Source organism: Cyprinodon tularosa, unplaced genomic scaffold (assembly GCF_016077235.1).
Source record: "Cyprinodon tularosa strain WSP-4 unplaced genomic scaffold, ASM1607723v1 ctg689, whole genome shotgun sequence".
In the NCBI taxonomy this organism is placed as follows: domain Eukaryota; kingdom Metazoa; phylum Chordata; class Actinopteri; order Cyprinodontiformes; family Cyprinodontidae; genus Cyprinodon; species Cyprinodon tularosa.
Window position 1 is genome coordinate 40,236 of NW_024039439.1, and position 288,358 is coordinate 328,593.

The window sequence follows — 288,358 nt, forward strand, 5'->3', positions numbered from 1 at the left end:
CATTTAAAAACACCATATCAATCTCTTTTACTAATGAAATATTTCTATATGTCATCGTTATGCTACGAAATCCCCCGAAAATTCATGAAATGTTGCCATATTTTTATATGTTGATATATTGACGCGGTATCGATCTATTTTACTAACAAAATCTCACAAGAATTTCCAAATATCATGAGAGTTTGTAACAGAACGATGAAATTTCACAAGATTTTGAAAGTAAAATAGGTCGATACCGCGTTTTTAAAAATCAATTTGATATCAGCATATGAAAATATATTTGAGTATATTATTTTTCAAAGTGTCAGAAATGGATAACAAAACTGCTATTTTCAATGACTACTTATTTTTGTCCAGCTTTAACAACGGTATCGATATCGGTTATCGGCTACATGAGTTTTAAAATATCGGATATTGGCCAAAATCCCAATATCGTGCATCTCTATATATATATATATATATATATATATATATATATATATATATATATATATATATATATATATATATATACTTCATAACTCTTCATATTTAGATCTTGACCAGAGGTCAGGAAACTTTGGCCCTGAGCATATATTATAAATTTTTTTTTGTCATAAATTAAAAAAAACCCATTATGCTACCTGTTATTGTTTAATCATCAACTCTATCAGATTTAACGGTCCAGTACTTGATTAAGTTTTTATTAAATTAATAACTAAAAGTTCTGGCATTGAGATAAAACAGGACAGATTCCTCTTTTAATATCCAAAGGTTTACAGCTTCTAACTGTTGACATCAGTTTAAACTTTAAAACATCTGAATTATTTAGAAAAGCAGCTTTTCTCTGTCGCTCCTCCTTCATGTCTGACTCCAGCGGTGTGAGCAAATGCTGCTTTCTGATTGGTTGATATATATTTCCCTTTACGTCAGATGCGTTCAAGTACTATCGGATTTATGGGCACCAACATCATTGTCATACAGGAATAGACCTCGCGAGAGCGTCTTTGGATTTAAATGCAGCTTCACTGATTTTAATTTTCATTTTAATCTTATCTGAGATGTTAGAGCAGCTGTGTGATGATGAGACCTCAGCAGCTCCAGGCTTTTCCTCTCTGACATGAGAAAGATGACTATAGAAGAATCAGACATAAATTTGCTTTATATTTAGCTTAAAAAGACACAATTTTCACTATTGATTTCACTGATATCAAGCAGATCTAAAATGATTAATATTTGACATTTATAACAATTATAAAATAAGAAATTCAATCAGAAATCTTTCAATATATTTTGTTTACCATCATAAAAAAAACTGTTTTTTTTAGAACAGAATATTTACTGAGATCTCACAGCGACGCCTTTAAAGGAAAAATCCACTCATATTCAGAATTCAAACTTCTGAAAGTTCTTTAAATTTGAAATTATTACATAATGTTTAATAAATGATCAGTGTTTTTAATTTAGAGTAAACTTCATTTGAATGTGCTTTACTGGAGGCATCCATGTTTGGGCCCCTCTGGATTGAGAAGACAACACATAAACAGCCCCATTCTCCAGATAGAGAAATGTTAATAGAATAGACATCCATTATCTGTTCTAGGTTGTGTCCCTCTCTTCTTGTCCCTTTTCTTCTTGTTTTCCTCTCTATGTTTTGTACTCAGCTGACTTTTCATGCTGTCTCTAAAGGAATGAAAGATTTTTTCCAAGCACTAAGCTCACTTAGCTGATTGCTCCTTCCTGTGTTTCCAAAATGGCCAAAGTAAATAACCCAGTCCTTCTTTTCACTGTAGACAAGCCATGATCTGCTTATCTGTTCTCCATTTTTCATTTGGATGAAATAATAGCTGCATGAATCATGACAGCAGACAAGATAGAGGAGAGCAGGAGGCGGGGTTACCAATCTACTCGCTCTGGAGAGCAGAGTTCGCTGCTTTTAGATGTTGTCTCCAAAGTCTCCAGTAGCAGAAAAAAGTCTCTAGATTTGGCGCTAGGAGCTTTTTAGAAATCAAAGTGCTAGAGGGGTCTGAAAAGTGGCTAAATATAGCGACTAAAGCGCTAAGTTGGCAACACTGCTCTTTGCATGGTTTGTTTTCAAATGGTTTGCTGCTGTCTGTTTGGACCTTTCTGAACATGTGCAGCAAATGGACTGATCCAATATGGAGGACACTGAAGGAGGGGGCTGAGACACACTTAATATTATCAGCGTTCTGATGGCATTTTAGCGAAATAATTTTGATCAAAAACATAATTAATGTGCACAAATAAGGAATGGTTGTATTAACCATACATGGAAACAGAGTTTTATGGGGCCCCCAGGAACTTGGGGCCCTTTAAAACTCAAACAATGTGATATACAATCCTAGGCAACTGCCTAGGATTGCCTAATAGTAAATCCCCCCCCCGTGTGGAATCAATTTGAAGAAGAGTCAAGCTTACGTTTAAGATTTTCTTTTACTGTGGGAGAATATCCTGTTTGGCAATAAAGGAAACTGCTAAATTCAACCAAATATATCAGATAAGCTATAGCTTACAGAAATCTATTTATTTAGACAGCTACTGATAATTAATAAATAATTTATTTATTACTTTATATTTTAATGTAAATTTTTAATTTACACAAAAAGAAAAATATTTGAACAATATCTGTGCTATCTAGTATATTTTGTTCCCTAATCTCTGCTCTTAAAGCTCTGGATGGTTAAAGAATTTTTTACACCTGAGACGTTGATATTGTCAGATGCAGTCTCGTTGCTTTTTTACTGTTCTTTGCAGAAACAAATAAAGTATTTTTATATTCTCTGTACCTTCATTGTAACCATTGAACTATCGTTATTCATCTATGACAATGAAAACTAGGTTTTACTTTCTACGACCCCTTTTAAAAAAAAATTTAAATAAATAATTCATAAGTTTTACCCGTCTAATGATCATATTGTCAAAAAATTTAAAAAAGACATTGATGTATCGTGCACTTTTTGTTCTATGAGTGTTGAACCAGTAATCCATTTGTTTTGGGTTTCTGTTTACTGACATTTGTAAGTTTATTGCAGAAAAAATTGAGAAAGACTTTAAGTTATTCCGGAAGGATGTCCTTTTTGGACTTTATGACCTCAACAGTACTAAGACTAGACCAAATTAAACTTTCATTATTAATCTGATTATTCTCTTGGCAAAATTCTACATTCATAAATGTAAGTTTACACATTCCAAAATATCTTTTATTGGTTTTAACAATGAGGTCAAGCAACATGTCAGCACGATTAAGTTTTCTCTTAATCAAAAGGCAACAAAAACTGTAAATGTGTGTAAACAATTTAATATCTTTTTGTAAATTGTACTTTCCCAAAATGTGATGATTTTCATTTTTGTTTTTAGTTTTATGTTAAAACACCAGCAATGTTGGATACAGCACAGTGTAATATTTTCTCAGTGGAGACGAATGTTCGTGTATTTATGTAAAGTGTGCAATTGTTGAATATATATATAAAAAAAGAGACCCCTTTAAAGGAATAGTACACCCAAAACATGATTAGCCTTCATTTTCTACTCCCCCCCATGCTGAACAACACTCTGGAGTACTTTTTTGATATCTCAAATGCATCTGGAGATCTGGGAGGCTTCTTGCTGTCTGCTGACATTCAAATAATGGAGGTCTATGGCGCCCGAGACAGAAAGGTCCATAAAAGTCCACAAAAAACGTGTCAATATTCCTCCATACTGCTCGTCCAATGTATTCCAAGTGTCCTGAGTGGGTAGCGTCCAGAATTTACTCGAAACGAAGTCATTTAGAATGTTTTTAGAGCATAAACAGTAGTGTATAGGATTTCCTGAAAGCGCGTTCAGGACGCTATGGAAGCCGGCAGACCAAACCAGATGAAAGTGCGCATTCAGCGTCTGCTCTGCCGATAATGCAAGCGTAGAAGAAGAAATGTGCTGTTTACCTGTGCAAAGAAAGAAACAACGAAAGAAAAATGTCTGAGGACTTCAGTGTTGAGGAAGAGCATGAGTTCTTTGCCGAGCTGAATGCGCACTTTCATCTGGTTTGGTCTGCCGCGGTTTCCATAGCGTCGTGAACGCGCTTTCAGGAAATCCTATACACTACTGTTTATGCTCTAAAAACATTCTAAATGACTTCGTTTCGAGTAAATTCTGGATGCTACCCACTCAGGACACTTGGAATACATTGGACGAGCAGTATGGAGGAATATTGACACGTTTTTTGTGGACTTTTATGGACCTTTCTGTCTCGGTCACCATAGACCTCCATTATTTGAATGTCAGCAGATAGCAAGAAGCCTCCCAGATCTCCAGATGCATTTGAGATATCAAAAAAGTACTCCAGAGTGTTGTTCAGCATGGGGGTGAGTAGAAAATGAAGGCTAATCATGTTTTGGGTGTACTATTCCTTTAAGAAAGACAATAACAACCACATAACCGGCATCACCTAATATGGAGATGCACTTCCGGTGTGGCTGATTGGAGGTTTTCCAATCTATACTGTAAAAAACCCGAAAACATGAAAATCAGACTCTATCCTGCCTCCACTTGATTTCTGCATTTATTTTCTTTTTCTGTGGAAGTTTCGAGCAAGGAGGCAGATTGATTATTTTAATGGATAATTATTTTAATCATAACAAATTAACCTTTTTCCTGTATTATCTCCTTTCATTTAGTAGTCTAATATTCTTCCTATTGAAGAACCTGTAGATCTGCTGCAGGAAATAAGCGGTTTAATAAAACAGGACAAATAATGAAGGTGACGTTTCCCTTCAGACGGTGAAGCATTTGAACGCACCACCAGCATCGTTCATATCGGTTCCTCCTCACTCTGCACGAGGAGCTGACTGGAAGCAACAGCGTCACGCATAGGAGCGCGCGTGAGGGGAAATCAGCGCAAATATGACCATTAAAAACGCGCTCCGGGACCATGGACAGAGGTATCGGCCACGGATGGCTTGTCTCAAGAAGGTACGGATGATTTTCCTCTTTCTGCATCAGCTGTGCGCGCGCGGGGCGCGGAGCGCACCTGCATCTTCTCCATAATAAACCATAAACCAGGCTCTGACGGCCACTTCTCACCTCATGCATCATGTTTGTTTTTTAATCGCTTATAGATCACAGTCACACACATATATAAGTCGCTATAGTGTGACAGGAAGGAAAAAACATAACAATAAAAACAATAAATAAAAGCAAAAAGTTATTTAAAGACAAATTCATTTCAGTTTATTTATTGGTGGGATCATTTAAAATGTAATGTCAGTAAAAATCAATAAATATCATTAATAACTTAACACACCAGATCCAATTTCCTCTGCATATCATTGTGCTTTTTATCCATCTTTAGTATTTTCTTTCTGGTTTTAACCTTTTCCCAATGATAAGGTCATTCGCTTTAATGAGCTTAAAGTATGGATCAGCATAAGATACACTGAGCAGCTCCAGGAAAGAAGTTAATCCAGCAGCTTGGTATAAGAAACGACGCGCTCTTCTGGTGCAAATGGAATATATCAGAGGTTTTTATTAGGATCTAATGTGGCAGAATAATTTAAATTGGCACCAAACTGTAAAATGGTAGAAAAAAACAACAACTAAAAGTGTGGCGTGTGTATTTATTTGTTTATTAAGTTCCCTTTACTAAATACCTGGGTGTTCACATCAATAACAAACTGGACTGGACTCCAGTGGCGGATCTGGACCAAATGTTCCAGGGGGCCATGAGGGGGCCAGCGTGCTTTCATGGGGGCACAAAAAAAAATGAAATAAAAAACAGGGCAAGGGATACAAATAAATTAAGTAGGGATGCAGGATATAATCGGCCCCCTATCGGTATCGGCCTTAAAACTGAATATCGGACATCGGCCCCCCCACCGATATTTAACCCGATATTTGATCAGGTTCTGAGTTTCTAAAGTCTAAAACAAAAAAATACTACTTCTTCTTCCTCAAAAACTTCTTTTTTTACAGACTTAAAAACGTCTAAAGACGAGGGAAAAAATATTGATCCATTAAAATATCCCAATATCTTCCTATGCTGATATATTGCCATTTAAAAACACCATATCAATCTCTTTTACTAATGAAATATTGCTATATGTCATCGTTATGCTACGAAATCCCCCGAAAATTCATGAAATGTTGCCATATTTTTATATGTTGATATATTGACGCGGTATCGATCTATTTTACTAACGAAATCTCACAAGAATTTCCAAATATCATGAGAGTTTGTAACAGAACGATGAAATTTCACAAGATTTTGAAAGTAAAATAGGTCGATACCGCGTTTTTAAAAATCAATTTGATATCAGCATATGAAAATATATTTGAGTATATTATTTTTCAAAGTGTCAGAAATGGATAACAAAACTGCTATTTTCAATGACTACTTATTTTTGTCCAGCTTTAACAACGGTATCGATATCGGTTATCGGCTACATGAGTTTTAAAATATCGGCATATCGGCCAAAATCCCAATATCGTGCATCCCTAAATTTAAGATATCTGCATGAAGTGAAATTTCTATTTAATTAGGTTTAATTAAAATTATGTGTCTTATTATATCAATATACATTCATAATTTAGGAATTTTACACATAATTTTGACTTAATTTATTTATTTATTTATTTCGGAATTCTCCCGAGTGGTGCATGACTTTTCACGAGTGAATAAAGTGAATGTGATTGGTCGTTTATCAAGGGGGAGGGATTGTTGTGGCGGAAGGTTCGCAAGCAAGTTTGGTTGTGGCCGGTTTGTCGGAAGCATCTTGCTAACCAGTTAGCAACTTAGTGCTAGCAGGTTCCCAATGGGAAATTCCATTGGGACCAAGTAGCACTAAATTGGTGACTTAGAAACGACGCTGTCAAGGAACGCTATGGACAGAGGAAACATGCAAGAGGAGGAGAGTTTAGTGTCGGAGGTCGTGGATGAGTCTCCTCCGTCATCCATTTTTTATTTAGAGGAGGAAAGCGGGGACGAAGATGTTGTGGAAGAGGACGCCAGGGCGGCAGAAGCTTGGTTTGGTGTAGAAGGCTTCCAGCCGTACATGTTTGAGCCCTTGCCTCGCAACGCTGCCAGTTCTGTTAGCTCTACGCCTGCCGAAGACACAGACGTCCATCCCCGTGAACACTGGGACGCAACTCAGTGGGAAAGGAAAGGATTCTGATTTCAACCGTTGCGTATATTAGCTGCGACATATGAATCAAGATGCTATGACCGAAGATAGACAGGATTTTTTTTAAAATAGACATTTTCTAAGTTTTGGGACAATATGGTCTGATAAAGAGTACATTTATGGTTAAGCCAGAATGATTTGACATTTAAATATGATTTCCCTCTGACTTTAAAACCTTCTCTAACTCTGTGGTGACATCAGCCACGCTGTAGTCTGCTGGGTCCCTGGCAGGAAGTGGCTGAGAGGAGGGAGCTGTCCAAGGTTCCATCCATCATGTGGACGCACTGTATATACTATATATATCCTTCCTTTGCCACCTGCTTCTCCTTTGACTATTTCAGCTGATTTAACGAGTACATTTCTCTGCTGTGAGATCAATAAAGTTAATCAATCTATACTCTGATACCTGTTAGAGAAAATAAACTCAGCAAAGCTAAAAAAAAAGGTCCAGGATGGCTCATGGTTTGCAGATCAGCTGAAAGGACAACTGTTCATATCTGATGCCTCCAATTTAGTCTCCTTTATCAAAGAGTGGCGAGAAGAAAATGATTATCATAAAAAGTCAAACTAAATCGAATAGCGATCAAAGTTCAGACATAAACCCTTAAGAGTTTATGGTGAAAAGTAACGCAGAGTTTCTGTAAATTGAGTTAATAAGAACTTTTTTTTAAAATAACAAATAGAAACGGCTTTGGAGAACATACGCTGAAAAAGATTGAAAAAATAGGCTTTGTTTGTAAAAATAAAAACAGTGATCCTTAAACTACTCAGTGCTCATAAAATACTGAGCACATTATATTTGGAAATATAGATTTTTATATTCTAATGTTGAATATTGAGCTTGAGAACAAAATGCTGAAGAAAAGGAATATCAGGAAATTCCCCTTTTCCCAGGAAATGTGCACAAAATAGCTCAGAGTTGTAGTCCATGAAAGCATCTTTGCTTTGGGCTGATAGCCTCTCCAGGATGACTTCAAAGCTCAAAGCCACTTCAAACAGACCTGAGAGTGAGCTGCACTGCTAGATCCCTCTCCGTCTCTCCTCTAAACACATTTCTACACCGACTGAATGGGCTCTGTGCCGGATCGCTTGTTTTCCCGTACTCCCACCTGAGCCTTTGGACGTATGGGAGCCAGGGGATCAGTTATGATACCGGAAATTCTGCTTGGGAAGAGGATGAGTGACTCATAAGCGCCCACACATATGCCACAGTAAAGCCATGAGATCCAGACGCGCTGTGTGTCGCCTCTGAGCTCTTGTAGGTAATGTTTTTGGGCTCAACAGAGAACTTGATAAATCAAAGGAAGTGTTTGTGGATTCCAGGGTGGAGGATTACATCTTCCATTCATCATAAATGAGCTTTACAGTAATTAGCTGCATCCTGACCTACATAGTGTCTTGCAAAGGTATTTATAAGATACATTTTCCTCAACTAAACATAACACTGCGTTTCATTCAGCACGTTAGAGCAAACTCATTATGATCCCTGAGAGAATGTGGGCCGAAATAAACCAAAATACATAAAGTAAATGTACCATAAAATAAGGAGTTGTAACATTTATTTATCCAATAAACCTTTCAAATACTAGATATAACATTAGAATGCACAATTAAATGCTTAAAAACTTAATAAAACGAATGAATGAATAATTAAATGTCATGTTTTTTACTATTCTTTATTCAAAAGGACTTCCGTTGGTCACATGATCTGCCTTAGCTTTAGGGATGAGCTTTGACTGGACCTGTCCAAACCTGCCTTGTTCTGAATCATTGCTTTGCAGCTCTGAATGTTTAAAGTCATAACCTCTGAACCCAGTGTCTATGGCGAGAGTTTATATAGAATTTCTATGCGAACGGCGTGATGAACCGGACCGCAGTGAGAGCGATCATTCTCACTGCGTGCTGCTTGACAGAACTGAGGCATTAACCCAATTTCCTTTATCCTCTGAAAACCGATCCATGCCGAGCTCGATTCCTTATGACCGTTTACACACCGTGCTAGCACGGTTCCTCGCCCCCTAGCAAGCAAACCAACATGGCGGTGCCCGTAACATTCAGGAAGTTTGTGGACAGTCAGGCAAAGAAGGCAGCCTTTGATGAATTTACTTGACAGAGTCGGCTTTTGGGAAGTGGAAACGACAAACGATCATCTAATCAGGGATTCCAGATGCAGGAAAAACGACAGACGTTGAGGTTTGTCACATTGCTTAGCAGAACCATCAATGGAAATCCAGAGATGGGAAGTAACGAAGTACAAATACTTCGTTACTGTACTCAAGTAGATTTTTCTGATATTTTTACTTTACTTTACTACTTATTTTTATGGCGACTTTTTACTTCTACTCCTTACATTTTAAAAAATTGGCTCGTTACTTTAGTTTTGAATCATTTCAATGGAGTTACCGTTATTATTTTTCACGTCATCAATACCAAATTCAATCTAATGGGATGGGAATCTACGTTGCATTTGACGCACCACTACAAGATGAATCGACAGATTCGGCGGTATTCATTGGCGGCGAATCATTGCAGCTTGGTGGCGGTGGCGTTAGCATAGTAGCATGGACGACGAGATGATTGAAAATGAACACAACAGAGATCTAGTCCTATTGGCAGACATCCATTTAAAATGTAGGCAACGGCATGAAAAAAGTGGTTTCTACTTTTACTTTTATACTTTAAGTTAATTTACAAGCCTGTACTTTGTTACTTTTACTTGAGTAAAGAAGTTTAATCAGTACTTCCACTTTTACCAGAGTATTTTTTAACACAAGTATCTGTGCTTTTACTCAAGTACGGAAAGTGAGTACTTTTGCCATCTCTGTGGAAATCGTGCGGCGCGGTAGGGAAGCTAGGATTTTATGAATGATTACGGAGGCTGACTGTAAGGAGTTGATGCGGTCTGCTGATGCGCTCTTTATTATCCGAGCCAGAACTGAACCGCGCCGAGCCCGAGGGATGAACTAGAACCATGTTAGCGTGATTTGGTTGTTTCTGGCCCAGTCCGGCTCAGATGTGCGTACTATTTACTGAGCGGCACTGAGCAAAGCGGTGAGCGCTGAAGCTGAAAATTCTGAACTTTTCTATTAAATCGCGTTGCGGCAGCCAATCAGAGACTAGATGTGGTTGGGTAGGTAGGTTAAAGAAGTGCAGCTTTTTTTCAGTGAAAATGGAACACAGAGGAAATAATATTAAAGGAAAAGTCGCTCATATTCAGAATTCAAACTTCTGAAAGTTCTTTAAATCTGAAATGATTCCATCCTGTTCAATAAATGATCAGTGTTTTTAATTCAGAGTAATTTTCATGTGAATGTGCTTTACTGGAGGCATCCATGTTTGTCAAAGAACACTACTGCCACCTACTGGTTAGTGACATAGTCACGGTGCGGTATCGGCTGTTGATCAAGTCCCATTGCTGTATTTGGTGTTTGTCACAACGCGCTATTATCCAAGTCATCTTGAAAACATTCTTCTTCCAAATGTTGGCTACATATTACGGGTTTTTTCTCTGGCCAGAAGTTCGATGGCAAATCCTCCCTCTTCAAGTTGGCGATCCAACGACCAACCCGTCCGTGGAGGATCAGGAATCCGTGTATTTAAATTTCAATGGTGAAGTCCTCTGGAAATCTTCAATAATTGTTGTTGATTGCAGATGTGTCTAGTAGTTGGTGCTTGGTGGTCGGCTGCATATTTAGCCTTCCCTGGAAATGCCTTTCCTAATGACTCTTTTTATTATTTGACAACTCCTCATTGCAAAGCAAACATGCAGGAAATCCTTCCTCGTTGGTAATGAAAGCAAATGATTCGCTCCATTCTTCTTTGAATCCTCTGTTCTTACCATCTATCTTCCTTTTTTTCCCTTTGGGATCCACGGCCTGAGACACACCCACCGCTTTGTTTACAGCAGCCACCTGCCTGGCACCGCGCCTTGTTAAACGTTTGTTGCAGGCTATGACGCAAATCTTCCTGGAAAGAAATGTTTACATTTATTGTTTGAATGTATTTATTATACAAACTTTTATAGCATTTGAAACATAATAAATATTTGTTTGACCTCCTGCACACCATATCACAGTAGTAGCCATTTAAAATTTCCCCACTTTCCTCGATGGGCCCTTGGCTGGCCCCCTACAATTCCTTTTTAAACATTATATTATTCTTTCTGTCATTATTTGTGGGCATTAAGATCTAAAGAGAAGCGCCATCTCCTGGTCAGACCCAGTAATTCAGTGAAAGGTGGAGTCAGAGTAAAGAAATCTGCACGTCCAGCAGAAGGCCAGTGGCTGGAAGCTGGAGGGGATTTTGCTGCTATTCGCCTTGTTTTTGACTAGGAGGGGCTATTTTGAATGGCTGCTACTGTAAAACAAATTTAAAAAATCCATCTTTTACATTTTCATACATTTTTGATAGGGATGCACGATATTGGGATTTTGGCCGATATCCGATATGCCGATATTTTAAAACTCATGTAGCCGATAACCGATATCAATACCGATGTTAAAGCTGGACAAAAATAAGTAGTCATTGAAAATAGCAGTTTTGTTATCCATTTCTGACACTTTGAAAAATAATATACTCAAATATATTTTCATATGCTGATATCAAATCGATTTTTAAAAACGCGGTATCGATCTATTTTACTTTCAAAATTTTGTGAAATTTCATCGTTCTGTTACAAACTCTCGTGATATTTTGCAAATTCTTGTGAGATTTTGTTAGTAAAATAGATCGATACCGCGTTTTTAAAAATCTATTTGATATCAGCATATGAAAATATATTTGAGTATATTATTTTTCAAAGTGTCAGAAATGGATAACAAAACTGCTATTTTCAATGACTACTTATTTTTGTCCAGCTTTAACATCGGTATCGATATCGGTTATCGGCTACATGAGTTTTAAAATATCGGCATATCGGATATCGGCCAAAATCCCAATATCGTGCATCCCTATCAAAAATGTATGAAAATGTAAAAGATGGATTTTTTAAATTTGTTTTAAAACATATAAAAATATGGCAAAATTTCTTAAATTTTCGGGAGATTTCGTAGCATAACGATGACATATAGCAATATTTAATTAGTAAAAGAGATTGATATGGTGTTTTTAAATGGCAATATATCAGCATATGAAGATATTGGGATATTTTAATGTATCAATATTTTTTCCCTCGTCTTTAGAAGTTTTTAAGTCTGTAAAAAAGAAGTTTTTGAGGAAGAAGAAGAAGTAGTATTTTTTTTTTTTAGACAGAAGCTGATCAAATATCGGGTTAAATATCGGTGGGGTGGCCGATGTCCGATATTCAGTTTTAAGGCCGATACCGATAGGGGGCCGATTATATCGTGCATCCCTAATTTTTGAAAAAGCTCCATGGAGCCACAAGGGGCACTAAAGAGCCGCATGCAGCTCTGGAGCCGCGGTTTGCAGACCGCTGAAATAAGAAAATAGTTGTTTTAATTCAGCCCTAGGAGGACTTCTTTTCATCCTCTCTTACCTCCAGCACAGACCCCGGCCAGCAGCAGCCTCTCCCCAGCACTGGTGCTCTCTGGCCAGCTAAATACAGACGCAGGCGGCTCTGGATGAACCAAAGTGGATCTTTTTTTAAGAGCTTCTGGAAGTTTCCCAAAAAAATTGATAGTCTTCCCAAGTCGATTTAAAAGTTGTGCATAGAGAAAATTTATCAGCAGTCTACAATATTAAGGTTTACCTGTGCTTTTATTGTGAAATGCTAACAGCAAGACCTTGGCAAGGGTTGCCAAGGGCAACAGCAGATCGAACTGAAGGATCAGGGAAGTTAGATGAGCAACTAAATACAGTGGAACATTCATTTCAGCCACTAAATAAGGACAACAGGTCCACAGGAATGACATGTGATGTTATGAAATAAATTTATACTCTAAAACGAGTGCAGCACTAACAGCTGCTGGGATGGTGACATCGGCTGGAATTGAAAATGATTAAAAAGTAGCACAAATGACAGTTTTACATATCACTAAAAAATAAGACCACTTTGCTGTAGGTTAGTGCTCAAATCAGGGGTGGTTGACCTCTGGATGAACTTAAAATAACCTTTAATATCTTATGAACCAGAAACAAAAGTAGCACAAAATATCTAATTTTCTGTAAGTGAAGACCTGCACTGAAGAAGAACTAACCATTCAGTCTATTTGCTGAGGATTTTTCATGCAGCTGAAGCTGCTCCTATGTGATGATGCGGCCGCGATGTAAACGCTCCATGTGAAATGCACGGCGGTGAACTGTCCGTGGTGCTATCGGGAACCATCGCAGACCCCGCATTCGGTGTGAATAATCGTTTATTGCCCTGTATTCAGCTTAGGCCCGTTGTCCATCAGCTCTGACCAGCTCCCCTCTGCTGCTAAAGAAAAGGATCCCCACAGCATGATGCTGTCACCACCATGCCTTGCAATATGGGTGCTGTGTTCAGGGTTGCTTGTTTTTCTTTTGCATCTATTATTATCTTTTTTAGATCTCTTTTTGCAGTGTGACTAAATAAATTTGTAATGATCATATGCAATGAAAGAAGATACTTTTACTGATTTGTACCTTGGACAAATTTAATGTTTTGCCCGAACAATTTACTTTAGCAATTATGATCACAGTTTTTATATGTTAGATTAAGTGTGCAACCTGGGCTCTATGGCTCATTTATAGTACTAAACACTCTCATCCTAGGTTTGTTTTTGTGTGGTTGTGTTATTCTTTACCTCTATGCGCCACCTGCCGAAAAAACAAACAAAAAACAAAACAAAACAAAAAAACAGATCCAATCATGCCCCCCTGATATATTTCATCTAGAACCACCACTGCTCTATAGGATGGGGTGGTTGCTAGGTGATAATCATAACACAATATGAAAGAGACAAAAAAAGAAAATAACCAACAGATACAACAGGTTTGCAAAAGCATAGAAGAAGTTTGCCGGCGAGGAGAAGGAAGCGAACAGGAGGATAAAATATCTGTGCAAGAAGCATTAAGTCAAGAAATAAAGATTTAATGGAAAAGAGGGTTTTGAATGCAAGGAGGAGATGTTTTGGAGTGAGAGCAGAGTTAAATAAAAACAAAAATGTGTCCCTTTGACTTTTAGCAGGAAAATCCTCCATAATTATTGGGGTTTTTTTTTACAGGCAGAGAAGGTGCTGCTGGAGATGCAGGACCCCTGCACAGGAGTGAAGTCGCAGCCTCAGAGACTCGTTATCACCATCATACCCCATGCTATCACTGGTAATAAAAATAGATCCCTCCCACGTGTTCACGAACAACAGATCAATGCAATGCTGAGAAATGCAGCCGCTCGCCTCTCTGATGGCGGCAGCGTTCGGTCTCTGAGGGAAACCAGAGCTATGCACGGGCTCAGACCTGAGAGCTACAGATTTCATTTCCATGACGACCACGGCAGTCTCAGACTCAGGCGGAGGGGAAAAAGTAGGAGGTGAAGAAAGATGAGTGAGCAGCCAGGAGGACAAAGAGACAAAGATTCCCACCTTGACTCCAAACGTTTAACTCCAACTGAACACGTCTTATTTCTGTTTGTTTTCTGCTGTAATTATTCCACCATGATTCTTCTTTGATCTTCCATTCTTCTGTTGAATTTGTTGGTTTCCTCTTCAGGTGAAGACATAATCGCATGGTTAGCTGACAGATTTCAAGTAGAGGCTCAAGGTGAGACATCCAGTCCTTATGGATGTAAATGGTCAAGCATTATTTCAGGAAGTGGTTCCATTTTCAACATTTCCATCTGCCGTTTCCAGAGGCCAGAAGTTTAGGCTCCATGCTGGTGAGCTTGGGATACATCTACCCTTTGCAAGACCACAAAAATTTGGTGATCAAACCAGACGCCTCCCTGTATCGCTTCCAGGTAAAAATGCTAAAGGTTTCCAGCTCATGCAGGGTGATGCTAGGTCCAGGCGGGAGACGGACGGTTCATGCTACGTTCAGATCGCACGCAGCAGGAGCTTGTACAGGTTTAGTTCTAAAATATGGTCGAAGCATCTTTGCTGCTCTAGCTGCGCGGTGGAAAAGTGGGTCTGATGCGCGGTGGGCGGAGCTACTCTATCCTTTCTCTGTCTGGAACAATGGCAGCTATATTAGCTGTGATCAGCGGGTAAAAAGTAGTTGGAATCTATGTTGAAGTGAGAAAGTCCTCCTGAAAACATGGTCTGTGCAGTCAGTTCATCCAGATTACCATCCTGCCTTCAAAGATTATTTCTCTGTGGGAGCCGCTTAGACCCCCACATACCGGCGCTGCGCTGTCACTGGGAATCCCAAGCAGCAGCTGCCTCAGGCCCGCTCGCCTCTTGGGGGTTTCCCCCTACTGTTGGTGGCGGCTGGAAGTAGATGTTAGCGTTTTTCAGGTCTGTGCTACAAACTGCTAACCTGACTCCGCCAGATGGATTTGCTCCGCATATCCATCTGGAAACCTACCGTTGAGGTAATTTTGGGAAGTGGCGAAAATACTGGTTAGCTGATTGGCCTATGTTGGTGATAGACGGGCCAAATACACCAATCAGATCAACGAAGCATATGACGTACTAACAGAGCGACGACGAAAACACAACCACAAGCCAGGCTACTCTTGCCGAAACCAGTCGGGAGAAGAGCAAAAACATCTTTTCCTCTGAGAAAAGCCTCCAGAGCAGTGTTTTGCTCTTCTTTCAGTGAAGAAATACTCTGTAATTCCGATAAAACTTGCTCGATAGCCACGCTAACGCTAGTTTCTTCGGCTGAAGCCGCCATGTTCTTTAGACTGAACTGTCGCGCTTCTCGTTGCGTCACACCTCAACCCGCCTCAAAGCCAACGCTGATTGGACGTTCGTTTGGTGAACGGCTCCAAATTTTCTTTAACCGAGAGTCTCCAGACTGATTAGCGAGTGAAACCTTGAAAGCTCACGAGATCAGGATGGACTCACGAGGCTAACAAACTGCAGGCAGCAGGATAATAAAAGCCAACATATTCTGCCGGCAGGTTTCTACATTTGAAGTTAATTTAGGCGTTAATAAACTGTTTCAGAGGAGTGATCATAGCGCTCTGCATCAGCAGTGCTGTGTCTGACTCCCTGCCAGCTCCCAGATCAGCGTCTCTGATTGGTTGATGTGGCGCGTCCAGCAGAGAAAGTTAAATTTTTCCGTACAGTTCCTGCTCCCCTCTCAGGATATTCGCTCATTCACTCTGGTGCTCAAAGTCGCGCCAGGATTATCTGCTCAAAATCAGCTCCACGATCACTCCAGCGAAATTGCTGAAACTTTCAGGAGAAGGCATTTTCTGACACAGCGTTTCATTTAATGATGTGACCGATACATGTGGATTGTCTTATGTAACTGGCTGTTTCCAGCTGTGAACGTAACACCTCGCTCCATTCATGTTGCCCCGTGATTTCTATTTAATTGTTAATTGTCGAAAAGAATCCCACTTTAATCAAATACATTACAAACAAATTTTATAATCTAACATTTTTAATTTGACGTTGTTAGCGCATCGGAGCGAATTGGAGCGGAGTGAAATCAGCAGCATTCCCCTGCTCCACCATATTTCTTCCACTCCGCTCTACGCGGCGCTCACATGCTCTGACTGCTTCTGAAGCGCCTGAAAACACTGAAAAATTAAACTGAAAAATAAGTATTGAAAATGTAATCACTTTGAAATAGTAATGTGAATTTTTAGCTTAAAGAGAAAATAACAAAATTTCAACTGTGTAGAAATAATGACAATGATTTTTTTTAGGTCAAAAATGTGTTCTGAATATATTTTAACACTGAAACAGTAAGAACAAACATACAACATTTAAATTTCAGTAGCATTTTTTATTCAAATCCCAGCGACACAGATTTACTTCCATACAGGAATCTTTCCAACTTTTTTCTGCTGGATTGAAACTCTTGTAAAGATGGTCGCCATGTTGTTTTTGTTGCACCTGCATATATGAATCCTTAAACCTTTTCACAAACACATTTCAATCAGGTCTACACATTTTTCATAGTGGGCAAATATCAGTCTGATTTGTTTTGTTATTTTAACTCAGTCTGAAACAGGCTGAACTACGGTGTGCAGCTTAGGACATCCTGAGGTCTCAGGAAAAACTTGTTGGCTCTCTGGTTTTATAATAAAAACAGTCAAATTACATGTATAAAGTTTAGGAACTGGGAATAAATATACATTTGGAATAAAAAATTGACAGATTTAACTGATTATTTACTGTTTTAATGACCAGACTTTAACTTTGCTCTTTGTATTTCAGACGCCGTATTTCTGGCCCACTCAGCAGTGGCCTGTTGAGGATACAGATTACGGTAAGCGTGACGCATCATTTTTACCTACAGCATCGGGACCCGACCTTCACTGATTCTCTTTGTTTCCTGAAGCAATCTACTTGGCAAAGAGAAACATCCGTAAGAAAGGGATGCTGGAGCTGCACGAGCAGGTGAGCAGAAGTTATGGAGGATTATCAGAGTCACTTGCTGGAAGGAGAATAGAAAAAACAAAACTGTTTTATTCCTTTTCTTGCTTTGATTTTCTTTTTCAATACAGAATAAAGTTGAAATATTGAGAATAAAGCCAAACGTTGGGGAAAAAAAATAAGTCAAAATAAGAAAAAGTGGAAACAACATCTAAACAGCTGCAATATCACGCAACAAAGTACAAATACTACGTTATTTTACTTTAATAGATATTAAACTTTACTGGAATAATTATTCTTTTAGTTTTTAACTTCTACTCCTTACATTTTAAACAGACTGATTAGTTTTGTTTCATTTAAGCTCATTTTCATTCTGCCCTGTTGGTATTAAAAAAATGAAAAGCATCAAAATAATTAGTTTTATCCAGACAATTAATTTCTTTGTGGTTGCACTCGGTGCTGCCCCAACTTGTTGTTCACCACATAGCAAAATAAATAGTTTTTCAAGATGATGAAAAGTTTAATTTGACTCTGTTACTGTAACTCCCTCCAAAATGATTAACGGACATAAAGCGTTCTTTATGTTTACCGGCATTTAATTGGACACAGGTGTCATTAATGATGCTGTGAGAACTCATTGGCCACATCAAATTGAAGGGGTTAGTAAAAATACGGTTTGCAGCACCATCCTCTTCACTGAAGTGAAAAAAAAGGTCACTGCAAGCATCGCGGACAGGGAAAAATAAAGCATGCTTATTCCGATCCGTCCTGCGTGCCATCAGCTCATTGGCGCATCCAGATATACATTCGGGTCGCCCTCTATTTTATTTTGTAAAAAAGACCTAAGTTATGTTTTTTTCCACTCCAAAAATAGCAAATGTACTAAAATATAACATGTTAACCGTTAATAATATATTTCCTGAGAAAATAAATGCCCTAAAATGCTTTCTGTTTTATCACTCTGTGCCTGATCTGCACCGGAAATGCGATCCTACGCTACTTCCAGGAGCTAACTTTTTAAACATTTAAACATAAATCTAGTCTTTTTGAGTTTTATGTTTTCCTTTTATGTCACATTATGGTATATAGTGCGTAATCTAAAGAAAGAAACAACTAAAATGCAGAAACATGGTTTAATCATATTTAGCCGAACTGCTCTGAGCATGGCCCATGATGACGTCAGAGAAGCAGTTTAACTGAGAAAATGTGAAAAAGAAGTGTTGAACCGATACCAGTATGGGGCGGGGCACCGATCCAGCACTAAAATGGTGGTATTGGTATTGGCGAGTACCAACCAATAGGGCACCGATACCATTTTGAGAGCCAAAAGTTTCTTCAACTATTGTCACCCATTCCAGGTAGGCAATAAAAAGTTCTACTGGATTCACTTTTAGTCTTTTTCCTGCTTTACAAAGGAAGGCAGCAGCTTGACAAAGCCATGATGGAAATTATTTTACATCCATTTAATATGCAGTTCTTCATATATACACACAGGCATCAGTTTCAATCAGATGGTATCATATCGATCGATACTGCACAGTCAGGTATCGGGTATCGGTATCGGGCCAAAAAATGGCATCAGCTCAACGCTAGTAAAATTATATCAAAATTGTCTCACAAAACTCATAAAACATTTTATAAAGATGTGTATTAGGATTCTTTATTGACTTAAGGATAGAAATAAGTAGTTTTACTACCATAATTACATTAATTATGGACACCCGGATGTATATCTGTTTGCGCATTCGCAGGACGGATCGTTTTGCGAATGCGTATGCCTCATGATGTTGTTACCCAGACAACAACATCATGAGGCAACAATCAGCCAATCATGTAGCCTAACGTCACTGGCATGAAGCAGGACCCGAGCAGATTTGGTACCTACACCGGGACGGATCGGGTAGTGACACCGCCCTCTATCAAGTATAGCGTGTAACTGCAATATTGATCCAACCTAAACAACACAATGAACATTGGTTCCACCCTAAAACATTTACAGAAGCTTTTAAATCTGTATTTTTAACATCAATTGTTGGATTTCCTTAATTCAATATTATTTTTAACATATTTACTGCAAATTAAATCCATGAAATTAACTTTAACAGCATAACTGCTCCTGATGGCGGTAACAGTTATCATCAGTTATAAAACTAAGAAAATGAAGTCTAAGGAAGTTTTCATCAATGTTCCTTTAATAGTTTAGTGCAGTAAAACTTCTATCCTTCACATTTTTTTCCTGCATTCTGTTTGCTTTTATACTTTTAAGTTTTAAAAATGGTACTTTTACACTTTGCTTGAGTAAAAAGCTGAAGTTAATCCTCTAACTTCTACAAAAGTGTTTTTAAACAGCATTATTTATGCTTCTACTGCAGTTATAAACATTCATAGTTTCAGCAGAGGTGTCAAAACTGTCTGATTTGCTAAAAATATGAAAATAAACTTTACATTCTTTGCACAGATGTCATTTCAGCTTTAATGATTTTTTAATCATCTATTAAAGGGTAAAAAAAGCAAAAAAAATCAGAAACTACAGATGTTCTTTTTCCTGAAGTAAGGCTTACATTTGGTGCAACGTGATGCCAGAGGATATTTTTACTGAGGCGGTTTTCACTTTGCTCAGGAGCAGTACAACCATCTTCACAAGTGGATGAACCACAAGTGGGATTTCATAGTAATGCAAGCTAAGGAACAGTACAGGTAGGCGGGCTGCAAACTCAGCAACACCTCAGTGTAGCTGTGGAGAAAGTGTTACAAACTTGATGGCTTCTCGGTTTGTTTTTATTTCTTTCTTTTTTTTAGAGCGACCAAAGAGAGGAAGAAGCCGGACCGAGTGGTGTTTGACTGCCAGGAACGAGCCTACTGGGTGGTTCACAGGCCTCCGGTGAGAAAACCAGCAGGAAACATTTAGCTCAGGCTCAAACTATCAGCATCAAACACTTTATCTTGACATGTTTTCAAGTCACCTGTTCAGATATTAGCTGCAAAACAAATTAATCCTGTTGAAAATTCCTATTTTCATGGCCGCTGGAAGTCATTTCCAACAGTAGGTGCAGTGAACATTTAAAAAAAAAAAATTTGGGGGGGAAAAAAGACTTATAAACCTATAGACCTATTTAAAATAAAATAAGAATAAATAGGTAAATAGATTGAGTTTCACTACTTTATTGTCATAAAATCAGTATCAGGACACAATCATCAGTTCTCAGGTGAATATATGTGCTATTAATTAAACTTCATTATAACAACGTAGATTTGGTCAGCTGGCATGAACCAGACTCACTGTGTTTATGTCACACGTGACTCTATTAGCTCCAAAATACTATAATTAAACCACAAGGAAATAATTATATTATACTATTTAAACATTAAAGGAAGGAAATCATATTTAAATGTCAAATAATTCTGGCTTAAACATGTATATAAATGTACTCTTTATCAGACCATATTGTCCCAAAATTTAGAAAAATTCTATTTTTTTAAAAATCCTGTCTTAAAATCTGTTTTTTTTTTTCCCATTATCTTCTGCAGGCCAGTTAGTTCTACGTTGGCCTGAACACCTAAATTCGGCCAATCATATATCAACGGTCATCTGTCAATTAAATTTTTTGGGTCATAGCATCTTGATTCATATATCAGATTTTTTTATTGTATCTCTATAATTCAATTGATGCAAAAAATCATAATAAATTAATACTGTAATGGAAATGAAACTTAAAGCACCAAATATCGTGCAGCAGATTAGTCACATGGTGTCATTTTCTCCAGGATAAGCTGCAGTGAAAATAAACAAAAGTTTGGGGTCACCCAAAAAATTTTGTGTTTTCCTGAAAAGTCACACTTATTCACCACCATACGTTGTGAAATGATTAGAAAATAGAGTCAAGAAATTGACAAGGTTAGAAATAATGATTTTTTTTTTTTTACATCAAACTTTGCTTTCGTCAAAGAATCCTCCATTTGCAGCAATTCCAGCATTGCAGACCTTTGGCATTCTAGCTGTTAATTTGTTGAGGTAATCTGGAGAAATTGCACCCCACGCTTCCAGAAGCAGCTCCCACAAATTGGATTGGTTGGATGGGCACTTCTTGCGTACCGTACGGTCAAGCTGCTCCCAGAACAGCTCAATGGGGTTCAGATCTGGTGACTGCGCTGGCCACTCCATTACCCATAGAATACCAGCTGCCTGCTTCTGCTCTAAATAGTTCTTGCACAATTTGGAGGTGTGTTTAGGGTCATTGTCCTGTTGTAGGATGAAATTGGCTCCAATCAAGCGCTGTCCACTGGGTATGGCATGGCGTTGCAAAATGGAGTGATAGCCTTCCGTATTCAGAATCCCTTTACCCTGTACAAATCTCTCACCTTACCAGCACCAAAGCAACCCCAGACCATCACATTACCTCCACCATGCTTAACAGATGGCGTCAGGCATTCTTCCAGCATCTTTTCATTTCTTCTGCGTCTCACAAACGTTCCTATTTGTGATCCAAACACCTCAAACTTGGATTCATCCGTCCACAACACTTTTTTCCAGTCTTCCTCTGTCCAATGTCTGTGTTCTTTTGCCCATCTTAATCTTTTTCTTTTATTGGCCAGTCTCAGATTTGGCTTTTTCTTTGCCACTCTGCCCTGAAGCCCAGAATCCCGCAGCCGCCTCTTCACTGTAGATGTTGACACTGGTGTTTTGCGGGTACTGTTTCATGAAGATGCCAGTTGAGGACCTGTGAGGCGTCCGTTTCTCAAACTAGAGACTCTAATGTACTTATCTTCTTGCTCAGTTGTGCAACGCGGCCTCCCACTTATTGTTCTACTCTGGTCAGAGCCTGTTTGTGCTGTCCTCTGAAGGGAGTAGTACACACCGTTATAGGAAATCTTCAATTTCTTAGCAATTTCTCCCATGGAATAGCCCTCATTTCTAAGAACAAGAGTAGATTGTCGAGTTTCAGATGAAAGTTCTCTTTTCTGGCCATTTTGAGCATTTAATTGACCCCATAAATGTGATGCTCCAGAAACTTAATCTGCTCAAAGGAAGGTCAGTTTTGTAGCTTCTGTAACGAGCTAAACTGTTTTCAGATGTGTGAACATGATTGCACAAGGGTTTTCTAATCATCAATTAGCCTTCTGAGCCAATGAGCAAACACATTGTACCATTAGAACACTGGAGTGATAGTTGCTGGAAATAGGCCTCTATACACCTATGTAGATATTGCACCAAAAACCAGACATTTGCAGCTAGAATAGTCATTTACCACATTAGCAATGTATAGAGTGTATTTCTTTGAAATTAAGACTAGTCTAAAGTCATCTTCACTGAAAAGTAAAGTGCTTTTCCTTCAAAAATAAGGACATTTTATTGTGACCCCAAACTTTTGAAAACGTTTTTTTTGGTCCAAAATGCTTCAGTATGACTTTGTTAAACAATCAGTTGTTTAATGGTTGTTTCAGATCATAGTCCGTTTGTTGCATAACCATAGTTTGCTTGAAGAGGGAAAAAAAAGTGTAGTTTCTTTTTGCGCTGTAAATTAAATGTCCTTCGACCTCCAAGCTTCCCAGGGCATCTCATTATCTCGACCCATGACTCCTCATCCTCGTTAAATGTCCAGGCAGCAGAAAAGGGCACAACTGATTAATATTTCATTTCTTCACTGGGGAATGTGCTTCAGTGTGTTGCGCCTCACATACGTTAGTTGGGGGGGGTCTTGTGTCGTGACTCTGCTGTTTTGACCGAGGGCTGTGTATTCTCCCGCAGCAGCGTTTCACAGTTAGCTTGTCGCAGGTATGATGCCGATATTTTAGATCTATGCCCATTTATAAATCGTGGTCTGCTCTATGTTACAGTCCCTCAACGCTAGAAGGACAATCATGAACTAATCCAGCCAGGACATGAAGATATAGAACGCTGGGGCCCTTTTTCCACCTGGATCCCCTCTTTTTCGCCCTCATGTCCCTCCGTTGTCGCACAAACTTCCTCACCGCCTGAGCCGTATCTAGTCCCACATTCGTTGCTCTCTCCATCCATAAATTGCTTGAATACGTGCTGTCCGGTAAGGTACCAAACAGGAAATACGCATAGCGTATAGCCGATGTAGAATTGACCAATCAGAGGCCTCCTTTCTCTCCTCCATAAGACGCGGTCACCTACAATGTTGGGGAGGTTCATATCTGCGTTAACTGCAACTCACACGCAGACGACCGGGTTTCTGAGCATAAACCAGACTTAAGATGTAGAATGTCTGTGGAATACTCCAAGCCAAATCGAGTTTCTCAATCATTGCTTGTTTTTTTTGGGTGTTTTAGGTGTTCGATGCAGTGATGGGAAGTAACGGCGTTGAAAGTAACAGCGTTACTAACGCCGCTACCTTTTTTTACTAACGAGTAATCAAAATTATTACTCTTACTGTAACAATAACACAGTTACAATTGCCGACACCTCGTTACTGCACGTTACTCAGGTCGCACAATTAACATTTTTTCATGATAGGACTCGTGCGCGTCTTGTCATGAGAGAGGGGAGGATGGAGAGTGAGGAGGACTCCAGCGGCAAAACAGCGTTTTCCAGATGGAAATACAGATACGGTTTCCCCTGCATCTCCGCACAGCGCGGCGGCACGATTCACCGCGCAAGCGACAGGAAACGCGCATGCTAGCTAAAGGCGCGTAACAGCCGCCCTGTGCTCGCGCCACAGGAGAACTACGGAGAGCGTGAACGATCAAATGATAGCCTATATGGAGAAAGGGAGAAATCTGGATGGATGGATAGATGGATGGATAGATGGATGGATGGATGATGGATGGATGGATGGATGATGGATGGATGGATGGATGGATGGATGGATGATGGATGATGGATGGATGGATGGATGGATGGATGATGGATGAATGTTGGAGGATGATGGATGAATGATGGATGGGTGGATGGATGGATGGATGGATGATGGATGGATGGATGGATGATGGATGGATGGATGAATGATGGATGGATGGATGGATGAATTATGGATGATGGATGGATGGATGGATGGATGAATGATGGATGGATGGATGGATGAATTATGGATGATGGATGGATGGATGGATGGATGAATGATGGATGGATGGATGAATGATGGATGATGGATGAATTATGGATGATGGATGGATGGATGATGGATGGGTGGATGGATGGATGGATGGATGATGGATGGATGGATGGATGAATGATGGATGATGGATGGATGAATGATGGATGGATGGATGGATGGATGAATTATGGATGATGTGTGGATGGATGATGGATGGATGGATGGATGATGGATGGATGGATGATGATGGATGGATGGATGGATGAATTATGGATGATGGATGGATGGATGGATGGATGGATGGATGATGGATGGATGGATGGATGGATGATGGATGGATGGATGGATGGATGAATGATGGATGGATGGATGGATGAATTATGGATGATGGATGGATGGATGGATGGATGAATGATGGATGGATGGATGGATGAATTATGGATGATGGATGGATGGATGGATGGATGAATGATGGATGGATGGATGATGGATGGGTGGATGGATGGATGGATGGATGGATGATGGATGGATGGATGGATGAATGATGGATGATGGATGGATGGATGATGGATGGATGGATGATGGATGGATGGATGGATGGATGAATTATGGATGATGGGTGGATGGATGGATGGATGATGGATGGATGGATGATGATGGATGGATGGATGGATGAATTATGGATGATGGATGGATGAATGATGGATGGATGGATGGATGAATGATGGATGGATGATGGATGGATGGATGATGGATGGATGGATGATGGATGGATGGATGGATGGATGAATTATGGATGATGGGTGGATGGATGATGGATGGATGGATGATGGATGGATGGATGGATGAATTATGGATGATGGGTGGATGGATGATGGATGGATGGATGGATGGATGATGGATGGATGGATGATGATGGATGGATGGATGGATGAATTATGGATGATGGATGGATGGATGATGGATGGATGGATGGATGGATGATGGATGGATGGATGGATAAATTATGGATGATGGATGGATGGATGGATGGATGATGGATGGATGGATGATGATGGATGGATGGATGAATTATGGATGATGAATGGATGGATGATGGATGGATGATGGATGGATGATGGATGATTGATGGATGGATGAATTATGGATGATGGATGGATGGATGGATGGATGATGGATGGATGGATGGATGAATGATGGATGATGGATGGATGAATGATGGATGGATGGATGGATGAATTATGGATGATGGGTGGATGATGATGGATGGATGGATGGATGGATGGATGATGGATGGATGGATGATGATGGATGGATGGATGGATGAATTATGGATGATGGATGGATGGATGGATGGATGGATGGATGATGGCTGGATGGATGATGGATGGATGGATGAATGATGGATGGATGGATGAATTATGGATGATGGATGGATGGATGGATGAATGATGGATGGATGGATGGATGAATTATGGATGATGGATGATGGATGGATGGATGGATGGATGAATGATGGATGGGTGGATGGATGGATGGATGGATGATGGATGGATGGATGGATGAATGATGGATGATGGATGGATGGATGATGGATGGATGGATGATGGATGGATGGATGGATGAATTATGGATGATGGGTGGATGGATGGATGGATGATGGATGGATGGATGATGATGGATGGATGGATGGATGAATTATGGATGATGGATGGATGAATGATGGATGGATGGATGGATGAATGATGGATGGATGATGGATGGATGGATGATGGATGGATGGATGATGGATGGATGAATTATGGATGATGGGTGGATGGATGATGGATGGATGGATGGATGAATTATGGATGATGGGTGGATGGATGATGGATGGATGGATGGATGGATGGATGGATGATGGATGGATGGATGATGATGGATGGATGGATGGATGAATTATGGATGATGGATGGATGGATGATGGATGGATGGATGGATGAATTATGGATGATGGATGGATGGATGGATGAATGATGGATGGATGGATGAATTATGGATGATGGATGATGGATGGATGGATGGATGGATGAATGATGGATGGATGATGGATGGGTGGATGGATGGATGGATGGATGGATGGATGGATGGATGAATTATGGATGATGGGTGGATGGATGGATGGATGATGGATGGATGGATGATGATGGATGGATGGATGAATTATGGATGATGGATGGATGAATGATGGATGGATGGATGGATGAATGATGGATGGATGATGGATGGATGGATGATGGATGGATGGATGATGGATGGATGAATTATGGATGATGGGTGGATGGATGATGGATGGATGGATGGATGAATTATGGATGATGGGTGGATGGATGATGGATGGATGGATGGATGGATGGATGGATGATGGATGGATGGATGATGATGGATGGATGGATGGATGAATTATGGATGATGGATGGATGGATGGATGAATTATGGATGATGGGTGGATGGATGATGGATGGATGGATGGATGGATGATGGATGGATGGATGATGATGGATGGATGGATGGATGAATTATGGATGATGGATGGATGGATGAATGATGGATGATGGATGGATGATGGATGGATGGATGAATTATGGATGATGGATGGATGGATGATGGATGGATGGATGGATGGATGGATGATGGATGGATGATGGATGGATGGATGGATGGATGATGGATGGATGGATGGATGGATGATGGATGGATGGATGGATGGATGAATGATGTATGGATGGATGGATGAATTATGGATGATGGATGGATGAATTATGGATGGATGGATGGATGGATGAATGATGGATGGATGGATGAATTATGGATGGATGGATGGATGGATGGATAGATGGATGAAGTATGGATGGATGGATGGATGGATGGATAATGGATGGATGGATGGATGGATGAATTATGGATGATGGATGGATGGATGGATGGATGAATGATGGATGGATGGATGATGGATGGATGATGGATGGATGATGGATGGATTATGGATGGATGGATGGATGGATGATGGATGGATGGATGATGGATGGATAATGGATGATGGATGGATGGATGGATGATGGATGGATGATGGATGGATGATGGATGGATGGATGGATGATGGATGGATGATGGATGGATGATGGATGGATGGATGGATGATGGATGGATGGATGGATGATGGATGGATGGATGGATGGATGATGGATGGATGGATGATGGATGGATGGATGGATGATGGATGGATGGATGGATGGATGGATGATGATGGATGGATGGATGATGGATGGATGGATGGATGATGGATGGATGGATGATGGATGGATGATGGATGATGGATGGATGGATGGATGGATGATGGATGGATGATGGATGGATGATGGATGGATGGATGGATGATGGATGGATGATGGATGGATGATGGATGGATGGATGGATGATGGATGGATGGATGGATGATGGATGGATGGATGGATGGATGATGGATGGATGGATGATGGATGGATGGATGGATGATGGATGGATGGATGGATGGATGGATGGATGGATGATGGATGGATGGATGGATGATGGATGGATGGATGGATGATGGATGGATGGATGATGGATGGATAATGGATGATGGATGGATGGATGGATGATGGATGGATGATGGATGGATGATGGATGGATGGATGGATGATGGATGGATGATGGATGGATGATGGATGGATGGATGGATGATGGATGGATGGATGGATGATGGATGGATGGATGGATGGATGATGGATGGATGGATGATGGATGGATGGATGGATGATGGATGGATGGATGGATGATGGATGGATGGATGATGGATGGATGATGGATGATGGATGGATGGATGGATGATGGATGGATGGATGGATGGATGATGGATGGATGGATGGATGATGGATGGATGGATGGATGATGGATGGATGGATGATGGATGGATAATGGATGATGGATGGATGGATGATGGATGGATGATGGATGGATGATGGATGGATGGATGGATGATGGATGGATGATGGATGGATGATGGATGGATGGATGGATGATGGATGGATGGATGGATGATGGATGGATGGATGGATGGATGATGGATGGATGGATGATGGATGGATGGATGGATGATGGATGGATGGATGGATGATGGATGGATGGATGATGGATGGATGATGGATGATGGATGGATGGATGGATGATGGATGGATGGATGGATGGATGATGGATGGATGGATGGAATAGATAGATATAGATAGATGTTGCAGTATCTATAACAACCCAAACACAGGATTTCAGAATTAGACATCCCCAGTTATTAATTTCATACACTCGCAAAAGTAGCGCAATAGTTACTTTTACTAGTAACTAGTTACTTTTATTGTGGAGTAACTCAGTTACTAACTCAATTACTTTTTGGGAGAAGTAACTAGTAACTATAACTAATTACTTTTTCAAAGTAACGTGCCCAACACTGGTTAGATGACAGCGGAGGGAAAACATGGATGTTTTTTCTGAATCTTTTAAAACAGAAACAAACCAGTTGCTTTCTGGGCCACAAATTTAATCTCTGTATAAATTGTACTGTAAAGCTCACAGTTAGGGAAATGTCATGTTCACAGATGCTCTCTGTCCGAGTGATGGGATTTTGAGTGATTCTGCAAAAGTCACTAAATACGTGGACTAGGGATGTAAATCACATCCATCATGGCGATTCGATTCAGTATCGATTTCCTGACCCAACGATTCGATTATTTTCGATACTCAAGAATACACGACGATTCGATTCGATTAATCGATTAATCTGTTAATTTTTTTTTATTATTATTTTTTTTTTTTACACCTTACAGGCTAAACAAAGTTTCAAGTTTGAAATAAATCAATGAAAGCTGTAATATCATTATGCATTTTCTTGAGAAACAACAGCAAATAACAGAAGTAGAAAAGTTGCATCAAAAAATACTGCAAAAATACTGCACAATATCAGTGTAATGAGTTCAATGCAATACCTAGGCTCCAGAGAAACTGTCCAACATATTTTTTTAGTAATAAATATACTCAGGAAAGAGAGATGTTGCTTAGAGAGTTAGACAGGAATAAAAATAAACTAGATATAAGGGAATTGTTTCAAAGGTCATCTGGGGATGTAGTTTTTGGTAGTATTTTTTAATTTTCTAAGAAGAACGGGTATTTTAGGGAGAATATAATAGTTTGTCTGGTCCATACTCCATTCTGGAAGGTGGCGGTAATGCACCTATAAGTTGTTTGCCAACCGCCATTAAAAAAAAGAAGAAGAAGAAGGCTCCAGAGTGTTGACATCACCGCCCCCTTGAGAGACGCTCCGCTGCTCCTCTCCCAGATTGTAGCTGACCGCAAACAGTGCCGCAGACAGGAGGCCGGCTTGTTTTGTTTTTATGACCGAAATTGCGGAAAACAACTCGTGAAGTTTGACCCGCCAGAAGAGCGAGGTGCGCGAGAACGCTGGGACCCTTTTTCCACCTGGATCTCCGCTCTTTTTGGCCCTCATGTCCCTCCGTCGTCGGACTAAACTCGCCCCCACTTCCTCACCGCCTCGGCCGTATCTAGACCCACAGTGTGTAGCTCAGACCACGCTTCAATACTGAGCATATTTTAAAAAGGTCTGTGTGAGGCTTGCTGCAACAAACTGCTGTAAGAGTATAACCAGGAAGCGCGGTAGGAGGGCAGAATAGGTTTAGCGCCACCGCAGCACGGGAGGGAGAATTACGCCCAGGAGCAAATGGATAAAAATAGACCGGAGGAAAAAAAAAACATGAATCGATTATCTTGCGGACGTGTCGATGCATCGGATCGTCGGCTTTTGGATCGATGCATCGATACAAAACGATTATTATTTACACCCCTAACGTGGACACGCTGGAGGGACTACGTCTCTCTGCTGACCTGGGGGCGCCTCAGTCTTCCCCCAGCAGTCTGTGGAGAGGCAACTCTGGGAGACTCTGCCGAGATTGTTGCCCAGGCGACCCGGATAAAGCAGAAGACAACGCGTACGATTGTGAGCCAATAGTGAAGCATGGCAGGGGCTTAGTGACATGGCCGCGGGAAGCGGGGGTTCCCCCTAGTGACGAGAGGGAGATATGAAAATAAAAAAAATAAAAATATTCTGCACAATTTATACATTTCTCATGACTATTTTGGGAAATTATATTGCGTGTGTTTTTCATGGGGGGGTTTGCATTTTTCCAACTTTGAAAAAAATGCTCAAATGTAGTGAGCGGCTGAAGCTTTAAATTATGAAACCCAAAACACATGAAGTGAGAACATTAACAGGTGAGCAGGGAAGAAATTGTGGTTTTGTGTTAATATCCGTTTCATGCAAAGCATTGTGGGATTCCTTCTAGCATCCAAGTTATTTTAATTTTCTCTCATCCTTGATAGAAAAACAGAAACGGCTAACATTTTATTTTATTTTTTTAAGATTTTAAATCAAATATTAGCTTGTTTTTTGGTTTTCTTTGAGGAAAATCTAAAGACTAAATGATCCTCTGAGCTTCTCTTTACCAAGAACCAAAGACGCTTGGAAAAGCGTTTCAAACATGTATTTAGGGATTGTAGTTTGAGAAATTACTCCCAAAATGTGTTATGTTGAACATTCTTTCTTTTTCTCCTTTTTTTTTAAAATAACATCTTTATTTATTATACCTGATCTTGATTTGTGGTAAAATATTTTAAGGTGAAAGAACATGCATCGCTGTCTACAACGGCTCCAAAAAGCATTACACAGACTCGGCTGTTAATTAGCATCAGATACAAGCCGGCAGTTCTGTTTAATTGGTCATTTGCTAAACCTGTAGCGTCTACCGTATTTTCACAACCATAAGGCGCACCGTACTAAAAGGCGCACTCTCAGTTATGTGTCCCATTTCTGTATTTAACACACACATAAGGCGCACCGGACTATAGGGCGCGTTTTTTATATACAGGTAAATGTCCTCTACTACCTTTAAATACCTCTACTGCGTATTTAAAAATACAGCGGGGGCAAAACTGAGTATGACTGTGCCTTATTCATGTATTTATTACAAAGTATTAATCAAACCTGGCAGCTGGCCGTGAGACAGACCAACATCGCAGATGACACAGCGCTGTGATCACTCCTAAATTAACTTAAAATCCTGAAACCTGCCGACGGAATATGTTCGCTTTTATTGCCGGTATCCTGGTGCCTGCAGTTTAAATTGTTTAGATGAAAAACACCTGCCAGCCGCCGCGGTGAGGCTGCTGTTGAAGGGATTTACTGTCGGTGCACCGCTGGTATGTGGGGGTCTGAGCGCCTCCGACAGAAATAGTATAGGCACGATAATAATCTGGATGAACTGACTGCAATTATTAAGTTTTCAGGTGGTCTTTCTCACTTAAAAACATATTAAAACTACTTTATTCCCACTGATCACAGCAAATATAGCTGCAAGATTTAGATTATTTAGATGAAAAAACACCTGCCAGCCACCGCGGTGAAGAGGAGGAGACCCGCCCAGAGGCTGCTGTTGAATTAAGTTTTCAGGTAGAAAAATAGAGCGGGAGCAAAACTGAGTATGATTGTGCTTTATTCATGTATTTATTACAAAGTATTAATCAAACCCATCAAAGTCATCATCCTCTGTTTCTGAATTAAACAGCTGCGCTAAATCAGGCATGCCAGTTTCCCCTTCTTCGCTGTGAGAGTCATTTTCCGTGCAGCGCGGCTCCTCAGAAATAATGCCGGCTTTTGCAAAAGCTTGAACAACAGAGCCAGCAGACACGTTAGTCCAAGCATCAACAATCCATCCGCAAACTGTGGCGTAACTTGCCCGGCGCTGCCTTCCACTTATCCTGAAACTGTGGTCTCCGTCTGTCATCCATCGCTCCCACGCCGCTCGCAGCCTTACTTTGAACGGCCGCTTCACACCGATGTCGAGCGGTTGAAGTTCCTTTGTTAGACCCCCGGGATAACAGCGAGCACAGCGTTCATTTGATTCACCTTTTTTTCACATCGGCTGTGAGATGGGCACGCAGCGATGGTGATGCGTGGAAAAAAGCACCTGGTCTCCTCACATACACCTGCCTTTCATCATCTCCTCATCCATCCAGCCCGTTTCATTTGCGTTAATATATGTCATCAGAGCGCTGTGTCTGTCTTGCTGTCAGCTCCCAGATCAGCTTCTCTGATTGGTTGATGCGGCGCGTCCAGCAGCAAAACTTCAATTTTTCCATCTCAAGCAGCAGCAGCGCGTTGGCGGTGCGTCAGATGCTTAAACGCTCCCGACGTGCTGCACCTGCAGCTCAAAACGCGCTGCGGGACCTTTTGCTGCACCTATACGCGCGTCAACCATTGACTTTGCATGTAAACTCGCTGCTTCTGCTGCACCTGCTGGGTCCGGTTCACACCGATGTCGAGCGGTTGAACAGCGAGCACAGCGTTAATTTGTTTCCCCATGTTTTTGACATCAGCTGTGAGATGGGCACGCATGGAGTCACATATTAACAGCGATGGTGATGAGTGGAAAAAAACCACCTGGTCTCCTTACATTCAGCCACTCTTTCATCATCTCCTCAATGAGGTGGTCTCAAAAGTCGCAGTTACAACACACATAGGGCGCACCGCACCAAAGGGCGCACCGCACATTTTGAGGGGGAAAAAAGACGTTTAAGTGCGCCTTATAGTCGTGAAAATGCGGTAATTGTCTTTTTGTAATGTGTGCTCAGCCAGGGACGGTGAGTGCCATGGACTATGGGCTGGAGCGGAGAACCGATCCTAATGCAGACGAGGTAACAGGTGAGTCTCTGGCTGACCTACATGATCATAATTCTTCTCAATCAGCTTATAACCAGTATGAGCCTCTAATGCGGGAATGAACCTGCATGGGATTTTACTTGCTTTTGATATTGATTCCTTTTTTTTTGCTTTTGTTCTTTTCTCCACTACAGGCATTTCCCCATGGCTCTATTGTTTTCAACCTGCTGTTACATATAGCAACCTGCACAATCTCTTTCTAACCTCCAATACTAATTTGAATAAAAATTAAACCACCTTAATAGTTAAAATATGGGCTTTAATGTCTTGTACCCGTTTTTATCCTCAGACACAAACACCGGACGACTACGAGAGAATTGTAAGTTTGGTTTTCACTTTTACAACTTTTGCCTCTTGCTTTATGGATCAGCTAAACATGGTCCTTTCTTTTGCTTTGCCTCCCCTGCTGTAGATGATCTTCACCCAGCAATCCATCATGAGGCCCAGAGTGAAGTCATCTGTGTCCATTGGCGCGTAAGACAGCCTTAGAGTTATATCACCTGCACTCTGATACCTGGAACATAGAAGTCCCATTTAGTTAACTCTCTTCAATTCAGATTAGTTTATTCACAACACACGTCATCTCAAGGCACTCATACAGTCAGACTGATTGTAGCGACAGTGCAGAGGACCACCGTTTCCATGGTTACTGTTGGTAACACACAAAGACATCATGGCTGGAAATCATTCATGGCACAGAAGGTTCCCCTGCTTAAACCAGCACATGTCAAGGCCCGTCTTAAGTTTGCCAATGACCATCTGGATGATGCAGAGGAGTTATGGGAGAAAGTCATGTGGTCAGATGAGACCAAAGTAGAAGTTTTTGGTCATAATTCCACTGACCGTGTTTGGAGGAAGAAGAATGATAAATACCATCCCGCCATCCCTACTGTGAAGCATGGGGGTGGTAACATCATGCTTTGGGGGTGTTTTTCTGCACATAGGACAGGGCGACTGCAATGTATTAAGGAAAGGATGAACGGGGCATTTGTTTCAGTTAGAGCATTGAAGATTGGTGGAGGCTGGGTCTTCCAGCATGACATTGAGCCGAAGCACACAGCCAAGGATAACCAGGTGGTCAAATGCTTCTTTGCAGGTGAACCATAAAAAATAAATAGTTAAAAAATCAATCATTGAGATTCCTATATATATATATATATATATATATATATATTTTTTTTTTTGGTGTTTATCTGATTGTGTTAATTATTTTCCCCCCAATAAATGAAGAAATGTCATAATTTATTATCTAGAGACTATTAATAACAGGAGGTGAAATGCAGCTCCAGACTAGCTTTGAATGTGGTGATGTCATCAGTACGCTTCTGTTCCAATTGACCCAGATTTATTCTGCGTGCTCCCGTTCTCCCAGAGTCCAGACTTCCCTGGGTTCTTCTCAAGAACATACTTAGCAAGGACACAAGTCTATACTCATTTTCTTCTGAATTGAGAATCGCAGTCTGAAGAGTCCTCCCTTGCTAGCAGGGACATGTGTCTGTTGCCAGTGGTTTGTTCATGAAGAAACAGGAGGTTCCACTATGTCCTTGAAGATCCCCTAGTGACTGCATTGTAACCTTAAAACAAAACATTTTATTCCTGCAATCATTGAACTCTCATACTGATTGACTCTACACAGCAACAGGTGGGGAAGGGGGTGCACCAATCCAGAATACATTCGAGGAGGAAACTCTGATTGGTCCTTCTAAGCAATTTCAGCTTAATCGGAATAAACATAAAACATAGTTCAACTTGTCTTAAATCTTGTATTCGTTGTAATCTGGACTGGGTCGCAGTCTCAGGAGAAACTCCCAGACCTCCCTCTCTGCAGACACCTGCTCCAGCTCTGCTGCGGGAACCCCGAGGCAGTCCGGAGCTACCTCAGAGACATGGTCCTTCAGTATGCCCTGAGCCTTGGCCTCCTCCAGATTAAACATGTCTGGAACACCTCCGCCAAGAGGCTGGGAGGGGTTACAGCCGATTGGGTAGCAGCTGGCTGGAGATCTGCTCTTCCAGTCTGAGTAAAAAGTTCTTGACCTGAAAAAGGGTTGCCCGTCCCCTTCAGGTCAGGAGAGTTCCTGCCTTAAGTATCTTGGTGCATTTGGTGCGTTTTAAATCTCCTTAGGCTCATGTTCGTTCATTTGTTCGCTCCTTCCTTTGTTTGTTTGTTCATGCCTTGGTTCGTTCGTTCCTTGGTTTGTTAATGTTTTCCTTTGTTATTTCCTTTGTTCAATCGTTCCTTCCTTTGTTCATTCGTTCCTTTTTGGTTCCTTCCTTCCTTTATTCATTGGTCCATTCCTTTCTTGCTGTGTTTATTGGTTTGTTTCTTTCTTGTTTCCTTTGTTCGTCGTTCGTTAGTTTGTTCGTTCCTTCCTTCCTTTGTTCATTCGTTCCTTTTTGGTTCCTGCCTTCCTTTATTCCTTGGTCCGTTCCTTTCTTGCTTTGTTTATTGGTTTGTTTCTTAGTTTCTTTCTTGTTTCCTTTGTTCGTTAGTTCCTTTGCTTGTTTTTGTTTGTTTGTTCATTCCTTGGTTTGTTAGTTCGTTCCTTGGTTTGTTCCTTGGTTCGCTCGTTCCTTCATTCGTTCGTACCTTCATTAGTGTTTTCCTTTGGTCTTTCGTTCCTTCCTTCCTCCTGCAAAGCATTCTGTGACTAAACAAGCAAACGGTCGGACAGAACAAACAGGCAACGGCTGAATGATTACGATTCTTACCCAAGAATTTTATGAGGAAATCCTTAGAAGGACAAAGACTGATAAAGTCCTTATCTCCTATATTACAGACTGGTGAAGTATTGCTCCACCTATAGTGGTCACGACCCATTCCTCTCCAAGTGTCTTCCCAGCAACCCATGGCTAACTGACGATACAACATTCTGGGCCCTGAACATGCCTAAGTGAGTTGGCCAATGACCACACCGTTCTCTGAATACTGGGCTTGTTAAACAGCCTCATTTTACTTCTATGGGGTTTTACTTTGTGCCATAGTGTGGAAATACCAACCAAGATGCGTGTGGAGAGGTGGACGTTCAGCTTTAAGGAGCTGCTCTCAGATCCTCGAGGGCGAGATGATTTCAGACTCTTCCTGAAGAAGGAATTCAGCGGTAAGGATTGTATTTACAACAAATGAGCAACAAAAGTATGAACTTTAATGCCTAATTCAACTTTTCTGGGTATTTTTAGGTGAAAATTTGGCGTTCTGGGAAGGCTGTGAGGATCTGAAGTGGGGCACAGCTGTGGCAATGAAAGAGAAAGCAGAACATATTTATAAGTATTGTCTAAATATCTTCTTTTTCTACGATCTTTTGTTTTGGTGTCTATATTCTAAAAAATCTTTAGTCCTACTGTCAGAATCTTTACACTCATTTTAGATTTCTATTTGTTTTAGGTCTGTGAGTGGGCACTCGTTAAGAAAATACCTTTACAGTACATCCCAGCTTTAAAAAGTCTTATCTTTACTTCTTCCGCATTTTTTTCCTAGGACATTTTTGGCACGTGGTGCTCCGCGGTGGATCAACATCGATGGAAAAACAATGGAGATCACAGTGAAGGGTCTGAAGCACCCACACAGATACGTACTGGATGCAGCCCAGACTCACATCTACATGCTAATGAAGAAGGTCAGTGAACACATCAGGAGTCGGGCCTCAGGAGTGGCCGTGTTTGTTTGATAATGAAGCTGTCACTGGAAGCAAAAAAGAAAACAAAACCCCTGCATAATTTGGAGATGAGTCATTATAGTTAAACCTTTATTCACCTCTCGTGATTGATGGGCACCTTTCTTTCTTCCGTTCTTTCCTTGCAGGACTCTTATGGGCGTTACCTAAAATCTCCAGTGTTTAAGGAAACCTTAAAGAAAGCCATCTGTCCTGATGGGCACAGATTCAAGTGAGCAAAAGCTTTTGGATCTTTTAAATATATTTGAATTTGACAAAAAAAAAGGTTTAATTTGCCTCATTAAGGTCGTAAGAAAACAGCTGTTCCAACCGCTTCTCCCGAATTCTCCTGAATGGTGCCCGAGTTTACGCATGTGCATAAAGTGAATGTGATTGGTCGTTATCAAGGGGGCGGGATTGTTGTGACGGAAGGTTCGCAAGCAAGTTTGGTTGTGGCCGGTTTGTCGGAAGCATCTTGCTAACCAGTTAGCAACTTAGCGCTAGTAGGTTCCCAATGGGAAATTCCATTGGGACCAAGTAGCACTAAATTGGTGACTTAGAAACTACGCTGTCAAGGAACGCTATGGACAGCGGAAACATGCAAGAGGAGGAGAGTTTAGTGTGGGAGGTCGTGGATGAGTCTCCTCAGTCATCCATTTTTTATTTAGAGGAGGAAAGCGGGGACGAAGATGTTGTGGAAGAGGACGCCAGGGCGGCAGAAGCTTGGTTTGGTGTAGAAGGCTTCCATCCGTACATGTTTGAGCCCTTGCCTCGCAACGCTGCCAGTTCTGTTAGCTCTACGCCTGCCGAAGATACAGACGTCCATCCCCGTGAACACTGGGATGCAACTCAGTGGGAAAGGAAAGGATTCTGGTTTCAACCGTTGCGTATATTAGCTGCGACATATGGATCAAGAAGCTATGACCGAAAAAATTTGATTGACAGATGACCGTTGATATATGATTGGCCAAATTAATGTGTTCAGGCTGACGTAGAACTAACTGGCCTGCAGAAGATAACAAAAAAAACAACAACCTGATTTTAAGACAGGATTATTTTTCTAACTTTTGGAACAATATCGTCTGATAAAGAGTACATTTATATACATGTTTAAGCCAGAATGATCTGACATTTAAATATGACTTCCCTACGACTTTAACAAGATCCCCATCAGAAAATTAACTTTGTTTTCTTTTACCCCAGTGAAGTCCAGCTGGAGCAGAACGCCAGGAACAGACGGCCCAGCCTCAGCCCCATCATCATCCGGCAGCAGGAGCAGGAGCAAAGGGCCAAGATGGCCGCCAGTGCCCCCGTTGATATTACACAGGTCATGAGCAAACTCAGCAAGCAGGGCAAGGAGATGGGTCCTCGCCATTCCAAGTGAAAACCCCTCCTGTTCAGCGACAAGGATTAGAATGTCTGCTTTTTTACTTTTGCAATGTCTAATTTTTTTCAATTAAAGCTGTTAATATTTAGATAAACTTCCTTTTTATGGTGTCAGCATTCTGCCAAAAGTCCACAAATGCAATAAATATTCCTAGGAGCAGCTTTACTTCATTGGGGAATGCTCAAAGGAGTTTTTGTGCTTGTGGACTTTTGGCAGAATTCTAACACCATACATTTTGCTCTCGAATTTTGGCAATAATAAAAAAAAGAAATATATGATAGTAAAGCTATTACTTTGAGGAAATACATCTACTGTGAAATACAGGTGCTGGTCATAAAATTAGAATATCATGAAAAAGTAGATTGATTTCAGTAATTCCATTTAAAAAGTGAAACTTGTATATTATATTCATACATTACATACAAACTCATATATTTCAGATGTTTATTTTGTTTAATTTTGATGATTACAAATGACAACAAATTAAAATCTCAAATTCATCATATCAGAAAATTAGAATATTACTGAAGACCAATAAAAACAAAGGATTTATAGAAATGTTGGCCAACTGAAAAGTATGAACATGAAAAGTATGAGCATGTACAGCACTCAGTATTTAGTTGGGCCTCCTTTGGCCTGTATTACTGCAGCAATGCGGCGTGGCATGGAGTCGATCAGTCTGTGGCACTGCTCAGGTGTTATGATAGCCCAGGTTGCTCTAATAGTGGCTTTTAGCTCTTCTGAATTGTTGGGTCTGGTGTATTGCATCTTCTTCTTCACAATACCCCATAGATTTTCTATGGGGTTAAGGTCAGGAGAGTTTGCTGGCCAATTAAGTCCAGGTAACCAGGTACTGGTAGCTTTGGCACTGTGTGCAGGTGCCAAGTCCTGTTGGAAAATGAAATCTGCATCTCCAAAAAGTTGGTCAGCTGCAGGAAGCATGAAGTGCTCTAAAACTTCCTGGTATGTGGCTGCGTTGACCCTGGACCTCAGAAAACACAATGGACCAACACCAGCAGATGACATGGCACCCCAAACCATCACTGACTGTGGAAACTTTACACTGGACTTCAAGCAACGTGGATGAAGTGCCTCTCTTCTTTTCCTCCAGACTCTGGGACCTTGATTTCCAAAGGAAATGCAAAATTTACTTTCATCAGAGAACATGACTTTGGACCACTCACCAGCAGTCCAGTCCTGTTTCTCTTTAGCCCAGGCAAGACGCTTCTGACGCTGTCTGTGGTTCAAGAGTGGCTTGACACAAGGAATGCGACAGCAGAAACCCATGTCTTTCATACGTCTGTGTGTGGTGGTTCTTGAAGCACTCACTCCAGCTGCAGTCCACTCTTTGTGAATCTCCCCCACATTTTTGAATGGGTTTTGTTTCACAATCCTCTCCAGGGTGCGGTTATCTCTCTTGCTTGTACACTTTTTTCAACCACATCTTTTCCTTCCCTTCGCCTCTCTATTAATGTGCTTGGACACTGAGCTCTGTGAACAGCCAGCCTCTTTAGCGATGACCTTTTGTGTCTTGCCCTCCTTGTGCAAGGTGTCGATGGTCGTCTTTTGGACAACTGTCAAGTCAGCAGTCTTCCCCATGATTGTGTAGCCTATAGAACTAGACTGAAAGACCATTTAAAGGCTTTTGCAGGTGGTTTGAGTTAATTAGCTGATTAGAGTGTGGCACCAGGGGCCATCAATTTTGAACCTTTTCACAATATTCTAATTTTCTGATATGATGAATTTGAGATTTTCATTTGTTGTCATTTGTAATCATCAAAATTAAACAAAATAAACATCTGAAATATATGAGTTTGTATGTAATGTATGAATATAATATACAAGTTTCACTTTTTAAATGGAATTACTGAAATCAATCTACTTTTTCATGATATTCTAATTTTATGACCAGCACCTGTATATCAAAGGAGTCATAACCTGGATCCTTCTGGATAGATGGTTGGCAACATTAGGGCTAATGTTAGCATAATGATAGCAACGCAGGCTAAAGTTAATATAATGATAGCACGGCGGGCTAATGTTAGCATGATGATAGCCAGCCTGGGTAATGCTAGCAAAACTGGCTAATGTTAGCATGATAATAGCAACACAGGCTAATGTTAATATGATGATAGCAAGGCGGGCTAATGTTAGCACGATGATAGCAACTCAGGCTAATGTTAATGTGATGATAGCAAGGCGGGCTAATGTTAGCATGATGATAGGAAAGTAAACCAATTTTAGCACGGTGATAGCCAGGCAGCCTAATGTTAGCATGGTTATAGCTAGGCAGGCTAATGTTAGCATGGTTATAGCCAGACAGGCTAATGTTAGCGTGGTTCTAGCTAGGCAGCCTAATGTTAGCATGGTTATAGCCAGAAAGTGGACCAATTTTAGCACGATGATAGCCAGGCAGCCTAATGTTAGCATGGTTATAGCTAGGCAGGCTCATGTTAGCATGGTTATAGCCAGACAGGCTAAAGTTAGCATGGTTATAGCCAGACAGGCTAATGTTCGCGTGGTTCTAGCTAGGCAGCCTAATGTTAGCATGGTTATAGCCAGACAGGCTAATGTTAGCCTGGTTATAGCTAGGCAGCCTAATGTTAGCATGGTTATAGCTAGGCAGGCTAATGTTAGCATGGTTATAGCCAGACAGGCTAATGTTAGCATGGTTATAGCCAGATAGGCTAATGTTAGCGTGGTTCTAGCTAGGCAGCCTAATGTTAGCATGGTTATAGCCAGACAGGCTAATGTTAGCCTGGTTATAGCTAGGCAGCCTAATGTTAGCATGGTTATAGCTTGGCAGGCTAATCTTAGCATGGTTATAGCCAGACAGGCTAATGTTAGCATGGTTATAGCCAGACAGGCTAATGTTAGCGTGGTTCTAGCTAGGCAGCCTTATGTTAGCATGGTTATCGCTAGGCAGGCTAATGTTAGCAAGGTTATAGCTAGGCAGCCTAATGTTAGCATGGTTATAGCTTGACAGGCTAATGTTAGCATGGTCATACGTAGCTAGGCAGCCTAATGTTAGCATGGTTATAGCTATGCAGGCTAGTGTTAGTATGGTTATAGCTAGGCAGGCTAGTGTTAGCATTTCTCCATTAATGGTGCAAAAACTGGTGGAGGATCACACAGATGGCGCTCTTTTCTGGTTTAAACAAAGATGCCACACTAAAAAAAAAGAAAACCAAGTCACTTTTTAAACCCCTGATTTTCCGTCAGGTTTTAGCTGAAACCCAAGAGTAGCACTCGTTTTAACATGGAAAAACACAGATATCTGGGTAATGATTCCTATAGAAATATGTTGGCTATAATAACAAACGTGTATATACTAATTATAATCCAACCCCAGTGAGAGGCTAAGACTTTAATTTAACAACATCTAAATAAAATAGAGAGGGACAGAATTTATTTTGTCATTTTGTACACAGAAGTGTAAACAAAAAGAAATTTCGTTAAGAACAGCTCTCTAGACTTTTTCATTTTTTAAAGTGCAGCCTTGATAAGGTCAGCAGCAGTGATAAACAAAAAATTGTGATGAAAAACAATAAATAAAGTAATAATGAGCTGTATTATATATAACATAAATAACCAGGGGCAGAGGAGTCTCCTGTCTTTTCAGTGTCATCTCATAATGTCTGTTCTCCAATATCCATTTCTTTGTCTTTCTGTTTTCATTGTTCCCCTTGTCTTCCATCATAAGTTAATAAATCTTAATAAATTACCTCATTTTTATGTGTTTGTGTTTTTTAACTGTTCTCATTAAATCATCTTGAACGTTGCTCTTGAGGACCCTTCCTTCCTTCCTTCCTTCCTTCCTTCCTTCCTTCCTTCCTTCCTTCCTTCCTTCCTTCCTTCCTTCCTTCCTTCCTTCCTTCCTTCCTTCCTTCCTTCCTTCCTTCCTTCCTTCCTTCCTTCCTTCCTTCCTATGTAGAGTAGGACAGTATATTTCTGTCATGTGGCACGCTGGCTTTGCTTTCTACAGATTTCCTCTCACTATTGTCTTTTGACCTTTGACCCCACAGCTGTGCCGGTTTACCACTCCTGTCCCCCACCTTGCTGTTTACTCTGGAATCCCTGACCCACCCTCTGCCACCGCTTCACCCTCCCTTCCTTTCCTCGCCCACACCCCGGTCTGTCCGTCCCCCATCAGCGTGGCCTTAGACAGCACCTCGGTGTCGGAGCGGCGCCTAGAGGCCAGTGAGGGTGAGGGAAAGACGGAGGCGCAGGCCCCCGATGGAGGAAGCTTGTCCAAGTCTCGAATGGCCCTGTCGTTGCGCCGTCTGCTGAAAAGAGGCTGCAGCCCCTCCGCCATGTTTGCCAGCCTGTCACCTAAATGCCACACAGCAGCCACGACAAGCAGTCGCATTCAGCCAATCACGCCGGAGGAGCCCAGCCACGCTCCCCCCAGGAGAATCGGCAAGTAAGTTTCACTGGCAAACACTGTCCTCAGTGTTTAATCTGATGTGATGCTTCATGTGGTTTAAAAACTGATTGAACACTTTAGTTCATGCTGCGCAATCAGCAGAGAGCATAATAAACATCACTGATGTTTCCACTTAAAGAAAGTGCCTCATTCAGCCCCAGAGGAGGTGGAAATAATGGAAAAACACAAGAGACAAAAAACAGGCTAGGCAGCTAAAGAAAAATGGCATTGTATAACATCAAAATATCTGTACATTTTCTTTCAGTATTTATTTACAGCTAAACACAAACAGTTAAAATTCTGTTCAAAGTTTTTGTTTTATTTTTGAATAATTTGTTTTAGGACATATATTTTTTCTAAAGCAAAAGCAGCATTGTTGACCATCAAACCTGAAAAGACAACCAAAGTCCTCTGTGTGATATCTTCTAGCTTTTTCCAGATCAAAGTAGACATTCCCCCGGAGTGCAGGATCTACCCCATTGAGTCTGAGGATGAGGAGGAGGAGAACAGGCCTGCCTCACGGGACCGATTAGGAACCGAGGAGATTATCTGTCCCTGGGAGAGCCTCACTCGACAGAACGGGACAGGCTAATTGGCTGGATTTTTACAGCTCTTTCTACACCACCAGACTCTTAAGGGTGGAATATATAACCCAAATGCAAACAACATAAAGACCTGCATAAATCACTCAGTCTGGGACACCGAACGATGAGAAGTCATAGAGGGTCTATTTCTTACTCTATTTCCTGTCCAACATAATGAAATAATTAAGCTGCAAAAGAAAATCTAGATATTAGCTATTGAAAGGAATGCTGCAAGAGTAGGGTTCAATGCCTCATGAGGCTTCATCTCACCATCACTACTCTATCTCACCCACTGCCGCATGTCTAGTGACAGCATTGATTCAGTGTGACAGAAATCAGGAAAGTAAACAATGGAGAGTAGCATGGAAGGAAGCAAGTGCATTGTCAGGGTGTGCTCCATGTTTATCGAATGTAAACAGAGTTGTTTCTGTTTGTTAGATCAGAAGCAGCTGGTGCGGCGTGTTGAGTTCCGTACGTTGCGTTCAACAGTATTACGTAATTTAGCGGGTCGACCATGCTCCGGTGTTCCCACAACATGCCGATCGGAGCGGAGGAGATTTTAAAGAGGGTCGCTTGCCGAGTCATTTGACCCGGGTAGACACGCGTCAGTTAGCTGTTCCCACTGCCACTAAAAGCCCATTGTTCCCGGGTTTAAACAATTTTTTTGGCCAGTTGCAAAGTGGTATAAAGGGTGATTTATACTTCTAAACTAGGTCCTCTGCGTCGGTGTTGCGATGAAAGCAGAGACGTCCCCGGCCCTATCGCAGACGCTCTGGTGCACCTCTCCCAAATTGTAGGTGACAACAGACAGTGCCGCAGACAGGAGGCATCTGATTGGTCAAATCTACATCCGCTCTACACTATGTGTATTTCCTGTTTGGTATAGGGGTGCACGATATTGTGATTTTGGCCGATATCCGATATGCCGATATTTTAAAACTCATGTAGCCGATAACCGATATCGATACCGATGTTAAAGCTGGACAAAAATAAGTAGTCATTGAAAATAGCAGTTTTGTTATCCATTTCTGACACTTTGAAAAATAATATACTCCAATATATTTTCATATGCTGATATCAAATAGATTTTTAAAAACGCGGTATCGATCTATTTTACTTTCAAGATCTCGTGAAATTTTATCGTTCTGTTACAAACTCTCGTGATATTTTGCAAATTCTTGTGAGATTTTGTTAGTAAAATAGATCGATACCGCGTCAATGTATCAACATATAAAAATATGGCAACATTTGGTGAATTTTCGGGGGATTTCGTAGCATAACGATGACATATAGCAATATTTCATTAGTAAAAGAGATTGATATGGTGTTTTTAAATGGCAATATATCAGCATATGAAGATATTGGGATATTTTAATGTATCAATATTTTTCCCTCGTCTTTAGAAGTTTTTAAGTCTGTAAAAAAGAAGTTTTTGAGGAAGAAGAAGAAGTAGTATTTTTGTTTTTGTTTTAGACTTTAGAAACTCAGAAGCTGATCAAATATCGGGTTAAATATCGGTGGGGTAGCCGATGTCCGATATTCAGTTTTAAGGCTGATACCGATAGGGGGCCGATTATATCGTGCATCCCTAGTTTGGTACCTTACTGGCTTGTTTTGTTAGTATGACAGCCATTACGGAAAACGACTCATGAAGTTGGACCAGCTAGGAGAGCGGGGTGCGCGAGAACACTGGGACCCTTTTTCCACCTGGATCCCCGCTCTTTTTGGCCCTCATGTCCCTCCGTTGTCAGACAAACTTGCCCCCACTTTCTCACCACCTCCGCCGTATCTTGACCCACAGCTAGTTCGTGATTGTCCCTATTTCTTTGTGGCGTAGAATAACCTAGCGCAGACCACGCTTCAATATTGAGCATAAGTCAAAATGTCTGCGCAATACCTGCAGCAAGCTCACTGCTACACACTGTGGTGAAAGGATAACCGCCCTTTAGCTTACCTTGGACTCCACTCATTCAGGGTAGGGTTAGCCTCAAGTGGAGGATTTCATGTGTCATTGTGGATTGAGGCTTTGTCTGTAGTAATCCAGGTAATACTCTGCTTTCTTGTGTTAAGAAAAACAGCAGCAATATAATGATCTACCTACATGTTATTCGACATGGATGATAACTAAGCTAACAAAAGCCTGATTATTAAGAGTTTTATAGAAAGGGTAAGGAGCTTTGTCTCTAGAGATAAGCTTGGAGTAGAGTTGCTGAAAAGGTCAATTTAGATTATTTCAACAGCTTATCATGCCTCTCAGACACAGCCTGTTCTTGGTCTGCCCCATTGGGAGAAGACCCCAGGGAAGACCTGGACTTGTTAGAAAGACTATTTACCTTCCAGCCTCAACGCATCTTGGGATTCTTAAAAAGGAGTGTAGGTGGGAAGAGGGATGTGAGAATTTCCCTCCTGGACATGTTATCTCTGTACTAATCTTGGATAAACTGGATTTTATGGATGCCTTTAATCTATTACCATAGGGAGCGGGGCTGTTTATATAATTTAGGTCATCACAGCGTGAAAAGAAATGGCCCAAAGTGTCGTAGAGCCTTACCGACCCAGACCGATTTAAGCCCCACCTGAGACCGGCCTGAGGCCTTGGTTGAACAAGGGCCCCTCCACCTGGGTACAGCAGAGTTTACTAAAGTTCAAGCATTTTCACAGATTGAACTGTAGCTTTTATACTGAAACCTTACCCTGTTACTGATGACGAACAGCAGCCTTAAACCACGCCGTAGCTTAGCCTCAGAACTTTCAGTGAACCAAGATGTCTACAGTTTCCAGAATGCCAAGGACAGAGAAGACATGCGTGATAAACGCAAAGATAAACATCGATTTATTTATACTGTTGTGCTTGTAAAGTGACATTTATTTAACAAGTGATTAAGTCTGAAACCTTCTGCAGTGAATAACCAAAGCAGACAGAGGCCTGTAGACTACGCTTTCACGTGCTTACTCTGATGTTTCTATAGACCTAATGACATAGAGTTCTCCTGTTCTGAAAAGTAGACTTAGAAGCCTCTTGGATTATTAAATTACCTCTTTTGTGAAAAAAACAAAAACAACCCAAAAAACTGAGCCAGTCCAATTTCTGGGTAAAATGGGAGCAAAGGAACGGGGCATGGTAAAAAGAAGATCATCCATCTTAATTCCAGGGTTTGTAGAAAATAACAGGAATTATTCGGTCTTGTGTTTTCAAATATTACATTTAAACTCAAATCTACTAAAACAGAATTACAGATTCCACATGTTCATTGTTTAATAAACAAAGATCAAGTAAAATGTGGGGAAGCTGTATGTGAAAATTAAACGTGTAGCAGGGAGCCAGCAGAACTACGTCATCCGCAAAGTCTCTCATGAGCGTACGAATCCAAAATGCTTTTCTGTGCGGTATTTCCTCCTCATTTCTGTCATTAGACTATGTACAGTTTGAGTTTTTACGGCACTGGTGGCTCGTTTTTCTGTTGGTAGGCGGAAAGGGGGTATTAGAGGGGGAGAGACATGTGGCAAAGGACCACAGGTTGGATTCGACCCCCGGGTTGGCCACGTTGAGGACTAAAGCCACTTTACATGGGTCATGCGCTTTAACCACTGCTCCATGTGGTTAATGTGTCATCGCAACAAGTTATGTTGCCATGACAACATAATTTGCATGAACTTGTGCTTAATTAAATTAAAAACCAAATACATGTAATAGTAAAATAGTGAAATAAAAAAGGCAAAAAAATTTTCATAAGAAATGTATCAATTGTGCAAAGTGTTTTTAACAATTTTTTTTAGCCTAGTAAACTAGCCCCTCCGCCAGCGGCCAAAATCATTTTTGCCTGCGAGTTGGTCTAGCCTCGATCAATGCCCAAGGCCAATCACAACGCAGAGATGTGTTTTGATTCTCTGGGTGGGGATTTGAGGGCGTGACAACAAAGCTGCGTGACGCTGGAGAAAGCACAACAATTATTGAACAGTTCTGGTTTGACTCAGCTTTGGAATCAGTTCTGGAAGAATTAGATTTGGGGTTTTCGTTGAAACGTGAGCAGGAAGAGGCTCTACGCTCCCCCACCAGCTTTCTGTCGCGCTTCCTACGTCACAGTCAGTAGCGCTCATTGGTCAGAGCGTTGGCCAATAGGCACAGACATGGTTTGAAAAACAACAGGTTGCTCTCATCAACAATCTTCCAATGTCTCATTCATCGGGACCAGACTAGATTACACATTTAAGCTCACATTTAGTTTGGTTTATCAGGCTACATTTTTTTAAAATCTCCTTCTAACCATTAGGGGGTGCTGCAGCATTACTAAGTCACACCTTTTCCACAATCTTGCCTTAAAGGAATAGTACACCCAAAACATGATTAGCCTTCATTTTCTACTCACCCCCATGCTGAACAACACTCTGGAGTACTTTTTTGATATCTCAAATGCATCTGGAGATCTGGGAGGCTTCTTGCTGTCTGCTGACATTCAAATAATGGAGGTCTATGGCGCCCGAGGCAGAAAGGTCCATAAAAGTCCACAAAAAACGTGTCAATATTCCTCCATACTGCTCGTCCAATGTATTCCAAGTGTCCTGAGTGGGTAGCGTCCATAATTTACTCGAAACGAAGTCATTTAGAATGTTTTTAGAGCATAAACAGTAGTGTATAGGATTTCCTGAAGGCGCGTTCACGAGTCTACGGAAACCGCGGCAGACCAAACCAGATGAAAGTGCGCATTCAGCTCGGCAAAGAACTCATGCTCTTCCTCAACACTGAAGTCATCAGACATTTTTCTTTCGTTGTTTCTTTCTTTGCACAGGTAAACAGCACATTTCTTCTTCTACGCTTGCATTATCGGCAGAGCAGACGCTGAATGCGCACTTTCGTCTGGTTTGGTCTGCCGCGGTTTCCGTAGACTCGTGAACGCGCTTTCAGGAAATCCTATACACTACTGTTTATACTCTAAAAACATTCTAAATGACTTCGTTTCGAGTAAATTATGGATGCTACCCACTCAGGACACTTGGAATACATTGGACGAGCAGTATGGAGGAATATTGACACGTTTTTTGTGGGCTTTTATGGACCTTTCTGCCTCGGGCGCCATAGACCTCCATTATTTGAATGTCAGCAGACAGCAAGAAGCCTCCCAGATCTCCAGATGCATTTGAGATATCAAAAAAGTACTCCAGAGTGTTGTTCAGCATGGGGGTGAGTAGAAAAATGAAGGCTAATCATGTTTTGGGTGTACTATTTAACCTTACATCTCATAATTGCTGTAGGTCGAGGCGATTTGTCAAGGCGGTTTAAGGTTGTAACAGGGGTAAGAACTTTAATCTTAATTTTGTTTAGCACCTTACTACGGAAACATATTGCATTCACCAAAGAAAAAAAAATCTGACAGCTTATCTTATAATTACTAGATACTGATCTCATAATTACAAGATCAGTATCTCGTAATTATGATATCGTATCTATATATTTGGTTATGCTTTCTTGAGCCCGTAATGTAGAATCGCTCACAAAACTGGTCTTCATGATCACTTATTAAGAATATCTGCAACTGTTCCACTGAACAGTTCTCTGTACTCAGGTCTAACATCACTTAATCAATAAATCCATCTATAATCCTGGGATTACTACTAGTGGAGGAAGCATGCAGCGTAATGACCACCATATGCCAAAATCCGTCAACAGCTCTATTGATACAGATTCTGTTTGGTTTTAGTTTTTCATATGAATCGACATGCTGCATGAAGTTGGGACCTGGTCGTTTTAAACGATTCTGAAGCTGTCATGATCTCGGCTCTGATGGTTCGGTTTTTCCCTTTCCTCCTTGCTTCTCTGTCTAATTGGTCCTGCGGCTGATTAACCCTGATCATTTCCACCTGGATGTTCAGCTATTTATGTTGCCTGCTTGCCTTCCGTCAGCACCAGGCTATTCGAGCAGTTTGGTGAGATTAGCTAGCGATCTGTATCTTGTTCTGTTTTCCTGATTGTGACCTGTTTCTGCCCTGTGGAGTGATTTTTCTGCCATCAACGCTTTGAACTTCCCCACTGCCTGTCTCGCCTCCAATTATGGATCCAACGTTCTGAGGTCATTACAGAAGCCTCAGCTCTCCTTGCGGAATTAGGATTTTGAGAAGGTATCAATCGACAGTTCTATGTGACACCGCCAAGCAGCCTAAATGCTTTTCAGACGCATTCATTTACAACCATAAAGCAGCCCGTGCTCTTTTAATTATTCCTGTAGGAAGAGTGTGAAGTCAGAGTGGGCTTCTTCGCCTAAAAAAAATTCTAAGGACTTACTTTACAATGTTGACAAATTAAAATTAATTCAGTCCACATTAAGGAAACTCGGTATTTCCCAGTGTCGCATATCTAAAAGGAAATAAAAGCAGATTAAATCTAACAACCCAGTCATTGTTCACGTTTCATGTAGCGGAGATCAGCAATGACTGTCCTTCCAGATCTCCTAAATATGACATATTATCTCATAATTATGAGATAAGCTCTCTTAATTATGAGATAAGCTATCAGAATTTATTTCTTTGGTGAATGCAATACACTTCCGTATGCCTGGGTCATATTGTAGCTTAAAAAGTCCAAATCATCACTGCCCCACAACCATGCTTCTGATAGGAAATGATACAGTAATCGATCAGGAGATAAATTAAGTATTGGCATGGGGGATTTGGTTTTCTAACACTGGGTTTTGCTTCATTTGATGAATTTTGTTTTAGTGTTGAACAAGTGGAATCTGGTGTGTTCTAAGAACCCGTTAGATTTAATGGACTGGATGCTTTCTTTTTACCATGGAAGATGCATATTATAGTTTTGTATTTAGTTCCTCTGCTGTTTTGTACTTGTGTAGCTGTTGTTTACCAAACACTAAACAGAGCAAAGTGTTTATGGTCTCTCCTTTGGACAAAGGAAAGCTGAACATGATCTGACAGAATGTATTAACTTTACAATGTTTACAAATGCAAAAATGTGAAAAGTACCTTAAACTTGTTGTATTCATGTGTACATTCCATGGCTGGTGTCAAGTGCCTCAATAAAAAAGAGCCTTTTCAAAAGATTCACATGTGGTTTTTATTCAACTTTGACATTGAATTGTAGTGATATTGTTTAACCACTAGATGGCGACATAGAAAAGATAATTAAAAACAATCAGTTACAAAGAATGGCAGCACTGTTTATTCAGTATTAGTAATTTTTGGAAAAAAAAAAGTAAAACTGTTCTGATGGGTGAATCGTGGGTGAATTGGGAAGTTTTTTTTTTGTTTTGTTTTAACCTTTTGGCTAATTTTTTGATTTTCTTCCCAATATGGCCACCCTTCCTTTTTGTAAATATATCCTAATATCCAGATAGAAATACAGTATCTGCAGACTTTGCCTATTTTTTAAAAGAGGACATTACTTCTGCAGTTTCAGACGTCACCGACTGATGTTGAGAAAGAAACTCAGCATCACTGAGGTGACTGAACAAAGACTGGAGCAAAGCTTTGATCTGAATCTGTTTTGATGGCGTCTCCAGGCTGAACAATCTGATTGCTTCTTTTCAACGATCACTGTGGGACATTCACACAAAGTCCACCGATGCATTAGTCCAGCAAAAAGACCAAAAACTGTCCAGGTGTTTAAGCACTAAGATGCATTTCTGAGAAAGCATTCCAGTTCTGCATATTAAGGTGCAGCAGAGGTGAAAGCAAAGTGCATACACATTATTTGTTCATAATCTATAAATGTACGTAGAAGGAAAAATTTAATATAATGAAACAATTTATCATCAAATTAGCTGAGACGACTAAAAGCATTAGTGCTGTATATATGTTCATCGTTTAGCTCCAGCTCTGCATGAACTGAGGGAAAAATATAAAATTTTATGGGAAAAAAGTACCTGCATGTTTCATGACAGGAACCATCTTAACAGCAAGAGGAAATCAAAGTCGGGTACAGATTTGAATGCTTTCTGTCATTTGTTATGGATTGACTCAAATCACAAAGGTAGGACTAAAAGTATTCATACCCTCGGCAGATTTAGATTGGATATTAAATTCAGCTATGATGTTTCTAAAAGCAAATGAGACAAAAAGATCAGTTATGGAGTGACGAGAACACCAAGTAATAGAATCACTATTTATAATGAAACTTATTATTGTTAGGTTTCTGTTTCTGTTATATTTTTCTTTTGCTCCTTGATTTCTAGTGTTTAGTTTTCTTTTCACCGTGTTTCTTTATCCTAGTTATTTGATTATTATTTTGTTGTTGTTTTCTTATTAGTTCCTGTCTTCCAGGTTTTCCATTTGTTGTCCTCTGGTGCCCCCTTGTGTCCTCTTTCTCTAGCTCTGTTTTCTGTTCAGCCCTCACCTGTTTTCAATTCCCTCATTAGCCCTCTCCCTGTCTCTGTCCCCTTTAAAAGCCCTCCCTCTTCAGTTCCTGCTTGCTGGATCCTCGTCTAACCTCTCGTCAAACCTCTGGTCAATCATCTGTCTGCCTTCCTCCTCTCTTCCTGGTTCCTAGATTTTGGTTTTCCCCTGATGTCTCCTAGGTTCTGGTTCGTGAGTTATTTTTTGTTGGATTTTTTGATTCCTGCCTCAGTGCCTGTGAATCCTTATTAAACCACTTAAATTCACCTCTGCCAACTCGTCTCTGCATTCGGGTCCTCCATACCAACACCGCTTTCTGACAATTATAAATTTTTTTCATTCCAAAAAAACTATCCACTGGACTTTGTTTCCGAATTTGAAGACGTTTCGCTTTAAAATTTAAATAATTAAAAATTTGAATTTAAATAATTAAATAAACTTCAGTGAAATCAAGCTGTCCACTTAGGAAGCAACACATGCTATATATATAATACGTACGCTGTGTTGATAAAAAGGGTTCTGAAGTACTGCCACTTTCATTGATATCTGAATCAGCTGTCATGGGCTGCAAACACGCCCAAGACAAGCAGGAGCAGCAATAAATGAAAGAAATTACAATGTCCTCTTAGTGTTACTTTAAAAAAAAACACAGAAAAAAGGTTTGACAAAAGTATTTAGTACAGTTGAAAACCTGTGAAATACATAAGTGGATTTCAGCGCCACATTTTAGCGGTGCCAATATCTGCCTGTGATGGTGGCTTTGTGTGACCTTGCTGTGGCATGATGGATGACCAATCAGAAGTGTAATGAAACAGGGAAAATCCTCCTGCTGCTTCTCCAACCTTTTCATTTGTATCTGTGTGAGCGTACCCAGAGCCTCCATCAGCCTCACAGGTGACCTAATGTTTCTCACCGGGCCTCCTGTGTTTGACGAGAGCAGGTAATTATCAGTGACCTCCTGCCTTGTTAAACTGAGCAGAGCGAGAAAGTGAGCAGGAAGGACGAACAACCTTGAACCTTTATCTTTACCACCCTTAACACCTTTTTCCTTCCTAAAGTCGTCCTCTGGGCCGTCAGAATGCTTGACCCCCTTTATTCTTCCTCCCCGTCCCTCAGGACTTTGATCAGTAAATGAGGCAGCTGATGCAATTCTCCAGTAACTTAACTTTCCTAATTTTCTCATGCTACAACCAAAGACTTCAAAGTATTTCAGGACTGTATGTGACGGCAACACACTTAAAAAATAAAAATGAAACATGCAAATATAGGCGTCCTTTCCAGTTGCCTTTGGTACCTCTGAGACAATGTAGCCCCGTTGAAAAAGAAGAACTTTATAAATATAGTAGGGATGCATGATATAATCGTCCCCCTATCGGTATCGGCCTTAAAACTGAATATCGGACATCGGCCACCCCACCGATATTTAACCCGATATTTGATCAGCTTCTGAGTTTCTAAAGTCTAGAAAAAAAAGAAAAAAAACTTCTTCTTCCTCAAAAACTTCTTTTTTACAGACTTAAAAACTTCTAAAGACGAGGGAAAAAATATTGATGCATTAAAATATCCCAATATCTTCATATGCTGATATATTGCCATTTAAAAACACCATATCAATCTCTTTTACTAATGAAATATTGCTATATGTCATCGTTATGCTACGAAATCCCCCGAAAATTCACCAAATGTTGCCATATTTTTATATGTTGATATATTGACGCGGTATTGATCTATTTTACTAACAAAATCTCACAAGAATTTGCAAAATATCACGAGAGTTTGTAACAGAATGATGAAATTTCACGAGATTTTGAAAGTAAAATAGATCGATACCGCGTTTTTAAAAATCTATTTGATATCAGCATATGAAAATATATTTGAGTATATTATTTTTCAAAGTGTCAGAAATGGATAACAAAACTGCTATTTTCAATGACTACTTATTTTTGTCCAGCTTTAACATCGGTATTGATATCGGTTATCGGCTACATGAGTTTTAAAATATCGGCATATCGGATATCGGCCAAAATCCCAATATCGTGCATCCCTAAAATATAGTATAATATATTCCTTGACATGGGCCTTTGGCCTTTCTTATACCTCATCCCAAATAGATAAGTTGTCCATCCATCCATTTTCCGTCTCGCTTACCCCTCCTGGGGTCGCGAGCGGTGCTGGTGTTTATCTCCAGCTGTCTACAGGTGAGAGGCGGGTCCACCCTGGACAGGTCTCCAGTCCATCGCAAGGTAACAGAGACAAACAGTTCAAACAACGAGTCACACACATCTAAGGATAATTTAAAGAAGCCAATTAACCTATCAGTCATGTTTTTTGACTGTGGGAGGAAGCCGGAGTACCCGGAGAGAACCCAATGCACAGGGAGAACATGCAAACCCCATGAAGAAATGCTGGGAATCCAACCCAGAACCTTCTTGCTGCAAGGCAGCAGTGCTACCCACTGACCCACTTAGCAGCCTTGTTAATTTGTCCTGAGCTATCTCTATAGTTATGCTGCTATAGGCTTAGACTGCTGGAGGACATAGGGACCCCTTTTTCATCATTCTGCTTCATTCTATCTCTATTCTCCCACTCTGCAGAATCTGTTAGTTCAATCTCTAACGTTCTGCTCTCTCTGCTTTTTCTCATAGTAGCTTCATCTGGTCTGTTCCTGTTTGGCTGTGACTCCATCCTGGAGAGAAATATCAGCTGTGCTGCTGCCATCAACACCTTTGTTTCTAGATGTTGGAGCTTGGCCTGTTTTCCAGTGTAGACCTGTTTCTCTGACTGTGACTAACTGGATGTGCTCTCTTCATCCTCTGACATGGGAGCTGGCTCGGAGCTCGTCTGCCTGGCTGTGTGTTTCCTGGACGGGGCCGCCTGTGGAGCTGGTTGACGGTTGCCTTTTGTATCTATGCTTCTTTTTCTATGTCTGCTTCTGTCTCCTTGAACCCCAGTGGGCCTCAGCAGATGGCCGCTCACACTGAGCCTGGTTCTGCTGGAGGTTTCTTCATGTTCAAAGGGAGTTTTTCCTCTCTACTGTCGCTACAAGCATGCTTAGTGTGAGGGATTGCTGAAGAGTCAACGACAAAATGCAAGCAAAGGTAATCGCTGCAGGCTCATCCATGCAAGTCGATGACTGGATGCAATCAACTGGTTTTCCAAACCAATCTGACAGTATTGTCTCTGGAAAGGGCCTCAAGTGTTGTTAATTAAACTATAGAAATTAACTGAAGGGAATTGATTTTTTTTCTCCCTGACATTAATTAGGTATTCTTCCTCACTGGAGAAACGATCTAGAAATAAATGAACATTTCTTAAATTAAGTGTACTTACCCTTAATTTAAGGTAAATGAGATAATTTGCCAATGGAATGAGTATTTTTACCCTTTACTCTTTCTGCAATCAGTCAAATTTCCAATCTGCTGCCTGTCTTGTTTCTCTCTAAGCATCTGAGTCAGTTCAGACTTTATTTAGCTCATGTCCCACCCCTTAAAGGAAAAGTCGGGTCATATTCAGAATTCAAACTTCTGAAATTACTTTAAATATGAAATTATTCCATCCTGTTGAATAAATGATAAATGTTTTTAATTCAGAGTAATTTCCATGTGAATGTGCTTTACTGGAGGCATCCATGTTTGTCAAAGAACACTACTGCCACCTACTGGTTAGTGACGTCACGGTGCGGTATCGGCTGTTGATCAAGTCCCAGTGCTGTATCTGGTGTTTGTCACAACGCGCTATTATCCAAGTCATCTTGAAAACATTCTTCTTCCAAATGTTGGCTACATATTACGGGTTTTTTCTCTGGCCAGAAGTTCGATGGCAAATCCTCCCTCTTCAAGTTGGCGATCCAACGACCAACCCGTCCGTGGAGGATCAGGAATCGGTAAAATAACTCTTTTTTTCACTTTTACCCGATGTATTCCAGCATCCAGCTGCCATGCACGTGGGCATTGTCAGTTTCACTATAGCTCTGGTGAATTTCAATGGTGAAGTCCTCTGGAAATCTTCAATAATTGTTGTTGATTGCAGATGTGTCTAGTAGTTCCCATTGATTTAGCTTGGAAAGCGGGGAGAATGGCGCTAGGCTTACCGCACCGTGACTTCACTGCTGGAAGATGGCAGGAGGGAGGGGCTACTATATTTGGGCAAAAATGGCCGCTCCCAGACTAAAGTGATCACCAGAGATGGGAAGTAACGAAGTACAAATACTTCGTTACTGTACTCAAGTAGATTTTTCTGATATTTTTACTTTACTACTTATTTTTATGCGACTTTTTACTTCTACTCCTTACATATTTACACAAATATCTGTACTTTCTACTCCTTACATTTTAAAAAATTGGCTCGTTACTTTAGTTTTGAATCATTTCAATGGAGTTACCGTTATTATTTTTCACGTCATCAATACCAAATTCAATCTAATTGGATGGGAATCTACGTTGCATTTGACGCACCACTACAAGATGAATCGACAGATTCGGCGGTATTCATTGGCGGCAAATCATTGCAGCTTGGTGGCGGTGGCGTTAGCATAGTAGCATGGACGACGAGATGATTGAAAATGAACACAACAGAGATCTAGTCCTATTGGCAGACATCCGTTTAAAATGTAGGCAACGGCATGAAAAAAGTGGTTTCTACTTTTACTTTTATACTTTAAGTAAATTTACAAGCCTGTACTTTGTTACTTTTACTTGAGTAAAGAAGTTTAATCAGTACTTCCACTTTTACCAGAGTATTTTTTAACACAAGTATCTGTACTTTTACTCAAGTATGGAAAGTGAGTACTTTTGCCATCTCTGGTGATCACGATGAAAATGATTGTTTTTAAAAAAATATTTTTACTGATTAAGGCTAAATTCATTAAATCACAGCGAACATATTAGTTTTAGATATAAATAATGATCCATTGATTCTTCCTTGCTGACCGGACCTCTCCTTTAAATTATTTTCAGTCCTCATGGTTGAATACGGGTTCAATGCCACCATTCCACTAATGTCACCCCAGCTTTCAGACCACTTTGGTTTGAATGTTTGTCTTTCCTTTCTTAAATATTGAAACTCCCCTTCTGCCTCCACCTGCCTGTATTATATGGGTTCCTCAAGCTCAACACATCTGACATATGTTGGTCGAGTTGCGGCCTTAAACTCGAATCTGCGTCTCTGCAAGTCTTGATGGCTGTTTCCTGGTCCTTGACCTGACTTGGTGTCAGATTAGAGGATCTTGACTTGACATTAGCTGTAAATGTCAGGACTGGAGGGATAAATGCAAAGAAATCCAGGAAAACAATCTGCTGCAGGAGAAATTATACTAAAAGTCGTCCAACAAATCAAATTTAGAAAAACTGTGGCAACACTGAAAACTCTCCATCCAGTCTAAAATAGCTTTATCTGTTACAAAACAATCAGTAAATGCAGTCTGATGATGTATTAAACTGATGAAGACCAGACGCTCCCCAGGGCTTTACCGTATTAACAGGAGAAGAGGTGCAAGTGAAATTAGACACTGCCGTCAGACAACATGCGGTTATTTCTAAATGTTTTAAATCAGGTTGGGTCTGGATCCAAACCGATAATCCGTGACCTCTGCTCTAGCTGATCTAGCTTTATGCGTTTCTTGCAGCTATTACTGGCATGCATTACATGTTTCTGTGTTTTGCCCTGAAGGTACGTTCATTAGAAATCTGCCCATCTCACTCAGATATGAAGCTAAGGCGGAAATTCAACTGAAGAAACTCTGATTACTTCCATCCAATCAGAGGCTGATCCGCCTCCGATGCAGCCAATCCGCTTCAAGTTACATTTCCTCGATGCCCAATCATCTTCCAGCACTCACCTTAAAAGCAACTGCAATCATCTCTCTGCCTGCCCTTCAGCAAGCAAGAACCGTCGCTCCTATGTCGCACTTTAATTCAGACAACCCACCTCCATCCCCTTCTCCACCATCGTAGTAAGCTCATCCGACTCCTCCTCGATGCTCCTTCAACCTCACCTCCAGTGCGTACTCCCTCCAGACTTTCATGGAGTTCCCTGTCACTTTAAACGTTCCGGCAGAAGACCGCCACGTTGAGCCTGGTTCTGCCAGAGGTTTCTTCCCAAAGGGGAGTTTTTTCTCTCCACAGTCGCTTCATGCTTGCTCTTCATGGACAGTTTATGCAAACTTTGTTCATTCAGTGACATCTAACTCAAGCATCACCCTGTATACAAGCCTCTATGGATTAACCAAACTTCATCTATCTAAACTCCGGGGGAAATATCCTAATTCTCATACATCAGTTTATCTGCATTAAAGTATAAATCAGCGTTTATGTTTCCTGCCGAGGCCTGAGCGCCAAAGTTCAAACTATTGTATCAATAAAACTCTTCTAATTGCATCTTTCTCTCTCTGTGAGTTTTTCAGATTGAAATACCATTTAGACGTAAACACACTCAGTTATCCAAACCGAAGAACACAATCTTTGTTTAGGGATGATATTAATATCCGACAGGCTTTAAAATATCAGCAAAAAAAAAAAAAAAAAAAAAAGATTCACAAAGAATTTATTTATAGATCTGACACTTCTGTCTTATCAGCTCTCAGGCTATTTTTTCTTTTTCAAAGAGTTTCTTTTAAGAAAAAAAATGGTAAATGAAGCATGAAGGAAGGCGGCTTGTATTCAGGTCAAAGACAAGGGAAAAGGTGTGTGTTGGGGGGGGGGCAGCAGTGGCCAAAGAGATCAGTCAGCAAAGCCTGAGAGAAGTTTGTATTTTAATCAGGAAAAAAAAAAAATCCTTTAAGACGATTCCTCCACTTGTGACACATGTGATCAAAGCTGTGCACTGAGTGATAAAAATACCCCAAATGTGGGCTAATCACAAATCAGCATTCAGGCCTGATGGCTGCTTTCTAATATGAGCTGCTGACTTTATTTCCTCCTCCTCTTCCTCGCGTTGACTTCCTTTGTGTTCTCAGACTCTCACTCCGTCCTCCTCGCTTAGTATTCACCTCCTATCATGCAAATGTTGGTATAGAGCTGTTTACTCACTGAGTGATGATTGCCTGTTCAAACATCTGTCTTCAGTACTCTATGCAGAAACAAACTCACACTCTCCATGTTGAGTGGAATCATTCTCAGTTTATATCCGTAATAAAGCAGAAGGGTTTTCTCATTAAGTCATTTACATAACTCTTAAAAACGACTAACACCAAATAAAACCTTTCAGATGTGGTGGCTAAATAACATTTTATTCTATTCAGTTTATTTCTATAGCTCCAATTCACATCATGTCATCTCAGGTCACTTTCCAGTTCACCAGATCATCCAGTCAGATTGGTTCAAAGTTTTCTATCTAAGGAAAACCAGCTGATTGCATCGACTCATTGACTCTTCAGCAATCCCTCACACTAAGCATGCTTGTAGCGACAGTGGAGAGGAAAAACTCCCTTTGAACAGGAAGAAACCTCCAGCAGAACCAGGCTCAGTGTGAGCGGCCATCTGCTGAGGCCCCCTGGGGTTCAAGGAGACAGAAGCAGACATAGAAAAAGAAGCATAGATACAAAAGGCAACTGTCAACCAGCTCCACAGGCGGCCCCGTCCAGGAAACACACAGCCAGGCAGACGAGCTCCGAGCCAGCTCCCATGTCAGAGGATGAAGAGAGCACATCCAGTTAGTCACAGTCAGAGAAACAGGACTACACTGGAAAACAGGCCAAGCTCCAACATCTAGAAACAAAGGTGTTGATGGCAGCAGCACAGCTGATATTTCTCTCCAGGATGGAGTCACAGCCAAACAGGAACAGACCAGATGAAGCTACTATGAGAAAAAGCAGAGAGAGCAGAACGTCAGAGATTGAACTAACAGATTCTGCAGAGTGGGAGAATAGAGATAGAGTGAAGCAGAATGAGGAAAAAGGGGTCCCTATGTCCTCCAGCAGTCTAAATCTATAGCAGCATAACTATAGAGATAGCTCAGGATAACTTAACAAGGCTGCTAAGTGGGCCAGTGGGTAGCACTGCTGCCTTGCAGCAAGAAGGTTCTGGGTTGGATTCCCAGCATTTCTGCATGGGGTTTGCATGTTCTCCCTATGCATGCGTGGGTTCTCTCCGGGTACTCCGGCTTCCTCCCACAGTCCAAAAACATGACTGTTAGGTTAATTGGCTTCTCTAAATTATCCTTAGACTAATTGAAGACTGAAGAGGGTTTTTTATTTATTTATATAAAAGAGAAATGTTATGCCAGAGCACATATAAAATCTGCTTCATTTTTAGTTAAAGAAAAATCTGATTATCCAAACACTGTTCAGCTAAAAACCACTCAGGTTTATTAAAGTACCTTCAAGCAAAATAAGAGCAAAGACTTTGAAACAGTTTATGGTGACAGAAAGTCTGACCAACGCTGCCATGTTTTATAACCAAAGACAGAAGAAGAGCAGAAATGTTTACGAGGCAGACCCTGAAAAGCAGCTGAGTTCTCTTTATCTTTCTCTAGCAGCTGTAGAGCAACAAATTAGAGCCACACACATCAAGTCCTTAATAAACTAAAGGCATAACATAAACCATAAGTTCAACACAATTATGAGACTTCAAAAACCAACTTAAATTACTATTATTTTCTGTAATGGATGTATTAAAGAAAAACCCTGCATATAAACCTGAACACACGGCCTCAGTGGGGACATGCAGACGCCATGCAGGGCCTGATTTTAAAGTCATATTTAAATTTCTAATCATTCTGGCTTAAACGTGTATATAAATGTATTCTTTATAAAAACATATTGTCCCAAAAGTTAGAAAATTTTAATAATAATAAAAAAAATCCTGTCTCAAAATCTGTTTTTTTCCCCGTTATCTTCTGCAGACCAGTTAGTTCTACGTCAGCCTGAACACCTAAATTCAGCCAATCATATATTGACGGTGTGATCAGAAAATTTAAATTTCTCTTATTTCATATATTAATTTATCCTATTTTCTTACTATTAAAGTTTCTCTCAGTCTGTTTCAACTGCAAAGCCAAACAATTCTCCTGTGTGAGAGTGTTTGAAGACAAGGCATAAATCTTCCAACCTGACTCCGCCAGATGGATTTGCTCCGCATATCCATCTGGAAAACCTTCCGTTGAAGTAATTTTGGGAAGGGGCGAAAAGATCATCACTTGTCTTTCTGTTAGTCTGTCTGTCTGAGTTTTGGCCTTGGTTCATGTCCTGGATCCTGCCAGCCAGTGGAAAGAGGGTTTTTGTGTTTGTCTCGTCTCTTGATTGTCCACTGTTCCTCCCCCACGGAGTCCTCTGGGTTTTTGGCTCAATAAGTGGGGAGGTTCAGTTTTTATCCAGTAAGCCTGGCTCCAGGGTGGAGACCAGTTTAAAGTCCTGCATCAAGTTCCGGTTCCACGTCCTGTCTCTGCTACCCTCTTCCACTGAGCCTGCCTGTCTGCACCTGATCCTGTCGGCTCCTGTGCGTGACCACCTGGTCATGCTTCTGGTCCCGGTAAGACTCTGAACCCTCCTGGGAGCCTGTGGATGCCTGGAAGTCTGGATCCTGCCACCTGTTCTGTTCCTGCCTGATCTGGATCCTGTTCCTGTCTGTTCTGGATCCCTGACCAGGATCGGCTTCCAGCATGTCCTCTGGGACTGCAGCACTTGGGGACATTCTTGGTCTGGACTGTAAAACCAGGTAAGTGACTCACTGAGAACATCATCTTCTGTCAGATGATCGTGTCTGAGATTGGGCGGTGCCCCGCCCCCCCCCCCCCCAAGCCTGCAGTGTCCGCGAGCATCAGCTCCGCTTTTGTTTTGTTTTATTTAAAGGTACACTATGCAACCGGTGTTGATTTTCCAGCGAGACTCCCCCCAGAGGGCGAAAGTAAAAGTGCACTGTCGTAAATATGCACAGCTGTTGTCCTGGTTTCTCCGTCAAGCCAGGCGCGGTTGTTTTGAGCTTAGCAGACAGGCGAACGCAATGAATGACTAATGCTGCATTCACACCGCAGCTGGCGCGACAGAAGCAGCGAGTTTACATGCAAAGTCAATGGTTGACGCGCGTCAAGGCGCAGCAAAGGAGCAGCAGGCCCAGCGCGTCTGAGCAGCTGAAGCAGGGAGAGAGACACAGCGCTGATGATCAGAGGCTATAATCTCTCCTCTTAAACAGTTTATTGACGCCTAAATTAACTTAAAATGCAGAAATCTGCCGGCAGAATATGCAGTTTGGATTATTTAGATGAAAAACACCTACCAGCTGCCGCGGTGAACCGCAAGGACGTGACCTGGCCAGAGGCTGCTGATGAAGGGGTTCCTTCTGTCGGCGCCCCGCTGGTATGTGGGGGTCTGAGCGGCTCCGACAGAAAAAATATTGAAGGCAGGATAATAATCTGAATGAACTGACGGCACTGATTACGTTTTCAGGTGTATTTTCTCATTTAAACACATATTAAAACTACTTTATTCCAAATGATCACAGCAAATATAGCTGCAAGGCAGAGAAAGGATAGTGAAGCTCCGCCCAACGCGCGTCAGACCCACTTTTGCACCGCACAGCCAGAGCAGCAAAGCTGGCTTCAGCTGCGCGTCAGAACTAACTGGTTCAAGCAGCAAAGATGAAGCAGCAGACACGATTTTGCTGCTTTTGCTGCGTGAACGTAGCATAACTGCACAAGGATCGCCACTGTGCTAGCAACGAGAATGCTTTTAACTGGGGGGTGTAGCAGTTCTCGCCGTAAAGCAAGACTGACTCTCACGAGACTTCTGAGCCTGTGGGTGCGGGTCGGTGCTCCTGCAGTTGCAAGTGCGGTATTTCCCCCACAGACCACCAGGGCGGCCGAGAATACCTTTGTTCAACCTGAAATGAATCATTTAATCATCCAAAACGTTATGGAACACATTAATTAACTGAAAAATGTTGCATAGTGTGACTTTAATAAACGTTTTGAACTTTCCTACTGACTGTCTCTCCTTGAATACTGGGTCCATCTGTCCTCAGTTCATGACAATTTAGTGAGGTAATAATAATGAACACAGTGAAATAAACACAAATTAAATGAATATTTTGCCAAATAAGACAAAAAAGACATCGGCATCAGAGCCAGCGGTCCTTCACACACAGCTATTCACATCCCCACTATGGACTGTTCTGCCTGCTGCCCTCTGGGACGAAGCTTTGAAGCCTCCGCTGCAGGTCCAGCAGCTTCCAAAACATATACCAGTCTTATGTTTACATTTGATCACCATGTTTACATTTTATCACTGCTGCACTTTAGAAATGGAAATGTCTTGAGAGCTGCACAGAACAAAATTTCATTTTGTATACACCCTGCGTACAAAGTCTAAGTCTGAAGTGTGTTGGACCTTGAGTGCTGCTAACCTTCTACATCCCACAAAGTTTGAAAAGACCCAGGTAGCTGAAGGGAGGTCCTGTCTGCCATCAGTGAGGTTTGTGCAAAGTTGGAAAAAATGAGAAAAATAAATCTGTGTGCGGCATCCTTCCAACGGTAGTTTAAATGATATTGGCCAGACGCAGACGAATCCAAGTTTCTGGGGCTGCTGCTTAATTGCATGCCTGGACACAGTGATGTGAGGGATGTCAGCGGCTGCATCGACATAAGGGAGGGATGTCAGAGCTGCCAAAAATGGTGGACATTGTGTCTGTCGATGGAGCTCGCTGCAATGTCTTTCCTGAAGGCATAGCGGACTTTTTTTCTCTTAAAAACTAATTAATTAAGGAATGAAGTAAAAAAAGAAAAAAAGCATTATTTTCCTCTCCTTGTCTTTATGGTAGGCAGGTGGGTTACCCATAAAATATGTTGTTGTCTTTATTATTTAGTGTGTCATGTTTCCAGGATTTAAATGGAAGCTACTTTGAAATAGGATTTTATTTTGGTTGCATCTTTGTGTTCTTTTTTGTATAAAAATGTATGTTTTAATGTTAGTTGTGATTAAAAGTTGTTGCCCGTAGTTCACTTAGAGCTAACATCCTAAGATTTGCTCCTAAGCCTAAGCCTGAGTTCCTTTAAATCAAGACTAAAAACACATTTGTTTAGGATTGCCTTCGACTGTTCTAGTTAAACAGTTCAACTAAAACATATTTTCTTTAATCCAACTGTTTTTAATATTCTTTTTTGTTTCTGCATTTTTTATTTTATTTTATTTATTTTTTCCTACTTGCTTTGATTCTGTTTTATCTTCCTGTATTTTAATCATGTAAAGCACTTTGCATTGTCTTCTTACTGAATTGTGCTATACAATAAATTTGCCTTGCCTTTTCTGTTATTTGTTTTATTGGATTTCCCTCATCTTGGCTGTGACACCGAGACTTTCATAAAGATGTTTTTCAGATAAATAGGTTGTTATGTAATGTTTATCATTGATTAGTTTTTTTTTTTTTTTTTTTACAATAGAACAGTTTTTGTTTGACATTAAAATAAAATGTTATTTTTTATATGTTCTATATTTAAACCTGTTGTACAAACCTGTATTATGAACAGGGACCAAAACATGGTTATATTCATTGACTCTAGTTACTATAATGGGTCCATTCTGGGCCACATAAGCCTGAGAATTAAATAAGAACTTAACAGAAATAGGCATTCAAAATGTCCATACTTTCCATGATGGGCCCTTGGATGTGAACTGACATTTTAGACATGGACATTTTTGATTTATGCTCAATTTTGAAGCGTGGTCTGCGTTGTTATTCAACGCCACAACGCAATAGTGACAATCAAGAACTAGCTGTGGGTCTAGATACGGCCGAGGCGGTGAGGAAGTGAGGGCAAGTTTGTTCAACAACTGAGGGACATGAGGGCCAAAAAGAGCGGGGATCCAGGTGGAAAAAGGCTCCCAGCGTTCTCACGCACCTCGCTCTTCTAGCTGGTCGAACTTCAAGAGTCGTTTTCCACAATGGCGGTCAGACAAACAAGACAAGCCGGTAAGGTACCAAACAGGAAATACGCAGCTTTAGTACCTGGATGTAGAATTGACCAATCAGAGGCCTCCTGTCTGCGGTCACCTACAATTTTGGAGAGGTGCACCAAAGTTTCTGCGGAATTGGAGGAGGGGCATTTGCGTTCAGTGCGACACACATGCAGACGACCTTGTTTCTGAGTATAAATCAGCCTTTAGTGACCCAGTTCCTCAGCTATCATTATACCGGCCTCCACTGGTCACTAACCTGTGTCTCTGCCTCCAGGGGTTCCAGTCCGAGCGAAGCAGCCTGTCCTGTGCCTTAGCGCTTCTGTCATGATCTGGCCTGTTTGCTCTCCCCTAATTAGTCATTCCTTTCACCTGTCGTTTTCCTTCCCTGCCTCAATTATAATTATTCCTCTCACCTGTTTCCTGTGGTTTATATTCAGTTCAGCCTGAGCATTCAGTGCCAGATCATTACTTGTCTTTCTGTTAGTCTGTTTGTCTGAGTTTTTGCCTTGGTTCATGTTCTGGATCCTAGCAGCCAGTGGAAAGAGGGTTTTTGTGTTTGTCTCGTCTCCTGATCGTCCACTGTTCCTCCCCCGTGGAGTCCTCTGGGTTTTCGGCTCTATATGTGGGGCGGTTCAGTTTTTATCTCAGTAAGCCTGGCTCCAGGGAGGAGACCAGTTTAAAGTCCTGCATCAAGTTCTGGTTCCACGTCCTGTCTCGGCTCCTGGGAGCCTGTGGATGCCTGGAAGTCTGGATCCTGCCACCTGTTTCTATTCCTGCCTGATCTGGATCCTGTTCCTGTCTGTTCTGGATCCCTGACCAGGATGGGCTTCCAGCATGTCCACTGGGACTGCAGCACTTGGGGACATTCTAGGACTGGACTGTTAAACCAGGTAAGTGGGCAACTCAGATAATCATCTTCTGTCAGATGATCGTGGTCACTCACTCTGTGATTGGGCGGTGCCCCGCTCCCCATCCTGCAGTGTCCGCGAGCCGCAGCTCTTTAGTTTTTGTTAATTTAATAAGCCTTTTTTAACTTTCCTCCTGACTGTCTCTCTGTGAATACTGGGTCCATCTGTCCGCGGTTTCTTGACAGCTTCCCCTGCTTATTTTCAATAAGGCTTGTAAAAAGTTACCGACCTGTCGCGGTTGAATCTTGGGTCAGATTCTTGTGCTTTACAGTTTACAATTACTGTCAAAACCTGTTGTCATGTCTCCTGGTTATTTAATGAATATACATTATGAAGTGTTATTTATAGAGTTTGTCCTCAGTGATCTCTACTCAGAAATGGAACCGGACAGAGAAACAGAGATCTTTCTTTAACACATAACGAGCTATCTGGACCATTTGAAAGTAGGTAACCTCTGAGCGAATGAAAATTTCTCATCTAATTTAGAACAATCAATAATTTGAACTACTTTACAACCCGGAGACGTATATTGCTCTGACTTTAGACATTCCTGATAACGATCCTCTTCACATTTTCTGCTTGTTTTTTCCCCCTATTTGGTATTCTCTTTATTCTTTAAAGATTTACGCTTTCATTACACACTGATTTCAATCCTGCTGTCTTCTCTGTGAATAGTGAGCGCTTTCTTTCTTTCTTTCTCTTTCTGAGTCGATGTAATAACAGGCAGCCAGTGAATCAGGATGGCTGTTTGAAACAGCAGTGAACAATTCAGCCTGGAATAAAATAATCTTAGCATTTTTATCAGATCCAAACCTTATTTGTGAGAACTAGTTGACCAAAGAAGCATAGAAAGCTGTCGAATGATAAATCAATGCTATTTTTCCCACATTGTGTTTTATTTCTTAATATAATTTAAGAAGATGATGTTTAAAACTAGAAGTCAAAATGTCAGATAAACTCCTGGCCTATCAGATCACTGGTGATACAGCTGAGCTCACTAGGCCTTGTCTTGACAAACGACCTGCCAGTACAGGCTTGACTTTTTGGTGAAAGTTAATCAAAAATCTAAATGTTTGGCAGTCTTTCCCTGTGTCTGGCTCTTTTCCCTCTGCTTCCTTTCCTGTGGCTCAGTTCATTGGGTCACATTGTTTTGCGTTTGCTCCCTTCCGTAGGGCACACCATTTATGAGCTCGCTTATTTGTGGGCATGAAATTGGACCGAATTATTATGCAGATGACGTCGCTGGTGAGACTTAACGAAGCACACTGATGCTGGTAACTTCACTGACTGTGGGCAGGATATTAGCAGTTGGATGTCTAATAGCTGGACGCCACTGAAAAACAGATTCACATCCTTTTAACCTCTAACTTCAAACTATCAAATACTCCCAGCAAATATCTGGTGATTGTTAAGCTCTGTATCTAGAGTGCAACATATTTCCTCAACTTGTACATGCAAGTCTTTTCATTGTTTGTCTTTAGTCATGTTTTATGATTAAGTTGTCGGCCATGTTTTCTTCTGTTTGCATCCTGGTGCTTATAACGGCTCTGCAACCTTTAGAAACCTTTTCAAATTTTCATTGAATTCAATTCTATTCAGTTTATTTCTATAGCTCCAATTCACATCATGTCATCTCAGAACACTTTCCAGTTCACCAGATCATCCAGTCAGATTGATTCAAAGTTTTCTATCTAAGGAAAACCAGCTGATTGCATCGACTCATTGACTCTTCAGCAATCCCTCACATTAAGCATGCTTGTAGCGACAGTGGAGAGGAAAATCTCCCTTTGAACAGGAAGAAACCTCCAGCAGTTACATACATTCACAGGTGACATATTTTAGTCTTTTTTTGTTACCTTCATAAATAACTTATAAACGTGAGTAAATATAGTCAAAATATGGAGCTTTTATGTCCCCATTTTACTCTGATTGGACAGTTTGTAGAAGTTCTTCAGCAATCCCTCACACTAAGCATGCTTGTAGCGACAGTGGAGAGGAAAAACTCCATTTGAACAGAAAGAAAACTTCAGAAGAACCAGGCTCAGTGTGAGCGGCCATCTGCTGAGGCCCACTGGGGTTCAAGGAGACAGAAGCAGACATAGAAAAAGAAGCATAGATACAAAAGGCAACTGTCAACCAGCTCCACAGGCGGCCCCGTCCAGGAAACACACAGCCAGGCAGACGAGCTCCGAGCCAGCTCCCATGTCAGAGGATGAAGAGAGCACATCCAGTTAGACACAGTCAGAGAAACAGGACTACACTGGAAAACAGGCCAAGCTCCAACATCTAGAAACAAAGGTGTTGATGGCAGCAGCACAGCTGATATTTCTCTCCAGGATGGAGTCACAGCCAAACAGGAACAGACCAGATTAAGCTACTTTTTTGGGATTTTGGGATACAAACATTTTTTTTTTTAAACAATGCAATTTCTCTTATTTTCTGAGAAACTATAAATTACAATAAAATGCAAAATCTTTTGTGCCTTTATCTGTAACGATCTTGGTTCTGTTGTTTTTCTCTAAGTTTTCAGTTTCAAGTTTAGCCAGGTTTTTCCTTGTTTTCTAGCTTTATTTGTGTCTGGATTCATTTAAGTTGCTTAGGTTTTTCTGTCTGTCCTCTGCTGCCCCCTTGTGTTCTTTTCCCTTGTCTTCCTCGTCAGCTCTAGTCACACCTGCTCCCTATCAGCTCATTAGCTCTACCTTTGTTCAGTCAGCTGGTTCTTCGTCTTACCTTTTCTCACCCTGGCTCCTTGATGGTTTTCCTTGATATCTCCATTGTTCTGGTTTGTGTTTGATTTTTATGTAGGATATTTGGATACCTGTTTTTGTTTAACATTTATAAGTTGGATTTTTGGATTCCTGTTTTTGCTGCCTGATCTTTAATTAAAACTTTTAAGAGCTCAACCTCTGCCTGTCAGCCTCTGCACTTGGGTCCTCATAAAAACCTCCAAACAAACTGTGCCTTTATCCAGAAGAACTTATCAGTTCAAAGAGGACTGGCTACAGGGGCGGATCTAGAAAAATATTTATGGGGTGGCAAGAGGGGGGCAGGAATTTTTTAGGGGTGGCAACATATGGCATTTGTTTACACTGAATTTAATCACAGTTATCACAGTTTGGTGAGAATAGTATGTACAGTACTAGTGTTTCATGTGAAACAGTTCATATTAATAATACATCGTACAATGTGATCTCACTTAATAGGAGATAGAAGAATGATAACACTACTTCTAGAGGGGCCTTATGACAGGAAAGGTATTAAGGTAAGACACAGGTGCTGAGTCGCAGAGGTGTGAGATTGACTGTCAGAGAGGCAGCTTTGCAGCATTTGCACAAGAAGAAACGATAGAAAGAAAAAGTTTCCCATCAGAGATCTATGGACTGAGCTGGACTAAAGTGAGCAGAACTACACAGTAGAAATAAATGGGTCAAGGCACCCGAACAAGGTACCAGACATCCATGTAATGTTTACTCTGAACACACATTTACCCCATTTGTTCCTCAGTAACTTGACTTACAGCAGTTACGGCAACATGAAAGGGACATTTCATGCATGTAAATATGCTGTAGATAGAGCTGTATATGGAGGACCAACTCTGCCATATTTAAAAATAAATACAGAAATAAATAAATGCTCAATAAATAAATAAGCATACAATTAATTGCCACCAAAAATACAATCAACAAATAAATGTAATTAGAAATTATATTATAATGGCAGGCAGAAATGTTAAAAGGGCAGGCAGAAAGAAATAACGGCGAAGAAATAAGTAGGGTAAAAAAATACAAAGGAAGAATAAAACAGACAAAAATATGATAACATGCACATAAATAAATACTTAAAAATATAAGTAATTAAAAAATGAAATTGAACATAATAAATGACAAAAAAATAAATAAGGTAAATATTAAAAAGGCAAAGAAATAAAGAAGCCAATTAAAAGAGTCATATACCTTTATGACTAGCTGTATAATTTAATTTCTACTTACATTTATTTGTTGTTTGTATTTTTGGTGGCAATTAATTGTATGCTTATTTATTTATTAAGCATTTATTTATTTCTGTATTTATTTTTAAATATAAATCAACAAAAAGGCGGGTTCTGTATGTTACATCAAAATCTCCACAAATCTGAAAAGAAGCAACATAAAAATACATTTTGCTTGTGAGTAGGTTCATACAGGTCATTTCTGGATAATTTCATACTATATATACAAAAAAAGAAACAACAACACTGCTTCATATTAAGCAGGATTTACACCAGTATCACATTTTTACTTTTAACACTTTTGGTTTTATTAAAGGAAATATCAGATTTTCTCAGGTGCCAAAACAAAATGTAACAGCTCTGTAAAGGCTCACCAGAGAGCAAACATAAAGTTAACATGACTATAACAGCTGAATGCAGCGATTTCCATGTTGCTCGGCAAAACGCTTCACAACTTTATTTAGATCCAATCCCTTTGTGCGTTTTGATTTGAGTACAATCAAACTTGATCGTCTCTTTTCTGTCATAGTTGACCGCAAATATGTCTTTATGAGGCTGAAACGTCAGGCCTAACTAACATCATAGTTAGAGAAATAACGTTCTGCAACCTGATTTTTATCATCTCAAAATCAGCATTGCAGCTATGCTAGCAACATTGTGCTTTCATTATGATTTCATTTCTCGATAGATAGTTAATCAGTTTCTACCTGTTTCATCCCGTGTCTCCTCTCCCCATCACCGCAGGCTCCCTCACTTTGCCCCGCTCGGTTTTCAAAACAATCAGTCTCAGTCGCTCTCGCGTCATCTCGTGCTGCATTCACTGCAGTCCGACATTAGAAATTAGCGGTCGTAATTCTCAAATGATCCATAATTTATAAGCCTCGCCACCCCTACCGCCAACTGGGGTGGCAGCAGGGGTGGCAAGGCTGTCATTTAGGGGGGCAGTTGCCACCCTATGCCACCCCAGTAGATCCGCCTATGACTGGCTATGTTTTCTATAGATTTTGTATTTCAGGGCATTCCTCTTGATTTTTTGATGCCAGATATCTTTCCCAGTAAGGAGAACTAAGCTGCAGCAAACAGGTGGTTGGTGAGATGAGGGTGATTAAATGCACGGCATACAGCGGAGATAAATGAGCAGAGCAGAGAGGCCATGGCAGCCAAGGAGAGCCAAATGAAAACAGGACGTTTTAGATGCCATCAGTCATTTGTTCCCATGACAAGATGAAAACCACTAACATTTACATCAACGAGACCTACCGGGTAATATATGACTACGCAGCTTAAACATAAAGGAACTGATGGTGTCATTTTATTACTTAGAGTCGTAGGGAAATCATATTTAAATGGCTTAAAACAGGTGTTGGTCTGTGAGCACAACCCCCATCTGTCATGATCTTGGCGCTGATGGTTTGGTTTTTTCCTTTGCTCCTTGCTTCCCTGTCTAATTGGTTCTGCTGCTAATTAACGCTGACCATTACCACCTGGTTCCTCTACTATTTATGTTGTATGCTTGTCTTCCACCAGGTTATTCAAGCAGTTTGGTGAGATTAACTCCAGCTTTCTTAAGGCTGTTCTGTTTTACTGATTGTGGCCTGTTTCTGCCCCGTGGATCCTGAGTTTTGCCTTGCCCCTGCCTGCTCTGTTTGTTCTGATCTGTTCTGGACTGATTCCTGGATTCTAGCGGCTTCTGAGTCTTGACCTGTATTCTGACTCCGGCTTTGGATTTCCCCCTAAAGAACACTGTTGCTGCTCGGCGTCGGCTGGCGTCTCTCTCTCTAGGAACTCTGGGGGGCGGCGCCCGCTGCAAGCTGGGGACTAACCTTCCGTTTGGATTCTGCTCTTTTCTCTAAGAACGGTCTGAACTTTGAATCAGGTCAGTGACTCTGCTCCAAGTGGTGATCAGCTTCACATCCAGTCACTGACCTGTATCTGCTGTCTCTGCAGAGATCCGCCCCGCAGTTGACAGCAGCCCCACGTTCCTGTTTGTTTGAAATAAATGCTTTGAATTTTCCCACTGCCTGTCTTGCCTTGAATTCTGGGTCCAACGCTCTGAGATCATTACACCATCTGTGGACGTCGGGCCCTCATACCATCCTCATGGAGTCGGTGCCTTACCACTTGTGCATACACATACTTATTTTTGGCATACTTATTATTTCTTCTGAGGTTATATTGCAGGGCTCAGGAGGTGCACCTCCTTTTCCTCCTTGCACAAAGGTGCAGGTAGCGTTCCTGCTGCTGGGTTGTTGCCCTCCTACAGCCTCCTCCATGTCTGCTGGTTTACCGGCCTGTCTCCTGGTAGTGCCTCCAGCTTCTGGACTCCTCACTGATAGATACAGCAATCCTTCTAGCCACAGCTCGCACTGCTGTGCCATCCATGATAAGAAAGTAACATGATTCAAAAGTAACCAATACATAAGCTAGAAAGCATAGGTACCAAACTGAGAAGTGGTCTGTGGCCCCCACCTGCAGAACCACTCCTTTATTGTCTTGCCAATTTGCACCAGATCGTGTGAAATTGATTGTCAATCAGTGTTGCTTTCTAAGTGGACAGTTTGATTTAACAAAAATGTGATTTAATTGAAGTAATTTTGTCTTCTTTACTAGCCTGACGTAGTCCTACTCAATTCTAGTCAGAATGAGTCTGATGCTGCTCCATAGAGCTGTGATTATGGGGCGTGTTTCGAACGAACCAGGAAAAAAAATGCCTCTGCACTCAATTGGATAGACCTACAACCAATAAGAGCAACGGAGTGCGTGACGTATGTTAAGCCACGCATAGTTGTTGTCAACAAAAATCAAAGCGTGCAGTTGCACGCCTAGAATAAGAAGATGAGCCTTGATCGCGTTTCTCTGTTCCTCTTTTAAAATTAATTTGCTGTCGATATCTTCTAGAACAGACCTAATAGCAGAATCTACACACCTCAACTCTGCAGCGGCAGCCATTGTTGTTGTCACCCAAGCGCGATTTGGTCACGTGGTTGATTACGTTACTGTTGATCATCTGTCCATCATCGTATAAAGCCCGCCCTGACAATTTGATTGGATCGCCAGAGAGTGGGCGATCATACTCGCGCTACTATTGAGCAATGCCAGACCGAACTTCCCGACCTCAAACATTGTGGGCGGGACTAAGTTCGGAATGGCACCCAGACTAGTTCTTTACATGTTCCCTTAATCTTTTTAAGCAGTGTATTTTTTTGTAGAACTTCCTTACAGCTGACAGCTGAAAGAAATTTTGAGTTCAGTAACTTTACTCAGGTTTGCAGTAGGGGGGTGAGGGTGTTGGCCTAGAGGTTAGAGCAGTGCGCTACTGCGCTTGTGCTCTGAGGGTACAATTACCTGGTTTGATCCCCACAACCTCCACTCTGGGTTCCTGAGCAAGACCCTTAACCCCATTACTCCCCAACGGGATGGGTCAAGATGCAGAGAGTGAATTTTGTTGCTTTGTACTTGTGACAAATAAAAGCTATGCTGCTATAGACTTAGACTGCTGGAAGACATAGGGATCCCTTTTCATCATCCTGCTTCATTCTTTCTCTTCATCCTTCTTCATACTCTCCCATTCTGCAGTATTTTTTAGTTCAACCTCTAACATTCTGCTCTCTCTGCTTTTATCATCATAGTACCTTCATCTGGTCTGGACAATAGAGGGATTTACATTTACAGTAATTAACCTTGAATTGGTGTCAGTACTGGAAAATGTTATTTACAGATTCAGCTTAGGTTCTGCAGGAATGAACTAATGCACAAAAATGAGAAACCCTGAATGTGCTCACATTTCAAAATGTATTACTCTGATGAATTATTTTTAGTGGAAAATGTGAGAAAATGTTCTCTGAAGCAGAAAAATTAACGTATTTTAGTGAGAAACTATTACTTTTTCAAAATACAAAGCCTAAACTATTTAAGGATATAATACAAATTTTTTTATAAATGATGAAGAAATGATTGCAAGTGACTCTTTAAAAGAAACAACAAACCCCAAAATCATTCATCCTAAAAAGTCCTGATGCATTTATTGATTTTGAGGTTCATTTTTTCAAAGCTTTAAAGACGAATCACCAAAATCCACATTTACTTTTTGTTATTAATTGATCCCATTTAAAGAGGCACAACAAACATGACAATGACAGCAAAGCGCGTTGTTCACACAAAGCTTTCTTTGTGTCACTGAATCAAAGTTCTCCGTTTGAATCTGCCAGCAACTATTCAAAAACCAGAGAAAGCAACATCAATTTCTTCGGTTTTCATCCTGCAGACTCCAAACAACTTTACAGTTTTGTCTTTCTTACGAAGAACATCTGCTGTGTAGCGATCCATTTGTGTGCATTTTCCTTTTTTTCTCTCCTTTATTCCACTCACATGGTAGGACGGCTTTTTTCTAAGTAGTAGTGTTGTCTGCATGTTGCCATCAGTTCTAATTAAAGCTTATTTTCCAGAAGACAAGCCTTTTAACACAGCTCTATAAATACAGACAAGTGTTAAAATAGCGTTTCAGATGTGCGGCGTGTGACTGAGGTGTTTCTGCATGAGTAATGAGAAGGAATCAGAATGAGCGATCCTGCTGATTAATGCGAAGCAACAATAGCAGACAGATGTTTTAACGGGTGGTCTCTGTCTGTGTGCGGACAGAGTGTGAAGCAGTCAAATGAGAACATTTATTCTCTGGCCTGCAGAGTCTCTCTGATTAACTGGGATCTATTCAGTGTCAGAAACAATTAGGAAGTCTCGCCGAAGGATTCATATCCCTTAAACCTTTTAACTTATTTTTTCTAAATAGTAGAAAATTTTTTTTGGATTACAAAAAGCTCACATTTATATAGAAATTCTTTAAAAAAAATCCCTTCTTTGCTAGCATCTGTCATTGGAGCATCTGCGACGCTTTAAATTAGAGTCATTTATATATTTTCCAGTGATGAAAGATGCATAACAAAAAAGATGAACAATTACTGTGACTCGAATCTTTACAGCCATTAATAACTAAATCTACCAGCTCGATCGTTGAAAACTTGATGGATTAGAAGATTCGCTGAGGCAGTACTATGATCCTATTTAACCAGTTAATAACACACATTTCATGCCTGCAAATAACTCCACAGACCCGGGCCTGAAAGCAGCTGCACAGGGTGGACCAAGTGGGTGGACAGGAGGCAGATGCAGGCTCCAGATTGGCTCTTAAAGGAAAAGTCCGGTTATATTCAGAATTAAAACTTCTGAAAGTTCTTTAAATATGAAATTATTAATTACTGTTCAATAAATTATAAGTGTTTTTAATTCAGAGTAATTTTCATGTGAATGTGCTTTACTGGAGGCATCCATGTTTGTCAAAGAACACTACTGCCACCTACTGGTTAGTGACGTCACGGTGCGGTATCGGCTGTTGATCAAGTCCCAGTGCTGTATCTGGTGTTTGTCACAACGCGCTATTATCCAAGTCATCTTGAAAACATTCTTCTTCCAAATGTTGGCTACATATTACGGGTTTTTTCTCTGGCCAGAAGTTCGATGGCAAATCCTCCCTCTTCAAGTTGGCGATCCAACGACCAACCCGTCCGTGGAGGATCAGGAATCAGAAAGGTGGAATAACTCTTTGTTTTCACTTTTACCCGATGTATTCCAGCATCCAGCTGCCATGCACGTGGGCATTGTCAGTTTCACTATAGCTCTGGTGAATTTCAATGGTGAAGTCCTCTGGAAATCTTCAATAATTGTTGTTGATTGCAGATGTGTCTAGTAGTTCCCATTGATTTAGCTTGGAAAGCGGGGAGAATGGCGCTAGGCTTACCGCACCGTGACGTCACTGCTGGAAGATGGCAGGAGGGAGGGGCTACTATATTTGGGCAAAAAGGGCCGCCCCCAGACTCAGTGATCGCGACAAAAATTATTGTTCTTATTTTCTTACTGATTAAAGCTAAATTCATTAAATCACACCTTGCAGACCAGACTTTTCGTTTCAGGGTGTTTCATAATGGTGGCTACTGAATGGGTTTATATACAAGTTAACAACAAATCCAAACAGAAACATGAAAAGATATAGAAAATGAAAGTAAAAAGTAGAAGCTTCCACAATGTTACCAATCAGAATTAGATTTCACTCAGTTTAAAAACTCTTCTCAAAGGGACATTTAAGGAAGGCCAATTCTGCCAATCTGATGAAAAAACAAACAAAAACTTTTATTTCATAATTTGGACCTAAATGTCTCATAACTTGGATAATCTTTATCATCATTGTGACGTGGTCTTAGCTAACTCATTATCATCAGGTAGTAGCTCAAAATGACTTTGCATAAAATGGGATAATTATGAGATAGAAAAGTCATTATTACAAGATCTAATTATTATGAGATACTATTTCATAACAAAGAGATGGCTAAGTCAAAATAATGATACTGGACTGGAAACTTGGACTTTAACTAGGCCACTCTAATGCTTCCCAATATTCCCTAAAGTAAATCATCACTGAAGCTTTGTTGTGTTTGAGGTCTTCCTGCTGAAATCTGAACTTCAGTGTTAAATCTTTTCCAGACTGTAAAGTCGTCCTGTAAATAGATCCGTCCATTTTCTCATTAATTCATTTATCCTCCTTAAATAAAGCCCCATGAATCCAGCATATGTTCTATGCTTGGAAATAAATGCACATCCCTTCCTTAGGATCTTAAAAAACAAAAAACGTAAAAAAAAACTGTTCTTAAGAGCTGACAGCTGGTCCATGAGCTAAATAAGCTTTAGATGCAGAGAAATGGTGTACTGCCCCTTTAAAGCACCGTCCCCAGCTCCACAGAGCCCAGTAATATATTTGTTTTGTCAGTTTCTCTAAAACCTTCTGGATGTTTGAGGATCTGTTGGTTTATTGACTTTGTTAAACTACAGATATAAGCAGATAGACTGTGCAAACAGAAAAGTTTAACCCTTTAAAGCCTGAACCATGAAACAATTGAAAGAACATTCAAATTTTGCAAAATTAGAACGTCATTGAACTTTATGAAAAATGTATAAGTTAAATTAGATAGATAGATTCCGTATAATCTTTTATACATTTTCTGTTCACTAAATGTGTATGAATATTTAAGTCAGTGTTTTAATAAAAAAACATCACACTGATGATGCAAAAGTCTCAAAAACTCATGTGTCACACTGCAAAAAATGTAAATCTAAGTAAGTAAATTTTTCCTAAAACAAGTGCATTTCTTCCTGAATTGAGCAGGTAAGTAAGACTTTTTGCCAATGAAATAAGACAGTTTCCATTTAAAATAAGAAAAAAACAACTATATTCTCTTACTTCAAGTGCATAATATCTACTTTATCTTATTTTAAGGGTAAAAATGCTCATTCCATTGGCAGATCATCTTATTTTCCTGCTCAAATTTAAAGTAAATACACTTGTTTAAAGACATTTTTACTAATTTTCAGAACGTTTTTGCAGTGCACATATGATACCGTTGGCTTTAAAGGGTTGAAGGTTTGATTTCAACCTGTTGATTCTGGAAAATATCAATATGACAGAAAAAAATCAGATTTCAGGAGGAAAAAAAGGAGGTGTAGATTGACAAGATGAAGGTGAGTAACACAGAGAAAAACTGGAGCAAAAGTGGGCTGGGAGAGGAGGAAGAGGAGTTTATCCGAAGTGAAGGAGAGGGAGGAGAGAGGGGGCTTAAATCCTCGCACCATCATTACCAAGGCGCACATGCAGCCCCTCCTGTGATGGAGTGAGAGGGGATGGAGAGAGATGCAGAGAAAAGATGGAGATGCACAGGAAACAGAGAGCAGGATTACTGGTGTGACAGCACAGGCAGATGAGCGTCAGCGCAGCGGAAACTCTGCTGGAGGAAAATAAAGAAATAAATCAGTGCAACAGGATGAGGACCTGCTAGAGCACAGCCTGCCCGACCTCACAGACCTGCTGCCATCTGTCCTGCTCCTCTCTGATCCTCACGCTTCCAGCATCCTGCAACATCTGGATAACCTCACATCCATACGGGAAGGAGCACAGCAGTGGAGGAGAATCAGACTTACATTTGATACTTTTTATTTTTGATAAAGTAGGATCTAAGGAGGAGCATCGACCACCAGGAAGCCGGAAAACTAGACCAAAGGAGGGGGGGAACTTTCTTCAACCTGCCTAGGTGGGCTCCAGACCTTTCCATATGTGTTTGGGAGATTTTCCAACTTACCACGGATTTGTTCTTTCTGAGGAGGAGGGAGGAAGAGGAGGCACCACCTTCAGCAGAGCTCAAGTCTTACAGGGGTTTATGCTCCTGTCGCTGAGGAAGACTTTTTTTTAATTCTCCCTCTTTCACTCCTGCCCTCATCCGAGCAGCGGGGAGCCTGACGGATACAGACGGGGGAACCAAACACTGCCAGGGCTCCCACACCTCCCTCTCCTTCTTTCACCCTCCGTCACTTTCCTCTCCTGTCCCGTTTTGATGCCCTGTCTTCACCTCCACGGCCGCTTGTGAATGTGATGCACGCAGGAAGGCAGACTGGGAGCGGAGCAGCCAGACAGAAAGGCTTTTTTTGGGGGGGGAAAGAGACACACACACACTCACCGTCACGTTGTGAAGTCCTCCAGGAGAGTGTGTGGTTATCAAAGGCTGCCTCGCAGACGCACACACTCTCACAGAGGGGCTGATGAACTCGCTCTCCAGCTCGTGGTCTAAATGTGGACTCCTACAGGTGCTGAGAGGGGAGAGAGAGGCAGGTGAGGAGCAGGTGGAGGTAAAACAGGGACGCTTTGAAGAAGGGAAGAGAAACAATAATGATGGAGCAGCTTAAGTTGGATGAGAGCAGAAAACACAGGTAAGTCTATTAAATGATAGAGGCCATTGGTTTATATGAGCAGGACTGGATATGAATCAATGCAGAATATAAAAGCCTCAGGAGCACCCTGAGAGTGCACACTGAGCAGGCACACTTTTAGTGTTTATAAGCGACGAGTTTCCTCCAGAGAAAGCAGGCAGCTGTTAGAGGAACTGTGAGGGCAGAGCTGGGAGCGTTTGGTTCTTACTGGGAGTCTGAGTTCAGCCTGTTTCCTCTGTGCTGTTGGTTCGCCCTGAAGCCTGCTCCAGTTTTATCCCAGAAGCTGCAGCGTCACAGCTTCTCAGACCCGTCCTGAACAGGAGCTCTGGTCCCTTTATGGACGGTTAGGAGATTTAAACCCCCAGAAAATGAGTCACTCTATTTGACTTTTAAATTGCTGTTTGTGTATTTAATCATTTTCAGCTCTGTGCTCGTTTTTAAGCAGCTATATTCCCCATGAATGTTTTATTTTCCCATCTGAGCGATCATATGATTTCCTATATAAGAAGCCAACAAGGCATTAGTCTGTTTTAGTTTAGACCAGGGGTGTATCTACAGGGGGGGCAAGGGAGGAAACCATGGGCGGTTCTAGACAGATATGGAAGTAAAACAATCTCATTGAAATCTCTTTTTTTGTACTCCAAATTTCAAACACTGATTTTTTTTCACACATTTAATGCCTTACAATGAATTTTTATCTGGTGAAAATTTAGCTGCAAATGTGTCAACCTTTGCAACATATTCTCATTATGAGTGCGTATGAAATCGTACGAAAAGCTATGCACACTATTTCGTACGTTTTGGACGTTTTTCCCCAAAAAACCACATCAGTGCGCATGCGCAGGCAGACAGAAAAAAAAGCAGATCCGTGGACGGACGTAAAACTGTGAAAAACAGTGCAATCATCACTTATTCATGTCTCTAACTACGTTACTTGCTGTTTTATATCTTAGGGTCAGGGTTAGGGCTAATTGTAATTTATATTCTATATTTGTGAATGGTGCGTCAGATGCGCATGCGCATACGACTAGGGGTGTGCAAAATAATCGTCCTGATGATGCATCGTGATTCTAATTTTCGTGATCTACTGCATCGATTCTTGACGCCAAGTATTGATTATTAATTTAAAAAAATTAATAAATAAAATTGCATGAATGGTTGGCGAACATCAGCCAAAATCAAGTGTAATACAACTTCCAGTCCAGTAGATGTCGCTGCGGATGTGTTGACGCACGCTGCCTTGTGTCACAAGCATTTCCGGCCACGGGATACTGCGCAGAGTCATTCAAAAAACAAAACATGGAGGAGAAAATATTGCAATGCATTGCAATAATTCAAGTATCGTGATGCATCGTGATAGAATCGCATCGAAACGTCTTTGGCAATACCCACCCCTACATACGACTGAAAAAAACGTCCAAAACGTACAAAATTACGGTGCATAAATTTTCGTACGATTTCTTACGCACTCATAATGAGAATAGGTTGACCTTTTGGTGAGCTCCAGCAAAAGCAATCTACACTCGATGCAGTCGAGCAGCTTCCAGCCAATGAAAAGAGCTCATTTTGTCAGAAAAGAAAAAGTAGGGCGCTGTTCCAATTCATGGGCTGCGTCAGAAGGCCAGGTTCGAAGTGCGATGACGTCATAGCGCGGCGCCGAGCTCTGGTTGGATTCCAAGACTCCTCGTTATGCGACCTTAAAATGCGTCCTTCTTTTTGCCCGATTTGAAGGACGGGTCTGATGTATCCTCGCTATCCTTGGTTTACCCAGGATTCATTGCGAGACCAAGCAAGCCGTGATCAGAGGAAAGGTTACTTGGAGCTGAACAGTGGTGAAAATTGGAAGTTCAGTTTAATATAATCCAGTCTGTGAATAGTTCCGTCTGAAATGAATGAAAATAGTTGTTTTAATGGTTATAGAGTCAGATATGTGGCGGTAATGTTTGGTTTATCTAAAGGTTTTTATCTGTTACTGTGTAAATGGGTTTGGCTGTAATTTAAGGACAGATTCTAATAGATCTGCAGGGTGGGGACTATAAATCTGATAGGAGTTAAATTTTTTTTTTGCTGTTTTGCACAATATGCTTAACAAAGACATTTTTTTTGTTGAAAATAAAAGATTTTGCAGACATATTCTTTATAGATACATTGTTTAGATTTACTTATATCTTTCTACCCCTTTCATAGAATAGAAAATCTCTTTATTGTCCAACAATGGGCAAATTTACAGCAACAGAAAGATTATTGAAAATGGTCAAACAAATGTGGACCTTAGAAAAATGTATAAGAATAACCTAATAGGGAAGAGTTAAAATTTAAACAATCACATCCTGTAAAGTGTTTTAACAATATAAAACTGTTCAGGGGAAGACCTGTTTGAATTCACAGCTAAAACTCTTCCGGTCTCCTTATTTTCAAGGACTTGGAAGGATCCAGTCTATCTAGTCCGCATCCTTGGAGGATGCATCCCAGGATTTCGAACAGAGCCTAGCTTTGCCGGCAGCCGCTTCTTTTGGATCAAACCAATAGCCTTGGCAGACGGGGGTGTAGCACTAGCTGTGATCGGCTCAGTTATTTCACCCAGTCCCATTAGATGAAAAACTCTGATGACTGTCTATTAGTAGCTACCTGACGTTTTGTAATAATATCTATTTAACAAGAAAAACTCCTCCTCAGTTTCATTCAGCCGGGAACAAAGCTACGCCCAACTGCTGTGTCAGGTGACCAAATGAGCTCATTTCATTGGCTAGCAGCTGCTCGATTGTGTTGATTGCTTTGGCTTGAGTTCACCAAAAGGTCAACATATTTGCAGTTGCAGCTGAATTTTTTTTTGCATAGATCTAGATTTGATCGAAAACTGTCATTTTAACCTAAACTAAGTAAAAGAAAATATGTGAAATTCCCAAATTATGAATGTTTATTGACCTAATAAAACAGAATTGTAATTTAACCTGATTGAATAGAATTTTCCCTTCATGCAGCTCTCTTAATATTTTTGAATTCCTTCCCGTGTTTGTTATTTCATGCTTTTCTGTGCCCCCATGACAACATGCTGGCCCCCTACTGGCCCCCTGGTGCATTTGGTGTAGAACCGCCACTGGAGGAAACATGTTGTTGGTGTCGTGGTTTTTGTTCTGTTTAATTTTTATCTTTAAGTTTTATTAGTTTTGTTTCAATTTTGTGTTATTCTAGTCATTTTTTAAATTGTATTTGAGTTCTTAGCTATTTCTTGTTTGTCCTCTGCTGCCCTCTTGTGTTAACCTGACTCCGCCAGATGTATTTGCTCCGCATATCCATCTGGAAACCTTCCGTTGAAGTCATTTTGGGAAGGGGCGAAAATACTGGTTAGCTGATTGGCCTATGTTGGTGATAGACGGGCCAAATAAACCAATCAGATCAACGAAGCATATGACGTACTAACAGAGCGACGACGAAAACACAACCACAAGCCAGGCTACTTTTGCTGAAACCAGTCGGGAGAAGAGCAAAAACATCTTTTCCTCTGAGAAAAGCCTCCAGAGCAGTGTTTTGCTCTTCTTTCAGTGAAGAAATACTCTGTAATTCCGATAAAACTTGCTCGATAGCCACGCTAACGCTAGTTTCATCGGCTGAAGCCGCCATGTTCTTTAGACTGAACTGTCGCGCTTCTCGTTGTGTCACACCTCAACCCGCCTCAAAGCCAACGCTGATTGGACGTTCGTTTGGTGAACGGCTCCAAATTTTCTTTAACGGAGAGTCTCCAGACTGATCTGCGAGTGAAACCTTGAAAGCTCGCGAGATCAGGATGGTCTCACCAGGCTACTCTTGTGTCAGGCTCCTTTCCCCTAGCTCCCTTCTAGACTCCTCTGTTCACACCTGCTCCCAATGTGCTGATGAAGATTCTCAGTCTTCCAGGTCATAGTCATTCCATAAAAATTTAAAAAAAATATCCACTGGACTTGGTTTCCAAGATTTGAAGACGTTTCGCCACCTCTCCAGGAAGCTTTCTCTATCAAATGTCCCAATCTGCTGATTAGCCTGGTCTTTGTTTGTCTCTCCCATATATGCTCCTGCTCAGTTGCTTTTACTGGTTTGTCATCATTTCTTTTCCCCCTTGTTGTGAGTATTCCTGGTTCTCACTTTTTGTGGATTTATGTTTTTGGATTTTTGCTTCTCTTACCCTTTTTTTTGTTATCAAATCTGCACGTAACCACCTTCAGCTTCAGTGTCTGCGTTTAGGTCCTGTCAAACCTCCACCCAGGCCAGAGAGCCTCTAATTACTGATCCAAAACTATGGTATACTAATTAATCAAAGACCAAACCAAAACCATCTAAAACCAACAAAAACAGCAATAACATTTTATGATTAAGAACTTTTTATTGTGTAAAATGAAGATTTTTATTGTTATTTAAGAAATATTGTTTTAATATAATTGTCAAAGTACTGGATTGGATCAGTTTTTATGACTCCCCAATAGAGCCCATATGTAGCTTTGAATGGCTTCCCTGAGTTTTTATCAGCTCTGCTCACAGAAGATATTTAATTTACACACCATTAAATTGCATTAGACTTAGACTCAACTTTGTTAATTGAGTCTAAGTATAATACGATTTTATAATTAGGTTTGATCCAATGAAATCTCTTTATTAATGGATACTATTATTTAATTAATCTATTTTTTTCAACCTTCTAAAAATCATCAAGGTCATCCAGGTCAGAGTCATTCCAAAAATAGAAAGTTAAAAACAATCCACTGGACATTATGAGAATAAAGTCGTAATATTAAGAGAATAAAGTCCTAATTACGAGAAAAAAATTATATTTTATGACAACTCTTACAAGAAGCCCTTTCTTCCCTAAAATGAGGAATGTGGAGCATCATGTGAAGTTCTACTTTAGCATCGGTTTGATAAATCAGGAAATCTTTTAGCAGCAGCATCAAACTGGGCAGGATGTCAAAGTGGACTCTGGTTGCTGATTGGTGGAGCTGGTCGGCCGTCATCTGCTGGGCGGAGCTCCGAGCTTTCTTTTTGAAACGGGTTGTGGTTTGATGACTTTATTCTCGTAATTTTACGACTTTATTCTCGAAATAGAAGAAGAAAAGATCTCTAGCCTGGCTTTAAAACTCCTTTGTACCAGGGCACCCACTGAATGAATGTAAAATAAACTTTTTTTAAGCAAATATTGTAATGTAAACAGGTATTAACAGGTAAGTAGGGATGCACGATATAATCGGCCCCCTATCGGTATCGGCCTTAAAACTAAATATCGGACATCGGCTTCTGAGTTTCTAAAGTCTAAAAAAAATAAAAATAAATACTACTTCTTCTTCTTCCTCTCAAAACTTCTTTTTTACAGATTGAAAAACTTCTAAAGACGAGGGAAAAAATATTGATATATTAAAATATCCCAATATCTTCATATGCTGATATATTGCCATTTAAAAACACCATATCAATCTCTTTTACTAATGAAATATTGCTATATGTCATCGTTATGCTACGAAATCCCTTGAAAATTCACGAAATGTTGCCATATTTTTATATGTTGATATATTGACGCCGTATCGATCTATTTTACTAACAAAATCTCACAAGAATTTGCAAAATATCACGAGAGTTTGTAACAGAACGATGAAATTTCACGAGATTTTGAAAGTAAAATAGATCGATACCGCGTTTTTAAAAATCTATTTGATATCAGCATATGAAAATATATTTGAGTGTATTATTTTTCAAAGTGTCAGAAATGGATAACAAAACTGCTATTTTCAATGACTACTTATTTTTGTCCAGCTTTAACATCGGTATCGATATCGGTTATCGGCTACATGAGTTTTAAAATATCGGCATATCGGATATCGGCCAAAATCCCAATATCCTGCATCCCTAATTGTAAACATTAAAAAAAAAATAATTTTTAGGTGTAATTAATTTATTTCTCCCAAAATTCATAAAGATTAGTTTCCATGTTGATGACTTAAAATTTTTAAAGATGATTAAAACAAAGAAATACAGGTGCTGGTCATAAAATTAGAATATCATGAAAAAGTAGATTGATTTCAGTAATTCCATTTAAAAAGTGAAACTTGTATATTATATTCATACATTACATACAAACTCATATATTTCAGATGTTTATTTTGTTTAATTTTGATGATTACAAATGACAACAAATGAAAATCTCAAATTCATCATATCAGAAAATTAGAATATTGTGAAAAGGTTCAAAATTGATGGCCCCTGGTGCCACACTCTAATCAGCTAATTAACTCAAACCACCTGCAAAAGCCTTTAAATGGTCTTTCAGTCTAGTTCTATAGGCTACACAATCATGGGGAAGACTGCTGACTTGACAGTTGTCCAAAAGACAACCATCGACACCTTGCACAAGGAGGGCAAGACACAAAAGGTCATCGCTAAAGAGGCTGGCTGTTCACAGAGCTCAGTGTCCAAGCACATTAATAGAGAGGCGAAGGGAAGGAAAAGATGTGGTCGAAAAAAGTGTAGAAGCAAGAGAGATAACCGCACCCTGGAGAGGATTGTGAAACAAAACCCATTCAAAAATGTGGGGGAGATTCACAAAGAGTGGACTGCAGCTGGAGTGAGTGCTTCAAGAACCACCACACACAGACGTATGAAAGACATGGGTTTCTGCTGTCGCATTCCTTGTGTCAAGCCACTCTTGAACCACAGACAGCGTCAGAAGCGTCTTGCCTGGGCTAAAGAGAAGCAGGACTGGACTGCTGGTGAGTGGTCCAAAGTCATGTTCTCTGATGAAAGTAAATTTTGCATTTCCTTTGGAAATCAAGGTCCCAGAGTCTGGAGGAAAAGAAGAGAGGCACTTCATCCAGGTTGCTTGAAGTCCAGTGTAAAGTTTCCACAGTCAGTGATGGTTTGGGGTGCCATGTCATCTGCTGGTGTTGGTCCATTGTGTTTTCTGAGGTCCAGGGTCAACGCAGCCACATACCAGGAAGTTTTAGAGCACTTCATGCTTCCTGCAGCTGACCAACTTTTTGGAGATGCAGATTTCATTTTCCAACAGGACTTGGCACCTGCACACAGTGCCAAAGCTACCAGTACCTGGTTGAAGGACCATGGTATCCCTGTTCTTAATTGGCCAGCAAACTCTCCTGACCTTAACCCCATAGAAAATCTATGGGGTATTGTGAAGAAGAAGATGCAATACACCAGACCCAACAATTCAGAAGAGCTAAAAGCCACTATTAGAGCAACCTGGGCTATCATAACACCTGAGCAGTGCCACAGACTGATCGACTCCATGCCACGCCGCATTGCTGCAGTAATACAGGCCAAAGGAGGCCCAACTAAATACTGAGTGCTGTACATGCTCATACTTTTCATGTTCATACTTTTCAGTTGGCCAACATTTCTATAAATCCTTTGTTTTTATTGGTCTTCAGTAATATTCTAATTTTCTGATATGATGAATTTGAGATTTTCATTTGTTGTCATTTGTAATCATCAAAATTAAACAAAATAAACATCTGAAATATATGAGTTTGTATGTAATGTATGAAATAATATACAAGTTTCACTTTTTAAATGGAATTACTGAAATCAATCTACTTTTTCATGATATTCTAATTTTATGACCAGCACCTGTAACTTCAGTTTCACCTAAATAAATGGGATTCTGGCCTGTGAAGAAAATTCATCTCTTTTTTTCCCTTTAAGTCACCATGGAATCAGAGGAGTTCATACTATGTTTGACAGATAACACGCTCTTACCTCTGAACCAGGAGCAGCCACTCCGTCCATCAATCAGCTCAACTCAGACACCATTTTCTTTCCTTTCTGTTCTCGCCTCTTTCATCTAGCGTTGTGAAGGACTTGATGGAAACGAACACAGACATACGATTCTCACAGCCCTGTGCTCACGTCTGTTTAACATCATTACTCAACCTTCCAAATATTAATTAAACTCTCAATATGAATAAATACATGTGTCACGCTTTACCCTAGAGCTTATTATGAAACCTATCACACAGAGTCTGACACATGAATTTATCATAATTAGGATTTTAAGTGCTAACACTGCACTTCTGTCTGTCTGGGGGGGGGGGTTCTCATCTCACGCAGGAAGATTTGACAGCTTAACAGAAAATGATAGTGAGCCAGACGTTATCTTCTGGATAACTGACGTTGACGAGGTGAGAGGATTTCTAAACCAGCTTGGTCTTTCGCCGCGCGGATCTATAGGAATGAAAATCTCTGATGCTTCGGATCTGTGGCTGCTGGTAAAAAGACACATTTACTAAACTAGATACAGTTTAAGACTAAGAATAAATGCAATTTGAAATGAACAATGCCTCATAAAAGTATCATTTTTATCTTTAATCATCAGGTTACTATTTAATACCCTGTGCAATAACCCTGTATAATAATCCTGCTAAATAAGAGACTTCAGCTGTGTGTGTGTAATGTGTGGCCATGTCTTTAATACCTGGTGGGGACAATTTCCTAGGAATATGCTACACTTTGGGGACTCATAGGTACTTGTGGGGACCAACAACTGGTCCCCATAAGGAAAGTTTCTCTTCTTGGGGTGGGGGTTAGGTTTAGGACTAAGGTGTGAATTGAGTTTAGGTTAGGTTTAGGGATAGGTATGTGTCGGTAAAGGTTAGGGTTAGGGCAAAGGTCATGGTTCGGCCATATAAATTAGTGGGAAATGAATGGAAGTCGATGGAAGGTCCCCACAAGGATATTGTGACATAACATGTGTGTGTGTGTGTGTATGAGGATGCACTGTATCTGCCCCATGCACCTTTTACTCCTTTTGGCACATTCTTTTCTTCTTTTTGACTATTTGATCCGATGTATCGAGTACATTTCTCCACAAATCAATCAATAAATTAGGTTTCTTATATCTCAGGGGGGCTATTGAATTTATCATGTATAAAATCCCAGGCACAAGTAGTTGGGAAATGGAAAAATATACAAAAACTGACTTTGATATAGGAATTGAATTTAATAGGGCAGTAGAACGGGACATCAAACAGTCAGTGGAAGGAAATATTGGCTAAAGCATTTCCCTACTTAGTTTTGAGTATATCCTGTTGCTCCATTTAGAATCACACTTGAAAGAGGTAAAAAAAAATGCATATTATCCCTGATGACTCCATGATTCTGGTTTGTTTGCATTTTTGTGTTGGGACTTTGGATTCCTGCCTCTGTTACCTGTTGTGAACTCACCTCTGCCTCCCTGCCTCTGCATTTGGGTCCTCAAAACCTCAACCAAACCCTGACAGGCTGATGATCTGTCGTAGGAACACGAGCTGTTTAGCAAAGAACGCTCGGTAAATCTAAAGCCTTTTTATCCGAAAAATATCGGGTTAATGTTTGTTTTGCAAACATGGGTCGACCCTCCCTTCCCACTGGCAAATAAAGCTTGTCTAACCCCTCGCTTGGCGCCTCTGCCCTCCCACTGCTGTGTGTCTGATAACACCATCGCACTTGGTTAGCATTGATGATGTCATCAGTGCAATAGGAATCAGGAAAGTAAACAATGGAGAGCAACATGGAAGGAACCCAGGGCATAATAGGTAAAAAGTGCTCAGACTAAATGGAAGACCTAGACAATCCTTTATGCAGTGACCTGAACCTCATACAATAAAAGGCTCTTTTTATAGCCTCTTTCCCACTGAATATAGCGGGTTAGCATGTGTTTAGCAAACATGGGTCGACCCGCTAACAATCGGCATTTTGCTCCCTTCAATAAAAGATGGTCTAACCCCTCCCTGCAACAGCATAGCCGCTGTCCCCCCACTGATGCGTGTCTGGTGAAGCTATCACGCTGGGTTACCCCCGGCTCACACCGACTCCGGTCTTACCGTTGCGGTGTGGTGGGTGCGGCGCCGCAGTGATTCCAAGTCATTAAAAAGACATAAACCTCTCTCACCGGCTGCTGAGCTGTCCGGCTGCTGAGCTGTCCGGCTGCGGTTACCGAGACACTCCGGCACTGCAGAAAATTCAGCAAGAAAGCTATCCTTGCAGCGTGCCGGAGCCCTCCGCAACAAGCTCTCGCAAATATCACCGCACAAACAGGAAGTTTCCAATGAGAATAAAAGACTTCCTGTTTTTTTTCAAAATAAAACACGTTCGTTTGCATGTATTGTCTGTCCTTTCTCTCCGCCTTCATAGTAGAAAGTCAAAAAGTCGCCAAAAAATCCGGAGAAGTGTGCTGACACGCGTGATATATCCAAATGCGATCTTTCTTTACTCGACACTTCCTTATTTGGGCCGTGTTAACGCGTGAAGTTACGTGAACTCAAGTGAACTTCTGTTCTCGCGAGTTAAATCTCCGGAATCAAAAGGGCGGTGTGAAAGGGGGTGTGCGGAAGTTGCGGTCTCCGTCGGCTCGGTAACCGCACCGGAGCCAGTGTGAGCAAGGGGTTAGCTTTGATGTCATCAGTGCGACAGAAATCAGGAAAGTAAACAATGGAGCACTGCAGCACTGGAAATCCCTGCTGAAAGCTCTCTGCTGCTCTCAGCCTGTGTGGGATTTCCCGCTGCTGTTTGTAGGTTGCAAATGAATTGAGTTTTTAAGGTTTGTGGTAAAAAGTCCAAGTTCCAGAATATACAATCGAATATTTTTCAACTGAAGACTTTCAAATTTTTAGTAAATTTGGGTATTTATAACCTGTCTTGCCATAGTTCATGATAAACGTTTTAGTGCAGCAGTAAGAGTTCACTTTCTGTTCCATCTACATAAAAATCCAGTCTTCCGGCTTTCTTTTTTTAAACCTTTGCAGTTTAACCTCTTAATATTATTCATTTTTCATATGCAGAAGTATCAAAAGCTTGCAGGTAGTGTCTATCTCCCCAAAACTCCTTCGTTTTTCAGGTTTGGAAGTTAGTTGAGGACCCATTAGCATCAACATATTCTCATTATCAGTTCGTATGAAATCGTACGAAAAGTTATGCACAGTATTTCGTACGTTTTTGACGTCTTTCCTGGAAAAAACAGATCAGTGCGCATGCGCAGGCAGACAGACGAAAAAAGTTGATCCGCGGACGGATGTAAAACTGGGAAAAACAGTGCAATAATTACTTCTTCATGTCTCTAACTACGTTGCTTGCTGTTTTGTATCTTAGGGTTAATTGTATGTTAAATTCTATGTTAATGAATGGTGCCTAAGATGCGCATGCGCAAGGATATCTTGTCTCGAGGCAAGACGTAAAAATACGACGAAATACGACGAAAAAAACGTCAAAAACGTACGAAATTACGGTGCTTTTCGTACGATTTCATAGGAACTGATAATGAGAATACACTGTTAGCATATATGAGGAGTCAAAGATGAGTTCTTGCAGATTTAATTTAGATGCAGTTGGAAACAGAAACACAAATCCAGGAACAATAAGGGACAAACACACATGAGGAGCGAAGCAATGAAGAGAATCCAGCCATGAGGAAATACAGAACAAAGAATGGGCTAATCAACCGATTGGGAGCAGATGTGGATAGAAGCAACTAGAAGGGAGAATGGCACGAGGGTACAACAGAGAATAATTCAAAATATACAACACTTTTTAAATATGACTACAAAACAACTACAATGACAAAAAATGGAAAAGAAACCAACGGCCAGGAAAACACATAATGGAATAAATCAAAGTGTAATTGAAACTCAAAAAGCATCTTAAACGAGCCAAAAAGCCATCAAAGGGCAGAATCACGACAGGATCAGCTGTTCTGATTGGCTGACGCTCCAATGTCCACAGGATAAGTTACATTTTCTTAACTCCAGCGTTGAACGTTCGGATGCCCAGACCCTCCGCAGCAACATTCTCTGGATCATATTCTCCAGTGCCGCTCCTGCCACTCCGACACGCCGCTGGACCTCTCAACGCCGTCCCCCGTAGACTTTGCATATAAATCAGAATCAAGTTTATTGCCAAGTAGGTTTGCACTTACGAGGAATTTCACTTGGTGTTGTTGGTGCAGACAAAAAACAAAATAAGACAGAATATATATATATATATATATATATATATATATATATACACAGAAGCTGTATACACACAGTAGACTGTGCGTTAATGTAATGCAGAAATCCTGAATGGGGGAGAGAAACATTGTCCAGTGTCACGGGCGGCTCTTGGCCTTGTTGATAAGGCCGGTAGCAGATGGGAAAAAACTGTTTTTGTGACGGGAGGTCAGCTGCAAATCAGATGCTTTGATGCCCAGGATGCAATCTGTCTGAACGCACCAAAATTTGTGCGAGTGAGAACCATTTGCCAGGATTTCCAGAGGATTAGAGTAGCATTTCTCTGGTGATCACCAGAGAAATGCTACTGCATGTTACGTTTTCCCTTCTGGTCTCTTCCATCCACACCTGCTCCATATCAGCTGATTACCCTAGTCTGTGTTCTGTCCACCATATTTACTCTCCTTGTGCAGTTCTTCAGTGCTGGTTCCTTCTTGTTTATTGCTTCCTCATCTCTGTCTCTCCACGTGAGTTTCCCTGATGTTTGCTAGTTTTTGGTTATCAGGAGTTTTGTGTTTTTTGATGTTTGCCTCCGTTTTTCTCCATTAAACCTACAATAAATCATCTTTGCCTCACTCATCTCTGCATCTGGGTCCTCAAGCAACCTCAGCCCCCCATGTTGACAGCAGTGTGTCTCCAGTTTCCTTCATCTCCAATATTAATTAAGACAATCCCCAGTCAAGTTTTTTTTTTTCATAGGTCACAATCTGTGCATAGAGTGACATATGCTGGTTTCAGGCCCTGTTTTATGTGTGCACCACCCATTTTAAATCAGATCTTTAACCTCACACAACAGGCTTCAGGCTTCATTAGAGATTAAGATGACTTTCTTTTATCTATGTTTTATTGAGGTTTAAATGTTTACCTATGTTCATGAACGATATTTTTCCACACTGCAAAAAATGTAAATCTAAATAAGTCATTTTTTCTTAAAATAAGTGCATTTTATTCTGATTTGAGGAGATAAATGAGACACCTTGCCAATGGAACAAGACAATTTACATTTGAAATAACAAAAATCAATTGCATTGTCTTATTTCAAGTGCATATTATCTAATTAACTTCTTTTAAGTGTAAAAATACTCATCCTATTGGCAAACTATCTTATTTACCTGCTCAAATAAGGGTAAATACACTTGATTTAAGAAATTTTTCTTAGTTTCAGATTGTTTTTGGAGTGCAATAAAGGAATGATAGTCTGGATAACAGGGTCCGGAAAACTCCATTACACTTAAAAAATTATTCAATTAAGTGTATTTATCCTTAATTTCAGTAGGTAAATGAAATAATTTGCCAATGGAATTAATATTTTTACTCTTAAAATAAGATATTTAGATAATATGCACTTGAAATAAGACAATGCAATTGTTTTTTTTCTTATTTTAAATGTAAATTTTCTTGTTCCATTGTCAAAATGTCTCTTTTACTTCCTCAATCCAAGAACAAATGCACTTATTTTAAGAAAAAATGACTTATCTAGAATTCGATTTTTTCTAGTGTGGTCCTGCTCATCGAAAAGAGTTAAAGTGGTTCAGGCATCTAAAAAGTGAGAAAGCAATCCCAGCAGCAAAGACAAAGTATAACATTCTGACCTTATGACCCCCAGGATGAGCTGGAGAATGTTTCTGCAAATAAAGAACAGTTTTTTTCCTGGTTGCAGGACGTAAAATTGAGTGTGAAGAAAATTTATAGTAATAAAAGAATAACAAGTATACAGATTTGATGCAATTATCCAGAGCTAATTATATTACTGACTGATAAGGCAATGAATGACAGGAAGACTGACCCATGAGACAGCTGTAACTTCTTAATAAAGCCCGGTCAGATGTGTCGGTGGTTGTGTCTGGAAAACATTGTTGTGACGTCTGGCCCTCTGAAACCATTAGTCCAGGGTGAACCCATCTGGATTTTAAAACTACCAATCATGAAGTATGCATGGCTCGATGAGTAAAGAAGTTCAGTCGTCTGAGCAGAGGGAAAATTGCATGGTTTGAGCTCGCCCTAAGAATACAAAGAGATGCACAGAGGAGGAAACTTCCAGGCCTGGAGGGAATTTTCTAAGAAACGTTCGACTAACACTAGAAAGACAGCTACAGAATAAGTGCTCACACTGGGTTTTCTTAGACCTCAAGCCTGCATAAATCATCTCCAGAGATTTCTGATGTTTGATGCAGCTGTCAGTGTGCAGCGGGGACAGTATTTTGATGGGAGGAAGGCGCTGCTAACTGTTAATCTGAGCCCGCTAATTCATCCTAGCCAATTAATGCATTCAAATGAGATGTAGGGAAGAAAAAAAGCAACGTTCCGGACAAACGTGTTGATTATTCTCCTATGTTGCCCATCCCTGCGATTTCCATTTCTCTCCTTATCTTAAGAAGACGATGCAGACATCATCTTATCCAATGATTTTACACAATGGGGATATAACTGGTACAATATAAATCAATTCTGCTCATGATGCACATAAGCAGAACTCGGATAATGATGCTGGACTCCATATTGTCTGTCCTTCTGGATATAAACTTGGAAGTCGTCTGACAATAGATTAATAATAAGCCTTATAAGAAGCATCCATCCATCCATCCATCCATCCATCATCCATCCATCCATCATCCATCCATCATCCATCCATCATCCATCCATCCATCCATCCATCCATCCATCCATCCATCATCGATCCATCCATCCATCCATCCATCCATCCATCCATCCATCCATCCATCCATCCATCTATCATCCATCCATCATCCATCCATCGATCCATCCATCCATCCATCCATCCATCCATCCATCCATCCATCCATCCATCCATCCATCATCGATCCATCCATCCATCCATCCATCCATCCATCTATCATCCATCCATCATCCATCCATCGATCCATCCATCCATCCATCCATCCATCATCCATCCATCCAGCCATCCATCCATCCATCCATCCATCCATCCATCCATCATCCATCCATCATCCATCCATCATCCATCCATCCATCATCCATCCATCATCCATCCATCATCCATCCATCCATCCATCCATCCATCCATCATCGATCCATCCATCCATCCATCCATCCATCCATCCATCCATCCATCATCCATGCATCATCCATCCATCATCCATCCATCCATCCATCCATCCATCCATCCATCCATCATCCATCCATCCATCCATCATCCATCCATCATCCATCCATCCATCCATCCATCCATCCATCATCGATCCATCCATCCATCCATCCATCCATCATCCATCCATCATCCATCCATCCATCCATCATCCATCCATCCATCATCCATCCATCCATCCATCCATCCATCAATCCATCCATCCATCCATCATCCATCCATCATCCATCCATCCATCATCCATCCATCATCCATCCATCCATCCATCCATCATCCATCCATCCATCCATCCATCCATCCATCCATCATCCATCCATCCATCATCCATCCATCCATCCATCATCCATCCATCCATCCATCCATCCATCCATCCATCATCCATCCATCCATCATCGATCCATCCATCCATCCATCATCCATCCATCCATCCATCCATCCATCATCCATCCATCCATCCATCATCCATCCATCATCGATCCATCATCCATCCATCCATCCATCCATCATCCATCCACCATCCATCCATCATCCATCCATCCATCCATCCATCCATCATCCATCCATCCATCATCGATCCATCCATCCATCCATCCATCATCCATCCATCATCCATCCATCCATCCATCCATCATCCATCATCCATCCATCCATCCATCATCCATCCATCCATCCATCCATCATCCATCCATCATCCATCCATCCATCCATCCATCCATCCATCCATCCATCATCCATCCATCCATCCATCCATCCATCCATCCATCGTCCATCCATCCATCCATCCATCCATCCATCCATCCATCATCCATCCATCCATCGTCCATCCATCATCCATCCATCCATCCATCCATCCATCCATCATCCATCCATCCATCCATCCATCCATCCATCATCCATCCATCCATCCATCCATCCATCCATCCATCGTCCATCCATCCATCCATCCATCCATCCATCCATCCATCCATCCATCCATCGTCCATCCATCCATCCATCCATCCATCCATCCATCCATCCATCCATCCATCATCCATCCATCCATCCATCCATCGTCCATCCATCCATCCATCCGTCCATCCATCCATCATCCATCCATCCATCCATCCATCATCTATCCACCTATCATCCATCCATCCATCCATCCATCCATCCATCCATCCGTCCATCCATCCATCATCCATCCATCCATCCATCCATCATCTATCCACCTATCATCCATCCATCCATCATCCATCCATCCATCCATCCATCCATCATCCATCCATCCATCCATCCATCCATCCATCTATCATCCATCAATCCATCATCCATCCATCCATCCATCCATCATCTATCCACCTATCATCCATCCATCCATCCATCCATCCATCCATCCATCCATCCATCATCCATCCATCCATCATCTATCCACCTATCATCCATCCATCTATCATCCATCCATCCATCATCCATCCATCCATCCATCCATCCATCCATCCATCCATCCATCCATCATCCATCTATCCATCCATCCATCCATCCATCATCTATCCACCTATCATCCATCCATCCATCATCCAATCATCCATCCATCCATCCATCCATCCATCCATCCATCATCTATCCATCCATCCATCCGTCCGTCCGTCCATCCATCCATCCATCCATCCATCCATCCATCCATCCATCCATCCATCCATCCATCCATCCTCCATCTATCCATCCATCCATCCATCCATCATCTATCCACCTATCATCCATCCATCCATCCATCCATCCAACCATCCATCCATCATCTATCCACCTATCATCCATCCATCCGTCCGTCCGTCCGTCCATCCATCCATCCATCCATCCATCCATCCATCTATCATCCATCCATCCATCCATCCATCCATCCATCCATCCATCCATCCATCATCTATCCACCTATCATCCATCCATCCATCCATCCATCCATCCATATATCATCCATATATCATCCATCCATCCATCCATCCATCCATCATCCATCCATCCATCCATCCATCCATCCATCCATCCATCCATCCATCCATATATCATCCATATATCATCCATCCATCCATCCATCATCCATCCATCATCCATCCATCCATCCATCCATCCATCCATCCATCCATCCATCCATCCATCCATCCATCCATCCATCCATCCATCTGGTTATCCTCCCGTAGCAGTTTGTCGCAGTGAGCTTGTTGCAGGTATGATGCAGACATTTTTGATTTATGCTCAGTTTCGAAGTGTGGTCTGCACTTTTTTATTCCACGCCACACCCCAAGAGGGCCAATCAGGAACTAGCTGTTGGTCTAGATACGGCTGAGGCGGTGAGGAAGTGGAGGCAAGTTTGTGCGACAACGGAGGGACATGAGGGCCAAAAAGAGCGGGGGTCCAGGTGGAAAAAGGGTCCCAGCGCTCTCGTCACCTCGCTGTTCTAGCTGGTCCAACTTCACGAATTGTTTTCCACAATGGCGGTCATACAAACAAAACAAGCCCGGAAGGTACCAAACAGAAAATAAGCATAGTGTAGAGCAGATGTAGATTTGACCAATCAGAGGCCTCATGTCTGCGGTCACCTACAATTTGGGAGAGGTGCACCAGAGTGTCTGCACCTGCATTCATGGTGACACCTATGCAGACGACCTAGTTTCGAAGTATAAATCAGCGTTTAGCTTTTTGCAGGTATGACGCAAGTATTTTTGATTGATGCCCAATTTTAAAGCGTGGTCTACGCTATGTTGTTCCACGCCAAAACGCGGGACAATCACCAACTAGCTGGGATTGTGGGTGTCGTCGTGTCGGTTTGACGAGCTTGTTCGCCGTCTACAGCCCCTCATCTAACAGTGGATGACACACAGTTCACCTGTGAGTGTTCCCCAAAGACTGGCCGTGGCGCTGCGTGGTTTGGGCCTGCACAGTGTCTGGTCCAAGAACCTGCGTCCACACTAGAGACTGATACAGGAGTGGATTTTCACTCCTGTCCCATCCCAATCCCACAGAAAAAAATGGTGTCCCGCCCCGATCCCGGGCCAGAGTAGAAATCTAAATCCTGTCCCGTCCTACTCCTGGTGAAATTACTCCCACTCCCATTCAGAATGACTCCCGCTCCTGCACCCCTCCCATTCTTGTTGTTTTGAGCGCGGGTGAAAAACTCCGAGCAGAAGCACTGTTGGTTTTTGGGTCGTGTAGTTTTTTTTGACTCGCATTATAGTGTAGGCTTCATGGAAAAAAACTACAAAATGGCAGCGCCAGTACTGGATTTCTTTTCTTTCCATTTTATTTAATTTTTTGGCATCGATCCTAGTTTTTTTTTTTAGTTACTATTGGTTTGCTCCCGCACCCGTCTGCTCCCGTTAATGTTTAATCCTGTACTGTCCCAATCACGTGATCGTTACTAATACTGACTCCCATCCCACGGGAATCCCGTGACAGCAAAAACTAACAGCATGATTGTGAGGTCAAATTACAACGTAAACAGTAATCATATATTGAATATTAATATCAATAACGTCTCGATAAGGAATGTACATGAGTCCATGCTTCTGGGAGTGACAGTGGATAACACGTTATTATGGAGAAAACATATTAATAACATGATTGCAAAGATGGGTAGAGGAATCACAGTCATAAGAAGACATGCAACCTTTATGTCCCCACATATTCTTAAAATGATAATCCAATCATTGATTTTTTCTCAAATGGATTACTGCCCAGTCGTTTGGTCAAATGCCCCTGGAGAGATGCTAAATAAACTACAACGTGTACAAAATAGAGCTGCCCGAATAATATTGAAGTGTGATTTAAGGACAAATATCATAACAATGCATAAAAAGTTAAACTGGTTGTTGGTTAAAGACAGACTTTCATACTCATTGACTGTTATGATTAGAAATGTATCTGTATTAAAAACACCTTATATGTTATTTACTAACCTTACTTTTAGTTCAGAAAATCACGAATACATGACTAGGCATGCAACTGAAGGAAACTTTAGTTTGCCTAAAGTAAAGTCAAATGCCTTAATAAGAACTGTTATGTATAGAGGTATGAAAGCATGGAATTTACTGCCAAATTATATGAAACTGATAACTGATTTAAGGAAATTAAAAAAATCATTGAAAGAACATTTATTAAATATAGAGGTAAAACACGATTAGGACTGTCTTCTTCACTTGCTGTGCTTTGTAGTTTGTTTTGATTAGTTTTGATTGTTTCTGTTTATGTATATGGGTATATATGTATATGTATATATGTATGTGTATATGTGTGTATGTATATATGTATATGTATAGATTATGGGAGATGTTGTTTTAATGTCCACATAATTTTATTTCATTTGTAATTTTTTTTATTTCATGTATTGTTGTTGGACCCCAGGAAGAATAGCTGTAGCTTGCTACAGCTAATGGGGATCCTAAATAAACTAAACTAAACTAAACTAAACCCGTGGGATTCCCGAAAAAATGTCAGTCTCTAGTCCTCACAGAGCTACAAACCTGCATCCTGCACGGTCTCTGGGATAGGCGTTGTGGACGGTGCTTCAGCCAGAGTTTCTGACATTAGGTACCAAACAGGAAATGCGCATAGAGTAGAGCGGATGTAGAATTGACCAATCAGAGGCCTCCTTTCTTTAGCTGTCTGCACTCACCTACAAGTTTGGGGAGGTGCACCAGAGTGTCTGCTGAAGGAGGGGGGTTCATGTCTGCGTTGACTGCGACACACGCAGAAGACCTGGTTTCTGAGCATGAACCAGATTTAGGTCCTTTTCATCCGGGTCGCTGGGGGACAGGTGTTTATCTCCAGCAGTCTACGGGCGAGAGGCGGGGTCCACCCTGGACAGGTCACCAGTCCATCGCAGGGCAACAGAGACACACAACCATGCAAACACACCTACATCGAAGGAGAATTTAGAGAAGCCAATTAAGCTAACAATCATGTTTTCAGACTGTTGGAGGGAGCCGGAGTACCTGGAGGGAACCCATGCATGCTCAGAGAGAACATGCAAACTCCATGCAGAAAGACGCCGGACCAGCAATCAAACCTGCAACCTTCAGGATGCAAGGCAGCAGTGCTTTTACTGCCACACCATGTAGCCCCATCTCAAGGATATTTCCAGATTTTTAAAATCTAGTTGATGCCGGTGAATGTACAGACTGAAGTTTATTCTATGAGAATAGTTTAAGCTGCTTAGGTTCTACAAATAATCCACAAAAAGGATCTAAATGATTTGATTTGCTCGCATAGTCAATGATGTTGCTGAAGAAAGCCTATCTTTAAAAATTATATTGAAAAATGTTCTGTGTTGATTATCATATTATTTGCCCACTTAATTTAAGATTTTTTTTTACTAATTTCTAGATGGTTTTTGCAGTGTACAAGCTGTGTGTGGCGTGTAGAAGTATTTACTGCAAAGAAAATCTAGAAATAAGTAAAAAAAATTCTTAACTTAAGTGTATTTACCCTTAATATTTTATATGTTATTGATGACTTAAGTTAAAAAAAAAAAAAAAAATAAATAAAGCTTTTCCTGGCTGTCTAGCAGAAGCTGACTATAGTTAGAAGAAGGGCCGGATCAACAGTCAGTTCTTCACTTCTTGCATCTTTCCTGATGTGCGCCTTTCAAAATAAGATGTTTAAATATTACTTAATAGCTCACTTCAAAGGTTACTTAAATTTGGGCTGTTATTACCCTGCTTCTGTCTCCTTGAACCCCAGTGGGCCTCAGCAGATGGCCGCTCACACTGAGCCTGGTTCTGCTGGAGGTTTCTTCCTGTTCAAAGGGAGTTTTTCCTCTCCACTGTCGCTACAAGCATGCTTAGTGTGAGGGATTGCTGAAGAGTCAATGAGTCGATGCAATCAGCTGGTTTTCTTTAAATAGAAAACTTTGAATCAATCTGTCTGGATGATCTGGTTGAACTGGAAAGTGACCTGAGATGACATGATGTGAATTGGAGCTATAGAAATAAACTGAATTGAATTTAATTAATTTGAGTATTGAGTAAGTAAATAAGATGATTTGCCAATGGAATGAGGATTTTTACTCTTAAAATAGGAAAATTAGATAATATACACTTGAAATAAGACAATAAAATTGTTTTCTTTCTTATTTTAAATGTAAATTGTCCGGTTCCATTGCTGAAGTGTCTCACTTACCTCCTCAATTCAAGAAAAGATGCACTTACTTTAATAAAAAAATGACTTATCTAGATTTTTTTTTCTCCAGTGTAGTGAGCAGTGAGCACACTGCAAAAAACATCTAGAAATAAGTGAAAAATGTCTTAAATTAAGTGTATTTACCATTAATTTGAGCAGGTAAATGAGATGACCTGCCAATGGAATTAGTATTTTTACTCCTAAAATAAGAAAATTTGCTAATATATGCTTGAATTAAGACAAAACTATAGTTTTTTTCTTATTTTAAATGTAAATTGTCTCGTTCCGTTGGCAAAGTGTCAAACTTACCTCCTCAATTCAAGAAAAAATGCACTAAATTTGATCAAAAATGACTTATTTAGATTTCCATTTTTTTGCACTGCAATATAGAGCAAACCTCGACTTTCTAAACTCACATCTACACACACGGCTTATCTGTGGCCCTGTTATGTTTTACTTTCCCTGCAGATTAAACAGTTAAATGAACACTTGACCTCATATCCAATCAAATATTTACCCCCCAGTAGATGATTGTCTGATAACTCCTCTCCCTCCTGCTTTTTTAGAGTGACTTCTTCTTTTCATGCATCACACGTTAAGTCAATAATTCATAATCCAAACTAATTTCTGTATTTGTGTAACTGAGTGAATGAAGTTTGGTATATTTTCACACAAACAGGTTGTGTTTTCTGACCTTTGAGAGTGAAAAATGAGCAGTAAGGTCTGGACGTGACTCATATCTCAGTAGGCTTCCAATGATCAGATTCATAAATATCAAAGTCATACTGCAGTAAGCATGCTGCAGAACCTAATTAAGCACAACTGTTATTATAATGGAAGAATTAAATCTCAAACAAGTCTAAATCTGTTTAAAGCAACGCTTACACTGCAAAAACCTGAATGATCTTGTAATCAGAACGGCTGCACTGCAAAAACAATCCAGAAAGAAGTAAAAAATGGCTTAAATTAAGTATATTTAGCCTTAATTTGAGCAGGTAAATAAGATGATTTGCCAATGGAATGAGTATTTTCACTCTTAAAATAAGATAGTTAGATAATATTTACTTGAAATAAGACGATAAAATAGTTTTTTCTTATTTTAAAAGGAAATTGTCTTGTTCCATTGGCAAAGTGTCTTACTTATCTCCTCAAATCAAGGAAAAACACACTTATTTTAAGAAAAAATAACTTATTGAGATTTATATTTTTTGCAGTGTGCTCAGATGAAGCAGTCAGGCTTCGGACTCTGATTTTTAGCCTCATTTAAAACTTTAATCTGCAAAAGCCATCTAGTCTTAAATTTAGCATATTTACCCTTAATTTGAGCAGCTAAAAAAGATGATCTGCCAATGGAATGAGTATTTTTTCTGTTAAAATAACATAATTAGATAATATGCACTTGAAATAAGATAAGGCAGTCGTTTTTTTCTTATCTTAAATGAAAATTGTCTTGTTCTATTGGTAAAGTGTCTCACTTAGATCCTTAATTCAAGAAAAAACTCATTTAGAATAAAAGTTATTGCATTTTTGGCATATTGAATCCTTTAGACAAAGGAAACTTTGAATATTACTGAATATAGTTGATTGGCTCAACTCTTATTGCATCAGCTGTGCTCAATACATCTCTTAGTGCCAAATTTAAATTATAAACTTTCAGGTTTTTGTCCCTTACACAAATCTTACTGTGCACTGCAAAAACAATCCAGATATAAGTCGACATTTCTTAAATTAAGAGTATTTACCCTTAAAGGAGAATTCCGGTTTTTAACACTTTTAGCCCATTTTCTGTAGTGTCCAGGATGAAATCGAATGATCGACACCAAAATTTTGACAATTGGTCCTGTCTCTGCTTTTTGGCTCATTTAGAATCCCCCCCTGGCTGCTTCAGAATGGCTTCCATAGTGCATGTCCGATAATGTCCTTAAAACAACCTTAAACGTTCTTTTTTTAAAATATGCTACTCACCGGGTGAGTAGCAAATGCTAAATAAAACACTACAGGAACGTTTTTTCTTTACGAAACTTTTTTTGGAACGTCATTGAACAGCGCTGACGACCCGGTGAGTAGCATATTTAAAAAAAAGAACGTTTAAGGTTGTTTTAAGGACATTATCGGACATGCACAATGGAAGCCATTCTGAAGCAGCCAGGGGGGGATTCTGCCAGTGGCGGCTGGTGAAAAATATTTTTGGTGGGGCTGATATAGCCTAGTGTATGTCTCCAACTAACCCGGAATAAGAATTCAAATAAACAATTGGACAATACATACAATTTAACAGTAATGATTTAATTTACTATATAATAACAGTAACAGTGATGATTTGGGTCACTGTGACGGGGTTCTTTGGCCTCCAAGAATCCAGGCTCAGTCGGGTTACCGGTGTTGGTGATTTATTGAGCTCAAAAACTCAAAACAGGGTGCAAAAGAAACTAAACATACAAGATACTCTGGGCCTCAGCCTCCCTCCAGTTACCAGCAATGTAACAAAGAAACAGAAAACAAAAATTGCCGCTTTTCTTCCCACAGCCCTCATTAAATAGTTTAAGCCCCTACCCTCAGGCTCTCTTATTTCTGATTTCTTCTCATTAATCAGTTTTGTCCATATATTACCTCCACAAACAATTGATGTACAAAAACAAATAATTTTTACAACTTAATTCTTTTACACAGATTCATTGACTTATTCAATTACACCAAACTGGGTTTGAACCCAGCAAAGACGCAGCCAGACTGAAGATGACAAGTCCCCGCATAAACACGTACACACCCACACCCCCCACATACCCACACACACACACACACACACACACACACACACACACACACACACACACACACACACACACACACACACACACACACACACACACACACACACGGCTAACCCCACTGAAATATTAAGTGTGCACCCTCAATACGCCAGCAGGTAACCAGGAACAGCTTGTGTGTTTTAAGTTCATGGAGCTACTGATCTCAGCGCGAGTGTATTGGTCCTCACAAACACAGTATAACAGGAATGTGTGTGTGGCGCGCAAAGTTAGAGAGGTTGTTTTAAGCGACGAGGTGGATTCGTCACAGTCACAATAACCATGAAATGAAATGTTCATATCATACAACAGGGATGTTCTTCTGGCAAACGGGTAGATAAATAAGGATCTCACCGAATTTGGTGGAAGCTGCATCTCGCTCGTTACATTCGCCATCTTCCCTCTAATTGTCTGCACCTGCGCTTGGGTTCAGAAGAGAAGCCTGTTAAAGCGCAGTATTTTCAGCGCCCCAATACCATAAAGTTCCGAGACGCTGATTGGCCATTAAATTCACCTAGCAATAGTACATGATTGACAGATTCTCTGCAAATGTGGGTCAGTCTGATCACAGCCCCCAGAACAGAGACGGTAGGAGTCTGTCTGTGGAAATCCACAAATTAATGACAGTAGATAGGGAAATGTAGTTTATATAATTTGTTTTGCTTATAGTTACACAGTCTAGAGAGTAAAACAGACATTTATGAGTTAATTTCTAAAAATATATTTTACGTTTCTCTCTTCTTATCAGGGAGGGCGGTGCCCCAGCGCCCCCTATGGGCCGGCCGCCACTGGATTCTGCATGAGCCAAATAGCAGAGACCGGACCAATTGTCAACATTTTGGTGTCGATCATTCGATTTCATCCTGGACACTACAGAAAATGAGCTAAAAGTGTTAAAAACCGGAATTCTCCTTTAAAGGTAAATATGATCTGCCAATTCCGTAAAAGTAAAAAAAATATCCACTGGACCTGGTTTCCAAGATTTGAAGACGTTTCGCCACCTCTCCAGGAAGCTTTCTCAATTCAAAGGTCTGCCAATGAAATTTGTATTTTTACTTTTAAAATAAGATAATTACACTGCAAAAGCAATCTGAAATTAAGTAAAAATGTCTTAAATCAAGTGTATTTACCCTTAATTTGAGTAGGTAAATGAGATAGTTTGCCAATGGAATGAGTATTTTTACTCCTAAAATAAGTTAATTAGATAATATGCACTTGAAATAAGACAATGCAATTGATTATTCTTAATTCAAATGTAAATCGTCTTGTTCCATTGCCAAAGTATTTCATTTATCTCCTCAACTTAGGATAAAATGCACTTATTTTAAGAAACAAATGACTTATTTAGATTTACATTTTTTGCAGTGCAAGATTTGAAGACGTTTCGCCACCTCTCCAGGAAGCTTTCTCAATTCAAATGTCTGCCAATGAAATTACTATTTTTACTTTTTAAGATAAGATAATTAGATGATATGCACTTGAAATAAAACTAGTTGTTGTTGTTTTTTTTTTTTTAAATATAAATTGTCTGGTTTCATCGGCAGTGTCTCGTTTACTTCTTCAATTCAAGAAAAAAATGCACTTATTTTAGGAAAAAGTGACTTATTAAGATTAACGTTTTCGGAAAACCACAAATACAATCTTAAAATGTGTAAAATATTCTTAAAATAAGTATATTTAACATTAATTTGAGTGGGTAAATACGATGATCTGCCAATGGAATGAATATTTTTACTCTTGAAATAAGATAATTAGATATTATGCACTTGAAATAAGATAAGGCAGTTGTTTTTTCTTATCTTAAATGTAAATTGTCTTGTTCTATTGGTATAGTGTCTCACTTAGATCCTTAATTCAAGAAAACTTATTTAGAATAGAATTTTTGCAGTGTACACTGCAAAAAAGATCTAGAAATCAGTAAACATTTCTTAAATCAAGTGTATTTACCCTTAATTTGAGTAGGTAAAGGATATTATTTGCCAATGGAATGAGTATTTTTACTCTTAAAATAAGATAATTAGATAAAATGTGCTTAAAATAAGACAATTTCTTATTTTAAATCTAAATTGTCTTGCTCCATTGGCAAAATGTCTCTCTTACCTCCTCAATTCAAAAATAAATGCACTTATTTTAAGAAAAAATGACTCATCCAGACTTCATTTTTTTTTCCAGTGTAGGTTTCATTTTTGGCATATTGAATCCTTTAGACAAAGGAAACTTTGAATATTACTGAATATAGTTGATCGGCTCAACTCTTATAGCATCAGCTGTGCTCAATACATCTCTTAGTGCCAAATTTAAATTATAAACTTTCAGGTTTCTGTCCCTTACATAAATCTTACTGTGCACTGCAAAAAACAATCCAGAGTATTTACCCTTAATTTAAGCAGGTAAATATGATCTGCCAATGAAATTAATATTTTTACTTTAAAAATAAGATAATTAGATAATATGCACTTGAAATAAAACTAATTGTTTTTTTTATTTTAAATATAAATTGTCTGGTTTCATTGGCAGTGTCTAATTAACTTTTCAATTCAAGAAAAAATGCACTTATTTAGGAAAAAGTGACTTATTAAGATTAACATTTTTGGAACACTGCGAATACGATCTTAAAACGTGTAAAATATTCTTAAAATAAGTATATTTAACATTAATTTGAGTGTTTAAATACGATGATCTGCCAATGGAATGAATATGTTTAGCCTTAAAATAAGATAATTATGCAGTTCAATGAGAGACTGCAGTTGTTTTTTTCTTATCTTAAATGTAAATTGTTTTGTTCTATTGGCAAAATATCTTACCTGCTTAATTCAAGAAAAAATTCACTTAATTTGAGAAAAAATGACTCACTTAGATTTAATTTTTTTTAAGTGCAGCATGGAGCAATTGTATGATACTAAACTAACCTAATATAAGTGAGGACTAATAAGAGAAGTGAGGGGAAGATGGAGCGGGAGATCAACGGGCGGATTGGTGCGGCGTCTGCTGTGAAGCGTGTGCTGTACCGCTTTGTGTTGGTGAAGAGAGAGCTGAGCCAAAAAGCAAAGCTCTCGCTTTACCGGTTGATCTACGTTCCTACCCTCATCTATGGTCATGAGCTTTGGGTCATGACCGAAAGAACGAGATTCCGGATACAAACGGCTGAAATTAGTTTTCTCCGTAGTGTGTCTGGGCTCTCCCTTAGAGATAGGGTGAGGAGCTAGAGTAGAGTAGAGCTGCTGCTCCGCCACATCGAGAGGAGCCAGTTGATGTGGCTCAGGCATCTGATTAGGATGCCTCCTGGACGTCTCCCTGGTGAGGTGTTCCAGGCACGTCCCACCGGAAGGAGGCCCAGGACACGCTAGAGGGACTATGTTTCTCTGGGCCTGGGAGCGCCTGGACCAAGTGGCTGAGAGAGGGACGTCTAGGATGGATGGATAATAATACCCCATTTAAACTACCCTTGAAAAACCGTGCCGAGACAGGTCCGAGCTCAGTAACTGAGATAACTTATGGTGTGTAAATGGAAAACAAACTGAACCGAACCGAGCTAGACACAACCGCACCGATCTAACTGCAGACCAGTTCCAGAGGTGGGCTCGGCTCGGTTTTTCCCTGGCTCGGTTCTCTGATAACGAGAGCGCATCTGTCTGGCTGCACATCGCGATTCACACTCCATACCAGTAGTTGGCGGTAATGCCCCTCCAGAAGTTGCTTACCAACCAACTGTCATGAATCACTGTTTGTGTGGAGGACCCAGACGCAGAGACCAGTAGGCAGAGGTGAATTAAGACTGTTTATTCAGGTTCACAGGTCCAGAAGCAGGAATCAGAGTCCAACTGAAAATTACAAACGAACCTGAACCAAGGAGACATCAGGGATTAACCAAACCAGAAGCCAGGGAGAGACGAGGAACACAGACAGAACTTTAGACGGGATGTTTGACGAGGATCCAGCAAACAGGAACTGAACAGGGAGGGCTTTTAAAGGGGACAGAGACAGAGAGAGAGCTGACGAGGAAATTGGCAGCAGGTGCTTGGCAAGACTGAGAAACAGAGGAAGGGAGGACACAAGAGGGCAGCAGAGGACAACAAATGGATAACTAAGGAAAACAGGAACAATCAGACCAGGACCATGACAACCAACACAAAACAGAAGAAGAAGAACAACTACAAACAACAATCGAAATCTTCTCCACGCAACATTTTAAATAATGGCTTCAAAAGAGCGTGGTTGCCGTCTTCGCCTGACCCTCCGCAAACGCCGAAGTTCAGCAATAATAATCAAGCATAACTTTCTGAATGTTTGTCTGCTTGATTTCCTCCTTCAATACTGGCAGTAATACCGCAGATCGTCACTAGGAGGCGAGGAGTCGAGGAACAGAGATAGCGTGACGTGTAAACGGTCGTCAGAACCGAGCTCGGCCTGGTTAACTGATCCGAGCTCGGACCGGTCCCGGCATGGAACGGTTTTTCAAGTGTAGTGTAAACGGGGAATAAGAGAAGTTCTCTTTTTGGTTTTAGTTCGCCATTATTTACCTACATTCATCAGCTTTTGTGTGACGCAAAGTAATTAGAAGCCTTAACCCTGGTTGCAGTTCAGACTGTCATCATTTCCGTTAGCATAGTGTGATCAGTGGAGGTCTACATTAGGGGCAAAGGCAGGAGTTGAATAAATCCTTTAGTGCATGTTCTGTTTTTTTTTGACTTGCCTCAGCAGGGATTGGGTTTATCAGCTGGCTCCACTGGGTCGTTGGTTCTCGTTCATTGGCCTGATTGGTTGAAGTTGGCCTATTACAGATGGAGCGAGACAGATGGTAATCATTTAATGTACTTGATCTTTTGCAAACACTTTCCGTGGACCATTTCTTCTGTTCAACGTTATGACAAATCCTCTCACATGCCAGGTTCAGGCCTTTCCTGCTGTAATCCCTCGTCTTTGGAAAATCAATGACACAAATCAGGAGATCAAAATGTCCTTTGCATTTTGCAGCAGTCACAGTAATTACCTTGGTAAAGAATCCTTACCCCCCAAGCTTAATTCATACCTTGTAGTTACCTCGTGTCCACTCGATCTTAAAGCGTGTGTTAATTTGCATCCTCTGTTAGGGGTCTCTGTGAAGGTCTAAATATGTCATTTTTTTTTCGTAAAATAAGTGCATTTGTTCTTGAATTGAGGAGGTAAGTGAGACAGTTTGCAAATGGAACAAGAAAAATTTAAAATAATAAAACAATTGCATTGCCTTATTTCAAGTGCATATTATCTAATTATTTTTAGGGATGACGATATTGGGATTTTGGCTGATATCCGATATGCCGATATTTTAAAACTCATGTAGCCGATAACCGATATCGATACTGATGTTAAAGCTGGACAAAAATAAGTAGTCATTGAAAATAGCAGTTTTGTTATCCATTTCTGACACTTTGAAAAATAATATACTCAAATATATTTTCATATGCTGATATCAAATAGATTTTTAAAAACGCGGTATCGATCTATTTTACTTTCAAAATCTCGTGAAATTTCATCGTTCTGTTACAAACTCTCGTGATATTTTGCAAATTCTTGTGAGATTTTGTTAGTAAAACAGATCGATACCGCGTCAATATATCAACATATAAAAATATGGCAACATTTGGTGAATTTTGGGGGGATTTCGTAGCATAACGATGACATATAGCAATATTTCATTAGTAAAAGAGATTGGCAATATATCAGCATATGAAGATATTGGGATATTTTAATGGATCAATATTTTTTCCCTCGTCTTTAGAAGTTTTTAAGTCTGTAAAAAAAAGTTTTTGAGGAAGAAGAAGAATTAGTATTTTTTTTAGACTTTAGAAACTCAGAAGCTGATCAAATATCGGGTTAAATATCGGTGGGGGGGCCGATGTCCGATATTCAGTTTTAAGGCCGATACCGATAGGGGGCCGATTATATCGTACATCCCTAATTATTTTATTTTAAGAGTAAAAATACTCACTCCATTGACAAAATTTACTACTATTAAAACTACTACTTCATGGCTGGTTCTAGACATGATCTACAGGGGCCGGTGCCCCTGTAGATCATGTCCTGGCCCCTGCTATGGCCCCTGTACTGAAGATATAATAATACAGGGTTTATACATGTATGAGTAACTCCTATTTAATGCTTTTTAATGCTCTTAGAAATAATCTTAATGCCATCAACAAATTCAATTCAATTCAATTCAGTTTATTTATATAGCGCCAAATTCACAACACATGTCATCTCAAGGCACTTTACAGTTCAACCAGATCATACAGTCAAATTGATATAAAGTTTCCTATCTAAGGAAAACCAGTTGATTGCATCGACTCATTGACTCAAATACAATCCCCCACACTAAGCATGCTTGTAGCGACAGTGGAGAGGAAAAACTCCCTTTTAACAGGAAGAAACCTCCAACAGAACCAGGCTCAGTGTGAGCGGCCATCTGCCGAGGCCGACTGGGGTTCAAGGAGACAGAAGCAGAGACACAAAAAGCAGCTGTAAAAGGCGGCCCCGTCCAGGAAACACACAGCCAGGCAGACGAGCTCCAAGGCAGCTCCCATTACAGAGGACGAAGAGAGCACATCCACTCAGTCACGGTCAGAGAAACAGGACCACACTGGAAAACAGGCCGATCTCCAACATCTATAAACAAGGGTGTTGATAGAAGCAGCACAGCTGATGTTTCTTTCCAGGATGACGTCACAGCCAAACAGGAACAGACGAGGCAAAGCTACTCTGAGGAAAAGCAGAGAGAGCAGAAGGTTAGAGATTGAACTAACAGATTCTGCAGAATAGGAGAACAGAGAGAGAATGAAGCAGAATGATGAAATAAATACCCATGACTTACAGTTATATATATATATATATATATATATATATATATATATATATATATATATATTCAAACTTGCATTTTTCAAAATTCTCTAGCCTTTTCTCTGCCTCAAGCTTCTTTTCTGAAGCATTTTAATGCTACGATTATCAAATTTAATGAATTTTAATGCCAATTAAGGCCCCGTCCACACAAAGTCAAACCCTGGCCTAAACGCACACATTTTTCACCAAACCAGCCTCTCATCCATACGAAGCCAGCGTTTCAGGGGTCTGTAAACTATCTTTTTTTTATTCAGCCTTCAGATTGGGAAAATTTTGAAACACCGTTTTCGTGTTTCCATCTTTAAGCTCTAACCGCATTTTTTTTTTTTTAAACGCATGCGTCATAGCGTCGCCTCTAAACACGCATGCGCGACACAGTATCACAACAACAATGGCGCCGTACTGTGTTGAATGGTTGCTGCTCATGCTACTCACCCTGCTGTCGGGCTTACAACAGAATCTTCTTCTTCTGGAATTTCTCCAGGAAGAACAGAGTAATATCGACCACATAGTTCAGCACCTGAATTTGACTGAACCACGAAAATGGACCCGCAGGGCAACCATGTATAAATATTACTGCGCATGCCCAACATTTCGTCGCCTATTTTTGCTTTGGCACCACAGCGCCACTTACAGGCCTGGCATACATTTTGCAGCGTTTTTATGCATTCGTGTGGACGCTCACATTTATTTTACGTCTCCGTCTTTACGACAAACGTTCTGGAAAATATTAGCGTTTCGTGTTCGTTTTGACTTCGTGTGGACGGGGCCTAAGGCATTAATTTAAAAAATAATAATTTAATGACCGGCAGAAACCCTGTAATACTTTAAAGAAGTTCTAATGATGGTCTGCGCTGGAACAGACATAGTAACTGATAGGTCTTTTGGGTCTATTTAATTCTTTATCTTTACAAATTCTGTTTTAATAATTATTCAAAAACAATTAGGTGATAGCTTCAGTGGTATTGAGAAAGTAACCCAGTTTTTATCTGCTAAATGTTTTTTTTTTTTTTCATAACAAATTGAAAAAAATGCTCTAATTTTTACAGATGAATTTAATAGTTTTTCTAGATTTGATAGAAAACGGTACTTTTAACTTTAATTAAGTAGAAAAATATTTAATATTCCTACACCGCAAAAACGATCTGGAAACGAGTAAAAATGTCTTAAAATTAGTGTATTTAGCATAATTCAAGCAAGTAAATAATAAGTTTTGCCTATGAGTATTTTTACTCTTAAAATAAGATAATTAGATAATATCCACTTGGAATAAGACAACGCAATTGTTTTTTCTTATTTTAGATGTAAATTGCTTCATTCCATTGGCAAAGTGTATCACTTTTTTTTTTTTAAAGAAAAATAAACTTACTTAGATTTCCATTTTTTGCAGTGTAAATTATAAATGTATATGGACCACATAAGAAATAGAATTTTTATTGAACCTAATTGAGAAGAAATTTCACTTCAGCTCTCTTAATATAATATATTTGAATCTCTTGCCCTGTTTTTTTTTTATTTCATGCTTTTCTGGGCCCCCATGAAAACACCCTGGCCCACTCCTGGCCCCCTGGTACATTTGGTCTAGATCCGCCACTGTACTACTTACCTACTGAAAATTAAGGGTAAATACACTTAATTTAAGACATTTTTACTCATCTCTAGATTGTTTTTGCAGTGAGCTGTAGATCTGCTCTGTAAAATATAAATCTATGTTTATTTGTCTTAAAATAAGTGCATTATTTCTTAAATGAACCAGATTAATGAGACTCATTGCAAATGGAAAATGAAAATTTACATTTTAAAAAACTGCATTTTCTTATTTCTGATTATCTAAATATTATCTAATTATCTTGTTTTAAGAGTAAAATTCAGTTTCCTTTGGCAAATTATCTTATTTACCTACTTAAATTATGAGTAAATACCCCTAACTTAAGAGCTTTTTACTTATTTCTGGATAGTTTTTACAGTTTAAAGTTGAAATAAAGCTTAAAATCAGAGCTTGACTGCTTCATCCGAGCAGCCGTTCTGATTACAAGATCATTTCAGGTTTATAAATGCAGCTACGAGCGTCTGAAGCACCCAGGAGCTTAAAAACTTATTAGGATAAATGAGTGGTGTGTCAGGATGGTGAAGAGAGTTAAAGAAGGTGGTGCACGTTTAACTCCATTTTGCTTTGAATCAAAGCCTGAGTTTTTGTTCATTAGCGGAGGGTCTCTGATGGCCACCGACTAGATGTGTGTATCTCTACCTACCTATTAAATATGCCCACGTACCCCGTGATCTCTCTCGTTTCTTCTCTTCCTTTGCTCAATGAAAGCCTGCCTGGCTCGACCAAAGGTTCAAAGGTAGAGCTCCAACAGGCTTCGATCCTCAAACAGCAAACACCAACCTCATTCATATGCAGATGCTGAAAGCTGTGAGATGTTCAGGAAATGAATGTGGATTAAAGCAGTGACCCATTTAACACACAGATCCTGCACTTTAAATAAAGTTTTAAGAAAGTTTCTGATTATAAGTCTGGATTCTTCTTCTTATTACCATTTTTAGGGGTTTCTTTGTCCTCAAGTTTGGAGGAAACTAGAGACGTCAAGTCTGTTTTTCTAATGTTAAAGATAGGCTGCCTGTGTTTCTACACCTTGGAGCTTTTTCTCTCTGGTTATTTTTCCTGAAAAGAAATCACTCAGGACAAACTCTTTAAACAACACCTAATAACTTATATTAAATAACCAGGAGACATGACAACAGATTTTGACAGAAATTGTAATCTTACTCAGATCAGAGAAGTTGCTAAGGCTGCGTTCACACTGCAGCCTGAAGTGTCTGAACAACATAGATCCAATTTTTCCAATGCAACTCAGGCTACTTGGCTTTGTGTTCCTGAATCCGATACAAATCTGATCTTTTCAAATGCGACGTGCGTCTGAACGTCCAGGTCGCATTTGTCCCACCTGAACGTCATTAATACCCGACAAAGGTCACTATTCTGGGTCTTGCTATGAAGAAGCGGCAAGAAAAACAACATCCATGGTGGAACCATCTTGAAAACATTGCGTTTTTATGGTTGTGAAAGATCGCTAGATGCGTTCCAGCACTACCATCATTGCTTACTTCCGTAAACAAAGAGCACGCTGGCCTGTGGTGTCATTACGTCCTCTACTGCGCATGCGGGACAATTGCGTGCAATTACTGCAGTTCACACAGGAGAGCACGTAGAAGTCGCATATATTTGGGAATGTGAACGGCAAGTCGGCAACACAAAAAAATTGGATTTCACAGAAAAAATCGGAATTCAGCAACAAGGCCTGTAGTGGGAACGTAGCGTTAGAGTGACATCATCACATCATTACATCATAGATGTTAGCAGGTGAGGAGACATCCATGGCTCCAGCCTTATCAATATATTAAACTTTGTTCTTAGCTGAAGGACGTCGCTCTGATTACATTCCCAAATATTTGCCACGTACAGAATGAAGATCATAACTGTATATCTGGACAGAGGAACTTAATCTTAATCAGATAAACTAAAACATCAGTTGTGACACGCAAAAGGCAGCTAACATTAAGGTGCAACAAATTCACACATATCATTAATAGTAATTATCCTAACACTACTTAAGCTTGGAAAATATGTTCACATAATATCATTGTATTTTCATGGCTAAATGATTTATATTACATTCATATAAGAGGTGAAAGTTTCAAACATTGTTCCAAAAAAGCCAAAAATCAATCAACTGGACTTTGTTTTCAAGTTTGAAGACGTTTCTCTTCCATCCAGGAAGCTTTTTTAATTCAAAATGTCAGAAATAGCGTTTAGTTCCAGGTTTTATCCAGCAGCCCAACAAAGCCTGGTTTTAGTTTAGAAAACATGCAAATAGAAACGGATGAACGGGTCCCCCCCTTTGGAATGGGGGTCGTTTGGCTTCTTTGTTAGCCTGCAATGCCCCATACCTGTCTATGCCTCTGAAAGGGGGGGTCGTTAGAGGGAATTGTTGGCCTGGCTGAATAGGCGAGGTCTTCTGTTCTCCTGTAAAGGGGTTGGGGCTGCGATGATAGCGGGGAGGAATCAACTTTATTGCTGTATTGTAGGTTTTTGAAAGCTGAAATCTGAGTCCACTTCCTCTGTTTAAGGTTGTTTTTTCTCTCTTAACCTCTTAAAACCCTAGGGTTCCCGGCGACCCGGTGGACCTTAAAGGAATAGTACACCCAAAACATGATTAGCCTTCATTTTCTACTCACCCCCATGCTGAACAACACTCTGGAGTACTTTTTTGATATCTCAAATGCATCTGGAGATCTGGGAGGCTTCTTACTGTCTGCTGACATTCAAATAATGGAGGTCTATGGTGACCGAGGCAGAAAGGTCCATAAAAGTCCACAAAAAACGTGTCAATATTCCTCCATACTGCTCGTCCAATGTATTCCAAGTGTCCTGAGTGGGTAGCATCCAGAATTTACTCGAAACGAAGTCATTTAGAATGTTTTTAGAGCATAAACAGTAGTGTATAGGATTTCCTGAAAGCGCGTTCACGAGTCTATGGAAACCGCGGCAGACCAAACCAGCGCATTCAGCTCGGCAAAGAACTCATGCTCTTCCTCAACACTGAAGTCCTCAGACATTTTTCTTTCGTTGTTTCTTTCTTTGCACAGGTAAACAGCACATTTCTTCTTCTACGTTTGCATTATTGGCAGAGCAGACGCTGAATGCGCACTTTCATCTGGTTTGGTCTGCCGGCTTCCGTAGCGTCGTGAACGCGCTTTCAGGAAAAGTACTCCAGAGTGTTGTTCAGCATGGGGGGGAGTAGAAAATGAAGGCTAATCATGTTTTGGGTGTACTATTCCTTTAAGTGGGGGTAATAATTCAGAATGCACAAAATTCCACAGGTTTTACCAGCAGGTGGAGCCATTGCGCACAGCTCCAAGATGACACCAAAAGTTCGAAACCCCACAGCTGTGGAACTGTTACAGCTAGAGGTCGGAAATGTTCTGCATTTGTGGTTGACGTGATGTAGATCCTAAATAATACAATGAAACCTGCTTTTTCTGAAGAATGTCTTTATTACTGCTGTTCAAGAAAGACCTATCATTTCTGAGAATATAAAAAAACTCAATTTGAACTGATGCAGCTTGGTCTGTGTTCTACTCACCCAATTTTATAATTTTGGGCTTACAGTTCCTAAGTTATTTGCTTTTCCATTTGGGTATGCAAAATAGGCGATGATTACTCAAGAGGAGGTGGATGTTAAGAGGTTAACAAAGATGGCTTCCTTCACGCCCCTCTCAAACCACCTGTCTTCTTTGTCCAAAATGTGAACCTTCTTGTCCTCCAAAGAATGTCCTTTGTCCATAAGGTGTAGATGTACCACAGAGTCTTTTCCAGAGGAGGGCGCTCTTCTGTGTCAGGCCGTGCGTCTGTGGAAAGTTGTTGTCAAACATTGTTGTTGTGACTCACTGGGTTTTAGATTTAACGACATTTCATCTCACTTCACAAAATATAATCACACAAACACGAGCATGAGTGATGCTCCGATAGCACAGAAACAGTATCTGAATAAGAATAAATCAAAGCCCTAATCCTACCAAACACCAACCGAAGAACAGTTACTGCAGAAACAACACGCCCCCATACAGCACTGCTAATGTCTCTTCACTGTTGACAACAAAGCAGGAATTAGGATTTTGTTATTGTAGAGCTGGAGGATTATGTCTAGATGGGTCAAAATCCCGCATGTTAAAAACATCCAATAATAAACGCATCCGTGTGGCAACAAAACAAAACTGAACTGTGGTTATACTTAAAATCAGATTTTAATAAATAATTTTAGTTTCCTGCAGATAATGTTAACGCTGCTTCATAATTATGTTTTGCATTAAAAAATATATAAATGTCTGTCTGATGGACAACAGGAAAGTTGGACAAATCAGACAAACCAACTGAAACAAAAGGAAAATAGGAATAAGAATGAAAATATAATGAATAATACAGTCTTTAAAATTTAAATAGAATCATTTTACCTTTTTTTAAATGCCAGATATCAAATTAAAATGTGTCAAGAGAATTAAAAAAAATCCTATATGGCCAAAAAAAAAATCTAAATTCATATATAATTTTGTTCATCCAAGAGTTAATTTTTTTATAGAAAAGAGGATGTTTTGAGACATCGTGACAAAAAACAATTCCTCCAAGTAAAATTTTAAACTGTTGTTGGTTTAAACCATAAAACATTAAATCCTTTTTAAAATGGAGCAAACCACAGATGTTTTTCTACAGTTACAACTCAGATTTAAAACTTTCCTTCTGTTAATTCCTGCAAACGAGTCCAAAGTTTTAAATGTAATGATAAATGGAAATGATTTTATATCATTGCTTTGATTTTATGTTTAAAGTAGAATTTTGCCTTTCCTTGTGTTTCTCATGACAAAATGGTGAAATCCAGTCATGTGGAGATCCTGTCTGAACTATTTTAATGTAATTTGCTTCTAGTGATGAAGGTAGAGAGAAGATGCCAGAACTGATGTGCACACTGCAAAAAAATGAAATCTAAATAAGTCATTTCTTCTTAAAATAAGTGCATTTTTTCTTGAATTAAGGATTTAAGTGAGACACTTTGCCAATGGAAAAAGACAATTTACACTTAAAATAAGAAAAAACAATTGCTTTGTCTTATTTCAAGTGCATTTTATCTAGATACCTTATTTTAAGAGTAAAAATACTGATTCCATTGGCAAATCATCTTATTTAACTGCTCAAATTAAGGGTAAATACCCTTAATTTAAGACATTTTTACTCATTTTGAGATAATTTTTGCAGTGCAGGTTCTCAGTCTGCCTGGCTGTGTGTGCACTGGAAAAACGATCTAGAAATAAGTAAAAATTTCTTAAATTAAGTGTATTTACCCTTAATTTGAGTAGGTAAATTAGATAGTTTGCCAATGGAATCAGTATTTTTACTGTTAAAATAAGATAATTAGATAATATGCACTTGAAATAAGAGAATATAATTGTGTTTTCTTATTTAAAATCTAAATGGTCTTGTTCCATTGGCAAGATGTCTCCTTTATCTCCTCAATTCAAGAACAAATGCACTTATTTTAAGAAAAAATTACTTATCTAGATTTCGTTTTTTTGCAGTGTGTGTTTGTTTGAGCTACAACTTTCGTCAAATATCCCTCACTGTGAGGACCTACATGCCCAAAGTGCTGCAAATGAGGACATTCAATGGGTCCCCAATTAGGTTTATGTCTGTAATAGTTAGGGTAAGGGTTTGGATCAGGCCATATAAAATGAATGTTAGTCAATGAAATGTCCCAATATGCCATGAAAACACAGCTGTGTGTGTGTTTTACCTACAATGTGGGTGCAGTATTTTGTAAGATATCCTACATGTGGGGATTAAAGTGTATATTCCCACAGCAGTGTGTCGCAGTTAGCTTGTCGCAGGTATGACTCAGATATTTTTGATTGATGCCCAATTTTGAAACATGGTCTGCGCTGTTATTCCACGCCACAATGCAAGAGGGAAAAGCAGGAACTAGCTAGGACTGTGTGTCGGTTTGACGGGCTTGTTTGCCGTCTACAACTCCTCATCCAACGCCGGGCGAAACACAGTTCACCCGTGAGTGTTCCCCAAAGACCGGCCGTACCACTGCATTCGTTGGCTTCAGGTGCAAACCGACAGACCGTCACAGAGCTACAAACCTGCATCCTGCATGGTGTCTGGGATAGTTTCCGAGCTGTGCCAGGCGCTGTGGATGGCGCTGTGGACGGCTCTACAGCCAGAGTTTCTGCCATTAGGTACCAAACAGGAAATACACATAGTGTAGAGCGGATGTAGGATTGACCAATCAGAGGCCTCCTTTCTCTCCTTCCTGTGACACTATCTTCAGTACTGTCTGCAGTCATCTAAACTTTTGGAGAGGTGCACCAAAGTGTCTACTGAAGAGGGGGTTTCTGCATTAACTGCAAGACACATGCCAGGTTTCTAAGCATAAACCAGGCTTTAAAGGGAAAATAAGGGGACATTTAACTGGTCCTTATATGGTCAAGTTCTGTCCTGTGAGTTAGAGTTAGGATTAGTTGTATGTTGGGAATAGTGTCTGTCGAAGGGGGGCGGGGGTTGATATCTGCATTAACTGCGAGACACACGCCTGGTTTCTGAGCATAAACCAGCCTTTCCAGGTACATATGGGGACAATTAACTGGTCCCCATATGGTCAAGTTCTGTCCTGCGAGTTAGAGTTAGGATTAGTTATATGTTGGGAATAGTTAGGGTTATGGTAAGGGTCTGGGTTAGGTCATATACAGTTAATGCAAGTCAATGACATGTCCCCATATATCATGAAAACACAGCTGTGTGTGTGTTTTACCTACAATGTGGGTGCAGTATTTTGTAAGATATCCTACATGTGGGGATTAAAGTGTATACTCACACAGCAGTGTGTCACAATCAGCTTGTTGCAGGTATGACTCAGATATTTTTGATTGATGCCCAATTTTGAAACATGGTCTGCGCTGTTATTCCACGCCACAACGCAAGAGGGAAAAGCAGGAACTAGCTAGGACCGTGTGTCGGTTTGACGGGCTTGTTTGCCGTCTACAACCCCTCATCCAACGCCGGGCGACACACAGTTCACCCGTGTTCCCCAAACACCGGCCGTAGCGCTGCATTCGTTGGCTTCAGGTGCAAACCAACAGACCGTCGCACAGAGCTACAAACCTGCAACCTGCATGGAGTCTGGGATAGAGTCCGAGCTGTGGATGGCGCTGTGAATTGTACTACAGCCAGAGTTTCTGCAATTGGGTACCAAACAGGAAATACACATAGTGTAGAGCAGAGGTAGAATTGACCAATCAGAGGCCTCCTTTCTCTCCTTCCTGTAACGCTATCTGCGGTACTGTCTGCAGTCACCTAAAATTTTGGAGAGGTGCACCAAAGTGTCTGCTGAAGGGGGGGTTTCTGCATTAACTGCGAGACACACGCCTGGTTTCTGAGCATAAACCAGCCTTTCCAGGTACATATGGGGACATTTAACTGGTCCCCATATGGTCAAGTTCTGTCCTGTGAGTTAGAGTTAGGATTAGTTGTATGTTGGGAATAGTTAGGATTATGGTAAGGGTCTGGGTTAGGTCATATACAGTTAATGCAAGTCAATGACATGTCCCCATATATCATGAAAACACAGCTGTGTGTGTGTGTGTGTGTGTGGTGAACCAGAGATGTGTGCAGATGAAGAGGTGATTACAGTCATGACACTGGGGGTTGGATTATAGAGGATTACATGCACACTGACTCTGACACACATGCACAGATTTCCTGATGACACAAGAGTCGCAATTCAAGGCTAATACTGCCGTTCAAAAGGGTCAAACGGGGGAGAGAAATATGGGGTGGATGTGTTCTGATGGATTAGGATTCATGTTGAAAATATCATAAAGGTAAACCAGCTTGTTGAATGACTGCTGCTCTCTTTGCTTCTCCTCCTCTCCAGGCAGTAGGCTGCCAACATGGGCATTCCTCCTCGCCGTCCTTGGCCTCCAGTTTTCCTGCTCATCCTGCTCGCCGCCTCGCTGCATGCTAGGCCTCTGCTCGTCCACTCCTCCATTAACGTGGCGGTGGTGTTCAGTGGCTCCAGCTACCAGAGCGAGGTCAGGGGTCGGCTTAGCGGGGAGAACTTCGTGGACCTGCCGGTGGTAGTCAGCCCGGTGACCGTGCTGGTCAACGACACCAACCCCCGGGACCTGCTGACGCACCTGTGTGACACCATGGCAACCGAGAAGCTGCATGGGGTGGTGTTTGAGGATGATGTGGGCTCAGGCTCAGATGCTCAGGTAAAAAGTAATAAGAAAAAAATAAAACATGTTGCTGAATATAAACCAATCAACAAATCAATCAGCCAATCAACATGAAAATCTACAACAAGTTGATAGACCCCTAATAGTTAGTAGAAGGTTAAGGTAGCAATAAAGTACAGCCACAGGCAGTACACAACACCACACGACCCAAACCTGATTCTCTAGAACATTTAACATGATTCCGCCTTTGTGAGAAACTCCAGAAGACTCAGGTGGAGGCATCAACAATCACCTGGATCAAAGACTACCTGACAAACAGACCACAGTTTGTTAGACTGAAGGCTCAGCTGTCTGATTAATTGGTCTGGAGCACCACAGGGGACGGTACTCTCACCATTCCTTTTTACTATAAACCTCTGACTTCCAGGACCTGATAGATTCCTCTGCAGAAATAAGATCACAGATGATGATAGCCATCCACTTTCCCTTCCATTGTGGCAGAGATACAGACAGAAATTCATTAGTGCCCTCTGCAGTTAAAGGAATAGTACACCCAAAACATGATTAGCCTTCATTTTCTACTCACCCCCATGCTGAACAACACTCTGGAGTACTTTTTTGATATCTCAAATGAATCTGGAGATCTGGGAGGCTTCTTGCTGTCTGCTGACATTCAAATAATGGAGGTCTATGGCGCCCGAGGCAGAAAGGTCCACAATAGTCCACAAAAAACGTGTAAATATTCCTCCATACTGCTCGTCCAATGTATTCCAAGTGTCCTGAGTGGGTAGCGTCCATAATTTACTCGAAACGAAGTCATTTAGAATGTTTTTAGAGCATAAACAGTAGTGTATAGGATTTCCTGAAAGCGCGTTCACGACGCTATGGAAACCGCGGCAGACCCAACCAGATGAAAGTGCGCATTCAGCTCAGCAAAGAACTCATGCTCTTCCTCAACACTGAAGTCCTCAGACATTTTTCTTTCGTCGTTTCTTTCTTTGCACAGGTAAACAGCACATTTCTTCTTCTACGCTTGCATTATCGGCAGAGCAGACGCTGAATGCGCACTTTCATCTGGTTTGGTCTGCCGCGGTTTCCGTAGGCTCGTGAACGCGCTTTCAGGAAATCCTATACACTACTGTTTATGCTCTAAAAACATTCTAAATGACTTCATTTCAAGTAAATTCTGGATGCTACCCACTCAGGACACTTGGAATACATTGGACGGGCAGTATGGAGGAATATTGACACGTTTTTTGTGGACTTTTATGGACCTTTCTGCCTCGGGCGCCATAGACCTCCATTATTTGAATGTCAGCAGACAGCAAGAAGCCTCCCAGATCTCCAGATGCAATTGAGATATCAAAAAAGTACTCCAGAGTGTTGTTCAGCATGGGGGTGAGTAGAAAATGAAGGCTAATCATGTTTTGGGTGTAATATTCCTTTAAGGAGCTGAACAAGTTGTAAATGTCTCTCAGTCTGTTCTGCTTCCTTTCCCTTGATAAAGTGTATCTCCTACTGCTCTTGTGTTGGCAATGAACTCTTTTCTAATTGTTTTTTAATGTATTTTTACGTTTTCGTGTGTGAGCAAGCCAAGGGCAAATTTCTGCCATCATTGTGAATGGTAGACAATAAAGTTTTTTTTTCTATTCTATTTCAAATGCATTGGGAGCAAAGATAGAGCAGAAGCTGAGAGTGTGACCTCTTCAGCACCTGGTAGGGTAACGGCATCAAAGCAATTGAGTAAGAAAAAAAAAACTCAACAAGATAAGAAAGAAGGACAGAAGGTTTTAGGAAGTCCTCTAGAATCTCTGGAGATTCTTTCACAAAGAAAGTGAAGAAAACAGTGAGCATCCACTTCAGAAGATTATAAAACAACAACAGAGTGTCTTCAGTCAGGGCTTCTTCAGATCCGGTGGAAGCCTCTACAGAGGATCCTTCCTGCCCACAGCATCGACATCTACAACATCTCAATGGAAAAGCAAACACCTTATGAATTCCAAAAAAGTTACAACAACAATCCACTGGACTTTTTTTACAAGTTTGAAGACGTTTCTCTTCCATCCAGGAAGCTTTTTCAATCCAAAATGTCAGAAATAGCGTTTAGTTCCAGGTTTTATCCAGCAGCCCAACAAAGCCTGGTTTTAGTTTAGAAAACATGCAAATAGAAACGGATGAACAGGTCCCCCCCCTTCGGAATGGGGGTCGTTTGGGTTCTTTGTTAGCCTGCAATGCCCCATACCTGTCTATGTCTCTGAAAGGGGGGTCGTTAGAGGGAATAGTTGCCCTGGCTTTACAGTGGAACAGAAATCCTCGCCTAATCAGCCAGGCTAACGACCCCCTTTCATTTTGAATTGAAAAAGCTTCCTGGATGGGAAGCAAACCATCTTCAAACTTGGAAACAAAGTCCAGTGGATTGTTTTTTAACTTTTTTGGAACGACTGACCCGGATGACTGAGAATCTTCACCTGCATATGAATTATTAATCTTATTTTCTTATTAGATTAAATTGAATTGAATGTTAGACTTTAATTTTTAACTAAATTAGCTTTGATATTCAAATTCTATAACATCAGTCATTTGTCAAAATTATTTTAACCATCAATGCCAGATTAATGAATAATATTTTGATTTAAACCACTTCAATAAAGACACTGACGTCTCTATTTCCGATCTAGATACAAAGGATAACTTAGCAAATCCTCTTTAACCTCAAACTTCACCTCAGCAATCATCAGCCGTTGGCCCTGCATGCAGCCAAGTGCTTCAAGAATTAAAGCAATTGATGCCCAGAAAGGAGAAGGAGGAGCCCACAGAAATATAGCAGAGCACTTTCAGGAAGCTATCTTCTCTCTTCATGATGCAATTAAGGAAGTATGGAGGTCAAGTTAAGGTCTGAAGCATTGAAAGTTTAAGGGGGAAAGTGCTTATAAGATTCCTAGAAAGGCCCCTTTAACTGCTGATGACCTTCAAGAGGATTTAGTTCCTTTGCATGGTGAAGTAATACTGAACTAAATATTAGTGTTTAGTTGATTTAGAAGTAGAGAGAATTTCTGTTTTGCATCAATTCATCCTTGGGGAAAACTCTGAACTCCTTTTTAAAGTAATGATCTCATCTCTGACAAGTTAAAAATCAGACAAAATCCTTTGATCGTCCCTTAATCTACAAAACTAAATGCAGAAAGCAAAGAGTAAAAACCCACTGAAACGCAGAAAAATCATTATTTAGATCCAATCTGTAAGATACGTTTTGCTCTAAGGAGGAAATCACAATGAAGACATAAAGGTTCATTTTAGCAACTGACTTATTATGATGCCTTTAAACGTTTTTATTAAATCCCTTAAAGGAATAGTACACCCCGAGACAGACACGTTTTTTGTGGACTTTTATGGACCTTTCTTTTTTTTTTTTTTTTTTTTTTTTTTTTTTCTACAGTGTCCTGTCTGGCAAGGTGGCAATAAGAATAATTGTCTTGATGCCAAAAGGAGCCCAACAGATTTTACTTTCACAAGTGTAGCGGTATGGCAATTGCCATACTGCTCCACTTGTTTCATGTATATAAATTGCTTTATTATAATTATGCAGGGAGTTTTACAGTTCATATGGACACTGCAATGTAAGTAGAGCAGAAAAACAGAAGAAGAAGAAGGAAAAAGAAAAAGAAAAAAACAGGACAAAAGATGAAAGAAAGAGGAGATAGGAAGGAGACAATGACAAAACATTTTCAGTCTGCTTCAACACCTGTAATGAGATGGAAAAAAAAAAAACAAAAAAAAACAAAAAAACAGCACAACCAAAAAACATGGTACGAGATATACAATAAAGCAAACACCTTGAAACTATCGCTAACGTAATATTATTAAGTCTGACATGTACTCTGTGTTACCTGAAGATATGAATGTGGGGTTTCTGTTTGGAAGTGAATCTCTAAGTACCTGAAGCCTAGCACCTGTAGTTGTTTGTGAGGGTGAACTTGTGCATGTAAAGTTTTAACCATAGAAAAAATGCTCAATAGTGGTTGTGGAGAGCCGGAGAGGCACACCCCCCAGAGCACTGAGTCCAGCGCCGGGAGACCCAAAGCCCCAGGCGCCCAAGGGGACCCCAGAAGCGAAGGCACCAAGGCGGGGCCAGCCCCGGAAACCAGACCCCACCAAGGCAGGAGGAGAGACAGCCACGAAGAAGCCCCCCAGCCACCGCCATGCCGGCGCCCCGGGGAGCCGCGGGGACGAGTCCGCGGGCCCCGCCGGCAGCCGGCCACCCCGAAGTAGGGCCGGGCACCGAACACCAGCCCCCCCACGGCGCCGACCGAAACGCCCCAGCCCCACAGAGCACCGAAACACGCCCCGCCCCCCAGCACCAAGCCCCGGCGACCGGCCGCAACACCCACCGCGACCGCACCACCCAGGAAAACACTCAGGCGGCCCCGCCCCCGGCCGGGGCCCATGCGCATCCGCCGTGAACCGGCCGCGAGTGCCGCGGGACCCCCCCAAAACGCCCCCCCGGCCAAAAGCGCAGCCCCACCCCACCAAGACCGATGCCAACAGCGCGCAACGAAACACACCGCGCACAGAATCAGCCCGAGAGCAGAAAAGCCGCCCGGCGCAAAACCGCAAGAAGAGCAGACCGCAGCCGGCGCAACCACCCCCCCCAGCAGCCCGAGGGGCAGCACAAAGCCAGAGCGGAGCGAACCGCGCCGCCCCCCCACCGGACGAAGCCAAAGCAGCCCAGCCACGTCCGCCGCCCCCCCCGCCGCCCGCACCAGGCCCTGACACGCGGCCAGAGCAGCTCCGCCGCCCCGGCCCCCCACCACGCGCCGGCCGTAGCCACTCCAGGCCCCCACCCGCCCCGCAGCCCCACCCGCCGCGATCAGCGGGAACAGAGCAGCCCCGCCATGCCTCCAGGAGGGAAAACCCACCCGAATACCTAGCCAGCGCAGCCAGCCCGCCCAGACCTTTATGGACCTTTCTGTCTCCGGCGCCATAGACCTCCATTATTTGAATGTCAGCAGACAGCAAGAAGCCTCCCAGATCTCCAGATGCATTTGAGATATCAAAAAAGGACTCCAGAGTGTTGTTCAGCATGGGGGGGAGTAGAAAATTAAGGCTAATCATGTTTTGGGTGTACTATTCCTTTAAAGAATAATCTGAAATTTATTTACTGTTGTTTGATGTGTTGCATCCTTACAACAGTCTATACTATACTAAATTATCATCTTCCAGTTGTAGTACTTGTAGTATTTTACCAGTTTGATCAATTTGTTAGAAACTATAAAGACTTCATCTTAAAAGGTCTCCAATCCACAACTCTGTGGTTGTACAGTTGTTGCGTTATGTCCGGCTTCGATTCAGATGACCCACCTCCATCCCTTCCTCCACCATCGTAGCTAAAGCTTCCTCAGAGTTTCATTCCTCCTGGACTCTTCAGCTCGGCATACACTGCAAAATTTCAGGCTTGATATCTCTGAAAGGGGGTCGTTAAAGGGAATTGTGTCACGATTTGGTGTTGGATTGAGGACCCAAAAGCAGAGGCAAGTAGGCAGTGGGGAATTTAGGTGGGTTTAATTAGGTTCACAGGTACTGAGGCAGGAATAAAAAAATACAACAAAAATAACAAACAAACCAGAACCAAGGAGACATCAGGGGATACCAAACTCTAGGAGCCAGGGAGAGACGAGGTAGGCAGACAGACGTTAGACGAGGATCCAGCAAACAGGAACTGAAGAGGGAGGCTTTTAAAGGGGACAGAGACAAAGAGAGGGCTAACGAGGAAATTGGAAACAGGTGAGGACAGAACAGAAAACAGAGCTAGGGAAAGACGACACAAGAGGGCAGCAGAGGACAACAAATGGAAACCCTGGAAGACAGGAACTAACAAGAAAACAACAAAATAATAATTAAACACTAAAACAAGGAGCAAAGTAAAACTGAATATTCTAAATAAACATAACAAAACCAAGACTGTGACAAATTGTTGACCTGGCTGAATAGGCGAGGTCAACAATGACTTTCCAGTCGTGAGATTTTTCCAATCGGGCTGAATTTCAGGCTGATGGTGCATCATATGGTGTATAGGGGGTAACGAGGGGCGATCAGCCTCTAACGAGCACCTCCACGTCAGGAATCGTAATGTCGGGAGAAAATCAAACATGTTTGAAATGCAGTCGGCCGCCGTAAGGTGGTCCTGGGCAAATCGCTCCGTGGGCAAACAAGGATTCTTCATCTTCTTCTTCCTCTCAGATGAAAACCCAGCTGCATGGCGGGGGTGCAATGAGTGAAATGGAGTTCTTTCTGTAAAATTGACAGACCGTAGTAGCCAAATGCGTCGTCGCCTTTTCTTTTTAGGGCTTTCAGCACAAAATTGCCCAAATTACCACTCTAGTGAGCTTCATGTTCCTCTTCTACTGGTTTGGCTTCCGGATAGACGAGTCCGAGTAGCGCCATCTCACTGCGGAGCTGAGTCCCAGACATTTTAGACATACCATGCACACACTCATTTCAGGGAGATGCTTCTCTAACCCCCCGGACATCCATAGGTGATTTTCTAAAGAAGCTATGCTCTAATTTTCCAGGTTGTTTGGGAGTTTTCTGCGTGAGTAAATGAGAGAGGAGTGGGGTAAAACCTAACAGCTTCCCAGTTATCTCTAGGTGAGTGGCGGCTTAGTGGTTAGGGCATAGAGCTTGGGATCCTGAGGTTCAGAGTTTGAGCCCCACTCCCACAGACTGCCACTGTGGGTGTCTGAGCAAGACCCTTAACCCCACCCTTCTCCCAGGGTGCCCCACGATGACAACCCACTGCTCCCCAAGGGGATTGGTTAAATGCAGAGGTACGATTTCTCCAATGTGAGATCAATAAAGTTCAATTATTATCTCAGGTTACACAGAGACACATAATCATGCTAAAATCCATGCTTAAACACAGCTCCCATGGATGTTTTTACATCTTGGAAGGAAATCTAAGTAGTTGGAGAACATGCAATCTCACCACCTCACTGGTCCAAAGGGCCCAGAAGCGCTTGGACTTCCTCCAGAGGATGAGGAGAGCCCACCTGCCCCCCCCCCCCCCCCCTTCACAGCATTCAATGCAGGTCCAGCAGGTTCTGCATCAGCTTCTTCCCCACTGCCATTAGACTGATGAACTGAATAAAAAAAAAAAGCGCTGAATGTTGGAAAAACTGTAAATTGTCTCAATCTTATGTTTAAATTTTATCACTGCTGCACTTTAAGAAATGGAAATGTCTTGAGAGCTGTACAGAACAAAATTTGGTTTTGTATACACCGTGTGTACTCAAAATGACAACAATGCCTACAAGTGAAGTCTGTCGAAGTCTAAAGGGCTGATTATCCTCCTGCAGCAGTGTGTCGCAATGAGCTTTTTGCAGAATTAGCTGTGGGTCTAGATATGTCCGAAGCGGTAAGGAAGTGGGGGCAAGTTTGTGCGACAAGTGAGGAACATATGAGGGCAAAAAAGAGCGGGGATCAAGGTGGGAAAAGGGTCCCAGGGTTCTCGTGCACCTCGTTTTTCTAGCTGCTCCATCTTCATGACTCATTTTCCTTAATGGCGGTCATACAAGCAAAACAAGCCGGTAAGGAACCAAACAGGAAACATGGATAGTGTAGTGCTGATGTAGATTAGACCAATCAGAGGCCTTCTGTCTGCAGCACTGTCTGCGGTCACCTACAATTTTGGCAGTTTTTGCAGTGGAAAAATGATCTAGAAATAATTAAAGATTTTTTAAATTGAGTGTATTTACCCTTAATTTGAGTAGGTAAATGATAGTTTGCCAATGGAATGAGTATTTTTACTCTCAAAATAAGATGTTTAGATAATATGAACTTTGAATAAGACAATGCAACTGAGTTTTCTTATTTTAAGTATAAATGATCTTGTTCCATTGGCAAAATGTCTCTTTTACCTCCTCAATTCAAGAACAAATGCACTTATTTTAAGCAAAAATGTTTTCCTTTTCCAGGCGTCTTTATGCTTCAAAGCAACAGGGGAAACCCACATAGTGTTAGCTATTTAGTGAGAGATTAGAAATCTACCAATAAGTTGCAAAATAAATCTCTTTCTACTCTGGGATGCCATCATTTGTTGATATATCTGGATCCATAAACATCATTCTACAAGTTACACCTCTGAAGGTTGAACATTTTCTTTTATACTGCTTAACACTGATTTCCATCTGATTTCTCAGGTGGCAGAAGTGGCACAAATCTTGGACTTCCTCTCCACACAGACGGCTCTGCCAATCGTGGGCATTAGCGGCGGCTCTGCAGTTGTTATTCCATACAAGGTACTGTCAATACAGAAAAACCAGCCTGCAGTTTGGTCCTTTTGTGCTTCGTCTTCCTGCTAAGCTGGCGAATAGCCTCTGTTGCTGATAGCATTTTTTAAAAAGCATAAGAAATCATGAATATTTATAAATATGGATGTTTGTGGTTTTAACAGCTTGTAATGTAAATGTTGTCAAGAGCGACGTTTCATCTTCACAGCTGCCGTCTTACCCAGAACTCCTTTGCTTTGGCATTGTTCAGCTTAAAACAACCTATGTAGGTCAGAGCGGTGAAATCTACTTTGGCGAGAAACTTGCTGCATGCAAATATTTGGATATGAGCAAAAAAATCAGCCTTCGACCCTCATTAAGTTCTTTAATCTATGCCTGGGAAAAAAGTGTGATTTGTGAGCTGGGAAACTATAGAGGTTGAGATTTATGGAGGCGATCTTGGCTTCAATCAATCACCCTGACGTTGTAGAAGAGTGGCAGGTTTTGTCTGCTTAGCCGTAGCATGTATCTCCCTGATGAATAGAGATGCAAAGCATCGAGCCGTGTAGTTATATTGTAAAGAAGAGATTGATGACACCAGATGGATTCTTATTCTCTACTTTGTCGGAAAGTAGAAGAAGGAAAATGGATTCATCCCTTACGCTTCTCGCTCTCTCCGCTTTCTGCTCTTCAGCCCTTTTTTTATTCCTCAGTCGCTGAAATGCCACATGGAAAACCTCATATTTATAGAACTAACTCTCACACTGTATAGCACATGCAAATGATCCGTGTCACACAGAAGAACACACACTGCAAAAAATGCTAATCTTAAGTCAGTTTTTCTTAAAATAAGTGATTTTTTTTCTTGGATTGAGGAGGTAAGTGAGACACTTTGTCAATGGAGCAAGACAATTTACATTTAAAATAAGAGAAAACAATTACATCATCTTATTCATTTATATATATATATATATATATATATGTGTGTGTATATGTATGTATGTACACTATATTGCCAAAAGTATTTGCTCACCCATCCAAATTATTGGAATCAGGTGTTCCAATCACTTCCATGGCCACAGGTGTATAAATTCAAGCACCTAGGCATGCAGACTGTTTTTACAAACATTTGTGAAAGAATGGGTCGCTCTCAGGAGCTCAGTGAATTCCAGCGTGGAACTGTGATAGGATGCCACCTGTGCAACAAATCCAGTCGTGAAATTTCCTCGCTCCTAAATATTCCACAGTCAACTGTCAGCTGTATTATAAGAAAATGGAAGTGTTTGGGAACGACAGCAACTCAGCCACGAAGTGGTAGGCCACGTAAACTGACGGAGCGGGGTCAGCGGATGCTGACGCGCATAGTGCGAAGAGGTCGCCAACTTTCTGCAGAGTCAATCACTACAGACCTCCAAACTTCATGTGGCCTTCAGATTAGCTCAAGAACAGTGCGCAGAGAGCTTCATGGAATGGGTTTCCATGGTCGAGCAGCTGCATCCAAGCCATACATCACCAAGTGCAATGCAAAGCGTCGGATGCGGTGGTGTAAAGCACGCCGCCACTGGACTCTAGAGCAGTGGAGACGCGTTCTCTGGAGTGACGAATCGCGCTTCTCCATCTGGCAATCTGATGGACAGGTCTGGGTTTGGCGGTTGCCAGGAGAACGGTACTTGTCTGACTGCATTGTGCCAAGTGTAAAGTTTGGTGGAGGGGGGATTATGGTGTGAGGTTGTTTTTCAGGAGCTGGGCTTGGCCCCTTAGTTCCAGTGAAAGGAACTCTGAATGCTTCAGCATACCAAGACATTTTGGACAATTCCATGCTCCCAACTTTGTGGGAACAGTTTGGAGCTGGCCCCTTCCTCTTCCAACATGACTGTGCACCAGTGCACAAAGCAAGGTCCATAAAGACATGGATGACAGAGTCTGGTGTGGATGAACTTGACTGGCCTGCACAGAGTCCTGACCTCAACCCGATAGAACACCTTTGGGATGAATTAGAGCGGAGACTGAGAGCCAGGCCTTCTCGTCCAACATCAGTGTGCGACCTCACAAATGCGCTTCTGGAAGAATGGTTAAAAATTCCCATAAACACACTCCTAAACCTTGTGGACAGCCTTCCCAGAAGAGTTGAAGCTGTTCTAGCTGCAAAGGGTGGACCGACGTCATATTGAACCCTATGGATTAGGAACGGGATGTCACTTAAGCTCATATGTGAGTCAAGGCAGGTGAGCAAATACTTTTGGCAATATAGTGTATGTATATACATATATATATTTATGTATGTATACATATGAATATATATATATGTATATATATATGTATGTATGTATATATATGTATATATATGTATGTATATACATATCTATATGTATGTATGTATTTATATGTATATGTATATATATGTATGTATATATATATATATATATATATATATATATATATATGTATATATGTATGTATATATATGTATATATTTATGTATGCATATACATATATATGTATGTATGTATATATGTATATATATATATGTATGTATATACATATATATTTATGTATGTATATATATGTATATATATATATATATATATATATATATATATGTATATATTTATGTATGCATATACGTATATATGTATATTTATGTATGTATATACATATATATGTATATATATATATGTATGTATATATGTATGAATATATATGTATATATTTATGTATGCATATACATATATATGTATATTTATGTATGTATATACATATATATGTATATATATATATGTATGTATGTATGTATGTATGTATGTATGTATATATATATGTATGTATATCTATATGTATGTATATAGATATGTATGTATGTATGTATAAGATATTTATATATCTTAATTTGCATTAAAATCTTATTTTAAAAGTAAAAATACTCATTCCATTGGTAATTCCTCTTATTTATGTACTCAAATTAAGGGTAAATACACTTAATTTAAGAAAACTTCACTTATCTGTAGATTTTTTTTCTTTTTGCAGTGCACTCACACTGAAGCAAGTTGAGGCATATTTTTTTACACCATCCAGGATCCCACACTGATCTGAAAGTGACGCTTTGCTCCTGTAAATGGGGGTTTCACCCCCCCAGGCTACACTTTGTAAACTTTGTTGTGTTTATCAGCTTCATGCTAATCAAATGTTATCCATAGATATCAGGTCGTTCAACAGGAAGCTGTGGGGGGTGCATTGATTGATTTACTGTATTCCGAGGGCAGAGTGTGAAGGAAAGAGTGAAGGAGTGAGAGGATGGGAGAGGAAAAAGATGCTGCTTGGCTGACAGCAGCCTGCAGGCAACCATTTACTGTCTTACTGATCAATCTCCTTTTTTCACTCATCCAAGTCTTCGCTTTTCTTTTCTCTTTCTGCTTCTCTTCTTTTACAGAGGCCCTGTGATTAAAATATTTTTTTTTTTTTACAGACTCTTTATTCCTTCATAAACTACTCAACAAATATACGATATAAGTTTAAAGCAAGCTTCTTTTCATGCTGTTGCTTAGGACTCCTTACAGAGAAGCTACGGCGATATGTCAGCGCTCCTCTGTGCTCTGCTGGAACTTAAACAAATGTTAAACATTTGTTATCAGCACAATGAAGAGTGTCAGGTTGTTGCAGAGTTCAGCCTGCAGATCTAAACCAATCTGATATATTTGTCTGCATCTCATCTCCATTAAAAAAGGGACTTTTGAAGGGCGTAATGGTGTATTAAACAAAAAATTGTTTTCTGACCTAATGAAAAGAAAAAAGGATCTACAGTAGTAGCCATTCAAAATGTCCCCACTTTCCTTGATGGGTCCTTGGCTGGTCCCCTATAATTTCTTTTTTAAACATCTAAAATATTCTTTCTGTCATGATTTGTGGACATTAAGATCTAAAGAGAAGCATCATCTCCTAGTCAGACCCTGTAATTCAGCGAAAGGATGGAGTCAGAGTAAAAAAAAATATGCAAGAGGGGGGTCACAGCAGTGGCTGGAAGTTGGTGGGGATTTTGCTGGGAGTTGCAGGGAAGTGGGCTGCCATTCGGCTGGCGTTTGACTGGGAAGGGCCATTTTTAATGGCTGCTACTGTATAAAACCAGAGTTTTTGGCTACGTTCACACTGCAGGCCTTGATGCTCAATTCCGATTTTTCACTGCAAAAAAATGGAAATCTAAATAAGTCCTTTTTTTCTCAAACTAAGTGCATTTGTTCTTGAATTGAGGAGGTAAGTGAGATACTTTGCCAATGGAACAAGAGAATTTACATATAAAATAAGAAAAACAACCGCATTGTCTTATTTCAAGTGGATATTATCTAATAATCTTATTTTAGAGTAAAAATACTCATTCCATTGGCAAATCATCCCATTTACCTACTAAAATGAAGGGTAAACAAGCTTGATTTAAGACATTTTTACTTATTTCTAGACCATTTTTGCAGTGTGAAATCTTAAGTCATTTTTTTTCTCAAAATAAATGCATTTTTTTCTTGGAATGAGGAGGTAAGTGAGACACTTGCCAATGGAACAACACTATTTATAGTTAAAATAAGAAAAAACAATTGCATTGTCTTATTTCAAGCTCATTTTATCTTAATAAGCATTAATTATGCATCGATTGTCTAATTTTAAGAGTAGAAATACTCATTCCATTGATAAATCATCTTATTTACCTGCTTAGATTAAGGGTAAATACACTATTGTCACTCAGAGTGACCGACTTCATATATTGTGGTAAGAGCTTTACACCCCCTGTCACATTAAAGGAGAAGTCCGCTCATATCCAGAATCCAAACTTCTGAAAGTACTTTAAGTCTGTAATTATTACATAATGTTCAATAAATAAGTGTTTTTAATTGAGAGTAATTTTCATGTGAATGTGCTTTACTGGAGGCATCCATGTTTGTCAAAGAACACTACTGCCACCTACTGGTTAGTGACGTCACGGTGCGGTATCGGCTGTTGATCAAGTCCCAGTGCTGTATCTGGTGTTTGTCACAACGCGCTATTATCCAAGTCATCTTGAAAACATTCTTCTTCCAAATGTTGGCTACATATTACGGGTTTTTTCTCTGGCCAGAAGTTCGATGGCAAATCCTCCCTCTTCAAGTTGGCGATCCAACGACCAACCCGTCCGTGGAGGATCAGGAATCAGAAAGGTGGAATAACTCTTTTTTTCACTTTTCCCCGATGTATTCCAGCATCCAGCTGCCATGCACGTGGGCATTGTCAGTTTCACTATAGCTCTGGTGAATTTCAATGGTGAAGTCCTCTGGAAATCTTCAATAATTGTTGTTGATTGCAGATGTGTCTAGTAGTTCCCATTGATTTAGCTTGGAAAGCGGGGAGAATGGCGCTAGGCTTACCGCACCGTGACGTCACTGCCGGTGTTCTGTCAGATGAGCAAACCCATAGTCAATAGCCGTTTATCCTTTAGTTCATCTCTATAACTTTGTACAAAAAATACAGTATTATTTTGAGTAGGTAAAGGAGATATGCACAATGCAATTGTTTTTTTCTTATTTTTAATGTGAATTCTGTTGTTCCATCAGCAAATTGTCTCTTTTACCTCCTCAATCCAAGAACAAATGCACTTATTTCAAGAAAAATTGACTTCTCTAGATTTCGATTTTTTCCAGTGCACTGGAAAAACAATCTAGAAATAAGTTAAAATGTCCAAAATTAAGTGTATTTACCCTTAATTTGAGTAGGTAAGTTAGATAGTTTGCCAATGGAATGAGTATTTTTACTCTTAAAATAAGTTCATTAGATAATATACACTTTAAATAAGAAAACACAATTGCATTGTCTAATTTTAAGTGTAAATTGTCTTGTTCCATTGGCAAATTGTCTCTTTTACCTCCTCAATTCAAGAACAAATGCATTTATTTTAAGAAAAAATGACTTATCTAGATTTGTATGTTTTCCAGTGTAGTATATCAGGTCTCACAACCTGGAAAAAACAATCTAGAAAACAGTAAAAATGTATTAAATTAAGTGTATTTACCCTTAGTTTGGGTAGGTAAATTTGATAGTTTGCCAATGGAATGAGGATTATGACTCATAAAACAAGATAATTACACTGCAAAAAAAATCTAAATCTATATAAGTGATTTTTTTCTTAAAATAAGTGCATTGGTTCTTGGATTGAGGAGGTAAAAGACACATTCTGCCAATGGAACAAGACAATTTCCACCTAAAATAAGAAAACACAATTGCATTGTCTTATTTCAAGTGCATATTATCTAATTATCTTATTTTAAGAGTAAAAATACTCATTCCATTGGCAAACTATCTTATTTACCTACTCAAATTCAGAGTGAATGCACTTAATCTAAGAAAGTTTTACTTATTTCTAGATCGTTTTTGCAGTGTGGATAATATGCACTTGATGCAAGACAATACAATAGTGTTTTCTTATTTTAAGTGTAAATTTTCTTGTTCCATTGGCAAAATGTCTCTTTTACCTCCTCAATCCAAGAACATATGCACTTATTTTAAGAAAAAATGACTTATCTAGATTTATATTTTTTCCAGTGCAGGTCAGAACAAGATATCAGGAGGGAGGTGTTACTATATTTGGGCAAAAATGGCCGCTCCCAGACTAAGTGATCACAACGAAAATTATTATTTTTATTTTTATACTGATTAACACTAGTTTTAGTTGTAAATAATGATCCATTGATCATTCCTTGCTGACCGGACTTAAATGGCATTATTGCTCATGTCTCTTTGGATCTGACATTGTTTTTTGACAAAAGTGAATTCTCCTTTGAGCTTAACCACGGCGCCCGCTTTGAAGGATTCTACTGATGTTCAAATAATCAGTAAAATAGTGATCAAGGTGAACACGTCTGACATTTCTGCCTCTGGCTTTGAATCAGGGCCGTCACTAGGTTTGAGAGACATGGGTGGCTTAGCCCCTAGGTAAGAAATTTTTTCAGTGCACTTTCTAAGGCGCTGTCTATAAATTCATTATTTTAAGAGCAACATACCTGGGAAACACTTCCCTCACTAATGCTACTTCACCAACTAAACTACACCAGTTAAAATGTGCTAAATTACAAAGAGTAAATGGTAGGTGCCATGCATTACTGCATAAATGGAAGAAGGCAAGTGGTTCGCCACTCATCATAATGGAAACCTTCTACAGAAGACAGTTGTCTAACCAACAGACTCCCAACATCTTCATAAACCCTTAACCTGGCCATTCATCTTTCCCCATCTCCCCTGCACCCACAACCTGTCAGGAACCCCTGTCTGCTTTGCAATAACCCTGTTTCTGTGTGTGTGCTTGGTGTGTGTGTGTGACCTGGACTTTGGCATGTCTTTCTCTACACCTGGCACAGAGAGAAACACATATATGTGAGGAACTTAACAATAAATGCAGCATTATCTTTGATAGATTTCTGCTTAATCTAAAGTTTAACCACAAAATACAAGTTGCATAAATGGACAGTAGGCAATAGGCAATAGCATCATTGCAAAGAAGGATATCCTTGAGACTTTTTCACATCAGTCTGACAAAGTTTTAATGCAAATAAAGTATTTTTAAGTACAATGTATTAATGAAAACACAAAATCAACAGTATATGAAACGTACAACTTAGAACTATAGTCAACCCAAGGAAGCACTACCATATCACACAGTGTCGCCCTATCAGACTGGTGGCACATAGATATGGGAGAATTATCCTGCCATAATGCAAGAGCACATAACTTCAATTAGAGAAAAGAATTTCATCTTCTTGCACTCAAAACTTATAATGCTCACACTCAAAACATGCGCTCTCTCTCAAATATTTTCTCTTCTCTCAAAAATCTTTGTTTCTTCTCTCAGATTTAAACAGATATTTTCTATATTATCACAGATATTTTTTCCTCTCGCTTGCCTCCATCTCCGCTCTGCACGGGTCTCAGTTACGCTCTGCTTGCGGATTTGTTTTGCTCTCTCAGACTGCAGTTGGATCGTTGCCTAGCAACCTTTCCAGCCAATAGAACGACAGCCTCGGAAAAGGTGCGCTTGTTTAACCCTACGGAGTGTGCCTGTGCTACTACGCCACTTATAAAGCGTCAGCTGAAACTGCTATTTACAGTAGTTTTGTGGCTGATTGTTGTTTAGAAATAGAAAACCTGGTTTCATTTCTTAGTTTTGCCCTGGATTTTGTAGCGTTTGTGGACGCTACGTCGCTACTTGATCAAAACAATAACGTCGCTACAGGAAAGTTACTTGATAAATAAAGCAGCGACGCTACGGTCAAGCTACTTGAAAATGTAGTTAAACTAATAGCTTCGCTACATGTAGCGGCGCTACTGCCCATCACTGCTCCTGTGACAAAACTATTATAATGATGCTAGTAGGCTACAACAACATCGTGTTTTCCCACACCACTGACTTTGTTCACCATGGTAACGTAATTCCTACTGAATCAGACAAGCTATTAGGCCTATATTGTCTCTTTCCTCACTCCAGGTAAAGTGAAGAAAATGTAAACCGCTGACATCAAATGGCAAACTCACCGTATGTATCTGCACGCAACCATAACTTTCCTAATCAAGCTCGATGACTGTGTGGAGATTCAAAGGGCGCGCTGTTGCTGCACTGCACAGCTGCTATGGTCCAGTTGATGGCCGTGTACCACGTGACGTGACGCTGGACGCGGAGCCAATGAAGGAAATGAATATCCTAACGATATTAATAATTGTATAAATAATTGTGTTTGTAAATAAACTAACAGGAACTTATCTTCAGATTAACTTGCCTTCTTGGTGGCTCGTTTTCAGTGCTTTACTGCAATTGTTTGGGGTTATATGGAAAAAAAATCAATAAATAAAAAAATAACAATAAAAATCGCAAAATAATTATGGGGTGGCTAATACCAACGAAGGGATGACTTCAGCCACCCTAAAATAGGTCTAGCCACGTCCCTGCTTTGAATGTTTCATAGTTGGTCACTCTTGTCTTCGGTCGCGCCTGATTTATTTTCTTCATCCCTTCAGTTGAAAGCGGCAACAAACATTTATTATATAATTTTTCTGCAGAGTTCAGAGTGTCACTTTCTTTTTCCTTTTCTGTCCATATGTTTATGATGAAGAATAAAAAAGCCGTCAGGCTCAATGGGACAGGTGGATTGGATGAGGAAAGACGTATGCATGAGAGCACGAAGGGATAAAAGAGCTCAATGCTACTTAATTATCAATAGGCTGATGATGATGATGAATACCTTTGATGGGGGTTTAAAAAGAAGCAGCAGCAGCCTATTTACGGTTGCTGTCTCAGTGATCTCTTTCTATTACTAACAACAAGGAAGGAGTGAATGAGACGCAGATGAAAAGATTGAAAAGAAGAGAGGAAGTGTGTCTTTTGTCACACAGTATGAACATCAAGCGGGAGCGAGAAGGAGGAAATGAGAAAGCTTGAGGAACGGCTGAGGAAGGGGAATAAAGACTGTTCAATGGTTCCTGTGAGGAAAGAGAAGAAAAAAAAATGCATCTCTGAGGAGTTGGAAATCATAGCCTGTCTCTCTGGGTGCCTCTGCTCTTGGCTGGCTTCTGTCGTCTGTTGGATGATCTTTAGAGGGAGCTGTTTCTAGACGAGTGGTGATGGGAGAGGGAGAGGAAAACAAAAAACTTTAACCTGTAAATCAAAACATTAAACTTTATTTAACATATAAAATGTTCTACTGTTGGATAATTATAACAGCGTCCTTCAGATGCGACAATATCACAATGTCTTGCAAAGTTTTTGTTTCTTTGACTTTAACATTTTGTCGCTTTGCAGATGAAAACAATTTTCCTCATAATATTTAGAATGAAGTAAAGCTTTGCATAAACTGTAAAGATTTCAATGATTATATCTAAAGTCATAATTTACTCTATCCTTAAAAAAGAAGGGGGGGAAAGGATTGTTAGGTTAAAAAATGTAGGTTCGTAAAAGAGAAACTGAGTCCACACAGTAAAGAGATTCAAACAACTCCTGCAGGAGTGGAAAGACCCCAACCCAACTTCCAACTCTTTCAACGACCCCCCCCCCTCCTGCAGTCGTCTTTTATTAAAGGAATAGTACACCCAAAACATGATTAGCCTTCATTTTCTACTCACCCCCATGCTGAACAACACTCTGGAGTACTTTTTTGATATCTCAAATGCATCTGGAGATCTGGGAGGCTTCTTGCTGTCTGCTGACATTCAAATAATGGAGGTCTATGGTGCCTGAGGCAGAAAGGTCCATAAAAGTCCACAAAAAACGTGTCAATATTCCTCCCTACTGCTCGTCCAATGTATTCCAAGTGTCCTGAGTGGGTAGCGTCCAGAATTTACTCGAAACGAAGTCATTTAGAATGTTTTTAGAGCATAAACAGTAGTGTATAGGATTTCCTGAAAGCGCGTTCACGAGTCTACGGAAACCGCGGCAGACCAAACCAGATGAAAGTGCGCATTCAGCTCGGCAAAGAACTCATGCTCTTCCTCAACACTGAAGTCCTCAGACATTTTTCTTTCGTTGTTTCTTTCTTTGCACAGGTAAACAGCACATTTCTTCTTCTACGCTTGCATTATCGGCAGAGCAGACGCTGAATGCGCACTTTCATCTGGTTTGGTCTGCCGCGGTTTCCGTAGATTCGTGAACTCTCAGGCGCGCGCTTTCAGGAAATCCTATACACTACTGTTTATGTTTATAATCTAATCTCAATTTATTTATTTTTGTACTTATTTCCGGATAGTTTTTGCAGTGTACAGCTCTGTAGCAGGATCTTTGCTGAATGGATGGATATAGATCTTGTGCTTCTAGACCTGAGCTCGGGGAGATTCCATTTGTACACTGGAAAAATGATCTAGAAATAAGTAAAAATTTCCTAAATTAAGTGTATTTATCCTTAATTTGAGTAGGTTAATGAGAAAGTTTGCCAATGAAATTAATATTTTTACTCTTAAAATAAGATAATGAGATAATTTGCACTTGAAATAAGACAATGCAGTTGTTTTTTTCTTATTTTAAGTGTAAATTGTCTTGTTCCATTGGCAAAATGTCTCTTTTACCTCTTCAATCCAAGAAAAAAATCCCTTATTCTAAGAAGAAATTACTTATCTAGATTTAGATTTTTTCCAGTGTAACGGGTATGCAAGTGATCAAAAATGCTAACTTGCCCTATGAAGGGTTAAAGAAATCATCTGTGAAAAAGTGCCGATCATTGTTCAATAAGATCCTCGTCAAAAAGACGTGCATCGTTCGTTTTTAAAACCTAATGTGTCTAATGGACCTAGTAAATGATATATATATTTATGCACAAAACTAAGACGAGAATCAGAACAAATTAGGAAACATAACAAAGTGATTGGCTGTAAGGAGAGCAGAGACAGAGGACGCCCCCCCCCCCCCCCCCCCCCCCCCATTCATTTGGCCTGGTCAGGCGCTACAGCAGAAACATTTGATTCAAAGCAGAACTTGATAAAGAGGTCATGTGAAAATGGGAGCCGCTGTGCAGCGTTCCCACTGGAAACTGGAAAGTACAGCAATGGCCAAACATGGCAGCAGGCCTCCAGTAATTTTAATGAAGCCGTCAGTCACACTGCTGATTTAGTGGTGCATGAATGCAGTTTTGCATTGTGGTTTTTACATTTAAAAAGTCAAAATACGAAAATTCACTTCAAGCATATTCCTGCAATTTATACCCAGTCATGGTCAACTGTGCAGGAAATACTGGGTTCACTGCAAAACTAAGTGCATTTGTTCTTGAATTGAGGAGGTAAGTGAGACATTTTGCCAATAGAACAAGATAATTTACATTTAAAGTAAGAAAAAACCAACTGTATAAGTGCATATTATCTAAATATCTTATTTTAAGAGTAAAAATACTCATTTCATTGGCAAATCATCCCATTTACCTACTAAAATTAAGGTAAAATACACTTGATTTAAGGAATTTTTACTTACTTCTAGGTCATTTTTCCAGTGAAAAATGAGAGTTTGCCAATGGAATGAGTATTTTTACTCTTAAAAGAAGATAATTAGATAATATGCACTTGAATTAAGACTATGCAATTGTGTTTTCTTATTTTAAATGTAAATTTTCTTGTTCCATTGACAAAATGTCTCTTTTATCTCCTCAATCCAAAAACAAATGCACTTATTTTAAGAAAAAATTACCTATCCAGACTGTGTTTTTTTCCAGTGTGAAAATGGGGGCAGATAATATTAGTCTTTTTACTTCTTTCTGCTCCTTTTCTTTCACTCATACTTTCAGTTTTCACCTGCACAGGATTTATACTCTTTTCTTTTAACGAATTAATGAATAAAACAAATAAAATTATATGGCTGCAAATCACATCGTGCACTGGAAGAAATCAAAATCTAGATCAGTCAATTTTTCTTAAATTAAGTGCACTGTTCTTGAATTGAAAAGGTAAAATAGATATTTTACCAATGGAACAAGAAGATTTAAACTTAAAATAAGAAAACACAATTGCATTGTCTTATATCACGTGCATATTATCTAAATATCTTATTTTAGGAGTAAAAATACTCATTCCATTGGCAAAATATCTAAAATTAAGGGTAAATACATTATAATTTAAGAAGATTTTACTTAATTCTAGATTGTTTTTCCAGTTGGTAATCTTAACACTGCAAAAACGATCTAAAAAGAAGTAAAGAAATTCTTATATTAAGTGTTTTTACCCTTGATTTGAGCAGGTAAATGCGATAGTTTGCCAATGGAATGAGTGTTTTTAGTCTTAAAATAAGATAATTAGATGATATGCACTTGAAATAAGACAATGCAATTGCGTTTTCTTATTTTAAATCTACATTGTCTTGATCCATTGGCAAAATGTCTCTTTTAGCTTCTGAATTCAAGAACAAATGCTCTTATTTTAAGAAATAATGACTTATCTAGATTTAGATTTTTTCCAGTGCAAACCTATTTTTATTGTTTTTTATGTTTCAAACAATAATAAACATAGATATAAATAGGCAAAAAAAGTTCATCCTCATATTGTCATTATTTGTCATTCACTCTTTAAAGCGAAGCTTCTGAAAATGTCAGTGACCCAATTTACAGAAAACAATCAGTTTATTTCTTCAATATTAAACACAGATCATTGCAGTCGGTAAAGAAATAAAAAGATCTGCCTGAATCGGGACGTCACAAAGGAAGCCCTTTAGGAGGAGAGGAGCAGCCATGTCCGCCATCCTTCCTGTCACATTACCATACGCTCCTGCAGTAAGGCCGCTAATTACGCCTGCATGTGACAGCCGCGCTGCCAAGGTGGTGGCAACACGACGGCGAGGAGGGATAGATGAGAGGGGGAGGGGGGGCGGCCTCGTCTCCTCATGTGGGTCTGCTTCTGAGAGCCAGATGTGGAGAAAAAAAGGTCACTGTTTGTAATTCCTGCTAGAATGAAAGCGGAAATTCTCCAATTCGTCTGACATTTGCTTTAATTCGATGGCTGTGAAGGAGCGAATCAAAGGTTTTGAATCGTTAAAGCTCAAACTGTCTAATAGCCATTAAAGCATTTTCTCTGTAGGGAACTAAAGTAAACCGTGGCCATTTTTTAAAGGAAAACTCCACAGCGAGGAAAAATCAATGGATCATTATTAACACCTAAAACTAATATGTTCACTGTGATTAAATGAACTGAGCATTAATCGGTACAAAAATAATAATTTTCATGATGATCACTGAGTCTGGGAGCGGCCATTTTTGCCCAAATATACACTGCATAAAAATGAAATCTCAATAAGTCATTTTTTTTTTAAAATAAGTGCATTTGATCTTGAATTGAGGAGATAAAAGAGACATTTTGCCAATGGAACAAGACAATTTACCTTTAAAATAAGAAAAAACTATTTTATTGTCTTATTTCAAGTGAATATTATCTAATTTTCTTATTTGAAGAGTAAAAATACTCATTCCATTGGCAAATAATCTAATTTAACTTTTCAAATTAAGGCTAAATACGCCTAATTTAAGACTTTTTTTTACTTCCTTCTAGATCGTTTTTGCAGTGTAGTAACACCTCCCTCCTGATATCTTGTTCTGACCTGCACTGGAAAAAATATAAATCTAGATAAGTAAATTTTTTTTTAAATAAGTGCATTTGTTCTTGGATTGAGGAGATAAAAGAGACATTTTGCCAATGGAACAAGACAATTTACACTTAAAATAAGAAAACACAATTATATTGTCTTGTATCAAGTGCATATACTGCAAAAACGTTCTAGAAATGAGTAAAATTTTCTCAAATTAAGTGTATTTACCCTTGATTTGAGTATGTAAATGAGATATTTTGCCAATGGAATGAGTATTTTTACTCTTTAAATAAGATAATTAGATAATATGCACTTGAAATAAGACAATGCAATTGTGTTTTCTTATTTTAAGTGTAAATTGTCTTGTTCCATTGGCAAAATGTCTCTTTTATCTCCTCAATTCAAGATCAAATGCACTTATTTTAAGAAAAAAGGACTTATCTAGCTTTGGATTTTTTCCAGTGTACTATCTAATTATCTTATTTTATGAGTCATAATCCTCATTCCATTGGCAAACTATCTAATTTACCTACCCAAACTAGGGGTAAATACACGTAATTTAATATATTTTTACTGTTTTCTAGATTGTTTTTTCCAGGTTGTGAGACCTGATATACTACACTGGAAAAAATACAAATCTAGAGAAGTCAATTTTTCTTGAAATAAGTGCAAATGTAAATGTAAATTGTCTCGTTCCAATGGCAAATGGTTTCACTTACCTCCACAGTTCAACAACAATCGCACTTGTTTTAGGAAAAAATGGCTTATCTAGATTAAGATTTTTTCCAGTGTAGTGAATGTATGGGAAAAAATACACTTGACAAAAATTTAAAAACGTTTTTTTTATTAATATTTTAGCAGAAATGTCACAGAATTAAGCGAAATGCCCACATGCATGGCAGCTGGATGCTGGAATACATCGGGTAAAAGGTGAAAAAAAGAGTTATTCCACCTTTCTGATTCCTGATCCTCCACGGACGGGTTGGTCGTTGGATCGCCAACTTGAAGAGGGAGAATTTGCCATCGAACTTCTGGCCAGAGAAAAAACCCGTAATATGTAGCCAACATTTGGAAGAAGAATGTTTTTAGCCTGACGTAGTCCATAGAGCTGTGATTATGGGGCGTGTTACAAACGAACCAGGGAAAAAAATGCCTCTGCACTCAATTGGATAGACCTACAACCAATAAGAGCAACGGAGTGCGTGACGTATGTTAAGCCACGCATAGTTGTTGTCAACAAAAATCAAAGCGTGCAGTTGCACGCCTAGAATAAGAAGATGAGCCTTGATCGCGTTTCTCTGTTCCTCTTTTAAAATTAATTTGCTGTCGATATCTTCTAGAACAGACCTAATAGCAGAATCTCCACACCTCAACTCTCCAGCGGCAGCCATTGTTGTTGTCACCCAAACACGCTTTGGTGACGTGGTTGATTACGTTACTGTAGATCATCTGTCCATCATCCTATAAAGCCCGCCCTCACAATTTGATTGGCCCGCCAGATATTGTGCGAACTATTGAGCAATGCCAGGCCGAACTTCCCGACCTCAAACGTTGTGGTCGGGACTAAGTTCGGAATGGCACCCAGGCTATTGGATAATAGCGCGTTGTTACAAACACCAGATACAGCACTGGGACTTGATCAACAGCCGATACCGCACCGTGACGTCACAAACCAGTAGGTGGTAGTAGTGTTCTTTGGCAAACATGGATGCCTCCAGTAAAGCACAATTAGAAATGACTCTGAATTAAAAACTCTTATCATTTATTGAACAGGATGGAATCATTTCATTTAAAGAACTTTCAGAAGTTTAAACTTCCTTTACCATGTTTTTAGCTTCAGCCTAATACGCCTGTGTTCTGTTATTTCTACGAGCTTTTCAAGTGGTCTAGTTTCCACTTGGAGTGTGAAGGTGAGCCTCAAACAAGCTGGTAGAAATCCAGTGTGCTCTGATATCGGTGAGGTAGTCCTCAGGCTGCGGCTCTCTGGGGCTTTGAGGAGGCTCTGAACTGTGGGAAAGAGAGGATCAACAGGAGGGGGAGATGACAGGTAGTCGCCCCCTGAGACGCCAGCAGACAGAAAAGATCTGAGCCCCGGTCCCTCGCGGTGTGTCGTGGCTTAACTGCCTCCTCTCCAAAGCTTCGTCCTTAAACTCGTTTAAGACTCCTTTAATTTTCTCTCTTCGGTTGGTTTAATAAGCAGAAGCTCATTAAGGAGACGGCTACATTCTTCCCCATCTTCTTACACCAGCTGTCCGTCAGCGAATCAATTTCAGAAGAGGATAACTGGAGCCAAAGGCCTTCATGCTCTTACACTTTGTTACATCACAGGTCTGCTCTCTGCGCTGTTAGCCTCCTCAGATCACAACCAGTTTCACTAAAATCAGGCAGAGATAGATATTCCAGACGCTGAGAAATCTCTCTTTAGAAATAATTAAAAGTTGTTAGAATTCCATATTCTAAATGATTTAAAATCAGATAATATATTTAGATGCCTATTTTCAGAATAAGATCATTTTATAATAACCTGAGTAAGTTAATTGAATTCAAATATTATGTGGAAACTGATTTCCTTAAGAAATGTGAGAAAGCACAATAAGAAATAGAATTATTTTCAACCTAAAATGTTATATATAATTTTTAATTTGAATAAACTTTACTTTAAGATTCTATGTTTATTTTTAATGTTCATATTGTGGGCTTGAGTCCAAGTTTTACACTTTTTTTTGTAACTAATTACAAAATAACTTTTCAGTTATGCTTTTAAATCTTTTGACAAATAAACTTTTCTTTCAGGTTAATCTGAAGTCTAGATAACCAGATTATATCTTTAGGCATAGATTTTATTTCTAAACCAGTAAAAACTCACATGCACTGGAAAAATGACCTAGAAATAAGGAAAAATGTCTTGAATTAAATGTATTTACCCTTAATTTGAGTATGTAAATGAGATATTTTGCCAATGAAATTAGTTTTTTTACTTTTAAAATAAGATAATTTGATAATATACCCTTGAAATATGACAACGCAATTGTGTTTTCTTATTTTAAGTGTAAATTGTCTTGTTCCATTGGCAAAGTTTCTGTTTTATCTCCTCAATTCAAGAACAAATTGACTTATTTTAAGAAAAAGCGACTTATCTACTTACATTTTTTCCAGTGTGGGCTCAGTGGCGCAGACTGCAAAAACAATCCAGAAATAAGTAAAAAATGGCTTAAATTAAGTATATTTAGCCTTAATTTGAGCAGGTAAATAAGATGATATCCCAATGGAATGAGTATTTTCACTCTTAAAATAAGATAGTTAGATAATATTTACTTGAAATAAGACGATAAAATAGTTTTTTCTTATTTTAAAAGGAAATTGTCTTGTTCCATTGGCAAAGTGTCTTACTTATCTCCTCAAATCAAGGAAAAACACACTTATTTTAAGAAGAAATAACTTATTGAGATTTATATTTTTTGCAGTGTAGCACTGCTGCCTTCAGGGGCGGAGCTAGATGGGGGGCCAGGGGTGGCCATAGCCACACTTAGCCAATCATCGGCCACCCCTGTGCCCCCCCCCCCCTACCATTTTTTCCCCTTTAATACAGATGGTGGCAGAAAGAATACTTTCAAGTGAAATATTCTAAACATTTAAATTTTTCATATATTAACAATAACTTGGCAACAAAAACACTGCGGTTGATTTTGCACATCAATATTTTAACATTAAAGATGATAAGTACAGAATTAATGCTCTTTTCAGAACTAGGTTTTGTGTTTTATGGGGTAAAGAGAAAATGATGTGTCTCTGCAAGTCATCTAGGAGTCTTCAATGAAATCATAGATAAATCTATAAACTATTTGAATAAAAACCTATTAAATAATCAATTTAGGTAGATATCAGTACTAAATATCAATTTTATGCAGAATTATTACTGATAAAAGTAGGAAAGTAATGACAATTTCTACTAATTGTCTTTTCTCGTCGTGCACTGCAAAAAATTCAAATCTTAATAAGTCATTTTTTCTTAAAATAACTGCATTTTTTACTGGATTGAGGGAGTACGTGACACACTTTGCCAATGAAACAAGACAATGTACATTTAAAATAAGAAAAAAACAACTGCATTGTCTTGTTTCAAGTGAATTTTTATCGTATTATCTTATTTTAAGAGTAAAAATACTCATACCATTGGCAAATCCTCTTATTTATCTACTCAAATTAAGGTTAAATTCACTTAAATTAAGAAATCTTAAACTTATTTCTAGATTGTTTTTGCAGTGTGTGAGTTTTTCAGATCACTGGAAAAAATCAAAATCTAGATAAGTAATTTTTTCTTAAAAATAAGTTCATTTGTTCTTGGATTGAAGAGGTAAAAGAGACATTTTGCCAATAGGACAAGATAATTTACATTTGAAATAAGAAAACACAATTGCATTGTCTTATTTCAAGTGCATATTATCCAATTATCTTATTTTAAGAGTAAAAATACTCAAACGATTGGCAAACTATCTCATTTACGTACTCAAAATAAGGTTAAATAAACTTAATTTTAGACATTTTTACTCATTTCTAGATTGTATTTACAGTGTATAGTTGATTGATCTTATGCCAAATAAAAACAAAAATAGTTTTCTCTTATATCAAGAAAATTTTTTTAATGAAAGCCAATTTTTTTTAAAGATATTCAGACTTTTTTAATTAGTACTTAATATTTTAAGTATTTATTTTTCCAGCTGTAATAAATGCTAACTGAATAAACAAAACAAAAATGTTTTTTTAAACTTATATTTTATCAAAGAGACATACTGTATGTAGAAGATGTAATCAAATAGGAAATTAGGTTCCTATTAAAGAAAAAAAGAAAACAGTCAGATAAAGTTGAACATGCTTTTTCCACTTCATCAGCTTTACAATGAACAGTGCCCTCCAGTGGATGGGGGTAACATTACAACACTTAACAATTAATTGGCTGGAAAAAAATCCACTAAACGATTCATTAACATGTCATTGCTAGTTGATTATTTACTAACACCCTTAATTCATAGTATCTAGTGGGATTCCCCTTTAAGCTGTTTAAATTCATAAAGTTTTACAGTTTGCCACCATTTTGTCCCATTCGTCTCGACAGAACCTGCATAACTGGGTCAATTTGAATTCCGTCTCACTGGCACGCAAATGTGCTCATTTTTCTGTTTATTTTCTGGGCTACTAAGATGCGAGCTTTGTGATGGCCGCAGAATAACTGTTGTCCTTGAATGACTTATGGTGTAAAGCCTCAGCTATATCCAGGAGCAAGAGGGGCCAATGCCCCCTCAAATTTTCGTTTTCGGATCGTTTTAATGTCTCTGTTCGCTTCGCACCAGGCTGTGAGCTGTTGTGTGTGGTCAGCAGCCCCCCCCCCCCCCCCCCCCCCCCACCATTTTGTATGCTTAGAGCCTGCTGTAATAAGCTGAAGCAGTCTGCTCAATTAAGCATGGTCATTCATGTCCTAAGATACTTTTACAATACAGTGATGGAAAATACAAAAAAAAAAAAAAAAAAAAAATAAAGTATCCTTGTTCTGTCCAAGGATGAAAAATGTTTTTTTCTTTTTTAGTGTCAGCCTGGCAGGAAGCTCATAAACACCAAGAGAAAAGAGAATTTGAGCTAATGAGGAGCTAAGCTCCACAATTAGGGGCCGTAAAGTTTGTTTAAAAAAACAAAACAAAACATGTTTTTAACAAAAAAGATTTGAAACTGAAAAACTCAAAAATACATTTCTTTTGTTTTTCCGTAAACATGCTTTACCGACCTAAAGTCAATGTCATCCACTAACATAAATACCATTGCTGAAATTATACGGACAGATTTATGCAGATCTTTCTGCTTATCTTGGATATTTTTCACGCTCTTAAAGAGGAAGAACCAGCAGGATTCCAATAGAAACATAAGCTTTGATCAGTGAGGAATAATCAGGTTATTTTCAAAATCAATCATAAATTGAATATCAATGATACTTTAAGGCCTTTTTAGAGGAGCCCTGGTGTTGGGCGGGGGGGTGTAACAGTACTCTGAGTGCCGATGTATAAGGGTTTAAATGTAGATTTCTGCCTGATTTGTTTGTGCAGCTATGTATATGTTTGTTTACATGTATGTCTGAAGATGCATATATTTACATATGTGTATAAATGTATATATTGTGTTTGTCATAAAAGGGGACAGATGGACCCAGTATTCAAAGTGAGAGAGTCAGTAGGAAAGTTCAAAACATTTATTGAAACAAAACAGCAACGGGCTGCTGTGGATCTGCAAGGACTGCAGGGAAAGGGGGGCGGGGCATCGCCCAATCACTGACACTCTGGAGGGAGAAACACAGGTAAGTGACCACGATCATCTGATAGGAGATGATTATCAGAGTGAGTCACTTGCCTGGTTTGACGGCTCAGTCTATCCTCTCAGTTATAAGCAGGATCTGCCGATGCGCTGCCAAAGAGATGCGGCCCTCAGCCACCCAGAGTGTCCCCGATGCTGCAGCCGATCCAGATCATAGGAAAACAGATAAGGCAGCAACAGTTCCCAGATCCAGGGTTCTGCAGTCTGTCCAGGGGTTCCGATCTGCTGAGGAACAGACAGATCCTGGGTTCCAGGAATCCTCAGAGCATTTAGACAGGCACAGAGTCAGACGGGTGCAGAAGCCGCTACAGACACGCACAAATGCGGACGGAGAGGCTCAGTGGTTGAGCAGACAGAGACAAGACGTAGTACCAGACTGCAAAAACAATCTGAAATTAAGTAAAAATGTCTTAAATCAAGTGTATTTACCCTTAATTTGAGCAGGTAAATAAGATAGTTTGCCAATGAAATTAGTATTTTTACACTTAAAATAAGATATTTAGATAATATGCACTTGAAATAAGACAATGCAATTGATTTTTCTTATTTTAAATGTAAATTGTCTTGTTCCATTGGCAAAATGTCTCATTTATCTCCTCAATTCAGGATAAAATGCACTTATTTTAAGAAAAAATGACTCATTAAGATTTACATTTTTTGCAGTGCAGGATTTCTGCAGGGATCTTTAAACTGGTCTCCTTCTAGGAGGAAGGTTTCCAGGAATAAAACTGACCGGGATATCTGTCTAGCGCTGCTGCAAGCTGTCAATCATGTTTCCCCGCCCACTCCCGTCAGATTAGGGTCAAAATCTGAATGTGAAAAAAACTGATTTGAAAGTGTAAAAAAAAAATAAATAAAAAATCTTGAAACTAAAGAAAAAAAAACTGAATATAATGGATTTGAATCTGAAAATCAAAAATCTAAAACTGCAATAAAGAAAAGAAATAAAAATAAATTGTGTAATTAAAATGCTAAACTGAATTTAGATTTCTTATCATTTTATGTTTGCTTTTTTAGTTTACCTTACATTATAAGGTAATGATTTCAAATCAAATATCATCTTCTAGTTTTTCTGTTTCTACTTAATTAAGAAGTAACTCCATACACGTCAAGTAGCAAAAGTTTTTCCAACTCTGCCGCTTCTTCATCCACTGCTTGGGAAGTGTTTTAGATGTTTCAGCTGCGTCAAGATACGCATCAACCATAGAATTTGCATGTAGAGTGGCTGCTTCTGCTGCTCTAAGTTAGGTGTTAACGTAGCATTAGTCTAGAAGTCAGTGAATGGTTTTGCGCCAAAATACACTCACCAGCCACTTTATTAGGTACCCCATGCTAGTAACGGGTTGGACCCCCTTTTGCCTTCAGAACTGCCTCAATTCTTGGTGGCATAGATTCAACAAGGTGCTGGAAGCATTCCTCAGGGAGTTTGGTCCATATTGACATGATGGCATCACACAGTTGCCGCAGATTTGTCGGCTGCACATCCATGATGCGAATCTCCCGTTCCACCACATCCCAAAGATGCTCTATTGGATTGAGATCTGGTGACTGTGGAGGCCATTTGAGTACAGTGAACTCATTGTCATGTTCAAGAAACCAGTCTGAGATGATTCCAGCTTTATGACATGGCGCATTATCCTGCTGAAAGTAGCCATCAGAAGTTGGGTACATTGTGGTCATAAAGGGATTGACATGGTCAGCAACAATACTCAGGTAGGCTGTGGCGTTGCAACGATGCTCAATTGGTACCAAGGGGCCCAAAGAGTGCCAAGAAAATATTCCCCACACCCTGACACCACCACCAGCCTGAACCGTTGATACAAGGCAGGATGGATCCATGCTTTCCTGTTGTAGATGCCAAATTCTGACCCTACCATCCGAATGTCGCAGCAGAAATCGAGACTCATCAGACCAGGCAACGTTTTTCCAATCTTCTATTGTCCAATTTCCATGAGCTTGTGCAAATTAGCCTCAGTTTCCTGTTCTTAGCTGAAAGGAGTGGCACCCGGTGTGGTCTTCTGCTGCTGTAGCCCATCTGCCTCAAAGTTCCACGTACTGTGCGTTCAGAGATGCTCTTCTGCCCACCTTGGTTGTAACGGGTGGTTATTTGAGTCACTGTTGCCCTTCTATCAGCTCCAACCAGTCTGGCCATTCTCCTCTGACCTCTGGCATCAACAAGGCATTTCCGCCCACAGAACTGCCGCTCACTGGATGTTTTTTCTTTTTCGGACCATTCTCTGTAAACCCTAGAGATGGTTGTGCGTGAAAATCCCAGTAGATGAGCAGTTTCTGAAATACTCAGACCAGCCCTTCTGGCACCAACAATCATGCCACGTTCAAAGTCACTCAAATCACCTTTCTTCCCCATACTGATGCTCGCTTTGAACTGCAGGAGATTGTCTTGACCATGTCTACATGCCTAAATGCACTGAGTTGCCGCCATGTGATTGGCTGCTTAGAAATTAAGTGTTAACGAGCAGTTGGACAGGTGTACCTAATAAAGTTGCCGGTGAGTGTATAATACAGACTGGTACTGTATTGACAGCCAGACCTCTCGGACCTGCTGGATCAGATCTATTCTGCAGAACCAAAACAAACAAAAAGAAGCAGCTTTTAGTTCTTCTGCTCCACTAATCTGGAATAAACTCCCAGAAAACTGGAAAAGGTCTGAAAACCTCAGCTGGTTTAAATCCAGATTAAAAACATATTTTGAGATTTTTGAGATCTGAACATTATTAAAGTTTTTAGTCCAACTTTTCTTTCCAATTTAGTATTAATAAGTTATTAATTATTTTATTCTAATGATTATCTTCAATTATTTATGTTGATTAGTCATTTAATTACCTTTGAGCCATTGAAATTTATCTTTTTCATATCTACCACTTTAAATTGCCTTAGAGTAACATTAAAATGTACTATAGAAATAAACTTGCCTTAATTTTACTGTGAAACAGCGTAAAAGAAAAACAGCTGGGAATTCTCTAACATTACGTGCATGGTTATAAATGAAAGGTTTAAAATATAAAGTTGATATTTAGTAAAAAACTTCCATCTGGTGCCAGCAATTGAAAGGAGGATCCCTGTATGTCAAAGAGTATTTAGAGTAACCAGAAACATGATTCATGCTCCATGATGTGTCCCTGTCATGCTGCACCGTCATCTGTTCCTCATCCCTTCACTGTCGTTGCATCTTCATCGCTGAAGCTTGTTAAACGTGTCCTCTGTCGATGTTTTCCGAGTCTGCATGCAAATGTATTTGTATGCAAACACTCAGACGTGAACAACATTAGACCTCCTTTTCTTGACAGAAAGAGAGCAGCAGGACGGCGCTGCACGTTAAGCACACTTGTTCCAGACAGGAAGAAAATGAAAAAAATCTCAGCCTGTCATAAAACCAACGCATCAATAAAGACACTGAATGTGTTGTTTTTATTCATAGCAGAAGTTCATTATGAACAACATCACTTTGCATCATTAATGTACAGCTGGAGGGCTAATTGTGCACTGCAAAAATGATCTAGAAATAAGTTAAAATTTCTTAAATTAAGTGTATTCACCCTTAATTTGAGTAGGTAAATGAGATAGTTTGCCAATGGAATGAGTAATTTTACTCTTAAAATAAGATAATTAGATAATATGCACTAGAAATAAGACAATGAAATTGTGTTTTCTTATTTTAAGTTTAAATTGTCTCGTTCCATTGGCAAAATGTCTCTTTTACCTCTTCAATCCAAGTACAAATGCACTTATTTTAAGAAAAAATGACTAATCTAGATTTAGATTTTTTGCAGTGTGAAGAACATGAGATTGCCTAAAAGTCAAAACTATTCAGAGGTTATTGCTTTTAGGTTTTGGATGTTTTTATCTTGATAAAAAAATTTGTTACAAGGCTAATTTGTGTTACCTCAGCACATTTAAAATGTATGGAAGCCTAGAGAGGTCCAACTCGACTTTATTTTTCTATTTTCTCCTTTTACCTTCTCGAGATAATGACATAACCATCTTGTTAACACGGCTAAACCATTAATTGTTTTCAGATTGATAGATAACCAAGTTTTTTAACTTAAATGTGAAATTTTTATATATTTCTTAACAATTCTGATATAATTACAGCTCTAAGTGTGTCGCTTTGTCAGCTACACTGCAAAAACGATCTAGAAATAAGTCAAAATGTCTTAAATAAAGGGCATTTACCCTTAATTTAAGCAGAAAATAAAGAGGATTTGCCAATGGAATGAAGATTTTTACTTTCAGAATAAGGAAATTAGATGATATACACTTGAAATAAGACAAAGAAACAGGGTTTTCCTTATTTTAAATGTAAATTGTCTTGTTCCAATGGCAAATAGTTTCACTTACCTCCTCAATTCAACAAAAATCGCACTTGTTTTAGGAAAAAATGACTTATCTAGATTAAGATTTTTTCCAGTGTACACTGGAAAAAATCAAGATCTAGATAAGTAATTTTTTCTTAAAACAAGTGCATTTGTTCTTGAATTGAGGAGGTAAAAGAGACATTTTGCCAATGGAACAAGACAATTTACATTTAAAATAAGAAAAACACAATTGCATTCTTATTTCAAGTGCATATTATCTAATTATCTTATTTTAAGAGTAAAAATACTAATTTCATTGCAAACTATCTCATTTACCTACTTAAAATAAGGATAAATACACTTAATTTAAGAAATGTTTACTTTTTCTACATCGTTTTTGCAGTGTGTGACCCCTAGGGGGTCCACAGAGGTACTGCATAAGTTTTGGTTGATTAGACCCCCTCCAATTTTTTCCACTAATTGAAATGTCTTTAAATCCACATGAACATGAATCCAACAGACTGTAGTAAACAGATAAATGGAGGCAGACGATGTCTTTCAGTCATCAATGCTAACATTCAGCGACACACAGGAGCTCTTTCAAGCTGGACACCGTTTCATTCACAACACCTGTCCCATAGACCAGAAATACTTTAAAAATCCCAGGGAGGGATTACTTTAGTTACATTACTCCATCTGTAATAGAATGACTATAGGAGCAGTTTGATAGAACACAATTTAATAACATTTAATATAATCAACCATCAGTTTGGGGTCCTTAGCCTGGAAAAGACCCCTGATTTAGAGTCTCTATGCACCAGTTAACGATTAGTCGATTACTAAATTAACAATAAACATTGAGCTGAGTCTCCAAACTACGGAAGCTGAGAGCAGTCATATGCAAATACACTTAATTTAAACATTTTGTACTTCTTTCTAGATCATTTTTCCAGATTATGAATCAGAAGTGGAAGCAAATCAAACCAACAACGTCGTCTCGTTGGCTAAAAGTTAAACACTGGATTATTTACAGGATTATATTACATATAGGCTGCCATGACTTCTAAATCCTCCCCCGCTGTTGTGGTATCAGTTTTAACACTGATCATCTCGTTACACTGCAAAAAATCTAAATCTAGATAAGTCATTCTTTCTTAAAATAAGTGCATTTGTTCTTGGATTGAGGAGGTAAAAGAGACATTTTGCCAATGGAACAAGACAATTTACACTTAAAATAAGAAAACTCAATTGCATTGTCTTATTTCAAGTGCATATTATCTAATTATCTATATTTAAGAGTAAAATTACTCATTCCATTTGCAAACTATCTCATTTACCTACTCAAATTAAGGGTGAAAATAACTTAATTTAAGACATTTTTACTTATTTCTAAATCGTTTTTGCAGTGTGTGATGAGAAAAGGGCTTTAGTTACACTGGAAAAACGATCTAGAAACTTAATTTGAGCTGGTAAATGAGATAGTTTGCCAATGGAATGAGTAGTTTTACTCTTAAAATTGTTTAATTAGATAAAATGCACTTGAAATAAGACAATGCAATTGTGTTTTCTTATTTTAGATGTAAATGTTCTTCTTTCGCTGGGAAAATATCTCTTTTACCTCCTCTATCCAAGAACAAATGCACTTATTTTAATAAAAAATTACATCTAGAATTAGATTTTTTCTAGTGCATCTTTCGAAAATAACTTGTTTTCTCGAGAAAACCACCGTGAAAAAATATCATGGCTTCCTCTCAGCTGCAATAGAAATGTGATCAGCATTAATTAATGTTATTTTCTCTCATTTTTTCTGCAGTTCTATTCTGGGGCAGTTTATAACTCATTAGTGCGGCGTTTAAAACCTGCCAAAAAACCCTGATGTGTTAAAGGCTTTTTGATAAGATGCAGAAACATGTTGCTAAAAAGGATTTTCTCTTTTTTTTTTTATAAACAGGCTGAGGGGTCCTCCTTCCTACAGATGGGAGCTTCTCTGGAGCAGCAGGTCATTTGCATGTTCAAGGTATGGAAATACTTTGAGTCAAATCTCCTTTGGACCCTAGTGGGCGAAAAAAAGGTTATTATAACAATTAGAGGGTCAGTCGTTACTGCTGGGACCGTTAAAGGCCGATTAACAGCGTGAACGGAAATCCCGAGGGTCAGCGGGGGAATCCCTGATTGGGAATTCTGGCCTAATTTTCACAAACGGGTCCAATCAGGATTAATGGTGGATTGTAGATATTCTCATGGGGCTAGAAAGAGTTATTATCAGATGTGTTTAGAAGTCAATCTTATAATCCCGCCAACGTCTGTTTGATCATAACCTCTCATTGGTCACAGGGACGAACATTTATCATATAGAGACAGATATCTGAGAGAACAAATAAAAGCAAATCAACATTTATAAAGCTATGGTTGATTTGGGGATTTATTGGAAATATACCACAAGTTTTATTTATTTATTTATTTTTATTAATTTTGTTTTGATTAATATTAAAATAGCCCCTCAGACGTGTTACCAGTTGTTCTTCTAAAGGAAAAGTCCGGTCAGCAAGGAATAAGCAATGGATCATTATTTATACCTAAAACTAATACGTTAAGTGATTTCATGGATTTAGCTTCAATCTCGAACAATTTTTATGCGATCTTTGAGCATTCATTTTTTCTCAAAGATCGTAACACCTCCCTCCTGCCATCTTCCGGCAGTGAGGAAGCTGCTCAGAATTAGGGAAATCCAGAAGGAAACCTGGAAAAAACTTGAGAAACTAAAAAAAGCTTGAGAAACAGTCCTTGTATTGCAATCAACCAGTGTTGTAGTACTCGAGATCGGTCTTTGTCTCGAGACCGTTTTTTGATGGTCTCGGTCTCGTCTCGGACTTGACCGCATTTGGTCTCGGTTTTGTCTCGGGCGCTGAGGACTCGGCATTTTATTTCAAGACCAGTCAAGACCACAACTGTGGAAATAACGCTAATCATCAGAATATTATCAGTTTCTTTAAGATCCTTCTTTTTATTGGATGTTTGGATTCAAATCCAAGCAATAACCTGTCTCATTGGTAAATGCATGTTTTTTTTGTTTGTTTGCTTTTTACCGCTGTCCCGCCCACCCCCTTTCACCTGCGCGTGGGCTGCAGCACTTCGATTGAAAGTCACAAGTGGTTGTCTGAGAACGGGATAAGATGTCGGCCAAATCATCAGTTATAAAATTCGGCAATTTAAATCAGAAAGAATATATTTGTAAAGCAACATCGAGGAAAAAAGTATACAGAATTTCATGCTGTGATTACTACACAGAAGTACTAAATAAAGATGTTAATGTTTATTCCAGTTCTGTGTGTTAAATATCTAGGTGTTTTTATGTGAATGTGGGTCTTTTAGATCAGTTTTTGTGATTTTGATCATGTTACACATTTTATTGTCACATACTGGCGCTGGTCTTGGTCTTGACTCGGTCTCGACTTCCCTCGGTCTTGGTCTTGACTCGGTCTCGACTTCCCTCGGTCTTGGTCTTGACTCGGTCTCGACTTCCCTCGGTCTTGGTCTTGACTCGGTCTCGACTTCCCTCGGTCTTGACTCGGTCTCGACTTCCCTCGGTCTGGGTCTTGACTCGGTCTCGACTTCCCTCGGTCTTGGTCTTGACTCGGTCTCGACTTCCCTCGGTCTTGACTCGGTCTCGACTTCCCTCGGTCTGGGTCTTGACTTGGTCTCGACTTCCCTCGGTCTTGGTCTTGACTCGGTCTCGACTTCCCTCGGTCTTGACTTGGTCTCGACTTCCCTCGGTCTTGGTCTTGACTCGGTCTCGACTTCCCTCGGTCTTGACTTGGTCTCGACTTCCCTCGGTCTTGGTCTTGACTCGGTCTCGACTTCCCTCGGTCTTGGTCTTGACTCGGTCTCGACTTCCCTCGGTCTGGGTCTTGACTCGGTCTCGACTTCCCTCGGTCTTGGTCTTGACTCGGTCTCGACTTCCCTCGGTCTGGGTCTTGACTCGGTCTCGACTTCCCTCGGTCTGGGTCTTGACTCGGTCTCGACTTCCCTCGGTCTTGACTCGGTCTCGACTTCCCTCGGTCTTGGTCTTGACTCTGTCTCGACTTCCCTCGGTCTTGGTCTTGACTCGGTCTCGACTTCCCTCGGTCTGGGTCTTGACTCGGTCTCGACTTCCCTCGGTCTTGGTCTTGACTCGGTCTCGACTTCCCTCGGTCTGGGTCTTGACTCGGTCTCGACTTCCCTCGGTCTGGGTCTTGACTCGGTCTCGACTTCCCTCGGTCTTGACTCGGTCTCGACTTCCCTCGGTCTTGGTCTTGACTCTGTCTCGACTTCCCTCGGTCTTGGTCTTGACTCGGTCTCGACTTCCCTCGGTCTGGGTCTTGACTCGGTCTCGACTTCCCTCGGTCTTGGTCTTGACTCGGTCTCGACTTCCCTCGGTCTGGGTCTTGACTCGGTCTCGACTTCCCTCGGTCTGGGTCTTGACTCGGTCTCGACTTCCCTCGGTCTTGGTCTTGACTCGGTCTCGACTTCCCTCGGTCTTGGTCTTGACTCGGTCTCGACTTCCCTCGGTCTTGGTCTTGACTCGGTCTCGACTTCCCTCGGTCTAAGTCTTGACTTGGTCTCCGGTTAGGTGGTCTTGGCCACAACACTGCAATCAACATCAGTTAAACATTTTAAACACTTGTTAAAGTCCTTGCAAACTGAACAGGAATGTTAATATCTAGATGTGAAAATCAGCAGAATGGGAAAAGATTTCAATGTGACACCTTTTTTTTTTTTTGCACTGTGGGAATTTGCCACCATAGTTATTTAAGACCCTGATTTTTTAAAGTTTGATCTTTCACCTGCAAATTGACCAAGTTATGCTTTCCTTTCAGTCTGAACCGTTCCTCTTTACTCAGCAGCAGGTCCTTAGTATCAACCGGCGGGTGAAGTTGCTAGTTGACCCAAATGCAGAGATTAGTTCTTGTTGATCAAATAGGGCAACTGAGGCAGACATCCAAAACTGCAAAAATACAAAATACCATTAATACTGATGTGTTGGTGCATGGAGCGGACCCCATAGAGCAAAACACTGCATTGGTGCGCTACTGATTCAAGAAGGTCATGTGACCGATACGAGAGTTGTTTCTAACTGACTGACTCACTTTAAAAAACGTATCTGTCAACATGATGCATCTGCTTTTGCGTTTTTTTATTAAAGTTATCCAGAATTTTGGAGCAGCCTAAAAGAAATAGGAACGTTTCTGCCGTTGAGTTTTTATTTTCATTTTCTGGTTGTGTCATCCTGTACCTCTCAGTTATCACTCAACTCATCTGAAACTAAGTTAATTTCAAACTGACTCTTAGTTTATTTACCGTTTTTACTGTACTTATTGTTTTGAAATTATTATTTAAATTCCTAGTCCACAAGCATCCTCATTCACATTTTCACAATATGATTTATGTTTACATTATTTATTGGCTGCATCTAAAATGATTGAAGATATTTTCAATTTAAACAAAGATATGAAATAATACAATATAACCTACAATAACTCAAATGATATCATTGTTCTAGGTCATCAAATCATTTCTGTTTAGTCTGTCCAATAAGCTGCCTGTAGTGTCTGCAGAGGTGGAGTATATAAGGGGAACAGAACAAAGGATGGGGTAATGAGCTGAATATGGAGCAGGTGTGAGTAGAAGGAAGCCGAGGGGAAAGGAAACAAACACAAGGGGGCAGCAGAGAGTAACTAAAGATTGCTTGAATATAATGGAAAATAAACCAAAGATCACCAAAACAGAATAACTAAAAACTAAATACTCAGAGTCCCAAAAGGGGAGAAGCAGAGTTTCATCCATGATGCGGCGCCATATTTATAACGTTTAACTTTTCATGTCTGCATCAGATCTTGGAGGAATACGACTGGGCCGAGTTTGCAGTGATCACCAGCTTGCTGCCGGGCTACGACACCTTCGTGGAGATAGTCCAGTCGTACACAGACACGTCCTACTTTCTATGGAATCTGCAGGATATCATGTCTCTGGAAATGTCTGTTGGTGCCAATGATTTGAAGACCAAACGGATGCTGCAGCAGGTAAACTTCAACTGCAACAGAAAATATGCCAAAGCCAGCAGCTCTTATCCTTTACAAAACTCATATCTGAATTCTGACTTTAATCACAGAATTCTGACAGCTAACAAACATGCTAGCATCAAGTCGTAGCCATGTCTGTTTTAGAGAATAGCTCTCTTGTTTTAATCACCTTCTGCTCTTCCATTAATCAAACAGCATCAGCAGGGATCCCTCAGGGACTTAAAAAGTCTCCTAATTCCATCATTTTCCACCCAAACTACTCACATCTTTGTCAGTGAAGCTGAGAGCTCCACATCTCTGCCTTCATGGTGCCAACACTGAAAAAAACGATCTAGTAATAAGTAAAAATTTGTTAAAATAAGTGTATTTACCCTTAATTTGAGTAGTTAAATGAGATATTTTGCCAGTGTAATGAGTATTTTTACTCTTAAAATAAGATATTTAGACAAAATGCACTTGAAATAAGACAATGCAATTGTGTTTTTCTTATTTTTAGAGTAAATTGTCTTGTTGCATTGGCAAAATGTCTCTTTTACCTCCTCAATCCAAGAGAAAATTCTTATTTTAAGAAAAAATGACTGATCTAGATTTCAATTTTTTCCAGTGCATCTACATTAAGATCCAGAGTTCTGAGATTAAAATCAGAATTCTGTCTTTTTTCCCCATATTAAACTGAAAAAATATTTAAAAAATTAGATAACTTTTTAAATTTTTTCAGTGGCCCTTCTTAGGTTCATTCAATCACTGCAAAAATTGTAAATCTAAGTAAGTAAATTTTTCTTAAAACAAGTGCATTTCTTCTTGAATTGAGCAGGTAAGTAAGACTCTTTGCCAATGGAATAAGACAATTTACATTTAAAATAAGAAAAAAAGACTATAGTTTCTTACTTCAAGCGCATAATATCTAATTTATCTTATTTTAAGGGTAAAAATGCTCATTCCATTGGCAGGTCCTCTTATTTTCCTACTCAAATTTAAGGTAAATACACTTGTTTAAAGACATTTTTACTCATTTTCAGAACGTTTTTGCAGTGATCATGATTATTAAAGTAATGTGTGTTCATATGAAACATTGTAGAAATGAGATGCTCCACTCCTGTCTCATGATTCAGTCAGGAGACCATCCTGCCTTGTCATTCTTGTAGAGCATTCTGTCTTTATGAACTGATCAATTGTTCTGTCAGAACAATACTCTGTTTGTAACCATGTGTCATGTTCTGTTAATAAAATGCTCTGCAGAGGAGGTCCGGTGTGAGACAATGTGTTTGAGTCTGGGGTTCAACTGTCTCCTTCTGCAGAAGCCGTATGAAAATCCCTTACTGTGTATTAGAGACTGACACGGGAGTGGATTTTCACTCCTGTCCCGTCCCACTCCCACAGAAAAAAAAATGTGTCCCGTCCCGATCCCGGGCCAGAGTAGAAATCTATATCCTGTCCGGTCCACTCCTGGTGAAATTACTCCCACTCCCATCCCGCTCCCATTCTTGTTTTTGAGCGCAGGTGAAAAACTCAGAGCGGAAGCACTGTTGGTTTTTGGGTCGTGTAGTTTTGTTGACTTGCATTATAGTGTAGGCTTCAAGGAAAAAAACTACAAAATGGCGGCGCCAGTACTGGATTTTTTTTTCTTTCTATTTTATTTTATTTTTTGGCATCGATCCTAGTTTTTTTTAGTTACTATTGGTTTGCTCCCGCTCCCGTCTGCTCCCGTTAATGTTTAATCCTGTACCGTCCCAATCACGTAATCGTTACTAATACTGACTCCCATCCCACGGAAATCCCACGGGAATCCCACGGGAATCCCGTGACCCGTGGGATTCCCGAAAAAATGTCAGTCTCTACTGTGTGTTTCAGTTCTTCTTTTACAAACCTACATTTTTGAACCCAACAGCCCTAATCCTCTTCCGTAGAAAGAAAACCAGGATTTCTTAGATTTTTTTTAGGGTATCTTGCTTTCTAATTATTCTTACTGCTTTTACTATCGTTTAAAATTGGAATTTAAATTCTTAGATTTCAGTTTCTGATTTTTGTAAAACAAATTGATATACACTGAAATGTCCTTTAAAACCATTTTAAATGCCGAGCAGCTGAAGTTATTGGGCTGGAGGACATGAAGAAGTTATAAATCCAACACTGTGTCACACAAAAAAAATATATTTTTCTTGTCTTTTTGTTTTGCAGTTGGACTCCCAGGTCCTGCTGGCGTACTGCTCCCATGAGGAGGCGCAGTACCTGTTTGGTCTAGCAGGCGAGTTGGGTCTGCTGGGGCCCGGCTACATCTGGATACTCCCCAGCCTTGCTGTAGGCAACCCCAATAGCCCCCCACCTGCCAGCTTCCCTGTGGGTGTGATTGGTGTGATCACGGACCAGTGGAGGAAGAGCTTGAGGCAGCGGGTGAGGGAGGGGGTTGCCATTGTAGCTAAAGGGGCAGAAAGTTTCAAGAAGGTTCATGGTTTCATTCCTGAAGGACATGGAGACTGCAGTAAACCAGCGAAACCATCAGATAACACCACGCTGTTCAGGTAAGCCATGTCTCATTCTAAACCTCTTCATTTTAAGCTGTTTCATCTTATATTTGCTTAACTTAGTGTTGTTTTAAGGTTTGCACCAAGGTGTATGAAATTCATCCCTAAATTCAGCTACACAGAAAAGAAAATCCCAAAAAAAATCTAAATGAGTAATTTTTTCTTACAATAAGTGCTTTTTTTCTTGAATTAAGTAGGTAAGTGAGACACTTTGCCAATGAAACCATACAATTTACGTTTAAAATAAGAAAAAAACAACTGCATTGTCTTATTTCAAGTGCATTTTATCAAATTATTTTAATTTAAGAGTAAACATACTCATTGGCAAATCATATGAGTTACCTACACTGCAAAAACGATCTAGAAATAAGTAAAAATTTCTTAAATTAAGTGTATTTACCCTTAATTTGAGCAGTTAAATGAGATGTTTGCCAATGGAATGAGTAATTTTACTCTTAAAATAAGATATTTAGATAATATGCACTTCAAATAAGACAATGTAATTGTGTTTTCTTATTTTAAGTGTAAATTGTCTTGTTCCATTGGCAAAATGTTTCTTTTACCTCCTCAATTCAAGAACAAATGCACTTTTTAAAAAAAAGACTTATCTAGATTTAGATTTTTTGCAGTGTAAATTCAGCTAAACAAAAAAAAATCAAAAACAAAATCTAAATGAGTAATTTTTTCTTACAATAAGTGCTTTTTTTCTTGAATTAAGGAGGTAGGTGAGACACTTTGCCAATGAAACGAGACAATTTACGTTTAAGATAAGAAAAAAACAGTTGCATTGTCTTATTTCAAGTGCATTTTATCTAATTATTTTAATTTAAGAGTAAGCATACTCATTCCATTGGCAAATCATGTGAGTTACCTACTCAAATTAATGATAAATACACTTAATTTAAGACATTTTTGCTCATTTCTAGATAATTTTTGAAGTGCAGGCCAAATGTTACACTGGAAATAACTAAATATTTCTTAAATTAAGTGTATTTACCCTTAATTTGAGTAAGTGAATGAGTATTTTTACTTTTAAAATTAGATATTTAGATAATATGCACTTGAAATAAGACAATGCAATTTGTGTTTTCTTATTACAAATGTAAATTGTCTTGTTCCATCGGCAAAATGTCTCTTTTACCTCCTCAATCTGCGAACAAATGCACTTATTTGAAGACTTATCTAGATTTCGATTGTTTCCAGTGTATGACACAATATTAAATGTATAGAAAAAATATCAGTTTTATTTTTGTAACTATGACAGACTTGCACTGGAAAAACGATCTATAAATAAGTAAAAATTTACCGTTCATTTGAGTAGGTAAAGGAGATACTACCCCCTCAAACCAAGAACAAATGCACTTATTTTAAGAAAAAATGACAAATCTATATTTCGCTTTTTTCCAGTGTGTTTTATACAAATGTCACTGCACTTTTTAGTCATGACTACTATTTTACTTTGAAACCAGAATTGTCAAATGCAGTCAAGATTTCCTAGAAAATGAGTTTAAAACAACACGATTTAATTGGGTTCTGAAAGAAAGTTCAGAAACTGACGCTTTAAAACCCAGTGTTTGAATTTAACCAAAAAAAAAGAGAGAAAACTATTTTTTTCTAAGTTTGGTTTACTAGATTTACTTAGTTTTTTTCTCTCTGTTGATTTGTAAAAATGAAGTTCCTATAAAACAGAAATATTTTGAAACCAGGTTTGACAGGATGACTTTACTGAGCTTTGATTTCAGCCGCTCACACTGAGCCTGGTTCTGCTGGAGGTTTCTTCCTGTTCAAAGGGAGTTTTTCCTCTCCACTGTCGCTACAAGCATGCTTAGTGTGAGGGATTGCTGAAGAGTCAATGAGTCGATGCAATCAGCTGGTTTTCCTTAGATAGAAAACTTTGAATCAATCTGACTGGATGATCTGGTGAACTGGAAAGTGACCTGAGATGACATGATGTGAATTGGAGCTATAGAAATAAACTGAATTGATTTCAGACCTTCTGTACCACCTAAGCCTCCAGGTAATCTCACTTAAAGTGTGCCTAATTTCAGCATTTATCAACACACCAACAGAAATTAGGTACCGTCTACTTAAACGTTAATATTTCCAATACCTGACGGCTTCAGGATGGAGTCCAAGTCGTGATCTGCCGTATTACAAACGGCGCCACCATCCAGTCTGCCTCCCTGACTGTTTGACACTACGTCACACAGATGCGCATGATTAGTCAGAATGAAATCGCTTAGTTTTCTAACAGAAAACATAACGATAGTTTATATTCACTTAGATTTACTAAATAATTTTGAACATCTCACTGTTTTCCTTCTTTTGTTCTGAAAGATGCTGGTGAAGATTCATCCAGGACATAGTCATTCCAAAAAAGTTAAAATACAATCCATTGAACTTTCTTTCTAAGTTTGAAGACGTTTTTTAATAAAAAATGTCAGAAATAGCATTGAGTTCCAGGTTTTATCCAGCAGCCCAACAAAACCTTTTTGTTTAGAAAACATGCAAATAGAAACGGATGAACGGGCCCCCCCCTTTGGAATGGGGGTCGTTTGGCTTCTTTGTTAGCCTGCAATGCTCCATACCTGTCTATGTCTCTGAAGGGGGGTCGTTAGAGGGAATTGTTGGCCTGGTTGAATAGGAGAGGTCTTCTGTTCCTTTTTAAGGGGGATGAAAGCGGTAACAGCAGCTGACAGCAGCTTTGATTAACCTTTTTTCTGAAAGATTAAAACAGGATCTGAAAAAAAACCCAGGATTTATCAGGTATAATGTTGTTAATTTGCAACTTAATATGTAAAAGAGATTTTAAATGATTGTCTTGGATTAGCTTCTGCTACGTTCCAATCACAAGCAGCAAATGCAGCAAAAACGCGCGTGCTGCTTCATTTTTTATGCTTGTACAAGTTTAGTTCTGACATGCGGCTGAAGTATTATTGCTGCTCTGGCTGCGTGGTCGGAAAGCCCAAAATTTATTTTCTTAACGTCACTTATTCTGTTATATTTATAAACTTTAGGGTTGATCAGAGTATTATTGTTGTGAGTGTTGTTTCATGCTTTTTTCCATGTATTTCTGTTTTAGGCACATGCTGAATGTAACATGGGAAAGAAAAGAGCTGTCGTTCAACAATCAAGGGTTTCTTTCCAACCCCTCTATGGTCATCATCGCATTGGACCGGGAGAAACTGTGGGACAAGGTAACCCGACAAGCTTCACAAACTGCAAAAAATCAAAATCTTGATAAGTAATTTTTTCTTAAAATAAGTGCATTTGTTCTTGAATTGAGGAGATAAAAGAGACATTTTGCCAATAGAACAAGACAATTTACACTTAAAATAAGAAAGCACAATTGCATTGTCTTATTTCAAGTGAATATTATCTACCCTGAAAATGCACATGCACAACCCTGTGCAGGGTTGTGCATGTGCATTTTCTGTGCATTTTCTGTGCATTTTCTTTTTTAAGTGGAGAGGGCGGGTCTTTTCAAAAATTCCCGAAAATCCTCCATTATACCTTTAAAATGTAAAAAAGCTTTGGTGTCGGGACATTAATAAAATGTCTAACAGATACGTCACCAATAATGCAGCAAAAAGGGAGGTTTCTATTTATTAAAATCAAGGAGACTTTATTTATTTAAATATTCAGATAAGTTACATGTTAAACAGAAACTGTCCTAGAAAGCATTTCCACACTTGAAAAAATTGAAATCTAGATAAGTCATTTTTTCTTAAATTAAGTGCATTTGTTCTTGCATTTAGGAGGTAAGTGGGACACCTTGTCAATGTAACAAGACAGTTTACATTTAAACCCTAACCCTTATTTCAAGTGCATATTGTCTAATTATCTTATTTTGAGAGTAAAAATACTCATTGGCAAATCATCTTATCTACCTGCTCAGATTAAGGGTAAATATACTCAATTAAAGACATTTTTACTTATTTCTAGATCGTTTTTGCAGTGCAGGTGTCAGTCTATATTTTGATCATTTGATTTTCTTTTAGCTGTTTGATTTTTATTCAAAAATACAGAAATTGAAATATTTTTTGTATCACAAAAAAAACTTTAACTTTATAAAAAAAAATTTAGAGTTTTTTTTTTCCATTTACAAAAATATAAATCACTATAAACAGAAATATACTCAGACCAGTTTGAACTGGGTTCCACTGTTGGTTTATCTCAGAATGAATGTCTTTAAAATTTTACTGGTTTTGATTTTAGACCTTATTTTCCTCCCTAACCTCCAGAAAATCAAAAATCTCCTCATTGTTCCTGTAGAGCAGGGCTCACCAACCTTTTTAAGGCTGAGGGCTACTTCATGGCTACCGAGTCATAGGAATGGCTACCAGTACTGACCTATGAACTGGAGGGATCAGTGTTCATCTACAGTAAATCTCATCCATAAAAACTAGGGCTGTAACGATACAAAAAACACGCGATTCGATACATGCAACGATTTTTTTCACATTTCAATATTATTTTATTTAAAGCTACAGTGTGTAACTTTTAGCAACATCTAGCGGTCACACTGCAGAACATCTCCCCCCCACCGCTTCTCCCCCCCAACAGTACGGCGAGCGTTACGGGACAAAATGTCTTCCACGACGTCCGCACCACCTACCTTCTCAAGTGATGAGGTTTGTTTACATAGATAATTTTACAGATAGTATTTCATTAGTCTGTGTAGGGTATAGATTTCATGTAGACTTAAGATAATAAATATAACCGTTATTTTTTCTACATCGTTGTGACATTTTGGCGATCTCGCAATCACTAGTTTGTTGGCTCTGCGCTGCCGTAGCGCAAAGATGTCTGCCTCCATGGCTGCGAGACCCGCTCCTATGTAATTATAAATAACGAATTCTAAGGCAACGCAAATATTAAGGTTAAGAGGCTGAGCTCGTAGAAGATGATAAATAACATAGTTATGTATAATATATTACATTTCTGACTGTATATCCCTGTAATTATTACACACTGTAGCTTTAAATAAAATATAACATCTAACATATTGTAAATATCTAGAATGTATTTGAACACAGAATAACCACAATGAAAGAGCAATAACCAAAAATGTAAGATTTATCTCTCGTCTTATATTGTCTAACAAAATAAAGCTTTTTAAAAATAAAAATAATTGTACTGTGCTGCTGTGTTAACCAAAAATGAGCTTAAAAAGCAAATAAACACAGCTTCATCAAACCTGTTTGGTTTATTTAAAACTATATAAATATTATTTTTATCTATTTGATATCAGCGTATGAAAATATATTTGAGTATATTATTTTTCAAAGTGTCAGAAATGGATAACAAAACTGCTATTTTCAATGACTACTTATTTTTGTCCAGCTTTAACATCGGTATCGATATCGGTTATCGGCTACATGAGTTTTAAAATATCGGATATCGGCCAAAATCCCAATATCGTGCATCCCTAGTTTCTTGCGTTGTCAGTTGTCACGGGAACGGGGGCGTATGGTCTGCTGATTTTCCATTCTGCCACAGCGCCTTTTAGGATTTCAGATACATTTTCACTTGTATGGCTGTTAAACACGGCATGCGTTTGAAGGACAGGGTTTGCAGTTTGCCACTGGTCTGTAATATAATGTACGGTTATGGTAATATAACTATCTGTTGTACGGGACGTCCATCCATCGGTGGTAGTAGCAATTGAGTCAACGCCGCTCAGTTCTTCCTCCACTCTGCATTTTGTTTCCTTGATAAGTTTTGGAAGCACATTTTGAGAGAAAAGTGCCCGACTAGGCGCATCATAACGAGGCTCGAGCACATGAAGTAAATGCAAGTCTGTGGCAGGCAGTGGTGAGTCGGCCGACCAGCTGGGAATATTTGGTGGGTGTTGTGATCCCGCCTTCCTCCACCGCGAGACAGGATCGTGGCTCAGAGTGTCGCAATTTCGATTACCATAGGGGTATCGTTACAGCCCTAATAAAAACTCATTTTTTTCTTATTTTATTCTTTTATTCATTTCTAATTTTCTTTTTAATATTGTCCTTTTGAAACCACTGGAAAATGATGAAATAGTTAACATGATGAAATAATACATAAATGATTAAAAAGAAGAGCAACAGAATAAAAAAAAATTAAACGTAACCCACTGAGTGAGTTCTTCTGTTTTCAGAAGACGAAGAGGGCCCCCCATGTGGCCCTTGAGGGGCCCTTGGTGCCCGCGGGCACCGCGTTGGTGACCCCTGCTGTAGAACATGTTCTTCTTCACTAACTGGTGAAACCTGCACCACGTTTCATTCGGTGCTCTTGTGAAATAAGTGACCCAGTGTGAAAATGAAAGGACAGCACTGCAAAAAATATAAATCTCAATAAGTTATTTTTTCTTAAAATAAGTGTGTTTTTCCTTGATTTGAGGAGATAAGTAAGACACTTTGCCAATGGAACAAGACAATTTCCTTTTAAAATAAGAAAAAACTATTTTATCGTCTTATTTCAAGTAAATATTATCTAACTATCTTATTTTAAGAGTGAAAATACTCATTCCATTGGCAAATCATCTTATTTACCTGCTCAAATTAAGGCTAAATATACTTAATTTAAGCCATTTTTTACTTCTTTCTGGATTGTTTTTGCAGTGAGGCTAGTTATAAAGTGGTACACTGGGAAAAATGTAAATCTAGATAAGTCATTTTTTCTTAAAATAGGTGCATTTATTCTTGGATTGAGGAGGAAAAAGAGAAATTTTGTCAATGGAACAAGACAACTTGTACTTAAAATCAGAAAACACAATAGCATTGTCTTATTTCAAGTGCAAATTATCTAATTATCTTATTTTAAGAGTAAAAATACTCCTTCCACTGGCAAAGTATCTAATTTACCTACTAAAATTAAGGGTAAATACACTTAATTTAGTAAATTTTAGCTTATTTCTAGATGGTTTTTCCAGTGTAGAAAACAAAACTCAAATTATTATTAGTTTCGCTTTTTCCTTTTTGAAAAAGAAATGAAATGTTAGTAATTTAAAACAAAAATCGAATATCCATCTTTTTTGATTTTCTAATGCAGTGTTTAAAAGGAAAATCAAGTTTTCAACATAAACACTGATCCTGAAATCGGATTGGAGGTTCGTTCTACTCTTATCACAGCAAGTAAAAGGCCAAATATAGATGATATCACTCTGAGCCATATGGCCCTGACTGTGTTTCTGCTCGCTGACCCCTGTGCAGATTCCTCTGCTCCTATTCACATTTCACCAAAATACATTTTCCTTTTTTTAGCATGGGTTTTGAATAAAAATATTCAAAAAAAATTCTGGGTTTCTGCAGATAAAATAAAGAATATTTGCTGAAAATGTAGCATGTTTTCACTCATCGGAAACTTCCTAAAGTCAGACATTTAATCCAAGCAGAAATGATTCTCTAGATTTAATTTCTGATCAATATAATGAAAATCAAGAGAAATTAATTTTCTTTTTAAGGTGTCAAAGAAATATCCATTAGAAAAGAAAAACTGTTGAAGTTCCTTTGATTTGGACCTTGAAGTATAATACACAAACGTAGATATGATATATTCTGTATAGTTCAACAAGAAAAAGAAAAGTTTAGAAAATAAATAAAGCTGCAAAATCTGGTGTAAGAAGTCTTTACACTGCAAAAAATATAAATATAAATCTAAATATGTCATTTTTAATATAAATAAGTGCATTTTTCCTTAAATTGAGGAGGTTAGTGAGACACTTTGCCAATGGAACAAGACAATTTACTGTTAAAAAAGAAAAGAAAAACCAAATCTGGTCAAATCTACATCCGCTCTACACTATGCGTATTTCCTGTTTGGTACCTTCCAGGCTTGTTTTGTTTGTCTGACCGCCATTGTGGAAAAATGTGAAGATGGACCAGCTAGAAGAGCGAGATGCACCAGAACGCTGGGACCCTTTTTTCACCTGGATCCCCGCTCTTTTTGGCCCTCATGTCCCTCCATTGTCGCACAAACTTGCCCCCACTTCCTCACCGCCTCAACCGTATCTTGACCAACAGGTAGTTCCTGATTGTCCGTCTTGCATTGTGATGTGGAATAACATAGACCATGCTCCAATATTGGGCATAAATCAAAAATATCTGCAACAAGCTCACTGCGACAGGAGGATAACCAGGCCTTAACAAACCTAGCTGTCTACGGAGAATTTAGAGAAGCCACTTAACCTAACAGTCATGTTTTTGGACTGTGGGAGGAAGCCAGAGTACCCGGAGAGAACCCAGGCCTGCACAAGGATAATATGCAAACTCCATGCAGAAAGACCCCTGATCAGGAATCAAACCTAGAACCTTCTTGCTGCAAGGCGGCAGTGTTAGCCACTGCATCGCTGAGCTGCCCGACTTTATTCCTTTTTGTCATCCATCCATCTATTATCTAACACGTTTGTCCCAATTGGGGTCGAGAGGGGTGCTGGTGCCTATCTCCAGCTGGCGAGAGGCGGGGTCCACCCTGGACAGGTCGCCAGTCCATCGCTAGGCAACAGAGAGACAAACAGGACAAACAACCATTCATGCACACACCTAAGGATAATTTAGAGAAGCCAGTTAACCTAACAGTCATGTTTTTGGACTGTGGGAGGAAGCCGGAGTACCCGGAGAGAACCCACGCATGCTCAGGGAGAACATGCAAGAAAGACCCCGAGGTCGGGAATCGAACCCAGAACCTTCTTCCTGCACTGAGCTGCCCGACTTTATTTCTTTTTTCATAATAAAAAAAAGATACCTTAAAAAGTATTTATTAGATAATTATAAAAACATAAATTTTCCTCTCTCCTTTTTTGCGGATGGACCGTTTCTCTCTCCTTCTTCATAAACTCGCTTTGCCATCTTGTGTGTTTTTACTTCCCTTCTTCTCACAGAAGCACACACAGTCGGAGCCTGAGGGCGTATAGAAAAACTGCGACTAACCAGAAAGGTCTGAATGTAATCTCACTGCTGCGCTTGAACTCATTTATTTCTGTCCTGGGAAGACTAACCCACTTTGTCAATGTCACTTCCTGGAGGTACTGTATGTTTTAATGTGTGTACGAACCTGGACATGGAATCATACTGTAAATGTGGAGAAAATGATTTCAGGTGAGGTTGTGTCTCCTTACCTCCATCAGAGTTACAGTTTGCATGGAACAAATCCATCATGGAAGGTCTGAATCCTCTCAATGCTTTTCTCATATCATCCTATTCCGATCGCTTGTTCTCCGCTGTCGCTCCATGTCATGGCGATCCTCTTCTCAGCTGTGACGACATGGCTGTTTAATGTCATCCTTTTTATAATCTGAAGGGTGCTGTTGGCAAAAACCCTTTTTTAAGCCTCCAATTATTAGATTTTTTTTTTACATATAATGTTGCTGTTTGATCTTTTAATCTGCTATTATATACATTTTTCATTTCATGACCAATGCAATCTTCACTTTATTTTCTGGGGAGAATATATGATAGACCAAAATAAAGTATTTCATAATTGTAAAGTGGAAGAAAAACAATATAATCAAGGGTTTAATAAATAGAATTTGAAAAAGTGTGGTAAATATTTACTTTCATTCATCTTAGGTCAATATTTTGTAGATTCCGACATTCAGAAACAGTTGCCCGTTATTTGCAAAGCAGCTCAGATGGAGTTTATCTTAACCGGAATTTTTAAGTCTTGCCACAGTTCTTAGATTAAACTCGGGTATCTCATGGTTCTAAGTGAAGGGCGATTGAAGCTTGTGTCATGACCTCAGCACTGATACCTTTTCTGATTACTCATTTCACATACCTGTTTAGCTCCGCCCACTTCTCCTTACCCACTGATCTGATCCACCTACATTAGTCTCTGTTTAACCATCTTTCAGACCAGCCATCAGTGCCAGATAATTTAGAGAAGTATTCTAGCGTTCCTGTGTTTGGATTACCTGATCATGACCTGTTCTGCCTCTCGACCTCTGAGGCTGCCTGATCAGTTTGCCTGACCCGTCTTTGGACTTCTGCCTGGTTTTGTACAGACTGAAACCATTTTCCAACCATTGAGTCTGCCTGCCCTCGTCCAGCCTGTCAGTCACACTCTGCTATGTACCTGGAACTGTGATCAGACTCTTGGATTCTCCTTCAGCACCTCATCGTATCTCTGACCTCCTGGCTCTGACATCCCACCACGTCTCCGACATCAGTTTTGGCTACAGCCTCTAGATCAGTGTTTTTCAGTCCTGGTCCTCAAGGCACCCTGCTCTGCACGTTTTGGATGTTTCTGAGGTTCAGCACACCTGATTCAGATTTCAGATTGCAGTTCAGCAAAGCCTGATAATCTGTTATCAATTGATAACAGGTGTGTGAAAGCTGGGAAACATCTAAAACATGCAGGGCAGTGTGCCTTGAAGACCAGGATTGAAAAACACTGCTCTAGATTATCCTGCCTTTATTTGTCTGCTCGGTTCTGATCTCCTGCTTGTCCTGCGACCACCAATACATCAACGTCTGGGACTCTGTGCGGCGACCGCCGCGCCACGTTGGTAGACGAACCGGCTGGAACCATCGCTGGATTTGGACTGAACTATAAGACCAGAGGTTCCTGCCTTAGATGGTGATGCCGCTTACTCCAACACTGTTGTCAATAATCGTTCTGAGAAATCAAACCGTTTGTCCACCTTCAGTTCTGAGCTTGATTGCTGGAGATCGATAGATGGATCAGTGCGGCTGCATCTATAGTGCAGACACTGCACTGTCCTGTGGTAGTCCATCCATCCTTTTTCCGCTACGCTTATCCCAAGTGGGGTCGCAAGGGGTGTTGGTGCCTTGGTGGTAGTCAGAAAACTGAATGAAATGGCAAAGCTCTTAATTTACTGGTCAGTCTACGGTCCTACCCTCGCCTAGGAGATCCTGGATACAAGTGGTTGAAATTAGCATTTTCCGCTGGATGGCTTGGTGCTATCTTAGAACAGAGATGGGGACTCAAGTTTGGGGCTTGTAATTCAGTAGCACTTAAGTTGTATATTTAATGACCTCTGACTTGACTTAGACTTGTATTTGAACGACTTCAGACTTGACTTGGACTCGCGATTTCAGACTTGTGAACTATCTTTTATTTTTAAGTGTTTTTTGTTTTACTACTTTGACTGTCTGGTCGCCACTCGGCTTCTTTTCTTAGCCGCACACAGTAGAAGCAGAATAAAAGCAGAGGAGCTTTCCTGCTGTGATGTAATAACACTATGTGACGCAGCTTCTAAAGAAAAAAATCTACATGTTCTTGGTCCACCATATCTAATTTTTTTTCCGCCACCTGAAAAACCACTTGGAAAGGTTCTCCACTGTGTAATCGGTTAACTTTTTATACTTTGATGCACAGGCGTAACTTTTTGAAGGACTGGTGTGGACATCATTGGCAAGCTTTTAAATTCATACATGGTATTTTGGGCTTAAGACTAAAACTATTTCAAGAGAGGACTCTTTTGTCCACAGGGGAAAAGACCAGGTGCTCTAGCTCCACCTATTGTCTAACTGTGCACCACCCTGATCTATGCTACTTTTTCCTTTTTAATGACATAATAACTGTCATGATTTAATTAAAGGTCTGACCCAAAAATGCAGAAGACCAAACAGAGAGACCAGGGAAAAGTTTTACAGGTTTATTAGAATAATGACATGAGTCCAATGCTGCTCTGAACACTGCTGAACCGGAACTGAAAGGTGAGGGGACTGCGGTTAGTTCAGGCTCAGTGGGAAATTAGATTATTTGGCTTGAAGAGGAGGAATAGGTTACAGACTCACGTTTCCAACAAAAGGTGTCCTTTATAGAATCCAGTCTGTGTGGGATGTTCCAGTGATTGTCTTGTTCGATGTTGGGCGGACAGGGTTTACTCAGACTGCGGTTGTTCCTTGGTGAACTTAGAAGCTAACAGCCACTCAGATTTCCTGCGGTACTTGAACGGGTCGTAATGTAGATGAATCCCTTTCTCAGTGTGAAGCTCAAACGATCTCTTGGGGAAAGTGGATCCAAACCTCCTGTTTGAACCCCAGCTCAGTTTAAAGCTCAGTTGATCCTTCCAGGGGGAGAAGGTCCGAAAAACTCCAGTTTGCAGGATGACTTCCCAAAACTGGCAAACACTCTGGCCTACAGGTAGTGGCAGTCAGCAATTTAAGAACACTCCACAGGTAATGAGGCAACGAGCTGTGTGCAGGGAGGCCCAATGAGGACGGGGCACCACCTGGTGGAGGAAAAAAGGAAACACAGAAACAACCCACAAAAACTGGATTCCTGACAATAACAAGCTTTCAAAATGGCATTATTAGTGATAAACCATCAAAAACTAGGAATGTTAGATATTTGTTGTGCAAAGGAAATGACAAATTGTGCCAAATGTTGACATAAAATATAAAGTGGTTAGCATATCCTATGCTTAAAGAACCGGTGCATATTCTGATAGAATCATGGAGAAATGACAGATGTGATCGGTTCTGGCCAATGACCCATAAGAACAGTTGCATTATATTAAATATTGTGATTAAAAGCTTCTATGATTTCCATAACATATCAGTTTTCACTAACCGTTCTAACAGCATTTTACAAAAAGGACGATATACGGCGTGTAAATTTGAGGCACAGAGGAAGATTACAGACATGCTAAAAGCTACAAACAATTAGAAATACAGTGTGAAAAAACAGGAAGCAGTCAGGTTCCTGTCTGTCCCTGCAGAGCACCGAGTTTAACTCGATGAAGTGCATTATTATTATTATTATTATTATTGATCTAGTTACTGTTATTACAGATGAGTTATGCACAAGATATTTACAGCTGCCGACTGTTTAATCCTTCATGCTTGTTGGCCTTTACATTACGATGCTGAATGATCAGTGCATAAAGTCAGTAATTAATTAAAAGCAGCTTAGTTTCCAGCAGTTACACCTTTGGAAAGACTGCAAAGAATCTTTCCTATGATATATAAGATAAAGTTACACACATGATCTTAACTATGCTGGGAATTTTTCCATCTATCCTTAGGGGTAGCTTTATGCATAAAATCCAAAACATACGATGTTTCTCACCTGAGCAGAGGATCTTCTTCACTTGTTTGCAATTCCGGCTTCATTTCTTGTTGCAATTTATTAATGCCAATTTTATGACTTTCTCCCAACTGTGATTTTGCTGTGAATCTGCTTGTGTTTTTCAGAATAAAGGTCTTCTTACCTATTTTATATTTCGTTTGCTTTATCATTTAACAAAGGGTTTGTCATCTGTGGGATGATTAGAGCGTCAAATTTTTTGGTACAACCTAAACCAGGAGGAACCAATTACAAATCAGCGGGATCCGAATAAAGAAAATCAACAACCAGTATAGGTCCGGAGAGATTTGTCATTTTAATCCATCATTTTAAACTGAATTTAACACTGAAGTAAAAAGGGGTGTTTATGCCTCCATGTTATACATGACTTTTTAAATAATAATAATAAAAAAAAAAAGAATAGAACAATCGTTCAGTTTGGTATATAGAAAACATCCTGATTCACATATTTTATTAAACATCTGATCTTTTTTTTTTGCTTTTCATTCTCAAGCACATATCAAGGAGCTCATTTTGAGCCTGGATCCAGATTTATTTTTGATTCTGTTCATGGTGGAGAATCCTGCTTCACAGCAGCAGGTTGATAACCTGACTCCGCCCGATGGATTTGCTCCGCATATCCATCTGGAAACCTTCCGTTGAAGTCATTTTGGGAAGGGGCAAAAATACTGGTTAGCTGATTGGTCTATGTTGGTGATAGACGGGCCAAATAAACCAATCAGATCAACGAAGCATATGACGTACTAACAGAGCAACGACGAAGAGGAGCCAATTGATAGATCAAACTCTTGCTGAAACCAGTCGGGAGAAGAGCAAAAACATCTTTTCCTCTGAGAAAAGCCTCCAGAGCAGTGTTTTGCTCTTCTTTCAGTCAAGAAATACTCTGTAATTCCGATAAAACTTGCTCGATAGCCAGGCTAACGCTAGTTTCATCGGCTGAAGCCGCCATGTTCTTTAGACTGAACTGTCACGCTTCTCGTTGCGTCACACCTCAACCCGCCTCAAAGCCAACGCTGATTGGACGTTCGTTTGGTGAACGGCGCCAAATTTTCTTTAACGGAGAGTCTCCAGAGTGAAACCTTGAAGGCTTGCGAGATCAGGATGGTCTCATGAGGCTAGCAGGTTGAGCCAAACATCCTCTAAATGTGCCATTTCACCATTATTCCCCTTCGTTATCACGACAAAACATTGATTGATTTGTTGAGATAACGAGATAATGAACCTGTCTGAGTAATGAATGAGGCTGGCAAACAGCCCTGGATTCCCAGTCCATCCATGCCTGCGGGACCTGTAGTTGGGCAGTCGTGTGCACAACGTGTGCACAAATGATCCGTTTTTTTATTTCCTTGTTCTTTTCACTCATTGTCAGCTCGTGGTGGATGATTCCATGGAATACAGTAGAAACAAATCTGTTTCTTAATGACAATCTATAATCTGGACTCATTTCGGGGATTAATGCATCTTGTACCTGTTACAGGTGTAACACGGGGGCCTGTTCAGACTGCTAACAGCTAACGGCTGTTCAGCGAAGGCGCAGGAGGCATAAGTCTAATTGCTTATGAATCAGAAGTGGAAGCAAATCATCAAACCAACAACCTTGTCTCGTTACCTAAAAGTTAAACAAAGGATTATTTACAGAATTACATACAGGCTGACTTCTACTTATAAATCCTCTCCTGCTGTTCTGGTATTGTAGGATGTAATCTGTTTTTAACAGCAATCATCTCTTTAACATGAGAAATTGCTTTTGTTATCTGTAGATAATGAGAAAATTACTTTGTATTTTTAGAGAAAACTGCCGTGAAAAAAATATCAAAGGGACACGACCGCTCTGGGCTTCCGTACCAAACCAAAATGTTGCTAGCACCACAAGTCGAAGGCTGATCAGCTCATTGTAGTTTGCAATTGGTTGACAAGTTTTTATTTTAGATTTCTTGTGCAAAACTCCTAAAGTATAGAGAGACACTGATTAGATTAGATTAGATGAGCTTCATTGATCTCACAGCGGAGAAATTCAATGGTCACATATTGGCATAGTAATTAAAGAAGGTACAAACAAGGAGGAAAAGGTGCATTAGGAATAAAATTAAATAAAAATAAAATAAAAACAAATAAAAAAAATTTAAAAAATAATAAAACACTGTTAAAACACATAATAAAAAAAATAAATAAATAAAAAATAAATATCTGGATCTGTGTTAAAACTTCATGATTTTCAATTCTAAAACCTGAAAAAAATGGTTTTCAGCTTTAGATTTTTATGAAAAATATAAAAACACACAAAGTTTTGTAAGGCAGAGCATTTCCAAAAAAAACCAAAAAAGAAGAAATGTGAATTAAAGTCACTGTTGGTGTATTGCAGAAAATAAACTATAATTTTAAAGATTTTGAGTGAAAAAGATGAATGATTACAGCATTAATCAACAAAATCTGACCACATTAAAGGCATCTCATAATGAGCTGTTAATGCATTTATTAGGTGTTTGTCACTCCTCTTGTTTTAAGCAGAATCTCTGAATAAACTGGCCTCTTTGCTCTCCTTTCATGTTCTGCTCCGCAGGTCAGCACATGCAAATGCCGTTAAATAATTGAATAAATTCCCCCCATGCCTGCAGGGAATGGCGTGTGAAAAGAAAAGAGGTTGACATGAAGGTCGCTGCTCGGATCTGAACGGGCATGTTCATGATACCAATGAGCTCTTTCTCTCCCCGTGTTCCAGGTAGGCACATTTGCTCGCGGCATCCTTCAGGTTCGCTACCCCATCTGGCCGCGCTATGGCAGCTTCCTGGAGCACATATCTGATGACCGCCATTTGACGGTGGCCACCCTGGAGGAGCATCCCTTCGTCATGGTCGAGAACGTGGACCCAGGAACTGGCACGTGCGTCCGCAACACTGTGCCCTGCAGGCGCCAGGCCAATCATTCAGACAGGTACAGCTTCTTCCATGAACATATAAACCACCTTCATACGACACATAAAAAAACCTGAAACGGCTTTCATAGATTCCTGAGAACAAAACATGAAATCCTGCTGCCTCTTCTTGGTGAAACATTCTGATATTTAACTGCTTATATGGAAATCGTTAGGAGTCTAAATATAATCTATACTCTTAGGAGCAAATTCCACCTGAAATGAAATATGTGAATTAAAGCAAGCACAGCTCCCAAACTATAAATTGTAACAACAATTGTTTGTCATTGTGTGACAGAAAGGAACAGAGGAATATTTTTGAGGTGGAATCACTATTTTTAATATCAACGAGTCTGATTTATAGGTGATTAAACAAGGAAAAAAATGTAGAATATTTAGCAAATGTTCCAAAATAAACACCATAAAAGCCCATTTGAAACTCTGGACAAAACCTCAGACTTTATAGATCCACATCTTGACTATAAGTCAAGCAGATTTGGACTGAATCAGTTGAAGCATGTTTGTTCCACAAAAGTTTTAGTGGGCAGTGTGCAGGAGGAAATGGGATTTTGGCACAGTGGCAAAATAAATTTTTTTCCACTCATAAAAGGGAATCCGGTCAGACAAATATGCTGATTTACATTATTAGAGACCGTCTGCATAAGACAAAGCCTTTGCTCCTAAGATTTAGTCATTGTTTCTTCAGTATTTACCAATAATATCACCAAAGGAAAAAAGAACAACAGAGCAGGCTTGTAAAATGCGTGCCAGTTACTAGTGTTGCACCGATACCAATACCAGTATCGGCGAGTACCAACCAATAGGGCACCGATACCATTTTAAGAGGCAAAAGTTTCTTCAACTATTCTCACCCATTCCTGTCATAAATGCGGACAGATGGACCCAGTATTCAAGGAGAGACAGGCAGTAGGAAAGTTCAAAACGTTTATTAAATAAACAAAACTAAAGCGGAGCTGTGGCTCCTGGACACTGCAGTCGGGGGGGGCGGGGCACCGCCCAATCTCAGACACTCTGTAGTGGGAGAAACACAGGTAAGTGACCAGGATCATCTGACAGAAGATTATCTGAGTGGGCCACTTACCTGGTTTAACAGTCCAGACCAAGAATGTCCCCAAGTGCTGCAGTCCCAGAGGTCCTGCTGGAAGCTGATCCTGGTCAGGGATCCAGAACAGACAGGATCCAGACTTCCAGGCATCCACAGGCTCCCAGGAGGGTTCAGAGTCTGACTGGGACCAGAAGCATGACCAGGTGGTCACGCACAGGAGCAGACAGGATCAGGTGCAGATGAGCAGACTCAGTGGAAGAGGGTAGCCGAGACAGGACGTGGAACCGGAACTTGATACAGGACTTTAAACTGGTCTCCACCCAGGAGCCAGGCTTACTGGATAAAAACTGAACCTCCCCCCATAATGAGCCAAAAACCCAGAGGACTCCGCGGGGGAGGAACAGTGGACGATCAGGAGACGAGACAAACACTAAAACCCTCTTTCCACTGGCTGCTAGGATCCAGGACATGAACCAAGGAACAAAACTAACAGACAGGCTAACAGAAAGACAAGTGATGATCTGGCCCTGAATGCTCAGGCTGAACTGAATATAAACCAGAGGAAACAGGTGAGAGGAATTAATGATAATTGAGGCAGGGAGGGAAAACGACAGGTGAAAGGAATGACTGATTAAGGGAGAGCAAACAGGCCAGATCATGACAATTCCAGGTAGGCAATAAAAAGTTCCACTGGATTCACTTTGTTTTAGTCTTTTTCATGCTTCACTAAGGAAGGCAGCAGCTTGACATGAAGCCATGATGGTGATTATTTTACATCCAAGTAGTATGAAGTTCTTCATATATCCACTAACATCAATTTCAAACAGATGGTATCGGCTGATACTGCACAGCCAGGTATGGGGGCCAAAAAATGGCAACGGTGCAACACTACCGGTTACATCACCTGAAATGGTCGCACAATGACCTCTGACCCCTCCTTGGAAAGGTCTGAGCCTCTAGTTTCCAACGATGCCGGTGTAGGTACCAGATTGACTCGGGCTGCCAGATTGACTCGGGGGCCTGCGCCTTTTGATGACGTCACAATACATAATTGTTTCAACGTTTGCACAATTGCGCAAAACATTTTGATTGGTCTGGACAGCTTACTAAAGTAATTATAGCGGGGTGTAGGTTTTATTCGAAAGCGGGATTGCGGTTTGTAAACGGACAATTTTACGAAGAAATTCTCCATGGTCCCTGCGCCTTCCGATGACGTCACCGAATTCGCCATGGGCCTTGCGCCTCCCGATGACGTCACCGAATTCGCCATGGCCTTGCGCCTCCCGATGACGTCACCAAATTCGCCATGGGCCTTGCGCCTCCCGATGACGTCACATTATGGCAACGCCACTCAAACAAACTACATTTTTTTACCAGCTCTTTTGTTTAAATGTTTGTGTTTACATGAGAATAAAGTTTAAACTGAAAAAAATATATACCCATTTCCTGTAATCATAGGCGGATCTACTGGGGTGGCATAGGGTGGGAACTGCCCCCCTAAATGACAGCCTTGCCCCCCCAGCTGCCACCCCAGTTGGCGGTAAGGGTGGCGAGGCTTATAAATTATGGATCATTTGAGAATTGCGACCGCTAATTTCCAATGTCGGACTGCAGTGAATGCAGCACGAAATGACGCGAGAGCGACTGAGACTGTTTTGAAAACCGAGCGGGGCAAAGTGAGGGAGCCTGCGGTGATGGGGAGAGGAGACACGGGATGAAACAGGTAAAAATTGATTAACTATCTATCGAGAAATGAAATCATAATGAAAGCACAATGTTGCTAGCATAGCTGCAATGCTGATTTTGAGATGATAAAAATCAGGTTGCAGAACATTATTTCTCTAACTATGATGTTAGTTAGGCCTGACGTTTCAGCCTCATAAAGACATATTTGCGGTCAACTATGACAGAAAAGAGACGATCAAGTTTGATTGTACTCAAATCAAAACGCACAAAGGGATTGGATCTAAATAAAGTTGTGAAGCGTTTTGCCGAGCAACATGGAAATCGCTGCATTCAGCTGTTATAGTCATGTTAACTTTATGTTTGCTCTCTGGTGAGCCTTTACAGAGCTGTTACATTTTGTTTTGGCACCTGAGAAAATCTGATATTTCCTTTAATAAAACCAAAAGTGTTAAAAGTAAAAATGTGATACTGGTGTAAATCCTGCTTAATATGAAGCAGTGTTGTTGTTTCTTTTTTTGTATATATAATATGAAACTATCCAGAAATGACCCGTATGAACCTACTCACAAGCAAAATGTATTTTTATGTTGCTTCTTTTCAGATTTGTGGAGATTTTGATGTAACATACAGAACCCGCCTTTTTGTTGATTTGTTGATACAGCAGTATGGAGGACCAACTCTGCCATATTTAAAAATAAATACAGAAATAAATAAATGCTTAATAAATAAATAAGCATACAATTAATTGCCACCAAAAATACAAACAACAAATAAATGTAAGTAGAAATTAAATTATACAGCTAGTCATAAAGGTATATAACTCTTTTAATTAGCTTCTTTATTTCTTTGCCTTTTTAATATTTACCTTATGTATTTTTTTGTCCTTTTTTTATCTTCAACTTCATTTTTTTAATGACTTATATTTTTAAGTATTTATTTATGTGCATGTTATAATATTTTTGTCTGTTTTATTCTTCCTTTGTATATTTTTACCCTAGTTATTTCTTCGCCGCTATTTCTTTCTGCCTGCCCTTTTAACATTTCTGCCTGCCATTATAATATAATTTCTAATTACATTTATTTGTTGATTGTATTTTTGGTGGCAATTAATTGTATGCTTATTTATTTATTGAGCATTTATTTATTTCTGTATGTATTTTTAAATATGGCAGAGTTGGTCCTCCATATACAGCTCTATCTACAGCAGATCTACATGCATAAAATGTCCCTTTCATGTTGCCGTAACTGCTGTAAGTCAAGTTACTGAGGAACAAATGGGGTAAATGTGTTTTCAGAGTAAACATTACATAGATGTCCAGTACCTTGTTCGGGTGCCTTGACCCATTTATTTCTACTGTGTAGCTCTGCTCACTTTAGTCCAGCTCAGTCCATAGATCTCTGATGGGAAACTTTTTCTTTCTATCGTTTCTTCTTGTGCAAATGCTGCAAAGCTTCCTCTCTGACAGTCAATCTCACACATCTGCGACTCAGCACCTGTGTCTTACCTTAATACCTTTCCTGTCATAAGGCCCCTCTAGAAGTAGTGTTATCATTCTTCTATCTCCTATTAAGTGAGATCACATTGTACGATGTATTATTAATATGAACTGTTTCACATGAAACATTAGTACTGTACATACTATTCTCACCAAACTGTGATAACTGTGATTAAATTCAGTGTAAATAAATGCCATATGTTGCCACCCCTAAAAAATTCCTGCCCCCTTCTTGCCACCTCATAAATATTTTTCTAGATCCGCCCCTGCCTGTAATCTGTAAAAAATTAATGAAAAATTAATGTTTTAATGTATTATAGGTATTTGGTCAATTAACGGACAGTGCCAAACGATTACTGTTTATTGGCTAAATAAAATAGATTTGTGACAAATAGAGACCGCGGGCGCAATGTAGTTTGTTTGAGTGGAGTTGCCATATAGTGACGGGCGGAGTTGCCATATTATGACGTCATCAAAAGGCGCAGGCCCCCGAGTCAATCTGGCAGCCCGAGTCAATCTGGTACCTACACCGGTCATTAGGGGGCGGGGCTAAAAATGGATACCTGATGTTGCATTACTTCCACAGAGTCACACATTTCAGATGGAATTTTAAATCTCATTTTATTTGTTTTTGTTTATAAAAACAAAAAGCACTTGTGAAAAAAAATTTTAAATTTTGAAATTTTAAAGCCCAACTTGAAAGGCTTGTGGACGAAACACCATGTTAATGGCGTTGCATTTATTTCAAAGCCCCCGCGAGCAAAATAAACTTACTCGCATGTTAAACTACTTCTGCACATGGTTTATCTACCGCCGCACAAAAAAAAATATCACACATACGTGAGAAACTGACGCGCAATAAATGTGATGCAATACATGTGACTGTGTTTTGTAACGGGCCCGCCGGGCTCAAGGGGTTAAAGGCTGCAGAACTACTGGTTCCAGACATGCAACCCCTCCCTCTTTTGTCTGCTCCAGTTAAGTTCATTGTAACTTCCACAGTTCATTTAAGCCAGAGTAATTGTGTCTGCTTGACACAGTTTAAAAAACACACCTTTGGTGTCAAACACAGATTGGTGCACGGCAGAAAACAAACATTCAACAGCTATTACCTGCAACTGCCTGCACACCATCAGCCTCTTCATTATGTTCAAACCTGCACAAACAATCATTCTCTTATACAATATTCTGCACTTTTTCTTTTTTTCCTACTGTTTTACATTTTGTGTGAAAGATCAGCAGGAAGAGGTGGATCATAGTGAAATGGCAGGAAGGAGCAGATGCGTATTTGTACAAAGAGGTTTTCCCTTTGATATGCCTAAAAAACATATTGTGAGTTCTATTGGAGATTAGATTAGTTATTCACCCAAACATTCCATATACAACGTTTTGCATAATAAATACACAAGGAAAAATAAAAAGTAAAAATCTTTTGCAGCAAGAAATTTACCATCGAAAATATATGCAATCCCTCATTTGTTGTTAATTGACTTTCTAACAGCGGCGGCTGGTGGAGGTTTCTCCAGGGGGCGCTATAAATTCTAAATAGATGTACACCAAAAACCAATGAAACGTATACTAAGTTATCACAACAGTATATTTATATGAATGTTAACAACAAAAAGCATTATAAAAACCCTTTATAAAAACAAAACATAATTTCATGAACAGGTTTACTTTTTGTGCATAAATCTTGCCCTTCTGAGGCTTTGTGAAGGTAAATCTGTGTTTTCATGGTCAGATATTGTGTCACAAACCTGCATTATAGGCCATTTGCAATTCCTTTAAAAATATACATTTTTATATAGTCCAAAACTTTGGTTTATCAAGGGATGTAAATTCAGGTTATTTCTCTCTTTATAGATTAACTTATTATTTGAAGAAAAATAATTATTGCTTCTAAATAATTGATAAAAGAGGGCAGATGAAAGAAAAAGAACAACCCAGGATATTTTCTTCTTTTGTTCAGAAATAGAATGATAATAGAATAACTGAACTTTATTGATCTCACAATGGAGAAATTAACTCTCTGCATTTAACCCATCCTCTTGGGGAGCAGTGGGCTGCCATGGTTCCCAGCGAGCAGTGTGGGGTTAAGGGTCTTTGCTCAGAGACCCAGAATCTGTGGGAATGGGGCTCAAACTCAGAACCTCACACTGGAAAAAAAAAATCAAAATGTAGATAAGTAATTTTTTATTAAAATAAGTGCATTTGTCTTTGAATTGAGGAGGTAAAAGAGACATTTTTCCAATGGAAGACGACAATTTACATTTAAAATAAGAAAACGCAATTGCATTGTCTTATTTCTGTCATGATTTTACTAAAGTTCAGATCCAAACGCTGAAGACTGAACAGGGAGACCAGGGAAAAGGTTTAACAGATTTTATTGAAGAGATAATGCAGAGAGAAGCGTTGCTCTGAACACAGCTCAACTGGAACTGAAAAGTGAGGGGAAGACGGCGATTAGTTCAGGCTCAGTGGGAAATTTGATTCGTGAAATTGGAGAAGAGGATTTGGTTGCTGACTCACGTTTCCAGAGAAGTTGTTGAATCCTTGACTCCAGTCTGTATGCTGTTGTTTCTGTGTTTGTTTGATTCGGTGGAGGGCGGAACAGGGTTTACCCAGAATGCGGTTGTTTTTAGGCGAACGGAGAAGCTGACTGCCACTCAGATTTCATGCAGTACTTGAACTGGTCGTAGTGGAGATGAATCCCTTTCTCAGAGCGAAGCTCAAACGATCTCTTGGGGAAAGTGGATCCAAACCTCCTGTTTGAACCCCAGCTCAGTTTGAAGCTTAGTTGATCCTTCCAGGGAGAGAAGGTCGGGAAAATCCAGTTTGCAGGATGACTTCCTGCCGAGAGGCAAAGACAAAACAATGTTAAAACTCAGGTTGACAAGAACTCAGTTTGACTCAGCAAAACTCAGCTTGGCTAGAGTACCCAAAACTGATAAACACTCTGGCGTCGAGGTAGTGACAGTCAGCAGCTTAAGAACACTCCGTTTAACGAGGAAACCATCAGCAGGTGTGTGAGGAGGCGGACCACAACCAGGCGCCTCCTGGTGGAGGAAGGGAGACAAACACAGAACACAAGCTAACAGACAGGAGTCCTGACAATTTCAAGTGCATTTTATCTAGATATCTTATTTTAAGAGTAAAAATAAATGGTTTTTGCAGTGCAGGGTTCCAAGCTCTATGCCTCAACCACCAGGCCGCCACCCCCCATAAAGCCATAAAGTTCATACAGTGTTCAATGTCTTTTAGTGACAATGTCAACAAATACATCACAACTGTGAAGTTTTTAACTCTGGGATTGATTCCTACAATTTGAGTTGGGGTTTCAAATAGCTGAAACATGAACTATGACCTGAGGGAAGTAAAGCCTGCAGAGCATTAAATCTTATTGGTTCATTTATGAGCTCATGGATGATGCTGATGACTCCTAAATGTATGGCGCATAAATTATCAGCAGATCTTTGTGATATGCAAATTATATACAATGTAGTTATAATAAGTATCATTTTGTGTGCCGTGAATTTGATTCCATTCATTGTTGAAAGCAAAAAACAAGTTTTGTACATAAAAATTTGGAAACAAAAAGCAAACCAGAAAGAAAACCTCAACAATGTTTAAATGAAGAAAAGGTTTTGCTACTTTCTTAGATTTTTTTTAAAGTATTTAACTATTGTTATTTTATTATTATTACATTTATCATTATTTTTATGTATATATTCATACTCAGAACCTCGTATTTCCAAGCTCTATGCCCTCACCACTAGGCCGCCACTCCCCCCTAAATGATTTCAACAATATAAGGAACTCTGAATTTACAGGATTTGTGTTGTTTTAGGGAATATATATGTTTTACACTAATGTACTTCCCGTGTATTTTGCAAATAAATTTTGAAATGAGAAAATAATTTTTCTTGAAACCCAGTTTTTCAGTTTTTTGGTTAAAGGTGTGAAATATACATTAAATCCAAGTGTTTTTTTTCTATTAGCTCAGACTGAAACTGTTTTTAAACTCATCATCTGAACCTGTTCCTGGTCTGCCGGCCTTCCTCTCAAATACTGAAAGAATGAGGATATTTAGTCAGCGTGTAAATAATGCTGCGTTCAGGTTCATTTAGCTGAATTCATTCCAGCTATGTGTGCACTGGTATGTCCAGATGCTGATTGCAGAGGGAACCGTTTCTGGCTCCGTTGTTATAGAAAAATAATGCACTGCTTTTCTTGGGCTCCTTATTGATTGTCAGTAAATACGTTTTATCTGTCCAACTCTGGGACATCTGTCCAAGCATGAGACATTGTAGCCTCTTCCTGCTTCTCTGTCCCTGTTTCGCTCTGGCTGCTGTGTCCCATTTGGACAGCGACCAACAAACAAGATGTAGGAGAGGAGAGGACTGCTGCTATATAAATCTCCTAATCTTTCAGTGGGACTTTGAAAAGCTTCGGCGGAGAGCAGATGTTTAGCGTGATTAAAACTTTTTGTCTTGCTCATTAAAACCCTTTCCTTTGGACAGATGATAGCTTCCCTTGCCAGAGGGCTGAGCCCACCTCTCTGTGCTGATTAAGAGCAGAAATTCAGCCCTAAATTCAAACTTCTGTCCGTCAGATGTATTATAGTGTAGGGAATTATGCACTGACCGGATGATCATTTAATGTGGGTTATGAAATACTTTCCCCTAATTTGATAATTTGCTTGACAGCTGCTTGGCGAGAACTTTTAAATAATTTTTCCAGTTTTAGGATTTTTTTTTGTGGCTGTATCACCATTTTAGCCAAAGTAATTGTGACGCACATCATCATTAATCCAGATTTTATAATAGAATATTGTTATTGTTATCATTAAACCATAAACAAAGCTTAGAGTGCATTCATAAAGCACAGACAAAAAATAAAAATACATAAAATCAAATCAAAAAAGGAAGAAACTGAAAGAGAAACCCTAAAGAGGAAAAGTAAAAATACATCTAATGGTCATTCTACAATTGTCCAATTTCCTAAAAACATTTTGGTCTGAAAACCTTTATTTTTATAACAGGACAAAGCTTCAGCGAATGTATTTAAACTCCTGTATTCCATTCTATTTAAAAAGCTTTTTTAAATCCCTAAATTCTATTCAGTCTATTTCTATAGCTCCAATTCACATCATGTCATCTCAGGTCACTTTCCAGTTCACCAGATCATCCAGTCAGATTGATTCAAAGTTTTCTATCTAAGGAAAACCAGCTGATTGCATCGACTCATTGACTCTTCAGCAATCCCTCACACTAAGCATGCTTGTAGCGACAGTGGAGAGGAAAAACTCCCTTTGAACAGGAAGAAACCTCCAGCAGAACCAGGCTCAGTGTGAGCGGCCATCTGCTGAGGCCCACTGGGGTTCAAGGAGACAGAAGCAGACGTAGAAAAAGAAGCATAGATACAAAAGGCAACTGTCAACCAGCTCCACAGGCGGCCCCGTCCAGGAAACACACAGCCAGGCAGACGAGCTCCGAGCCAGCTCCCATGTCAGAGGATGAAGAGAGCACATCCAGTTAGTCACAGTCAGAGAAACAGGACTACACTGAAAAACAGGCTGATCTCCAACATCTAGAAACAAAGGTGTTGATGGCAGCAGCACAGCTGATATTTCTCTCCAGGATGGAGTCACAGCCAAACAGGAACAGACCAGATGAAGCTACTAAATCTAAACGCCGAAACTATCAGTTGTCTCACCCTGCATGTTTGATGGTCTCAATGTTGTTTTAATCCAGGGAGAAAATCTCTTATCATTATATTAGAAATATTTATGGAATTACACTATAATTTCAATTATGAGAAAATGTGTTAATTCATATTTTCTTGAAAAAAGGGCTTAAATTTTAGAAAAGTGAGACTCTCTCATGTAGAACGCACTCACTGCAAAAACAATCCAGAAATAAGTAAAAAATGGCTTAAATTAAGTATATTTAGCCTTAATTTGAGCAGGTAAATAAGATGATTTGCCAATGGAATGAGTATTTTCACTCTTAAAATAAGATAGTTAGATAATATTTACTTGAAATAAGACGATAAAATAGTTTTTTCTTATTTTAAAAGGAAATTGTTTTGTTCCATTGGCAAAGTGTCTTACTTACCTCCTCAAATCAAGAAAAAACGCACTTATTTTAAGAAAAAATAACTTATTGAGATTTATATTTTTTGCAGTGCTGGCCTTATTAGATCTTGTATGTTAATGGGTCCTAAATGAAAGGTCCTGATTTCTTTCCACTAAAATAATAAATTTCTTCCATCTTGTCATCTTTCAAGTTCTTAGGTTGGTTCAACCTTCTGGTGAAATGTAGCTTCACCAAGCTAACCTACAATTGGAAAACTGCAGTCACACTGGAAAAAAATCGAAATCTAGATAAGTCATTTTTTCTTAAAATAAGTGCATTTGTTCTTGGATTCAGGAGGTAAAATAGACATTTTGCCAATGGAACAAGACAATTTACACCTAAAATAAGAAAACACAGTTGCATTGTCTTATTTTAAGTGCATATTATCTAATTAACTTATTTTAAGAGTATAAAATACTCATTCCATTGGCAAACTATCTCATTTACCTACTCAAATTAAGGGTAAATACACTTAATTTAAGAAATTTTTGCTTATTTCTGCATTGTTTTTCCAGTGCATCAAGGCATGGGGAGATTTAGGAAATGTGGGGCCCTAGGCAAAGACAGGCTCTTATTTGAGAAGACAACTCATAAAACACTGGAAAAACAATCCAGAAATAAGTAAAATTCTCAAATTAAGTGCATTTATCCTTAATTTTAGTAGGTTAATGAGATGATTTGCCAATGGAATGAGTATTTTTACTCTTAAAATAAGATATTATTGATAAAATGCACTTGAAATAATAAAAATGCAATTGTGTTTCCTTTTTTAAATTTAAATTGTTTTGTCCCATTGGCAAAATGTCTGTTATACCTTCTGAATTTAAGAACAAATGCACTTATTTTAAGAAAAAAATGACTTATCTAGATTTTGATTTTTTCCAGTGAACAGACCCGTTATACAGATAGAGAAATGTTAATAGAATAGGCATCCACTTTTTGTCGCTCTCCTCTATCTTGTCTGCTGTCATGATTCATGCAGCTATTATTTCATCCAAATGAAAAATGGAGAACAGAGAAGCAGATCATGGCTTGTCTACAGTGAAAAGAAGGACTGGGTTATTTACTTTGGCCTTTTTGGAAACACAGGAAGGAGCAATCAGCTAAGTGAGCTTAGTGCTTGGAAAAAATCTTTCATTCCTTTAGAGACAGCATGAAAAGTCAGCTGAGTACAAAACATAGAGAGGAAAACAAGAAGAAAAGGGACAAGAAGAGAGGGACACAACCTAGAACAGATAATGGATGTCTATTCTATTAACATTTCTCTATCTGGAGAATGGGGCTGTTTTATGTGCTGTCTTTTGAATTCAGAGGGGACCCTGCCTGTCTTTACCCAGGGCCCCAAATTTCTTAAATCTGCCCCTGCATGCAGTATTTGTCAGGTTGCTATATTTCCTGTATTTAGAATTGGTTGATTTTGGTGTAAGGTTGACTTTACTGTGCTCTTAGTTCAGGCATGCTACTGATCTTCCTTTGGTAGTTATGTGATATAAAATAAGCTTCCTGATGTATTGCTTTCACACAGATTTAATTCTGAGCATCACTGTTGGACTCTTCTAATGTTCTTGTGAAGAAGTGTGAACCGATCGCGGCAGGTTGGTGACAAACTTCTTGTGAAAAGCGGGAATCTCTGATAAAGAGCTCAGGTTACGAAGTCTTTTCCACCAGTTATAAGGTGTCTATAGTTTGTCAGTGACTATTTAAACATTTGTAATGATTAATTTATGAACGATAAAGGGAAAATCTAACCTTACCTACTTATTATACTTCCTGTGTCCCTTCGTGTTGTGTCCCACTTTTCCTTACCTCATTACTCCAGTAGTTTTATTTCTTTGCTGCATGGAATAATTCTAATCTGAGCTGCATTAGGTCTTAATATGATGATTTAACTATTAAATTGTGCTGTTAAACGTCTCCATGTAAGTTTGGCATTCCGTCTTTATCTGACTTCTGATTTAAAAAAAATAGATTTTATAAATGTACACAAACACATTTTTGTGAAGATTATTCTGTTATTTTGACACATGGAGGTCGCATTTTAACAAGGTTTTTTGTTTTGAGGAAAGGTAAGTTGATTATCATGAGGAAACAGGTGGTTTTTGAGTCAGTTATCAGCAGAGAAGCGCTCAGTTTGGGTTTACTGTTATTTTTTTTTTATTATTTTTTCTCGTAATGAGAGCAGGGTGTTTCTGTGTTTAGGTGGAAATGTTTTCCTGGTAGGCCCTGTTTAGGAAAGTTTTCGCGCTGCACCAATGCTCCCTTTTCCCTCTCTATTAAACTCTCTTAATAATTTAACAAAGAAAATTCAAATGCATTGAATGATATTCTGCGAAAAATTTCATTTACAGAACTTCCTCCGTTAAAATGTAAATAATTTTGGTTGAACTATTTCTTTAACTGTGGAACAGAATTGAATTTTATACGGAAGAGGATTAGGGCCACTGAAAAAAAAAGTTAACTGCTAAATTTTATTTCAGTTTAACATGGGGAAAAGTCAGAATTATGACTTTTTTCTTAGCATTCTGACTGAATTCTGACAATGAAAAAAGTCAGAATTCTTATATTAAAGTCAGAATTTTGAGATTAAAGTCAGAATTCTGACTTTTTTCTTAGAATTCTGACTGAATTCTGACAATGAAAAAAGTCAGAATTCTTAGATTAAAGTCAGAATTTTTAGATTAAAGTCAGAATTTTGAGATTAAAGTCAGGATTCTGAGAAAAAAGTCAGAATTCTGACTTTTTTCTTAGAATTTTGACTGAATTCTGACAATGAAAAAATTCAGAATTCTTAGATTAAAGTCAGAATTTTGAGATTAAAGTCAGAATTTTGAGATTAAAGTCAGAATTCTGACTTTTTTCTTAGAATTTTGACTGAATTCTGACAATGAAAAAATTCAGAATTCTTAGATTAAAGTCAGAATTTTGAGATTAAAGTCAGAATTTTGAGATTAAAATCAGAATTCAGACTTTTTTCTTAGAATTCTGACTGATTCTGACAATAAAAAAGTCAGAATTCTTATATTTAAGTCAGAATTCTTAGATTAAAGTCAGGATTCTGAGAAAAAAGTCAGAATTCTGACTTTTTTCTTAGAATTCTGACTGAATTCTGACAATGAAAAAATTCAGAATTCTTAGATTAAAGTCAGAATTTTGAGATTAAAGTCAGAATTTTGAGATTAAAGTCAGAATTTTGAGATTAAAGTCAGAATTCTGACTTTTTTCTTAGAATTCTGACTGATTCTGACAATAAAAAAGTCAGAATTCTTATATTTAAGTCAGAATTCTTAGATTAAAGTCAGGATTCTGAGAAAAAAGTCAGAATTCTGACTTTTTTCTTAGAATTCTGACTGAATTCTGACAGTGAAAAAATTCAGAATTCTTAGATTAAAGTCAGAATTTTGAGATTAAAGTCAGAATTCTGACTTTTTTCTTAGAATTCTGACTGAATTCTGACAATGAAAAAAGTCAGAATTCTTAGATTAAAGTCAGAATTTTGAGATTAAAGTCAGAATTTTGAGATTAAAGTCAGAATTTTGAGATTAAAGTCAGAATTCTGACTTTTTTCTTAGAATTCTGACTGATTCTGACAATAAAAAAGTCAGAATTCTTATATTTAAGTCAGAATTCTTAGATTAAAGTCAGGATTCTGAGAAAAAAGTCAGAATTCTGACTTTTTTCTTAGACTTCTGACTGAATTCTGACAATGAAAAAATTCCGAATTCTTAGATTAAAGTCAGAATTTTGAGATTAAAGTCAGAATTTTGAGATTAAAGTCAGAATTCTGACTTTTTTCTTAGAATTTTGACTGAATTCTGACAATGAAAAAATTCAGAATTCTTAGATTAAAGTCAGAATTTTGAGATTAAAGTCAGAATTTTGAGATTAAAATCAGAATTCAGACTTTTTTCTTAGAATTCTGACTGATTCTGACAATAAAAAAGTCAGAATTCTTATATTTAAGTCAGAATTCTTAGATTAAAGTCAGGATTCTGAGAAAAAAGTCAGAATTCTGACTTTTTTCTTAGAATTCTGACTGAATTCTGACAATGAAAAAATTCAGAATTCTTAGATTAAAGTCAGAATTTTGAGATTAAAGTCAGAATTTTGAGATTAAAGTCAGAATTCTGACTTTTTTCTTAGAATTTTGACTGAATTCTGACAATGAAAAAATTCAGAATTCTTAGATTAAAGTCAGAATTTTGAGATTAAAGTCAGAATTTTGAGATTAAAGTCAGAATTCTGACTTTTTTCTTAGAATTTTGACTGAATTCTGACAATGAAAAAATTCAGAATTCTTAGATTAAAGTCAGAATTTTGAGATTAAAGTCAGAATTTTGAGATTAAAATCAGAATTCAGACTTTTTTCTTAGAATTCTGACTGATTCTGACAATAAAAAAGTCAGAATTCTTATATTTAAGTCAGAATTCTTAGATTAAAGTCAGGATTCTGAGAAAAAAGTCAGAATTCTGACTTTTTTCTTAGAATTCTGACTGAATTCTGACAATGAAAAAATTCAGAATTCTTAGATTAAAGTCAGAATTTTGAGATTAAAGTCAGAATTTTGAGATTAAAGTCAGAATTCTGACTTTTTTCTTAGAATTTTGACTGAATTCTGACAATGAAAAAATTCAGAATTCTTAGATTAAAGTCAGAATTTTGAGATTAAAGTCAGAATTTTGAGATTAAAATCAGAATTCAGACTTTTTTCTTAGAATTCTGACTGATTCTGACAATAAAAAAGTCAGAATTCTTATATTTAAGTCAGAATTCTTAGATTAAAGTCAGGATTCTGAGAAAAAAGTCAGAATTCTGACTTTTTTCTTAGAATTCTGACTGAATTCTGACAATGAAAAAATTCAGAATTCTTAGATTAAAGTCAGAATTCTGACTTTTTTCTTAGAATTCTGACTGAATTCTGACAATGAAAAAAGTCAGAATTCTTAGATTAAAGTCAGAATTTTGAGATTAAAGTCAGAATTTTGAGATTAAAGTCAGAATTTTGAGATTAAAGTCAGAATTCTGACTTTTTTCTTAGAATTCTGACTGATTCTGACAATAAAAAAGTCAGAATTCTTATATTTAAGTCAGAATTCTTAGATTAAAGTCAGGATTCTGAGAAAAAAGTCAGAATTCTGACTTTTTTCTTAGAATTCTGACTGAATTCTGACAATGAAAAAATTCAGAATTCTTAGATTAAAGTCAGAATTTTGAGATTAAAGTCAGAATTCTGACTTTTTTCTTAGAATTCTGACTGAATTCTGACAATAAAAAAGTCAGAATTTTGAGATTAAAGTCAGAATTCTGACTTTTTTCTTAGAATTCTGACTGAATTCTGACAATGAAAAAAGTCAGAATTCTTAGATTAAAGTCAGAATTTTGAGATTAAAGTCAGAATTTTGAGATTAAAGTCAGGATTCTGAGAAAAAAGTCAGAATTCTGACTTTTTTCTTAGAATTCTGACTGAATTCTGACAATGAAAAAATTCAGAATTCTTAGATTAAAGTCAGAATTTTGAGATTAAAGTCAGAATTTTGAGATTAAAGTCAGAATTCTGACTTTTTTCTTAGAATTTTGACTGAATTCTGACAATGAAAAAATTCAGAATTCTTAGATTAAAGTCAGAATTTTGAGATTAAAGTCAGAATTTTGAGATTAAAATCAGAATTCAGACTTTTTTCTTAGAATTCTGACTGATTCTGACAATAAAAAAGTCAGAATTCTTATATTTAAGTCAGAATTCTTAGATTAAAGTCAGGATTCTGAGAAAAAAGTCGGAATTCTGACTTTTTTCTTAGAATTCTGACTGAATTCTGACAATGAAAAAATTCAGAATTCTTAGATTAAAGTCAGAATTTTGAGATTAAAGTCAGAATTCTGACTTTTTTCTTAGAATTCTGACTGAATTCTGACAATGAAAAAAGTCAGAATTCTTAGATTAAAGTCAGAATTTTGAGATTAAAGTCAGAATTTTGAGATTAAAGTCAGAATTTTGAGATTAAAGTCAGAATTCTGACTTTTTTCTTAGAATTCTGACTGATTCTGACAATAAAAAAGTCAGAATTCTTATATTTAAGTCAGAATTCTTAGATTAAAGTCAGGATTCTGAGAAAAAAGTCAGAATTCTGACTTTTTTCTTAGAATTCTGACTGAATTCTGACAATGAAAAAATTCAGAATTCTTAGATTAAAGTCAGAATTTTGAGATTAAAGTCAGAATTCTGACTTTTTCCTTAGAATTTTGACTGAATTCTGACAATGAAAAAATTCAGAATTCTTAGATTAAAGTCAGAATTTTGAGATTAAAGTCAGAATTTTGAGATTAAAATCAGAATTCAGACTTTTTTCTTAGAATTCTGACTGAATTCTGACAATAAAAAAGTCAGAATTTTGAGATTAAAGTCAGAATTCTGACTTTTTTCTTAGAATTCTGACTGAATTCTGACAATGAAAAAAGTCAGAATTCTTAGATTAAAGTCAGAATTTTGAGATTAAAGTCAGAATTTTGAGATTAAAGTCAGGATTCTGAGAAAAAAGTCAGAATTCTGACTTTTTTCTTAGAATTCTGACTGAATTCTGACAATGAAAAAAGTCAGAATTCTTAGATTAAAGTCAGAATTTTGAGATTAAAGTCAGAATTTTGAGATTAAAGTCAGAATTTTGAGATTAAAGTCAGAATTCTGACTTTTTTCTTAGAATTTTGACTGAATTCTGACAATGAAAAAATTCAGAATTCTTAGATTAAAGTCAGAATTTTGAGATTAAAGTCAGAATTTTGAGATTAAAATCAGAATTCAGACTTTTTTCTTAGAATTCTGACTGATTCTGACAATAAAAAAGTCAGAATTCTTATATTTAAGTCAGAATTCTTAGATTAAAGTCAGGATTCTGAGAAAAAAGTCAGAATTCTGACTTTTTTCTTAGAATTCTGACTGAATTCTGACAATGAAAAAATTCAGAATTCTTAGATTAAAGTCAGAATTTTGAGATTAAAGTCAGAATTTTGAGATTAAAGTCAGAATTCTGACTTTTTTCTTAGAATTTTGACTGAATTCTGACAATGAAAAAATTCAGAATTCTTAGATTAAAGTCAGAATTTTGAGATTAAAGTCAGAATTTTGAGATTAAAGTCAGAATTCTGACTTTTTTCTTAGAATTTTGACTGAATTCTGACAATGAAAAAATTCAGAATTCTTAGATTAAAGTCAGAATTTTGAGATTAAAGTCAGAATTTTGAGATTAAAATCAGAATTCAGACTTTTTTCTTAGAATTCTGACTGATTCTGACAATAAAAAAGTCAGAATTCTTATATTTAAGTCAGAATTCTTAGATTAAAGTCAGGATTCTGAGAAAAAAGTCAGAATTCTGACTTTTTTCTTAGAATTCTGACTGAATTCTGACAATGAAAAAATTCAGAATTCTTAGATTAAAGTCAGAATTTTGAGATTAAAGTCAGAATTTTGAGATTAAAGTCAGAATTCTGACTTTTTTCTTAGAATTTTGACTGAATTCTGACAATGAAAAAATTCAGAATTCTTAGATTAAAGTCAGAATTTTGAGATTAAAGTCAGAATTTTGAGATTAAAATCAGAATTCAGACTTTTTCTTAGAATTCTGACTGATTCTGACAATAAAAAAGTCAGAATTCTTATATTTAAGTCAGAATTCTTAGATTAAAGTCAGGATTCTGAGAAAAAAGTCAGAATTCTGACTTTTTTCTTAGAATTCTGACTGAATTCTGACAATGAAAAAATTCAGAATTCTTAGATTAAAGTCAGAATTCTGACTTTTTTCTTAGAATTCTGACTGAATTCTGACAATGAAAAAAGTCAGAATTCTTAGATTAAAGTCAGAATTTTGAGATTAAAGTCAGAATTTTGAGATTAAAGTCAGAATTTTGAGATTAAAGTCAGAATTCTGACTTTTTTCTTAGAATTCTGACTGATTCTGACAATAAAAAAGTCAGAATTCTTATATTTAAGTCAGAATTCTTAGATTAAAGTCAGGATTCTGAGAAAAAAGTCAGAATTCTGACTTTTTTCTTAGAATTCTGACTGAATTCTGACAATGAAAAAATTCAGAATTCTTAGATTAAAGTCAGAATTTTGAGATTAAAGTCAGAATTCTGACTTTTTTCTTAGAATTCTGACTGAATTCTGACAATAAAAAAGTCAGAATTTTGAGATTAAAGTCAGAATTCTGACTTTTTTCTTAGAATTCTGACTGAATTCTGACAATGAAAAAAGTCAGAATTCTTAGATTAAAGTCAGAATTTTGAGATTAAAGTCAGAATTTTGAGATTAAAGTCAGGATTCTGAGAAAAAAGTCAGAATTCTGACTTTTTTCTTAGAATTCTGACTGAATTCTGACAATGAAAAAATTCAGAATTCTTAGATTAAAGTCAGAATTTTGAGATTAAAGTCAGAATTTTGAGATTAAAGTCAGAATTCTGACTTTTTTCTTAGAATTTTGACTGAATTCTGACAATGAAAAAATTCAGAATTCTTAGATTAAAGTCAGAATTTTGAGATTAAAGTCAGAATTTTGAGATTAAAATCAGAATTCAGACTTTTTTCTTAGAATTCTGACTGATTCTGACAATAAAAAAGTCAGAATTCTTATATTTAAGTCAGAATTCTTAGATTAAAGTCAGGATTCTGAGAAAAAAGTCGGAATTCTGACTTTTTTCTTAGAATTCTGACTGAATTCTGACAATGAAAAAATTCAGAATTCTTAGATTAAAGTCAGAATTTTGAGATTAAAGTCAGAATTCTGACTTTTTTCTTAGAATTCTGACTGAATTCTGACAATGAAAAAAGTCAGAATTCTTAGATTAAAGTCAGAATTTTGAGATTAAAGTCAGAATTTTGAGATTAAAGTCAGAATTTTGAGATTAAAGTCAGAATTCTGACTTTTTTCTTAGAATTCTGACTGATTCTGACAATAAAAAAGTCAGAATTCTTATATTTAAGTCAGAATTCTTAGATTAAAGTCAGGATTCTGAGAAAAAAGTCAGAATTCTGACTTTTTTCTTAGAATTCTGACTGAATTCTGACAATGAAAAAATTCAGAATTCTTAGATTAAAGTCAGAATTTTGAGATTAAAGTCAGAATTCTGACTTTTTCCTTAGAATTTTGACTGAATTCTGACAATGAAAAAATTCAGAATTCTTAGATTAAAGTCAGAATTTTGAGATTAAAGTCAGAATTTTGAGATTAAAATCAGAATTCAGACTTTTTTCTTAGAATTCTGACTGAATTCTGACAATAAAAAAGTCAGAATTTTGAGATTAAAGTCAGAATTCTGACTTTTTTCTTAGAATTCTGACTGAATTCTGACAATGAAAAAAGTCAGAATTCTTAGATTAAAGTCAGAATTTTGAGATTAAAGTCAGAATTTTGAGATTAAAGTCAGGATTCTGAGAAAAAAGTCAGAATTCTGACTTTTTTCTTAGAATTCTGACTGAATTCTGACAATGAAAAAAGTCAGAATTCTTAGATTAAAGTCAGAATTTTGAGATTAAAGTCAGAATTTTGAGATTAAAGTCAGAATTCTTAGATTAAAGTCAGAATTTTGAGATTAAAGTCAGAATTTTGAGATTAAAGTCAGAATTTTGAGATTAAAGTCAGAATTCTGACTTTTTTCTTAGAATTCTGACTGAATTCTGACAATGAAAAAAGTCAGAATTCTTAGATTAAAGTCAGAATTTTGAGATTAAAGTCAGAATTTTGAGATTAAAGTCAGGATTCTGAGAAAAAAGTCAGAATTCTGACTTTTTTCTTAGAATTCTGACTGAATTCTGACAATGAAAAAATTCAGAATTCTTAGATTAAAGTCAGAATTTTGAGATTAAAGTCAGAATTTTGAGATTAAAGTCAGAATTCTGACTTTTTTTTAGAATTTTGACTGAATTCTGACAATGAAAAAATTCAGAATTCTTAGATTAAAGTCAGAATTTTGAGATTAAAGTCAGAATTTTGAGATTAAAGTCAGAATTCTGACTTTTTTCCCATGTTAAACTGAAATAAAAATTTAAAATCAGTTATTTTTTTTTTCAGTGGCCCTAATCCTCTTCCGTAGTTTTACCATCCATGGATGAAAAAAAAAAAATTCTGAATGTGTTTTTTATTCAGTAATTAACTTAATGAAATTAAATGCGATGGAATAAAAAACAGCTTTGTCAAAAGATAATTATAAATCAGTTTAATTCAGTTTATTTCTATAGCTCCAATTCACATCATGTCATCTCAGGTCACTTTCCAGTTCACCAGATCATCCAGTCAGATTGATTCAAAGTTTTTTATCTAAGAAAAAACAGTTGATTGTATCAGGTCATTGACTCTTCAGCAATCCCTCACACTAAGCATGCTTGTAGTGACAGTGGAGAGGAAAAACTCCCTTTGAACAGGAAGAAACCTCCAGCAGAACCAGGCTCAGTGTGAGCGGCCATCTGCTGAGGCCCACTGGGGTTCAATATATATAATTTTTTTTCTTTCTCCAACATAAAGATCAGAGCATTCCTCACTGCATTGAACTCTGGGGGTTTTCTTTAGGATACATATTCAGCCATCATGTTAAAAAGGCTTCATCCCACAGGTAAGGGCTCTGTCCATCCACTGTCTGCCTCTTCATGTAATTGGTTCATGAGGGAAATCCATATATTCTTCTCACTACTAACTTTTTTAAAATGATTCTGGAGCATTCCACTTTAAGTTGTGTTCAGATGGAGCTTATAGTCCCTCCAGTTTATGGTCTTCTCCTGGGTCTTTCATGGATCCATGTAAGGTTTTTAAAACACTACTGTAATTCTGTGTTCTACTGACCCAAACCTAATGTTCCCATTAAAAACCAATCTGACTTCCTTTGTTTAAATGAAAGGGGTCATCAGCAAAATTAGACACATGAACAGAATCAGGGTCTTGATGGTGTGAGGAAAATAACAGCTGTAATCGTTTGCTTTGAAAATGCGTCACGTCGCTCAGGGACTGGAATAACTTAACCCTGTTTTCTCTTCCCAGTTCCTGCAGGATCCCAGCAGTCACAGATTCATCTCCTGCTCCATCTTCTCCTCCTGTCCTCTTTTCCTCTTGCCCTCCTTTCCCACTGTCAGTATTCGTCTGGGTGTTTATCATGTGTTTCCTGTCAGCCGTTTGCCCTTCCCCTCCCTCTCTGCTGGTCCAGTTGCCTCCTCCCTCTGCAGACTTCTACCAGTTTTTATACAATTTTTATTTTATTTATTGTTTTTTCTCTTATACACTGCAAAAAATAGAAATCTCAATAAGTTATTTTTTCTTAAAATAAGTGCGTTTTTCCTTGATTTGAGGAGGTAAGTAAGACACTTTGCCAATGGAACAAGACAATTTCCTTTTAAAATAAGAAAAAACTATTTTATCGTCTTATTTCAAGTAAATATTATCTAACTATCTTATTTTAAGAGTGAAAATACTCATTCCATTGGCAGATCATCTTATTTACCTGCTCAAATTAAGGCTAAATATACTTAATTTAAGCCATTTTTTTACTTATTTCTGGATTGTTTTTGCAGTGTAGACCACACAACAAAAAATAACTTCTAAAAAATAAGAAAAAAATATAGTGTTTAAAGTGAGTTATTGCTTTTTTTGAGCAAAATAATCTGCCAGTGCAGCAAGCAAATGAGACTTGGTAAGATTTCTTAAAACAAGAACATAATATCCGAGTAGTAAGCATCCAAAAAAAGTATAAAAATCTATTTTTTCTTTTACTCATTTATTAGTCATTATTGCTTAGAATTAAATGTCCTCTAACCAATTGTTGCTCAAAACAAGCATCCAACAGGCTTAAAAACAAGGCAAATGTCCTTGATACCAGTTAATTTAAAGGCTTAAAACAAGTCTTTTTTTCTTAGCTAGAATTAATGCAATCAGATTTGATTACACTGCAAAAAAAATCTAAATCTTGATAAGTCATTTTTTCTTAAATAAGTTGATTTGTTCTTGAATTGAGGAGGTAAAAGAGACATTTTGCCAATTGAACAAGACAATTTACACTTAAAGTAAGAAAACACAATTGCATTGTCTTATTTCAAGTGCATATTATCTAATTATCTTATTTTAAGAGTAAAATTACTCGCAAACTATCTCATTTACCTACTCAAATTAAGGGTGAATACACTTAATTCAAGAACTTTTTACTTATTACTAGATCGTTTTTTCAGTGTAGCTGGAATATCTTAATGAGATGGGGTCAGTTCTTAAAACAGGTTAATATGGATAAGTAAAAATGTACTCACAGTCTAAATGTTAACGCGACTCAGTCCGTTATGTGTGCTATTTTAACCCCTAGAACCCTAAGGACCCACCGGCGGGTCCAGCTGCTACGTGACCTCGTAATTTTAACAAACCCCCAGTATTGATGTAAAAAACACATTTGGCACAGTTTGGTGACATTTATGGATAAATGTGCCAAAATGGCCTCTCCGCCTAAGAAATTTCTCACTAATACCATTCTAAAATAAATATGATTCATCTGATTGAGTCCAGATTTGGTATATTTTTACACAACATTTAGATTTAAAAGTCTGTACTACTTTTTTGTGCTATAAATAATATTTTGGTAGTGTTTTGCAATGTTTATTTCAAAGAAAATTTTGGCGAGGTTCAAAAAATGCAAAATATTTTGTATTTTGTCCCTAATATTTCAGGCAGGGTCAAAGCTACAATGGTGCTGACACCAGAAAACCATTCTATGACATCTTACCTTTACAGACGTACCAAAAGTTTCTTCTTAAATCTAGTAGCTGTGAGGCTATAAGTGATTTACTTTTGTGTGTTTTTGTCAGGCAGAAATTTATTTATACCCCCTTAGGGTGTAAGAGGTTAAGAAAAAAGCTGCTCAGAATTAGTTTTATTATCTAGTTAGGATGAAAGAAATGAATTTTCTTAAAACAAGTCAAATAATCTTAACAATATTCAGTCTTACTAAGAAAATACATTGAAAAACAAGTTTAATAAGACCAAAATGCTGAATTCAAGTTTATTAAACTTGTATAGATTTTCCTTTTTGCAGTGCACACACACTGGTAGCAACACATACACTGGAAAAACGATCTAGAAATAAGGAAAAATTTCTTAAATTAAGTGTATTTACCCTTGATTTGAGTAGGTAAATTAGATAGTATGCCAATGGAATCAGTATTTTTACTCTTAAAATAAGATAATTAGATAATATGCTCTTGAAATGAGAGAATGCAATTGTGTTTTCTTATTTTAAATGTAAATTGTCTTGTTCCATTGGCAAGATGTCTCTTTTATCTCCTCAATTCAAGAACAAATGCACTTGTTTGACTTATCTAGATTTAGCTTTTTTGCAGTGTTGAAAACGATCAGCGTGTGAACATGTGTGTGTGTTGACGGCCCAGTTTCCGGCTGTTTGTGATGGCAGAGTGTGTTAAATGGCGACAGGTGGCCGGCTCCTGCAGCAGTTAATTAACGCAAGTTAGTCCCATCAAGGAAGCAAAACCTCTGAAGATATTTTCTCTTATTACACTGCAAAAATGATCTCAAAATGAGTAAAAATGTCTTAAATTAAGGGTATTTACCCTTAATTTAAGCAGTTAAATAAGATGATTTCCCAATGGAATTAGTATTTTTACTCTTAAAATAAGGCATCTAGATAAAATGCACTTGAAATAAGACAAAGCAATTGTTTTTTCTTATTTTAAGTGTAAATTGTCTTGTTCCATTGGCAAAGTGTCTCACTTAAATCCTCAATTCAAGAAAAAATGCACTTATTTTAAGAAGAAATGACTTATTTAGATTTCATTTTTTTCAGTGTATTTATTTCTTTTTTTTTACATTTAATCATTTGGAAAAACAATTAACTATAACACTAATTAGTCATTTAACTTTTTAATGTTTATGTTTTGCTCATTTATTGCATAATTTCGCAGCATTTTACCTTCTCTCTTCGGCATGCTGAAACACACACAGCGCCTCAGATTTCAGCAGCCGTTTCATGCTGTGACCTAATTTTCTGTCTACTTTTTAAAAAATTATTTATTTTCTCTCTACACTTGATTACCTTTTTCTTTTCTTTTTTTTTAACCAAACACGTTGCAGTCTTCTTTTCCTTCCTGATAAGTAGCAAGGTTACACAGAGGAAGCGGGAAAAACAACAGACCCTAATAGATGTTGATTGGAGGCCATGGGAGTCGCTCAGCCTGTCACCAAGGCCTCTGTGGGACTGTGTGAAAGTCTATTTGTGCGTCTCTTCTGCTTTTTGGCTTGGCTTTGAAACACACCTTTTAACCGGCATCGATTTTAGCTAATGAACCTCGGAGATCCTGTCCTTCACTGCGCTGCTGCTAACGATGACAGCATGAGAGCCTGGGAGTATTTAGCTCTCACCCAGCGGAGCAAGTAGAACAACGGCTTTGATGCCTGCAGCTAAATATAGCCACAGATATCGCCTTTGATCAAAAAAAGCATATTCTATGTGTGACAGTTATTTTTATCTCTCTTTTCTAACAGCACTGTCCACTCGGAGTCCTACACCAAACTGTGCTGCAAAGGCTTCTGCATAGACATCCTGAAGAAGTTGTCCAAAACCATTAAGTTCTCCTTTGACCTCTATCTGGTCACCAACGGAAAACACGGCAAACTGGTGCACGGGATTTGGAACGGGATGATTGGGGAGGTAAGGCTGAACGCTGCGGCTGTTTCACCCCAAATGGTGAAAAAAATTACACCGGAAAAAATTGAAATCTAGATGAGCCATTTTTCTTAAAATAAGTGCATTTGTTCTTGGATTGAGGAGGTAAAAGAGACACTTTGCCAATGGAACAAGACAATTTACACTTAAAATAAGAAATCACAATTGGATTGTCTTATTTCAAGTGCATTTTATGTAAATATATTATTTTAAGAGTAGAAATACTGATTCCATTGGCAAACTCATTTACCTACTCAAATTAAGGGTAAATACACTTAATTTAAGGAATTTTGACTTATTTCTAGATGGTTTTCCAGTGTATTTTGTAAAAAAAATTCAACTTATACTTAAACTTTTCACTGTAAAAAATTGTAATCTAGATAAGTCATTTTTTCTTTAATTAAGTGCATTTGTTCTTGAATTTAGGAGGTAAGTGGGACACTTTGTCAATGGAACAAGACATTAGAAGATTAAAGTCATAAAATTAAGAGAAGAAAGCTGTAACGCAGCAAAGATAAGGTCGTAATATTAGCAGAATAAAGTCGTGCCATTACGAGAATAAAGTGGTAAAATTATCCGAATAAATTTGCAACTTTACGAGAATAAAGTTGCATTTTATGACAACTCCTACAAGAAGCACTGTCCTCCCTAAAATGAAGAATGTCGAGCATCATGTGAAGTTATACTTTGGTACGACGGAGTATTAGTGCCAGGCTGGAGTTTTTTTTAGTTTTTTTTTTATTACGTGAATAAAGTCACAGAGAGAACAGTCCTAAAATTACGAAAATAAAGTCATAAATTACAAGTATAAAGTCGTAAAATGATGAGAAAAAAGTTCTAATATGAGAATAAAGTTCTAATATTGCGAGAATAAAGTTGCATTTTATGATAACTCCTACAAGAAGCACTGTCAGCACTAGAAAAACGATCTACAAATAAGTAAAAATGTCTTAAATTAAATGTATTTACCCTTAATTTGAGTAGGTAAATGAGATAGTTTGCCAATGTAAAGAGTATTTTTACTCTCAGAATAAGATGATTAGATAAAATGCACTTAAAATAAGACAATGCAATTGTGTTTTCTTATTTTAAATGTAAATTATCTTGTCCTATTGGCAAAATGTCTCTTTTACCTCGTCAATCCAAGAACAAATGCACTTATTTTAAGAAAAAATGACTTATTTAGACTTCGATTTTTTCCAGCGCACCCTAAAATGTGGAGCATCGTGTGAAGTTATACTTTGGTACGACGCAGTATTAGTGCCAGGCTGGAGTTTTTTTTTTTTTTTTATTACGTGAATAAAGTCACAGAGAGAATAGTCATAAAACTACGAAAATAAGGTCATAAATTATAAAGTCGATAAAATGATGAGAATAAAGGTGTTTTATTATGAAAATAAAGTTCTAATATTGCGAGAATAAAGTTGCATTTTATGACAACTCTTACTAGAAATACTTTCTTCCCTAAAATGTGGAGCATCATGTGAAGTTATACTTTGGTACGACGGAGAATTAGTGCCAGGCTGGAGTTTTGTTTTTATTTTTTATTACGTGAATAAAGTCACAAAGAGAATAGTCATAAAATTACGAAAATAAGGTCATAAATTATAAAGTCGATAAAATGATGGGAATAAAGGTGTTTTATTATGAAAATAAAGTTCTAATATTGCGAGAATAAAGTTGCATTTTATGACAACTCTTACAAGAAGCACTTTCTTCCCTAAAATGAGGAATGTGGAGCATCATGTGAAGTTATACTTTGGTACGACGGAGTATTAGTGCCAGGCTGGAGTTTTTTTTTTTTTTTTATTACGTGAATAAAGTCACATAGAGAATAGTCATAAAATTACGAAAATTAAGTCATAAATTACACGTATAAAGTCGTAAAATGATGAGAATAAAGGTGTAATATTATGAGAATAAAGTTCTAATATTGCGAGAATAAAGTTGCATTTTATGACAACTCTTACAAGAAGCACTTTTTTCCCTAAAATGTGGAGCATCATGTGAAGTTATACTTTGGTACGACGGATTATTAGTGCCAGGCTAAGAGAATAGTCATAAAATTACGAAAATAAAGTCATAAACCACAAGTATAAAGTCGTAAAATGATGAGAATAAAGTTGCATTTTATGACAACTCTTACAAGAAGCACTTTTTTCCCTAAAATGTGGAGCATCATGTGAAGTTATACTTTGGTACGACGGATTATTAGTGCCAGGCTAAGAGAATAGTCATAAAATTACGAAAATAAAGTCATAAACCACAAGTATAAAGTCGTAAAATGATGAGAATAAAGTTGCATTTTATGACAACTCTTACTAGAAGCACTTTCTTCCCTAAAATGTGGAGCATCGTGTGAAGTTATACTTTGGTACGACGGAGTATTAGTGCCAGGCTAAGAGAATAGTCATAAAATTACGAAAATAAAGTCATAAACCACAAGTATAAAGTCGTAAAATGATGAGAATAAAGTTGCATTTTATGACAACTCTTACTAGAAGCACTTTCTTCCCTAAAATGTGGAGCATCGTGTGAAGTTATACTTTGGTACGACGGAGTATTAGTGCCAGGCTGGAGTTGTTTTTTTTTTTTTTATTACGTGAATAAAGTCACAAAGAGAATAGTCATAAAATTACGAAAGTAAAGTCATAAATTACACGTATAAAGTCATAAAATGATGAGAATCAAGGTGTAATGTTATGAGAATAATGTTCTAATATTGCGAGAAAAAAGTTGTATTTTATGACAACTCTTACTAGAAATACTTTCTTCCCTAAAATGTGGAGCATCATGTGAAGTTCTACTTTAGCATCGGTTTGACAAATCAGGAAATCTTTTAGCAGCAGCATCAAACTGGGCAGGATAAAAAAGGCTGCGGGCCTTAATGCTTCATTCTGATTTTATTTTGGCGTTGCCGCTCACATTTCCGAATATATACGACTTGGTTTTTGAACTCGCATGCACCAACGCCTGCAGTAGAGGACGCAATGACATCACAAGCCAGCTTGCTCTGTGTTTACGGAAGTAAACATGGATGTTAGTGCCGGAGCGCATCTAGCGATCTTTCCCAAACATAATAACACAATCTCTTCAAGATGGTTAAACATAAATACTGCTCTCCGCATCATCGTCTGCCAATGTTGTTGTTTTTCTTGCCGCTTCTTCATAGCAAGACCCAGAATAGTGACCTTTGTCGGGTATTAGTGGCGTTCAGGTCGCATTTGAAAAGATCAGATTCTAAATTAGGGTAAATCAAGCTTTCCGTTTCTAAAGTCTCTGCGTTCACGTTAGACGCCCTTCAAGTAAAAAGTCCTAAATGAAAGCGATGCTGCAGTAAATGACTCGCTGAGGCGGGAGGAATCGCTTCAGTTTAGGGACTGCGTACCTGCCAACCTGCTTCAAACCCATCAGCAGCCAAATGTGAAACCATGTGAACAGATGTTCTGCAGAGGAGCCTTCACGCTTGTGTTTCTGAGCCCGAGGGCATTCAGCTACTGTTACAGTGTAATTGTGTTTGTGCACAACGTTTATGAAGCCACTTTGGATTTGGGAAATCTCAAGATGTAGCGTTTAGCTCCTCCCTCAAGCACAATAATGAGACAAATGTGTCCCTGCAGAGAGATGCATTTACAGTCCTAACAGACAGCTGCAGCTTCTTTTCTGAGGTCTGTAGTAAAATGAAGAAGTAAAAAATGTCCAAAAATTGCAAAACAGAGTAAAGATGGGTCCTTTAAATAAAATAAAAATACTGCTGGCCAGTTATTGTGTTTCCCCTGCTGATATCTTCTGTTTCCCTGCATCTTTTATCAGGTGTTTTACAGGCGCGCTGACATGGCCATCGGCTCCCTCACCATCAACGAGGAACGCTCCGAAATCATTGACTTCTCTGTGCCATTTGTGGAGACGGGCATCAGCGTCATGGTAGCTCGTAGCAACGGCACCGTATCACCGTCTGCCTTTCTTGGTGAGAAATGGCTCCTCCGCGTTCATTTTCTATGCCCCCTCATGCAACTCTCATTTCTCGTCTTTTCTTTGACGGTGGCCTATTTAGAGGAGCTCTGCCTCTGCAGGCGTCCAGGAAACTTCCCATGAAGCTTTTTATCCCAGCAGAAGCTGCAGTCTAAAACTATATCCACTTTCAAAATATACACCTGAATTTCATTTTTAAAATCTGTACAGCGAAACGTAGAATTTCGATTCAGTTTGTTTATATAGCGCCAATTCACGACACACGTCATCTCAAGGCACTTTACAGAGACGATTCAACCGGATCATTGAGTCAGATTCAAAGTTTTCTATCTGTTTCTGAGGGGAAAAATCCTGGCAGGTTTTAACAAGAGACTCTTGGTGATCAATGTTTTTTGCAGGCATCTTAGATCAAGTTAGTTTTAGTCTTCAGGACGAAAATATCACTAGTTTTAGTCACATTTTAGTCTGTATGTGATCGTTTGGTTGCTTTTAGTCGACTAAAACTCAAAAAGTTGTATTTAGTTTTATGTTGCAATTCATAAAACAGTTAACTTTTACAATTTCCGATAACAACCAGATTCTTTACCAGACTTACAGCTCTATCCTAGATGTTACAATAGCTGTGTATAGAATGCTGCAGTGCAGTTCATCATTGCTGTTGACAGAAAACGTATATTTATAGAATTCAAAATAAACTTTTGTATGAATTAATGCATTAGTTAATAAAAAAGTGTTTCAGAAAAGTTGTGAAAATAGCAGATCTAGTTCAACACATCATATTGGTAAATATAGCAGACAGAGAAGCTAACAAAATGTAAAATAAAGGAATGGTTTTAGACAATTCATTTCAGTTTCAGTTTATTTCTATAGCTCCAATTCACATCATGTCATCTCAGGTCACTTTCCAGTTCAACCAGATCATCCAGTCAGATTGATTCAAAGTTTTCTATCTAAGGAAAACCAGCTGATTGCATCGACTCATTGACTCTTCAGCAATTCCTCACACTGAGCGTGCTTGTAGCGACAGTGGGGAGGAAAAACTCCCTTTGAACAGGAAGAAACCTCCAGCAGAACCAGGCTCAGTGTGAGCGGCCATCTGCTGAGACCCACTGGGGTTCAAGGAGACAGAAGCAGACATAGAAAAAGAAGCATAGATACAAAAGGCAACTGTAAAAGGCGGCCCCGTCCAGGAAACACACAGCCAGGCAGACAAGCTCCTAGCTAGCTGTAACTCAGGTTAAAATTCCATGGTCCCATTTTTTTCCCCAGTCACCTGAACACACCACAAGACGCACCCTTGAATTGAACCAATCATAGACCTAGAGCACATTTTATAAGCTGAGGTGAGCTTCCCCAATCGGTAACATGAGGCGGACACCACAAGAGTTGCTGCACCCCTGTCTACTACCGTGGTCTTAAACCAACTGGTGCTGCGGTGTGTCGAATATCTGCAAGAAATGCCCAGTTGAGGCCAGTTGTGGATAATTGATAGCGAGCTACTACCTGGAACAGAGTCTACCCTATAACATGCTCACCCTGTGGGTCTGGTAGGAGGCTGAAGCTTTGTTCACCCCCTCCACTATCATTTATACCCACGCAGATGGCTATTTATTAAGACTTGGATTATGGACTAAATGGATCCAACAAATCATTGTCCTCATTTGGATGTAACATTCATCGTTCATCTTTGAATACTCCTGAATTGTGTCATGATTTTATTGAAGGCTCGGACCCACATGCAGTGAAACCAAACAGAGAGACACGGATAAAAAGTTTGACGGGTTTTATTGAAGATGTTTAACTTGGTGCAGAGTTTCCCTGAACTCTGCCCAGCCGGAACTGGAAGGCGAGGGGAAGACAGACTGTTAGTTCAGGCTCAGTGGGAAATTTGATTCGTTGATCTTGAAGGAGAGGATCTGGTTGTTGACTCACGTTTCCAGAGAAGTGAAGGATCCTTGATTCCAATCTGTGTGCTGGTTTTCCAGTGTATGTCTGATTCGGTGGAGGGCGGAACAGAGTTTACCCAGAACTCGGTTGGTGTAGGAGAACGGAGACGCTGATTGCCACTCAGATTTCCTTCTTTACTTGAACGGGTCGTGGTGAAGATGATTCCCTTGCTCAGAGAGTAATTTCAACATCCTCAAAAAAGAGACTGGATCCAAACCTCCTGTTTGAATCCCTGACTCAGTTTAGACTCAGTTGATCCCTCCTGGGAGAGGAGGTCCGAAAAGGTCCAGTTTGCAGGATGACTTCCTGCCGAGAGGCAAAGACAAAAAACAAAGTTAAATCTCAGGGAGACAAGAACTCGGTCTGACTGAGAAAACTCAGCTTGGCAACCACTCTGGCGTCGAGGTAGTGGCAATCAGCAGCTTAGAAGCACTCTGTTAATGAGGTAACCGTCAGCAGGTGTGTGAGGAGACGAACCGGAACCTGGCGCCTCCTGCTGGTGGAAGGGAGACAAACACAAAAACAAACACACAGATAGGAGCCCTGACAAATTGCTGTATTTTTTTTTTCTTTAATTCTGTGAATTACTGAGTCTACGGAACTGAATTTTCTCAAGTGCACTATATCAATACCAACTTTTCCGCAGATTGTAAATATCTTGGATATTGTTTGTTGTTTTTCTTGTCTCCACATAGTATATGGTACCAAAATCAAATATGTCAGTGTCAGTGTCATTAATTACTTTCTTTCAACATCTCCTGAATCCAAATCCTTGTCTTCTAATACCCCCTATATATGCTGCAAAGCTCCCATGTCAGAGGATGAAGAGAGCACATCCAGTTAGTCACAGTCAGAGAAACAGGACTACACTGGAAAACAGGCCAAGCTCCAACATCTAGAAACAAAGGTGTTGATGGCAGCAGCACAGCTGATATTTCTCTCCAGGATGGAGTCACAGCCAAACAGGAACAGACCAGATGAAGCTACTATGAGAAAAAGCAGAGAGAGCAGAACGTTAGAGATTGAACTAACAGATTCTGCAGAGTGGGAGAATAGAGATAGAATGAAGCAGAATGATGAAAAAGGGGTCCCTATGTCCTCCAGCAGTCTAAGCCTATAGCAGCAGAACTATAGAGATAGATCAGGATAACCTGAGCCACTCTAACTAGAAGCTTTAACAAAAAGGAAAGTTTTAAGCCTAGCCTTAAAAGTAGACAGGGTGTCTGCCTCACGGACTAAAACTGGTAGTTGGTTCCACAGGAGAGGAGCCTGATAACTAAAAGATCTGCCTCCCATTCTACTTTTAGAAATTCTAGGAACCACTAGTAAACCTGCAGATTGAGAGCGAAGTGCTCTGTTAGGAACATCAGGAACAAGAAGTTGGCAATGTTTAGAAGATTGCTTAACGTTGCCAGCTTATTGTTTTCCAACCTGCTGTCTTTAATGAGTAAAGATTGTTACTGAAAATTTTTTTTCTGATGTTCCTTCTCTGCTAGAGCCGTACAGTCCAGCAGTTTGGGTCATGATGTTTGTGATGTGCCTGACCGTCGTGGCTGTGACTGTGTTTGTCTTTGAATACTTCAGCCCAGTGGGCTACAACCGCAGCCTGGTGAGCGCCAAAGGTGAGTCTTAGATCTTTCTGTTTCACTTTTATGTGCATATGGTTTATTTCGTTATTTGTAGAACGTTTTAGAAGTGAAGTATACGGAAGAGGATTAGGGCCACTGAAAAAAAAAAAAAAAAAGTTAACTGATTTTTAAATTTTATTTCAGTTTAGTTTGGGAAAAAAGTCAGAATTCTGACTTTAATCTCAGGATTCTGACTGTAGTCTGACAATAAAAAAATTCTGAGATTAAAGTCAGAATTCTGAGAATAAAGTTAGAATTCTGAGATTAAAGTCAGAATTCTGAGAATAAAGTTAGAATTCTGAGATTAAAGTCAGAATTCTGAGAATAAAGTTAGAATTCTGAGAATAAAGTTAGAATTCTGAGATTAAAGTCAGAATTCTGAGAATAAAGTTAGAATTCTGAGAATAAAGTTAGAATTCTGAGATTAAAGTCTGAATTCTGAGAATAAAGTTAGAATTCTGAGATTAAAGTCAGAATTCTGAGAATAAAGTTAGAATTCTGAGATTAAAGTCTGAATTCTGAGAATAAAGTTAGAATTCTGAGAATAAAGTTAGAATTCTGAGATTAAAGTCTGAATTCTGAGAATAAAGTTAGAATTCTGAGATTAAAGTCAGAATTCTGAGAATAAAGTTAGAATTCTGAGAATAAAGTTAGAATTCTGAGATTAAAGTCAGAATTCTGAGAATAAAGTTAGAATTCTGAGAATAAAGTTAGAATTCTGACTTTTTTCCCAAACTAAACTGAAATAAAATTTAAAAATCAGTTTACTTTTTTTTTTTTCAGTGGCCCTAATCCTCTTCCGTAGAAGTGTGTATATATATATATATATATATATATATATATATATATATATATATATATATATATATATATATATATATATATATATATATATATATATATATATATATATATATAGTATATGTATTTTTTTTTTTCTTTTAACCAAAAAACCACAAAAAAACTACTTTGGATTTAGTAGAAATGTGACTAAAATGTAAGCAGGTGCAGCATTGTATGATAGAAAACCAAGTTGTCATTACCAAATCCCATCCGTTCACATTCATCCCTCAAAAATCTGTGTTCAGGGGTTAAAATAACTCCGCAGATTAAAATGAGCTATTGTTACACTTCTTTCTAAAAATATACAGCAAATACCTTGAGGCCTCTCTGCTCCCATCACCCAGAGGCATTCACAGCCATCCTTCCTAAATCCAGAGCAGCCAACATGTCCTGCAACAGATAAGAGTTCCTGAACTAGATTTTCAGGAGGGGACCAATCAATCCCAGAAGGCAGCGCCTGCGGAGCGTGCCTGTCTCCGGGTCCGAAAGGTCATTTCCTCGTTTCAATTAGCAATCTTGGCTGCACTAATTGAAGAGTGATTGATGAAGGTGGTAACCTCAGCTGCTGTGCTTGAGCAACAGTAGGAACACTGAAAATTGGCTGAGGCAGTGAAACTGTTCTTTGCACTTTAAAGATAGGCATTAAAAATGATCCACTGCTACTTACAGGGCCATGGACAGAGTCAGAGTAAAAATACACACAAATAAACACAACTCCATGTCTTTTTGTTAAAAACATATTATATGCTGTAGTTCGTTTTTTTCCAGGCATGTTCCTAAAAACGAAAATGTTTCCAAGTTTGAAGACATTTCTCTTCCCTTCCAGGAAGATTTTTCAATTCAAAATAGCGTTTAGTTCCAGGTTTTATCCAGCAGCCCAACAAAGCCTGGTTTTAGTTTAGAAAACATGCAAATAGAAACGGATGAACGGGTCCCCCCCTTTGGGATGGGGGTCGTTTGGCTTCTTTGTTAGCCTGCAATGATCCCATCAAACACACTTCAAAAGGTGTAAAAAGCAGTTTTAAAGCTACAGTGTGTAATTTTCAGCGACATCTAACGTCCAGACTGCAGACTGCAGCAACATGAACATCTCCCCCCCACCGCTTCTCCCCCCCAACAATACGGCGAGCGTTACGGGACAAAATGTCTTCCACGACGTCGGAATCACCTACCTTCTCAATTAATGAGGTTTGTTTACATAGATAATTTTACAGATAGTATTTCATTAGTCTGTGTAGGGTATAGATTTGATAATAATAAATATATCCGTTATTTTTATTCTACATCGTTGTGACGTTTTGGTGAGCTGCTTTGCATGGTGATATAAACAGACGAAGTAATTGTAGTCATTAGTTTAACAGCGAGATTGTGTTCGCTGGAAGAATACCGGTATATATTCCCCGTTTACAGAGTCAAAGTCTTGTTTGTGGCACGGGGGTTACAAGGCGAGGAAGAGGGAAAAGAAGAGGGCAGAGAGGGCGGGGTGGGCGTGCAGCCAGGGCCAGGCGAGAGAGAGGTGCCAGCGGGGGTTGACTATAGCGGAGGAGGAAAGAATTGAAGATCTCCAAAGGAGCCGGAGAGAAGTAACCGAGGTATATATCCGTAGCTCGCTAATATGCAGCTTCATATATCTGTCTCTCTCACACTCACACACGCCACTATCAGCTGTGGTAATTTTATGAAGCTGTGGCCTTACCTGTCCAAGAGAAAACTGGCAACTTGAGCGTCACTTTGAAAACCTTTTTCCTCCGTCAGTGCCTTCCATCGTGTAAATGCCGTGCCAATGTTGATCCGTGTTTTTTGTCGTTTCTTGTCACGCTTGCGTTTATTCTCGTCGTGTTTCCGCTTCTTAGATGACGGGGGTTCGGTGTCCGCCGCTTTTCGTTGTGATACAGAGTAGGCATGATCCTCCATTCGTCTGATGTTTGGCAACACAGTGCCAAACAGTTTGCAAAGTCACTCACGCCTGCCGCCTTGATCACCTTTCTTGTTACTGAAGCGCAGTATACCTGCTTCTTCTTCTTCTTTGGTTTCAGGCAGACTAAACGCTTCTCAGGCATAATACTGCCATCTATTGTTCAGTACCGTCTCAGTTAATCTCTCAACTTGCCGTAGTTTCTTTCGAGCGTAATGGGCAATCTCGCAATCGCTAGTTTGTTGCTTCTGCGCTGCCGTAGCGCAAAGATGTCAGCCTCCATGGCTGCGAGACCCGCTCCTATGTAATTATAAATAACGAATTCTAAGGCAACGTAAATATTATGGTTAAAAGGCTGAGCTCATAGGTGATGATAAATAACATAGTTATGTATAATATATTCAATTTCTGACTTTATATCCCTGTAATTATTACACACTGTAGCTTTAAATAGGGATGCACGATATTGGGATTTTGGCCGATATCCGATATCCCGATATTTTAAAACTCATGTAGCCGATAACCGATATCAATACTGATGTTAAAGCTGGACAAAAATAAGTAGTCATTGAAAATAGCAGTTTTGTTATCCATTTCTGACACTTTGAAAAATAATATATTCAAATATATTTTCATATGCTGATATCAAATAGATTTTTAAAAACGCGGTATCGATCTATTTTACTTTCAAAATCTCGTGAAATTTCATCGTTCTGTTACAAACTCTCGTGATATTTTGCAAATTCTTGTGAGATTTTGTTAGTAAAATAGATTGATACCGCGTCAATATATCAACATATAAAAATATGGCAAAATTTTGTGAATTTTCGGGGGGATTTCGTAGCATAACGATGACATATAGCAATATTTCATTAGTAAAAGAGATTGATATGGTGTTTTTAAATGGCAATATATCAGCATATGAAGATATTGGGATATTTTAATGTATCAATATTTTTTCCCTCGTCTTTAGAAGTTTTTAAGTCTGTAAAAAAGAAGCTGATCAAATATCGGGTTAAATATCGGTGGGGTGGCCGATGTCCGATATTCAGTTTTAAGGCCGATACCGATAGGGGGCCGATTATATCGTGCATCGCTAGTTTTAAAGGCTTCAAACAATTAGAAAGCACATCACTCATTTCATTCATCCTTTATTAATTAGTTTATTCTTTAGGGATTTAGTGAACGTTTGGCAGTTCTCTTATAATTTGGATACTAACTCCCCCTTTCAGCCCATTTTTTTGAGATTTCCAGACTCTTAATAGGAGTTTGTGCTAATATTACTAACTTAATGTTTGCAACATATTATTTCTCTTTTTTTTATTTTGTGGAAGCCTTTGTGTTGAAACTTAGAGTTTAATATGCTAATGTTGACTCTCTCTATAATCTCTTTCTTCAGCTCCAGGTGGGCCGACGTTCACGATTGGGAAATCAGTGTGGCTGCTGTGGGGGATCGTCTTCAACAACTCGGTCCCCATTGAAAACCCCAAAGGAACCACCAGTAAAATTATGGTCCTAGTCTGGGCCTTCTTTGCTGTCATCTTCCTGGCTTCTTACACGGCCAATCTAGCTGCTTTCATGATACAGGAACAATATATCGACACCGTGTCTGGCCTTTCCGACAAGAAGGTAAGGCAGTGAACAAACAAGAGTTCAATAGTAGTGATTAGGAGGTTGGCAGTGATGCAACTGGGCTGTTTTTTTGTGGCGCTCGGAGATACAGCAGTTCGTTGAGGTGCATCATGTCCTCTTTATGGTGTTTATAATTCATCGACTAACAGACCATAAACACAACAGAGACAAACGATTCAAAGGAAGTCGCTGAGATGGAAACCAGCAAAGGATTTTGTGGTGAAAGCATCTGTCCTTTCCCTATCAGCGGGGAGCCCAGCGGTGTGAATGACTAATCAATTACTGCCGTCTGTCCGTTCGGATGCTTTCTGAGTCTTAACTTGTTCTGTCCATCGATATTCCTGCTGTGTGCTCTCTATCTCCAACACTCTCCCACGCCGCTGGAACAAGATAGCAAAATGTCAAATGATAAAAAAAATACATTGAAAAAACAACAATCCAGAAATAAGTAAAAATCTCTTAAATTAAGTGTATTTACCCTTAAATTGAGCAGGTAAAGGAGATAGTTTGCCAATGGAATGAGTATTTTTACTCTTAAAATAAGATAATCAGATAATATGCACTTGAAATAAAACAATGCAACTGTGTTTTTTTTTTATTCCATTGGCAAAATGTCTCTTTTACCTCCTGAATCCAAGAAAAAAATGCACTTTTTTTAAATGAAAAATGACTTTTATCTCCTTGTACTAAACCAAATAGAAGAGCAAGACCTGAAGTTGCTTCACCGCTGAAATGGTTTCACACAAATGCTCAAAATGGAAAATTCAGATGATAGATTAGCCATCAGCCATCTTTGATGTGAGGAGGTGGTTGGATAAGCTCATAGGGAAGGCTAACCCTGTCCCAGGCAGTGTTGCCAACTCAGCGACTTTGTCGCTATATTTAGCGACTTTTCAGACCCCTCCAGCGACTATTTTTCAAAAAAGCGACTAGAGACAAATCTGGCGACTTTTTACGGTGTCACTGGCGGCTTTTGGAGACTCTTACGTGAAAGCATGTATCGTTCCTACTCTTGTCCTCCGGCAGCTGCTGCCGTGGGGCGCCTCCCCCATCCCAACCCCGTTCTCCCACTCCCGCAGGAGTTCCTCTCAGCGCTGCTGTCAGTAGACTTGTGAGACCATCGTGATCTCGCGAGCTTTCAAGGTTTCACTCGCTAATCAGTCTGGAGACTCTCGGTTGAAGAAAATTTGGAGCCGTTCACCAAACGAACGTCCAATCAGCGTTGGCTTTGAGGCGGGTTGAGGTGTGACGCAACAAGAAGCGCAACAGTTCAGTCTAAAGAACATGAAACTAGCATTAGCGTGGCTATCGAGCAAGTTTTATGGGAATTACAGAGTATTTCTTCACTGAAAGAAGAGCAAAACACTGCTCTGGAGGCTTTTCTCAGAGGAAAAGATGTTTTTGCTCTTCTCCCGACTGGTTTCGGCAAGAGTTTGATCTATCAATTGGCTCCTCTTGTCGTCGCTCTGTTAGTACGTCATATGTTTCGTTGATCTGATTGGTTTATTTGGCCCGTCTATCACCAACATAGGCCAATCAGCTAACCAGTATTTTTGCCCCTTCCCAAAATTACTTCAACGGAAGGTTTCCAGATGGATATGCGGAGTAAATCCATCTGGCGGAGTCAGGTTAGCAGTCAGAGCCGCAGGATGTTTACCCTCAGCGTCCAGACTGCAAATGAAGCGCGCATGTGCCGGTATTGACGGCACAAATTGATCATGCAGTGCCGCTCCGCCCTGACTTACATTCAAGGCGGGAGCGAGCGGGATGTAAATGTAAAATGTTATTTGGTCTAAAATAAATAACTGAATTTGAAATATTTTATCTTAAATAAATAACAGCATTTGATTCACACAGCCACAGTCAGTCACTTAATCACCTTGTCCATTGTGTTTTCCTCTCTAAGATTAACATTGATCTGCTGGTGAGAATCATTATGTCTCAGTCTAAACTGTACAGTCAAAAATACAGAAAAGAGTGGGAATTAAACCCTGAATTCAAAGGCTGGTTGAAGCAGTTTATTGGAGATGATACACGGGCAATACTGCTTCTATGCCAAACTTTTAAATAAATAAACATCAATGGACAGAAAAAAACTAGCTCTAGATATTGTTTAGTAAAGTAAGTAAAAACAGTATTATATAGTGTTTTTACTTACTTTTTGTCTTCCTGTAACGACATTATTTCTCCCACAGCATCAATAACATGCACATCACTTCCTGTGGCCGATTATGCAAATTAGGCGATGACGTATTTAGCGACTTTTAGCGACTTTTAGCACAGCAAATAGCTACTTTCCTTACTGAGGAGTTGGCAACACTGGTCCCAGGATGTTCTAACGGACTGTTAAAAAACAACTTTATGGTTGGATAATGTGTCCCACCACATGCATGAAGCAGGAAAGCTCAGTAACCGTTTCGTGATAGATGCACAAAGTTGCGCTTCCACAGATCCTTCCTTTCTGCTGTTGTTACACAATCACCATACAGTTCAACTAAGTTAAAAATCCCTTTTTTCATTTGGTTTTTCGCCTTCAGCCTGAAATGTTTCCCTCTGATCTGTGTGCTTTGGACCTACCGTAACATTGAGTTCCATCTAATGAGTGATTATATACATTAACAGCCATACTCAGTCATATGGCCTCATGATGGGATCCATTCGATTAGCTCTGCTCCAAAGGTCACTGCGGTCGCTAAGATGAATAGATGGGTTTTGTTTACGGTCTCACTGAGCTCCAGCAAACATTTCCGTCCCGCCGAATGCCATGAAGTGTGAAGGTTAGGATCCCGACTGGATAAACTACAAGCTCCACGGTTGTTTAAACAAACATGATTTGCTATTAATTAAGCCGTTTTTAAAATCATGTGGAAGCATATTGTTCCTATTTGTGAGATAAAATATTTTGAGTTTGCCTTCTCTCTTTCTAAATAGGGTGATTGTTTAGAGGTGTTGTACCAGTCTGTGTGCTGGAGTTTAGTTATGGAGGATGACAGAAAGCAGTTTCCTCCCTACTCTAGAACAGGGTGAAGGGAGATAAGAAGGAATTCATACAGCCTACTTCATCAGAATCAGAAATACTTTAATAATCCCAGAGGGAAATTACTTTTGTTATGCGCTCCAGTTACAGTTTTATACAATATATACACACATTCAACTATAAAATATAATAAAGATAAAAAATAAGAATAAAAAGAGATAAAATATATACACATATAGCTCTTCTGTATATATATCTGTACGTATATCTATGCATATGTAAAAACTAAATCCAAATAAAGTGAAAATCCAAGTAAAGTGATACGTGGCGTGCAAAAATAGTGCATAAATGTCAATTACGGGGGGGGCTGAATCACTTGAGGGAGGCGTTATATAGATTGATGACCACAGGTAGGAATGATTTTCTGTGGCGCTCTGTGGTGCATCTGGTAGGAGGAGTCTTCTGCTGAAGGAGCTCGTCTGCTGGACCAGTGTGTCTAAAATATCTGGCTAAAATTAAATTTATCAATTAATTGACAAATTTAAGTGTTTTTTTCTTGGGAATAACCAAATATTCAAGTGTGAGAAAGTTCTTTATGCAGGGGGTGGGTTGGTTCCCCTGGGGGGAGTGTGTGTTTTGGAATTTTTGTAAGATATAAATGTATATTCTGAACTTTGGCCAGTCAGAGCTCTATCTCTCCCTCTGAGGACGTTAAATAAATTTGAACATCAAGAAATGCGTCTGCCTCAGCTTCCTAACTCCACAATCGGCAAAATCAATTTAATGATGCTGATCTAACTTTTTCTTCTTCTTTAGTGTAGGTTTTTGGTGTTGAATCCTTTTGGTTAACTTCATCTCCTTTTGTTGCAAATTAACTTTTTTTTCCCCTTTTCTTTTTTTCCCATCTCTCTATAATAGATAATATTTTCTTCAAAATTTTTTTCAATTTGCCAAATTTATTGTAGGTTTTTCTAGTTACTTTTGCTTGCAGAGTTTATTTTATCATCTTCTTCTTCTTCTTCTTCGTTTTCTTTTCCTGTTTTATTAGATTTTTATTATTTACCCTTCTTCCTTTTCTCAGACACTCTTTTGCTGCTTATCACTTTTCCCCAGGGCCTGTGTTGGCCTGCCTCACTTTTATTAACTTTCCCAATCAATAATTTGTTCTTTTTTTATTCTCCTAATACCTTCACTCTGTCTCACTCCCTTAATTTTTATTTTTGTTTGCAAAAACTTGTTGACGTCTCACCTAAACGTAGTAGAAGCAAACAGGCCCCTTTGAAATAAAGCAGATGGATTAGTATTCAATACTACATGGCCACATAATAAGAATGTCTTTGGAACAAATTGATTTTTAAGCCAAAGATATCTCTTTTTTTTTTTTTTTTTCAATGTCAATTCTCAAGCATCGTATTTTATAGCTGGTTTAAAGAAAATATAAACATAAGTTCCTTCACAGCTGGTTGCTGAACTATTCATATCCCTTGTAATTTTTGACGTTTGCGACAAATTAACAATGTTTTCAGGTTATTTTATGCAAAAGCAAACACACAGCAATGTCTAGTAGAATTTGAAACAGGAAAAAAACAAAATTTTTATTTTTATTGGATTTGTTTTTACAAATAGAAATCTGTGCATGTTGGTTTGGGTGGAGCACAATTTTCAAGACTGAGACTAACAGAGTCAGGAAACAGTTTAGCAGCAATCAGATAACTGTAGTGACACAAAAACATATTTTTTAAATTTTAAAGAAAAGCACTTAGAGCAGCAAGTTGTTGAAGATTTAATGATCCAAACTGCACTTTCGGTCCATATAAAAGGGCATCATTAAGGCATCGATCTGTTGCAGCTGCAATCTTGACTGTTTATCATTATATATAAAAAAAACAAAAAACTGAAATGTTAGAACTGTAAATTAACAGTCAGATGTTCATATAACTGTTTTTGTATATTTTTTTTACTATTTTTGAAGGCTGTTCTAAACGAAATTTCTTTTTGTTTTACACTTGTGTTAACAAAATGACAAATCTGTCTAAGTCTAAAATTCTCAAACACCAACTGTCCTCTGAGATCAAAAACTTGTACTAAGGAATCTAGTAAAAAATCAAAAGCACAAACTGAGGCATAACCAGAAAATTTGAATAAGGGTGGCCAGGCAATAACCAATGAAGACTGAGGGGGGGCGAAAATAGATAGGCACCAGAACCTCAGGGTCAATCTCCACTGTTCCAACAGGAAAATTAACGAGCAAAACATCCATATTTTCTAAATAAAGACAAACTATACTTTCCTACAGCCTTTGCTGACAAATATAGTCAAATATTCATGCTTTCTAGATATAAGGTATAGTGGATAAAATCCTTTCAGGTTTGAGTTCTGGGCGAACATCTTTTCCATTGTCATTACTTACCTACTTTTATCAGTAATTATTCTGCATAAAGTTGAATAAATATCTTTAATGTTGGGATATTGATGTGCATAATTAACCACAGTGTTTTTCTTGTAAAGTAATTGTTAATGTATGAAAAATTGAAATGCTTTGAATATTTCACTTGAGAGTATTATTGTTGCCACCGTCTCTATTAGAGTGAAAAAGATGGCCAATGAATGGTTAAGGGTGGCCCCCCCTGGCCCCCCATCTAGCTCTGCCCTTGCTCCCCAATAGTTGGGCTGAGCCTTGTATAGAGAAGAAGGAGCAGGTGGATAATATTAATGATAATTAGTGACCGGGGAGGGTTCGGCAGGTGAGTGAAGCGAGCAATTAGCTATCAACTTAACGAACACGACAGTTAGCTGGAGTATAGAGACTAAAACATACCTTTAGCTGACAGATCGACCCAATCAGAGCAGGAATTATAAGAAATCTGTAAAAATATAAATTAATATTTTGCTTTTAAAACTAAAAAACCTTTTTCATCTATCAAATGTTTTAGTTTGACCTGGTTTCATTCTGTAAAAAATCTTCTTTAAGGAACATTTGGCTATCCGATTATTATTTGAAAAAAAATCAACAGATTAATTTATTTGCTAAATAATCATTAGTTGCAGGCCTAGTTTGAGAAATTGAGTAAAAGAACAAAATAAAAGAGAAGAATGCTTCTGTTTCACTGTAATTATTTAGAAAATAGATATTTAAATGTGAAAGACTTTTTTTAATCAAGCTACACACACACACACACATATATATATATATATATATATATATATATATATATATATATATATATATATATATATATATATATATATATATATATATATATATATAATATTTTTTGATCATTACGTTTTTTTTTAGGGATGCACGATATTGGGATTTTGACCGATATCCGATATGCCGATATTTTAAAACTCATGTAGCCGATATCGATACCGATGTTAAAGCTGGACAAAAATAAGTAGTCATTGAAAATAGCAGTTTTGTTATCCATTTCTGACACTTTGAAAAATAATATACTCAAATATATTTTCATATGCTGATATCAAATTGATTTTTAAAAACGCGGTATCGATCTATTTTACTTTCAAAATCTCATGAAATTTCATCGTTCTGTTACAAATTCTCGTGATATTTTGCAAATTCTTGTGAGATTTTGTTAGTAAAATAGATCGATGCCGCGTCAATATATCAACATATAAAAATATGGCAAAATGTCATGGATTTTCGGGGGATTTCGTAGCATAACGATGACATATAGCAATATTTCATTAGTAAAAGAGATTGATATGGTGTTTTTAAATGGCAATATATCAGCATATGAAGATATTGGGATATTTTAATGTATCAATATTTTTTCCCTCGTCTTTAGAAGTTTTTAAGTCTGTAAAAAATAAGTTTTTGAGGAAGAAGAAGAAGTAGTATTTTATTTTTTTTTTAGACTTTAGAAACTCAGAAGCTGATCAAATATCGGGTTAAATATCGGTGGGGTGGCCGATGTCCGATATTCAGTTTTAAGGCCGATACCGATAGGGGGCCGATTATGTCGTGCATCCCTAGTTTTTTTTTTTTATTTAATTTCATTGTATTTATATTTTTCTGTAAATAATCCTGAGTGTTTTTTCATAATGAAAGATAAGGAAATGAAAAAATGTGTGTGAAGTATAGAAATTTTAAAAGATAAATGACTGGAATGCATTACTGTGTGTTTGTCCTTCCACTGTGACTCTGATAAAATACGCTAATGTTTTTAAATCATTCCAGAACTTCAGTTGTTTTTTTAACTCTCCTCTCATCAGCTGTGTCTCTTCAGTTTCAGAAACCGCAGGAGCATTATCCTCCTTTTCGCTTCGGGACGGTTCCAAACGGGAGCACTGAGAGGAACATCCGCAGCAACTATCCTGACATGCACACACACATGATGAAATACAACCAGAAGGGAGTAGAAGAAGCTCTGGAGAGTCTCAAAACCGGGTAAAGATATGTTCACGTTATGAGAACAGCTGTTTCCTGCAAGCTATATTTAACTGATATTTGTGACAGAAAAGTTGTCAGATGACAAAATGATCAAAATTTCGGTGACACGGCAAAGATTTGATGCTCTTTGTTTTTTGCGATCTATTTTGGTAGCAGGCCAGTGTGATGCCTGTATTTTTAGATGCAGTCAAATCTGTTGTTATCAGTTGGCAGAATATGAAAAGCATTGTCAGAAACGTGACATTTTATGTCATCTCGAAGAAAACTACTTTGGATTTTAGAGTCTTTGAAGATGCTTTCTTGACAACAATATGCATAGTTTATTTTTTTATTTATTATTTCCTATGATAGAACCAGAAAGTTTCCTGTATGTAAAGCCTTTGATGTAAACATCCACTCTCTAAAATGTTGGACACGCCGTCCTGGGAGAGAAAAATTGCTTTTATTGTTGTACAGGTAAACAGTTTTCTAAGAGAAAAGATACAAAGTCAAACCAAAAACAAAAAAATAATAAGATTGATGCAAGTACACTGCAAAAACTATCTAGAAATAATTAAAAAATTTCTTAAATTAAGTGTTTTCACCCTTACTTTGAGCAGGTAAATGAGATAGTTTGTCAATGGAATGAGTATTTTTACTCTTAAAATAAGATAATTAGATAATATGCACTTGAAAAAAGACAATGCAATTGTGTTTTCTTATTTTAAGTATAAATTGTCTTGTTCCATTGGCAAAATGTCTCTTTAATCTCCTCAATTCAAGAACAAATGAACTTATTTTAAGAAAAAATGACTTACAGTATCTAGATTCAGTTTTTTTACAGTGTAGTTTTTTCTCCTCGCTGGCACGGAATGGCTTGAAATAATCTGGCACTGAAGTCTGGTCTGAAGGCAAGTTAAATAGTGATCAGAGATGGCAAAAGTACTCACTTTCCGTACTTGAGTAAAAGTACAGATACTTGTGTTAAAAAATACTCTGGTAAAAGTGGAAGTACTGATTAAACTTCTTTACTCAAGTAAAAGTAACAAAGTACAGGCTTGTAAATTTACTTAAAGTATAAAAGTAAAAGTAGAAACCACTTTTTTCATGCCGTTGCCTACATTTTAAATGGATGTCTGCCAATAGGACTAGATCTCCGTTGTGTTCATTTTCAATCATCTCGTCGTCCATGCTACTATGCTAACGCCACCGCCACCAAGCTGCAATGATTTGCCGCCAATGAATACCGCCGAATCTGTCGATTCATCTTGTAGGGGTGCGTCAAATGCAACGTAGATTCCCATCCAATTAGATTGAATTTGGTATTGATGACGTGAAAAATAATAATGGTAACTCCATTGAAATGATTCAAAACTAAAGTAAAGAGCCAATTTTTTTTAAATGTAAGGAGCAGAAAGTACAGATATTTGTGTAAAAATGTAAGGAGTAGAAGTAAAAAGTCGCCATAAAAATAAGTAGTAAAGTAAAGTAAAAATATCAGAAAAAACTACTTGAGTTCGTTACTTCCCATCTCTGATAGTGATAGATGGACATGGATCAAATGAGTAGTAACGAGAATAGGAGGGAGCTGTGCAAGTGTGTCTTGTGAGTAATCAGACCAGCATCACACCACAAAGTCACGCAAAAAAAAACATTTTTTTGATCATTTATATCTTTCCTCAGCATATAAGAACTATATTTGATCTACTTTCTCTAGGAAGCTTGATGCCTTCATCTACGATGCTGCTGTTTTGAATTACATGGCCGGAAAAGACGAGGGCTGCAAGTTGGTTACCATCGGCAGTGGGAAAGTGTTTGCCACCACAGGATATGGCATCGCTCTGGAGAAAAACTCCCGCTGGAAACGGCCAATTGACTTGGCTTTGCTTCAGTTTCTAGGAGACGGTAAGCTCTATTTTTTTTAAGCATTAGAGAATTGAAACTAAAAAAATTCCAGACCCCATTCAGATTCCCATTTTTAGACTGAGCTGGTCACCTTGCTTTCCATGTGAAGGGTTTGTCCACTTAAAAAAATCCTTCTGGTCAAGGATTTGCATTTTTGAAATGAGTTAGACGTAAAAAGTTACCAAATGGACAAATTGGAGGCTTTTATGCAATATGTCAAATCTTGTCTGTTTAACACAGTTCTTGATGTTTTCCTCTATATCTTATTCATTCATCCCTGTGGGCCGTAGGCCTATTTCATGGCAAATATGCTGCGACTTCCAAGTCTCAAACCATAAGGAAGTTCTGCTTAAATTCTCTACTGTTCTGTATATATAATCTCTCCGCAGCCTTTGATACAGTCGACCATGCAATCCTTGTATCTCGCCTAGAGCACATCGGCATCTGTAGCGCCGCTCTCCAGTGGTTTAGGTCATACCTGGCAAACAGGAGTTTCTCTGTCGTGATTGGTGACCACTGCTCCTCAAAGGCATCGCTGCCCTGTGGGGTGCCACAGGGATCTATTCTCGGCCCTATTTTGTTTTCTTTATATATGCTACCTCTGGGTTCATCTATAAAAAAACATAACCTGTCTTTTCACTTATATGCCGACGACTTGCAGATATATTTACCCTTGAAACCAAACGAAAAAACTGCATTCACTAAGCTACTGGACTGCATCACAGATATAAAGCAGTGGCTGTCACAGAACTTTTTGCACTTAAACGACAGCAAAACTGAATGCATTTTGTTTGGTTGTCCATCAATTTCAAATGTTCTCGCCACACACTCAAGCAATCTAGCCCCTTTTTTTAAATGCCATGTCAAAAATCTCGGGGTAACATTTGATAATGGGCTCAAATTTGACAAACAGATTAGCTCCGTTGTCAGCTCGAGCTTTTTCCAGCTCCGTCTTTTGGCCAAAGTCAAGTCTTTTCTCAGTCGGCAGGATCTTGAGAAGGCAATCCATGCTTTCATTAGTTCAAGACTGGACTACTGCAATGCCCTTTACGTTGGCCTCAGTCAGTCAACAATTTCTCGTCTCCAACTGGTGCAGAACGCTGCTGCCTGATTTTTAACAAACACATCCAGACGTGAACACATTACTCCTGTGCTGTCGTCACTCCACTGGCTTCCAGTCCGTTTTAGAATTGATTTTAAACTTCTGATGTTTGTTTTTAACGCCATCCATGGCTTTTTCCCCTCTTACTTGTCTGAGATTTTACCTTTCCGCAATTGTGGCAGAGCTTTACGCTCCTCGGCTCAGCTTCTGCTAGAGGTCCCTAGGTCAAGACTCAAACAGTGGGGCGATGGTTCTTTTGCCGTCGCTGCTCCCAGACTGTGGAACAAACTACCTCCTGACATCCGCACCACTACTGACCTCAGCCTTTTTAAAAAAAAGCTTAAAACCCACTTTTTTAATTTAGCATTTAATTCTGACTATAATACTGTCTCTTAGGCTACGTTCACACTGCAGCCTGAAGTGACCCAATTCCGATTTTTTTGCCCATATGTGACCTGTATCAGATCTTTTTATGACAGTCTGAACGACACAGATCGGATTTTTTCAAATGCGACCCAGGCCACTTGGATATGTGGTCCTGAATCCTATACGTATCTGATCTTTTCAAATGCGACCTGTGTCTGTACGGCCAGGTCGCATTCATCCGACCTACACGTCATTGATACTTGACAAATGTTACTAAACGTTACTAATCTGCGTCCTACTAAGCGGAGGCGGGGAAAAACTAACAACCATGGCAGAAGATAACACAGAGAGCAGTCAATGGAGAGAAAGTGAGGTTGCTGACTTAATTCATATTTGGAAAGATAGCTCGATTCAGACCAAACTTGAAGGGTCTTACCGGAACCGGGCTCTCTTTCTTTTTGATCTTCTTAAAAAGATTTCGTTCGTAATGTGCCTGCTCCTGTTGGAGAAGAACTTAAAGAACGCAATATACGCTGCGGTATTACGAGTCATGTTTACTTCCGCAAACACTGAGGACGCTTGCTACATGTGACGTCATCGCGTCCTCGAGTGCGCATGCGGGACACTTCGGTTGAACGCTTTCAGTTCACACAGTAGATCACATACAAGTCGCATATACTTAGAAGTGTGATCGGACACGCAAAAAAATCCGATTTCACAAAAAAAATCGGAATTGAGCATTAAGGCCTGCAGTGTGAACGTAGCCTAAGATGTCCTCTTTCTGTGTGCTCCTTTCTATGCACCTTTGGAAGGCTTTTAATGTCTTGCAGCGCTGCACACTACAGCACTTTTAATTGTATCTGTATGTTTTATATGTGTCATGTATTGTTTTTATGGCTTTGTTGTAAAGCACTTTGGGTTCCATTTAGCTATTGTAAAGTGCTATACAACTAAATTTGATTTGATTTGATAATGATGCCCAGGTCACCAGTAGAATGGGGTGTTTCTATTCTTTCTTAGTAATGTTTAAAGAAAATTTCAAGGGTTTATTATATCTGGTCAGTTGTGCCAGTTTGCTGCTGCCAGTGTTAGCTGCCAAAACAGCCCTGATCAATTTTAGGCATTTATCCACTAGAGACCTCGTTGTGATGTATGGCCCCAAGGCTTTAGCAGATGATCCCTGACACTCATCAGGTCTCAAGGGGAAGCCTCAGCAGGTCACACTTTTTTGTCTGGCATGCTCCTCGGATGCTTCATTGAACTGAGATTGAGGGAATGTGACGACCAAGCCGATATCTCAAGCTCATTATTTTTCTCCTTGTAGGATTTTCTTTGTTACTTTTTGTCCTTTGTTGCTTTTTTATGCTGAGATAGACCAATTCCATGGTCTGTATAAAACACTTTTATTTGCATGTTTTCTAAGCCTTTTTTGTTTACTCTATAAAGCCTTGAACTCAACAATATTTCTGACATTTTGAATTGAAGAAGCTTCCTGGATGGAAAGCGAAATATCACAAATGTCAAATCTTTCTGGCTTAAACGTCTATGTAAATATACTCTTTATCAGACGATTTTGTCCCAAAATGTGGAAAATTTCTATTTAAAAAAAATCCTGCCTAAAATCTGTGGGGTTTTTTCAGTTAGTTTATGCAGGCCAGTTAGTTCTACGTCAGCCTGAACACCTAAATTTGGCCAATCATATATCAACAGTCATCTGTCAATCAAATGTTTTCAGTCATAGCATCTTGATTCATGTGTCGCAGCTAATATACGCAACGGTTGAAATCAGAATCCTTTCCTTTCCCATTGAGTTGCGTCCCAGTGTTCACGGGGATGGACGTCTGTGTCTTCGGCAGGCGTAGAGCTAACAGAACTGGCAGCGTTGCGAGGCAAGGGCTCAAACATGTACGGCTGGAAGCCTTCTACACCAAACCAAGCTTCTGCCGCCCTGGCGTCCTCTTCCACAACATCTTCGTCCCCGCTTTCCTCCTCTAAATAAAAAATGGATGACGGAGGAGACTCATCCACGACCTCCGACACTAAACTCTCCTCCTCTTGCATGTTTCCGCTGTCCATAGCGTTCCTTGACAGCGTCGTTTCTAAGTCACCAATTTAGTGCTACTTGGTCCCAATGGAATTTCCCATTGGGAACCTGCTAGCACTAAGTTGCTAACTGGTTAGCAAGATGCTTCCGATAAACCGGTCACAATCAAATAGCTTGCAAACCTTCTGCCACAACAATCCTGCCCCTCGTGTAAAGTCGTGCACCACTCGGGAGAATTCGGAAATGCAACGGTTGGAACAGCCGCTTCCCTACGACTTAACTTTTTTGGAATGACTTTGACCTGCATGACTAAGAATCTTCACCAGCACTTGGCTAGATCGTGCATCGGAGATGACATCCATGTCAGTATAAGGAACCAAATTTCATCGCTGATGCTAATCTTTCCATCGATACTTTATTGTAATTAGCTGAAGATTTCTATTAAAGATACTTTGCTTCAATGGTATACCATATAGTTATCTGACATTAAAGCTAATAGATGCACTCATGCTTCTTATGTAAAGTTTCACACCTCTAGTTGATAAAGGTTCCTGAACTCCTGGCATCAGTTCCCATTAAGTACTACTGGATTTGCAGTGATTTTGACTTAATTAGAAGATTAATATCTTAAAAACAGCAGGGAGGGGCCACTGGTTTCCTCCATCATAAGCATCCACAGAACCTACATTCAGAAATAACCAAGCCACTATGGCTGCTGGTTCTTCATCTTCTTTCTCCACTCAGAGAATCATCTGGAAAGAGGTATTTCCACCAAATCCATCAAAGTGCAGATATATTGCAATAAAAAGGAAACATCTGCCTGTTTCCAGTGGATTGATGAGGTTAAAACCATCCCTGATCTGTTTGTTTACCCTGCATTCTAATGAACCAGTGAGGCCCTCACAGGGCAGCTATATTCGAAAGCTAAGGTTTAATGGATGTTTATTAAGGATTAGGTGACTTATGAAGTCTGATGCTTCGATTCAATTTTATTTCGGAATATTAAATTAACACATTGCAGAGAACTGCCCTTACAGTGGATATAATCCTAAAATAAATTTTCATTCACAGATATTACTGTGTTTAAAACTACATCTCTACATGAAATCAGCCTTTTTTGGAGGAGAAACTGCATCTATAAAACTCTCTTTTTGGATCGAATAAAATCAGGGAAACATTTATTAACTTTACTTATTTACCGACAACATGTAGTTGCTATCACTGTAGTAAAACAATCTGTTATTTAATAGCATTTTAAGAAAAGCATTAAAGAAGTGGGTAATAACTGCATTTTAATGGCTGGTTTGAAAGCCACCCAGATTGTGAAAGGCCAAAATCGTGGTGAGTAAACGGATTGCAGTTATAATTACCCAACTAAGAATATTTCACTGGTTTTACCCTTGATTTTGAATAATTTATCAATTAACTACAATTCCCAGTCCTGGGTTAGTATATATTCATAATCTACAGGTAAAATATCACAACAGTGACGATATTTATTTTTCAAGAGCAAAGTTTTAAATTCCCTTGAATTATAAAGCAGAATACGTTTTATTATTAAAGTATCTGGTTTATAATAATATGCCAGAAAAAGGCAGTTTCTAATTGAGAAGTAGAAAAACATTGGAGCATTTAAACAGCTTGTTTAAATGAAATAAATATGGTGGTAGTTGTATTTTTACTCAGAAAGCCGAAACCTTTACAAAAATAGTGCCGCCCAATGATGAGTAAAATGATCTTTGATTTAGTCTAAGCAACTTAAAAATGATGGTTTAATTTCATGCATATCAAAGCAGACACGGTACCCATGACAACTCTGGATGAGCTGCAGAGATCCCCGTCTCATGCAGGTGGTTCTGGTTCTTTAAAAATAAATATTTGCTCTGTAATCCACTTATCAAGAGGGGAAAAATAAATTTATTGTTTAAGGAAAGTTTAAGAAACATACATGTTGGTTGCCAGGTTGATGAGAGTGGTTTGAGGACAGGGGCAGATTTACCATTTTGCAATACTAGGCTGTTGCCTAGGGCCCCAAGTTCCTGGGGGCCCCTTAAAACTCTGTTTCCATGTATGGTTAATATAACTATTCCTTATTTCTGCACATTATTATGTTTTTGATAAAAATCCTTTCGCTAAAATGTCATCAGAACGCTGATAATATTAAGTGTGTCTCAGCCCCCCCCTTCAGCGTCCACCATATTGGATCAGTCCATTTGCTGCACATGTTCAGAAAGGTCCAAACAGACAGCAGCAAACCATTTGAAAACAAACCATGCAAAGAGCAGTGTTGCCAACTTAGCGCTTTAGTCGCTATATTTAGCCACTTTTCAGACCCCTCTAGCACTTTGATTTCTAAAAAGCTCCTAGCGTCAAATCTAGAGACTTTTTTCTGCTACTGGAGACTTTGGAGACAACATCTAAAAGCAGGGAACTCTGCTCTCCAGAGCGAGTAGATTGGTAACCCCGCCTCCTGCTCTCCTCTATCTTGTCTGCTGTCATGATTCATGCAGCTATTATTTCATCCAAATGAAAAATGGAGAACAGATAAGCAGATCATGGCTTGTCTACAGTGAAAAGAAGGACTGGGTTATTTACTTTGGCCTTTTTGGAAACACAGGAAGGAGCAATCAGCTAAGTGAGCTTAGTGCTTGGAAAAAATCTTTCATTCCTTTAGAGACAGCATGAAAAGTCAGCTGAGTACAAAACATAGAGAGGAAAACAAGAAGAAAAGGGACAAGAAGAGAGGGACACAACCTAGAACAGATAATGGATGTCTATTCTATTAAAATTTCTCTATCTATATAATTGGTCTGTTTTATGTGTTGTCTTCTCAATTTCCTAAATCCGCCCCTGTGGAGAAAAAACTAACTGTACTGACTTACACAGTGAACTCATGATATTGTGAAAAATCATATTAAAAATCATGACAGCAGGCCTTTCTTACCCTCTCTATCAAAATATTGTTTTGTTTTTAACTTATTTATCATTTTGGTTTTGTACTTATATATATCTTTTAAGTCAGGAGACTTGACCAAGGCCCTTTACACACATTCAGTTATTCACCATTTCTCGCAGACACTGATGCTGGCAAGCTTCATTGTAGCAGCTGCCCTGGGGATCACTGGCAGAAGCCAGGCTGTTGTACACAAGTGTCATCAGGATCTCTGACCACCATAAGTAGGCAATGTTGGTGAAGTGTCTTGCCCAAGGACACAATGCCATTAACAGTTATGGCTTTCAATGTTGTATATTGAACACACAACCCTTTGGTTGCGGGGCAGGCTCCTGCATCTGAAACCACTGTTTTACAGTATTTAAAGATTTCTATGCTAAGAACGGATGGTCCGGGCCCCAAACTAATGAGCAATCATCTGCTGACTAATATATTGTATCTGGCTTTGACAGATCACAACGATGATGAAATCTTGTGATGAGCATCTTATCTTCATCATTTCCCTTTGCAAGTTTTGATTCCTTTTTTCCCCTCTCATTTATAAATCTTTAGGAGATACGGAACGTCTGGAGACGGTCTGGCTTTCTGGAATTTGCCAAAACGAGAAAAACGAAGTGATGAGCAGCAAGTTGGACATTGATAACATGGCAGGTGTCTTCTACATGCTTCTGGTTGCTATGGGCCTCAGCCTGCTCGTGTTTGCCTGGGAACATCTGCTCTATTGGAAACTACGCCACTCTCTCCACAAGTCTCATAAACTGGACTTCCTGTTGGCTATCAGCAGGGTAAGGATTTTGTAAAATCCTAGGTTTATTTTTACACTAGACTCCATGGACTGAAATAATCTGTGTCTAATTTACAGATCTGACTTCTTTTTCATAACCAACATTTTCTTTGCTTGTCTTTAACATACCAGGGTATTTACAGTTGTTTTAAAGGAGTAGAAGATCCTGGGCGTTCATCTGGATTGGCCAAACCTGACCTGACCTCCAACTATGCTCAAGCAAACATGCTAAAGATGCTTCGCACCGCCAAAGACCTGGTCTCCACCGCTAATGTTGAGAGCTCCCTGGACAACGCTACCAAGACAATAGAGCAGTTGACCCGTCATGGAGGAAGTATGCCTGTTCGCGTTCCACAAGTCACCACTGAGTCTGTGCCGGGAGGCTTTGCTTATGTTGCTGAAAATCACTGTCCCATTCCTCAAGGGTCCCTTACTCCACCTCTAACTTGCGTTACCTCTCTGAAACAACACAGGGGTGTAACTAGGCCAACACCACTGCGCTACACACTTCCAACTCGTTCAACATCATGTCTATATGAGAGACCGCTTCCTGTGTCAAGCTTGAGTACGCCCCATCTTGCCCTAGGGGAGTCGCTCCCTCATCAGCACCCACACCACTACCAGACTACAGGGAGGGTCTATGTAGACTCTCATTGTCACTCCCCTTTCATTGCCTACTCTGATCTCCAGCTGCCTGACATTTACACATCTCACCCACTTGCCTCATCTCAAAACCAACATGTCCAAATGGGCTTCTCCCAACCGAAAAGGAGGGCCAGGAGTTTTCAATGTGACAATGAGGATGTAGAAAGAAGAACCCATGGGGATCAGGGAAAGATTGACAAAAGTACTATCAGTCTGACTGAACTTAAAGCCAATCACCTCCAGGAGAACCATATCTCTAACCCAAGCGTTGACAATGTTTACTCAGGAGAGGGGATATGTCCCCGGGTGGAGAATTACAGCTCTTGGCCTCCAGAAGACCTTGCGCAGAGAGGGAGGCGGAGACACCGGCGCCCCTCATTTCTTAAAGCAACTTGGGGCAATGACCAAATTCGTCAGTTTGACGAATCGCAGTCTTCTCTATCCAGCCAATCACCTTCAACCTTGCCCGACCTGTTTCCTTACAATGTTACTCCTACATCTGCCAAGCCTTATAATCCCGTCCATGTTCGAAACAACCTGTGCCTCCCAAGGAACCAGGCCTACCTCCACATAAGGGAGGACCAGAGGAGGCCGAATGGACGCAAGGGCCAGAGACTGCGCTATTCCCAATCCACCCACCTCCCCACATATGGAGAAGCAGTGCGGAATGGTAATGGATTAGGGCGGGGTATGGTGCGCAGAGCAACAAGCTTGCTCAGTCGACAGTACTCGCACTATCTGAACTCATACCCTGGCCTCCCAATCTACCACAGCCCACTGGATCTCCAGCACCACAGCCATAGTTCCAGTCCGGTGTGTCAGTTGTTGGCCTGTGGTGGTGGGCGATGTGGGGGTCAGCGAAGCTTGCTGCATCAAGACAATGTGTATGGAGCTTATGGGGTCTATCAGGCAACCCAGGCTGGCTCAGAGGGCCAGGTGGGGCAAGGTGGAGCAGGCCAACCTGTTGGGAGTCCTTGCGTACTTCGGCCTTGGCGACGTGTTTCCAGTCTAGAATCTGAAGTCTGACTGGAAACCTTGAAAGACAGAAACTGTAGAGAGACCAGAAGTCAAGAATAATACATGTAACAACTTCAGAGAGTTTTCTGTTGTTAGATTTGGAGTTATATTGATTTTAATGGTGTCTTTGTGTGGTAAAGAATTGTAATTTGGGTCAGACACTAGAAACAGACTGCACTTTTAACACTCTTTCATTGATAAAGTTGAGGTCCATGTTACCGGCACAGCGTTAACCAGTGATTTAAGGCTGTATTTGTGTTGAACAGTTTCTCTGTTGACGGCTGGAGTTTAAGTATAACTGTTCAGTAGACAAACTGTTTACATCTTGAAAGAAAGGTTGGATAAGCAGCCATCATTGGTTTGCCAGACATTCAAAAACAGTTGTTAAGTAGATGCAAAGTGATTATTTCTAACATGATGTAATCAGTTCGTAACGATGAGTCCCAGGAAGCAGACGCTTTGTGAAAGCAGTCCATATCTGTGCAGTCTGCAAAAAGGATTGCGCCTTTAGAAGCATTGACCAGCACTAGGTGTCTTAAACCATCATCCTCACCGTATTGTGAGAGGCTGCAGCAGCACACAGGCCTCACTTTGAATAAATATGTATTCTAAGTACTATAAACTAATAGTCGAATGTGTTATTTGAGGCTGGTTATTGTTATATTCATGTATTCTACATATAATAGGAGTTTATAATCATTCTTTTTTTCTAAATACATCTCTGGCACTTTCATTTTTTTCTGTTTAAACTGCTGTCAGATTATGAACACTTTTGGTACTATTTTATTATCATCATCAGTTAGCAGATGATCTCTTTCCATTTTTCAACTCTTTTATATTCTGTCCTCATCCCCCTTTTTACCACCCCCTTCAAGATGTTTAATTATCTAAATAAATGAGGTAAGTGACAACTATTATAGTATCTATATACCAGGCTCCTACACCCTGTAATTAATCCCAAACAACAATTAAAGAGTCTTTTTGGATGAACATAAACGTGTCTTTTTTTTTAAGAGCCTTGGCTTCAATTCCATGTGAATTATAAGAAATTTGTTTTTCTTTTTTTATTAGGTAGTTAAATAAAATACTGGGATAATTATTGTTTTTGTATGGTTTCTCAATAGGTTCCTTCAACGGTTTGGAAACAATCTCCAGTGAAATTTGAATCTGATTTGAAGTGAAATCAAAAACAAGACATGCAGAAATGTTACAAAAGAATGCAAGGACATTAGTAAAGGTCTTGCATTAAAGAAAAAAAATATGTTAAGACAGTTCTGAGGTTGAATTTATTTTTTTCTGGCTTTAGAGAGTAAAACCGTTAACATTCAATACAAAGTTTGAGTAGATTGTGGAGCTTAATAATTATTTGTACATGTCTTTAAAAGAGGAGAGAATCTGGGAAACATTAATGGAAGACGAAAAGCAAAAAAAAATAAAATAAAAACTACAGGAGCTGTTGGTAAACCCTTCGTGTTGGACAAAAAAAAAAGAGGTGTTAGAACCACCCCTGCAAACGTCTCACCATGTTTCTGCTGTAATGATCAGAACAGATGGACCCTGAACTCAAACCAGTTTGAAAGCTGAACACAGTTTATTGAAACAAAACTTCTGCAAGTGGTGTCAGCGACTCGGGCTATAACCTTTGGAAATGGAGACAGAAGATTAGTGACCAGGTTAACTTTACAATATATCAATCACAAATGTAATTGTCAGTAACCTTCTCTTTGTCTTCAGTCTGGGATGAACCAGGAGGGTAGGTTCAAGACGGTTGACAGAAGTTCTGGTGTTGCTGTCACTAGTCAGGAAGTCCCAGAGAATAACTCCAGCCAACTTCCGATGATCCGTGGTCAGGCAGAGGGTCAGAACCGTGAAGGCAATAGTAGGCAGGGGGAACAGGAGGTCAAACCAGAATCTGTAGTTGGGGGTGAAGTCCAGGGTCAGAGCCATGTGATCAAAAGTCCAATGAAGCACCACAGCGAAATCTAGGATGAGTCGAGAAACAGTTCAAGGTTTGTCAACTGGGAGGCAGACAAACACATCAGGGTCAGGCAGAACCGGTAGGAAGGCAAAGATAAGGCAGGCTCAGAAACCGAGAGGCAGAAACAAGTCAGGAGTCAGGAATCAAGAATGAACGCTGGAATGTCTTATCGAATGGCTCATAATAATCTGGCACTGGTGTCTGACCAGCATCAGTGCTGAGATCTAGACATCTGCACCACATTACAATGCTCATCAGAGAAGTTCAAAAAATTCCAAATTAGTCTGCTAATAAGGATTTAGAAATTATTTAAACCACATTTTTGCTCGAGTATTTAATTCTGTTGAAGAGCCTTACAGCAGTGAGACGATGTTTGTTTATGTTAGTTAGAGATCATGGCTGATTTCCATTCAGCCATGATCTCCAACAAACACATGATTCCCATTCATGTGTTCGTTCTCTGAGGCAAATGGTTACAGAACAGTTTTAGTCTTGCCTTGGTGTTTCCTACTCATGTCCTGTCTCTTGTCTGCTGAGCGTGCCCTGTTCCTGTTTTGGCTCAGCAGAGGGAGCTAGTTTAAAGTCCCGTAGTTTTTCTGATGTCATGTCTTATCCTGCCTCTCAACTACTTAGCTCACCTGTGCTATATCTGAACGTTTTTTGCCTGAATGCTCTATGGATTCCTGGAAACCTGGATCTGTCTGTTCCTGTTCTGATCTAAACCCATGGCCCGGTTACAGACTCCTGGATGTCTGAGCCTTCCTGTTCTGAACTGTCTCCCTGACCTAGCTTGGACATCTGCCTGCTCACTGGGGCTAGTGCGTCGGGGACACTCGTTTTGCAGTCCATCGCCTGGATCCTGCTTCATTCTTTGGAGTTGGACTAAACTGTTAAACCAGGTAAGTGACTTACTTGGATAATCATCTTCCGTCAGATTATCATGGTCACTAACCTGTGTTTCTCATCAACCAGAGTGCCAGTGATAGGTGATGCCCATCTCCCCCTGCAGCTGCTGCAGATCCAAAGCTCGGCATTCTGTGCTGTTTTTCTTTATTGAACGTTTTGAACTTTCCCACTGTCTGCCTCGTCTGAATTAAAGGTCCTATAAGTCTATTACATCATAATTTTTACAGAGAGGGATTTGAACCTACTAGTCCTCTTTGGACAACATTGACCAGGGCTTCAGAGAAGGTCTCGCAAACCACCTCAGAGGGGTCAAGGGGAGATTTAACATCATCAATGATGCAAACCTTGATCATGCTCATATTAAACACATAGAGGCAACATCAGTAGAGAGGAATATTGAGGTTGACAGGCAAGGCTTGGATGAGAGGAGCAACATCCTGAAGTCTAAATGCATTCTGTGTTTTAATTTTTTATTTTTTGCTTGCATGGGATAGCCATGATGAATTCATTATTTGAGGAGGTCGTCCCTAAGTACTGTATGCCATCTTAGACAGAGCGTCTGTTATGGGATGAATAGGCTGTATTCACTGCAGATGAAACTTTACTGGGACAGTACCACTGCCTCTCCATCCATTATCCCTGTGATACAGTAAATGTTATGATAAAATATCGGACAAACAGGGGATCAGAATATCTTGCCTGTTGAGCCAGGCCGCAAATTCCCTAACGACCTCATTTCAGAGGCATAGACCAGTATCGGGTATTGCAGGCTGACAAAGAACCCAAACGACTCCCCTAAGGGGCGGACCCATACTTCCGGTTCAATTTGTATGTTTTCTAAACCAAAACAAGGCTTTGTTTTTGGTCTACTCTATAAAACCTCAAACTCAACGCTGTTTCTGACATTTTGAATGGAAAAAAGCTTCCTGGATGGGAAGCAAAACGTCTTCAAATTTGGACACAAAGTCCACTTTTTTGATTGACTATGACCTGGATGACTGAAAATCTTCTCCAGCAAACAGATGGATGGATATTCCACCCAAACTACAACCCCAACAAAATTAGAGCTTTGCGGCAGAGTGGGTCCCTCCTCACAGCTGGCTGCTCTAGAACTGCTTCGCTTCAATCCTCTTCTTCTATTTTTACTTCACCAAGTTACATCATGATTCAATGTTAGTACATCAGGTCGAAATATTGGGCCATGTATATGACAGAAAATATTTACATATCAGATTAAATAGAACCCTCTGTGTCTGGTTTTCTAAGGCCTTTATGTTTAATTAAATGAGTGTATGTAGACCCCATTACTCCCTCTCTGATGCTGGCCCCCTGCCTTTGCCTCCTGGAGGAATATTCTCCATGACTAAACCACATATTTAGATAAAATCTACAGAAAAATGTAAAGGTTTCCTTTTGGGTGGAAGGGATCAGACATAATATCAAACGGCAGTAAATTTAGACAGAAGACATTCTACTTTACCTGAAGGTGACCGGATGCTACAGCAGTTCCCTCTCCCTCTCTCCCTCTCTTTGTGTTTTGATGAGGAGATAAGACTCCATCCAGGAGAGTAGATGAGTAATGCTACAGAGACCAAACATTGAGCACTTTGATTTTTCCATTACTCTGTGCTTTGTTACTGGAGCATTGCCTTGGACTCCACTGTAATATTGATTAAATCCTCTACTCTGCTACTGATCCTGTATTTTTCGAGTTCAAGACATTTTAACTCATTCTTATCAGCAGAAAGGAGTTTTGCAGCCTTTAGTTATTATGCAATAATTTCCTACTAATGTGTTTTTTTTTTGTGTGCAGAAAATCTGTCCAAAAACATAGCAGGTTTCCTTAATCACCATTCCTTCAAACAACCCCGCCCTCATCATACTGCTAGGTACCTTATTTGTTTATTAAATGAATTAATAAAGTAAATAATAAAGCATATTCTTGATATTTTCCAGGTTAATTACTTTGTTTTTATGACATAGTTAAAAAAGATCTCTTATCAATGGAATATCTATAAAATACTTTTGTTTAACTATTGAAAACAGCCAAGGTTAATAAAGTTATATGATGTGGGTGAAGATTCTCAAGCATCCAAGTCATAGTCAATCCAAAAAGACAATCAACTGGACTTTATTTCTAGCTTTTTCAATTCAAAATGTAAGGAAAAGCTTTGAGTTTGAGGTTCTGTACAGTAGCTCAACAAAGCCTTGTTTTTGTTATAAAAACATGCAAATTGACACTGACGAATGGGTCCACCCCTTTGGAATGGGGGTCGTTTGCTTCTCCTTTACCCCAACCCCTTTACAAGAGAGCAGAAGACCTCCTCTATTCAGCCAGGCCAACAATTCCCTCTAACGACCCCCCCTTTCAGAGACATAGACAGGTATGGGGCATTGCAGGCTAACAAAGAAGTCAAACGACCCCCATTTCGAAGGGGTGGACCTGTCCGTCCTTTTCAAATTGCATGTTTTCAAAACAAAAACAAGGCTTTGATGAGCTACTGTATAAAACTTCGGATTCAACGCTATTTTTTTTTTTTGCTTTTATTTTTTTACTAATTAACGCTAAATTCATTAAATAACCGCGAACATATTAGTTTTAGGCATAAATAATGATCCATTGATTATTCCTTGCTCCTTTAAACTGTCAAAATTGTAAGTTAGCTTAACAAAATCAAGTGCGTGTTTTTTAACCCTTTAAAGCCCGATCCAAGAATAAAAGAAAACAGAAAATTACTTTTTTTTTTTGGTTTGAATTCCTTATTTGGCCTTTTAACAAATTATGTAAAAAGAAAAAACAGAATTTTTTTTTTTATATAATTAATTTAATACTATGCGATAAGTCAAGATTTTTTTTTGTGTAGTCTTCTACTGGCTGTTATCAGGTATATCTGATTGTGTACAATAGGATTTTGAGCAAAGTTTTCACCATTAAATTATGCAAAAGGTGTCAGACGCAAAACATTTCAGAAACCGTATGTATCAAATACGATACATTTGTACGGTGGCCCTGAAGTGCAAACTGCAACTACAAATCTACAAGCGCAACTACATTAAGGAAATCGCAACTACATAAAGCAAAGCGCAACTACATTGAGGAAATCGCAACTACATAAAGCAAAGCGCAACTACATTAAGAAAAACAGAACTACATAAAGCAAAGCGCAACTACATTAAGAAAAACAAAACTACATAAAGCAAAGCGCAACTACATTAAGAAAAACAAAACTACATAAAGCAAAGCGCAACTACATTAAGAAAAAGAAAACTACATAAAGCAAAGCGCAACTACATTAAGAAAAACAAAACTACATAAAGCAAAGCACAACTACATTAACGAAATCGCAACTACATAAAGCAAAGCGCAACTACATTAAGAAAAACAAAACTACATAAAGCAAAGCGCAACTACATTAAGAAAAAGAAAACTACATAAAGCAAAGCGCAACTACATTAAGAAAAACAAAACTACATAAAGCAAAGCACAACTACATTAACGAAATCGCAACTACATAAAGCAAAGCGCAACTACACTAAGGAAGACAAAACTACATAAAGCAAAGCGCAACTACATTAAGAAAAACAAAACTACATAAAGCAAAGCGCAACTACATTAAGAAAAACAAAACTACATAAAGCAAAGCACAACTACATTAAGAAAAACAAAACTACATAAAGCAAAGCGCAACTACATTAAGAAAAACAAAACTACATAAAGCAAAGCGCAACTACATTAAGAAAAACAAAACTACATAAAGCAAAGCGCAACTACATTAAGAAAAACAAAACTACATAAAGCAAAGCACAACTACATTAAGATAAACAAAACTACATAAAGCAAAGCGCAACTACATTAAGAAAAACAAAACTACATAAAGCAAAGCACAACTACATTAACGAAATTGCAACTACATAAAGCAAAGCACAACTACATTAACGAAATCGCAACTACATAAAGCAAAGCGCAACTACATTAAAGAAGACAAAACTACATAAAGCAAAGCGCAACTACATTAAGAAAAACAAAACTACATAAAGCAAAGCGCAACTACATTAAGAAAAACAAAACTACATAAAGCAAAGCACAACTACATTAACGAAATCGCAACTACATAAAGCAAAGCGCAACTACATTAAAGAAGACAAAACTACATAAAGCAAAGCGCAACTACATTAAGAAAAACAAAACTACATAAAGCAAAGCGCAACTACATTAAGGAAAACAACACTACATAAAGCAAAGTACAACTACATTAAGGAAAACAAAACTACATAAAGCAAAGTACAACTACATTGTAGTTGCAGTTTGCACTTCAGGGCCATCGTACATTTGGCATTATAGGGTTAAAAACTCAAATCAGGGAGATAAATGATGGTCAGCAAACAGATGAAAAGCTTGATTTATTAACAAGAAGAGATCAGCTTGACTTCCGGTTATGGCGTCTCAGTGAACGGTGCATGTGCTGATGGCTCGCTACTGAATCCTTTAAACTAATCCGTAAGATAGACCAATATTGACAATTTCGCCTGTTTTGCTAACGGGTAAACGCTTGCTGGGGATTATGCCACCGAAAAATGCCAAGCCGGTCCAACAACCGACTAAAACGGCCCCACAAGTGAGTGCGGCTAACGTAGCACATGCGGCTATTGTGGCAGATGCTAACGTGGCAGCGCCGCTTCACCTGGATGAGGCTCAGGATGCGCCAACCAACCGTGATATTCTCGGAGCAATTAGTTTGTTGAAGGAGGATATGAATAAGCATTCTGCTGATATGCTGAAAGCAATTAAGGATATCAAAGGGGATATACAATCGCTCACTGAAAGAATTGGGGAAGCAGAGGCGCGAGTTTCGCAAGCAGAGGACGATGTTACTTCCCTTCAAAACAGAGTTAAATCATTGGAGAAGACAGTGGAGGTGCTTTGTGACAAAGTGGCAGAGCAAGAGGACAGGAGCAGACGCTGTAACCTGAGGTTGGTCGGGCTCCCCGAAAAATCCGAGGGATCGGACCTGTGTGGCTTCTTGGAGAAGTGGCTCCGAGGGACGCTAGGTGAGGACTTCACTTTGTCCCGCTGCGTGGAGAGAGCCCATAGGATCGGGCCCCTTACCTCCAGTCCTGCGGCTCCAAGGGTTATTTTAATTAAGTTCCTGAGCTACCGGGACCGGGAAGCAACTCTGAAAGCCGTCAGGAAAATGAAGGAGGTGCGCTATGAGAACCACCGCGTCACCTTCTTTCCTGATCTCTCGGCCGAGACTCGCAAGCTGCAAAGGCGCTTTGATGGAGTGAAGATCCGGCTTCGTTCCCTTAAAATTCGGTATGGCATTCTGTACCCAGCCCACTTGATCATCACACATAATGACAAACGCCGGATCTTCAAATCCGTGGAAGAAGCCGAAAAGTATATTGATGGAATAGGCTCGCAGGCTGAGGACAATTCCAAGACTTAGTATGTATTCGCTACTCTTATTCTGGCATAGTTCCTAAAAATAACGTTTTGTCTTAAAAAAGGGAAGCATGAACACTGTTAATATTTTTCTATTACTCCTTTGCAATGTTAGCAAACCTTGCCTTAATTACTGTTATTTTGGTCAGAGCACTTTTTGTTTATGCCGGCCAACCTATACATGACCATCGTTATGCGTGCAGTTTTTTACGTTATCCACTTGGTGGCTGCAACGTTTCATATAACCCAAGTTCAATATTCAGAAGGGGTTACCGCCACATTTCGTTTGGGGAAATATGTGGAGATTTGGGTTACAGGGCTCTCTCTGGACACTGTTTTTTTGTGGACTTTACACTACTTGAATGAGAGAATAGGAAGGGACCAATGTATTTCATTTGTTTACATCTCCAATTACACAACTTATGTCTGTTTGTCCTGTAATTAATATATCTAGTTGGAATGTCAGAGGTCTGAATAAAATTGTCAAGCTTAAACAAGTGATGGGCAGAATCAAACAGATGAAAACTACAATATGCTTTTTGCAAGAGACACATTTGACTGGAAAAGATGTGAATAAAATTAGATCTAGGTGGCCTGGCCAGGTATTCTCCTCTAGTTTTACAACTCATGCCAGGGGAGTCATAATACTGATTCACAAATCAATTCCATTTGAACTAAAAAATAAATACTTCGACCCATCAGGGAGATTTATCATTCTTAGTGGGACTATAGTCTCTACAATGGTCAACTTTGTGTGTCTATATGCCCCTAATGGTGATGATCCTGCTTTTTACCAAAATTTGTTTTTAACCATGGCAGCTTATAACGGTCCATTTATAATTGGTGGAGATTTCAATTGTGTTTTAAATCCTGCAGTAGACCGTTCAAACAGTTCTGTCTTGTCCCACCAACAAGCTAGGAAAACTATCAAGAAATATATGAAAGATCTGAATTTAGTGGAGGTTTGGAGACAACTTTTTCCAAATATAACAGAGTACTCTTGCTTTTCAAGCACCTTTAAAACTTACTCACGAATAGACTTTTTTTCTGGTCTCTTCTAGTCTATTATCTACTGTTCAAAAATGTTGGTATGAAGCTATTCTACTCTCTGATCACGCTCCAGTTATTCTATCTATAAAATTACCAAATTATTGTCGGTCTTCAATCCCATTTCGATTTCAAGCTAAATGGTTTAGGTCTGAAGGGTTTGAAGAATTTCTTGAAGGGAAAATAACTGAGTATTTTAATTTTAATACAAACCAAACCAGTGCATCAATAAAATGGGAAGCATTTAAAGCTTATATAAGGGGGGAAATAATGAGCTATACTAGGCATAAATCAAGAATACATCTAAATAAACTAAAAAACATTGAAAAACAAATCAAAGAATTGCAGGAACAGATGTATTATTGCAATGATACTGACAAATATAGGAGACTTCTTTTATTAAAATCAGAATATAACGAGCTCACTACCAGCAAAATAGCAACAAATCTATTGTGGTTAAAACAATCATTATACGATCAGGGTGAGAAGGCAGGAAAACTCCTAGCTTGGAGGCTCAAAAAGTTACAGACAAATCGGGCCATAAATTTAATCAAATTAAATAATGGTGAGAATCTGGTTGATCCAGTAAGTATAAATGAGGCATTTGCAAAATATTATGAAAATTTATATACTTCACAATATCCAGATAATACAAATAAACAAAAGCATTTTCTAGACCAACTTCAATTTCCAACCCTGTCAGAAGAGAGAAGGAAAGATTTGGATGAAAAATTAAGTGTTGAAGAACTCAAAGTGGCTCTAAGCCACATGAATTCTGGTAAAGCTCCCGGCCCCGATGGCCTACCAATTGAACTTTACAAGAAATTTCCAGATAAATTACTGCCCCCTCTACTCGAAGCGTTCAATGAATCTTATGAAAAAGGCACCCTACCCCCATCCTTACGATTGGCAACTATTTCTCTTTTGTTGAAGCCAGGTAAACCCCCAACAGAAATGGACTCGTATAGACCCATTTCTTTAATGTCCTGTGACACAAAAATTTTGTGCAAAGCTTTGGCTCGAAGGATTGAAACACACATCCCCAATTTAATCTCAAATGACCAAAATGGATTTGTAATTGGACGTCAAGCCTTTCATAATACCCGCCGATTACTTAATATATTGTATGAAAAACAGTTTGCTATGGACCATGCCTTTTTGTCATTAGATGCTGAAAAAGCTTTTGACAGGATTGAATGGAGTTACCTCTTTGATATCCTTAAGAGATTCGGCCTAGGAGGAAAATATTTAAAATGGATTCAGTTACTGTACACTGAGCCAGTGGCTAAAGTTGCCACAAACAATCAATTGTCAAGATGTATAAACCTCTGTAGATCGACACGACAGGGATGCCCATTGTCCCCTCTTCTTTTCTTGTTTGCAATTGAACCGCTTGCCATGGCAATACGTAAATCCCCCGAGATCACTGGCATTCAAATTGGGGATGTAGAGCACCGGTTGTCTCTCTTTGCAGATGACATTGTTTTGTATTTAGCTAATTTGGAAGAATCTGTTCAAGCTGTTGATAAACTACTAAAGGAATTTGGAGAATTCTCAGGATATAAAGTTAACCAAAAGAAAAGCTCCTTATTAATGCTGAACAGAAATAACCCTCCAATACAAACACAATTTGCATGTACCGAAGAGGGCTTTACTTACCTACACTGCAAAAAATATAAATCTCAATAAGTTATTTTTTCTTAAAATAAGTGTGTTTGTCCTTGATTTGAGGAGGTAAGTAAGACACTTTGCCAATGGAACAAGACAATTTCCTTTTAAAATAAGAAAAAACTATTTTATCGTCTTATTTCAAGTAAATATTATCTAACTATCTTATTTTAAGAGTGAAAATACTCATTCCATTGGCAAATCATCTTATTTACCTGCTCAAATTAAGGCTAAATATACTTAATTTAAGCCATTTTTTACTTATTTCTGGATTGTTTTTGCAGTGTAGGAATTAAGATTGACAGAGATTTAGAGAAAATGGTTTCTATAAATTATGATCCTTTAGTGCAGAAAATATTAGATTCCCTAGAAAGATGGAACGAAATGCCAGTCTCAATGATAGGGCGTATTAATATTATTGAAATGTCCATTCTTCCAAAGTTCTTATACCTTTTCCAGTCCATTCCTTTACACATTCCAGCTTCTTTCTTTTCTTCTATGGATAAAGCTTTTAACAAATTTATATGGAACAATAAGCGCTCCAGATTGCGACTCTCTCTTCTTTATTTGCCCTATGATCGAGGTGGGCTTAGAGTGCCAAACATTAAATTGTACTATCGTGCTGCACAACTCTGTGCTGCTTCCTGTTATTTTTCAACCGGTGACATACCTTGTTGGGTACAAATAGAAAACAACTCTGTAACATTACCTTTGTCATCCTATCTTTACTCAGCGGAACTTAAATATTTATTAAAAAACACCAAAAATCCTTTTCTCAAAAACACCATATCAGTTTGGCACCACTCCCATAAGGATTTAGATGAGGTGTCCAAAATCTCATATCTGTCACCTATTTGGGGAAACAATAATTTCAAACCAGGAAGAGCAGACAGGGGGTTTAAAATATGGATGAATAGAGGCTTAAATAAAATAGGGGACCTTTATAGTGAAGGAGTTTTGATGACTTTTGAACAACTGGTAAATAAGTATAGTCTGCCCCAAAAGCATTTTTTTAAGTATTTACAGATTAGAAGTTTTGTCTTCGCCTCACTGAAATCTACGTCTGAACCTCCACTCACAACCATAGAGAATATAGCCTTTCACCATAATCAGAGTAGAGGCCTACTTTCCAAATTTTGTAATATTTTACTTTTGGCTTCAAAAGAAAATAGTCTTGCATATTTACAAGCTTGGAAAGCTGATCTGCGAACTGAAATCCCTGAGGATGATTGGAATAACTCATGTCTATTGGCGCAAACGCAAACTATTAACACAAGGTTTAGATTATTACAATACAAATGGTTATTTAGAACGTATATCACTCCTGTAAAACTTCACCATTTTAATTCAAATATTCCTGATATCTGTGTTAAATGTAATATAGATAAGGGCACTCTTTTCCATTGTATGTGGCAATGTATAGAGATTCAAACTTTCTGGAAGGAGGTTACCATGTTCATCTCCCGTTTGATCGGACAGGATGTTCCAATGGACAGTAAACTTTGCTTATTGCACATTTTTCCAGATGGACTTAAAGGACTTATGAAGAGAGGGAAGCTTTTGAGTTTTTGCCTTTTGCAGGCTAAACATTTGATTGCTCTGAAGTGGAAGAACACAGAAAGACCAAAGATAAATTAATGGATTAAACTATTGACCAACAACCTGGCAATGGAAAAGCTGACATATATAACAAAAGGAAAGCTTGAAGACTTTAAGGATATTTGGTTTCCCTTCCTACATCTTATAAAATACTGTGACATGTAAAGCTATTTTTTCCTCGTTTTTTGAGTGTGTAGATAGAGTGAGCCCTGGGGTTTAGTGTTCTTTTTGGGTGGGGGGTGGGAATTAACCTTGCTCTGTTTTGTTTTTTTGTTTTTAGTCTATTTTGCTTTATTTTTCATGTTTCAGCGTGTGTGAAGTTTTGTTTTGTATGTCTAACAGAAAATTCTAATAAAAATATCTTTGGAAAAAAAGAAGAGATCAGCTTGTTATTGTCGTGTTGCTCAATAAGAAGCAGAATTTCATGTCAGATATGCTAGTCAGCACGATAAGCATGTGAAAGCTATCGCTAAATTAATTTGGTTCTGAATCATTTAAATAAGTAAATATTGATTTGTTGAAGCAGGCGTAGGATATTATCTGTATCATGTGAATTTTTTTTTTTCTTGTTCTTGATCCTTAAGTTTTGCACAAGTTACTCAGGTTCCACACACTCACCTCTCACCTCTGCTTCATTCCCGCTGTTCCTGGTCCAGGGGCCAAACCGGAGCACTTCCGCATCACGCTGGAAATAGCGCAGAGTGGCGCGCTTTGCCAGTCACGTGACAAAGGACTTAACCATTTTGGGTGTTTTGTTTTGCATTTTTATATTGTTTATGTTCCTGACGTTTTGAAGACTGTATGGAGTTATTTTGGTTCATTTTTCAGTTTCTATGTAGAAAACTGTGTTTTGAGTTTTGTTATTTTGTTTTTGTACTTAAAATCCCTTAATTTGTATTTTGGTTTACCCGGGGGAGGGGCTAAAGGGGTATTTAAAGGGGAGCTGAACTCATTTGAGAGAGTGTGCTGGATCTGATGGTGGTGTTGGCTGTCCGAGTAAGTTGTCCTGTAAATACTTGTTTTTTTTTTCTCGCTTCACTGTAAATATCGTCACTGTTTCACCTGGGGAGCAATAAAAGAAAAGCACAAACGATATTTTTCGGCTGGGCCATCATTTTTGTTTTTATTTTTGGAACGAACCTGTGACATATAAGATCATAACACAGATGAAGAAGATGTAGCTTGAAGGATACTTGTTTGTTTTATTGTGTTCCTTTCTGTAATCTCTATGGCGATAGCTAAACTCTTTGCTTAGGATTCGTCCCACTCACTGTGTCACCCAGAGCCTTGACAGACTGCCGCTCCTGTTGGGATCAAAGCTAATGAAGGACCTGAAAGATGAGGGACAATATGTGAGTCACGCATATAAAAGCAATCAATGGGATGGGCTGCCAACTCATACAACATAACAGCAGCCATATTGTTTCACAAAAACTTTCCTCTGGGAGGGATGCAAATTGAAAAAAATAATTAAGAACAATTAAACGGCGTTTTACCTGCATGCAGCTTTAATATTCATGTCAGGGAGACTCAGATGGCTGTGAGGACCACCTGAGAAGCTAAAACATTATTCATTTATTCACTCACACTCTCACACGGACACACATCACCTCCTTATTTTCCAGCGGGGACGTGGAACTCTCTCATCTGATGCATTAGCCTTTTTGCTTTTGATTTTTTTCCCCAAACAAGATTAATGCCATGTTGCATCAAATGAATTTTAACGCCTGGTAGGATCCTCTAAGTATGCAGACGAACTGCGAGCTGCAACCTTGACAGGGTCATCAGCCATAATGTTTGGAGTCACTAGAGGGCAGGAGTACGGTCTCCTCACAGCTCCTGTCTGCTATTATATTGTTTGTATAGTGTGGCAAAAAACTCCAGATGCTCCGGGTCACCTTGAGATGATGAGGCTCCAACCCTGGATAGGAGAGAAAAGGACAGAATGGAAGGAAACATTAAAGAAGAGCAACAATATCTGGGCCAGTAACAAAACCTCTCAGACAGATTTACTATATATATATAATGGTTGTGTTTTCATCCATTGGACGGATGATAACGCAATCTTGTATGTTTTGACCCAGAGAAGGAGAAAAAACACCACAGCTCTCAGTGATTTGTTTCTGTTCTGGATATTTTTACTGTTTGCAGGAATGCAAAATTATCAAGAAAGTGTCAAGAGCAGCAGATTCACCGCAGGTTCATCACAATCAGCACCAAGGAATAATCAATGGATCATTCTTTATACTTAAAACTAATACGTTTGCCGTCATTTAATGAATTTAGCGTTAATCTGTAAAAAAAAAAATAAAAACAATAATTTTCGTCCCAATCACCAGTCTAGGAGTGGCCATTTTTGCCCAATTATAGTAACCCCTCCCTCCTGCCATCTTCCAGCAGTGACGTCACGGTGCGGTAAGCCTAGCGCCATTCTCCCCGCTTTCCAAGCTAAATCAATGGGAACTACTAGACACATCTGCAATCAACAACAATTATTGAAGATTTCCAGAGGACTTCACCATTGAAATTCACCAGAGCTATAGTGAAACTGACAATGCCCACGTGCATGGCAGCTGGATGCTGGAATACATCGGGTAAAAGTGAAAAAAAGAGTTATTCCACCTTTCTGATTCCTGATCCTCCACGGACGGGTTGGTCGTTGGATCGCCAACTTGAAGAGGGAGGATTTGCCATCGAACTTGTGGCCGGAGAAAAAACCCGTAATATGTAGCCAACATTTGGAAGAAGAATGTTTTCAAGATGACTTGGATAATAGCGCGTTGTGACAAACACCAGATACAGCACTGGGACTTGATCAACAGCCGATACCGCACCGTGACGTCACTAACCAGTAGGTGGCAGTAGTGTTCTTTGACAAACATGGTTGCCTCCAGTAAGTAATTACTCTTAATTGAAAACCCTGATCATTTTTTTAACAGGATGTAATAATTTCATATTTCCCAATTCTCCCGAGTGGTGCACGACTTTACACAAGTGAATAAAGTGAATGTGATTGGTCGTTTATCAAGGGGGCGGGATTGTTGTGGCGGAAGGTTAACAAGAAAGTTTGATTCTGGCCGGTTTGTTGGAAGCATCTTGCTAACCAGTTAGCAACTTAGTGCTAGCAGGTTCCCAATGGGAAATTCCATTGGGACCAAGTAGCACTAAATTGGTGACTTAGAAACGACGCTGTCAAGGAACGCTATGGACAGAGGAAACATGCAAGAGGAGGAGAGTTTAGTGTCGGAGGTCGTGGATGAGTCTCCTCCGTCATCCATTTTTTATTTAGAGGAGGAAAGCGGGGACGAAGATGTTGTGGAAGAGGACGCCAGGGCGGCAGAAGCTTGGTTTGGTGTAGAAGGCTTCCAGCCGTACATGTTTGAGCCCTTGCCTCGCAACGCTGCCAGTTCTGTTAGCTCTACGCCTGCCGAAGACACAGACGTCCATCCCCGTGAACACTGGGACGCAACTCAATGGGAAAGGAAAGGATTCTGGTTTCAACCGTTGCGTATATTAGCTGCGACATATGAATCAAGATGCTATGACCGAAAAAATTTGATTGACAGATGACCGTTGATATATGATTGGTCGAATTTAGGTGTTCAGGCTGACGTAGAACTAACTGGCCTGCAGAAGATAACGAAAAAAAACACAGATTTTTTTGGGACAATATGGTCTGATAACAAATACAGTTATATACATGTTTAAGCCAGAATGATTTGAAATTTAAATATGACTTCCCTACTACTTTAAATCTTTAGAAATATAAAATTTTTGTTTTTTTATGTTGGAAACGTAACCAAAGTAAAGTAGAAAGAGAGAAAATTATTAAACAAGGAAAGAATGGAGGGAAGGATACGAAGAGCATAAGAAGAGAATAAATAATAATAAACTGAACTTTATTGACATTGGAGAAATTTACCCCTGTGTTTAATCCATTCCCTTCGGGAGCAGTGGGCCGCCATCTTGAGGCGCCCAGGGAGTATTGTGGGGGTAAAGGGTCTTGCTCAGGGAACCAGAGTTGAGGCTGTGGGGATTGAACCAGGTATTTGCAACCTTCTCAGAGCACAAGCACTCTGCTCTAACACTTCCCCCAAGAAAGAAGAGATTATCCAGTATGTGATAAGTATGGATAATAATTAAAATTCTTGGGTAAAAATGAAGAAACCAAAGAAATATTGTGAAAAGAAATAGACACGCTATCTGTTCTGATCTAGCAAATGTAATGTTGAAATGTAATGATGAACATCAGCACCAAAAATGGAGCCTTTACAGTGACATACATTCAGAAACGTGATTTAAATGACAGCTGCTCCGCCTGTTTTGACTACCATTCACACATTAACCAAATCATCAAAGCATCTGAGTGTGACAGCTGTCTGCGTTTATGAGGACAGGTTTTATTATGCTGCAGGATGCAATTAAACTTTGAATTTGGATCTCTGTTGTGCGTGCCTGTGTGTGTGTATATGGACGCGTAGAACATTTCCTCCTGCATCCCAGACAAGACGATTGGATCTGCCAACCGGCGCAAATGTTAATTACTTCGGCAATCTTCAGGCTAACTTCTCCCCAATCGCTCCCATCGCTGGAAATGGAATGAGCTCGGCCCTTTCAGCGAGGCCAGACTCCGATCAGAATCTGTTTAGAAAAAACAGGGAATTCAAATGAGCTGAACAATAAGGAGTGTTTTCAGAGCATGGTTTATGTTCCAGATATTCTCTTAGTCTCACTCACCTACTGCACACCATAGAGCATAACATTACAATTCACTCCAAAAGAAAAACTTTGACAATCCACTGGACTTTGTTTCCAAGGTTGAAGATGTTTCTGTCATGAAACGAGGATAGATGGACCCAGTATTCAAGGAGAGACAGTCAGTAGGAAAGTTCAAAACATTTATTAAATAAAACAAAACCAAAGCAGAGCTGTGGCTCACGGACACTGCAGGATGGGGAGCGGGGCAACGCCCAATCACAGACACTCTGCAGGAGAAACACAGGTAAGTGACCACTATCATCTGACAGAAGATTATCTGAGTTGGCCACTTACCTGGTTTAACAGTCCAGACCAAGAATGTCCCCAAGTGCTGCAGTCCCAGAGGTGATGCTGGAAGCCGATCCTGATCAGGGATCCAGATCAGACAGGAACAGGATCCAGATCAGGCAAGAACAGAAACAGGTGGCAGGATCCAGACTTCCAGGCATCCACAGGCTCCCAGGAGGGTTCAGAGTCTGACTGGGACCAGAAGCATGACCAGGTGGTCACGCACAGGAGCAGACAGGATCAGGTGCAGACAGGCAGGCTCAGTGGAAGAGGGTAGCAGAGACAGGACGTGGAACCGGAACTTGATGCAGGACTTTAAACTGGTCTCCTCCCTGGAGCCAGGCTTACTGAGATAAAAACTGAACCTCCCCACATATAGAGCCAAAAACTCAGAGGACTCCGCAGGGGAGGAACAGTGGACGATCAGGAGATGAGACAAACACAAAAACCCTCTTTCCACTGGCTGCTAGGCTCCAGGACATGAACCAAGGCAAAAATTCAGACAAACAGACTAACAGAAAGACAAGTAATGATCTGGCACTGACTGCTCAGGCTGAACTGAATATAAACCAGAGGAAACAGGTGAAAGGAATAAATTATAATTGAGGCAGGGAGGGAAAACGACAGGTGAAAGGAATGACTAATTAAGGAGCAAACAGGCCAGATCATGACAGTTTCTCTTCCATCCAGGAAGTTTTTTCAATTCAAAATGTCAGAAATAGCGTTTAGTTCCAGGTTTTATCCAGCAGCCCAACAAAGCCTGGTTTTAGTTTAGAAAACATGTAAATAGAAACGGATGAACGGGTTCCCCCCTTTGGAATGGGGGTCGTTTGGCTTCTTTTGTTGGCCTGCAATGCCCCATACCTGTCTATGTCTTTAAAAGGGGTGTCATTAAAGGGAATTGTTGGCCTGGCTGAATAGGCAAGGTCTTCTGCTCTCCCGGGTTGCAATTAGGGTTGCCAACCATCCCTTGAAAGACAGAATTGATTCGTATTTAGAAATAAAAGCACATGTCCCGCATTTAGTGTAAAAGGAACACCCTTTGTCCTGTATTACTGTGAGAGTAAAAAAAATAGTCAGTAAAAAGCTTATGGAAAATGAAGAACAAGGGCACATTAGATACAAAACTTATGGTAAATTTGTTCCCGGGGCCCTTTCTTACGTTCTGACCAATGAGCTGACAGCATAGATGTAATGATCCAGAATCCCCTCATCCCATTGGTTGAGCCAAGTGTTGCTCACGAAGAAGATATGGGGCAAATGTCTGGTTCAAAAATGTAGGTTTGTAAAAGAAGAACTGAAATACACAGTAAGGGATTTTCATACAGCTTCTGCAGAGGGAGAGACAGTTGAACCCCAGACTCAAACACACTGTCTCCCACCGGACCTCCTCTGCAGAGCATTTTATTAACAGAACATGACACATGGTTACAAACAGAGTATTGTTCTGACAGGAAAGTTGATCAGGTCATAAGACAGGACGCTCCACGACTGGATCACAAGGCAGTGTGGTCTCCTGACTGAATCATGAGACAGAGTGAAGCATCTCATTTCTACAATGTTTCATGTGAACACATTCATTTTATAATCATCATTGAATAAACCTAACAACAACAGAGCAGTATGGGGGATGGAAGGAGTCATTTAAATGCTGATGCTGCTTTACTCAATTTTACTCTGTAGCAAAGACAAACAACTCCTCACTGCTGCGAGAGATCAGAGGAAATACACGTGGAAAAACTCGCCCATTAGCCTGGGTGCCATTCCAAACTTAGTCCCGCCCACAACATTTGAGGTCGGGAAGTTCGGTCTGGCATTGCTCAATAGTAGCGCGAGTATGCTCGCCCAATATCTGGTCGGGCCAATCAAAATTGTCAGGGCGGGCTTTATACGATGATGGACAGATGATCAACAGTAACGTAATCAACCAAGTCACCATTGTGCGACAACAACAATGGCTGCCGCTGGAGAGTTGAGGTGTGTAGATTCTGCTATTAGGTCTGTTCTAGAAGATATCGACAGCAAATTAATTTTAAAAGAGGAACAGAGAAATGCCATCAAGGCATTTGTTGAAAAGAAAGATGTTTTTGGCGTCCTTCCTACGGGATTCGGCAAAAGTTTAATTTATCAGCTGGCTCCCTTGGTCGCTTAACATACGTCACGCACTCCGTTGCTCTTATTGGTTGTAGGTCTATCCAATTGAGTGCAGAGGCATTTTTTTTCCTGGTTCGTTCGAAACACGCCCCATAATCACAGCTCTATGGAGCAGCATCAGACTCATGTTCTGACTAGAATTGAGTCGGACTACGTCAGGCTAACATAATGTTGCATTGAGCTATTGATTTTTTTCTGATTGACAACTGTAGCCTACAGTCATTGCATTTAAGGCACAAATATGTTTACAAGTTTGCTACTGCACAAAAAATGTGCACTATTTATTTATTGTTTTATATTAATTTATACAGTTTGAAGTTAACCCTTATAAGATTAGCTTTTCATCATAATATTACTTTAGAATGTTTAGTAAAGCCTCTGACATTGTTTCATGTTGAAAAAGTATGCCTACCTTTCAAATATTTGACAAAAAGCTGTCTTTTCTTAGCATACTCATCCCACTGATAACTTCCTGTGTGGACAGTTCTTCAAAAGGTGAAAATTTCACTGACACAGTGCATTCTAGTGGAGTTTATGAGTATTACAAGTCTAAACCGATTGGTAGAAAAGATTCAATAAGGTATATCAATTTCAGTGTATGCCTGAGTTAGATATAAAGCCTCAAAATGTGCTCTACCAATTTGTTGAGCAGAACGCTAAAGGTTTAATATTTAAGATAGTTGTTTTATTCAGCAAATTTTGTTATTTTGTGAATTGCTGGATAATAATTTATTTTCCATGTGCTCATGTCACTCACAAATATGCATCTAATTTAATGCAGATTTGAGTCAAATAGTTAATTAAATAATTTCACACACAAAGGAGGGCTACAAAAAATCACCACGCCAGGAGGGGGAAAGGCCATCGGGTCAGCTGTTACGCACATGAGGTGTCCCTTTTTTTTTTCGTTTTTGGGAGCTGGTAACCATAGTTACGATGATAGCAGGAAGGGATCAACTCAATTGCTGCACTGTAGGTTTTTGAAAGCTGAAATCTGAAAGCTGCTCTGATAGAAAAGTACCAGATCACAGCCATTTTTTTGTCTTTATATCACAAGTAAAAACCGATCAACTTCTAATACATACAATCAATACATACATACAGTCAATGACCTGCTCCTTCAAAACCCTAGTTTCTATCTGTCATCTACTATTATCCAGCGAACAATCACAGCAGAAAAACTTTGTAGCCCACCTTTACGGCCTAGTCACTCATGTTCTGTGTAATGTTTTATTTCCTCACAATGTTGAGGAAGAGAAAAATCCCAAATGTTGACGTTCCACTCAGATCTGCACCTGATGTCTCTTTAAACATAGTTTCTCCTGCCCTCCAAATTCTCATCAATCTCTGTTAAGACCACCAGCTCCAATCTGCAGCCCACCTGGTTGCTCGATGAGATATTTTGGGGGAGGGTAAATTCTGTTTGGTACATCCAGGTACAGCGCTCATATGTCATCAGGAATAACTGCAGCAAAAACATGCCTATTACTTCTCATCGCCTTAGAAACAAATCAGTTAGTGGAATTGAGGCAGTGATGAACAGATTTTGCTAAGTTGACACCCTGTAAGGGGCGGATTTAGGAAATGTGGGGCCCTCGGCAAAGACAGGCAGGGGGCCCTCTGAATGGAGAAGACAACACATTAAACAGCCCCATTCTCCAGATAGAGAAATGTTAATAGAATAGACATCCATGATCTGTTCTAGGTTGTGTCCCTCTCTTCTTGTCCCTTTTCTTCTTGTTTTCCTCTCTATGTTTTGTACTCAGCTGACTTTTCCTGCTGTCTCTAAAGGAATGAAAGATTTTTTCCAAGCACTAAGCTCACTTAGCTGATTCCTCCTTCCCGTGTTTCCAAAAAGGCCAAAGTAAATAACCCAGTCCTTCTTTTCACTGTAGACAAGCCATGATCTGCTTATCTGTTCTCCATTTTTCATTTGGATGAAATAATAGCTGCATGAATCATGACAGCAGACAAGATAGAGGAGAGCAGGAGGCGGGGTTACCAATCTACTCGCTCTGGAGAGCAGAGTTCGCTGCTTTTAGATGTTGTCTCCAAAGTCTCTAGTAGCAGAAAAAAGTCTCTAGATTTGGCGCTAGGAGCTTTTTAGAAATCAAAGTGGTAGAGGGGTCTGAAAAGTGGCTAAATATAGCGACTAAAGCGCTAAGTTGGCAACACTGCTCTTTGCATGGTTTGTTTTCAAATGGTTTGCTGCTGTCTGTTTGGACCTTTCTGAACATGTGCAGCAAATGGACTGATCCAAGATGGTGGACACTGAAGGGGGGGGGGGGGGCTGAGACACACTTAATATTATCAGCGTTCTGATGGAATTTTAGCGAAATTATTTTTATCAAAAACTTAACCCCTAGAACCCTACGGACCCACCGGCGGGTCCAGCCGCTACATGACCTCGTAATTTTACCAAACCCCCAGTATTGATGTAAAAAACACATTTGGCACAGTTTGGTGACATTTATGGATAAATGTGCCAAAATGGCCTCTCCGCCTAAGAAATTTCTCACTAATACCATTCTAAAATAAATATGATTCATCTGATTGAGTCCAGATTTGGTATATTTTTACACAACATTTAGATTTGAAAGTCTGTACTACTTTTTTGTGCTATAAATAATATTTTGGTAGTGTTTTGCAATGTTTATTTCAAAGAACGTTTTGGCGAGGTTCAAAAAATGCAAAATATTTTGTATTTTGTCCCTAATATTTCAGGCAGGGTCAAAGCTACAATGGTGCTGACACCAGAAAACCATTCTATGACATCTTACCTTTACAGAGGTACCAAAAGTTTCTTCTTAAATCTAATAGCTTTGAGGCTATAAGTTATTTACTTTTGTGTGTTTTTGTCAGGCAGAAATTTATTTATACCCCTTTAGGGTGTAAGAGGATAATTAATGTGCACAAATAAGGAATAGTTGTATTAACCATACATGGAAACAGAGTTTTATGGGGCCCCCAGGAACTTGGGGCCCTAGGCACCTGCCTAGTATTGCCTATTGATAAATCCAAAGATTACCTCAACAAATTAACAAAACTGCGACAAAACCAGGAAACCGGTCCACAGATTTCAAGGTTTGTGAATCTTCTAGTTTTCACGCAGCACTGCAGGCAGAGGAAGCTAAAATCACGGCTGTCTCATGAACCAGTCTCAGCCTCTTGACCGTACAGCCAGAGGCCATCTGATTATCAGACACATCTCTTCCCCTTTCTGAGTAATAAGAAGCTCGCCATCATTCTGCTCTGGGAGGGGAGGGGCACTGAATGAGAGCGTTCACAAGTATGCTGCACAGGCCCCTCTCTCCATTGTGACATTCCCTAAATGTTTTCACATTTTGTCATATTTTAAACAACTTTCCTTACTGTTGTTTGCAATATTCAAAATGTTTCTACTCAAAGTAAAGCATAACTGTGAAGAGATGAAAAATTGAAAGTTTTCAAATGATAAAAATGCTTCCTTGACCCTGTTTACCCTTTACTTGAGATAATGAAAATTAGAGTATGACTCAAAGAACAGTAAGTTCATTATTAGATTTAATTATCATTTTTTTTCCATGCTATAAAGTTAATTATAATTATAAAATTATAAAAAATCAAAAGGTCGAGTGTGTTAGGAGATAAGATGAGTCCTTCTGATCTAAACCAGCATAAATTACTTCTGCCAACACCACCATGTTTTTGTGGTAATTTATTTTATTTGAATACCCCCCAGCCCCCCCTTATTGACATGAATATTTTGTGCATCTATTCATTAAAAATACAGTTGCATTCAATAAAATAGGGCTGAGGTTCAGAAGAGACTCATTTATTAGATGAAAGGTCATTTTAAAAAGCAACAGCTTTTGTTCTACATACTTTTCATTCAGCCAATATTTCTGCTCCTTTAATTTGCCTGTAACTATAAGCTGAAAATCATAAATTATGTCATAATTACAAGTATATGGATATCAGTCTGTGGGCAGTTCATCTAATCTATTAAGGCACCTCTTATTAATATTCTTGTTTATTTTACATAACTTTTAAGTCCCTAAAAGCTTATTTCACTCCAACCTGTTTGGTTTGACATCAAAGTTGTGAAAACAGACAAAGATTTGCACATTTCTAGACAATCTTTCCATTTTAGATAGATGGTCTCATAAAGATATTCATATATCTTTTAATAATATTAAAATAAATAAAACATATGTTCCATTAGTCCTCATAAAGATTATGGATGGATTTGAACCATCCTGGAGAGAAATATCAGCTGTGCTGCTGCCATCAGCACCTTTGTTTCTAGATGTTGGAGCTTGGCCTGTTTTCCAGTGTAGTCCTGTTTCTCTGACTGTGACTAACTGGATGTGCTCTCTTCATCCTCTGACATGGGAGCTGGCTCGGAGCTCGTCTGCCTGGCTGTGTGTTTCCTGGACGGGGCCGCCTGTGGAGCTGGTTGACAGTTGCCTTTTGTATCTATGCTTCTTTTTCTATGTCTGCTTCTGTCTCCTTGAACCCCAGTGGGCCTCAGCAGATGGCCGCTCACACTGAGCCTGGTTCTGCTGGAGGTTTCTTCCTGTTCAAAGGGAGTTTTTCCTCTCCACTGTCGCTACAAGCATGCTTAGTGGGAGGGATTGCTGAAGAGTCAATGAGTCGATGCAATCAGCTGGTTTTCCTTAGATAGAAAACTTTGAATCAATCTGACTGGATGATCTGATGAACTGGAAAGATGACATGTGTTGTGAATTGGTGCTATAGAAATAAATGAATAGAATTAAACTATCACATTCAAATGTCCATTCATTTATCTTCTTCCGTCACATGGATAGCTGCATAAATAGGAAGACACAGGTTCCCTCTCCACTGCCACTTGGGTCAATTCCTCCGGGGGATTCCAAGACGGCTGTCAGGATGCATGGAGGTTTGTGGAGCATCCAAATGAAGAGGCAGACATGGTTTCTAGCAGATTTAATGATGAGCTTGGTGGCAGCAGAAACATAAATCCAAAAAAACAAGCTACAAAAATAAAAAAAGAGAGAGTTTAAAATAAAAAAAGAGATGGCCAACGACGAAGTAGAGTCTCATGGTGGTGATGAGAAAACAGAGAAAGCCAAACAACCCCCATTCCAAAGGGGGGGACCCGTTCATCTGTTTCTACTAGATTAGATTCAACTTTATTGTCATTACACAGGTACAGGTACAAGCTAATGAAATGCAGTTTAGGTCTAAACAGAAGTGCAATAGCAGCAAGTGCAGGATAAATAATGGTTCCATAAATACAGGATGTGGGTGTTTCTACTGGATAAGTATAGAGATGAATACCATTATAAACATAATCTTACTAATAGATGAGTATGATATATGCACTCACCGGCCACTTTATTAGGTACACCTGTCCAACTGCTCGTTAACACTTAATTTCTAAGCAGCCAATCACATGGCAGCAACTCAGTGCATTTAGGCATGTAGACATGGTCAAGACAATCTCCTGCAGTTCAAAGCGAGCATCAGTATGGGGAAGAAAGGTGATTTGAGTGACTTTGAACGTGGCATGATTGTTGGTGCCAGAAGGGCTGGTCTGAGTATTTCAGAAACTGCTGATCTACTGGGATTTTCACGCACAACCATCTCTAGGGTTTACAGAGAATGGTCTGAAAAAGAAAAAACATCCAGTGAGCGGCAGTTCTGTGGGCGGAAATGCCTTGTTGATGCCAGAGGTCAGAGGAGAATGGCCAGACTGGTTGGAGCTGATAGAAGGGCAACAGTGACTCAAAAAACCACCCGTTACAACCAAGGTGGGCAGAAGAGCATCTCTGAACGCACAGTACGTGGAACTTTGAGGCAGATGGGCTACAGCAGCAGAAGACCACACCGGGTGCCACTCCTTTCAGCTAAGAACAGGAAACTGAGGCTACAATTTGCACAAGCTCATCGAAATTGGACAATAGAAGGTTGGAAAAACGTTGCCTGGTATGATGAGTCTCGATTTCTGCTGCGACATTCGGATGGTAGGGTCAGAATTTGGCGTCTACAACATGAAAGCATGGATCCATCCTGCCTTGTATGAACGGTTCAAAAGGGGGTCCAACCCGTTAGTAGCATGGGGTACCTAATAAAGTGTCCGGTGTGTGTAGATAACTAGTGTTATGAACTAAATTTACAGCTGGATATGTACCGAATATAATATACAGGTGGATATTACTATAAAAGGGTTTTTTACAGTTATGTACAATAGCATATATACAGATGGGTTTTACTATAAAATGAATAAATAAAGTTTGGACAGAAGCTATCTAAATTAAATTGCAGTGGAAGGTAATTGCATATTACAGTTAAAGTATGTTATTGCAGATGCCTTCAAACTCAGAAACAAAGTTCAGTGCAGGCTCGGACTGGGAAAGATTTTCGGCCATCTACATCGGCCCTCGCACGCTGAAATTAGGACCGGCCCACCGGGCAAATGCCCGCCATCACAGATTAGCACTCCGAGCCTGGTCCAGTGGATTGTTATTTTTCCTACTTTTTTTGCAATCACCAGAATCAGAACTGTGACAACCTAAAACAGGGAGAATGTTTCTCCATCAATCAGGAATAGAAAATCGATTTTTACATCATTCATCCATCCATCCATCCATCCATCCATCCATCCATCCATCCATCCCTCCATCCATCCATCCATCCATCCCTTCATCCATCCATCCATCCATCCATACATCCATCCATCCATCCATCCATCCATCCCTTCATCCATCCATCCATCCATCCATCCCTTCATCCATCCATCCATCCATCCATCCATTATCCATCCATCCATCCATCCATCCATCCATCCATCCATCCATCCATCCATCCATCCATCCATCCATTATCCATCCATCCATCCATCCATCCATTATCCATCCATTATCCATCCATCCATCCATCCATCCATCCATCCATTATCCATCCATCCATCCATCCATCCATCCATCCATCCATCCATCCATCCATCCATCCATCCATCCATCCATCCATCCATCCATACAGTTATTGGTGCTGTAATCACTGCCGCTTTGGATAAACTTCATGTATTTCTTAATAAAAACCTTCGACAACTCTTCATATTTAAAATGATTAATGCTGAACTGCAGTACATCTAAGGATAACCATGACATGATAAAAAAAAAAAGGATTTTGCCCTTTTCTAAATTTTGTTAAAAAAAAAAAAAACTTAAAAAAAAGATACCTAAGAGGTAAACTGAAACAGACTAATGCAGACACATGGTCCTTTCATGTCCTCATCTTCCCATCTCTATCTGCACTCGCCTGTTCAGTTTCAACCCTTCTGAGTACATTTGGGCCCATTTAGTTTGCAGAAGAAAGAACATTGCATTTTCTGATCACTGCTTGAGCCACGGGGCCCCAGAGGACACTAAGTCGATCAGACCCGTCAGTGCTCGGTTAGAGAGCTCACTCTTTTTCCACTCAAGACGGAGACAAAAAGTAGGGGAGATCGAAGAAGGCACTCTGATCTAAAAAAATATCTTAAGAGGAGAAGTAAGGAGAAAAAAGGGAAGTGGTAGAGCTGGATTAGGGAGGAGATACCAAGGTAGCTACAGGGTAAAAAATATGAGGGAGCATAAATAGAAAGAAAGTAAATGAAGGGAATAAATGCACAAAGGATTTGAATGCGTTGAATTATAATGAGTCTTTTTATGCAGAGCAGGTGCTAATTTGGACATCTATTCAAAAGTTGCTTCATGTGTGGGTGCTGACAGGGCCGGTTCTAGCCCTTTGGTTGCCCTAGGCGAGATTGAGTTTTGCGCCCCCCCCCCCCCCCCCCCCCCCCCCCCCTCACTTTTGCCGTGTGAAATACCAGTACTGTTTTCAGCTTCTGTTTAGTGCTTCATTGAGTTGTGTTTACAGTTCCACAAAGAGTGCTGTGCGGTGAATTGTGCCTACAGTTGTGCAAAGTGTGTGTTACAAAATTGCAAATTGAGTGCAAAGCAGTGTTTGTTCTTTTAGTTTTGTGAACTCAGTGAGTGGATTTGCTATAAGTATTAATAGTTTTAGAAATTGTGCTATAAGAATCAAGGTTGTGTTTAAGCATTCAGAAAAAAACTGTAACTTAGCATGGAGTGATGCATAGACAAATACCAGAATAGGTTTCAGTACCTTTTCTTTTTTATTATTTTAAATAATTTATTACACACTCAAAGTTAGGACTGTGCAAAAACACTTTCAACCATCTGTAAGGACACTTAGGTAAAGTATAACTAAAAAACTGGATTGAATCATTGAATGAATTTATTTCAGACAATTAACAAATTTAACACACATTAAACAAATATTAAATAAATCAATTTCAGAAATTACCAAATAACAATAAAAAATAATAAATTTAAGAAATTCTTCAACCAAGGACTACATAAAAAAGTAATTGATAAACATTAAATTACATTTTCTGTTCCAGTTCAATTAAATCATTTGAACATAAATAGAAATGAGATAAACAAAATTTTCCTCTAAATAAAATAGATCAGGTATATTTACCCTGATTTCTGACATTGATTAGTGATTAAAGAAAGGATTAACCCTCTACAAACAAAAGTGCTTTTATGAATACCATTACAAAATTAAAAGTTGAAAGTTTGAAGTTCTTGTAGTTCTATCTATCAGTTGTTTCAGGTATTTCTATTCACCTTCAAAATTGATGCAGCATTAAAATTTGACTCGTCTGGACTTCCTAATGGCAAATTCGTAGATGGTATCATCAAATGAGATTTTATTTGAGAAAAAATAAAGTCAACATACAAAAAAAATGTTTGAACTGTTAAAAGAAAAAACTTGTCCTACCATTCATCTAATCTCCCGGTGTTATGCCCAAAAGTGCATGCCTGCCGAAATATGTATCCCCAGTCGCGGGAGTGTGCCTTGCTCTGTTGAACTGCATATCGACGAGGAAAACGGATTAAAATATGTTCAATGGAGCTTAGGTTCTTATATTAATGATATAAAAACGTTTAAAAATACCTCTCGTGGGAAAAAAGTTGTGGTTATTTGGCAGATTAATTTACAAAAGTACGGAACATTAAATCCAAAGATTTTGACCATGGTACGGCTGATTTATTTGTTGTGGTCTCTTGCTATTTACGCACAACACTAAACCGTGATAGCCGACGTGAGTTTTGAGTTTGCAAAGCTTTCTCTTCTGGAAAAAAAGCAAGGGATGCAATTTTTGGCAAGGACCTGCCAAAAAATGCATCCCCTGCTTTTTTCCAGAAATATAGATTTGTAGCTGATGTTTCAATTTCTACATGCTTCCACATGTGTACTGAGGTACCAGTGTGAATTTCATGTGTGTGGGACAATTCTTAGGTTAAAAACAAGGAGGATGCATTTTGTGGCAGGTCCTTGCCAAAAACTGCATCCCCTGCTATCTCAGAGGAGTTGACACTTCCACGTCTGTATTCCTGTATATTCATCAGTAATTAAGTACAAGGATCAGCAAATGCAAATTCTGCCCTGTAAAACAATGACAGTGCAATTGTTGCTTCATATGATCTGAAGCCCCATTTGGAGCTTTTAAACAGGATTTTGAAAAACTTTGATAAATTGCTGCTGTAATATTATAGATTTTTTTAGAATAAAAAGCTAGCAGATGTGCATAAACAAACAAACAAAAAAATACAATACAGTTCAGCAAAAATACAGGTGCTGGTCATAAAATTAGAATATCATGAAAAAGTAGATTGATTTCAGTAATTCCATTTAAAAAGTGAAACTTGTATATTATATTCATACATTACATACAAACTCATATATTTCAGATGTTTATTTTGTTTAATTTTGATGATTACAAATGACAACAAATGAAAATCTCAAATTCATCATATCAGAAAATTAGAATATTACTGAAGACCAATAAAAACAAAGGATTTATAGAAATGTTGGCCAACTGAAAAGTATGAACATGAAAAGTATGAGCATGTACAGCACTCAGTATTTAGTTGGGCCTCCTTTGGCCTGTATTACTGCAGCAATGCGGCGTGGCATGGAGTCGATCAGTCTGTGGCACTGCTCAGGTGTTATGATAGCCCAGGTTGCTCTAATAGTGGCTTTTAGCTCTTCTGAATTGTTGGGTCTGGTGTATTGCATCTTCTTCTTCACAATACCCCATAGATTTTCTATGGGGTTAAGGTCAGGAGAGTTTGCTGGCCAATTAAGAACAGGGATACCATGGTCCTTCAACCAGGTACTGGTAGCTTTGGCACTGTGTGCAGGTGCCAAGTCCTGTTGGAAAATGAAATCTGCATCTCCAAAAAGTTGGTCAGCTGCAGGAAGCATGAAGTGCTCTAAAACTTCCTGGTATGTGGCTGCGTTGACCCTGGACCTCAGAAAACACAATGGACCAACACCAGCAGATGACATGGCACCCCAAACCATCACTGACTGTGGAAACTTTACACTGGACTTCAAGCAACGTGGATGAAGTGCCTCTCTTCTTTTCCTCCAGACTCTGGGACCTTGATTTCCAAAGGAAATGCAAAATTTACTTTCATCAGAGAACATGACTTTGGACCACTCACCAGCAGTCCAGTCCTGTTTCTCTTTAGCCCAGGCAAGACGCTTCTGACGCTGTCTGTGGTTCAAGAGTGGCTTGACACAAGGAATGCGACAGCAGAAACCCATGTCTTTCATACGTCTGTGTGTGGTGGTTCTTGAAGCACTCACTCCAGCTGCAGTCCACTCTTTGTGAATCTCCCCCACATTTTTGAAGGGGTTTTGTTTCACAATCCTCTCCAGGGTGCGGTTATCTCTCTTGCTTGTACACTTTTTTCGACCACATCTTTTCCTTCCCTTCGCCTCTCTATTAATGTGCTTGGACACTGAGCTCTGTGAACAGCCAGCCTCTTTAGCGATGACCTTTTGTGTCTTGCCCTCCTTGTGCAAGGTGTCGATGGTCGTCTTTTGGACAACTGTCAAGTCAGCAGTCTTCCCCATGATTGTGTAGCCTATAGAACTAGACTGAAAGACCATTTAAAGGCTTTTGCAGGTGGTTTGAGTTAATTAGCTGATTAGAGTGTGGCACCAGGGGCCATCAATTTTGAACCTTTTCACAATATTCTAATTTTCTGATATGATGAATTTGAGATTTTCATTTGTTGTCATTTGTAATCATCAAAATTAAACAAAATAAACATCTGAAATATATGAGTTTGTATGTAATGTATGAATATAATATACAAGTTTCACTTTTTAAATGGAATTACTGAAATCAATCTACTTTTTCATGATATTCTAATTTTATGACCAGCACCTGTACAGTTCTGTTTTATGCCGCATTCTTGTAAGTTTAAAATGTTCCAATGCTCCTGAATGCACCATAGCTTTCTGACGCGCAGTGAACGCATCTCACTGGTCTGTGAACGCTGTGCTGTGTAGATGCGCGTTTGATTTTCCACTTAAGAGAAAGCTTTGCAAACTCAAAACTCACATTGGCTATCACGGTTTAGTGTTGTGTGTAAATAGCAAGAGACCACAACAAATAAATCAGCCGTACCATGGTCAAAATCTTTGGATTTAATGTTGTTCAAAAAATCCGTACTTTTGTAAATTATTCTGCCAAATAACCACAACTTTTTTCCCACGAGAGGTATTTTAAACGTTTTTATATAATTAATATAAGAACGTAAGCTCCATTGAACATATTTTAATCCGTTTTCCTCGTCGATATGCAGTTCAACAGAGTGAGGCGCGCTCCCGCGACTGGGGATGCATATTTCGGCAGGCATGCACTTTTGGGCATAACAGGCTCCAGACACAAATATTCTTCCTCCGATACATCAGAATGGTCTCCTGGTAGGAATCGCTCGGTTGAAGTCGAAATTTTGCTTTCAGATTTCTCGTTTTGGCTATCGCATTTAGTGCAGTAGAGCGCCATGAACGCTCCCGTTCTGACGTCACGACTTCCGGGTTGGAGGGCGCTTGAAAAGTGATCAGAATCTTTTCCGGTTTTCTCTTAAATGTGAAAAAATAAATAAAAAAAACGGTGGTATATTTATTTGTTCATATTTTGCTATTTATATATACGTAAGGTTAAGTCAAACTGACGGACGCTTCATAACCGGTTTAATTCGCTTTTTTTTTCTAATTCTATGATTAATGGGAAGTAAGCCTAAGGGCGACGCTAGAGGGCGCCCCCAACACATTTGTCGGCCTAGGCAATTGCCTAGCTCGCCTATAGCAATCGCCGGCCCTGGGTGCTGATGATATAGTTGCATAATGTGCTCTGATTGGACTCTAGTGTGATGTTTAGGGTGGTGTGCAGTGTTAGGATTTATCAATGTAGGTCAAACAACATCAAACTGGACACACAAGCCGTTTCTCAGTATGAGTACTTGTGCGTTCTCATGTGCTTGTTTGCTCGTGAAACGTCCTCAGCCTCAGCCCTAGTACAATTCACAAGAACAAGAAGACCGAGAACAGATCCCTGGATGTTGTTCTGGCCCCTCCCTCTTTACCCAGCATGCATCAGAGCAGACTTGTCCGTTCTCTAGACTGACAGCTGTCCCAGCATGCACTGCGGCAGCAGCAGCTTCCAGGTTAGCGCTCACAAAGCTCAGAGTGTTAAATTAAAAGTTGTCTTTTCTGTTGCTGTTGTTCAATAAAAGTACGTTTTCAGATAATTTGAGGCGAGAATATTATACTTTAAGCGTCACTATATGGTCCATTTACTGATTTGGTGCGTAATAAAAATTAAAAAAATTCGAAGTTGAGAGGACCCTGGCAACCAGCGGGCCTCCGAGGGTAACAGCAGTCAGGGCTACCGTTAGCCCATCTGCAGCAGTCAGGGCTACCGTTAGCCCATCTGCAGCAGCCAGGGCTACCGTTAGTCCGTCTGCAGCAGCCAGGGCTAACGTTAGCCTGTCTGCAGCAGCCAGGGCTGCCGTTAGTCCGTCTGCAGCAGCCAGGGCTACCGTTAGTCCGTCTGCAGCAGCCAGGGCTGCCGTTAGCCCGTCTGCAGCAGCCAGGGCTGCCATTAGCCCGTCTGCAGCAGCCAGGGCTACCGTTAGGCCGTCTGCAGCAGCCAGGGCTGCCGTTAGCCCGTCTGCAGCAGCCAGGGCTACCGTTAGTCCGTCTGCAGCAGCCAGGGCTGCCATTAGTCCGTCTGCAGCAGCCAGGGCTACCGTTAGCCCGTCTGCAGCAGCCAGGGCTGCCATTAGCCCGTCTGCAGAAGCCGGGGCTACCGTTAGTCCGTCTGCAGCAGCCAGGGCTAATGTTAGCCCGTCTGCAGCAGCCAGGGCTGCCATTAGCCCGTCTGCAGCAGCCAGGGCTGCCGTTAGTCCGTCTGCAGCAGCCAGGGCTGCCATTAGCCCGTCTGCAGCAGCCAGGGCTGCCATTAGCCCGTCTGCAGCAGCCAGGGCTACCGTTAGCCCATCTGCAGTAGCCAGGGCTACAGTTAGTCCGTCTGCAGCAGCCAGGGCTGCTATTAGCCCGTCTGCAGCAGCCAGGGCTACCGTTAGCCCTTCTGCAGCAGCCAGGGATACCGTTAGCCCGTCTGCAGCAGCCAGGGCTACTGTTAGCCCGTCTGCAGCAGCCAGGGCTACCGTTAGTCCGTCTGCAGCAGCCAGGGCTGCCATTAGCCCGTCTGCAGCAGCCAGGGCTACCGTTAGCCCTTCTGCAGCAGCAAGGGCTACCATTAGTCCGTCTGCAGCAGCCAGGGCTAACGTTAGCCCGTCTGCAGCAGCCAGGGCTACCGTTAGCCTGTCTGCAGCAGCCAGGGCTGCCGTTAGCCTGTCTGCAGCAGCCAGGGCTAATGTTAGCCCGTCTGCAGCAGCCAGGGCTGCCGTTAGCCCGTCTGCAGCAGCCAGGGCTACCGTTAGCCCGTCTGCAGCAGCCAGGGCTAACGTTAGCCCTTCTGCAGCAGCAAGGGCTACCATTAGTCCGTCTGCAGCAGCCAGGGCTACCGTTAGTCCGTCTGCAGCAGCCAGGGCTGCCATTAGCCCGTCTGCAGAAGCCAGGGCTACCGTTAGTCCGTCTGCAGCAGCCAGGGCTGCCATTAGCCCGTCTGCAGCAGCCAGGGCTGCCGTTAGTCCGTCTGCAGCAGCCAGGGCTGCCATTAGCCCGTCTGCAGCAGCCAGGGCTGCCATTAGCCCGTCTGCAGCAGCCAGGGCTACCGTTAGCCCATCTGCAGCAGCCAGGGCTACCGTTAGCCCATCTGCAGCAGCCAGGGCTACAGTTAGTCCGTCTGCAGCAGCCAGGGCTGCTATTAGCCCGTGTGCAGCAGCCAGGGCTACCGTTAGCCCTTCTGCAGCAGCCAGGGCTACCGTTAGCCCGTCTGCAGCAGCCAGGGCTACCGTTAGCCCGTCTGCAGCAGCCAGGGCTAATGTTAGCCCGTCTGCAGCAGCCAGGGCTACCGTTAGTCCGTCTGCAGCAGCCAGGGCTGCCATTAGCCCGTCTGCAGCAGCCAGGGCTACCGTTAGCCCTTCTGCAGCAGCAAGGGCTACCATTAGTCCGTCTGCAGCAGCCAGGGCTACCGTTAGCCCGTCTGCAGCAGCCAGGGCTAACGTTAGCCCGTCTGCAGCAGCCAGGGCTACCGTTAGCCTGTCTGCAGCAGCCAGGGCTGCCGTTAGCCTGTCTGCAGCAGCCAGGGCTAATGTTAGCCCGTCTGCAGCAGCCAGGGCTGCCGTTAGCCCGTCTGCAGCAGCCAGGGCTACCGTTAGCCCGTCTGCAGCAGCCAGGGCTAACGTTAGCCCGTCTGCTGCAGCCAGGGCTACCGTTAGCCCGTCTGCAGCAGCCAGGGCTAACGTTAGCCCGTCTGCAGCAGCCAGGGCTACCGTTAGCCTGTCTGCAGCAGCCAGGGCTGCCGTTAGCCCGTCTGCAGCAGCCAGGGCTACCGTTAGCCCGTCTGCAGCAGCCCTTTCTCTGCATAGCCGTGTGTGAAAAACCACTGGCCCTGATGGAGGTTTTTGTTTTGTTTGGTAAAATTTTCATTTGTTTTTAGTTTATCTGATTCATCATTATTCCCCCACTAAATGTCATAAAAAGTCATAATTTATTATTATTTAGAGACTATTAAGAACAGGAGGTGAAATGCAGCTCCAGACGAGCTGAGCGTGTGGTGATGTCATAGAGTACACTTCTCTTCCAGTTGATCCAGACTTATGCTGCATGTTCCCGTTCTCCCAGAGTCCAGACTTTCCTGTGTTCTTCTGAAGAACATACTTGGCGAGAACACGAGTCCGTACTCGTGTTGTAGTGAATTGGGAAACGGCCGCTGTCTGTCTTTGCCTCACCTGCCTGACATTTCAGCTCAGGTGAAGTGTTTGAATAATTGCATTTGTTCCAGAGTCATTTGATTTTAAGATGATGAATTAAAAACTATCCTATAAAAAGGTTTTGAATACTTCACAAGTTGCAGACAGAATATTTATCTGATGCAAACTCCACATAGAGTTCTTATTTAAACCATCACTGGCAGAAGCCAACCGAAAATAAAACGATGAGTGTAACTACAAAGGGGTTAGCAGCAGCTAAACCGGGAAAACTGGGAAATCTATTGTTGTTTACTGGTTTTCCAAGTGGTGACTACGCCACAACAACAGGCTGCATCTCATGGATATAGACTTCAGCCGTTCACGTTTGTTTACTCTGTTATTCACGCTGATTTCACCGCTGATGTAGATTACCCTTACTGCATTTAAATTTACCCTCATTTATTCATCTTCGACAAACACTCACAGCACGAAAGTAATTGCACCACAGAGTTAATGTTTTTAAATTCCCTGGAATTGCATTATGCAGCCTCTTTGTTTTCTGTCTGTCTTTGATTTTTCCTCCATGCTGCCTCTGATTGTACTCCTTTTTTTTACCTTTTCCAAACTTGCTGTATTTGGCTTATTTAGTCAAAAAGTCCTTTAAAGCGGCCAGTTCATGCAAAATGAACGTTTTTTTTGAGGTAGGGGTTATTCATTGATTTCTCACTGTATTTATTGTTATTTTAGTTTCACTTCCAGATCTTCTATTTCACTGCTTTCTAAGTGGCTGTGGGGAGATCTTTAAGCCACAGAGTAAAAGAAGCGTCAGAAAAGATCTCCTAATGCACCTTTAAGGAGTCAGTTGTTTTATGTTTGAGAGAAAACAGAGTTTATCACAGTTAACTGAAAATCAAAGTAGAAAACTAGTGATGAGCCTATTTAATCAGCAGTATGAAACATGTCATGTAATTCTAACACTGATGAATGACTTTTTTTTTAATTTCCAACTTCACAATAACTGTTAAAAGTAGAAAAAGCATTTTAAAAGATGCATTTAGGCTCAGTGCAGCTTTTCCATCACAGTATCCTGTTTCTGTTTTATACACTGCAAAAAATGAAAATCTAAATGAGTCATTTTTGATCAAATTAAGTGCATTTTTTCTTTAATTGAGAAGATAAGTGACAGACTTTGCCAATGGAACAAGACCATTTACATTTAAAATAAGAAAAAAAACAGCTTTGTCTTATTTCAAGTGCATATTATCTAATTATCTTTTTTTAGGCGTAAAAATACTACTTCCATTGGCAAATAATTTTATTTATCAGCTAAAATTAAGGGTAAATACACCTAATTTAAGATTTTTTAAGACTTAAATCTAGGTGGTTTTTGCAGTGTAGCACCTAAACTTCGTAATTAAGCGTTTAAGTTAAGGCTTTCTGAATATTTATTTTTATTTCTCAGTGACCTAACTTCCAATAATCTCTTTTGTCTACCTATCCTACCTATTTGTGCATTTTTATATAGGTAACATCAGCAAAAAAAGAATTAAAAACCACACAACAAAAAATGCCTTCTAAAAAATAAGAAAAAATATAGTGTTTTGAGTGAATAATTGCTTATTTTTAGCAAAATAATCTGCCAGTGCAGCAAGCAAATTAGACTTGGTAAGATTTCTTAAAACAAGAACATAATATCCAATTAGTAAGAATTAAAAAAAACAAACTTAAATCAAGTATAAAAATCTATTTTTTCTTGATTTTTTCTCTTATTTTAAACAATGTATTCTCATTTATTAGTCATTATTGCTTAGAATTAAATGTCCTCTAACCAATTATTGCTCAAAACAAGCATCCAACAGGCTTAAAAACAAGGCAAATGTACTTGATACCAGTTCATTTAAAGGCTTAAAACTAGTCTGTTTTTCTTAGCTAGAATTAATTTCATTATTTAGGTAGTGAATGTATGGGAAAAATACACTTGACAAAAACTTAAAAACGTTTTTTTTAATTACACTTTAGCAGAAATGTCACAGAATTATGCGAAATACCACCAGCCAATCACGCTCAGCTCAAAAAAAGGTGAAATATAGAAATTCATCAAAAATACATTTAATAAAGGCAGTTTACAGTCAAACACTGTAAAACCATTTAAAAAATGGCAAACCCGTATTAAATGGAATGTGCCTTGGAGAGGGGTAAGTGTTTTTGAAAAATGTTAAGAAAAATGTGCATTCTTGTGCGTAAGAAAACCATTTAAAGGCTTAAAACTAGTCTGTTTTTCTTAGCTAGAATTCATTTAATTATTTAGGTGTACACTGCAAAAACAATCTAGAAATAAGTTTAAGATTTCTTAAATTAAGTGAATTTAACCTTAATTTGAGTAGATAAATAAGAGGATTTGCCAATGGAATGAGTATTTTTACTCTTAAAATAAGATAATAAGATAAAAATGCACTTGAAATAAGACAATGCAGTTGTTTTTTTCTTATTTTAAATGTAAATTGTCTTGTTTCATTGGCAAAGTGTCTCACTTACTCCCTCAATCCAATAAAAAATGCAGTTATTTTGAGAAAAAATGACTTATTAAGATTTGAATTTTTTGCAGTGTAGTGAATGTATGGGAAAAATACACTTGACAAAAACTTTAAAAACGCTAAATCATGAATGACAATCTCAATGACCCTCTAAATTTGAATGCAATCACAGTTGATTAGCTGGAATATCTTAATGAGATGGGCTCAGTTCTTAAAACAGGTTAATATGGATCGTCTTATTGTCTTGAAACAAGTAAAAATGTACTCACAGTCTAAATGTTAACGCGACTCAGTCCGTTATGTGAGCTATTTTAAGAAAAAAGCTGCTCAGAATTAGTTTTATTATCTAGTTAGGATGAAAAAAATGAATTTTCTTAAAACAAGTTAAATAATCTTAACAACATTCAGTCTTACTACACTGGAAAAAAATTGAAATCTAGATAAGTCATTTTTTCTTAAAATAAGAGCATTTTGTTCTTGGATTGAGGAGGTAAAAGAGACAATTTGCCAATAGAACAAGATAATTTACATTTAAAATAAGAAAACACAATTAAATTGTCTTATTTCAAGTGAACGTCATCTAATTGTCTTATTTTTAGAGTAAAAATACTTATTACATTGGCAAACTATCTAATTTAACTACTTAAATTAAGGGTAAATACATTTAATTTAAGAAATTTATACTTATTTTTAGATTGTTTTTCCAGTGTAAGAAAAATACATTGAAAAACAAGTGTAATTAGACCAAAATGCTGAATTCAAGTTTATTACACTTGTATAGATATGAAGCTAAGGCAGAAATTCAACTGAAGAAACTCTGATTGCTTCCATTCAATCTGAGGCTGATCCGCCTCCGATGCAGCCAATCCGCTTCAAGCTACATCTCCTCGATGCCCAATCATCTTCCAGCACTCTACTTAAAAGCTACTCCAAATCATCTCTACGCCTTCTCTTTAACAAGCGCAAGATCTGTCGCTCCTATGTCGGACTTTGATTCAGACAACCCACCTCCATTCCCTTCTCCACCATCGTAGTAAGCTCATCCGACTCCTCCTCGATGCTCCTTCAACCTCACCTCCAGTGCGTACTCCCTCCAGACTTTCATGGAGTTCCCTGCCACTTTAAACGTTCCGGCAGAAGACCGCCACGTTGAGCCTGGTTCTGCCAGAGATTTCTTCCCAAAGGGGAGTTTTTTCTCTCCACAGTCGCTTCATGCTTGCTCTTCATGGACAGTTTATGCAAACTTTGTTCATTCAGTGACATCTAACTCAAGCATCACCCCGTATACCAGCCTCTATGGATTAACCAAACTTCATCTATCTAAACTCCGGGGGAAATATCCATATTCTCATACATCAGTTTATCTGCATTAAAGTATAAATCAGCGTTTATGTTTCCTGCCGAGGCCTGAGCGCCAAAGTTCAAACTATTGTATCAATAAAACTCTTCTAATTGCATCTTTCTCTCTCTGTGAGTTTTTCAGATTGAATTTCCTTTTTTGCAGTGCATGTGTCGCTTTCCTTCTGCTTCATATTTGTTCTGGACAAAATAAATAAAATTTAGTTCTTTAAAAATTAGAAAATATAAAAAAAAGAATGGAAGAAGTAAATAAAAATGTTTCTTTTTCTAAAAAGGTTTTATATCTGAGATCAAGACCAGTGACCACTGAATGAACCGACCCACTAAAAACAGAGAAGAAAATCTACATATTTACCTCTAAAAATAATCACTATTTATAGCTGTGCGACCTAAAAAAATGTCTTTTTTCAAAGAGTCGCCTTCTTCTCTGGCTGACAGATGAAATATGGGCTAAATCCTTTTTTCATGGGAAGCACTTAGCTAATGCAGGTGTATGTGGGCCCAGATGAGCCATGTGTCAAACCAATCAGCGGGCCTGACAGTATCACTTGAAACACGTCCTTCAAGCAGCCCTTCATCTGCCTTCCGCTGCTAAACTGCAAGAATAAAGAAAATCACCGTTTTTCCGGCAGGAGATGTAGATCATGCTGACGCCATAGGAATGATGTAAAAGTGACTTATTTAAACCCATGTTCAAAGATTCATGCAGTGAATGAGAAGATGTTTCTGCTCTCTGCAACACTCTTATGTTTTTGAAATGTTTAGAGTCTATAGAAGATTTTACTCTTGTTGCTGTAGGGCTCAAATAAACACATCAATATCAACATTAGTTTGTTTTGCTTTGTACAGTTTAGCTGTTTCACTTCTTTTAATGGAAAAATTTAAGATGATCTATTAAAAGGAAGAAATTAGATATTTTTTAAACACTGCATTACATTTGATCTTAGTTTAAGCTTAATTTGAATTATTTTTATACTTGGTTCGTATTGCTACCCTTCTTTAAAACTCTCCTATGTAGCAACCTGTGGCGGCTGGCCAATAGAGGGCGCTAGGGCGCTGCCCCACCCACCCAATGACCCTGATTAACACATAAAAAAAATATATTAATTTTTTTGTAATTTAATTTTACAACAGAGGGTCAGATCTAAGCAGTCTAAGCTCCACTTAAACACAGTTTAACTCACCCAACAGTTGTTGACCTGATCGTTTCCGCATTAAAGGAATAGTACACCCAAAACATGATTAGCCTTCATTTTCTACTCCCCCCCCATGCTGAACAACACTCTGGAGTACTTTTTTGATATCTCAAATGCATCTGGAGATCTGGGAGGCTTCTTGCTGTCTGCTGACATTCAAATAATGGAGGTCTATGGCGCCCGAGGCAGAAAGGTCCATAAAAGTCCACAAAAAACATGTCAATATTCCTCCATACTGCTCGTCCAATGTATTCCAAGTGTCCTGAGTGGGTAGCGTCCAGAATTTACTCGAAACGAAGTCATTTAGAATGTTTTTAGAGCATAAACAGTAGTGTATAGGATTTCCTAAAAGCGCGTTCACGAGTCTACGGAAACCGCGGCAGACCAAACCAGATGAAAGTGCGCATTCAGCTCGGCAAAGAACTCATGCTCTTCCTCAACACTGAAGTCCTCAGACATTTTTCTTTCGTTGTTTCTTTCTTTGCACAGGTAAACAGCACATTTCTTCTTCTACGCTTGCATTATCGGCAGAGCAGACGCTGAATGCGCACTTTCCTCTGGTTTGGTCTGCCGCGGTTTCCGTAGACTCGTGAACGCGCTTTTAGAAAATCCTAAAGGCTAATCATGTTTTGGGTGTACTATTCCTTTAATGATAGTTTTTCATTCTCTGATATAGGATTTAATCCAAGGGGATGAATGGGATTAAATTGATCCTACATAAAAAAGTTAAAAATCTTGGTGTTTTTTGTCATTTAAATCCCATAACAACGAGGTTTCTAGAATTTACTTCCTTTATCTCTGCAAAAAAATTAGAAATCTCCTGTCCAGGGGTGATGCTGAGAAACTAGTCCATTCCTTTGTTACTTCAAGGCTGGACTATTGTAATTATTTACTATCAGGAAGTCCACAAACTGTAGGTTAAAGCCTTCAGCTGATCCAAAATGCTGCAGCCAAATTTCCTTTGTGATAAAACTTGGAGTGGCTCAGGTTATCCAGCTATCTCCATAGTTATGCAGCTATAGGCTTAGACTGCTGGAGGACATAGGGACCCCTTTTTCATCATTCTGCTTCATTCTATCTCTATTCTCCCACTCTGCAGAATCTGTTAGTTCAATCTCTAACGTTCTGCTCTCTCTGCTTTTTCTCATAGTAGCTTCATCTGGTCTGTTCCTGTTTGGCTGTGACTCCATCCTGGAGAGAAACATCAGCTGTGCTGCTTCCATCAACACCTTTGTTTCTAGATGTTGGAGCTTGGCCTGTTTTCCAGTGTAGTCCTGTTTCTCTGACTGTGACTAACTGGATGTGCTCTCTTCATCCTCTGACATGGGAGCTGGCTCGGAGCTCGTCTGCCTGGCTGTGTGTTTCCTGGACGGGGCCGCCTGTGGAGCTGGTTGACAGTTGCCTTTTGTATCTATGATTCTTTTTCTATGTCTGCTTCTGTCTCCTTGAACCCCAGTGGGCCTCAGCAGATGGCCGCTCACACTGAGCCTGGTTCTGCTGGAGGTTTCTTCCTGCTAAAAGGGAGTTTTTCCTCTCCACTGTCGCTACAAGCATGCTTATTTAAGGGGTTGCTGAAGAGTTGATGCAATCAGCTGGTTTTCTGAAGATAGAAACTTTGAACCAATCTGACTGGATGATCTGGTTGTATGGTCTCTATAAAATGCTTTAACATGACATGTGATGTGAATTGTCACTATATAAATAAACTAAAATGTAATTCAATTGAACTGTGGTTCAATGGGACATTGTGATCTGAGAGCATGAAAAGGTTTGGAATATGTGTTTTGTACGGAAGAGGATTAGGGCCACTGAAAAAAAAAAAAAGTTAACTGATTTGGGAAAAAAGTCAGAATTCTGACTTTTTTCTCAGAATTCTGACTTTAATCTCAGAATTCTGACTGAATTCTGACAATAAAAAAGTCAGAATTCTGAGAAAAAAAAGTCAGGATTCTGAGATTAAAGTCAGTATTCTGACTTTTTTCCCATACTATACTGAAATAAAATTTAAAAAATCTGTTAACTTTTTTTTTTCAGTGGCCCTAATCCCCTTCCGTAGTTTTTGGCTAATTAAGCCTGAAATAAAACTAAATCACAAACATAAACTAGGTAAAAACAAAAATCTAATATATGTTATTGTCTTGCTTAACTTCAGTTTTGTTCTTCTCTTTATTACCAGGCCAACAGATCTGATTAAGAGCTGCAGGTAGTAATAAATCTTCATAAACATCTCAGCAGGCCTGTGTTATTAAAGCTGTAGCAAGTCTCTAAAGCCAACAAACATTCATAGTATAGCTGCTGACAGAATTGCTGCCATTAGGTGGATCAATGAAGTTTTTGTTTGCATCTGCACAGTTCAACCTTCCTGAAACAGGATGTTGAATCGGTTAGTGGTGGGGATGTACGTGTGTAAATGCGTTAATGTTTGCGTGTGTGGTGGTATGACGCATCAGACGGCTCCGTTCAGTTCATTTTACTGCAGAGAGGGAGAATCAACCTTTCCTGTTTCATTGAATTCAAAATGCCTGGGATCACTGTGACGGAGCGGAGCGTGTTAGCGCCACTGGTGCCAAACTGTTTTCAACAAAAGTCTGTTTTCATAGAACAAGACAAGTACCTCTTTTCAAGCTCCTGATTTATTTTTAGCGCTAGGCTATAAATTACAAGCATGCTTACACCAGTGTGACACCATCAAGTGAGATCATTAGCTGTCAAGTGTCTCTTTGCACTTGCTACATATATTCCTGTGGGATTTTACACATATTATTTCTGAGGACTGCATTCCAACGATTGCAAGCCGTGTGACACAGAGAACGGCATTAAAACCTGATTAAAAGTTAGATAATTAAGTCATTTTAATTAGATTTTATTCTAAAAAGGGCGTAGAATTAAAAAGAAAAGCTGAGCAAGCTTTTGTTGTTTAGAATAAATCCTGAGCCGCAGCTCGGAGGGTGTTGTTTCAGGCTCCACTCAGGGTCAAACACATTTATAATGTGCGGACAAGCTGTCACAGGGCAGCGCCACAGGGACAGTGGCTATATTTGCAGGAGCAGATTTTGGCGTTAACATGAGCCGATCACACGATGAGTGCCGGAGGAGCACATGCCAAGCTAATGAAATACTGAGGAGTGAGGAACCGACAGCAAGAAACCACTATTACTGCTTCATAGGCAGGAAAACCTAGTCTGCAACACTATAATAACAAATATTAACAAATGAAGGACATATTTTTTTACAGTTGTGTCTTTAATAAAAGAACTACGATAAACTGTGAGGTTGTGGTAAATAATCGTCTTTTATCTTTAACTGTATTTTAATAAAAAAAAAAAATTCCCCTGAGAGAAAACAGACAAAAATAAAGTATAGGTTCTTGTCTTCTACCCCATCAAGAGCTTTATGAAACCTTCAGCACTGTTTTTTTCTATGTAATTAATCTTGTAAGCAGGAACAGAGCTAGATGGGGGCCAGGGGTGGCCAAGGCCCCGGAGCCACAAATGGCTCTTTACCAGTGATGGGAGTAACGGTGTTGAAAGTAACGGTGTTACTAGCGCTGTTACCTTGTTTTAGTAATGAGTAATCTAACTAATTACTTTGACTCCAACTATAACGCAGTAACCATTGCAGACACCCCGTTACTGCGCGTTACTCAGGTCGCACAATGAACCTTTTTTCATGATAGGACTCGTGCGCGCCTTGTCATGAGAGAGGGGAGGATGGGATTGGCTGATGTATAGTGAGATTCCGTCTGTCAGTTGGGTAGGTGGGTGTTTCTGCTGGCGGGTGTTAACGTACAGCACACACAGAGAGATGGAGAGTCAGGAGGACTCCAGCAGCAAAACAGCGCATTTTATGTCACACACAGAGTATAGATCTAGATAGATAGATAGATAGATGTTGCAGCATCTATAACAACCCAAACACACAGGATTTCAGAATTAGACATCCCCAGTTATTAATTTCATAAACTCACTAGATCTGAACACCCTGTTAAAAAACGTCTCATGGCGTTCCCCCCTGATGTCATTTACGTTGAGTTACAATAAATGCTAAACTCTCTGCAGGTTCTTGTCTTTGTCGTCCGCTCTATTCAGCTGGCTTTGGAAACACACGGCGAGAAGGTGGGGGCTGGGTGGGGAGTGTTACGGGGGCGAGAAACGCAAAAGTAACGCAATAGTTACTTTTACTAGTAACTAGTTACTTTTATTGTGGAGTAACTCAGTAACTCAGTTACTTTTTGGGAGAAGTAACTAGTAACTATAACTAATTACTTTTTCAAAGTAACGTGCCCAACACTGCCCATTAGCCAGTCAGTGGCCAACCCAGTGACTACCACTAACATTTTTTCCCTCTAATACAGATGGTGGCAGCAGTAATACTCTCAAGTGGAACATTCAAAACATTTTAAATTTTTCATATATCATCAATTACTTGAAAACAAAAACACTTTGGTCAATTATGCAGAACTAGATTTTGTCTTATGGGGTAAAGAGAAAATGATGCGTCTCTGCAAGTCATCTATGAGTCTTCGGTGAAATTAAAAATAACTATTTTAATAAAAAGGTATTAAATAATCAATTAATGTAGATAATAGTAGCTGTAAATGTAAATTTTATGCAGAATATTTATTGATAAAAGTAGGTAATGACAATATGAAAAATGTTCGCCCCAGAATTCAAACCTGAAACAATTTTATCCACTATGCCTTTTATCTAGATCGGGCAAGTGACTTTCATATTTCATTTGCCCAGAAACAATTTTTACTTGCCCAGTATAATGTTTGATAAATATAGTTCCTAATATTCATTTTTTTGTATATATATGAATGAAACATGTTTGTTTTTTAAATGTTTTTTGTAATTCAGTATTTTTTAAGTTTCCAGGTTCCTGGTGTGTATCTGCATGCGTCAGATAATGAACTCCAGCCTACATTACCGTGTTAACATGCTTTTCAATCCTTCCTGCACATTCTTTTCAAACTAAACTTTGCTTTAAACTGTTGTGTGCTTGGAAAAATATAAATTGTAATGTTAAAAAAAAAAAAAAAAAAAACTTGACAGGTTAAAAACACACATATATATATATATATATATATATATATATATATATATATATATATATATATATATATATATATATATATATATATATATATATATATATATATATATATATATGTATTAGGGATGCACGATATAATGGGCCCCCTATCGGTATCGGCCTTAAAACTGAATATCGGACATCGGCCACCCCACCGATATTTAACCCGATATTTGATCAGCTTCTGAGTTTCTAAAGTCTAAAAAAAAAAAAAATACTACTTCTTCAAAAACTTCTTTTTTACAGACTTAAAAACTTCAAAAGACGAGGGAAAATATATTGATCCATTAAAATATCCCAATATCTTCATATGCTGATATATTGCCATTTAAAAACACCATATCAATCTCTTTTACTAATGAAATATTGCTATATGTCATCGTTATGCTACGAAATCCCCCGAAAATTCACCAAATGTTGCCATATTTTTATATGTTGATACATTGACGCGGTATCGATCTATTTTACTAACAAAATCTCACAAGAATTTGTAAAATATCACGAGAGTTTGTAACAGAACGATGAAATTTAACGAGATTTTGAAAGTAAAATAGATCGATACCGCGTTTTTAAAAATATATTTGATATCAGCATATGAAAATATATTTGAGTATATTATTTTTCAGTGTTCCCACCTTTACCTATGGTCATGAGATTTGGGCAGGAGGGAGGGGTTACTATATTTGGGCAAAAATGACCGCTCCCAGACTCAGTGATCGCAAAGGAAATTATCGTTTTTCCTTTAATAAAACGTGTTTTCATCTTTTACATCCATGTGCTGCTGTCTCGTCTCTCTCTGACTTTCAAACAGCGGATTGTTGTCAGGATCTGAGCCTAAACTGCAAATCACACCCAACAGTATTGTTCAACCACCTCAGGGCAATAAACTCTTATAGTTTCTGTATGTTTATCCATGAATATTTGACATCCAACATATGCTTTCGATTGCTTCAGCACAGTCTCACTGTGGAGGAGAGTTCTGGCTGGAGAATAGGAGCCGATGTGCCGAGCATCTGTGAAAAACAGCTTGAACAGTTTGAAAAAGTTTTTCTCAAATTGATCTGTTCCTCTGCATTAGTTCTTCGCAGACGTCATGGTAATGAACATACGCTGGAGAGTTTTCTAAAGACAGAAATCTGTTTGGGTTTTGCTGTTTTAAGAGGATTTGCATCAGCGTTTGGAACATTTACAGGATGACAAACGATGCGCTTCAGACAGCCGAAAATGGCCAGAGAATTAATGCATATTATCAAACCACACTGAGTTGTTACTGCAATTATTCTTTCCACACTTCATTGATGCTGCTTTTGATGCTTGAATATAGTAAATTATAGTCGAACACTGAAGGAGGGGATAAATATCTGAGCTAGTGCAATGTGTCCATGTTGATTTAATGAGCAAACTGTGGTATGAATCATTGCTGTCATTGCAGGTATTACAAGCCTGCGCCTTAGGCAGTCAGTGATGATTGATAACTCAGATGATTATGCTTCGCCAATGGGAGATTGGAGGAAGAGCAGGAATGATGAGAGGAGGAAGAAAAGAGGAGGCATAATGACAAAAATGATAATTACTGAATTGCTGTTACCTGAGATTAAAGCAGGCCAGCTTTGCTCTCCGTCCTAAATGCACTAAAATAACCAAGCTCCATGATATCGGAGATCTGATTGTTCCTTATGTTCCTAACAGAGCACTTCGCTCTCAATCTGCAGGTTTACTAGTGGTTCCTAGAATTTCTAAAAGTAGAATGGGAGGCAGATCTTTTAGTTCTCAGGCTCCTCTCCTGTGGAACCAACTAGCAGTTTTAGTCCGTGAGGCAGACACCCTGTCTACTTTTAAGGCTAGGCTTAAAACTTTCCTTTTTGATAAAGCTTCTAGTTAGAGTGGCTCAGGTTATCCTGATCTATCTCTATAGTTCTGCTGCTATAGGCTTAGACTGCTGGAGGACATAGGGACCCCTTTTTCATCATTCTGCTTCATTCCATCTCTATTCTCCCACTCTGCAGAATCTGTTAGTTCAATCTCTAACGTTCTGCTCTCTCTGCTTTTTCTCATAGTAGCTTCATCTGGTCTGTTCCTGTTTGGCTGTGACTCCATCCTGGAGAGAAATATCAGCTGTGCTGCTGCCATCAACACCTTGGAACCTGGAAATGACTTCTGACACCGTCTTGGATTTCCCTTTCGGTATCTCTTCGGATCTCTGATCTCCTGGTTCTGTATCCTGAGCGCGTCCTCGACACCTTTAGCTTCGTCTTCTGGATTTTCCTGCCTTCCTTCGTTTTCCAGGATCTGATGTCCTGCCTGTCCTCCAACCTCGGGTACTTCAGCGTCTGGGACTCACTGGGAGAGGGAACAACCTCGTCATCTGGGCATGGACTGAACCATTAAATCAGGTTAGTAACTCACACATTCATAATCATTCTCCGCAAGATTTACGTGGTCACTACCAGCTCCGTCTTCTTTAATCATTTTGTGAAATGTAACGGTCTCTCTGCCTCGAAAACTGGGTCCTTATGTTCTGAGCCAGACATATTGCTCTCATTTGATGTTTTATCCTCAGTGGATTGATGTTGATGGCATTTTTTTGGGGGGGTTAACAAGCTTGTTTTTTCTAACTGAAAGTAACATTAACGTTTTGAAAAGTCGCAGCCAGAGTTCTGACTTGAATCTGTAGAGAGAGCTCCAGATGAACTCATCACTAAAGATGAATCATCTAAACACCACTGGAGGAATGGGAGAGTTCGTTTGCTGTAATGCCAGCAAGATTTCCCCGTTGCTTATCGAGAGGAAATCATTTTGACTTTTAATTTCTTACCCAAAAAAATCTGACGGTTTACTCTTTTAAAAATAATATAATTCTTTACATTCTTGTCTTTCAAAATAAGAGTTATTAAAAGTACTCCCTTTCTTTATTTATAATATATGTGGACGCACTGTGTGTACTGTATATATCCTATGCACCTTTTTTCTTTCTTTGGCACCTTCTTCTTCTCTGACTATTTGAGGTGATGTAACGAGTAAAAATTTTCAATAAAGTCAATCAATCAATCAATCAACTTAACATAACGATGCAGATATCCATGTTAAATAAAGAGTGTAGTAAAAGCACTGAATGAGCTCCTTTACTCTAAGTGACAATTAAAATAGATGTTTGTCTTAAATGATACAAGATATTTAAAAAACTCTATTCTTAAAAACAGTTTTATACAGAGTTATGTTCCTTCTTTTTTCACTATGTTTATAAAAAAGGACATAAAAAACACAGATTTTCTTCCAAATTAAAATTTCAGACAGAATAATAAAGACTAAAGTTAACAGAAGTCCTTTAGAGCTCAGGGATTTATCACAGTAATACAGCTGCACATGGCTTTAAAACAGAAATAGAGCTTAAAACACAATCAACATGTAAATATGAAAGCTAATAAAGGAAGAATGGATTGAGAATGTCTTCTGTTTCAGAATCGGATCCATGATAGCCTTCTGTCTTCATCCCTGTTTCCATCAGTGATTTTCTGTAAACTAACTGGGCTCCAACTGGATAGATTATCTTCAGCTCCTGAGTTTTACTGTTTTGTTGCAGCTGTTATGTCAACATGGAAGTAAAGATCAAGTTTGGGCAAAATGGGTGGTAAAAAAGAACAGATATTTGTGATCAAATTAAGTGAGTAAAAGGAAAAAAACCTTAGAGAAATATACTAAATAAGTTTTTATAATTTGTTTTTTGACAGCTCTGTTAAAGATGTCTTCAATAAGAGACAACAACCTTGTTTGAACAAAAATATAACCCAACAGAAACATAACTTTTAAAGAATATCATCAGTTAATCAACAGTCTAGTGTTTCTTTGAATTTCAGCTGAATCACCTCAGCATATTTGCCCTGCCAGAGTGTAGGAGCTTGCTAATAACTAACCGCCTCCTGAACCTGACCTGATGATGTCAACACAGCTAAACTCCATATCCCTCATTTTAAAAGATGCCTACTCCACCCCCATGGAGAACAACGGTCCTTCTGCCTGCTGCTCATCTCAGGGTCCCACAGCTGGCATACAGAAATTCAGTAAGCAGAACAAGATTTCTCTTTTCTTATTTTTAGACTATTTATAGACTCCTAGCATTTGGTGGTTGCTGCTCATGCTTTTCAATTCAATTCAGTTCATTATATTGTTTTTCCTAGTGCCATTTTAAAACCTAGTCAAATTTTTTTCTATCTAAAGAAAACCAGCTGATTCCATCAAATCATTGACTCTTCAGCAATCCCTCACACTAAGCATGCTTGTAGCGACAGTGGAGAGGAAAAACTCCCTTTGAACAGGAAGAAACCTGCAGCAGAACCAGGCTCAGTGTGAGCGGCCATCTGCTGAGGCCCACTGGGGTTCAAGGAGACAGAAGCAGACATAGAAAAAGAAGCATAGATACAAAAGGCAGCTTTCAACCACAGAAAACACAGCCAGGCAGACAAGCTCAGAGGATGAAGGACAGCATATACAGTTAGTCACAGTCAGAGGAACAGGACTAAACACTGAAAAACAGGCCAAGGTCCAGCATCTAGAAACAAAGGTGTTGATGGCAGCAGCACAGCTGATATTTCTCTCCAGGATGGAGTCACAGCTAGAGGTGGCCGATACCGGGAATTTTTCTATCGATACAATGCCGACTAAATACAGGGTCAGTATCGCCGATATCGATGTGATACCGATACTTTTTATATTGAAACTTGATGTTCCATGGAACTGTTGACCTTTTAGTGATTTTTATTTTATAAAATTATATTGTACTGCTTCCAATTTTAGCAATGGCTTTGGATCGGGGGAAAGAATGTATAATTATCCGAAGGACCCGGTTCTGCGTCAGATTTCAATCCGGAAAGTAAATAGAACACACAAAAATCAACCGGACAATCTGTGGCGTCAAAGCCGATATAGTAAACTATGTTCAGATCGGGTCACATCACGGATTATTATTTTATCATCAGTTCTGCTCTCACATCATCAGCTGGATTCAATATACCAAAGTTGCAGCGGCTTGTTTTCTCTGTTGTATATCTTTAATAAACTGCCTTGTGGCAATAAAGCTGATTCATTAATGAAATATTTTATGCTGCCTCACCTTCCAGAGATAAACTAATCATATTTAGAGTGGTCTAAATTATTTTAATTTTAATAGAATAAATCTTATTTATAAAGAATCCCATAAAATCATAACTACTAATAGCAGGTGGGATGGACGGTTCAAAAGAGCTGTGGCTCTGGGTGATTCTGGCAACAGGATTAAAATGAAATCTATGATTATTCTTACAGTATTCTCCTCTATTACCCTCCTTGAGTTCCCCGCTGGGCCACTGGGCAGAAATATGAAGCTCTTGTTAGATTGTCAGACTTCCAGCTGCCTGAGGAAAATGTTGGTCACTCACACTCCAGCAGCAATATAATCACCTGCCAATTAGCTGATGAGCAGCCCCAGGGAGCCTTGGGACGCTGGCCATCTGCAAGATCGATGACTCCTGCTCTGACTCCTTTATATGGAGAAGAGGAGGCAAAGGGTCCGACACCCTCTCATCACTGAGGGTCAAGGACGCAATGACACCAGTTAAATGTGAAACATAAGTTATCTATAGTTAGCTTTCTACCTCATCCAAAGAGAAAGTTTAAATTGTAAAAGTTGTTTCGTGATGCTGAAGATGTTGAAAAAACTCTAAATCATGTCACAGACTCTGCATCAAACTGACCATATCTATGTGGTTTTTTGCACCATGTTTTTATCCCCCACAATGTTTACATTTGATCACTGCTGTGTCATGATGGGATTAGATCTCTAACCCATATACAGAAACACACGGAGGTTAGGAGAAAGTTCAAAAGGTTTATTGACAAAAGGTGTAAATAAAGTGTGAACAGGAACTTGGGTGGTCAGTCTGGTCACGGCTGGATCTCCACTGAGGAGGACAGAGAGGTTAGAGGAGTTCCAGGTAAACTGCTGTTTATCAGATGATGGGGGGGAATACCTGCTTAGAAGTGGAACTGATGAGCAGGGGGGGAAACTTGAGGGTCCAGAGGCTAGTAGGCAGGCAGAGGGCTGAGGGCTAGCAGAGATTGAACTGAGTGCAGGCAGGCGGAGAACTGAGTGCTTGGCAGAGGCAAACTGAGTGCAGGCAGGCAGATTCCACGTTGAGGTCTCTCTCTTCAGTGTTCCAGGTTTCCAGGCAAGTCAGGTTCTGAGAGACAGGGAGAAAACAGGGTCAGACAGGTTCACAAGAACCAGGCAAGATCTGGTAGACTGGCTCAGGCTTTGCTGGTACCATTACTGGCAAACACTCTGGCACTGGAGTGTCAGTCTCCGCCTCCTTAAGTAGGAGTCCTCTTGATGAGCAGATGTAAGACAGGTGTTGCAGTCAGCTCATGCCCCCAGGAAATCTAGTGCGCCCTCTGGTGGAGAAGATGGACACAGCCTCCAGATCCCAACATGCTGCTGAAAATGGAAAATGTCATGTTTAAATGCACTGAAATTGTGCAAAAATGCACTGACGTCATACACGCACCGCTTTGTTTTAAAAAAAATATAAATATAAAAAAATATATCCGCGGATGTCTGGGGGACAGTGACTCGCCTACATGTTATGAATGCTGGCGTACCATAAATCATAAATTATGAACAGTTTAGTTTGTGCCTCCAAGTCCTTGCCAATAGGAAGACGTTAGTTGGATATAAGCTAACGGAATATCTTCAGAATGACACAAAATTAATTATTATAATAATAATTAATATGGGTGAGTAGAACATGACGTAATAATGTAAAATCAAGGGCCCAATGTAAAAAAATAAAACTGCGTTCCCCTTTAATGTCTGTGCATTGTTGTGTTCCTTTCTTTGTAACGTCCACCAGGTCCTTACTCTGAATTTTTAGATGAGTTTTCAGAGAGATGACAGGGTCATCATAGTGGGAGATTTTAGCATCCGTGCTGACATTGGTGATTGCTTAAGAGCAGCCTTTTAAGCTATCTTAGATGCTATTGGCTTTATTTAAAATGTGAATAGTCCCACGCATTCTCATCTTCATACTTTGGACCTTGTGCTGACATACGGCATAGAATGTGAAGACATTTTGTTTTTATCTATTTGCCTATCTATTTATCTTTTTTATTTTATTAAGAAATTTTGGCTTATCTGACTGTGTTCATTATTATTCCCCCACTAAATGAAAAAAGTAAGAATTTATTATTATCTAGAAACTATTAATAAGGTGAAATATAGCTCCAGACGAGCCGAGCATGTGGTGATGTCATCAGTACGCTTCTGTTCTAATTGACCAGAAGCGTACTCACGTTCTTCCCGAGTCCATACTTTACTATGTTCTTCTCCAGAACACAAGTCTATACTTGCGTTCTTGTGACTTAAGAAATGACCTCTAAGAGGTTTAGCCTCACAGGAAGTGACGTATTTTGGCTTGTTATCCAATCAGGGGTGTATTTTTTCACTGCTCACACCAATGAACGGAGCCTCAAACCTCAGCAGGGATTTCTCAAAGAGGCTGACAGGCTCTGCTGCTGCAGAATGGGGCGGGGAGATTGCTTCAGAGAGCGGAATAAACAGCTGATTAATGTGCAACATACTCATGAAATCAGGTGCATCTTAGCACATGTTTAATGTAGTTTAATAACAACATTTATGAACTTTGACTATACATATTTTACCAATCACTTTACAGGAGAGGTTTAGCCTCATTCAATGAGAAATCTCCAGTTCCTCTCTTAAAGCGAATGCTAGCAGCAAGGTTATACTTAGTTTAGTTTAGGTTTTATCCTTACTTCCATAATTATGGCAGCTTGAAATCGTTTGATCGTTTTTATAGGTTTGTGTGTGAAGTTCACTGATTTTAGAAGCTGATTAAACAAAGTAGATGACGTTTATCATGTCCTGCTATTTACACTGTAAATCTTCCCTAACAGTGAAGCCAGCTTATATATAGCAATATTAATATATATATAAATAATAATATTACTGTAAAAGACGAGCGAAGAAGCATTTTAACTCGGCGGAACGAAGAGGAGCAACGATGGAGAGAAGCAGAAGCTGATTAAAATGGGAATAGTGAGGCGACGCAGATCGTTTTTGATGCCAGAGTTGCCAGAGACCAATCCGCTTGTTTTGGCTGGCAGATGGGTCCTGTCGTGGCGCCGCCTGAAAGATGGCTCTCAATGCCGACACCTTCTCCAGGAACACACACAGACAGAGACACCTACGCAAACACAACATTCTCTTGCTATTTCACCACTTCTCCTAACATCAATGCCACAATACTGACAGATTGAGAGCAAAGACTCAAAGAGGTAATCAGCTCAGACGCCTGAGAGCGACCCAAGGATCCCTGCAGGTGGAAAGGACTGCTGGCTACACTGCAAAACACAGTTAGGTCTAAAAAAAAAGGCTTAATTAAAGGAGCAATTAAAGAGACATTAAGAACAAGTCATTTATGTTAACTATTAATGAACAAAGACAAAGATGCATCACATTTAACACCTGAGCAATGCTAACTTTGGACAGCATCTTACATAATGAGGTCGTAATATGCAAGGGAGAATATCAATGCTTTTACTGAAATGTTTTTGAATTTAATATTATATTTAAAAAAACAACAACAAATAGGACATATAGTGCTTTACATTTTTTAATTTACTCAAAATCTTCACCCTCTGAATGCAAGATATCGAAATGATTTGTAGAATTTCTCTCCAAACTTCCCGAAAACATTTCTGTTCTGTGTTTTCGAACAGATTCTAAAAGTTACAACTTACATCAAAACATTAGAGATATACGTTAATGTTCATCTTTTTTATTTTGATTATCATATAGATTAAAATCCAAACTATTATATTCAAACTAGTAATATCTAACAATGGTTTATCATGAGGCATACTGTAGTTTTGGGTAATTACGGCTGAAACTAACGATTATTTTGCAAATTGATTAATCTATCGGTTAATAATCAGATAGCCAAAGGTTCCTTAAAGAATATTTTTAATAAACTTAAACCAGTAGAAACAGAATTTTTCATTGGAGGAGTTCTGGATAGAGCAGATCAACAGAAGAAAACTATTTTTTATCTTAAATGCAAAATGTTTATATATATTTTTTTACACTTTTGATATAATTCCTGCTCTAAGTGAGTCGCTCTGTCAGCTAAAGGCACGTTTTGCAGCCTCTATACTCCAGTTAACAATTAATCGATTGCTGAATTAGTTGATGATTATTTCAATAATTGATTAATGACCATTATTCCAATTAATTGTTTCAGTTCTAGACGGGGGCCATCATGGGCCACTGCCCCTGTAGAAGTGTCCTGGCCCCTGTTATGGCCCCTGTCCTGGAAACATACACAAATAATTTGAAATATAATCATTTTTATCTTAAGATAAGTTTTGTTGTTTAATTAATTTCTCAATCTGGGTAGACAGGTACACACACACCCATATGCACAGTAAACCCAGCTGAAATATTAAGTGTGCACCCTCAATACACCAGCAGGTAACCAGGCAGTGCTGATGTGTGTTTTGTTGATTAAATGCGACTGTGATTTATAGTCAGAAACAGGTCGTCTGAGTGTGTGTCGCAGTTAACTCAAATATGGCCCCGCCTCTTCCACAGACACTCTGGTACACCTCTCCTAAATTGTAGGTGAACCGCAGACAAGAGGCCTCTAATTGGTCAAATCTACATCTGCTCTACTCTATGCGTATTTCCTGTTTGGTTCCTTAGCACCTTGTTTTGTTAGTATGACCGCCATTGTGGAAAACGACTCTTGAAGTTGGACCAGCTAGAAGAGCGAGGTGCGTGAGAACGTTGGGACACTTTTTCCACCTGGATCCCCGCTCTTTTTGGCCCTCACGTCCCTCCGTTGTCATACAAACTTGCCCCCACTTCCTCACCACCTCGGCCGTATCTAGACCCACAGCTACTTTGATTGTTCGTCTTGCGCTGTGGCGTGAAATAACATAGCACAGACCACGGTTCAATATTGGGCATAAATGAAAAATATCTGCGATGAGCTCACTGCGACACACTGCTGCAGGAGGAAAACCAGGCCTTTAGTGCGACGGTCCTTTACGGGAATGTGTGTAAACACGCAACCTCAGCAAAGAGGCTTTCAGTGACGAGGCGGATTCGTCACAAGACCAGAACTGAAATGCTCCTTAGACCAGTTTGAATATTTTGCCATTATTCTGAAATTGCAGTTGGCTTTAATCTTTAATTGTACCAAGATAGGATCACTTTTCATCTGTTTTATCCAAAGTCTGTAACCTTGGCTTTGTGTCTGATTTAATATACTAAAGGATGCGCTCTCACCCTGTTTGTCCTGAACAACATTTCATCTAGAACCGCCACTGCTTTCAGGCACTCTAATCATGTTTCTAAACCATTCTATCAAAATCATAAGAAAACATTTATTCAAATAAACTCTATAAAAAAACAAAAAAAACAATAGGCCTTTAAAAAGTCAGTTTTAATAAAGTTTTTTTCTAGCAAATAATGATAATAATGTCAAGGTAATTATATAATCTTATTGTACAAAACGTAAAACAATAAAATAACATAACTTAAAGAAAGAACTCTTTTCACAAGTGGAAAACAAAAGTAAATAAAATACAAAGATTATGAGTTTTCGTTTAAAACGCTGAACTTCAGGCAGAGAAAAAACATGTTTTTTGTGGACTGGAGCCTGAAATCACTGAGTGATCTCTGTGATTGCTTTTTTATTTCTAACCACTGAGTTGGCGTCAGCAACAGCTTTTAAAAAGCCAGCGAGTTTATATGAGTCTGAGTAAAGACTGAAAAAAGCCAGAGATGGTAGCCTGATATCTCATCAGTGCAATCCTGCAGAATCACTGCCATAACAGAAGGAATCAACCCATCATGCAGATGCAGAGGATACGCAAACACGTCAACGAACCTGCTCCCCACTGAAATGATCGATTTTTGTTAAAACTTTGACCACAGACGTGAAGTTGATGTCAACCTGACTGGAAGATCAAGCAAGAAGATATCCATCATTAAACAGTATGTTAAATAAATTAAAGGAGAACAGTTTGCAAAACACTGTTTTTAACTGGATAGAAATCCAATCTCCTGTGGTGTTCTGTTGATTTTGGAAAAATAAAACTCCACAGGTGTCTGATATGGAGGATAAAAAGTGCCAAAATGAAATAAATTAATACAGCATTAAATAAATAATTAAATG

The 288,358-nt window shown here is 39.1% G+C and overlaps 2 protein-coding genes across 3 annotated transcripts; both read left to right on the top strand.

The window, feature by feature from the left end:
• The first annotated feature begins 4,782 nt into the window (after window positions 1-4,782).
• LOC119771742 (regulator of G-protein signaling 9-like) lies at window positions 4,783-43,518 on the top strand. Of its 2 annotated transcripts, XM_038267863.1 has the most exons (19): window positions 4,783-4,950; window positions 14,303-14,399; window positions 14,787-14,837; window positions 14,927-15,033; window positions 17,411-17,462; window positions 17,535-17,593; window positions 20,190-20,266; window positions 20,369-20,450; window positions 33,376-33,438; window positions 33,753-33,782; window positions 33,876-33,937; window positions 36,241-36,354; window positions 36,446-36,561; window positions 36,641-36,728; window positions 36,939-37,077; window positions 37,263-37,345; window positions 38,317-38,440; window positions 42,526-42,923; window positions 43,356-43,518. In XM_038267863.1, the coding sequence occupies exons 1-19, from the start codon at window positions 4,882-4,884 to the stop codon at window positions 43,516-43,518; spliced, it is 1,974 nt and encodes a 657-aa protein (XP_038123791.1). In that variant the 5' UTR covers window positions 4,783-4,881. The 2 variants fall into 2 exon arrangements, with proteins under 2 accessions (XP_038123791.1, XP_038123792.1); XM_038267864.1 differs by lacking the exons at window positions 42,526-42,923; window positions 43,356-43,518 and having other exon boundaries at window positions 4,786-4,950; window positions 38,317-38,815.
• Window positions 43,519-77,510: 33,992 nt separating this feature from the next.
• LOC119771743 (glutamate receptor ionotropic, NMDA 2C-like) lies at window positions 77,511-232,878 on the top strand. The gene is made up of 16 exons (XM_038267865.1): window positions 77,511-78,431; window positions 118,873-119,212; window positions 127,372-127,470; window positions 154,112-154,177; window positions 158,031-158,219; window positions 160,398-160,738; window positions 163,824-163,938; window positions 176,493-176,704; window positions 201,579-201,744; window positions 205,573-205,726; window positions 209,175-209,300; window positions 213,464-213,693; window positions 220,924-221,084; window positions 222,784-222,971; window positions 229,989-230,221; window positions 230,353-232,878. Exons 2-16 carry the CDS (start codon window positions 118,889-118,891, stop codon window positions 231,889-231,891), a joined length of 4,143 nt encoding a protein of 1,380 aa, XP_038123793.1. The 5' UTR covers window positions 77,511-78,431; window positions 118,873-118,888; the 3' UTR covers window positions 231,892-232,878.
• The last annotated feature ends 55,480 nt before the right edge of the window (window positions 232,879-288,358 follow it).

Coding starts and splice junctions, on each gene's coding strand:
- LOC119771742 (XM_038267863.1), top strand. CDS start 4,882: ATGACCATTAAAAACGCGCTCCGGGACCATGGACAGAGGTATCGGCCA. Junction 14,838..14,926: donor ATTTCAAGTAGAGGCTCAAG/GTGAGACATCCA, acceptor TGCCGTTTCCAG/AGGCCAGAAGTTTAGGCTCC. Junction 38,441..42,525: donor CCCCCGTTGATATTACACAG/GTCATGAGCAAA, acceptor TTGACCCCACAG/CTGTGCCGGTTTACCACTCC.
- LOC119771743 (XM_038267865.1), top strand. CDS start 118,889: ATGGGCATTCCTCCTCGCCGTCCTTGGCCTCCAGTTTTCCTGCTCATC. Junction 119,213..127,371: donor GCTCAGGCTCAGATGCTCAG/GTAAAAAGTAAT, acceptor CTGATTTCTCAG/GTGGCAGAAGTGGCACAAAT. Junction 205,727..209,174: donor ATCACCGTCTGCCTTTCTTG/GTGAGAAATGGC, acceptor CTTCTCTGCTAG/AGCCGTACAGTCCAGCAGTT.